Here is a 287268-nt window from a genome sequence, read left to right on the forward strand (position 1 = left end):
GGTGCAGCAAGGGAGAGTCATGCAAAACGGGATATCCCTTCGAAACAATCAACAGCAGACGAACCCTCCATCGGCGTGTCGAAGGACGGCGAAGGCAATAGCTGCAACGGTGAAGAACCTGCAGAAATAGATAGGGCCAGTAACCTGGAAGAATAGCGACCTGTGGCATATCACCTGTTGATGTCACTGAGGTGCAGCAAGGGAGAGTCATGCAAAACGGGATATCCCTTCGAAACAATCAACAGCAGACCAACCCTCCACTGGCTGGCCGACGCACGACAGAGGCTATAGCTGCAATGCTGAAGGACCTGCAGAAATAGATAGGGCCAGTAACCAGAAAGAATAGCAACCTGTGGCATATCACCTGTTGATGCACGCAGTCACTGAGGTGCAGCAAGGGAGAGTCATGCAAAACGGGATATCCCTTCGAAACAATCAACAGCAGACGAACCCTCCATCGGCGTGTCGAAGGACGGCGAAGGCAATAGCTGCAACGGTGAAGAACCTGCAGAAATAGATAGGGCCAGTAACCTGGAAGAATAGCGACCTGTGGCATATCACCTGTTGATGTCACTGAGGTGCAGCAAGGGAGAGTCGTGCAAAACGGGATATCCCTTCGAAACAATCAACAGCAGACGAACCCTCCATCGGCTGGTCGAAGCACCACGGAGGCAATACCTGCAACGGTGAAGAACCTGCAGAAATAGATAGGGCCAGGAACCAGGAAGAATAGCGACCTGTGGCATATCACCTGTTGATGTCACTGAGGTGCAGCAAGGGAGAGTCGTGCAAAACGGGATATCCCTTCGAAACAATCAACAGCAGACGAACCCTCCATCGGCTGGTCGAAGCACCACGGAGGCAATACCTGCAACGGTGAAGAACCTGCAGAAATAGATAGGGCCAGTAACCTGGAAGAATAGCGACCTGTGGCATATCACCTGTTGATGTCACTGAGGTGCAGCAAGGGAGAGTCGTGCAAAACGGGATATCCCTTCGAAACAATCAACAGCAGACGAACCCTCCATCGGCTGGTCGAAGCACCACGGAGGCAATACCTGCAACGGTGAAGAACCTGCAGAAATAGATAGGGCCAGTAACCTGGAAGAATAGCGACCTGTGGCATATCACCTGTTGATGTCACTGAGGTGCAGCAAGGGAGAGTCGTGCAAAACGGGATATCCCTTCGAAACAATCAACAGCAGACGAACCCTCCATCGGCTGGTCGAAGCACCACGGAGGCAATACCTGCAACGGTGAAGAACCTGCAGAAATAGATAGGGCCAGTAACCTGGAAGAATAGCGACCTGTGGCATATCACCTGTTGATGTCACTGAGGTGCAGCAAGGGAGAGTCGTGCAAAACGGGATATCCCTTCGAAACAATCAACAGCAGACGAACCCTCCATCGGCTGGTCGAAGCACCACGGAGGCAATACCTGCAACGGTGAAGAACCTGCAGAAATAGATAGGGCCAGGAACCAGGAAGAATAGCGACCTGTGGCATATCACCTGTTGATGTCACTGAGGTGCAGCAAGGGAGAGTCGTGCAAAACGGGATATCCCTTCGAAACAATCAACAGCAGACGAACCCTCCATCGGCTGGTCGAAGCACCACGGAGGCAATACCTGCAACGGTGAAGAACCTGCAGAAATAGATAGGGCCAGTAACCTGGAAGAATAGCGACCTGTGGCATATCACCTGTTGATGTCACTGAGGTGCAGCAAGGGAGAGTCGTGCAAAACGGGATATCCCTTCGAAACAATCAACAGCAGACGAACCCTCCATCGGCTGGTCGAAGCACCACGGAGGCAATACCTGCAACGGTGAAGAACCTGCAGAAATAGATAGGGCCAGTAACCTGGAAGAATAGCGACCTGTGGCATATCACCTGTTGATGTCACTGAGGTGCAGCAAGGGAGAGTCGTGCAAAACGGGATATCCCTTCGAAACAATCAACAGCAGACGAACCCTCCATCGGCTGGTCGAAGCACCACGGAGGCAATACCTGCAACGGTGAAGAACCTGCAGAAATAGATAGGGCCAGTAACCTGGAAGAATAGCGACCTGTGGCATATCACCTGTTGATGTCACTGAGGTGCAGCAAGGGAGAGTCGTGCAAAACGGGATATCCCTTCGAAACAATCAACAGCAGACGAACCCTCCATCGGCTGGTCGAAGCACCACGGAGGCAATACCTGCAACGGTGAAGAACCTGCAGAAATAGATAGGGCCAGGAACCAGGAAGAATAGCGACCTGTGGCATATCACCTGTTGATGCACGCAGTCACTGAGGTGGAGCAAGGGAGAGTCATGCAAAACGGGGTATCCCTTCGAAATAATCTACAGCAGACCAACCCTCCATTGGCTGGCTTACACACGACAGAGGCTATAGCTGCAACGGTGAAGCACCTGCAGGAATAGATAGGGCCAGTAACCCGAAAGAATAGGGACCTGTGGCATATCACCTGTTGATGCACGCAGTCACTGAGGTGCAGCAAGGGACAGTCATGCGAAACGGGATATCCCTTCGAAACAATTAACAGCAGACGAACCCTCCATCGGCTGGTCGAAGCACGACGAAGGCAATAGCTGCAACGGTGAAGAACCTGCAGAAATAGATAGGGCCAGTAACCTGGAAGAATAGCAACCTGTGGCATATCACCTGTTGATGCACGCAGTCACTGAGGTGCAGCAAGGGAGAGTCATGCAAAACGGGATATCCCTTCGAAACAATCAACAGCAGACGAACCCTCCATCGGCTGGTCGAAGCACGACGAAGGCAATAGCTGCAACGGTGAAGAACCTGCAGAAATAGATAGGGCCAGTAACCTGGAAGAATAGCAACCTGTGGCATATCACCTGTTGATGCACGCAGTCACTGAGGTGCAGCAAGGGAGAGTCATGCAAAACGGGATATCCCTTCGAAACAATCAACAGCAGACGAACCCTCCATCGGCTGGTCGAAGCACGACGGAGGCAATAGCTGCAACGGTGAAGAACTTGCAGAAATAGATAGGGCTAGTAACCAGGAAGAATAGCGACCTGTGGCATATCACCTGTTGATGCACGCAGTCACTGAGGTGCAGCAAGGAAGAGTCATGCAAAACGGGATATCCCTTCGAAACAATCAACAGCAGACGAACCCTCCATTGGCTGGCTTACACACGACAGAGGCTATAGCTGCAACGGTGAAGCACCTGCAGGAATAGATAGGGCCAGTAACCCGAAAGAATAGGGACCTGTGGCATATCACCTGTTGATGCACGCAGTCACTGAGGTCCAGCAAGGGAGAGTCATGCAAAACGGGGTATCCCTTCGAAATAATCTACAGCAGACCAACCCTCCATCGGCTGGTCGAAGCACGACGGAGGCAATAGCTGCAACGGTGAAGAACCTGCAGAAATAGATAGGGCCAGTAACCAGGAAGAATAGCGACCTGTGGCATATCACCTGTTGATGCACGCAGTCACGGAGGTGCAGCAACCCTCCATCGGCTGGTGAAAGCACGACGGAGGCAATAGCTGCAACGGTGAAGAACCTGCAGAAATAGATAGGGCCAGTAACCAGGAAGAATAGCGACCTGTGGCATATCACCTGTTGATGCACGCAGTCACGGAGGTGCAGCAACCCTCCATCGGCTGGTCGAAGCACGACGGAGGCAATAGCTGCAACGGTGAAGAACCTGCAGAAATAGATAGGGCCAGTAACCAGGAAGAATAGCGACCTGTGGCATATCACCTGTTGATGCACGCAGTCACGGAGGTGCAGCAAGGGAGAGTCATGCAAAACGGGGTATCCCTTCGAAATAATCTACAGCAGACCAACCCTCCATCGGCTGGTCGAAGCACGACGGAGGCAATAGCTGCAACGGTGAAGAACCTGCAGAAATAGATAGGGCCAGTAACCAGGAAGAATAGCGACCTGTGGCATATCACCTGTTGATGCACGCAGTCACGGAGGTGCAGCAACCCTCCATCGGCTGGTCGAAGCACGACGGAGGCAATCGCTGCAACGGTGAAGAACCTGCAGAAATAGATAGGGCCAGTAACCAGGAAGAATAGCGACCTGTGGCATATCACCTGTTGATGCACGCAGTCACGGAGGTGCAGCAAGGGAGAGTCATGCAAAACGGGGTATCCCTTCGAAATAATCTACAGCAGACCAACCCTCCATCGGCTGGTCGAAGCACGACGGAGGCAATAGCTGCAACGGTGAAGAACCTGCAGAAATAGATAAGGCCAGTAACCAGGAAGAATAGCGACCTGTGGCATATCACCTGTTGATGCACGCAGTCACGGAGGTGCAGCAACCCTCCATCGGCTGGTGGAAGCACGACGGAGGCAATAGCTGCAACGGTGAAGAACCTGCAGAAATAGATAGGGCCAGTAACCAGGAAGAATAGCGACCTGTGGCATATCACCTGTTGATGCACGCAGTCACGGAGGTGCAGCAAGGGAGAGTCATGCAAAACGGGGTATCCCTTCGAAATAATCTACAGCAGACCAACCCTCCATCGGCTGGTCGAAGCACGACGGAGGCAATAGCTGCAACGGTGAAGAACCTGCAGAAATAGATAAGGCCAGTAACCAGGAAGAATAGCGACCTGTGGCATATCACCTGTTGATGCACGCAGTCACGGAGGTGCAGCAACCCTCCATCGGCTGGTGGAAGCACGACGGAGGCAATAGCTGCAACGGTGAAGAACCTGCAGAAATAGATAGGGCCAGTAACCAGGAAGAATAGCGACCTGTGGCATATCACCTGTTGATGCACGCAGTCACGGAGGTGCAGCAAGGGAGAGTCATGCAAAACGGGGTATCCTTTCGAAATAATCTACAGCAGACCAACCCTCCATCGGCTGGTCGAAGCACGACGGAGGCAATAGCTGCAACGGTGAAGAACCTGCAGAAATAGATAGGGCCAGTAACCAGGAAGAATAGCGACCTGTGGCATATCACCTGTTGATGCACGCAGTCACGGAGGTGCAGCAAGGGAGAGTCATGCAAAACGGGGTATCCCTTCGAAATAATCTACAGCAGACCAACCCTCCATCGGCTGGTCGAAGCACGACGGAGGCAATAGCTGCAACGGTGAAGAACCTGCAGAAGTAGATAGGGCCAGTAACCAGGAAGAATAGCGACCTGTGGCATATCACCTGTTGATGCACGCAGTCACGGAGGTGCAGCAAGGGAGAGTCATGCAAAACGGGGTATCCCTTCGAAATAATCTACAGCAGACCAACCCTCCATCGGCTGGTCGAAGCACGACGGAGGCAATAGCTGCAACGGTGAAGAACCTGCAGAAATAGATAGGGCCAGTAACCAGGAAGAATAGCGACCTGTTGCATATCACCTGTTGATGCACGCAGTCACGGAGGTGCAGCAAGGGAGAGTCATGCAAAACGGGGTATCCCTTCGAAATAATCTACAGCAGACCAACCCTCCATCGGCTGGTCGAAGCACGACGGAGGCAATAGCTGCAACGGTGAAGAACCTGCAGAAATAGATAAGGCCAGTAACCAGGAAGAATAGCGACCTGTGGCATATCACCTGTTGATGCACGCAGTCACGGAGGTGCAGCAACCCTCCATCGGCTGGTGGAAGCACGACGGAGGCAATAGCTGCAACGGTGAAGAACCTGCAGAAATAGATAGGGCCAGTAACCAGGAAGAATAGCGACCTGTGGCATATCACCTGTTGATGCACGCAGTCACGGAGGTGCAGCAAGGGAGAGTCATGCAAAACGGGGTATCCTTTCGAAATAATCTACAGCAGACCAACCCTCCATCGGCTGGTCGAAGCACGACGGAGGCAATAGCTGCAACGGTGAAGAACCTGCAGAAATAGATAGGGCCAGTAACCAGGAAGAATAGCGACCTGTGGCATATCACCTGTTGATGTACGCAGTCACGGAGGTGCAGCAACCCTCCATCGGCTGGTGAAAGCACGACGGAGGCAATAGCTGCAACGGTGAAGAACCTGCAGAAATAGATAGGGCCAGTAACCAGGAAGAATAGCGACCTGTGGCATATCACCTGTTGATGCACGCAGTCACGGAGGTGCAGCAAGGGAGAGTCCTGCAAAACGGGGTATCCCTTCGAAATAATCTACAGCAGACCAACCCTCCATCGGCTGGTAGAAGCACGACGGAGGCAATAGCTGCAACGGTGAAGAACCTGCAGAAATAGATAGGGCCAGTAACCAGGAAGAATAGCGACCTGTGGCATATCACCTGTTGATGCACGCAGTCACGGAGGTGCAGCAAGGGAGAGTCATGCAAAACGGGGTATCCCTTCGAAATAATCTACAGCAGACCAACCCTCCATCGGCTGGTCGAAGCACGACGGAGGCAATAGCTGCAACGGTGAAGAACCTGCAGAAATAGATAGGGCCAGTAACCAGGAAGAATAGCGACCTGTGGCATATCACCTGTTGATGCACGCAGTCACGGAGGTGCAGCAACCCTCCATCGGCTGGTCGAAGCACGACGGAGGCAATCGCTGCAACGGTGAAGAACCTGCAGAAATAGATAGGGCCAGTAACCAGGAAGAATAGCGACCTGTGGCATATCACCTGTTGATGCACGCAGTCACGGAGGTGCAGCAAGGGAGAGTCATGCAAAACGGGGTATCCCTTCGAAATAATCTACAGCAGACCAACCCTCCATCGGCTGGTCGAAGCACGACGGAGGCAATAGCTGCAACGGTGAAGAACATGCAGAAATAGACAGGGCCAGCAACCAGGAAGAATAGCGACCTGTGGCATATCACCTGTTGATGAACGCAGTCACGGAGGTGCAGCAAGGGAGAGTCATGCAAAACGGGGTATCCCTTCGAAATAATCTACATGATTACGGGGTATCTACATGATCGTGTGTGTGTGTATGTCCTTTCAAGCTTACTGCGAGACTGCAATATCATATCAGTGTTATTTGTAATCTAGGGGATCCAGGGCCTCCTCAAAGCTTCACCTTTTTCGCATTACTTCTCCCCACGCCGTGTGTGAAATAATACTAGTATTACCCTAGTTATTACGATTATTATTCAGTCAACTGATAGTCACGCAAAAGCTATATCCCTTGGAAACAAGCAGCACCTGACGGAACGTTCAGTCGGCTGGTCGAGCACGGCAGAGGCCAACTATGACACCGGAGAAGGACCTGCGCAAATATATCAGAAGGCCGGTAACCAGAAATGAGAATGTCAACCTGTTGGAACTGTGGCTACGAGCAGCGTGCAGACATGGCCAAATAGAGGACAACGGAAATGAGTGGGGAAGGGGTTAGGATGCGTCTCGGGCCGACGGGTAACTCAGGGAACCGTCTGGAAAGTCTGCCGGGAAAACCTCAGACAGCAACATCGGGTAGTAAGATTCGGTCCCACCACATCGCTGTCTTCAGCACCAACTTGACCATCACATTTTTTTTTTTTTTTTACTGGTGCGACAACGCGGTTCAATTCATGTGGACAAGCAGGGGTTTTCACAGCACCTCACCTGACTATAATAACCCCTCAAACGAAAACACCTGGGGGAATGGCGAGAAAAGCCCCAAACGTAGCAGATATGGGGGTGTCATCCATCCCCGAGCTGAAAACCACCCACAGGAAAATCCCTGTGAAGAAGTACTACGCCATTGTTCCTACAGAGCTTAGCAGTCATTGTAACGTTGCGGTTAGTTGTCACGGATGTACCGTACCTTACCTGTACGTGTCGGAAAACTGTGTTAGTCCAGGCGGCTCCCGGGTAGACTGGTTTAATTGTACCGCGGATAACTATTAGCGAGCACACGTGCAGCCAGTCGTTGTCAGGAAAAGCACGACGCAGGCGAGACGGAAGTTTTCTTCTCGTTCGCAGCGGCGTTATCAGCCAAAACGGGCTGCACCACTTTCACATCTAGTTTGGTATCGCCTACTTCGTCGCTATCAGGCTGTATACTAGCTGAGACGGATACACGTTCGCTACAGATTATGTTATGATGATTCCGATCTCGTCCAAGACATAACGGACACTAGCAGATCTGTTTCCGAAAAGCTGCTTGTGTTGTGTCTCCATGACACAACGTACGCCGCATTTTTTTGGATGGCTCCTCACTTTTGCCACGTCCATAAAAGAAATAAATTTTCTTCGCCGTAAATGCGTGACCCGAGTAGAGGCTCTCTACCGAAAATGTGGGATGAGTTCCCACGCAGTTTACACACTTCACTGGGTTGTTAGAAGAGTTTTGCTGATGGATCTTTTTCACTAGACTTTGGACGCGCGTTGCTTGACCCGGGAATGTTAGAGGATTGACATCGGCGTGGGTTAGGTGTATACGGCCTGACTCCCCTGACAATATTTAATAACCGGTGTGGCCAGTGACGTAGTCAGAAAAATATTTCGGGAGGTGTCCTATGGGGACTTTATACATGAGAGAGGATGATTTCCCCTCGTTTCTCACTACCAAAAGTATATCTTCCCGGGGCAGACCCCCCTCTTGCTACGCCAGTGGGTGCGACGTCACATTCCCAGATGTTTCAGCAGTACTTGTGAGTGTCAGTAGTGCGTCACTCTCTCCCTTTGTTTGGACCTGTGCACGCAAATCGCTCGAATGCAGTTTCTTTGCACGCCCGTCGCAGTAAGAAATGGAGACATTTTGCCCACAGGCTTTTGTTCGTCGTTAGGATGCGCTACAAGATATCTCGGAAAGGTCTTTTCCGTTAGTTCCATGTCTGGTTTAGGAGTTACTTCACTCCTTTCAGTGCGACTCCTTACTTCAGTGCGACTCCTTTTGGGGAGGGGGGGGGGGCGATCATGTTTTTTGTGATGTTGTGAACCTATATAAAGTGAAGGATAATAATTCAGTGCTCGTCGGTATCTGAGAAGCTCGGGCTTGAGGGGGTTAACCCTATAACGAGGGCTTGTCAAGGCTTGTCAGGGCTACAGTGACTAAAAGTATTGATTACACTATCTGCTCTAGCCATTGCATTAGGGCTACGATAAATACGTAAGCAGAATCGCAGACATCTGTTCCCGGATGAAAACTCAATTGCTCTTCGGTTACAATGGCCACTCATAGATAGCTGACAGAAATGAAATATTTGTCCCAACATGCTTCAGCGAAGCCCGGCAAACGATTTGCAAGAGAGAAAGCCATGGCTAGGGTTGCGTGCTTGGGGACTATTAACGACGCGTCATGTCGAGCGTGTACTCTTTCGTCTATAGGTCTATACAGGAGCTACCGTGGGACTACCATGGGCTCCTCTAGAGCAGGGGCCTTAAACTCAAATCGAGTCGTGGGCCGCATTGACCACATCATGGAGGGCCACAAACAAATGAAATGGCGGAAATTACCACAAAAGAATCTGAGACCGGACGGTGCGTGCAGAATTTATGACTGAAAAACTCCACCTGACACGCCAAGAGAAATGAATGAATAAGCTGTCTTTCAAATCGGGTACTGAAAATAAGAAGAAAAAAAAAACGATTCGAGAAAAATACGTAGTCCTTCGCAAACGATCGTGACAATGTTTAGGAGCACTGGACTTGTCTCGTATGTACACACTCTAGGGTTGCCTTTGCTTACAGTTTCAAGTTGGAAAAAGAAATTGAAAAGTCGGAGATAAAGAGCTAGCTGACATTGCTGAGAATAGATGGCTTGGGGATCGCTACTTTAAAATAGGATTACCTTTGTTGCAAAGTGTAGAGGATCACCAGTTGTAAGATTGAATTTGGGGTCACAGCAGAAAGACAACTTCTTTTACATTATGAGCCGTGTTTATTTTAGCGTCCGCTTCCTTCGGAACCCCCCTCGGGACGCGGGTGTCAGGTTACACCGCGTCCGAGAGGCAGACCACGCATGCCAGGCGACCCCGCGAGTTCCAAGAATTTACAGCGTCGCGGGTTCACGTCATCGGTCTGGCACGGCGTGTGTCTGTGAAGATGTGGGGGCTGCGAAGGAAGTCGGTTTTGTGGAAACAGTACAGAGAGCCTGTTGGCTGCTACACCTTTGTCAGTGATTTATCCGGACCCCCCCCCCAAATGTTCACTGACACCCCCCCTAACTTTTCACACCTGTGTTCCCGCCACAGGGGGTGCCCTTGCGGTTTCAGCTTTGGCATGTTAAGCTGTAATTACGTAACTATAATAATGACTCCCCCCCTCCATACTTCGGGTTCTGAATAAACCACTGTGTCCTTTGTACGGTCGCTCTCTCTTTTCTTTTGTGCTTCTGTCACTATTTGACTTAGTGTGAGAATTTAGATGAGCTCACACTATAGTTACGGGGGTTGTTTACCAATGTGCACGCGGAGACCAGGTCCGTAACTTGGCGAGGTTAATGAACCACAAGAAGTGCTCACTTGCCAAAATTCTGCCTAACGTGGACAGGGGCAGCACTATACCGGCCAAGGCTAAAAACATATGCTTGTCGAGAGAGCAGCTTCCTAGAGCAGTCTAGAGCGGCGCCACGATTGAGGCAAAGGTGCTGCGAAGAAAGTCTGGATATTATATAAATCAGAGGCTAGAAGCATCAGATACGAGGAAGGTAGTCATGGCTGCAAATTTGCTAGCACTGTGGCACCCCCTTTTATTTTGCGCCATGTCATATTCATATCATAGGTGAAGCTACGGATGCTTCAGCGCATTTGCACCATCCACTATCTTTCGTAGGCCATAATTATCTGGTATGCCAAAGTATGATGCGTTTACGGCCTGGCATTCACGTTGAAAGCTGTCGTAGTCCATATCGTGCACTACGACACACCCGAGTTTCCCAAACTTTTGCTTGTACGACACAGAGCTCTCAGCTGCAAATTGTATCCCCTCGTTGTTCACGAGATATTCATCGCATATCTTAAAACGACTCTGAATGTAACGCTCCAATAAATGGTTGCACAGTTCGATCACAGGCACCCGACCATTTCCCAGTTCAACATTGCCACTGTTCCAGGGCTTGTACACGATGTTGTTGCCTGTCTGCTGCTGCTTCATTGCGCGAAAGACCACAGTGGCACTGAAGCACGCTTTGGCCCTCACCACATCTGGCAGGTAATCAACGAAGAAGTTGAATGCGTCATCGCTGTCCGGATGTTTCACAGGAGGAATGCCGCAGGTGGAATTGTAAAATGGCTCGTACGTGTTGAACATCATCGTGTCTACCAGTGGAGCGAGATTGTAGAGCTCGTAATGGTGGCCCAACTTGTCCCAGGTACCGGGAAGCATCACCGTTACGATGAGCGAGCGACCCGGCTGCGAGTTTATGCTGAACATTGTTCGCGTATGCGCCAGGAGTTTGGCCAGCGTGTCGTGGTCCTCTTGGCTTCCGCACTCGTCTCCCGGATAGTTCCAGTCTATATTGATGCCGTCCAAGTGGTTGTCCAGCACATAGTCGAGGACGTTCACAACGAAATGAGGCAGGAGCCCAGTAGTCCTGCCGAGCATCGAAAATTGTACGCTGTCCTGCTTGTATCCGCCAACAGTCATCAAGATCTTTGGGTCGCCAGATATCGCACCGCGAAGTTTCTCCAATCCGAAGGTTGTGTCGAACACGGGCACCCTACTGGCGATCCTTCCGTCCTTGATGGCCACTGACCAGTAGATGACATAGTGGCAAACACCGCCTGGAATGTTAGTGGGCAAGTACATGAATGTGGTGTGGTTGATGCGGGAATTATTGTAGATGCAGAAGAGAGTAATGTTCTTTGTTGTAAGGACAATGGAACTTTGGGGACCAGGAGACGAAACCTTCGCGGGTTTTACATCCTCTATATTGATCAACTTTCCGCAGTGCTGAGGGACGACAGCCTTAGTAGGAGCGGCTGTGGTAGACGTTGTCGAAGACTCCAATGTGGAGGACCGCAGTGCGGCTGACGTGTTTGCGTCGACGCTGAACTTGACGTGCACGGGTTTCGACATGAACTGCAGGATGACGAGCCCCAAAGGAAGCACTAACCAGACGCATATGGATGCAGTTAGGATCCAGCATCGAGTGACGCCCTTGGTTATTTCCTCTGGCTCTTCGTAGATTTCTTCTGGCGTTGTCAAGTTGTTGATTGAATAAATCGGCGGTGACGGCGGCGGTTCTTCTTGGATCTCTTGGTTGGCGTCGGCGTGCTCTTCCGGCACCTCAGGTACGAGTTCCGCGACTTCTTCCATCGGGGGTAACTGCAGTGTTCTCAAGTCTGATTAGACTGTTCCGCGGTGCGCACGCGGATTCTTCTTCTTCTTCTTCTGTGCACGTGGATTGGGAGCTACCTTCTTCTTCTTAACACACGCAGTGGCACGAAGGGAGATTGGAGAATGGATATCCCTAGAAGCAACCGGATTCGGACCCGAGTCCCCTCTCAGTCTCCACACAGAGTCTGGGAGGTGACACGGGTTTAAATTCGTGCGCGGGCTGTGCTGTCTGAGTGTATTCCCTGGGTTTTCTTCAGAGGCTTGAAGACAGATGACGGCACAGTGTCAGGACGGCGCCCCCCCCCCTCCCCTTTGCGAAAGTCGTGACGTTGCCCGCCTGAGCGTGGCTGACCACGACAAGCAGTTTCACAATCACCACCACCCTACGAGTACGTATAGCGATGTGTGTAAAACGAGTATAATTTTGTGAAAGAGTAAAACTATATGTAAAACGACTATGTGGGAACCATTTCCACTCACGGGGTCGTGATGGCCCGTGAAGGAAAGCTGTGCCAACTCAATAACCAAACAAGCCGAGAGTGATTCCAACAACCCTGAGAGAAATTAGCCGAAGCTCTTTGGCTGCACGCAGTGTAATAAGTACTCGAACGACCAGGTTCCGGGTGTTTTGTCAAGGTCCCCCGGCTGAAAAATTCGTTAACAGAGGAGGCGCCTTCGAAGAACTTTCTTTTTGGTAAAGGTCCTCGGGACATCGGTCATGAACTGAGTAGTGAGCGTCTCATTTGCATACGCTCACTAATTAAATAAGAAGCCGAATTTGTATATGTATTTTACTTTGCATGCTTACGGAACCTCTGTTTTACGCATCAGGACCTATAGAGCGAAAAATATCCCAAAGAAGAAGAAGAAGAAGAAAAACAACGCATCAACGCTTAGTGATTTTTTTTTTTTTCGAGTAATTAGTCGCTTCACATATTTCTTGCGTAGAATAGCGCACCAATGCGCTCTTTGATCAGCAATCCGGTTAATAATTTCTTGTTCACACACGGGACGACGGAAGGTTAGGGACGTTTATGTTTATTCGCTCCGAGCCGCGTATTATTCAAGTCCGAGCGAATAAACATAAAGGCCCTAGGAACAGCCGCAAGAGACGCTTTCTCAACGCGACCGCGCTGTCAATTCTGTAGGTGAGAAAACGTGCTCCTATATCCTCGACGATGACGCACGCACCGCGAGCGCTGTGTACTCGTCCGGTAGAGGAGAAGGAACCCCAATGCGCCTGCTGTGATGTGAACCCTTGCATAGCGTTATGCAGGGAAAGGTAACGGTCGCCCCCCTCCCCCCAAAGAAAAAATTCAGTTTATACATTCGATTTTCCTCTCCCCCCATACGCGCTCCGACAAAGAAACCCCCCCCCCACAAACCGAAGGTCTGGATCCACCCAGTGACTTGGCATAGAGTCACTAATTCCATTCCTTTTCCGCGCCGGAGCCGCCGTTCGGTGTCCGATATTCGTCCGATCGTGTCACGTGATTTCTCCTTCCAAGAACGCGCCCACCATGTTGAGTCCCCTCCACCCAACCGGTTTCCTGCGTTGCGAGCTGGCTCGAATGAGCGCTATCCTCCGGCGGAGAAGGGGGAGATTTCTGTCCCGTTGCTAGGCGACGCAGCCGCGCCGGACACAAGATGGCGGGCTCGCTCGCCGCATACATCCGGGAGACCGGCAGGAAACGCGGCACCAGCTTCAAAGAGCATACCTCGGCGAATGCGACAATGTCAAAAACAGGGCCTGTTGGTTGGTTCACGGTTTTTGACAGGTATGCCAATGCTGTGACCCTGGCGAAGGATCAACGGTGGGGTCCGCGTAGGTACTTGGAAGCCTGGTACATACGCAGTCTGCAACACGGACCTGGGCCCCCTTCCGGAACCTTACATGGACTTAGTTAACTAGCCCCTGCTTGTGGTTCCTCATTCTACTCCTTACTGATGATGTCTTCCGCATGGAGGATGAAACCTGTTATTCTGTTGTGCCGTGTGCTATATTATAAATATATATATATTACATAGAGCCGGTGTGCTATATTTTATCGTAGCGTATTTAGCAGGTCGGACTAAACTGATGACTAAACGCCACTGACATGACATTAATCATGCTTTTCATGATACAGTAAATTCCTTTATAACAAACGCCTTTATAACGAAAATACCGTTATAACAAACGTTTTCTGCAGTCTGGTCAGGCGCCCATACGGTTCAATGTATATTTCCGACATTTATAACGAATTCCTTTATAATGTACCGAAATAATGGAGTGATTCGTGACCTTTACAACAAAGTTTTGCAAGAAAGTGTCAAATTGCAAGCAAATGTCACGATGGACTTGAACATGAATTTCCGTGCGAGTCATCAAAGGCGGGGACAGAGAACAAGTTCACACTTCACTTTGGGCACATTGGTACAGATCCGTTCTAAGAGAAGCGCGTCTAACAAAGATAGGACAGCACACACACAGCACATACTTTCAACAATAGCTTTACTGACAAATGACAGCTGCTTTTAAGAACAACATTTCCTTATCAGTCAGGCCTATGAAGGATGATGGAACGATGAAGTTGCCCATAATGTGATCCATGTCCAGACTGGTCAGGTTCGTAGCAGCTCCGAGCGGATTCCAATTGGACGTGGTCAAGCGCAGCCGTTCCCTGTCTTTTCTCACAAAGCGGGCATGTGTGTGTTTCTATTCCGGGCTACAGCCAGCTGACCGCTCCTGCCCTCCCGACTCAAGACACCGAGAAACACCATCACACCATGGAAACACTTACAAACGGCTTTGGGGGATTCAGCCTAAGACATGTCGCAGAGCTTATTAGTCCAACTGCCATTACCATTCCTAGGAAACGACGCAATAAACGAAAATAATACTTCACAATGCGACACATGCCCTGCTGACTGTACGATCTCGAGCAAGCAAAGTGAGCAGGTATTCACATTGCTACTATACGCGAAGACCTGTCCAAACACAATCCACGCAAAATGCGGATTAATAAAGAGCCTCGCGTAATGCGTAAAATAGGACGTTTTTACGATACTTTTTATTTCACTATGTACAGGTTTTTGATGTTCTGTTCAACAGGGTGAAAGACACCATTTCATTTATAAACTTTTCTTGCACGGCCTCACTCTTATTCCACCCTGTAAGAAAACTCGGCATTAAAAGGACGACCGAGATCTTTGTGTCATCATCACGTAAAAATAGCAACCGTAAAAAAGAGAAAGCACTCAAAAGGTAGAATACCAGTTGATACTGCGTCACACAAAGTTGAATGCCTCACATTTTTTTCCCCACTCATTTCTCTCACCTAGGCTGTAGGGTGTACTGTCCAGCCGAACTCTGGTTCTCGCCAAACACGGTCGGATCGATGAGAAGTGGAACAGGCGCAACAGTGGCGCAGGACACGTAGCTTCCCGAATGCATGGGCGGCGGTGAGAAAGAGGGCGGGTGCAGGATGACCGAGGGATGTCCGACGTCGGTGACGCCGGCGACGGTGATGCCGGATTTTTTCTCGAAGGCAGGGTTCTCCTGTTCTTGCGCCGCGACCGGAGTTGCCGTCGGAAGGCTACCCGAGTCCGATATTACGCTTGTGCTGCTGTGGGACATGCCAGGTCCTGGGGGATCTTCCCCTACAGCGGCGGAGAACGAAAGAGATTACACACTTGGATGATGGGAGCATTACTTGCGTAATCAGAGCACTTTTTAAAGGAGGTGACATTTAAAATGGCTCCAAACCCTGCCTCATCTGTCGAGCGCTGTCCATCGAGAGTCGACGCACAAAATATTTTCGCGCTGCCGCGTATTGTCAAAACTGGCGGAGAAAGCGGCCGCGGATGGCCGGCACGATCCTCGCGCGACTTTGAAAAGTTCCTTGTGCCTACCCTAACTGGGAAGTTAATTAATTAATAAATTAGTTAATTATTCATATAGTATATACTCTCCCGCACAAACGTTCACCTGGCCGTATAATCCACCCACGTAAGTAGGATCTGTGTCACTGTCGTAGCTTTCTCATTAATAGATCTGTCTCAAATTTAAAGAAGAAATGTAACGAAATCCAATACTATCTATATTGCCACATGTATAAAACAAAGTGGCAATACCGACCGCCGTTCTTTCAACACTGCAACGTGCTGTGAGCTGCCAATCGTTATCCAACTCAGACTCCCCGTCTAAGCGCTGTGCCAAACTTTTGTCGGTTGTGCGCGTGAAAATGATACTCGACTCAGCGCCTTACCCGTAATAGACGCAAATTCACGCTGGTTCGACTCCGATTCGACTCCAGACGGCTGACACGCAACATTGCATGAAGGGCCACCATGTGTTGTCGTTGTTGTTGTTGTTGTTATCGACACCAACTGGGGTGCCGCCGATGGCACGAGCGACGTTGAATCGACGTTGAAACGCTGACTCGGAATCGACGTGGCGGACGGCGATTCCGAGAGAGACGACGTCGTCGGCACCGTCACATTTGGCGGAGGCGGCACAGGAGGTGGCTTGAAGACTTCCTTGTGAAGGTTCGGCAAAAAGCTGCCGATGCGGTCCCACGTTTCGCTCCAGAGGCGTCCATAATTCCCGGTCTGCGGCTTGGCTCCCAACTCTTCTCCATTCTCCTCGAAGACGCCTGCCGTCTCCATCACCAGCAACATATTTTTCAGCGACTCTGGAATTGCTTCACTCTGAAAGTAAATGATATCACCTCTGAAATGATGCGCTACTTTTAATGCGGAACTTCACCGCATAGCGCGATCCTAGTCAACCGTAATCTCGAATGACATTGTTCGCTCCCACGATTTGTTGAGAACGAGAGGTGTACATACACCTTTTTGTGACACTTGTGCAGTTAAGATAATTGTCACAAAAAAGTGTCCGCACTTTCCACAAATCGGGAGTGGTAACTATAACGTTCTGCACAATGGTTGGCCTTCAGCGTGCTATGTGGTGAAGTTCTGTTTTAAGAGTGTACAGCAAAGACCGGAGGTCTTTCTAATTAAATGCACCTGACAGAATTTGACACACTTGGCCATAAAATTGTGTATAATTTTAGATGCATCGTGTGGGGTGAAATTGGATGCTCCTTACGCAATCATATGTGTCATACTATGAGCATATATAGAGCATATATAGAGCTATAGAGCCTAGCGCAGGCCAGGGAACGTGACATGGCTCGATAGCCAAGTTAGGGCCCCACAGTTGCTTTGACAGTAGTTGCAGAGGCCAGACTTCAAAACTCACTTCAAGAGCTTTCTCTGCCATGAGACACACTGGTTCAAAGCCATTAGGCATTTGTATGATTTTAAAATGAAAATAAATAAATAAAAAAGTCACCACCTTACCAGTAAGTCACTGCCTTCTGAGCGCATGTACTTCTCCATAAAGTCCAAGATAGTCATCCAGAGTGCAGTGAATGTTGGGAGAGACAGCAAGGGGTTCAAGTGTTGAAGGAACACCTGGAAGGTAAATTACGTTTCAGTCGAAAGATACCTCAAACATACATAATCGTTTAAGGTAGCGCAGAAGTCATTTTTAACACCCTGTTTCCTTTCTACGAAACTGTTAGGTAGGCCAGTAAAACGCACAGTGAGAAGTAATTCACCCCACAGAGCCATAAATATCGCAGAAATTAAATTTAAAGTATGCCGCCAAAAGCGACAGTGTGCAATGGCGGTAGAGAGCAGTACCAGCCTGTGACCTTGCGCTGACGCTACAAGGTCTGGGCTCGCTGATTCGTTCAGCATGTCGTCTGCCAGTAGGTTGTTTAGGACTCTGAAGAAGGGAAACGCCCGTGCAACAATCAAGTCCCCGATGCCCATGGTCACCTTTTCAATTCCTAATCCCTCCCGAGGGAGCATGTTTTCCCGACTACAAAAGAAGAAAGCCCTCACGTGCAAAACGAAAATACAGGCGCTGACCTCGACTGACTGTGCAGAAGCTATGACGTCATAAGTCATCCCTTATAGGCCATTTTTTTTCTGATAAAAAAAACTACATGCTTTCATCGGAAGTCTTACACTGAAAATATTTTGTACGGCCCTCTGTACTCCTTTAAAGTACTCCACCCAACCACACCGCTCGCACACGTCATCATATTACGTGCTTTGACCTTATGCTTCTGTTACATTTTGTGATGTCACTCTAAGACGATGTCCCGATTGGATGGCAGACTAATACTACCGTTCCTTTTGAGGTACACGCCGGCGTAGGAATTATGATGCAAATTACCACAGAGTCTCGAACAAAAATGCGTGCCTGGTTCAATTATTCATTTTACTCCAATTGAAATTGTAAAATTAGGAGGAACTAGTAACAGTGAGATGAACACTTGCATGCACAATGACATCACCTACCATTGGAGAAACCGAAACCACGAAGCATCTAAGTATAGCGTACACTTACAGTATTACTTTTACGATATTTATTTTAACATCAGACTTGAGGGGGGGGAGATCCAGCGTGACAGTCATAAAAGTTCTTGCTGTTGCTGGAGTATATCTGTCTAACCAGCATTCTTGAAAAGTTTTGAAATTACGAGGTTTTCAAACAACTTGCAATGTCGTAACGCAGGTCATGACAGCCTATATGTACATGATCACATTTTTAACGTTCAAACAATCTAGATTTTCATCTCTCATCTTGCTGCATGCACAGGTATGTGCGTGTTAATTGGTGCAACCGGGATCAGTAGGGTGGGGGGGTGGGGCGTTCGTACCGAACCCCCTCTACCTTGGAGGTCTCGCTACACCACTGCTTCGGGCGAGCATGCACGGGTAAAACGTCACTTCCCGTTTATCTGCCAACGCCTCTCGGTGCTGTTTGGCAGTTTTAAAAAAACCATTCAAATGAGGAACGTGGGACTTTGTGCGCGAAATCTGTGGACTACAACGTATGAAACGGAGCCATACCTTTAGTGGATTGCGTATGGTTCCTCAACCCCTTTAAGGCACTTATAATTAGGGCCTGACTTTTTCGGGTTTTATTTTTGGCCAAATTCGGGGGGTAAATATCGGGTGATATTTTTCATTTGAAAATTCGGGTGTATTCGGGTTAAATCCCGTTACGGCATATTCTGTCGTCAGAAATTCGGGTGTATTCGGGTGATTTTTTTTTTTAAATAAAAATTTGTCTTATCATGGAACTAATGTTTAGCAATGTTATCAAACTTTATTTTAATGCACGCTTACGAGTGTGCCACACGACCCGGATGTTTTCGGGTAGATTCGGGTTAAACCCGAATTTTACATGTTTCGTTCGGGGGGTAAATATCGGGCGGATACAGGTTTAACCCTAAAAAGTCAGGCCCTACTTATAATGTATTGCATACCTTGCACAGGAGCGTAGCTCCCCTCATTCTTGTCTCTTCCATACCCAGCGGATCGCAAGGACTCACGTTTTCCATCAGCTTTGTCAACAGAGGAAAAAGGACCTGAAAGAGATTTCGATGTGCAGTCGGAAAACCGTCTCAAATTAGTAACGGGTTAGTTAGTTCGATTAATTTACAGCTGTAGCTAGCTTGCGAAAGCTAGTAACCGGCTTACAATTAAAGTAACTTCTCTCTCAACGGGTAACCACTTATAGCTGCAGTTGGCAAGTTAGGGTAGCTAGGTTAATTTACTAGTTACTCCTTAAAAATCGAAATCAGAGGAAACGCACCATCGACTTTATTTTAGTATTTGTACAGTTCGGTTGCCATCACATCACATCACTGAAGCAATAGCTGGTTTTCAAAGCTATCACAGGTAACCTTCAAACCCCAGTTGAGATACAACCGTTCCCACAGGAATTAAGTCGTGTCTCCATACCATCTGGATAACTAATTTCCGGATAAGTGAATCATGTGAGGGGAAGTGTACAATTCCATTAAATATGTTTATTAGTCGACGAAACAAAAAAAAAAAGAAAAGGAAGAAACGACAACGAAACTGTGCTCTGGCACAAGATAACTTGCAAATTATTCTCAAGTGGACTGTTTCACTTTGTCTGACGTCTCCGAGACATGTGACAGAAGTCTGCATGACACTCTGCAGGATCACTGGAAGGCCACTTTCCTTTTTTTTTTTTAAATTAAAATATGAAGACAGCACTGGCAACTACACTAAGTCTAAAACAGTTAAGATCACACCAGTCTGGAGCATAGATCACTGTCGCTCGACAAATTGGAATTTATTTCCCAATTTTACAACAATCCGTTAAACTGTGCTGCAAACATAACCTGTCTGTCTGCTGCCTTACGTTACCTTTAATTACTGTTACATTTTATGTGTATTCTCAACAAAAGTTGCAACAAGTTATAAGTTACTGTTGCTTAGCTTACTACCCAAGAACTGTTTGAATGCAATCAATATACAGTCTCACTTTGTTGAAGCATGCTTCCCATTCGAGGGCAGTCAGTGCCTGAAGGTCTTGAGCTAGCAGTGACCGTTGAAGGTAGGTCAGGGCAGACGTACGTACGTCCCGCCTTGTGTCACAGCACAGCCTCGCAATACCTGGTCGAGCCACACAATCATCAGCAATCTGGCATCATTCAAATCAAACGTTGTGCACAACAGAAATGAACTATACCTCCCTAGTCTAAAGCATGCTGAAAAGTGTAAAAATTTTGGGCTGTTTGATGTTTCATATTAAAATTAATATTTAAAAAAACGGTAAAATCTCTGGTACTACGAAGAGGATGACACACACACACAGCACTGTACAGGCAAACCAAGTAGTGTCAATATACAGGAATTTGGTAGAACACCTCAAGAAATGTCATGATTGCGAACTCTTATTTGATAAAAAAAAAAAAAGACTGGATATAAAAACACAAAAGCAGATGCACGGCTATTCCAAGAAGCAAGAGAGATAAAAAGAAAAGTCCTACGACAGAACGGTAAATGTGTTAGTGTGGAGTGTGTTTATCTTTCCAATAAAGATGGAAAAGTACATATTTACTTTACGGGAAACTTTTCCCTCTGGGTCCTCCATCTGTATGGATTGTACTACCCATTAAGCTTTGTAAGGTTTAAATAAATTCAATTCAATTCAAATCAATTCAGTTCAGTTCAGTTCAATTCAATTCAATAGCAGAGAGAGCGAGACCTGCTTTCCATCATAAGAAGAATAGTGGGGGAGGGAGAGGTAATACACTATAACCACACAGGTCTGGGACAGGTTGGAACCACACAGCTTTGCGCATATTTTCCTTAGCAATGTCACGGAATAAAATGAAATGAAATGAAATGAAATAAGACGTGTACAGGAAATAAAAGTTGGTTTGCCAGTGCAGTGCTCTCGTCCTTCTTGTACCATCACACTGGAGCTTTTTTCCTAGTCTATCTGTGTCAAGTGCCACCTGTGGAGTGTGAATGTTGCGTTGTGCCTCCAAGGCCGCGGATGGTGTTGCATATGCAACTCGATGAAAACGAGGGACAAGGACAGGGGGACAACTAACCTTGCAGAAGTGGACACCAACATGTAGACCACAAACTAAGTGGCTGCCCTGACAGAACGGACAAGTCACCCGCATTCCTTGCTGGAAGCCCAGCGTGGAAGAAAGACCCTGTTGTGTCCGGAGGAGTTGTGTCTTTCACTTGTACTATGGAAGCAGCTCTTGTATGAAGGACGTGCATCAGGTCCAACAGCTGCAAAAGATCACAAAGACAGTACAGTTAAGACCCTAACTTTTCCGCGAAAATGCGTAGAATTTAGGATGTATCGCGGAATCTGGTGTTTTACAGAGAATTTTGTGGAACTACGGACCTTGTCCGAGGGACACAGCTTTAATGCCGGAGATGGATGTACCTACGGCTCATAACACCCTTTCCTGCGTCACTTAACTGAGAGGACAACCAACGTGCACTAGAGCCCCGCACCATCCGCGGATGGAAGCGGATATCCGCAAGATACTTGCGGGTTCCGTTGAAAATGTAGCACTTTCCGCAGTGTGCGGTTCGGATGCGGATGACATGTGTGTGGATGCAGGTGCCAAAAATCTCATCCGCGCAGGGCTCTAACGTGCACCACGCAGCTCACACTGGCAACGGTGGATGAGCTATTTCCGTTTTGCTGCCGTCGGCAATATCCTTTCTAGCGTGTTCCTCACTGCAAACTGTGCGATGACTAAACGTTCTCACTTGCGGAGACAACCGCGGCAGAGGGTAGTACGGTACTGAACAATTCTACGAAAATGCCCCAATTATTTTTCTGTCGTTACTACGTTAAGTCTGTTACGCTACTGTTGAAACAACACAAGTTACCATTGATACTACAACTGTATTTCGGATTTGTAGGCACTTTACTTCTATGCCACGCAAAAAGGTTTTGTCTTCATAGATCTCTGTCAGCCTAGACGCGCGAGCACTTTCTGCATAAAATTGCAGAATTTCTCATCCCCTGCCACAGAATTTGAGATTTGCTCCAGCAGAAAAAAACGGGCCCTCAAAAACGACATCACACGTGTATCACTTACTTGAATGGAAACACGCTGATAATCGGACGGCGCTTCATCTAACCTATCTTCACTGTCGCCTTCGTACCCTTCGCTGTGCGACCGAGGCTGCTTCCTCTGACAGTGGTCGTCCCTGCGTCTCGTCTGCATTTTTGTGCCTCTCGTCTTTGCTCCTTTTCTGCGGGCATTCTGACCTGTTTCCGAATCGTCAGACAACGTCGTCAACAATCGTCAGACAACATAGTGAGAACTACAGTCACAGACAGATTCTTCAGGCTTCTGGGAGCCACAGAATAGGTCCAAACTTTAAGTTGAAATATTAATGAATATATTATTTGAATATTATATATATATACATTTACAATATGTTTGTAACTCAAACGTCGCCATGCCAGTCCTGGACAGCTGTTTCGGCCTTGTTGGGCCTCATCAGCAGGACGCAGGCAGGCAACGTTTGAGTGGATGGCGTCAGAAGGTCACGTAACACGTGATTCCTCCCGTCAGGGCGAGATAACTCACTCACTTACATTTACAATATACATACATACATATACAACATATATTATTGAATGAAATATTATTATGAAATATTGAAAAATTATTCAAAATAGTAGCTCCAAAGTGCTGTCAATTTTGTGAACCAGCTTCGCAGGGCAAACGCAACAACTGCTTAGTATTATTGTTGTACGCAGTGGTAAATATGTATGGGCAGGAATTACTGTGGTTTGTGGACAGTAAAAAAATTAGGCTGAAACGCACATGAAAACATGAGCTGACATTGCCGACAGATCATTCCCACACCGTGATCTGACACTTGAAATGAAATGAAATACTGGACACTGAAGTACATTTGATGAATGGAGCATTTGGTGGTACCAAGGGCATCGTCCAAAAAATCGAAGAGTTTGAAACCTTGTAAAAAAAAAATCAGTCGACTACTGTTTTATTTAACGTGTAGGGCACTCATGGTACTGAGGCAAGGCATCTTAGTAGTCAAGCTGTCATGATACTTACACATACATGTTCCATGTTCCTCATAGTACAGGAAGTAATAACTAAGTCCTTGACTTTTCCATAATTCCGCACGACATTTAGGATGAAAAACCAGAAAAACCAGAACCTTAGTGATGTCCAAGTATATACCTTTAGCTACGCTAACTTTAGCATAAGAGATCTAGCACTGAGACTGTATGGCTGGGACTGGGAGGGAGAACCACCTCCCTACAGACCCCTTCGCTTCCCTTCCTTCTGATCTCACGCCTCGCAATATATCTATGGTGAGGACGAGAGAGAGAGAGCATACCCCCGTGCAGGCTCGCCTCGACGAATACCCGTATGCAACGTATGCATCCGGCCACGTTGCTCTGCGTGATGTGTGCCATGTCTCGAACCAGGAATGCCAGGCACTCGCAGCACTTGGCCAGGGCAAATGGGTCATGTGGCATCAGGTCACAGGCCAGCATTATTGAATACTGGTTGGTGGGGGAACCACGACTGCCTTCATCCCCTTCACTGACCTGCGGAGGAGGAGAGACGTCAAATTCACCAATGCCTCCTGCATCTCTATGCCTGTCAAGTCAGTCAGCGAGCTCCCCGTTCTTCGCGCGTATCCGCATTAGTATAGGGGGGCCTCCGTCAGGTGGCGCCAAATCCCTAGAATACGCACCACGTGATACGTACGCAGTAGCTGCAGCTGCAGCTGCAGGAGATGTCCGCAAGCAGAATTTAGCCTCGTGTTGTGGCAAGAGGCACTTCGATTCGAAAAAAAAAATCGAAAAATGACAGACAGAAAAATAGCGGACGACTGTTTTCGCGACCCTCGGGAACTAGCGCCACCAGCTACAAAAAAAGAAAAAAAAAGTGCCACGGGAGAGGAGGAGCAGGAAAGGTGTGCTGGGGTACAGAGCGGCCATCTTGCCAGGCATTAGAAAAAATATAGGAGGCATTGAATTGAATTGAATTGAATTGAAGCCTCCAATATGTCACACGAGAATCGTGTCGACATGAAGCAGGATTTGATTTGAGCAGGAAATGTCACCTCATCGTTCCTTTAAGTAATGCTGCCTTCTTACCAGAATCCATCCGCCGGTCGCCAAGCCACTTTTGCCTGCAGAATGTAGCGCTGGCATGCCTTCAGCACTAGGGGGTCTCGTGTTCTCGCTGCTCGATGATGCCACGTTCTGGTAGAGTTCGCTATCTGATGTGTATCCTCGATCCTCGCAGCATTCCGCTGGTGTTTTTCTCGATAATTCGCTATCTGACTGAACACCTGGCAATGGGCAACACATTTGAGGAAACACATTTGAGGCAACAGTGGGAATAATTGCACAATTGCGAATCAGTGCTGTGTGATTCTCTAAAATATATGCTGAATGCCAGCATAACGGAAGGTGTACTATTGTTAAGTTTCTGCTCAAACTGGATTGGGCACTACAGTTCCACAGCAGCCCACACTTAAAATCTCCAGTTATCACATAACACAAAAAAGGTAGGTAATTAAATAAATTCATCGGGGAAAAAGAGAGGAAAGTTTTTCAAGCACCAAGCGTATAAGCAAGGATGGTTTTCTGATCACCTCCTTCGTCTCCCTCTCAAGCTTTTTTTAACCGTCGGTTCCTCCCTTTCTGACCATAGACAGTTTCCAAATGAAGACACAAAGGACACACAGGATGCGAAGGACAAAAGGGAAGGACATACCCAGACTACCAAATCCGTCGTCATCTACGGATGTGGGAGCCATTTTCGCTGGGGAGGCTGGAGTTAGAGTACCGAAGAGGCCTGGTGGCCGGAGTCCAGCTCCGGCACATGCCATCAGTGAGAATACGGTTGCCCAATCCTTAGCAGCATGAATGCAAGGGGCACTGGTGCGTAGGAGCTCATAGAGTGCATATGCCACCTGCCGGGATACTTGCTGTATCGTAGCTGGCTTCAGCATCAGTAGCATTCCCAGAGATTGCAGCACCTGTTTGTGTGTCAGTTAGCTGGGTTGCATATTTTTGTTGATACTGTAAAACGTTTTTAGTTCGACTCAACCTCATACCTCCACCCCCCTCGGTACTCCCATTGACTACGCCCACGATCTATTCAGACGTTTACGAGCACTCACGACCAAGAATCAATTTCAGCTGGACACTGCCACCCGCCCCACCTTTAGATCATCCCGAGACAGACCAGGGAGGCCCAACCATCACCGTGCAATATAATAGCTCACCTGTGAGGCCATCTCCTCTCGCAGGATAAGCCGTATGGCAAGGCGCAGGATGCCGACGACAGCCCGTTCCAGGAGGAAGCGGTAATCGCTGGCACTTGCACCCATCACTAAGCTGTAGAGGTGGTCACGCACAGCTGGCCAGATGGGTCCCACACGATCTCTTTGGCAGGAACAGTCATCAGTGTCAAACAAAAAGGCGTAAAAAAAAAACGGTTTTTACCCCGAATTTGCGACGCTTTAGGGTAAAACCCGGAACAGCCAGGTCAGATCGTTGCAAGTGCAATTAAAACCGAAAACGAGACAAAAGGTAGAAAGACTGCAGGAGGGAAAAAAAAAAAAAAAAAAATGAAAGCTTTTCTCTGGATAACCCGTAGTTATGGGTACCCCGACCGTCAGGCAACTTGCTCAGATTACCGCCTTGACGTCAAGCAGTATTGTCTCATATTCATGCTTTGAGGCAGTGGTTTATCCAGAATTCCAGGCATGCAGAGGTGGTGCAAAAAATGGGGGGGGTCATTATTACAAAAATAATTTTTGCTCAGACTACAATATCCTGTTAAGATGGAGCAGCAAATCACCTCAATATACATGCAAAGCGTACCTACTTGTTTTGCAAGACAACCTTGATGAGCACTTCCAAGAGAAAGACAGTCGAGTATTCGTCGTAGCCGCCCGACATGGATGAGTGACTTTCGGGACCATGACACGCGTATATCAGTGCCTGCGAGAAAAAGAAAGAATAAAAAGCCCAGTTTAAATAACAGCACAGATGATCCACAGCAGTAGCGGATCGCCTTCCAGAAAAAGGCTAGGAGAAGCGATAGAGACGGGAAATTCTTTGTGACAGATTTGAGCTAACTTGTATGTAATGAGGCCCAATATACCTTGACTAGTTCTTGCAGCGCATCGATTCGCAAAAATTTGCTCTCCGAGATGAGAAGTTCCGGATTGCAGTTGACCACGCATGCTTGGGCGGCCTCCCTGGCTTTTTCATCTTCGGGGTTGGGACCTCGCTGACTGCTTTCCGTCAGGTACGAATAAACTGAACTTAGGAACCCCTGCTGTTCATTACGCTGTGCCTGCAGGGGTGACTCTTCTGGACGAGCTAGGGAGACCGAACCAGAGGGATCCACAAAGTCTTCTGCCTGTTGAACGTGAGTAATGGAACGCTTTAGCGGACCACTTTGAACTAAAAAAAATGATACCTATCTATTTATTTAATACATTTTATAATCAAAGACAATGTGTCTTCAACCTACGGGTTGTGGTTTGGCAATAACACGGTGCTGCAGGACCTTCACCTTAACACCTGCAGCAGCTTCACTTTTAAAGGGGCAGAGAAACCATATTCAACACACTAAATGTATGGCTCAGTTTCATACGTTCTAGTTCACGGATTCAACAGTTTCGATAGACTGGACGGTTTTTCGACTGTTTTCAACCGTTGACGGTGGCACCAGACAGCGCTGAGAGACGACGGCAGACAAATTGGAAGCGACGTTTTATCCGTGCACGCTTGCCCGAAGCACACTTGCATGTTCTCTGGTGGCAGTCTCACACCTTACAACCACGTATGTTGTCATGGAAACGGAAGAACATGCACTTCCTCTCTCCACTATAAAATGTCATTCCAAAAAAATGGGCGAGGAGGTGAGGAGTTGAGAGAGACAAAAAAGTTCACCCAGAGCGCAATCTTCCGAGGGCAACAGCTTCGAAATGAGGGATAGTAGAAACATACCATTTTGATATGCGTGTTTAGTACTCATAAATCAATATTTACAGTGTTGCTTCTCCAAAAGTTTAGAAATGGTTTCATAATCCCTTTAAATATGCTTACTTCACATCAGTGAAGTTGATGGCAAATGGTGCAGCTTTTGAAATGGTCAAAATTGTGTGTCAGCGCTTAAGGTAATGGGGGAAACATGGTAGGAACGAGTTCCAAAAAACAAAAAACAAAAAAAAACAAAATACTGAATTCAATCTTATCCTTACTGCTGTAGTGTGGTTATAGTGAACATAGAGGCACTTGTTGACTTTTTAAAACTCATTCCTACAGTTTTTTACCCTTCTCCTTATGCATGAACAACCAGGAGACAAACATCTCTGCACAAATAGACACAAAGCTCAAAATGTGAACTGCTCACCGTGACCAACGGCTCTGGGAGAAGCCTGGCCAGGTAGAGCCGGAGCATACAGTCTATCAGGTTCTTCCAACCGTCCCTCAGGATGTCTCCATGTCTGTGGGCCATAGTGAAAACTGTCTTGGCAGCCAACTGGGCCTTCTGGCTGTTGCCCAAAGCAGCGGGAATGCTTTCAGGTGCCTAACATTAAAACGGACATATCAAGCAGAGCAGACAAGTGTAGATAAGAACTGTGAATGTGTTTGGAGCATGTGTGACTGGAGCCTGAGGTTTCCGTTTCCGTTTCCTTTCAGGTTTCCCTATCTACCATGTGGTTAAGGGTGTCATAAAGCAGCTTGCTGGAATTCACCACGAGACACTGTTTCCACATTCACACTATGAAGCATACACCTATAGGTTCTTTTTTTTTAGTCACATCGAATGTATTGACTGCATGTAACAGAATCGTTTTTTAGCTTTCGTTCAAGTTTGTACCGTCACTTTAACCCGTATGTCATAAATAAATTCCTTTTAGCTGCAAGTACCAGTTGTTTCGTCCATTCTTTTTCATCAGTTACACCACAGAGTCCAGTCACAATGACAGAATACGACAAAAAAAAAAACACTGACTTCCGTGCTCGTAAGCGCCGTGAACTTGCACAGAGAGATGATGAGGTGATCGAAGACATCACTCATGGCATAATGCGCAGCTATGCTGGCACACTTTCGATATCCCGCAATGGCCTTGTTCAGCACCATGCTCTCGGGAGCAGCCTTGTCCAGGACGAAAGAAAGCGTAGAAACGGCTGCGCTCCACACCAGAGTGAACAGGTCGTGATCCAGAAGTCCGTTTGGAGCGTGCACGAAGGCACCTCCTTTGGCCATCCCTCGCCTCAAAAGAACCTTGAAGAAGACGACGACGATAATTTGATTAATGATTAATTGTATGTCGGGAGATGACTGCGGGCATGGCCGCCTGCCATGTTGGTCAGTCTCTCAATTAATTCTGTCTGGAACAACACAAAAGCAGTACCATTCTTGCGATGATAACTGGGGAGTTTCATCAACGCTGGTGATTACTCTACCCCACAGCCCGTGGTACATACATGAGTGGTGCTGGGTGCACATATGCGATTGGCCAGTAGCATGCTCTTGAAACAATACATAACCAATACATGAAACAGGTGATCCCCAGCTTCCTCCTAATTATCATCCAATCTCATTAACTTGTGCTGTTTGTAAGATTATGTAACACGTACTGTTCAAGCATGTACGAAATGATGTACGCAGAAGATAACACCATATTCAGCCCTCGACAAAGCAGTTTTCGACATCGGTTCTCAACAGTAACACAGCTTATGGAGTTTCATTTTGACCTCATGGAGGCACTGGATAGGGGATATGAGGTTTCAGCATTGAAAGCGTTGTATTTATTTATTTGTTTATTTATTTATTTATTTGTTTGTTTTCAGTCCATACTATAATGACTAAGTACTTATTCTACTCGAGAACAATACGTGAATGGAACAGCCTTGCGGCCCCGCTGTTGTTAATCAAGGTGATACGCATTATTTTGTTACCGTTTTAGAATCTGTATTGTCATCCTGCCACCTGTAATGGTACATTGTGCAGATCGACGGTATCTTAAATAAAAAACAGAACTTCAACACATAGCATGCTCTTAGCCAACCATCATCCCGAATGACGTCGTTCTGCCCCGATTGGTTAAAGACGGGAGGAACTGCGATCCTCTGCAAAGAAACATTGCTACGCGAGATACCGTACCAAACCTCGGATTCCGTGATGCATCCGGAATTTCGTGCGTTCTCATTGAACGCAGAAAACATACAGCCTTACACATCATGCACAGCAAATACTTGCCTTCCAAAGGTAGTTTTCTCGGACTAAACCGGTCTGTTCCGCCGGCATCACAATTTCCTCATTCCTACAAAAACGGAAACAATACGGTACACGTTTAGGTTTCCGCAGAACTCGAGGAGTGCACAAGTGTACGCATGAGCCTAGCAACAACTCCCAGCTTTCGTAAGACAATGAAGTCTCTGCATTGCAAATAGCTCTGGGGATTTTGTTGTTGGCAAAGTTGCTACAAGAGTGGACATCGCTGGGACACTGTCATAGTCTAGATGGCATCACCTCTGACCAATGGACAAGACACAAAACGAAAGTCAAATGAGGTACACAACTAATAGTAATAATTTTAAAAAAATTATTTGAATGATGATGAATTGGGGAGTTTCATCGCCAGGGGTGATATTCTACCCCATTACTGGTGGTAATGTAATGTGGTGAAATGGAATACTATGTGTACTAGCCTCGGCTGTCATGATGACATATTGTCGACCCTTTATTTTAAAAAGCTTCCTACAGAGAGGCGGCTCATTTGGGCATTTAGGGACCGTGGTCGTACTCTAGCATACTTATGTCACTCTAAATTCCAAAATGCCCACCAAACAGAGCATAGGCTATTTACCTGATTGCATTGTACACTTGTTCGAGCATATCCTTGTCAAAGTCTATGCCTCCATTCACATTCTTTAAGTTTTTTTTGAAGCCCTGAAAACAGAGGTTATTGTTATAAAAAACTGACCTAGAGTTGTTGTACGCTTTTTTCTTTCACATTTCAGAAATTTGCAGTTTTCTACATTTTCGATACAGCCCCTCACTTTCAGCAAAATTTAGCGGAATCGCAGAACCTGCTGTTTCCTTCAGAATCCTGTAATTTTTTTTTTGTGTGTGGAATATTCTATATGTTACAGAATTATATAAGAATTTCAATCAATCTGCAACATTTTTTAGGGTTAAACTCGATCAGTCACGACTGCGATGCTTGACGCGCCTGATACTACTGGCACTTACACGGCTGAACATGCCACAACAAAAGAAAATTTAACAACAGGAACAACCCGAGAGAAATTATCAGAACTGAGTCTAATTTTTTCTTTGTGCACTGAAAAGTTATGAAAGGCTGGAAAAGTGCTCAGGACAAGTCGGTAGGCGATCTTGGGAGAATGCAGCAACATTTTTTTTTTGTTGTTGTTGTTTTCTCTTGCCTGTGGAATCCCGCAGATTTGTTAATCCCATTCGCAGAAATTTTAATGTTCCATGGCAGAAATCTAGGGGCTTTAATTTTGGACGACATCATTGGCATCATTAAACGCCCCATGGAATCAATTGTTATTCTCACGCCCAATATTTTTTATTTTTCTTAAGAAAATGGCTCGATATTATGTACACCTTTGGGCAAGGGCTTTCATGCATGCCAGCTACATGAACCTCCTGACGATGACTGTCATGATAATCTATTTATTTATTTATTGATCTATACTGTCAGCTCTATGCAGGGCCGTTACAGGACTGGGAAATACATACAAATATACATGAACTTCACTAAGAATAGAACACAAAGAATAGGCAAACAGTAGGCACAGGCAATGCGTGGGCATAGCACATGCTGCACCCTAAGCAACTGCGAAGGTATGCAAAATATAAATGAATACCTTGGCTTGTGCAAATATTAGTAACTACCTAGAAATTTTGTGAGAATCAACTGTCAAAGTATTTTGGTATATTTCAAGCTACCACAAAGCATTTAAATAATTTCGAATTATAATTCCAAATTTTTCGCGTAACCTTGAGCATCGAAATAGTAAACAACACAATCTAGAAGTGCATAATTATAAAATTCGATAGTCTAGGCATTGCATCCAGGTAGTACATAACAAATGTAGTTTAGACAACAAGATAGCATGTACATGTATTGCATGTATTTCATGTTTCTAGAAGCAAAACAAAAATCCTGCACATGCTAGAGGCATGAGCATTGCATGTTTGTACACCAACATGTCGGCATATCTGCGAATGCGTGTTCACATTGTTCATAACTGCAGTTCCTATAATGTGAAATATAAATGTCACATTGTTGACAATGTTGCTCATTTTAGACCGGTAGTACATAAACTACCCAAACTAAAATTGTGCATAATAAATTATTACTATTAATTGATAATGACTAATGATTAAAGTTGTTATCAGATATGAAGTGAAAATGCACTGCTCGAGCAGGCCTGCTAGTATCTTCGAGCTTTAAGATAAAGGAAGATGAAGTACACATACTTCTAATGTCATTGGGTTGATCTGTTTCTTCACATTGTGGTTGTGTTGATCCACGTTCAACATGATAACTGCATACGCTAGCGTGAAGGCAGCATCGCTGTTGGCAAACGGTTCGCCAGTACTTTTCTGTAACAGAAAAACAACACGTAAATATAGAGTTTAACATTTGTGAAAAAATCATTTACAGAAGTAGTAGCAAGAAGATGCAGAGCTCATTCTCACGCCCAATATTTTTGATTTTTCTGAAGAAAATGGCTCGATATTATGTATGTACACCTTTCGGCACACCTTTTTTTCTGTACACCTTTCGGCTCTTCCTTTCAGCCCAGGTAGAATAACGTACGGTTATGTGAAGAAAATAACATATATACTATAGTGGTCATAAACATAATGAACAAGATGTAAGCAAAGCTTTAATTTACATAATGCCGTTGTAGATTTCAAATGGAGATTGTTCCGCAGCCATAAACTGAGAGGTGTTAGCCTTAAAGCCAAGAGCACACCTTTACAAAACAAATATGAAAGTGCAAGGCAATATGCAGCACTGGAGAAAACAACTACGAAAATGCTGCACTGCTCGAAATGGAGCAGCAAAACTGACCTCCTGCTGCAAATCACCGTACTTACATGCCAATGTTCTGCAAAGTGTTCCATTAGAAGCGCAATGAGCGGAGCTTCTCCGGGAAGGCGGAACGTTTCGAGGTACATCCGAAGGGCTTCATCTATTCTCGTGCCTTGAAAGCAGAATGACCTGGAATTTTCGGAGAGGCGATGGGTCGTTAACGGTCTCCAAAAATACTGTATCTGTTGCGGCTTACTTGACAAAAGCGTCCAGGACCTTAAGGTTCTTGCGGTTCGACACGTACTCCCCAATTTTTTTCTTGTCCAGCTGCGCGTTGTCCCTGAGGAAGGCAGCCACTTCGGCGGGATCGAGGGGATTGCTGAGGAGGCCGTGTTCCTGGAGGAACTCTATGCCTTTGCTTGGCTTGGCATTGAAATGCTCCGTCCCTGATGCCAGCACCTGCGTGGATTATGGGGAAAAAATAGATTAGATGTACCAAGGGAGTCCACTACTATGATTAGGGTCTGACTTTTTCGGGTTTTATTTTTGGCCAAATTCGGGGGGTAAATATCGGGTGATATTTTTCGTTTGAAAATTCGTGTGTATTCGGGTTAAATCCCGTTACGGCATATTCTGTCGTCAGGAATTCGGGTGATTTTTTTTTGTTTAATAAAAATTTGTCTTAACATAGAACTAATGTTTAGCAATGTTATCAAACTTTATTTTAATGCACGCTTACGAGTGTGCCACGCGACCCGGATGTTTTCGGGTAGATTCGGGTTAAACCCGAATTTTACAGATTTCGTTCGGGGGGTAAATATCGGGCGGATACGGGTTTAACCCTAAAAAGTCAGGCCCTAACTATGATGTAGTAGACATAGCATTTGACGTACGTCAGATTTAATTTATCCCTTAGCAACGAGCCAACTTCTGCATAAATTAAATATATGTGCCTTCGGATCAGTAGGCACACGCATCACCTAGTCGACTAATTAAGTAAAAAAATTACCAACTCAAACACGCAGACCAGTCTGGCAAAAAAGGTCTAACCTTCTTCCTGTGTTTGATTGCCATGAGCTCTTCGTGCGTAGGAATGTTTTCCGAGACGTTCTTCCTGTTTGGCTGAATAAAAAGGGATTCTCGCCCCTTGGGCGTCGTTTGGAGGAATATGTCTCCAGATTGTCTCCCGAGCATCTGTTGCCCCATCTGGTAGCCAAAAGGCACGAGGACAAGCGGCGGTGCAGGGGGCGTCGTCGGTGCTTCGGGTGATGCACTGCCTTCCTCGGGACCTGTTAAGTAAAATTAAAAGAAAAAAAAAGGTTCTGCTATGCAGTCCAGGATAAGTTACTTTGAAATAGAGACTATAGGTTACAGTTATGGCTAGTTTGTGAAACAGTAACTAAATTACTGTACAATTTTTATTACAATTACAATGGGAACTCCATTGCTCATGTAGTGCCTCAGTGCGAATACTCTTTCTTTTTATTGTCCATATTATTCGCACAAATCTATGGGTGCTCACAGAGACCACCGTTGACTTAATGGGACGTTCTTTAAAAAATCGATCGATCAATCAATCAATAAATTAAAAAACAGAAAGAAGCGACCATATCTCACGTGCAATTGTCTTGGCATGACTCTCCAACAGGGTTCGAAAGTGGCAGTGTGTCTCAATGCTGTCTACAACCGCGAGCAAGGCGTCCAGGCATAACAGGTGCACAGAACAAAGATCCGCCATGGGATATGGATTCTGAAGAAGAAATATTCATTTCAGACAATGCGCATAGATTGAAACGTGTTGCGAGGATAGCGCCCCTAGCTTTAAGCGGTGGAAAACCGACTTTCCCGCGAAGTGGGATTCACAAATCCGCAGGACTCCGCGGAGTAAGAGGAAACAAGCAAAAAAAGGGCAGCATTCTGCCAAGATCGCGCACCAACTCATCCAACACGCTTTTCCAGCTAACGAGGTACTTTCGGCACGTTTGTAAGAATTAAAAGATTGGACGAATCCAGAATTCTCTGAATCCGAGGAAGGCTCTGTGAATCCACGAATCTTATGAGCCTCAAATCTTTCGAATCCTTTCTTAAAAAAAAAAAAAAAAAAGAGTTTAAAATGTCAGGGGAAAATACGCTTCCACTGAAAAGCGTTTTGAAGCGGAATATGATATCTTTGCTTAATGACAAATAAGTTAAATAATACTTCGCTTCCAGGAGAAAACATACCCATAGAAATACATAAACTCTAGAGTCTGAATTCTTCCCATAAAACTAAGAAACAATCAAAAGCAAAATCATGTTACTTTTAAACTTGTAATGCGAGACTTCTTGCCTGAACTATTTCAGTCCAAAGCAATGTAAACAAACAAGAAAACATCCGCCGGCCAGTCAGGGTCTCGGCAGACTCTGCTGGCGCCAATTCGAAATATTCGATTCGCTGTTTTTTTAGGCACTGGGATTCGGATTCCAAGAACTCTAATCCGTGCCCAGGATTTGAGGATTCAAGGATTCGGTTAACCCATTCCTAGTAAGAATCAACCATGATTACGAGTGCGAAGGAACGGGGACAGAAAGGACAAGACACAGACAGGCACTCACTTCTAACAAAACTTAATGTACAAAAGCACACTTTATACTTGTTTTGACCCCCCCCCCCCCCCCTAGAGTGCTTTGAACCTTATCAAGTTCTCTGTCAGCGATACAGACTGATTCCGTGCCAATACAATCCTTAATCGCTGTGGCTTCAACGAGCTCTCTTTTTATCGCGTCAGATGACACATGCAGGATTTCCCAGTCCTCACAGAGGAGTTTACAATACAGCTGCACGAACATTCGAAATCGAATATCTGGTGCTATTCGAATGCTGTTCGCAACCTATTTTCACTGTTTGAAATTTTTGAATATTTTTCGAATAGTACTGAAGCGAAGTATCGCTATCGCCGGTCTGCAAGTGGGCTTCGTCTCATTGCGCCCAAGCGTTAGGTGAAGCTCACACTTTACGTGACCACCATTTTAACTCCGTTCTGCAAGTCGGCTTCACATCGTTACGCTCAAGTGTTGGGTGACGCTCGCTTTACTCTGCTTACAGAATTCTGTCATTGAAGTCTACAACTTCTGTGAACTCATGGTCAACACTAGACTCTCTGCATCGCAGGTTCCAGTAAATGTAGTCCCAACTTTAAGAGTTACATTTAGTAACAGACAGAAATATGTGCAGTTTCTAAAAAATGTACAGGAAATTCACGATGTAAACATAGATATGAGGAGATGCGCACAAAGCAAGCTGCATGAAACATGATGAGTTCATGCAGTTCATCCACTAATACAGCCTACCATACACAACACAGAGGGACCCTTCTCTCACAACATATTATGCTGCATGAAAAAGGCTCACAAGTTTGGAGCAGGACATTATCGAATGAGCACAACACCACAAAATACTTCACCATGAGGTTTTTGAAATTATTCGAATTTGATTCGCGATAGAAAATTTCGCTATTCGCACAGCTCTAGTTTACAATCACGTACACAGAAACATGTTGCTTTAACTTTATTGGAAGGCTCCCTAATCGTCTCTGTCTCTGTTCCTTTGCACTCATAATCATGGTTCGCTTTTCCAGCCTTTCATAACCCTTCAATGCATGAAGGAAGCTCGACTCAAACTCCACCGATTTCCTTTCGTTGTGGCACATTCAGCCATGTAAGCGCCAGCATTATCATTGCAGTCACGACTGATCGGGATTAAACCACGAAAATGTCGCAGATTGATTGAAACACTCGCATACTTCTGTAAGACATCGAATATTCCGCAACTCTTAGGGAAACAGCAGGCTTCTGCGGAATTCCGCGGAAAGTTAGGGGCTCTAGGTGTTGACAACTTACACACCGTTGACAGCACTTTGGTGAGATCCTCGTACACGTTGGAGCAGAAAAGATCGCAGTCGTAGTTGAGATAAAGCTCGGTGACCAGCCCTGGAATGCGCCACAGGTGGACAATGGCGTCGACTGCCAGCTCCTTGTGGATGTAGGTGATGGGCTCCGTCACGACGAGTTCCATCAGCTTTGTCAGGTACATCTACATCGACGTCGATCGTTAGAGGCTAAATACATATTGGGCAAATGCAGAACTTTCGGTGCAAGCGCAGAATAGCTTAGAGCTAGAAAGGCACGTACCTCTAGTTGAAACTTGAGGTGGGTGCGCAGCGACTCGAAGAGTAGAAAACACGCCCTGATTGTCAACGGCAAAATTGATACATTCCGCGGAGTGCTGATCAACTGGAAAGTGGAAGGTGATGACAATTCGTGAGGGAAAATTTATACCCCTGTGAGATGGGCATCAGAAATCCCCATTAAATGTATGGCTCCATTTCACGCATTGCAGTCCACGGATTCAACACGCAAAGTCCCACATTGCTCATTTGAATGGTTTTTTAAAACTGCAATTTCTTTCTGTGTGCCACTGGTACATGGCACTCGGAACATTCGAACCATTGGAACAACTTCGTAGCTTTTATAATTAAAAAGTTAATTAACGATCTCTAGGTAATTAGTCATTCGACGGTTGAGCAACAGATCGCCAAGAACGTCCGCAGGCGCAGAGATGATAGAAGTGAAAACACGATGTCTATAGCCCTTGAAGTTTTTTTATTAAAAATCTGTATAAAGAAAAAGATACCCTGTAGATAAACACTGTGAAAGTACAATACAATACTTTTCCACAAAAAACATCCCATGCTTGAAAACAAAGTGCTACACATCTAGCAGTGGAAATAATTGAGAATAGCACACTCTTAAAACAGAACTTCACCTCGTAGCACGCTCCTAGCTACTTGTCATCCTGAATGACGCTGTCTGCCCCCTGATTTGTTGAAAACAGGAGGTGCATGCCTTTTTGTGACACTTACAATTGTCGCAAAAATGTGTACGCCCCGTGCTTTCCGTAAGTCAGGAGTGATAACGACATCATTCTGTGCAATGGTTGGCCTTCACCGTGTTGTGTAGTGAAGCTCCCTCCAAAGAGTGCACTTTTGATCATTGAGCACATTTCCCCAAAACACCCGTTAATACACCTTGAACATGAAGATTGGAACTTACAGTGATGAAAAGCTGAAATCAATAAAGAAAGTGCGCTAGCCTGACATGGCAAGTCATGTTGCATATCTGTATGACAGACATTTACATCAAAATATGTAGCGAAGCACACTTTTTCACAAAAACTGTGCCTCAAAATGGCGCACGTGTTATAACAGGGTACAAAACCGAGATTACGCTAGCAATTCTGGTGTCATTGCCTTCGTGAGGTGGGGGTTCAGCCTTTACAATGCTGAGAAATCTGGAAATTTGTTGGAGACACAAGGCCAAACCATCTTTCTGTGCTCTTTTTTTTTTTTGTCTGTCGCCTTGGCTCCTAGAGGCGGTGGGGAAAACCTGCGAGGTCGCACTGGGCACAATCGACAAAAGTGCCGATCTTTCTAATGTCTGCCTCCTAGTAAGAACGGACGTCAGCAAAGAGGCGCGACACATCGGGGCAGCCAACACACCATCGGTGAAATTGAACGTTATGAATCACAAAATCATCACTGTCTAGATCTGCACGCATAGGCCATGCAGTTTTGCAAAATGCAGTGTCACCAGCATCCCTTCTCTACGATTCAAACAGTACTTACAGCAAAGAGATTCCTGCAGAGGTCATCTTTCACCAGAGCCAGCACAGACGGGAAATTGCCGATTTGGTCACCGCCAGACTCCAAGGCGACTGCCACTAAGCTGAGACCAATGCTGATCATAGAGTCCGTGTTCTGAGGGTCGTAGGGGCTGATCAGGGTACAGAGGAAACGTAACACCTCTCGTGCGGTGGGAAGTCCATAGGGCAGCACCGGACCTGCGAGAATTCGAGGTGGGATCAAGATGAGAGAGCTAGCTTAAGAATGCTACCATTACATGTCAACATACCAGGGCCTCTTTCAGAAAGACACAAACGCCTATTCGCTCTTGCCACATTCTCTCTGAGGGAGTTAGATAAATAATCATGCTCTTGGTTAGAGCCCCTAGCATTCCGCGAATCCGCAATTCTGCGGAATTGGCCGTGTCTCGCGGAACCTGCTGTTCCCCTCAGAATCGCCCATTTTTCGCGGAATATTCGTTATCTTACAGGTTATGTAAGGATTTGTATCGATCGGCGACATTTTCGCGGATTAAACCCGATCAGGTGCGACTGCAATGCCACTGATAATGACATTTACACACCTGAATGTGCAATGACGAAAAGAAATTTAATGGCAGCAATGCCCCGAGAGGGATTGACATAGCTGAGCCTAGTTTTCTTTGCACACTGAAAAGTTAAGAAAAGCTGGAAAAGCGTTTGCGATGAGTCCGAGTGTGATGTTGAGAGAATGCCGGGATTTTTTTCAGCTCATTTTCTCTAGCCCCCCAGAATCCCGTGGATTTATAAATCCCACTTCGCCGAAAAGTAAATTTTCCACCGCACAATCCTAGGGTAGCTTTACTCTTGGTTAGAGCGCCGTTGATTTAGGGTAACGCCCATTTCTGATCCCCCGGATATGAGAAAAATGTAAAACTCCGTAACATAAGGGTCTACCCCCTTTCTAGTCCAAACCCAGCAGCCAGTGCTCCACAGCACAGGCACTGTTGAGGTCACGCGTAAATGCACGATTAAGTGTGACAGCGGCTGTGCACACGCGTATCCACGCTACCTTCTTTTCCGCCGTGGTGTGTGGTGAAACGTACTCCACGTGGATTCACATAATCGTTGTCTCCGGTGCAGTTTATCGCCGTTTTTCCCTCTTCGTACTCTGTGCTGGCCTCGAGACTGGATGGGACAGCGGGGGGTTGATGGCTCTCCGGGCAACTCATCTCGCAGCCATCGTGACCGACGGATACGAAGCTTTCCGTGCTCACTTGTAGGGAATTGTCCTGCAAAGGATGTTGCTGTCCTATCATTGTCCTATCAACAGTGACATGATGCCTCTCATGGTTTTCTACGCAGTTAACCTGAACCTGAGTGAGCTGAAACGCGAGTAAATTCTGCGGGGGCTCCGGCAATAAAAAAAAAAGAAGGAACCGCTACAATGTGGTTAAATGTTAAAATGTTCCTATGAGTTGACCCCTTGTTAGTTTTCTCATTCATGAATGATATGAAGGTTCACTTATATGAGTCTCACAAGCATCCCACTTTCCTTGCTTAGGCTGGTGCTTCACATGGACATCACTGTTCCGGGTTCAACTTAAAATCACATTGCACAGGGAATGCAGTAAATGATGTAAGTAACTTCATAAAACATACACATAACTATTCACACTGTCGAGTCTACTGAGCGATAACTATGCTGGACATGTTTATGCTTGCTACCATTCATCTCTTTTTGGTAAAATATGATGTGACGAAATTAAAAGATTGTTTCAGTTGCTACAAGGTTCGTGACTGCATAACTAAAAGTGATCTTTAAGGGTAACTAAAGGTGCACAAAACTACCATCAGTTATAATATAATTCAGTCGGATTTCTAGTACCCCAAGGTGAAACTTGCAGGGAGAGAAGTCAACTTAAAAACTACCATAATTTCCAATTTGATCGTATTATTTCTGCTAGTTAACTACATATTAATATTATTAATATTTATTAATATTTTAATAATATTATTAATATTAATATATTAACTCTGGTAGTTCCGACCAGTGTGTCGATACAGAACCGAACCGCTATTTTTATGTGCCATCTTGGAACTGAAGTGGAGCTATTGAAAACTACTGTTCCGAAGCGGTTCGGAACCTAAATAAACTGGTTCAAACTGCTATTTTTACGCTCCAGAACCGAACAAAAATCTTTGAACCTGAACCCAACCTGTAAATTTTTCGGTATGACACCTTGGTTCCGCCAGACCACGGCTCCAATAGTTATCAACGCGCATTATCATTACATTACAACAACCATTACAACCAAACTGCGCGCTCGTCGTGCAACCACGTACAACACACAGACAACTGCTTACAAAGCCGTCGCCTTGACAACCAGCCGTCGCCTCCATGTCCACGATGGAAGTCACAGAGTCCGACAAATGGATCACTCCCGGAGGGTCACCAACTGATGAATCTTGAACGTGCGCTTCGGAATCCGTATTGATCGTCGAGCATGTCTCTGCAGAAGTAACGCTCGCATTCTGGGTCGGGGCTTGTTCCGCGTGCGGCTGCTGCGCAACTTCCGCGTCCCTCGAAGTTTTCGTGTGCCTCACTTGAGGCGATTTCCTCTTCTTGCTGCCCTTCGAACCTTCCATGGCGCCCGAACGCATTTTAAGCTGCGGGAACGAGGTAGCGTTAAAGGGACGGTCTCCCAACATCCTAATCGGGTCCGAAACTGGACTCATTTTTATTTGTGAGAGTAATACTACAAGTAAAGCCCCTATAGCTTTCTGCAGTTACAGAGTTACAACGTCCAAGCTATGAAAACGTGAGCAGTTTAGAGCACGAAAAAAAGTTTACGATGAAGCAACTACGATGGCTTACTTTTCGTACTAAGCCCCCCTTGGCGCCTTCGGAAAACTGCGGAAACCGACAGAAGAGGAGCTGCACCATGTCCGTCAATGCCTGTTCGGCTACCTTTCGCAGAAGCCCTGAAAGCAGTTCGGTTTCCCTATTATTAGCAGAACTGAAACCTGTCATTATTCAAATCCATCGTCCTTTATTAGACACCCTGAGAAGTAAAGATACCTTGAGATATAAATTCCCGAATTCTGCTACGTGAATGGGCCGAAACCATAACTACACACTTATCTAGTGCAGAAACAACTCGACCTAAGCTGGAAAGGGTCTGGCCAACAGATTAGCGCCTACTCCAATCAGTTCCATCGCTCCAAAGGATGCGGACCTCTCGCGTGGAACGCATGTCGCTCTTCCTGCGCTCCTTACTCTCTCATTATTTAGCCACTCCCTACACTTACTCTGGTGTTACCCTCCCTACACTTACTCAATTTTTGGACAGAATATCTACAGAGTTTAGTCGACTCACTTATCTGACACGCAAGGGAAAGGGTGCTCACCACTAAGTCTTCCCTCAAAACATATCCTAATGCACGTCTGCATGATTTCGCAGAGAGATTCATTGGAGAGCAGAGCTCCAACCGGCGACAGGAACAGCGATCGAAGGACATGCAGGATTTTGACGAGCACGACTTCGTCCGAACCCGTGTCCGTGCCGGCAAAGCGGACCCTCGTGACGGCATCCGCTACGCTCTCTGCAGTGGCGGCTGCGGACTCTAACCTTGGATCTAGAAAAAGAGAAGTTGCAAATGTTACTGTTTTCCCAACTGTACTGCTCGCGAGGTCACCTTTAGTAATACTGTATATTCGAAGAGGAATATGCACTGCACTCACCAATCAGTCCATAGGACAGGAACTTGTTAACGGTTGCTAGGGCCATCGAAGTGACAGCTCCGGGCATTTCTGCTGTACGAACGATATCTAAAAAGGGTCCAAAGTACACACTTGGCTCCATGTCTGACAAGTCCGTAGCCCGGCCCAACATTTCCTTCAGGCCCATTAAACCTCTTGTCAGCGGGTCCTGTTCTTCCTGTAATAGATCGTCGTATTTTGATAAATAGCAGTTCCTGAAAATGACTACAATAAACGGCAGTCACGTCTTTTCTCTCGTCCACTATAAACTAGAGATCGGACACGAAAATACCTGGTAATGATGCGTCCATCCCGATGTTCGTTTCAAGGCAGCTAATAAAACGACGACTTCACCGGCCACGATATAGATACGGTTTTCGGGAAAAGACATTTCACCTATTTCATACCTGAAAGACAACCGGAACACAGGTGCAGCAGTTGTGATACGGGGCTTACGTATAGCTTCGCTACTTGTTGAGTTCAGCTTAAAATTTTTGTATTTAGAGAGATTACTGCCGATTATCTAATCTCGAATATCGACAGCAAGATGTTCCTCATATCTGACAGTGGTAGAAATGGAAGATGTGCTATTACATTTTTACTTTTTCATGTTGGTTTTGTAGCGCGCTTACAGTTTGCTGGATGGCATGGGGCTTGAAGATCAGACGACATGACGTACCGTACGCCACGTCAGGGTATGAACTCCGAATTGCTAGCAAGATCTAGAAATGATCCACTTATGTACGTACCATTTGTACAAGTAGATACACGTCACACTCCTATTTTACGCCATATGTGTCACAAAATGTTGCTCGAAAAAAGCTCGAAGATGAACATCCCACACCAAAACACAGAAAGAAAACGAGGAGCGGAAGGAAACGAAACGGTTTATTGCTTCCGCTGCCACATGGTTTCACGAAAGCTTCCGGGGTTGACAATACATTCGCTGATGTAGTTGTATGTACTGTATCGTATGAGGCTATGTCGTTTTGCTGTGAAAGTCACATAATAGTCTGCGAAGAAAATGGAAATACGCACAAACGGGTTTCGGTTTCGGTTTCGAACACAATGCGTTGGCGTGCACCGCTGGTGGCCCACATAAATACTTACACATTTTCGCAAAAAATTCCCATTCGTGTTGTCAGAAACAACCCTTTCAGTCTAATTACAACCAAATTTCTACACATTCCAAAAGAATTTCATTAACAAAAAGCAGAAACCTAAAGGTCTGTAACCTATGTGACAGCTTTGGGAAGTTACTGAGAAAGTAACTGCCTGGTTACCTGCTTCAGCAACTAATTACAGTAAAAGTACTTTCCTTTAGAATCGCATATTCTTTGCTATTCGAGAGGAAGTGTAACTAACTAAATTACCAACTTAACTACTTACCGTATGTGCAGAGGAACTGTACGTGTGACTTGGATGCTATCTTCGTTACTGTAGCTTAACTAAACTTTCTTACGCTAAACACGAACCAAACGCTATCATGAAAAGTTTCTGCTAACACAGCTCATCCACTGTCCCAGAACAGGTGTACATTTGTCGTACAAAGAAAGTACTGCGAGTAACTCAATTATTATTCACTTTTATTCATGCCTCAGTGCCAGAACTGGTACATACCTGCTCCACTACGGGACCAAAAAAGAGGCAATGCCCTTACAACAGATTTCGCTAAATTCTTTCCCAAAAAATGTTCCGCAGCACTGTAGTGACTTCGAAGGAAATCGACTGACCGATCACGCGATCACAAACTCTCCTAGATCCATGTGCATCCATGCCCAATGGCTATCGCAAAACCTATGTACATCCACAACAAAACAAAAACAGAAGCGTATGGCAGGAGATAATACTTTTTTTTACATGTCTAGTTATTGGTGCCTGCCCACAACGTATGTACAAGAGAGATGCAGACGTCACTGACTTTCGTACAAACTTGATTATATTTCACGCGATAATTATAAAAAAAAAAAAATGAAGAAGTGCACATTTCCCTGTCCCCACTCAACCGGGAATGAATCTGTATCTACAAGTAGACCCCAAGAATAATAACAGCAATAGCGGTAGTTTTAAAAAGGTACCTGTTGACACACTGCCTCTTTTCGGACAAAGATGTCGTTCGGTGATGGTGATCACAACAAGCGTGGGTACAAAAAAAAAAAAGAAAAAGAAAACATAAATAAACAGCAATGAGTCTCTGCAGTACACACACACACACAGGCTCAGATGCACTCTTGCTGGGGAAATTTCAGGGGTGTGCCCCTGTTGCAGACACAACGTTGCCCTCCTCCCATCTTCCAAACTTGCAAAGACTAAAGTTTCTCCTTCGACCAGTTCCGCCCCCCCCCCTCATGTTCCCACTTTGAAAAAAAAAAAAAAAAAAAAAAGACCGCCGCATCTTCGTTGATCTTTGACCGCGGAAAGTGACGACGAGGGTCGCTCAGTCGATCTTGACGGTGGAATAGATTTTTCGCACAAAGGCGTTGGTTCCAATGAAACCGAAGGTGCCTGAATGTGGTAAAAATCATATTAGAGTGAGGCACAGAGAATAGGAACTGAAATAGGATAGAATACAGTGCATTCCTGTCACTCAGGGACGCAGTCTGAAATGGCAACAACACGTCATTGAATCGTACGAGGCATTTATGCACGTGGGCATAATCCTTATGAGAACGAGTCATGCTCTTTTTCAGCCAATATAGCAGTGTCCCAAGCTTTGCTCTGTATAAGTATAGCTTTGCCCCAAGTCCCTCTACAAGCTATGGTGCCTGGGACGATTGCTAAGAAATTCTGGCTTACCACACAGTATCCCGAGAGCAAGACTGAAGAGTGCCATGTATCCAAAGTAGAAGACTGTTTGGAACAGGCCGTACATCCTGAAAGGAATATCAAGAAGAAAAATGACTGCTCGTGGTGTCAACTGATGTTCGTAGATGACAACTATAAGCATGCGGGATAACGTCCCTGCTGATAGACATCGGGCTCCGCCTGATAATGTGACGACGGACAGATTGATTTGTCCGTCTCATTGATTATACGTTAGATGTGCAAACGGCATATCTGGGGCTCTCACTGATTTCTAATAAAAGATCTGTTGCAGTTAAAAAATGACACCCTGTATCTGGTGAGTACTCGAAATATGTCATGTGGGTCTTCGTGACCCTACTGCACAATGTTGCTAGATGAGGAACAACAGCAAGTCACACCTACTTTGTCTTAAAGAAGTAATAGTAGAAGGAGTAGAGATACACATATCCTGCTGTTGAGCCGCCAGCGAGGAAACTAGTCCATTGCCTGAAAACACACAAATACAATGTCAATACTACACAGAGTGTCTGTGATGGACACACAAGTTAGTCTCCCTGCTTCTGCAGATAAATCAAATCAAGCGTGCCGTTGCTTGCTGTATGGCTTTGCCCCTCTTACATTGGCAGTTTCAACTGCATTGAGCCAATGGCAGTTGACCCCACCCACGGTGAGGCGGTGTTACACAACAGTGTCAACCACCATCAATATCTCAACGGCAGTCGACTTGAACAGGGACCTCCAATTTCAGTTGAACTGGAAAGACCGTGGCAAACCACTGCATTCAACGAGCGTTTCATGTCAATTGGCGTTAGGCTGTCCCGGCTTTTATATCGCTAAGTTGCGTGCTTTTGGATGAAACGAGCAAAAATTGACCCCAAGTGTACTACCTACGGCACCATCAAGCTAAATTTTATCACATCTACAATTATCACGTTACAGGAGCATGTTATAGAAAAGCTGAACCCAACAATGCACCAGTAGAGCTGTGTAAACATAGGGAACTGAAATTCCATTGACAGATTTAACTGCCATTAACTTGAATGGTAGTTGAGAGTGCCAGTGTAACACGGGCTTGTTTCATTGACCCCAGCTACTAGAATCTTACATGGTAGCTACCATGGACGCTACCATGGACACATGACTAAAGATAAGAGTGGCATGAAGTTACCATCTGTAGTCCTCCGCATTTAGGAGGAAATAGGTGCAGACAATGGTGACGCATACGGTGACAACGGTGAGAATGAGGAACACCAGCAGCATGAACCCATACACATAGTAGATCTTGTATGCCCAGAAGGAGGTGAAGATGAAGTACCTGCAGAGAGTACCATAATCTATTTCAAATCTCTTTCACAGCAGCAAAACAACATTAAAGTACAGGGCTCCTTCAATGGCAGCTTTCGAAAGGACAGGTGCTGCTACAATTTTTGAAAACTGTACTTCACTGCCATGCCTTGAGCATGCGTAATGCTACGTAACGCTCCAAGTGATTGCGTAATGTGCAGTTATAGCTTGTAAAACCCAACGGGTTCCGTCACAGGAAAAAAGACGGAAAGGGAAATATGGGAATCTTATTTGATAGATAAAGTGGGCGAATTGTATTAGCATGGCTTCCTTATTTTTGACAAAGAAGGAATTGGCATTCCTGTCGGAATAAACTCCCGTGTTTCTGTCCTTTCAGGACTTTTAATAATGACTTGAGCAGGTTACCAACCTGCCCAAAGCCTGCCTGTTTCAACCGAAGGATGCTTACATCTCGATGAAGATGGATCCGAAAGGCAGAATGCCCCCAAGGACCACAATGACGGAGGGCTCCATGAACCATTTCTTCTCTGGAATGGGGCGTGGCACCGCGTTCACCCTGCATGGGAAGTTGGGCTGGCCAGCCAAGTTACGACCCAGCACCGTGCCTACCAGGGTGAGGGGCAGGATTATAAACAGGCAGATGCACGTCACAGCCACCTAAAAAAACATGAGGCAAACATGTGATACTAATGTAGTTGGGCACCGAGGTGGTGTACCCACACCGAGGAGACCTCAAAATTATCTATTTATTAGGATAATTAATGCACTTAAAAAATATAAAAAAGTAGCGCAATAGAAGGAATGCATTAAGCTGCTGCCCTGGTATATAAGCGAGCATTTATTTTTTTTGTCGCTCGAATTGTGATTAGAGCCTCGTGTTCTTGGAATGAACACAATAAAACCTACTTTCCCAGGGGAGTATAAGAACCATGTCAATAAGAATATGTCTTATCTTAGTGTTATTATCTTAGTGTTATTATCTTAGTGTTATTATCTTAGTGTTATTATCTTAGTGTTATTATCTTAGTGTTATTATCTTAGTGTTATTATCTTAGTGTTATTATCTTAGTGTTATTATCTTAGTGTTATTATCTTAGTGTTATTATCTTAGTGTTATTATCTTAGTGTTATTATCTTAGTGTTATTATCTTAGTGTTATTATCTTAGTGTTATTATCTTAGTGTTATTATCTTAGTGTTATTATCTTAGTGTTATTATCTTAGTGTTATTATCTTAGTGTTATTATCTTAGTGTTATTATCTTAGTGTTATTATCTTAGTGTTATTATCTTTGTGCCTTATCTTTGTGCCTTATCTTTGTGCCTTATCTTTGTGCCTTATCTTTGTGCCTTATCTTTGTGCCTTATCTTTGTGCCTTATCTTTGTGCCTTATCTTTGTGCCTTATCTTTGTGCCTTATCTTTGTGCCTTATCTTTGTGCCGCAAAGCAACTGTGGCTACGACCGGCGTACAGATGGGGACAGATGGAGAGAGGACAGCAGGAAGTAGCGGGGAACAGGGGGTTAATATGCGTCCAGGGCCGACTTCGGGGGAAACTGTGCCGGCATTCATCTGGAAGGTCTGCTGGAAAAACCAGGGGATAACTCAGACAGCGTAGCCGGGTGGTAGGATTTGAACGCACCACCTTGGCTACCACCGACGAGTGGATGCCTTTACCCACGCCACTGCTACGCTGCCTTTTAGCTCAAAAGTAATTCCGAGCGGCAACGTGCAGCAGTGCTGTAACAGAGATGCATGTCCTACCATTGTTCCAAATGGAATAGCTCTGGAAGCATGGTAGTAGATGGCGATGAAGTTGATGAGAAATGCTGTGCCACACACCATGCAGGGCAGTGCAAACGCACTCACAACCATCTGTTTGATCCATTTCTTTCCTGCGGGAACAGGCACGCACTGTTGTTGCACACTTGCACTTTTTTTGCGAAACAAAAGTCGTACCTCCCATCCGTCCGTACAGGCTACCTCCAAAGTAGCCGTTGATGGGCGATGTTGCCGCGTAGACGAAAATAGCCGTGCTCAAAAGTGAGCCCCGCCTAATGAAGTGAAGTAAAAAAATCGGGACTTAACAGCAAATCATTATTTAACATTATTTGGTAAGTGTGAAATGCAGCAAAAAGCGAGAAATGCAAAGACCTAGTTATGGCACTGACGCGCAAATAAGACAACGTGTATGTGCTGCATTTTATTAAAGGTACTGTAAAGCATTAGAGCAGCAATCTGAGAAAATTGATCTATTCGATAGCCTGAGCACTCGGTACTCTTACGTCCCAATTGCACTCAGTTTCTTAGAAAATTAAAACTGGAAATTACGGCCAACACTGTGTCGAAGTCACCACTGAACTGCGCACTGCTCGTTAAGTTTGGTGGCAAAAGTGCACTGCATGCGCGTAACACCGTGTCTGAAACAAAAGAAGTTGGCTACATGGCCGTCAGGACCAGCAAGCCAGTCGGGAACATAGATCACTGTCGCTTGACAAATTGGGGATTATTTCCCAATAGACATCGCCCCGACCCGTCGTACCACAATTTTAGGAGCAGTTGTAAAATATGTGGCGTTCCCGGTCAAATGTATAACCTGTTGTGCTGGGTTTACGAGCAACAAGCTCTAAAACTACGTCACCAACGTAACCTGTCTGTCTGCTGCTTTGCCGTACCGTTAAGTATAGTGATCAATGTCTATTCCTTCTTGTCAATAGACACAATAGACCACCTTATGGTAATATGGCATAAATACAGGCAAGCTGGTGGAGGAACTCCATACTGGAATAGCTGGAGTCCAGGCATAGGGTCATGTGGTGGCGGGCTGGACGCTGTGCTGGCTAGCGAGGTTCACAGAGGGATATTTCAAGCACTTCAATGGAAAGTATAGCAAAATGTGCTTCAAGTAAAGTAGAAAGTATGCAGCAGAACTACTTGAAGTAAAGTAAAAGTACCCCAAAAAGTACTACTTAAGTACTTCCCTAGTTAAGTGCTACTTCCTTACTCTCTGTACATAAGTACTACTTAAGTACTTGCGTAAGTGCTGCTTCCTTACTCTACGTACGTAAGTACTATTTCCTTACTTTAAGTACTTAAGTGCTACTTGCTTATTCTAAGTACGTCAGTACTATTTCCTTGCTTTAAGTACTACTTAAGTACTTCCTTACTGGTTCGCTGGATTTTCTACACTTCTACTTGAGTACTGAGTACTTTCAAGTGCTGCCCATCGCTGCTTTTCAGTGTGGAGTTCCTCCAAGTCATGGTGTTATTACTTTTCACTTACTCAGTATACAGCTCTCCCATAATGGCAAAAGTGACCACACACAGCACGACGACGGCCAGCTGGTGACCGCAGCCAATCACGGCAGAGAAGAGAAGTGCGTGCGTCGGTGGTCGGAACACATCACCGTGCACTTGTTTCCAGCCATACTCGTCCCCAAGATCCCTCTCCTACAACAGCAAGTATTTTGCTATGTTGGAGTAATCCAGCATACCTCAAGGTATCAGCAGTGCTTTCGAGATAAGACCCAAAAAGCCCAACACCTTTAGCAAAACTCTGTTGAAACAAGATTTATTTAAGGTAAGATAAGGTTCATTTAGTCTTTCAAAAAATGGTATTTCAAGAATGTGAATGATGCAGTGATCAAGTATGATCAAATTGGAGCACTTCAGCGAACAAAAGATGATGTAATCAACTTAAAAATACCGTGGTTATAAAAATTTAAACAATCGCATCTTCATTCATCATGGTACATTTATATGTTGAAAGGTGCACATTAGATTTTCTCTCCTCAAAATGGAAGCTGGTAAAAGGATAAACGTCAAATGTGTGTGAGAAAGCCTGCACGTCATTCGTTACTTGTCGGTGTCACTCTTTCTCGAGACGCCCTTCAACTAATATTTTAGAACTTTATTGATCTTCTCTACATAGTATAGGCACAAAAAATACTACATGTCAGCAGGACATTCCATCACCATTATGCGCTTCATATCAACGTGGCAAATTTTATCAGAGTCACATCAGATAGTCCATCACAAATCTGTGAACCCCCCCAACACCATCCTAGGTTTCACAAAATGGGTTAAGGTGTTAAGTGGCAATGGGTGGTAAATCCCTGACCACCTGGTATATGACAGCACCCTTCAAAGCGGACAAAGAAGGGAAGAAGTTCAGCATAGAGCGCTTCTGAGAAATTCTGACCCAGTTCCGTAACACTTACCATATTTGCGTGATTCTGACGTGCTCTCAACTGTAACATGCAGTTATATTTAAATCCCCAGAATAAAATAACTCAGCTACTTCTACTACATGGATAAAAAGTTGAAGCCTATGCACTAGATACCTCATAAATAGCGTTGCTTGTTTTCAGCATTTATATATTCTGAGGTATTACGAGGTAGGGCAAAGATAGGTGACAAAGAGCAATTATGAGCAATGTAATGATGTTATAAGCCAATTCGAACTTCAAACTCTAATTGCCTCACGCCTCACTAATAACTCATAATAAAAAAATAATAAAAAACACTAATTTCCTCACTAATAACTCATTTTTTGCCACGTTTTGGTAGGTCTCAAAAGATATAATTAGGACCTGACTTTCTAGTGTTATACCTAAGGCCCCGGGTTTTCCGCGATTCCACAAAATACCGCGGAATCCTTCGTTTGGCACGGAATCCCTTATTTTTAGGGTTGCACGGATATTCGAGTTCTCGAATTCGAATCAAATATCAGTCACTCGAAGTGTTCCATTCGCGAATCGAATACCAATATTTTGATTTCCGAATGTCCGACTGTTCGCCGAATACGAACGACTCCTCCCAAAAGTGGGCTTCACCCGAAGCTTCCCTGCATGAGGGGAAGCCTCCTTTACAAAACTGCCCATGCTGCAGGACCAGCAGAGAGATTGTAGACTAGCTTAAGGTAATGTTAGCCCAAGTTTATTGTGCATACGTCGCCTGAGGCCTACTGCTTTCAATCTGTAATTTTATCAAACATTTTTGTTCCCACATTATCCAAGAAAATAAAGTGCTTCCCATTTCAAGCAAACGTTGACTGCTTGCCGCGGAAGATCGCGGAATTTACGAGTCGGTGCCGCAGAATTTTGAATTTGCCGCAGCAGAAAACCAGGGGCCTTCATCATGAGCGACACCACAGCGGTCGGGTCTATGGATTCATTTTGCCCACCTGAGGGAGTTGCCACGGTCCTCGGACGGGTTTGAACCCGCGATGGAACAGAGGATTTTTATTGGGAAGATACTGGGATTTTTATTTTTTTTCTCTAGGTGTCCATTTTTGAACTCGAAGGTAGTAAGCGTGTGATTTCGGTGCATGTTAGAATTGTTCGGATACAGTTTTCCACGTCGTTTCGTTTCGCGTATTTAAACCAGCGCTACGTCCCAAATAAAGTCGGTCAGTGTCAGTTGTTAGAGGCAGTTATCCAGTGTTGTCCTGTTGTAGTCTTTCCCCTGCCCTACGATGTTTAACACTACCCAGCCAGCCCCGTATTCAGTACCCTCGTATATCGTCCAGTGCATGTGCAGAAAGAGAGAGTGCAGACATCACCACCACCAGCAGTGAATGGGTGTTAATTTGGAGTGAGTTACCACTTTCACCACAAGCCACGTATTGCCCACCATGTCATCCATCTCCTCATCCTTGCTGTAGCGGGCGTAGTCCTTGCGAAGTGTCCTCATGAGGATCATGCTCACCAGACCCACCAGGAAGATTACCATCATGAACGAGTTGAAGATGGAGAACCAGTGGATCTACGGTGCAACAAAGCAACAACACATGTTTTTCGGTCGTGAAACAGAAATCGGAACAACAAAAAGTGACCGAATTTATAGGATATCCCAAAATATTTGTGGCTATGACATGACATGTTAAATTGATTAAACACAGTCACCAAAACACACCAAAACACTCTAAACACAGTCACCAAAACAAATAAATAAATAAATGTAATAAATGTAGTTATGTACTCTGCGCCACAGTACTCAACGACGTACTCTGTGTTGGAAGAAACTGGGATCCAGGTATTTGTCGAACCTGTCTTCGAACTTCACACCGCATGACTTCCAATTCACCTGTATGAAAAAAGTAAAAAGGACTTTTATCTTTCTGTACTATCAAACATTATAAGTAGAGCCTGAAGTTTTCGGGAAATATTTTTTTCTAAATTCGGGGGGGGGGGGGGGGGGGGGGGTAAAAATTGGGTAATTAAACGTGCGCTGTAAATTCATGCAAATTCGGGTGGAAAAACTTCTAGCATGCTAAATTTGTGGAGAAATCGGGCTCATTTACTCAAACTAACTGTACTGGTTTGGTGCAAATGGTGATGTAATTGCATTTGCTGACAAACAAGTTAGTGTGTTTTCCTAAGGACATCTCAGTGAGGGCAATTTGCTGGGTAAAAATCAGGTTTCACCCTAAAGAGGCAACCTTCAATTCGGGGTGAAAATTCGGGGTGAAAATTCGGGGTGAAAATTCGGGGTGAAAATTCGGGGTGAAAATTCGGGGTGAAAATTCGGGGTGAAAATTCGGGGTGAAAATTCGGGGTGAAAATTCGGGGTGAAAATTCGGGGTGAAAATTCGGGGTGAAAATTCGGGGTGAAAATTCGGGGTGAAAATTCGGGGTGAAAATTCGGGGTGAAAATTCGGGGAAGAACCAGGTTAAACCCTAAAACTTCAGGCTCTACTTATAAGTGACAAAAGCCTGCAGTAAGTGTGATAAAACTTCAACACGACACACACAAAGCAGAGCCCTGCAAGATTTTGCTTCTTTTAATGGTAAGCATTGTTTTTCTACATCAAATTATCAAATTTAAAAAAAAAATCAAATTGAAAAATTCGAACTAGAATCCCTCCATGAACAACCTGTGCATTTTTGCGAGGTTCAGAAAAATACTTTTCTTTTTCTTTTTTTCACGCACTCCCAATGAAAGTACTCCTGTCACGCGATCACAATTAAGGCCTTAGAAGGAAAGGGGCTTCAAAGAAGGCCTTAGTCGTCTCCCCCTGCCCAGATGGATGTCGTAACTGCCTTTATTTTTCGCGGCACTTTTAAGAGTGTACGTGTTGTATCTACTATACTATACTACTATACTATACTTACACACTATTTATATCTTATATCTTGTATACTATTTAGGTACGTGTAATCACAATTTTAATCACAATAATCTTATGAGATATTTCATTATGTTACCTTTTCTTAGACAAATTCAGTCGTGATGTTCTCAAGATAAACAGATTTCGCTAAAGGACAAGAATCATTAAAATCAGGAATTGAGCTCCACATAGAAGAAGGTTTAAAACTAAAGCATTGAGATTAAGCTGGTAACTATAGCTTAAGTACAAAAATACTGCACAGATGAATTTTAAAGGAACCAAAATCAAATTTCACACAAACATGGAATTAGCACACACTGAAGCACTGTAAACGCAACGTAAATGCTGTTACAGGTGCTGAGGAACACAATCACGGAAGCAGTCGCAATAAAGAAAAAGCGCCAAGAGTGACACAAGATGGAGCAGCTGTAGCTGTCACAAACGTGGTTGAAGGAAGAGCAGGTAGACGGAAAGCAGGGATGACATTTATTGTGAAACAGCTGTCATGCATATCAACAAAGCGACAGTTTGGACTGCTTAATCATGTGTCATTGCTAACAGACAACGGTTCATCCATCTTAACTCCTCTCCGTTCCGTAAACTGCCGTAAATGGGGCTGGGCGGATATTCCAACTTTTTGACCGCCGGAGCGAATAATTGTGCGTCGAATCCAAATTCCGAATAAGATAATACAGCTTTATATTCAAATTTTGAATAGAAGGAACGTCTCTTTCGAACGGAATATATTGGAACAGTTCAAAGGCTGCATGCATAAGCCCGAAAACACCGCGAGAGAGGGTATAAAGCGAAGCGAGCAACAATTTCTCTCCAAGCGTTTCTGCCGTTAAATTTTCTTTCGTCGTGGCACGTTCAGTCCCGTAAGTGCCAGCGGTACCAGTCACGTCAGACACTGCAGTCGCGACCGATCGGGTTTGACCCACGAAAATGTCGTAAATCGATTGAAATCCTTGTATAATTCTGTAATATATAAAATATTCTGCAACAAAAAAACACACGATTCTGAGGGAAACAGCAGGTTCCGCGAGACACGCCCAATTCCGCAATATTTTGCGGAAGTGTGGATCCGCGAAAAGCTAAGGGCTCTAGACGACGTGCCTTACCTCATAGGTAAAAGTCAACTTCTGGTTGACCGTCAGCTTTGTCTTCACCTCACTGGTGAGGTTGACGTCAATGATGCGATTCCCGTTGTAGCCGATATCGAACCGTTTGTGTGTCCAGATGTAGTAGTTATTGTCCGACTCATCCACCTCCCCGACAATGCCTAGGGAAAGTAGTTTGTAGTACTAATACTAATATATACTACTATTATACTAATGTATAGTTTAGCTCCCCATGGATACCTCTTATTCATTTTATCTTCATTACAAACCCTGTATACCAGGGAAAGGTAACAGAATCTCCGTTACTGGACAATATTTCTTCCGTTTCAGTTTTGGTTTACCACCACTGTTGTTTGCGTTTCCGTCACGTTTCTGTTTCGGCATCGTCCCACCCCCTGCTTGCTGTTTTCCTTCTTTTTTTTTTTTTTTTGAAGCTTCGAGACCGTGGCAAAACTTAATACGTCTACGCGTATATTCTGAAGTCTATTTTAAAGACTTTAGGGATACATGCCCACAAGAGACAACATTTATTCAAAATGTTTCTGTTACCTTTCCCTGACCGCCGTATGTCCTAATAATAAAATCCCAACAAAGATAATGTCCATCACCACCCTCTTCAATGTGAGTAGCTGCTCACCCCATATGGGAAGGTCGTCAATGTACATCTGGTACCAGTAGTGGTTTTTCACAGCATAGATGAAGGCCTGCAGTTTCGCATTGTCCAACGTTACCTCACAGTATGGAGTCTTGGGCACCATAGCTGCGGGAGGTAATAAAAAATTAATTAATTAATCAATCATTGTATGTCAAAAGTTAAGGTCAATAAAAGTTTATATATCTTGGTAGAGATTGATAAAGTCTGGAAAAAGAGTCTGGAAAGAGAATTGATCGGGAGATTGATAAGAGCAATGAATTACACTGGAAGGGTGATGCGAATGGTATTTGAAAACTAAAGCTGATTGTGCATCTTAAAACAATAAATCACAAAGAGCCACCAAGGGGACCTATTCTTGTCAAAGTAATCTAGGCCGATTACTTTGATGGGAATAGGGCCCCAGTAGTTCTGGAACTCTCGTGAGGTGATAACACCTTTGTGATTTCTGCCTTTTTCTTCTTGCATTATGTCAGTTAAAAATAATTTCAGTCACAAAAATGCTGCGTATCTTTTACTATAAAATCTGAGTAGTGAGTACCTTAACATCCCCACATTGAAAGAGCAATTTATAAATTTATAGTTATGTGACAAAAAAATCTATTATTAAATACCACGTGAAAGACAACTTGATTTACGCATGATAATGCATGAAGCTGGGTGACACTAAAACCTTAGAAGATCTGTAAAACACTTCTCTTTTCTTCTCTAAGTTAACAACAGTGGTCTGTCTGCAGTCTAAAGAGTGCCTGACAGGTGGCAGTGCAACACCACACTGAACTGTGATTAGTCACAGAATTCTGATGAGTTTGACGAAACCCATCGCTGAAAACAAATGATACACTGTTGACAACATATGGGACACCAGAGCGGTGTTTCTACGTTCTAGGTTCAACATTCTCTGGTAACATCCGGGAATTATTTAAATTAATACAGAATGCTGTTGATCTTATACATAGTGTTTACAACGGGATACCTTTGTACAAGATATTGAGTCCAGAGAATTCCAGCTCTACACCTAGGAGAGCTTCTCCTAGCGTTTCGTGGTAGTGGCCTATCGATGTCTTGGGACCAGCGCAGAACGGGAGGGAGAAATAGGCGTACGTCTCTTGTCGGTTGTGGTACGGACCCACAGTATTCATCCATAGCACTACCTCTTCATTGTCATCGTACTGTAAAGGCAAACACAAGCGAGGTTCTGTCAAACACAACATCAAATTCGGAGCAGGTGTTCCCACACGCCGGTAATAGGGAATATGCCTAGGTGCTTAGAGACGTCTCGTAAAAAAGGCGTTAAAAGCGCAAAGCAGTAATGAAGCTGCTTTAGCCTCTCGTGAACTGAAATATGGTATCATTTTTTTCCCCATGCTATCGGCATGGACTTTGCACTGTACACCTTCGCTAACGCCACATGATTAGTGTCTGTGCGTGTTCGAGGAGCACACTTCGAATCCACGCTTCAAATAAAGCGATGTTTCCCTCGAATGATAAGACTGCAACGAGGATTTCACTACAGGCTGCGCCTTCTTGAACAGGGGCGTTAGGTTACGTCAGTCTAACGGCACTTCGTAATAACGCTGCCGGATTCGTTCTGGTTCCTAGATTGAAGCTGTCCGATTGAAATGCCGGGCGGTAGAATAAATTTTTGCTCTTACCTTGTGAGTATGTTCATCGCTTTGTGTTTCTCTGCAAAAAACTAAAATTAACGCAGTTACAGCTACAAAATACTTCATGATTGCGATTTTATACGGGCAAATTTCATGATCTGGTCCAGCACTGTTCCTCCAGCCACGTCAGCGAAAAGAAAGATGCTTCGAAGGTTGGCGCTAGTGTACGGCAACTTTTTGCTACAGGACAAGCGTCTGCCTCGAGCATACTATATATTGTATATTGGAACCGTAAATGTAAAATACTTGATTAAATGATATTATAAAATGGTGATATTGAATTAATGTTAGATGCGTTAATAATTGCGCGCGGATCGCACTCCGTAACTATTGAAACCGAAAACAATTTCTTTTCTTTTCTAATTACAAAGTTTGTTTGTCAAATGAAGTACGCTATTGCCACAACTTCCGATTCATTTACTAACTTTGAACCTTTGAACCATGCTTTGAACTGCTTTGAACTATTTATGAACTACATCCACAGCGGAAGAAATTGCCCAATGAGCAATGCGTAAAATTTGTATTCATACGCGTAAGTCGCATTGTTGTTATGTGCTTGTATTTTAGCTGTTCAGTGCGATTTCTTTTACAAATGCGTTAATTTGGGCTAATTCGTCGTTCGCTGACATCTCGGAGCTTTCGAACAAATGGTAAGTGTTCTTCATAACGCTACTACACGTCATATGTAGTGAAAACCATCTTCCTACGTGATCCACTCGACCTACGACGAGGTTATTTGCTAAATATGCAGGCGAAGTGCATTGTTGGTAGATAATTATAAATACTACCACTCTACTTTCCACTGCAGGAGGTTAGGATACCCGTGCCAGTAGAGCCATTACCTGCAGAAACAGACGACAAGAGGATCTGGATCGGGAACCTGGATAGTCGACTAACAGAGTGAGATCTGCTGTTTTCCTTAAACATAACGGGACAGAAAACGAGACACTGTTTCCACCTTCAGGTTCCACCTTGTTAAGGTACTGAAGAAATTCGGAAACGTGAAGAAATTCGACTTTCTCTTCCACAAGTCTGGGCCCCTGAGGGGTCATCCGAGGGGATATTGTTTCGTCACCTACGAGACGAAAGCACAGGCTGAAGAAGCGCTGAGAAATATCCACGGGAAGCAGCTGCTGTCAAAAACTATGGTGGCTAAATGGGCCAACACCATTCCTAACGTGAGCGTTAGTGCTTGGTCTATGTATAAGTTTGTTTATGAATGTCTGCATTGTTTTAAAGGATGACCCTGTTGCGAGGAAATCCGGATCTCAAGGGGGAAGCTCTCATAAGGATCGTAAAGCAGCCGAAAAGTATACACTCTATGCTATTTCAGTTATTTGTTGCCTACTGTTAGCTTGTTTTGTAGGTCATGCTACTATTGTAGGTACAGTAATGCAGCTGCACTAGACCAGAGGTCTTTTTTGCACATTTTAAGATAAGCCTTGCCTTGAGCAGTGAAAAAATAAAAAAGTTTCGTTTTCTGTCTCCAGTGTGAAGAGTCAAATCCATGCCATAGAAGCCAAGCTCAAAGCCATGGAGAGAGATAAGGAGGATGATATCAGTCGGCTACTCCTCTCAACTCCTCCGCAGCCCCAGCAGAGGCTAGCCATTCCTCATCAGCCTAGTCACCAACACAGCCGAAAGCCTTACGAACGAACGAGAACTAGATGACGGCGAGCAAAATGAGCATGTGTTGTGAATATCTTGTATAGGAATGTCTGGTGTCAAGAGCACTCAATAAATTATTCTTGAACGCAGTTTTCTAAAATGACTATTCAAGTTGCCAAATAATGATTTTGCCTGATGATGCCGTGACTGCTGCCTCAATCCCAAAATAGTCAGCTTCCTACCGTCATTGCTTTCCCTGGGATTTCCGGCAAACGGATGTAAGCACAATCCCCACTGAAGTCTGCCCAGGATAGATACTAACTCTTGTCTTCCCTGTCCATATCTATACACATGTCATAGCCACAGTCGTTCTGCGGTGCTAATGCATATATTAAACACCAGCTTTTTACCGCATGGGAAACGGACTTTAGCGATACTTCAAATCCTCGGCTATTTTTTAAGGAATGCAAGAAATATCGCTCTTCTAGCCTAAATGCATGTTTCTTGGGGCTTAAAAAAGAATGTGGTCCACCTGTTGCGATAATGCGTGTATTTTTGCTACGCGTGGTTTCTCTTTTTCTTTTTTTCTATGTTTACACATAAAGCATCATCCATTTGTTTTTGCGCAACTACGTTGCCATGGTGATATGGGTCGCCTGATGGCAGAACCGCACGTACTTTGCGACATCTCATAATTGACGTTACCCTTTTGCCATCGTCAAATGTCATCGTCGGAGTCTTCGGAAATTAGTAGCGTGAGGTAAGATTTTGCCTAACAGCGGCCTCAAAAACGCATGGATATTGTCGGAACGAGCGTATGTAGACGTCATGCCCGTGTCTGCATTGATAAATCGTGTTTGCAGAATGTCAACCTCATACACTGAATAATGCAACCTAAGTGATTGAGTAATATACTGAAGTTTGAACGCTGAGACGACGCTATCGTTTTTGGATGTGTTAGAATTCAGATCCACACAATTTCGCATCCGATCGATATATATCATCACCTACCAGCAGACAGTTTCTGCTTGAAAGACATACGTCGTGTGCGCAGTAGCGTGGTAAGAACTCTAGTGGCTTCCGTGTCTGATCAATTTGTCGTTGTTTGTCGTCTGCTAGAAGTGACGAGCTCTACTCTAGCGATGAGGATGAAGATGAGTTCGCCACGGGACTTATCCTCCTTCCCCAACCCAAGGGACCGGATGCCAGTCTGAGAAAAGGACCAAGCCTCGCAAACCTCTCGTATGTATTTTTTTCCGAGGATGAGTGAAAAATTCGAACTGCTGTTTCCTAAATGCAGAAGTATATAGGGTTTGTTGTAAAGCTGGCTTCACCGTATATACTGTGTGTGTGCGGGAAAGCACGCTTTCCGGGTGTGACGTCGTTTCTGGGAGTGGTCGAAATGAGGAATGATCCTCTGGTAAATTTTGAAAGTGGTGCAAATCATGGTGAACATGATTTCAAGAATACTTTTGGCTACGTCACATCTCTTGTTTTTATCTTCCAGAATATTCGTTAGACTTGCGTACCTTATTTCTACTTTCTTTTTTTCTTGTATCGTTTGCAAAATCCACTTTTTTTTTTTCATAATAAAAGGTGGCTAGCGTGTTGGTATTTGTCAATGAACACTAATATATTGATGGTATTATTTTCCCATCTTCTGTGTTTCCTTCAATGGTGTGCCCATAGTATAGATAGGTGAGGGACAGACTTCTTCCCCTTAAAAAATAAATAAATAAATAACTTGATTTGCACAAGGATTTTCATTAAATTATTCCAAGATTCTCCTACCCTTGAGATACCTGCACCTGTGACTTCTTGTACATTTCTCTCTTATTTCAGTAGAGACAGATGCGACAATGATCTTATCATTACCTATCCAATAACAGCAAACGTCTGACGTTGCACAAGGGTCCAAACCCAAACAACCGCCATGGCCCCGACCCAACCCTGAGGAATGGGCCTGACCCAAAGAACCACAGCGGCACAAAGTGGAGGATGGAATGCCAAAACATGACTTGGAGGGGTCCCAAAGCAGACATGGTACTGCTTAAACAAAAGAAGAGAAGAAAACACAAGCACAGACGAGAAAAGGGTACTGTTGAAATCGAGAGTACCCAAAAGGAAGAAGATGTGACTGAAGAAACAGAATTGTTGGCTAAACACACAGAGGTTTAGTGCAAATCTGCTCTTTGTGGCTCACAAACTGCTGTGTGAACTTGCATACAGCTAAAAAAATTGCTGAAACTTGCAGCCACAATGTTAAAAAAGTGCCGTTATATGTATTGGTTACATTATGGCATGATACAGCTTTTTTCCTTGTTGACTCACACTGTTTCATGAAGCGAGAATTTCTTTTGTTAGAATTCAAGTGAGCGACATGTGCAGTACGTAAGAAAGGCAAAAAAATGCACATGTGCGCAAATAAACGTATGCTACACACGTGCACAAGTTTAAACATCGATACCACTGATTGTCACACGGTGTGCTTTGATATTGCACGATGATAACACATTTGTAACAAATACGGAGACCTGCATTTTCATCGTTGGACACCTGTACTTGTTGAACAAACACCTACACGTTATTTCCGTTAATTCTATCGTTAAGATTTCTTTCTTTCCTGCTGGCAATATTTCCGTGTGATATGTGCCAGATGCGACATATTTCATGCAAATACTTACGTTGCAGAGGCTCATAAATGTGCATGTTAGGGGATGTGTAATACATGTCCGAGTTGTTCCACATTGCACTTACGTATTTGCTGGTGCTATGCAACTTTGAGAAATAAAATTCATCAGCTTTTCAGAGGTGCTCCTTTCATCTCAAAGCAAAATAATATTTATTTTTAGTGCATACACATTCACATATATACATATACATATATATATGTATATGATTTACTTATCACAATATGTGAAGCAGCTCTTATTGATATATATTAAAAAAAATAGTAGCAGTTTCATTATAGAATTTGCAAAAACATTTCGCAGTGCTTCACATAGTATATAATGCTTTTATAGTTTTACAGTCTTTCAGAAATATGTGCATGGTGGCAACATTGCAACGTGCAGTTGTTCCATGCGCCATATGCAGCAAATATAGTACAAACAAGGATCATCTTTAGCAGACAGATCACGTTTGATGGTTTCTGTGACTGATGCAAATTTCTAAGCAATTGCAAATCAAAGGAAACCTATGGGCAGAATATGCATTACATAGCATCAAATATGTAGTGTAGTCAGCTGACGACACACAGACATCAGCTTGCATGATAGCAACTGGCTACGCATCACAGAACAGATGTCATCGGTTGTACTATTAGACAGAGCCGGTAGCCAATCTAAGCCAGTACAAGTCATTTATAGACCTTCACTATGACGTCTACTAATTGCCACCATCTTTAACCTTGAGGTTTGCAAACTTAGCCCTGGCATTCTTCTCGCACCTTTCGCAATTGAACTGGAATTAACATTGACTGCAGACACAATCGAACATCATCTGCGTGCACAACCTCACTGTCACGTTTTTTACATTTCTGTGTACGGCACATTGTGTCCACCCTCTTCAAAGCTGTCACATGATATAATAGTGTGTGCATAACCCGGAACTGGTTTTAACAATGCCCAGATAACCATGTTCATGGCAAATGGACTAAAAGACAGAAGTCTTTTCTGTGTATTTCACATTTTCATTCATTCTCTCAAGGCAGCCAAGCGCCTGGAGAGTGCATCTTCTTCAACCTGTGCACGACCTGTGGTGGCAACGGTGTCTGATGGAGCCAGTTCAGCAGTGTTGAGTTGGTCAATCATTTCCAGCCCATTCTCTTCAGCAACTTGCTTAATCAGCTGATCAACTTGTGCCAAAGGAGCAGTTGTAGTTGTGGCATTACCCATGGCGTCGTCCAGAACCGCCGACCTGACATCCAGGTCTTCAAACTGCTGTTCAAACTTTTCCATGACGGCAGACACCTTCTGGAGGTCCATCGAATTAATAGCCTTGTCAAGCGCTTTTACAACACCGCCCATGTTTTTCGTCACCTGTTTCATGGCCATTGCTGATTGAATTTTTGACGATACGGCGTCCACTTTTGAAGCCATACGGAGGTAGTTGAGGCTTTCATTTTTCTTCCGTATGGCGTTTTCAGCGTAGATTCGGGCACCTTCAACATTGCCTTTTTGTAGTGCCCGTTTGATCTTGGCGTGCTGGGCCTTCTCTTCCTTCTCGGCGCGTTTTGAGAGTCTTTCAAGTTGCTTAGTGCTAAATCGTAGTTGAAATATCATGTCATCCATGGTAGTTTCCGTAAATTAACCAGCAGAGACAGTAGACTGATTAAGTTGACCACAACTACACGTTCGGAGAAGCGCGTACTAACTTTGTTTTGCAGTATGAAATGGGATAGGGGTAGTTATTTTTGTTAGCAATGGCGGCAATGCTTCTCCTTGCATGCTTGCGTAGAGAGAAATAGTTCTAGATAAATTTTTATAACTTGAATCTTTCAACTATATAAACTAATTAATAGCTAGAACATATCAACTATAAACAAGAAATGTAGTAACGAAATCTGAATAAAACTAACTGAAATGTATAGCTCCGTCGGTGTTTTTACCTTTTTTTACCGTGCCGTAGAAACAACCGCCATACCACTCCCATGGTTGCTTGGTTGTGGTTGAGTGGTTGAGTGGCGAAAGCGGTGAGCTAGCCCTGCGGTCCTGCTGTGTTATTTGTTTTCAGATTAATAATATATGAACACATTAAATTACGTAAAAACAAGGTCGTTAACTGGCAAGCTTTATTATTTTTTTAAGCTCGAGGTATTAGTAATACCAGTATTACCTTTACGAAAATAGTCGTAAAGGGATGGTGTTTTGGGTGGTTTTGGTTTTGGTACAGTGCCTGTAGTTTTGGTACGGTTTGGGAGCCATGTTGGGGTTGGCCGTGTCCGCAGCGCCACGAGCCACCGGCAGAGCACGCTGCAGAGGCAGAGGTACACCAGAGCCCGACCAGACAGAGCTGTCACGATTTGCGACTGGCGTATTAAACGTTTAACTAGAAAACGAACCAAACGTTTTAACTGAAAATGAAGCTCCTCACGCACAACATGATGACCTCAAAATGTATCAAAGGTGTAAACGTGGGTTTCCCTCTTGGAATCGTTGTAAGTAGACGCATTATTTCCGAGGAAACTGCACGTTTCCATGCGGTTTTGTTGTGACTCGAGATACATGCATTGCACCACGTACAGATGTGTGCTTTTTCTCAGGCGAAAGAAACAAAAGAGGTGTCGGTAGACTTCAACCCAGAGTTCGTAAGCCGTATGATACCGAAACTGGACTGGGATGCTCTGTACCAAGCAGCAGAAACTGTGAGTAGAATGTCACCTGCCTCGAAATTGCAGCGTGTCTCGGCGCGTCTGTTTGAGACCACGTTTGCTAAATGTTCTTCACGCTTTTTCTTCTCAGCTTGGATGCGCTGATGGCATCCCCAAAGCGCTGTCTGCAAGCTACGAGCAAGACCAAGATTTCCTTAAACGCGCACACCACATTCTGTTCGAGGTAATTTGAGAGAGAAGTTAGTTAAGGTAGTACAGATAATATTTCCTCTGTAGATTTAGAAGGGGCTGTGTGGTTACACTAGCAGCAGTGCTTGAGTGTAACAGTATCTACAAAAATGAGTGTCTTTATGCAATAATTGATTAAACAAAATTTAACGCATCTTGGTAGGACATCTTTTTGATAAGGTTTCTAAGACTGAAGGTTTCAGAGACAATTTCATTTTGCATGAGCTGCAAAATGTTCACGATTTACTATGACAGTGATTACGAACGGGGTGTAAAAACTACAAACTCCATTCAAAGCAAAGTTAAAAGCAAGATTCGTGGTTCAAATCCATATATGTCATATAAAGTAATTGAGTACTAGTTGTAGTTGGTGACAAGTAGAAATGAAGCTATTCTTCACAAACTAGGTTGAAGTGGTCACCGGTGAGCTTGTGTGTCCAGAAACCGGACGGAAATTTCCCATCACCAACGGGATTCCAAACATGTTGCTGAATGAAGATGAAGTTTAAGGACATTTAAGGTTTGTTGCATTGTTGACTAAGGTATTTATGTCATTGTTATCAGGACCACCATGTCTCATTTGTGTAAATAAATGTTCAAGAATATGAAGACTCGCATCTCAGTGTCATTGTGGACATTTATGCTATTGTCATGCTTCATGTCAGGGAGAGGTAATGGAATCATTTTAGTTTCCGTTACTGGCCCATATTTGTTTCGGTTTCTGGTACCAAAATTGTTTCCGTTAACAGTTTTTGGTACCACCTCACGCCCTTGTTTTCCTTGTTTTTTAGTAAGGTTTCAGACCATGGCAAAACTTACATACACACACAAACTACTACAATACTTACACATATTTACTTACATATTCTGAAATCTATTCTGAGGACTTTAGGGATATGTGCACACAAGACTTCTTTTTCCTTCTTCTATTTACAAAATAGTACTATTTGCTTATATGTGCCAGCTTGATAGTTTATTTTGTTTAAGTTTTAGTTCCTCAGTTAACTTTAGTTTGCTTTATTCAGCTTTATATTGTAAATTTCTCTAAATGATACAGTAAAGGATTGTAATCATTTGAGATTGTAAAAACTTGCCATAAGTTATTTTTGTTTCCGTTTCTGTTTGAGGTATTCTGAAAGTGCGATAGGCATTTGTTTTTGTTTTTTTCTTCACTGTCCTAATCTTTTGTTGATTACAAATTTTTGGTGAAATAACGCGGCATGGTGAGAGCTCCTAGCATTCCACGAATCCATGAAATTTCGCGGAACCTGCTGTTTCCCTCAGAATCATCAATTTTTCGCTGAATATTCGATATCTGACAGAATTACATAAGGATTTCAATCAATGTGCGACATTTTTGTGGATTAAACCTGATCAGTCGTGACTGCAATGTAAATTTTCCACAGCAGAAAGCTAGGGGATTTAGGCATGGTCATGTACCATGTGCATGCTTCCAAAGCTTGGTAGGGTAGGCTGTTGAGCAGGATACGGTGGTGACTTTTTATAGTTGCCACCAGTCTTGTGCTCGACTGCCTACTGTACAAAGTTCTGGCATCACAAACGACAAGTCCATTGTATGAACAGTTTAGTTTATTTGCAAACTCCAGGACAGGATGACAAAAGCAAAAAAATAATTTTTACAGAGTCCCCTGCATGTCCCACTTTATTTTCATTCTCATTTTAAATCACCATTTTGGCATTTTAAAAATTTGGCAATCACATTTTTGTACTTCCGTTCTGTACGTTCATAAATATTGAATATATGGTTTGGGAAGACGTTTGAAACTGGAAGGAGACAAGGTAGAAGTACCACAACCCAGAGCACTGTTTTGTTTCACATCCGCAAAGTGTAGTTAAACTTGCAAGATCATAGTAACTAATTATTTGCAGAATTTATTGACTCATAAATCACTGTTTCTTATTTGTTGAAAAGCAAGTTGTTCTGCACTGAAATTATGCGTTGTCATCTTCTGTACCCTGTCTCGGCGTACAGAACTTTATACACACTATGTTACGAAGCTCAAAGAGCGACAAAGAAAGACACGTATTGCGGCGTCGAAAAACGTAAGAGGTGTGTTGACATCGAATAGGACGGAAGGGCTGCCGACAGCTTCGTCCGCAGTAGAACGGTGGGGTGGAGAAAAAAATGGGTTTCGAAAGAAATTCATACGTTCAGAAAAAATTTAACTTTCTCTGCCTAAATAAGTGTTAGCAACAATGCACAGTTCTAAAAAACATCAATGGTGGTGCAAGTCCAAGGAAAAGTCTCAATATACGGGGTGTTCTTTTTTTTCTTTATTCAACAAATATTTTTTTATTTAAAAAGCTGCGAGAGCAGCACTGATGCCATCTTGGCGGGTGGGTTATGCAGCCAGACAGATATCCTGCAGGACAGTGTTTGCAACTAAAATTTATTACTAAACTTATTTATTAGATGTTTTCTGGGAAATGCGAGATAGCATAATTGGATCCAATCGTTATTCAAATCCATCGTCCTTATTAAACACCCCAAGGAGCAACGTACCTTGAGATATAAATTGCCAAATTTCGCTATGCAAATGAGCTGAAACCAGAACTACACATAACCGGCCTGCTAAGATGGCATCAGCGCTGCTCTCGCAGCATTTTTATAAAACTCTGTTGAATAAAAAAAAAAACAAAAAAAAAAACAGTGTTATGGCATTAAGGGACGACGTAAACAGTAGTAATATTAAGGTACCCCCAATCCTTAGTTGCTAGTGGTATGCAGAACTAGCGAGCTTTGCTAAAAAAAAAAGTAACATCTCGTAAATGTGCACTGCCTACCACACATGTAATTGATGTATGTGTTATTCACATAATTACGCGTGAGTACTTTAGTTTAAGACTTACCTAATGGATGGAATCTGTAGCAGACACACAAAGCACTGAGCATGTTTTGCTACTAAAGGTTATTTTCACGCTAGATGGAATGCATCGCACATTTCAATTCTCTAGCTCGACTCTACCAGATTGCATAATCGAAAAGTGATTTCTGCGTCTCTTTCAAACGTTGTTTTACGTCTGCATATATTCTCTGTACATAGACGTGGGATGTTACGAAAAAGAATGGTCTAATGGTTAAGAGACTTCTAAATCTATTACCTAAAAATTTGCTACTCATTAGGGAAGTTAAAAGCAACATGTAAAGGTATGGATGGGACGACTAGAATGTAACTTGATTGGTGTTATCAAAATTTAAACGTTGTAAAAATAGTTATCGTGTCGAAGATTATGGAATTTACTAGAATGTAATGTTGCTAAGCAACCGAAACCTTCTTCACACAAACTGCTTGAGGGTGGGAAGTAAACTGATAATGCCTGAACGTTTAGGACTAAGTGTTTTATAGGGAATTGGCTGTATAGTTGATTGGAATTCCGTGACAATCTTTAGCAGCTTGTTATGTTTGAAACTGGTTAATATAATTATGCTTGCTATAATTAATGCTTGCTATAATTAATGCTTTACGTACTTCATAGAACTGCTTTAGCTCTCTCATAAATTTTGCATAATTATTACCATTTTCATAGTTTTTCTTACTCTTTTTTTTTTGCAAAAAAGTAAATTAAACGCTTCCGTGATCAAATAACTTACTGGAAATACTATTTATGGCACTTTGCCCAACGACACTAAGTAACACTGTCCAACACAATATTGTTTACGGTGCAGTTTCTGCCGAGATCATTCACCAGATTAAACACTATGCCTCAATTATTCCCACCGAACAATGTGGAATATCATTACTACCCATTATTACCAAGCAGAAGTACAGACTGTGAATAGGTGTATCTTCTAGACTCCATTCATGGGACAGCCACACAGAATACTCTAAGGAAGGAAGGAAGGGATGGATGTTGGCAGTATGTTTTCAGTAGCATTTCTAAAATATACTTTCCTCCTCTCAACGAGAGTGCTCTGTACGTACATCCCACAGGATGATCAATGTTACGCAACGCTTGGTGCATGGAAGTGTTTGGCCAGCACAGCTAGCGCTCGCGTGCTGCTAAAATTGGGCAACATACGCATTTAAAGGATCAACGAAAGACCCCTCCATAAATTTTTTTCCTTTAAGGCTACGGAGAGCTGCACGACAAATACCATCCGCTCTTGCATACGAACAATTGTCCGCGTTCCAAAAATGGGAGAGCACAAAGAACATCAGTCGACACGGACACGACACAAGCACCCTCTAGCAAATGACCTTATTTTACGCAGGAACATTCATTTTTGGAGTTAGATGTGGACGACTTCTATTGTTCACTTTCTGTTCTAAAGGTTCTGAAAAGTGAACACTGTTCACTTTCCACCCGCGTGTTGAGTTATCGACGAAAGAACTGGAATCCTTGAAAGTGAACAGTGGAAGTCGTCAACATCTAGCTATAAAAACGAATGTTCCTGCGTAGAATAAAGTCAGTTGTAGAAAGCGTTTGTGTCGTGCTCGTCCCGTTGTCCCGGTTTTTCACGCTATGTCAGTTGTGACCCTCTAGAATACCTCTCCATTCTACCTGGATACCGTAAGACAATGGGTGAGGTGAAAACACTGTTCGGCAAAAATATTTTGCGCGGTTGCTTCCGATAGACCGCTCGGCATAGTAAGCGAGGCTTCGAGCAATCCCAAATGTCACTCCTTTAAACACACTTTCCGTGCACCAAACCCTGCGAGATAGGAACGACGACCTCGCATTGGGTGTGACATGAACCAATCGGAGATCAGCTGCATCGGGTTACTGTTACGGAACCCGAAGTATCAGAACGAGTACACCCCCCTAGGCGCACACCCCTATGGGTTGGTGCACTGTGCGCCGGAATGTACTACGAGATACTTTGTGGCCACAAATGCGAGAATCACTATGAGGGCTGCTGGTCGCCGGAAGAGTTTTCGGATGACAGTAAGGACCTAAAGGTGATGTCCCGCAGGGGCCCCCGTCGGAACAACGACCCCTTGGCTCGGCTGTCTTTGGTGGTGAGGTTCTTTGGATCGGGGCCGTGGTGCAAAGCAGGGTCTGGACCCCTTCGGTTGTCCGGGTCAGGTCCTTTCCAGGGAAGGTACTCCCTCCTGGACAATGTGAGAACGTACTTGGAGCTTTAGGGTTTAGGGTAAAACCTGGTACAAGTGGTTTCTAACAAGGTAGTTGGTAACGATTCATACTGAGTGAAGGACAACAAGGACTAGGGAAGATGAGAAGGACAACAGCCACTCCCAACTAATGTGTTCACTGGAAGCTGGAAACCCGTCTATGAGACCGATACCACTAGCTTCGACATTGGCCGACAATCTACCCAGCTAATTCCTTCGTCCGAAAAGTGCTTAGATGTTAAATAAACAAATTTTAAAGATGAGCCCTGCTTCCGTGGCCGCAGGAGCTCCGGTGGCGTGACGTCGCGGAGGAGTCCCTAAGCGGAGGAGTAGAGTGCGGCACTCAGAGGAGGAAAGGCGCCATCCAGAGGCCCTGTAACTCTACGAGATGTCCGCACAGCCACGGCATTCCTTTTCTCAAGAGAGTAGCTCTCTCGTCCGTGTTCTTCTTGCTGCTTGTTCACCCAGTATGGTCTTTACCCACTGATCTGCATCACTGTCTTTTTTGGTAATGCCCGAAACACCCCGCAATAACTTAAAATTCTACCGCACCCCAAAGCTCAGTCCCCCAGAAAGTCAACTTACAACAGATTTCTATCATTGGGTCCCCTAAGCAGAGAGGAGTTGGGCCCCTTAGGAGTTATTCTGTTAACTGGCGGAGGCTGCTGATCTTCGTGCGTGCTCGTACCCTTGGAGAACCTTCGAGGAAAGATGGATATTGGTGATAAGGACAACACGAAAGCGTTGCCAAGGAGAATAGTGGGACGCTCACTTGAAGATTTTTCGAAGAAATTTCGGCCTGAAGGAACGCTCGCTCGCAGACTTTGGCGGAGGAGACGTAGCCTTGTCACTATTTGGTGAAGAAAAATCCAAAGTCAAATCCAAAGTCAAGTGAGGTTAGAGTCCAAGTCTCCTACATTCACATACAGCTGGACAACCATAATTTTGCCAATTAGTCGTAACTGAAATTTACTGCCAGTGGTGTCCCACCAGTGACATCGCCACCAGTAGGTTCAGCTTTCTGATCTGTGAAGTGTCTATGCCACACATTTGAGTCAAAAGTCTTTGTTACACCTCTTTCCTACTTGATTACGTGCATGAATGCAGCACCTACAACCATGGAGTACACTAATTTGTGTCCGATGTCATGAGGCCCCGCTGCACGCAGCCCCTGCACGAACGGTGTGACTCAACTTTTACCCAGTAGGGGACACATGGACTATTTTCGGTGACTAGATTTGCTAAACTAGCAACTTAAGCAAAGACAATGTAACGCTGTATTTAGAGAACAACAGAAACGAAATTTAGAGCGCTCCGCAGCTGAATTTTATATCACGATTATGGCGGCATTTCACCGAATATACGTAAATCTCAGTCGAATTCCGCATGTTTTGGGTACACACCGCAATATGAGGTAAACAGCTTTGCAGCATATTTTCGCTTCCGTTGTCCTTTAAGTAAAACTATCGCTGTTGTACACGAGACAGTATAACATGCATAACACCGGAGAACTGAAATGCCATGTAATAGTTCCTCGATTCTGCAGGCTACACACCTCAGAATTTTAACAGCAGGAGTATCCTTCGATGCATCCCCTAGAATGAGAGAGAAGAAAAGGCGAGGGAGTTTGAAGTTGGTGACACCAGGAAATCGGTTGTAGCGATGAACCAGTCTCAAGACGTAATAATCTATGTAATGTACAGTGAAATAAATATTTAAATAAAATAAATAATTTCATCACAATGTACTGGAGTGCACTAACTCCATGGACAGTGTTATGAAAGTGAGAATGCAGGTAGCAGAAGCAACAATTTAAATTATGTCTGACTGGTGTCTTGTAACTACACAATTGCATTCACAAAACACTCTCAAAAACTAGCCATGAGTGGTTCACCGTGACCTTGGATGTCACATCAGCATAGAGGGCAGCTGCAACGTATCATTTCCCACTGAAAATTTGTCCGCTACGGACACAGTGCGGCGCCACTCACAGACTCTTTCACTGCTCCTTTAAAGGATGTCTGGGAAAATTCAGGGAGAATAATGCACTTACCCTTCCCTACACTGGACGGTGCTGCCTTTGAATCTGCGGTAGCTTCCCTCACTCCCATATTCACCTCTGCAGTTGCTCCGGGTAAAGGACGGCTGGAGATTGTTGTACAGGGCGATTCAATATAGTTTTTCTTTCAGTTGCATTACAGACAAATTGAACCGATAAACAATGGTACTGACACCCCCGTGCATTTCACCAGTTTATTCGAGTCAAACAATACTGTCGTCTGCTTTGTCTTTGTGTCTGTGCCATAATCCCCGGGGTTGAACCAACACCACCTAGGGACAAAGCCTGATCGCTTGAGCGACCTAACGTAACATTAAGAGTCTGCCAATCACGACGTTGCTTTCAATGGCCGTAGCTATGGAGACGAGCCGCCATCAGCCGCATGGACAGCCACTGGTAGCCACAGAGAGCCGGGGTTTCGAAATCGTCTGCAGTGATTGGCTGACATCCTGCGTGGCTACTGCGATTGGCAGACTTTTCTGTCTACACGTGAAGGAGTGGGAGGACGCTTTAAGCAGGCCTTCTGTATCGAGGTGGCTTCCGTTGAGCTAACTAACAACGGAGCAGAGACTGACGCACACTACGTTGCAGAAGACGGACTTTGCAGACGCCAAAGCAGACGACGGCGTCGTCTGGTTCGAGCCTCATTTTTGACTAAGTTTAACTTGGAAAATGGAGTAATTATAGGGAGTAATCGATGCTTACCTGTCTTGGGGAGTCATGGCGTTGAGGAACTGCACGGCTCTTTCCTCATTGTAGTTACTGCTCTCAAGAGCCATGTTAAGCAATGTCTGCGACACTGCAGCAAACTGGTCTTGGAGGCGATTTAGCACTGCAAAAAAAAAAAAAAAAAAAAGAAAGAAAAAAAGTTATCTGTATCTGTATCTGTATCAATAACGTATTGATAAGAATGGGAAATATTGTGTGCCCACCTTTCTGCCTGTCTGCACCACTAGGTGGAATTACTACTGAAGGACGGCGCACTTCGACGGGCTTAGGAGGGGGCGTTTTCTTCGGGGTCGGGCGGACAAAGGGGGCGTCTTTTTTCTTGTAGCCCATGTCTCCCAAGCGTGTTATCGCTTCTTGGGCATTGTTATCACAGCTAGTAAGTGAAGACACAGAGAGGGAAATTCACATAGGTGGAATGTTACATTGAAGTAACACAAGCTCCGCGCCAACGGAATCGGCACGTCGAGGAGAATAATGGAATGTATGCTGGCGACGTAAGGTGCTTACTTGTAGAGCATGTTAAAAAGGAGAGCTTCGTCTGCTTCTGGGTACACCAGCTTAAGGTACCTCAGCTTCATCTTGGGTGAGCCCGAAGCAGAGCTCTGGTGTCTGATTATGTAGTTCCCAGGTCCAGATACCAGAGTTCTGATCACCTCGTGCTCTTGATTGTTATGCCTTTTGCAGTTAAAAAAAGCGGGAGTGATATTTTACGACTGCCTCTTTACTCGCTGCAGTCTGCCGAGAAAGCGCAAAACTAAGAAAAAAATATCGTTCAACTCACTTGTACAGGAGGGCTCGGATTTGTTCCGGGTCTACGTTAGGAAAATATCCATGTAGTTTGCACACGATACCTTCATCAATCTGTAAGCAGCGTAAAAAAAAGTATGTTTAAAATGCAAAAAATATACCTGCCACAAAATCAATCCGCGGTTCAGTATTTCATTCACTATTCGTAGGAGGCCATTTTTGGGTGTACTGGACATTCAGAAATTAAACGGATCCTGGTTGCTTCATCGGATACCGAGGTCCCTCTAGGTGAGCAGGAAAGTAGACCTTTTAAGCATTATTTGTGCAGTCAAAAGGTAAGCAGACTGGCAGGAAGAGAAAAAAATAACTAGCGTACAGTCTTTGAGTACTCAAATTGTGCACAAAAAAATCTGTATTTTCATACAGAAATAACGGTGAAGTCTGCCTCTGAACATGCTGTATATTGGCCGACGCAGAAAAAAAAAGAAAAAAGAGCCAAACCTATTGACTGGATGCAATCGGTAGTGCTCGGTTAATCATGCTGCATTATTTGTTTTGTTACCTTTTGTAATTTCGGTGAGATGTGCTCATGAGCATTTGGATGTATCTGGGCACGAGGGTGTCCCTCCGCCATCAGAGCACTAACAACAACATTCTCCCTATTGTTGTACCTGAAGGGAAAGCATCGGATATGTAGACATACAAAGACGAGCTGGCCACTCAGTCTTGCGCTTACTGCTTTATCAGGGTGAAGATGTGTCCTTCCTCAACCGTAGGGAACTGGAGGCACAACTTGACCAGCAGCCGTTCATCAACCGGGACGGTAGTTGTTTCAGACTGTGCAGAACATGGTTACACGCGACATTTTAAATATGAAGGGTGCCTCTCAACTGCCACAGCTAGTCTCCAAAAGATATGTCGGCTGAATCTCACGGGCTGCACTATAGCACACATTTGTTACTGAAATGTTGTGGCCACAGGAGCACTCTTGACAGCTGTTTCACCTTTACTATGGCTTGCCTACCGTACTGTATGATGCATCATATAGCCACACATACCTACACATGCCTCGATGCAAACAAAAATTGACAGCACCATGCAAACAACAGCAATATATGTAGAGCAAAAATATATCACCTTAAAGCGAAATGGAACCCTTGGGCTTCCAAAGTAGGGTGAGTACGTTCCCTAAAATGTGCAACACAAATAATACGTTCAGCTGCAACCACACGTGTCATAATTGTGGCAAAAGCGTGTATCCTGAGCAGACGAGGCAGTGAGAATAAAGCACCACAACCCTGCACAGTATTGATCAACTAACTGTTGTTCTTGAAGTGTAACTCCAACGTTCTGACAATCAAACGCAACATTCCACATGACAGCGTGCCTGTGCACCGTGATTGCAGGGTGTTTTGTCACGTGGTGTTTCAAATTTTCTGGTGGTTGTATTTTAGAATCAAAAATCGAATGAAATGAATAAAAAAAAATGAAACTACTCATTTCAAGGCTCATTAACATCACTCACTCTTCATGAGGGGCATTGGAAGGTAGAAATAAGGGGGGGGGGGTTGCACACCCCTGAGCTCAGGCTGCCTCCCGCCTTTTCATGCAGGGAGGCTGGACAGAATATCTGGTCCTACTCGGTTTTTATAAGACAGATTTTTGCAGGATTTGCATATTTACTTGTAACTTGTATGAAGTTTGCTTACTTCGGGTAACTTCTTTTGAGTAGTTAGGAGAACATGTCACTTGCATGTGCACACCAAAATGCTTTTGGCAACCTGTGCATGTGCTAACATGCAACGAAGATAGCAAGTAGAAAATAATGGCAAGCAGGCCAGGATTAACCTAGTGTCAAACTCAAAGTGCAGTAAAGCTTTCAATCAAGGTCATATCTTTTTTACAACGTGTAAAACCTTTTTTTTTTTTTTATTGATATGGGCCCCATTAATAGGTCCAGCTTTTATATGTAGTCTACGATTAGACAATGCACATACTGCTGTATTTCAAGCTACTGTGTGCACTGTAGTAGTACACGTATAATACGTTATAGACTGCTATGTGGAATTATGGACTACACATAGACTATTTTTACTAATTGCATTTCCTTTTGTATAGTGTCAGATAGCAGAAGCACTCCGAACGAGTTACATTATAGCTCTTGCTCCATTTTCTTTCTTGAGAGTACTCTTCCCTAAGTAACTCTCGTTGCATGCACATAAAGTGACACCAACACGTACCACTTTCCTTGCTGCGGTCGTGTAGAATCCCTCCCGTGGTGACCCCTACATAGAACGGTATTGGCATTAATAACAGATACACAATAAATACTAGCTTTGGAACGTACTCTGTTACCTAAGAAAGTGCATAAAATCTACATCAAACAATTAGAACGTTACATAAACCAAATCAAGAGTGGCAATTTGTAAACAAGGAACTTCGTACCTTTCAAAGTAAACTGCTGCAAAGAATCATGGGAAAACATGGCAAGAAACTGAAATGTTGAAAAAGGGAGGAAATCAGAAAAAATGCCTGACGACTGGACACATCATATTGTGATGTTAGCAAATGAAAGAAACAATGAACAGAAAATAATAATATTTGCTTCATTTTAATTAAATTTAATACGTAGAAAGTGCAGTGCAATGAAGCATCGAAATAGAAAAATAGGATGAACATAGTATGAAGATTTTATTTATTCAATCACGTTTTCATTTACTCAGCTTCCCATTCTTGTAGTATTTATTTATACGGGTTGTTTATTTTTATTCGTTACAGAATTTATTTTAAAAATCTCGAGTAGCATAAGCGGCGCGGGAACGAGTGGGAACTTGACTTCCCCTGTCTCACAGAGATTCTGCTTACAGAATTTATAAAAAAAAAACTAGCAGAGCAAAATAGATGCCGTTCTCGCAGATGAGTTCTACGGCCAGGCGGACATCCCCTCGAAGAAAGTATGCAGCTACAAGATGACTAATTAGCTCAAATTCACATTTAGTTAGGGCACTTTGGGCAAAAGCGGGAGGTCAGAATGATCAGAGACCATCCTAGTTGAAAGCCACTCCATGTTTAGAAAATCCTGAAACACGCACGTGCGTGAAGATATCCACCCCCGAATTTCGATATGCAAATGAGCGGAAATTGAAAAAAGCGCGGCTGGGAAGCAACACCACCTTCGCCGACAGAGGGTTACCAGGGCGGGAAGGCGGTTGTGATCTGGCCAGCAGGTCTGCACCTACTCCAATCATCGCTCAAAATCACGCGACCCTCTGACGTGAAATGAGGGCTGCGCCAACGCCACCTAGGTACAGAAGGCCTTCTTATTGCCTCCTCTCCCTCCTCCGCTACGTTGACGCATAAAGTCAGAAATCGTCTGCTACTGCGAATTACTGTTCTGCGAGTTCAAGAACTCTCAAATGATTGCGGCTAACTTGGAACCCGCAGACCCGAATACATAGACAAAAAGTGCAACGCACTTTCCACAAAATCAGTTTTGAGAAAGATATGGGACCGTTTTGCGCTCTATTTCAAAGTTTTCCCATTTCGTACGCGGGGACGTTCAATCACTACTCGCAGACGACGGTGGTTCGTCTTCATGGCCACGACCGCTGAATGCACGTACGTGATTGGCTACCGCCATTGAAAACACGATCCTAATTGGCTGACCCATAGTTGTCATGGCGACGAGTAAGCAGGCTTTCTCTAGCTAGGTGGCGTTGGCTGTACCCCCTGCGTTCCAGGTCGCTGCAGTTTCGGTTTCGGCTAATTTGCGTATCAAAATTCGGGGGTGGGTACCTTCACGCTTGTGTGTGTTTCAAGTTTTTTTTAAACGTGGAATGGTTTTCAACTAGGATGGTCTCTCGTTCTGATCTCCCGCTTTTGCCCGAAATATCCTAATTAAAGAGTTCATTAATGAATTTCATGTAATTAGTCTTCTTGTAGTTGCACGCTTTCTTCGAGAGGATGTCAGCCTGGCCTGGTAAGAGCAACTCAACTGCAAAATCGCCATCTATTTTGCTCTGCTAGTTTTTAAATAAAAATTATATAACGAATAAAAATAAATACCCTGTTATTCAAATAACAATGTATTTTACGTGCAATTCCTGGCAGATTTGTGTGCGTATAGGTGCATTTCACACATTCATCTTTTATAGCCTTGTCACCAAAATACATACTTTCTTAATGCTGCCAATCCATGCTCAGTAATTTTTGTGTGCAGACCAATCAAAATTATCAAAATTTTCTTATCATTTTTGTTATAAATAATAATAATAATAGGACTATACTAATATTCATATGCTACGATATAATAATATTCTTCATTTTATTATACTAACTTAGGTTACTTTTAAAAGCCACAAAGCTACTGCTTTATAGCGTTTTCCTTGTGCATCCTACCAAGGTGTTCATGAGATATAACTGTTGTTATTATTATTTATTTAAATATTTTTCGAGTCATGATTCTGTTTCTTCACGAAACCCTTTCAAATACATCTGCTATCAATGACTATCGAATGATTGGTCTTTTCATGGCACATGGGCAGAGATGCCATCGTTGACCTTACAAGACATTCGTGTACACTGAACGAGTAGTACTCACTGTTCTGGAGTTTGGGAGGGTGGTGACCGGCGGAGGAGGAGGAGGGTAATATACCATACCGTAGTAGGGTGGGTAAGCCTGCCAATGACAAGTAGGTCGTACATATATCTGAGAAGTGTCATGAAAAGCTAAACTGAAAAAAAAAATAAAAATAATAATAATATAATAAAATAAGTAAAAAAAAACTAAGGAGATAAAGGTATCATAAAAAGCTGACATTAAAAAAATGAGTCCGACCAAAAGCCAGAGCTGAAAATGTCAGCCTAATATAAATCAGCTTATGAAAAGCTACGAAAAAAAAATTATTTAAATAAAAATCTAGAGCAGAAATCAATCAAATAAAACATTTAAGACCAGAATCACATTCTAATGAAAAGCTGAGACGTAATGATCGGTTCACTAAAAAGTTGAAACTTACAAAGTTGGGATAATAAAGAGCTAACAGTCAGTGCAATATCCGGTCCGCTACAAAAAACTAAAGCAACAAAATGAGTTTATAAAATATGGCTAATAAAAACGAAAAGTAAAAACACATAATCCTATTGCACAATGTCAAACAAGATGAAAGGTACCGTTATTAGGTCATCTGGGAAATACTTTTGCTGAAAGAGAAGAAAATAGACAATGTATCTTTTCTGATGGAAAGTAATTGTTCTGAGGCTGGAACATACAAACAGACAAGTACAACACTTCAGACATCTGGCTTTTTCGATGACCGCCATGCTTCAACTGTACCTTTTCTCTTATGACCATAAAGACTACGTGCTCGGTAAATTTTCATACAAAGTAGTTACGCGCTTCCCATAAACAGACCAACAGTGCTCTGGGCAGTCGTAAATGACACATTGAGGATCTTGGAAACGGTACAGAAGACAGGACGACATACAAAGAGAACGATAGTTGAAAATAATCTTGGCATTATTATCATTAAACAAAAAGAACCAAAGGAAATTGCTGAAACCCAAACACAAGTATCCTTAGAAAATGTGAAATTTTTCTCTATGTATTCGAAATAACGTGCATGATAACATTGATGTACGTTGTTTAAATTACATGTATACGTTCCTTCTTTTATATTCGATTTTTTATTTCCATTACAGTGAGTTATCTTTTGTTCATATGAATCACCGCTTATTACTGTCTTTTTGTAATTTATATTTATTTTATTCATTTATATATTATTTATATTTTTCTGTCCGTCCACATCTTTTTTCTTAATGCTGTTAGTGATAATGGATGATCATTGATGTTATACTGATCACTACTGTTTTTGTGAACCATATTTAACTACATTATTTTTGTTACATACGCAGCATTCCCACTCCCCATATCTATAATGACCCTCGCGGTATTTATAAATAAATAAATCTCGTTGTAGGAGCGCAGAAGATCCAACGTGCATTTCTTATTTCTGACAGAAAAATATCACCTAAGCTGCAAATTTCTCAGCTCTCTCTGCCACGCAAAATAAAATTTATCGCGTTAAGATTCTGCAAAAATTACTCGTAAGAAGGTGCAGAATGGTTCTACGAAGGTATTTTAAAAACGTTACGGCATGTTTGACATCAACATTCCTGGACGACAAGCTAGCGGAAGTCTGAAAGCGTTTCTCTTGAGACAGCCCGATTCTGGCACTGGTCCAAGAGCACATGAAAGAGTTGTCACCTTTGGTTGGCCCGGCGTCGGTTTGCCACTCCCATAGAGGTAATACCTTGCATAGCTTGTCTGGAATACAACCACAGTCGTCAGAACAGGAATGCAAGTACAGGAACTGAGGTGAGTTTTCTTAGAGCCTGCGCTCAAGGTGCTGTCAATGCGAATGTTGCACGGAAGCGTTAAAGAAAAATTTAGCGAATAAATTTGCATAGTTTAGCGCACTTCCAGAGCATAAAATCTTGAGATTGGGGACACAAAGAGTGAAAGGCAACCACGACACAGTGTGTCCTTGAGTGTCCCCAATCTCGGGTGTTTTATCATAGTTTTGTGTGTTTGTCACAGAAGTTATTTGCGTTTATTTACTGTAGTTTCACGAATATAATGAGTAGAAATGTTTTTCCGGTGCGTGCCTCAGCAGCTCGTCCAACAAAGTGTTCTCTGTGGAAGTTTCTTCCAACACAGCTGGCAATAGCTTAAAGGAAATACAATTTCACAACTGTCACTGGTTAATGCGAAGGCAGTGGATCTCCTTTCCATTAGCTCCCGTTCTCTTAGTAAGGGGTAGAGTATTGCCGGTGTTGAAGAAACACCCAAATCATCATGGCAATAAAGTTGTTGTTCCTTGTAAGGTAGATGGGATGACTACAGCATGGAATGCATCCCTCACGTCCCTCCATTCTATGGCTAAGAACTTTCTTATTTGTTGTTTTTCTGTTTGTTTGTTCAGAGTAGAATCACATTGAATCTTGTGTTATGTGCCGTATAATTGATAATCTGTGAGCGCCCACTAGTAATGAGCTTTTACAATCCAAATTATTTGCATGAATGTGAACTTTGGTTCCAACGTGCCATATATCCTGCGTACTAGCACCGGTTCATCTGAAGGATGCAACGTATCTCTCCAAAACGAGTTAAAATATGGCAGTTCTGATACTGACAACGTGCGCGTTATGGTGCATACTACTTCCAGGAGATTTAACAAATAAACTTGTATAGCTTTGGATTTTTTGTCAAAATCTACAAAGTATATTTATATTTATATTTATTTGCTCATACTTTGCAGAATTTATCCAAGTTTCGGAAGTACCAGAAATATTGTATAGACCGTGTACAACAAAACAAAACAGTGGATAGTGTGCACACATAACTCTCGCTACAGGGCAGACCACTTTGACATGTTCTAGAATTGTAAGTTTCTTCCGTTGATGGTTTCCATAATGGGTTTAATTAGACTGGTTGAAGCTTTGCCCAATCAAGAAGCGCTTAAGAAATAGATAAAAAATCCGACCGGTTATCCGAATATTTTTTGAACGGACGTTACGAATGCACACTATCTGAGCTCTACATTTTAACACGATGTGCGCATCCTTACCTGCTGCAGCTGCGGATACCGCAATCTTGGGTCCTCCCATGTTGTTGTGTGTTCACGATGATTAATAAAGTAGCTGCACGGAATAAATAAAGATCAGAACCTAGCAAAGCACAAATCCAATTTGCACAATCTAATTTGAGCCACTGTCTCCCAGAGCTCACTGTGGAGCCTGCAACTGCATGGGCAACTGAGGAAGGGAAATGAGTACATTGATGGCTTCTTTCAAGAGAGCTTTTGCTCAAGAAAAAACTATGCAAAGCTACAGTGATAAGTTGAAAAGTGTACTCCACTCGGGGGTGGATCCAGACCCTATGCTTGGGGGGGGGGGGGGGGGGGTTGCTTTGTCGATGCGCCTAGTGGGGGAAGGGAGAGAGGGAAAAACAATGTATAAATTGACGTTTGGAGGGGGGCGGTTGGGCGACCGCCCCCTCCCCGTTGGATCCGCCACTGACTCCACTACAGTAAGTGTCTCACTTTTTAGGGTAAAACAGAGAGAGAGAAAAGAAGAAGTAGTAACCTGAAGGACTTTACACATGCACGACTTACAAGTTTTCCCAAGTGCAACAGACAAAAATGTATATTTTCAGGGCCTGCAGATCGCAAGTGAAAAGATAGTGTGCCGTCTAAATATTTGATATGAAATCCACAGGATTGGCACGACAAAATTCGTGTCAATAGAATTAATGTTGTCGGTGCAGGTTGGCTTCACCGCAGTACAACCTCCCTGACACAGTTGGTCCTCCTCCCGCATTACGAAGGGGACGGGCAGAATATAACAGGAAGATCCGATGACATGACTTTGACATTAATAAGACTTAACAAGCTTTGTCCTTCACTCGAGCGTCTACATATTCTTTACATCTTGGTCAGACGATCGATATGACAGAAAGCGTCGCATTAGGCTTCATTGTTTTTTTCCTGTTGAACAGCTGACACTTCGTAAGCGTTGGACATAGTTGATAGCTGCTAAAGATTCAGCTTACTTTCGGCCAGTCCTCGGATCAAAGCGGCATTCCCATCCTGAAGGCAATGTTTCCGTCGGTTCAGTATACTGCGGTTCAGGATGAACGGCAGCCATCGCTGTCTTTGTTTATTCGACACCTGCGCCGCCTACAGGGAAGCTGCGGAAACGCGTCGAGAAGCGTCTGCGGCGTCTGGACGCTTTCCCGATTGGCGCTCGTTTCGAAGTCGTGCGTGACGTCTGCAATCTTTCGACTTCTGAAGTGTTCGTTTTTCATACTTGTTATTTAAAACATATTCTGAGTTGGAAAATCCCTTGAATTCCAGGAACATTTCCCTGTTCAAGTATGTGTTTCTCTTCAGTGTTTTCCCTAGCTAGTAGCACGAAAGGTCGCAAAAACGTTTTTTTTTAGTCAAACTAGGATAGAAGGCATAGACGTAGACGTCGCAATTTGTAGTACGTTTATAAAACGTACCGATTTTCCGTTTATAATACGTCTTTGCCATCTCTGTGTTGAAGACATATCCAAGGAAGGCCTCCTGTAAACGTCTTCCGCTTATGTTTGCTTGACGTATACCGATTTTCCGTTTTTAATACGTCTTCACCATCCCTGTTCAAAACGTATAAGGAAGACGATGGTGGGCACTGCGTAAGTTAACTTTCGATGGTACCTGCTGAATGTCTCAAACCAATTAAAAGCAGTAAGGAACACCGGTGTGTGGCGAGTTGATACTCCCAGTAATACCTTATTTCGGTGTTCTTTCTTTGTGTAATTTAGAGCTCACCCTCCGTTTTGACTTAGAGGCTATATCAACTCTCGAGTTTACGGAAGCTTATAGACGCTTGGATGGATGGATCGGGCCGCTTTCTAACGAGGGTCCAGCACAAAGGCGCGGACATGCGAATATAAGTTACATCAATTCTGCCATGCCGCCTTTCGTCTCCGTGCGTATATATATACGTTTCTAGGCCCTACTGTCCTCTTATTGTCCTTTCCTTTCCTGGTGTCGTTGCGCCTTTGCTCACCACCACCACCAGTTTCCAGAGCTCCCTTACCACTTGCACCACTTGCGTGTAATGGAGGCTCCTCTGCCCCTGGGATACTCTACTGAGATACCCCTTTTGCACTTTGTCTTTTTACGCGGATTTTTTGTTCGTACTTTTGTAGACTTGGTTGTGTTGTCTCCTCCAGAGGTATCTATATGAGTCTAGGTTTGGCACTTTGGGCCCCTGAACGTCTAAATTCCGAGGAATTTCTACGCAGACATACTATCGCAGATTTGTTGGTGTTAAAATGTAGGCCCCTCTCATTCGCAAAGTTCCCACAGAGGTCAACTATCGCCTGCAGTTCCGTTTCTTGATCCGAGGACATCATCCGCATACATTAGTCCTGGAATTATTAGTTCCTGTCGTTCCCTATTTTTCCAGTATTTCAGATGCTTTCAGAAGCCTGTCTTCTAGTTCAGCCATGTATAAGTTGAACAACATGAGCGAATAGAATAGAAGAAAAAAAGAAAAAAAAGAAACGTAGGTCGCACTGGTGCGGCCAGCTGTTCCAGTACACTTGACGGGCGAAAGCAATGAATGATTTAAAAGATTATTTCAGCAACGTATGTCCTTGAGGTAGTTCGTCAGTGCACACAGCTCAGGTTGTTGGCGCTTGCATTGACCAGCTCCCCAGTACCTTCTCAACACTAAAAGACCGACACCTACCTTATGAAGGAACGCTGCTGCGAACGGGACGTCGAGTCGCAGGCGATGGATGACGGACTCAAACGGCCTTGGCATCTTCGATGGGCAGTTGGGGTCGATTCGCGCAAGGAACGAGTGATTCATGACGTAACCTGTCCATATGGTTTTAGAGAGGCGATTACGTAAGGAGGCGAGCAAGTACTTTGCATCGGTTTGCGTGAAATCGGTTTTACGAGTAGTTTTTTTTATTATTTTTTTTATGGTGAGCAGCTTGGTCCGCCTTCTCATTTCCACTGATACCGCAGTGGCCTGAGATCCACTGGATGATGATGTTATTTGTGACCGTTTGTTTCGGCAGATATTTGTTTCGGCTGCGATAACACTGTAGACGATCGGCGCAAGTGAGGATGTCGTCGAACCTTGCGTTGCTTTGAGGCCAGATTTTGAGTCGGAGAAAATAACCCACGAAGTCGGGGTTTCTTTTGACGCTATGTGTAGGAGAGCGTCCTCGATGGCGTAGAATTGCAATAGATCTATACCCGAGAAACGTCATCATGACGTTGGCAGACAGACTGAAACCGAAACAAATCAGAATAAGGGGAGAGCTGGGTTCACCGAATGGACACTTGTTCGCTGCCTCCTATTGAAAGAAAAGTATAGGACCGAAGGTCGTGTCCCTTTCAGAGACCATCGTAACCCTTCAAGACCGTGGCTTTCGTGGGGAGACCGCACGAACGGCGCGGTGGAGCCTGTCGGCCCCACTGCGGACCGGTTTTGGTCCTTTGTGGATTTGTTTTGACGCGCGCCGAGCGTGGTTCGTTGGAGATCCGCTAGGATACGAGGCGTATGTGAAAAAGGTCCATAGTCGAGCACACTCTTAAAAATGAACTTCACCACATAGCACGCTCCTAGCCAACCATCATCCCGAATGACAACGTTCTCGCCCCTGATTTGTTGAAAACGAGAGGAGGAGCCTATTTTGTACCGTGCATAGTGAGCACAAAACAGGCTCCTCCTCCCGTTTTCAACAAATCAGGGGCGAGAACGTTGTCATTCGGGATGATGGTTGGCTAGGAGCGTGCTATGTGGTGAAGTTCATTTTTAAGAGTTGCCCACATACGTGAGGCCAACAACGGCAAGCCCTATCACCACCACCAGCACCATCACCATCATTTTTAAGAGTGCACTTGATCCTGCATTCAACTGCATAATAGTACAAAAAAAGGGGTGCGCCTCCCGTTTTCGACAAATCACGGGCGACAACGATGTCATTCGGGATGGTGGTTGGCCAGGAGCGCGCTATGAGGTGAAGCTCATTTTTAAGAGTGTAGATAGAGGACGAAGGAGGCAGGGCCAAATACTCGACTATTGGTTGCGGGCGTGCCATTCACCTCTGTTCTTCACGCCTTGTTCACGTAACGACCAATGACAGGCGAGACGCAAAGTAATCGAGGTCCATTACTTTGACGAGAATGTATGGCCCCTGAGGGACGCTCGCATATTTTCTGTGGAGGGTAGTTCCATTGGACTACCCAAATCCTGTGTTTTTCTCATTCTACCTTTCGAAACGCTGTGGGAGATACGAGAAACAGATAACGAACGTATGTGTGTGGTGACGTAAGCTGAGGTAAAAAAAAAAAAAGAAAAAGAGGGCAGATCTCCATAGGACAATATCTGATGGATATCCAGAGGACTGAATTTTCTGTCTGGGCAGGAGAAAGGGTGTACTGCGTTAACGTCCTGGAATAACATAGAAACATGTATAGTAGACATCCTCAAGACGGACTCGACGACGTCTTCGAGACTTTAATATGCGTCACATTAACCAAAGCTAGAAGACGTCACGTAGACAGGATAGAAGACGTCTTCTAAAAAAAAAAAAAAAAAAAAAAAAAAGTAGTCTTGCCAAAACCTTTCTGAGACGTTCACAAATCGTTGCTCGTTTTGTGCCACTAAGGTTGATGATATAAAACGCCTGCTGCAATGATGTCGTCTGCCGCTTATGTTCCGAGCGTTACGGTATGGACATTTACAAGGAATGTGCATATACAGGGTGTCTAAGTTAAAACCCTGGGCTAAATATTTCGCAAACCGGTACAACAATAGAAGAACTTTCTCTTTACAAGTATCCGTCCAATACCGTCTACAACCTGCACACCGTGTGAATGAGTGGGAAGCGCTCATTATTTAAATAAAAATTCGAATGAGTTTCATGAAAAACTTAACTTCTAAAGCAGAGCGCCGTCGGCATTAAAATGGGTACTACCCCTTTTGGGGCCTTCAGTGGACACCTTTTAGAGAAAAATCTGCCACCAAAGCGGGTCATTCTTGCAGTAATTAATTGGTTTCGGTTTACATATTTTTGTCGAGGCTGATCGCGGCGAAGTGCAAAAGGACGCGATTTATTGGTGGACATGGGAGTGAAAGAGCGTCCTTTTGCGCTTCACCGCGACCAGCCGCGACAAAAATATGTAAACCGAAACCAATTAATTACTGCAACAAATGACCCGCTTTGGTGGCAAATTTTTCTCTAAAAGGTGTCCAATCCCCGCTCAGCATTGGCGCACAGCGTGCTATGCGCTGAAGTTCTGTTTTTAGTGTGTATGGGAACTTTACGTGGGGGAGAGATGCTGCCGTCGTCGCAATTGCACCAGCTAGCTTGCATGCCGCGTTACTGTATGTTCTACTCAATTATCAACTGGAAAGATGCATCCGCGATAAGCTGGCAGCATAAAATATAAGACACGCTGACCACAAAAGCCAGAGTAAAAGTATCGTACCGAAGAAAAAAAAGTAGTCTGCGCTCCTCCCATAACTGACAATCAATAAATCTTTTCTGTGCAAGAACGCTGAGAAAACAAAGCGCTCGAAGGTTTCCTTCCTGCTACCAAAATCCGAGCAGCAGCCGCCGCCGCCGAACTAGACACCTAACGCCATCTATACAATGCCGCCTCTCTCCTCTCTCTCTCAGATCCGATGGAGAGGGAGACCTCGGACGCGAGCAGCCTGATGACAGGAAGGAGCGCAAGAGCTGGAAGGACCATGCCTGCTCTTTGCCAGTTGCACTGGATATGTGGAGGGATACGGTCGCTGTAGCTGCCGCAAGTATGCTCCTACTATCGGGCATGCTTTCCCTTGTGCTGTGCTCCGCACTGGCTGGTGTGCAACATCGGGAGGCCGCTGAGAGACGGGCGCGCGATGATCCACCTTGTCTTTACCAGGTAAGAATGCGTGGCTTTCTTCCCTCGTTGATAACCAACGTCTCGGCGACACAGCAAAAAGCCGGTTTGTACATTGACGCAGGTGACAAGTGTCCATGTCGCTTTGCGAACGGACGTCTGCCTGACACTTCGTATAGCAGACGACACTTCTGATGGGCGCTCTGTGCGTTGGTTTCTGCAATTCTGAGTGTTGTCCGTCGCGGCAAAAATGGGATTTAAAGCGTTATATGGGTGGGAAAAAGAAATCGGCTCAAATCTATGTGTCGGAAATATGTTGTTTCGACAAATGTTTTACCCGGCTTTGCGAAGGTACACAATGTCTGTGATGGTGCCAGGAGGCTGTTTTGTACGAGGCACACGATTTTTTGTTCGGGTATTTCGACACTCCTTCAATATATAGGTACGCATTATTGCATGACGTGAGGTGAGTCAAATCCCAGCAATGCTTCTCAACGAAACAAATTGAAAGGGAAGTTGCAGATGACAAAAACGCTGGTAAAAAAAAAGACAAAAATAGGATCGATTGAGAGACCGCTAAATTGCCACATAATTTAAGTGAACCGTAATACGCGGTTCGAAGCTTAATTGTAGCGGATGTATCTGTTTCATTGAAAACGTCGAACACATCTGGGGCTGGGTCGCAACAAAGATCTTCGGGATACTTTTTTTTTTTTTCAATTTCCTAATTATTTTTTGCCTTCTCTAATATGCATTACGCCTCGCTATTATGTAAGGCGTAGTAAGACTTTCAAGGTCTTCGAGTGAGATGAAAACGGAAAGCTGCATGCTTATTACGGGCGCTCGTTAAGAGCAGTACATTCTCTTGCCCGCAATAAAATTTTTACTATTCCACAGTCCTTCTGCGCTTCCTAACCGTCCGTTATAACCCACTCACAGCGCGCACAATTTTTTTGGATGCTGAAAACTATTTCTCTTTTCTTTTCTTAGACAGCCATTTCTAAATGCTGCATATCATACAGCGTGTTTTGATTTCAGTATACTGAAAGCAAAACAAGGTGTATAATATGCAGCATTTAGAAATGGCTCATATCCGAAGCAATAGGGCTGCAATTTTCAAGCGTGAGGTGTTTGTTGACTTGCTGCCAGTAACTTAAATTACGCCAGTAATTTTAAATAAAATACGTTCGTGTTAATAAGTCACGTTCATATAATAATGTCAATAAATCACGCTCGTGTTAATAAATAAAGAACTGCGACAATAAATACGTGACGACGATGATGTCACAAGGTGTTTCAGCCACTGGAGTTGCAGTAACCCCCCCCCCCCCCCCCCCATTAATTGCTACACTCTTAAAAATGAACTTCACCGCATAGCACGCTCCTACCCAACCGTCATCTTTAATGATATCGTTTCCTACCCTGATTTGTTGAAAACGGGAGGCGTACGCCTTTTCTATGACAATTATGAACAGCATAAGTGTCACAAAAAAGGCGTATGCCTCCCGTTTTCAACAAATTAGGGCAGATAACGATATCATTTGAGATGATGGTTGGCTAGGAGCGTGCTACACTCTTCAAAATGAACTTCACCGCATAGCACGCTCCTAGCCAACCATCATCTCGAATGACATCGTTATCAGTCCTGATTTGTTGAAAACGGGAGGCGTGCGCCTTTTTGTGACAATTATGAACAGCATAAGTGTCACAAAAAGGCGTACGCCTCTCGTTTTCAGCAAATCAGGGCAGATAACGATATCATTCGAGATTATGGTTGGCTAGGAGCGTGCTATGCGGTGGAGTTCATTTTTACGAATGTAGCCAACCATTATCTTGAATCATATATCGTTATCTGCCCTGGTTTGCTCAAAACGGGGGGCGTAGCCTTTTTCGTGACACTTATGCTGTTCATAATTGTCACAAAAAAGCGTATGCCTCCCGTTTTCAACAAATCAGGGCAGATAACGATGTCATTCGAGATTATGGTTGGCTAATAGCGTGCTATGCGGTGAAGTTCATTTTGAAGAGTGTAATCTCGAATTTGATTGATTTGAGTTGGTTTTAAGAAAAATAAAAAGGAGATTTTGGCTTCATCACTGGGCCACATCACTGAGGCCACATTGACCACAGTGAGGCCACATCACTCGCACCAGTTAGTTTGGTGGAAAACTCCGGGAATGATGATGATGACGATGATTAGTCCCGAATGATATTGTTCTTCACCTTGATTTGTTGAAAATGGGAAGCGTACGCAGTTGCGATACTTGCGCAGTTGCGATAAATGTCACAAAAAGGCGTACGCCCGTGCCAAATGAGGTACGCGTTAATTATCGCAAAAAATCCGTCTTCCACATATCAAGAATGATCGAGCGGTGTCACACTGTTAAGATGACGTAAGATAAGAAGACATTAAGATCATAGGGTAGTAGCGAAGATGATTCATATCATGTGCACATCGTGGATTATGTTTCGTTATCTATTTAACTGTCAGTTTAAATGGTTCTATCGAAGTGTAAAACTACGCCGGTTTACTCGGTAAACTATATAATCGTTTATTAAAATTTATTTACGCGTAAATCTACTCCATTACCATATATTACCGAAATCTACTATCAGCATCCGTATAGATAGGAGCGGTGCGCAACCGTAGCCTGCTAACTATCATCCAGACAACCTCACATACCTTCACAGGCACGTGCTATAGGCAGGTTTCACTAGTAGACAGCTTCCTGTAGCAATATTTCTGCTATTGTTCCGGAGACGTATAACATATGCGCTTCTCAAAGGTTGTAAGCAACAAAACGTGCACGATGTAGTTACGCGCTTTATTATAGGGGACACGTATTCGACGTAATAAATCCATAACTGTACTTGCCCTTGTCAGAAACTTACGCATGCCGTACTCGCGAATTACTCAATGCAGGTGGCACATTGCGCGATCTTCATATAAAGCTCATAAGGACATTTAATCTTGGTAAATTACGAAGTGATTGAGCGCCGGAGCACGAAGTTATAACTCAAAACGTGCAATTCTCGTAGTCAAAACAATCAAGATGGCGGCGTTGAGAAGAGCACTTGACATGCTGCTCCCCAGACGGCGACGTGTCGCATATCCTGCCAGCTGGATGGAACTGCAGTTTTCATTTCGCTTTTGTGGAACTGTCGTATTTTGCTCGGAAGTAATCAACGTGAGGAACGAAAAATGCCGACGTACTCAGCAGACGACACCCAAAAGAGATGTCGTCTGCTAACTGCAGAAAGGCTCCATCTTGTCTGTTTTGACTACGGGAACCTCACGTTTTGCACTATAACTTTGCGTTACGGTGCTCAATTACTTCGATATTTACCATGATGGAATGTCCTTATGAGTTTTATACCCGTAGGCAACACATTGTACCACCTTCATTGAGTAATTGGCGAGCACGGCATGCCGGCGCGGGTAGACTTTTATAGGGTGACACCCTGTACAGTCAACCCTCGATTTATGAACGGTTAACGTTCCCGAAAAAAGTATTTACAGGCTTGTGGAGAGCACACTCTATCAAGTGGACAGATGTTTATGGGTGGCATCGAGAATTTTTTGATGGCCAGTGAGAGCGTCGAAGACGAGCCTGGTTCTCAAAAAGATATTGCACGTCAAAAAGTGCGGAACACGTGACCAATGTGAGCGCTCTCGTGAGATGTGATAGTCAGAACGATCGTTGTAGTAACCATAATCAACAGTACTATCGTGAAGCCGTCGAAGGAACAGAGTTAACCGTGTTCATCCGGAGATTGCGGACTCTTGGATACTGCATCGAGAAAGCGCTCCCTGTCAGACTGCAATCTCCGTCACCGAGTCATTGGCCAAAAAGGGTATTCCAAAGGGGTTCCGCAGCGTCCATTACGCCTTTCTTCACAGTCTCGTTACTTTTCCTGAAACTCAAATTCCACCTCAGAAGTGGACGTTTATAGAAACTGAAGACCACATCCAAATGGTGACGGGCCAGCTGAAGGCAGTTGCAGTTGAAGACGTCCCGAAATGCACTGTAATCAGGAGTACACTCTTAGAAATGAACTTCACCGCATAGCACGCTCCTAGTCAACCATAATCTCGAATGATATGGTTATCTGCCCTGATTTGCTGAAAACGGGAGGCGTACGGCTTTTTTGTGACACTTATGCTGTTCCTAATTGTCACAAAAAAGCCGTACGCCTCCCGTTTTCAACAAATCAGGGCAGATAACGATATCATTCGAGATTATGATTGGCTAGGAGTGTGCTATGTGGTGAAGTTCATTTTTAAGAGTGTAGGAGCAGCGTCTCCGGCGGTGTGTGTGGCTTCTCGGGGACAGCGTTAATTTGTAATTCAGTTGGCAATAATAATAATAATAATAATAATAATAATAATAATAATAATAATAATAATAATAATAATAAATAGCATGAGTCTCATTTCTCACCTCGTTTCTTTTTTTTAACGTTTATTTTGAGATTCTTTGTTTTTTTTTTAAATTTTGTTTTGTGGAATAACAAGCGGCATCAGCCTGGCTGACATTTCCTCTTTTCTCTATTCTTTCTATTAAACATATACCCCCCCCCCCCACACACACACACGGCATACAAGTCTAGCATGTACACGAGGAAATACAGACCAGTGGGGAGAGGTAATCCTGCTGAAAGTGAAGTGGTTGTTTCCACAGCTGTGCGCTAGAGTTGGCTCCAGCTGAGTCATGACGGACATACATTTCTTCCTGGCACGTGACACTTAAAAAAGAAAAAGGAAAATTCCGTTTTAGTCTTCCCATTTTGTTGTCCCAGTTTTCGCAGGTTTCCACATAGCACGGTTGACTTAAATCCCCCCTTATTTTTTTCTTTTTATATCACATCACATCACATAGCACTGTGAAGGCCACCATTGCACGGTAGGATACGGTTATCGATTCTGATTTGTGGAAAGCGCGGGGCGTACGTCTTTTTGTGACAATTAACGTAACTGTATAAGGGCCAAAGAAGGGCGTATGCCTATTTTTTTTATCTCCACCAGTCAGGGGGCAGAACGATGTCATTCGGGATAGTGGTTGGCTGAGAACGTGCTATGTGGTAAAGTTATGTTTAAGTTCTGTCGTGACGATGCCATTCGTACGCGGGCAACGACGGCAAGCTGCTTCGACACCTCCCCCCCCCCCTCTGTTTTAAGAACGAATTTTATTCGTAATGATAATATTCGTGAACAGCGCCAAGGGACACTCTAAAAACTGAACTTCACCCCATAGCACGCTGTGTGCCAACCGTTGCCAAGAATGATTGGGTTATCGCGTCTGATTCGAAGAGAGAGGGGGGCGTACGCCTTTTTGTGGCAATTTTCACATATCCAAATTGCCACAAAAAGGCGTACGCCCACCCCTCTCTTCGAATCAAAAGCGATTAACCCATCATTCGTGGCAGTGGTTGGCAGAATGATTAGTACTAAACGTACATAGCGTTCCCTGAGCAAGCGTAAAACAACCACACTCTTAAAAATGAACTTCACCGCATAGCACGCTCCTAGCCAACCATTATCTCGAATGATATCGTTATCTGCCCTGATTTGTTGAAAACTGGAGGCGTACGCCTTTTCTGTGACAATTATGAACAGCATAAGTGTCACAGAAAAGGCGTACGCCTCCCGTTTTCAACAAATCAGGACAGATAACGATGTCATTCGAGATAATGGTTGGCTAGGAGCGTGCTATGCGGTGAAGTTCATTTTTAAGAGTGCACGTAAAACCGCACCGGGGCCTTTACACAACACAAACAATCACTCCAAGTTTGTTCGTTTTTCTTTTTCTTTGTTTTATTTTTATTTGTCTTTCCCTTCCTTTTTTCCTTTCTTTCCTTTCCTGGAAATAGCAAGCCGCCGTAGCGGTGGCTAATGTTTCCCTCATATTTTTTATATGATAAACATATCCCTCCCCCCTCCAAGATTTCTGCCGTTGTCTGGATATATAGCGTTTGAAAAAGAAACACTTCTCGTTCGTGGACAATCGCGTCAAAAGTTGGTCGGGCTGCGGAAAAAATAAGAAGGCCGTGAAATCTTAAAAGAAATTGAGGCGAGCGAAACAATAGCGACACGACGTCTTTCTCGTCGTCAGCCGAGCACGAACCATGCGACAAACAAGCCCAGGACGGTGTTAGATATCGTGGTCTGTGTTTCACAGGGAAAACATTTTGTGCTTCTTTTGGATGTTCCTTTCCTCTCGGGCGTCGTCTGCGGTTAAGTACCGGGTTTTACCCGACATTGTAATTTTCCGGCACGGTGAATCGAATCGCCCTTGAAAAATACGGGCCTATTGTCTACAGAGACGTCTGCGCGGTCCGAGGCTAATTTGTGGGAAGGATATCTGATCATCGGGGGATGGAGGTTCCTATATAGCGGTGAGGAGAGAAGACGTGCACCGCGCGAACAAATTATCTGGTGATTAGTGAGTTAATCAGCATGCACACGAACACTCTTAAAAATGAACTTCACCGCATAGCACGCTCCTAGCCAACCATTATCTCGAATGATATCGTTATCTGCCCTGATTTGTTGAAAACACGGGGCGTACGCCTTTTCTGTGACAATTATGAACAGCATAAGTGTCACAGAAATGGCGTACGCCCCCCGTTTTCAACAAATCAGGGCAGATAACGATATCATTCGAGATAATGGTTGGCTAGGAGCGTGCTATGAGGTGAAGTTCATTTTTAAGAGTGAAGGCACGCAGTAAAGTACAGGGTAAAGTTGCTCGCGCACAAGTTGACAGATGTTTTATGCACAGATGCAAAAGTTTCGAACGATAAACTCCGAGGAATTACTCGACGTTTGAGATGTATATGACACATAAGATTAACACCGGGGCTAAGGTTAGAGGTCGGCGATTTCTTTTTTATTTTCGCAATTCATCACGAGATAACTGAACCGAAGGAAATAATTATCGTGCGATTTTCGAAGGTATAATCTTCAACATACGTCTACTAATCTTCGTTTCACTAAACGTACACTCTTAAAAATGAACTTCACCGCATAGCTCGCTCCTAGCCAACCATTATCTCGAATGATATCGTTATCTGCCCTGATTTGTTGAAAACACGGGGCGTACGCCTTTTCTGTGACAATTATGAACAGCATAAGTGTCACAGAAATGGCGTACGCCCCCCGTTTTCAACAAATCAGGGCAGATAACGATATCATTCGAGATAATGGTTGGCTAGGAGCGTGCTATGAGGTGAAGTTCATTTTTAAGAGTGAAGGCACGCAGTAAAGTACAGGGTAAAGTTGCTCGCGCACAAGTTGACAGATGTTTTATGCACAGATGCAAAAGTTTCGAACGATAAACTCCGAGGAATTACTCGACGTTTGAGATGTATATGACACATAAGATTAACACCGGGGCTAAGGTTAGAGGTCGGCGATTTCTTTTTTATTTTCGCAATTCATCACGAGATAACTGAACCGAAGGAAATAATTATCGTGCGATTTTCGAAGGTATAATCTTCAACATACGTCTACTAATCTTCGTTTCACTAAACGTACACTCTTAAAAATGAACTTCACCGCATAGCTCGCTCCTAGCCAACCATTATCTCGAATGATATCGTTATCTGCCCTGATTTGTTGAAAACGGAAGGCGCACGCCTTTTTTGTGACAATTATGAACAGCATAAGTGTCACAAAAAAGGCGTACGCCCCCGTTTTCAACAAATCAGGGCAGATAACGATATCATTCGGGATGATGGTTGGCTAGGAGCGTGCTATGCGGTGAAGTTCATTTTTAAGAGTGTATGGTACTTTATATTTTTTATTTATTTCCCGGGGAACCCGTTCTATATACGTGCGACATACTCTCAAGCCGTAACTTCGTCACTTCCGTTTTTATTTATTTATTTTTATTTAACATATACTACCGGCCTTTGTGAGGCCTAAGGAGGAGTGGGAACAAGTGGAGCACAAAGAGCACACACACAAAATTTAACTGATAAGAGATTACGAGATTTATTTATTTTTTTTTTTTTCAGAATGCACACGCCATAGAACGCGACGGTCTATATAGTTAGGAACGCTTTTCTAATTGGTGGAACAGTACTAGAGAAAAATAGGGAGAGGTATAAAGAATGTTTCCTGTTCTATATGAATGTCTTGATGGTACACAGTATATAGAAGGGGAAACCGGCGTCAATTAACGAGAAAGTGGTACAATCAACGGGTCAAGACCACTCTCTGACTGTGACCGACTTAGCATTTGACGTCATTTGATCGAGGTCTAGATCGGCAAAGTGTGATAAGTGCTTTGCATACGTTCGTTGGTGGTATTTTAGTATAATTTTTCGTATGTTAGATTAGATTGGATTAGATTAGATTAGAGGTGAAACGAAAAATGTGGAGGTGTTAGTCCTGACGGAGTCAAGATGACTTAGTACTTCAAAACTTAGCTTGAACAGCAATTCACGCCGGATCCCAGATGTAGAATCCAAGAATAAGGGGTCAAGTGCTCGGGAAAGAATTTCCCCCATATGTTTGCACGCTGTGAACGAAATTCGATACGAGCATTCCTTCAAGCACTCCTGTACTGATGGCAACTTTCGGAAGAAAAACTGCCGCTGAGTGCGAGAATGAAAACTATTAAACTAAGGCGTGGTGGTGGTGGTGACGAACCGGCTTGCCGTTGTTGGCCTCACGTATGTGGGCTGCGTCACGACTGTAGCCAGTATGAGATGATATGGTGTGATAACAGATGAAGGAATGATGACGGCCGAAATTTAAGATTTAAGACTGCCACTGCAGAGTTGCCGAGAAGTCCGAGCGGTACTTGTAGCATTTGAGCGAGGCCAGATTCCTGGAGAAAGTAGACGAGGCTGCGAATTTTGGAGTGTCTTTCCGTGAAAGAGCCTTTGGGATGTATAGGACATCATCCACCGTACAGTTCCCGCAATGGCCAAGGTATGGCGAGGCGTAATATGATTGAGAGTTATAATTAACGAATTATAATTAACGAATCAGAGCGTCAATTAAGATTGTTTTTGTTTTTTTAGAGTTACCGTAAAGTTATTTTAACGTGACTGTAGCTGCAATTACTCATATTTAAAAAGTAGCCGCAAACTCAGTTACTGCTTTCGCAAGCTATAGTTGCAACTGTTTCCTAGTTGCTTTTTTTTTTTTAAAGTAACCACTCTCTGTGAAGTCGGCCCAATAGGCTCCCGAGCAGCATGCTCACTTGACCATTTGACATAGAAGACCAATCTCTTAATTGAAAGGAGGTTACAAAACTTTGCAACTCGAAACCAGAGAACAATAACAACCTCCGGCCATCCGTGCACCACACGGAGTATAGCCACATCGCAGACGGTCCGATGGTTAATGACTTGACCGCCAGAGGGGAGATGTTTTTCTCTTCTTTTGTTTTGCTCGCGCACAAAAGAGCCGTCGTCTGCTTGAATAATGAGGCCCCCAGCGACAAGACGTACTTTTCCCTCGCTGATTTACTTTCTCTATAGGAACCGCATAGCGAAGCAGGAGGTATTGTTCGCTTAAGTGATCCCAGGAAGGGGGTCAGAGAGTCGTGAAAGGCATGGAGGGAAGGAGGCTGTGGTGGAGCCAAGCTGTGCTGAAGCGTACCTGGGTAAAATTACAGTTAAAATATAATTACATTACATTACTCATTACTGCAATTGAAATGTAATGAAATTACACTCTTAAAAATGAACTTCACCACATAGCACGCTCCTAGCCAACCATCATCCCGAGTGACATCGCTCTCTCCCCTGATTTGTTGAAAACGGGAGGCGTCCGCTTTTTTGTGACAATTAACATTTCTACATAAGTGTCACAAAAAGGCGTACGCCTCCCGTTTCCATCAAATCAGGGCAGATAACGATATCATTCGAGATGATGGTTGGCTAAGAGCGTGCTATGCGGTGAAGTTCATTTTTAAGAGTGTACGTTACAATTACTACGAAAAAGTAATGACATTACAATGACATTCATCGTGGGCGTTGGAACTCTTTTAATTCGACAGTTGCCAACTCTCTTTCTGCCAAGTGCCGACATAGACTCGATTCTTTTGTAAAAAGTAACGACTAATGTCATTAAAATTACTGCTCAAATGTAATTAAATTAAAATTACAAATTACATAATGTCAAAAGTAGTGCGTTATATTACAAGTTACCAGAAAAAGTAATTATAATAATAATAATAATTTATTTTCACCAATGACACTTGGTGGGGAGATACAGACAAAAAGCTGCAAAAACTGCAGCTTGACGAGGTCTGACCCCCCTTTGTACACTTGACAGATAAAGCAGACATAAAGCAGACATAAAGATGACAAAACAGCAAACCGGACAATGCAAAGCGAAAATAACAAATAGCAAACCAGATGAATCACGGAGTTAGACAATGGTAATGAACACAATGCATTAAGATGCATAAAACAAAAAAGCTATGAGAACACACGAAATAATATGACCATCCTAGTGAACATACATGGCCTTTATTGAGCGAATTGAAAGACAGCTGATGTTAATGTTGTTTTGGATATGGGAATTAATATGTCGTGGAAGATTATATGAAACCAACTGTGAGCCATAGTTAGTAGTTCGTGCACACGGTGTGAAGTAGGGCTCATTGTAGCGTAGTGAATAAGAGGTCAATCTCATGGTTAAATTGGCTAGGGCTAGAAAGATGCGATTATTTTGCTTTACTGAACTTGCATATGTAATGGACATACGGTACTTATAGAGATCCATAATTCTGATTATGCTAAATTTCGCGAAGAGGGATCCTGTTGGATGTAAAAAGGGAACGTTTGCTATGTGACGAAGTACCTGTAGAAGTAAGTCACGAAGTAATTCATTACGGTAATGACATTACTGCTCAGGCCTGTGCTGAAGACAGCGTGGGCTCAGATGTCCGATCCACTTCCGGTTAAATACTTTTCACAAATTCGAGCCGTAAAATGCTGACGCTATGTGGCGTGGTGGAACGAACCGTCGGGCAGAATATCGTCCGAGACTTTCTGGGAAAACCGGGAAAAAGCGAGGGGAAACCACGGCTCTCCTTTCCGGGTCAGCCGGTCTTGGCTAACCTCTCCTGAATCGCCCAAAGAAACGAACACTTGAACTCGTTTGTCCTTTCCGTTCGGGGCTTTACCTGGCTCTTCAGTCACTATGTCATAATTTTACCGTTGTTGCTGGGTGTTGCACTATGCAGTCTCTAAAACGACGCCCCGGTGATATAATAATCGTCGTTATTTATTTTTATTCATTAAAGACATAACGTATCACTCTTAAAACAAAACCTTATCACATCGTAAAACGATGAAAGCCAACCATTGCACATAATGGTGCCTATATCACTGTTGATTTGTGGAAAGCACGGGCTGTACGCCTTTTTGTGACAACTAACGTAAGTGTCACAAAAAAAAAACGTTCGTACTCCTCCCGTTTTCAACAAATCAACAGCGATAAAGGTATCATTCTGTGCAATGGTTGGCCTGAAGCGTTCTAGGCGGTCAAGTTCAGTCTGTACGACGGCGAGCTCTTTCATTAGTACTACCACCACCACCATCAGTCTATACACCAGTCGACACAAAATGTTTTGAAAAGCACGAACAAAGCCGCAATCACGACTAACCCGACTATAAACGTGGCGGATGCAACTTGGTGTATCTCACCATCGCGCTCCGCCATCAACGGAAGAATATCGTACAAAGATTTGCCGCGTAAAGCGTCGAGGTGCTAATTATGCAACAAAGTGCGCGAAACCCTTAGATTTTCCCATCTGGGCTCTTCCTGAAACAGCGTCGGGTCATCATCATCGCCACAGCCAACCGCTGTCAACAGCCAAGCGAGCGAGACGGCAGAAAGAAACACATCAGGTGGGCGGGGTCCTCACCATTGTTCCCAGACCATGTGGCCTTGCAGCTTCGGAAGAGGCTCCCTGACCACTAATGAGGCTGCCGCCGTGTTCCAGACGAGCAATTAATTATGACCCTCACTCTCCGATTCATCCAGCATACGAGAGAGAGTTAATACGAGCAACAAAGCGCTGGCAGAAAGCAGCGAGGAGAAAAGTCGCCGTTTAATTTCCTGGTATCTCGCTCAGGTTATTCGAGGAAGCTGCTAGCTTGAGGACTTGCCCATTGGGTTCTGCCTCCCATCGAATGAAATCGAACGCGTTTCTTCGCGAATAAAGAAAGATTTCCGTGAGTTTGGGAGAACAGCGGTAGAGCTGCCCAATCTGAGAAAATTTATCTATTCCATAGCTTGAGCCCTCGGTACTCCTACGTCATAAGTTTTGTCCCAATTGCGCTCATAGTTTAATAGAAAATTAATATTGAAAATTACGGGCAACACTGTGTCGAAGCGGTCACCGACTGCGCATTGCACGTCAAGTGCGGCGGCAGAACTATGTCGCATGCTCGTAACATTGTGTCTAAAACGGAAGAAGTCGGATACATAGTCATCATGACCAGTCGGGAACATGGATCACTGTTGCTCGACAAATTGGAGATTATTTCCCACCAGACGTCGCCCCGAGCCGCTTTACCGCAATTTTACTCGCAAATTAAAACTGTTTACCGTTCCCTGTCACATGTATAACTTGTTGTGCTGGGTTTATACAAGCAGGACAAGACTCAACAACAACAACAAATAAGTAATGATGATGTAGTGGGATGTTTCGCCGCTGAGGCCAAACATCCCACTAGACACCCACTAGACTATCCCACTAGTCAATCCCACTAGACCCCATATCCCACACAAGACTCAAGCTTAATTGCTGCTTATGAGTCTTGTACTTCGTCTACTGTCTCCCTTTTCCCTCAAACTCAAAGCATCATCATCATCATCATGTATTCTTTGTTGCGTTGTGAGAGTCTCAACAGCGAGTTTTAGTGCCTCTGCGTACCTAAGGGATAGCGTGGTGGTTCTGCACACTGCGCGAAGCTCTCGTTATGTTTTGCGCGTGCGCAGAACCATCAACGCTATCCCGCCTTATACGTGATGCACTAAAACTCTCTGATGTGCGAGGTTCGTCATTCCGGCTTTTACGTCACGATACAACTATCAACATGAGTGACTGTATACAATGGGTGATACAGGGATTTATTTTGTCCGCATGAATGCTCTTGGGAGGTGATGAGATAATTCAAGTCTAAATGATTGGTCGCAAATTATTTTATTGATATACTCGTACTTTTTATGGTGATTTCAAGCATCATAAGGAATCATGGAATGTGGATGGTTTGAATCGTACCACCGGCAGTCTGGTGCAAGTGATGTGGAGTTGCGGGCCTCACATTAGTGAAGCCAAAATCTCCATTTTATTTTTTCTTTAAAACCGAACCAACCGGCAGTCTGAGTTTTTTTTTAAATTATTATTATTATTATTATTATTTCGTCCACCGGCAGAGTTTTCGGACGGACGTCGGCATAGTTCCCGCTGAAGTCTACCCACACCCTAAGAAAAAAGGGTGGGAAAGGGTGATAACTTAGTTACCACCTACACTCTTAAAAATGAACTTCACCGCATAGCACGCTCCTAGAGAACCATTATCTCGAATGATGTCGTTATCTGCCCTGATTTGTTGAAAACGGGAGGCGTACGCCTTTTTTGTTACAATTATGAACGGCATAAGTGTCAACATAGCGTCTGATAAAGGGTGTAAAAGTGTGGTAAAAGCAATTATCATATATCCAAATTGATACGAAAAAGGCGTACGCCCCCCTCGCTCACCGAATCAGAAGCGGTAACCCTGTCATTCGTACACTCTTAAAAATGAACTTCACCTCATATCACGCTCCTAGCCAACCATAATCTGGAATGATATCGTTATCTGCCCTGATTTGTTGAAAACGGTAGGCGTACGCCATTTTCGTGACAATTATGAACAGCATAAGTGTCACAAAAAAGGCGTACGCCTCCCGTTTTCAACAAATCAGGGCAGATAACGATATCATTCGAGATTATGGTTGGCTAGGAGCGTGCTATGCGGTGAAGTTCATTTTTAAGGGTTTTCCTCAGACGCTTTCAGACATATGTCGGCACAGTTCCCTTAGAAGTCGGCCCAGGACGCACATTCCCCCAGGGCGTGAGTCGTGACGTTGCCCACGTACGTGAGGCCGACAACGGCAAGCCCTATCACCACCACCACCACCACCACCACCATCATTTTTAAGAGTGTAGGTAGCCGGCAGAACTTTGCAACCTTTTAGGCTCAGCATATGCGCGACAGCTATTACCTTCTAAGAGGTGTAACTGCTCCACCCTTTTTTTTCTAAGAGTGTGCAAGTACACGTAGTAATGGCTCCTTCCTGCGGTTCATCTGTCCACGACGCTCATAGCCGGAGTTGCTTCGCCGTGCTAACACAGAATCGAATCGACCTAGCACTTTATCCCCGCGTGTTCACTAAATTATTCAGCAGACTGCGAGCGACGCGGTTGTACTTTATCGACTGCCGTAATAACACTGAGGGTGCTCTATAATAGCTCCTCGCGTGTTTGTCATCCATAAAGCGTGTGAGGCTTAACGACTCGCATCTTTAAAGCTCAAACAACAGTTCATTACGGACCGTTCATGTTGGGCCTCGATACGATAGTCACGAAAACTCCCATTGCCAAAAATGTTAATTGGATTTCTGTCTGGAACCAAGTACACTCTGAAAACCGAACTTCACAAGATAGCACGCTGTACGTGCGCCAACCATTGTCACGAATGATATGGTTATCGCTTCTAATTCGAAGAGAGAGAGGGGAGAGTACGCCTTTTTGTGGCAATTTGGATATATGAAAATTGCCACAACAACAACAACAACTAAATCATGACTATGGCCTGAAAATGCCACAAAAAGGCGTGCGCCCCCCTCTTTCTTCAAATCAGAAGCGATAACTCTATAATTCTTGGCAATGGTTTGAGCACAGCGTGCTATGCCGTGAAGCTCTGTTTTTAGAGTGTATATATACGTGTCGGAAAAAGCAAACAAGAAAAAACAACAAAAAAAAAACAAAAAAAACAGCGTGCTTGATTTTGGGTAACCAGGCGATGGTCCGCCCCTCTCATCCGACTCGACGGGCGCGCCTCTTGCACAACCGTTTCCTCCGCCGGCTGCGCGTTCATTGTATACGGGCAGAGTATCTCGAGATTGCTTCTCTTCATGTGTGGGGGATAGTAGTTAGTACAGGCCTCTGTTGCGTTGGTGCAATCTGGGAGGAGGAAAGATGTACAGCGAGCTTCTTCGATATTGGATTTCGGGTCGTGATCAGTGAGGGTTTGCTCCAACACCCTTCCCCCACGTATAGCTGTGTTGTTGTTGTTGTTGTTGTTACTTTCTCAACTAAAGTAACCGGTGTGAAAACGACGGATGTACCGGGAACCGAACCCACTCTTCTACTTCTTCTTTTTTTAACGTTTATTGATTGATTGATTATTTAAAAGAAAACCAGGGAGAAATTGAACTTGTCTCCTGACTAGTTCTGCTACTCCCAAAACAAAACAACAACCTACAAACAACCAAAAACAAACAAAGTACATTCCCCATCCCCAACAATTAGTGTGTTAGTCATAGGTGGGGAGTAACGCGTTACAAAGTAGTGCGTTACCGGTAACGCGTTACATTCGAGTAGTGAAATATGGTAACGCATTACATTTGGGAGAAAAGTAATGAGTAACGTAACGTCATTACATTTTTACTAACTAACGCGTAACGGCGTTATGCGTTACTGCGTGTTTGGGAACATTGCTTCATCGTCTAAACTTGAAAGCTTGAGCGAGGACGGTGCCTGTAGACTCCGGGAAAATCTCCGATTTTTTCTATTCATCTTCAACAATGACAAGAAGGTCACATCGGCACCCGCGAAGAACGCAAAAGGACTATTGACCTACCCTGGTTGAGATGTCACCTTTGTTTACCACCTCTATTTTTCACTCCCTTTGGTATTTTTCGGACGAATGGGGTAAAAGCGACAGAAAAATATCCTCTGCCGTCTGAACAAGTAACAAAGTACCAAGGGATTCGCTGTTTGAATTTATACTGTGTGAGATAAAAGGTCACCGTCTCTATCAACCTTGACAAGCAGCACGCACGTGTCATTAGGAGTCTGCTCAGCCACACAGATGAAAATTTTGAGCGTCAACTACTTGTGCGTTGCAATAAATCATACATGTAAATTTTGTTCATGCGTGACCCTTGTTTGTGCACAACATTGCGTGTATTGATCTGCGGAACGCACTTGTGTGACTCAACCGAATATGGTACATATTATAAGGACAACTAGCGAAGTAATGCAAAAGTAACGGCATTACTTATCAGAAGTAACGGCGTTAGTAACGCGTTACCTACTATCGCAACAGTAACGAATAACGTAACGCGTTACTTTTTGAAAAAGTAGTGAGTAACGGTAGTGCACTACAAAATAAAAGTAACTTCCCCACCTATGGTGTTAGTACACTAGGTGCAAGTGAATAAATATCACTAGAACATGCAGAGAAACAGATACACACTAATGCAAAGATACACACTACAAATACACACTACAAAGATACACACTGATACGAGGCACTCGCAAAAAATCCTAAAATATGAGTTCCATGCCGCAGCTCACAAGGAAACTCTCAAGTGCCGCAAAGGCAAAGGCAAAGGCAGTGTTTTTAACGTTTACTTTTTAACGTTAACATTAACGTTTACAGTTCATAGCTCCTTTAACACGACCTTTTGATCGTGCCGCCGTATAGACCGCTGGGTGCGCGCAGTTCACAACATTTCTTTATTTTGTTTTTCTTTCAAATTTTCCTAATCTCAGTGTGGTGCCGATTAGTATATACGTCGAAAAATACGGTAACTCTGCGAGGCTCCATTGTTGCTCTCAAACGTCGTTCTGCTGTTATGAAAGCTTGATCTCCGCTTTCTGTCATTTCCTCGTTTTGGAGGAGAACGACGGAGATATGTTTTCCTCGCTATATGAAAAGCGTTAACGACTGCGTGTCAGAAGCAAATGTCGCCAGCAACAAATCGATTCTTTTCCTCGGGAGCGGTTCATTTTCCTCGGTACGTGCGTCTTCTACAAGAAAACGTTCTGGTGATGAAGAACGTATTTGGGGGGAGGGGCTCGCAGGCAAAAGGGGTGAAATACTTTTCGCAAATTATTTTATCTCTTTGGTCCGCGTTAGAACCTCCAAGCAGCTGTTGTGGCTATACAAGCGGTGCGCGGGCGTCCGCTGATGGAAGGTGGATGGGCAACAGGAAGGAGTGGGAGAGGGAGTTAGTACGCGCGGTCAGGGCCGACTTCATGGCGAACGTTGCCGACATTTGGTTTGCAGTGCCCGAAAGTAAACCCCAGAGAGCACAGCCGGTGTCTTCCCCTTTTCTTTTCTTCTTTGTCTTCCCCTTTCTTTTTCCTTTTGTTTTCGTTCCCTTTTTTCCTGTTTTCTCCTCCTTTCTTTCCTTTTTTTCTGCCCCCATTTTCCTTTTTTTTTTTTGAATAGCAAGTCGACGGGATTCGAACCCAAGCCTTGTTCCCTTCCACACCGAGACCGGGAGGTGACACGGGTTCGAATGCCGGCACTGTTTGAGGTTTTCCCTGAGTTTTCCTGCGGGCTTTCCGGACGAATGTCGGCACACTTCCCCCTGTTTCCCCACTCCTTCCTCCTGTCCTCTCTCCACCTGTCCACATCTATATACGCCGCTCATAGTCACAGTTGCTTCGCGGCGCTAACACGGAATAATAATAATAATAATAATTAAAAAAACGTTATTTACGACGCATGCAACAACAAGCACGAAACTCGTTGATTCGATTCGATTCCACGTCAAGAGATCCAACGGGTCAAGAGATCCATCGAGTCAAGCGATCCACCGATGGATCTCTTGACTCGTCTGAGGGTTCGCCAGGCTTGGATCTTCTGACCCCTTTGTGTTGCGTCGTTAACTCTAACACCGCTAAGCAGAAATTACTCGTATCGAAATACGAGGGACTCGTTTTACGTGCGGTATAAACAGAATACAAATGCAGGTGGCATCTCATTTTTATTGACTTAGTTATACTTACTTTGTAACACATAGCGCAGTCCAAGAAAAGCCGACTGTTCTCTCGTGTCATTTGTGTTAAAAACAGGTGGTTGCATTCTGAGATCAACCTGTTTGTAACGCAGGATTTATAGAAGTGGTGTCATTTTTTTTTTTTTTTTTGACAGCGCTTCGTGTTAGAGATGATTTCTACAGTTAGCGTGGGCTACGTACGCTCACGTTGGGTGGGCCGGCTGCTGTTTCAAACGCGTTGATTATTCAAACACTTCTCGTATCACAGCAGGCTCGTATAGTCGAAGAGCCAAGTCGCTGTTGTGGACAGACGTTCTACATGGCGGAACCGTCTGATCGTGGACTCTCTCAGGGTACGAAAGATAGCTTCATATGCCCGAACATCTGTTTTCTTCCTTTTGTGTGTGTGTGTGTTTTTGTATCACGTTTTCCCTTAATTTTTCCCGCCGTCCACAAAAGGACAAGGACAAAGCACTTTGCGGCTGGGCGGGTTGGAACTCTTGACGCTTTAAATCTTTTGACTCGCCTGTCACGTGACCGGTTGGATCTCCTGACTCAATGGATCTCTTGACCGGAAGCGAGCACGAAACAAGTCGCGTTCAACCTAAGAATGGCATTGTCGGAGCATCCTTTTCTCCTTTCATTTTTTCCTTTTCTATCTTTCTTTTTGTTTGTTTTCAGTTTCCTTCTTTATCTTTATCTTTATTTCTCTTTTTCGGAATAGCAAGATGGCATTAGCCTGGCTGACATTTCCCTTTTTTTTTTCTTTCCTTCCGTTTTTCTTTCACACTATTAAACATATCCGCCTCATCTTTTTCATCGCCATCCCACTCAAATATTAACTCACATGCACTGAGGTATGGTACCGCAGTTGTTGCGGTGAGTCACCTCATCCCATCGTCATTTATGTAGCAGTAGTAGTTGTTGTTAACCACCAGAACATAGCGTTTGAAAGCCCGTACTAATAATTTTTCCTGCTCATGTTTATTTCCGTTACGATGATTACCCTCGTAACTCAAGGTAGCAAGGTTATACGTTATGAAGTTCTCCTACAGCACTCTATATATGCCTTTCTTTGATTGAACGCGACTCAATGGTTACGTATAATTCATCTTTCTTTCTTTATTTTTTTTTCTACATCGCTTCGATATACCCCGACAGCTTTATGAGCTGTCATAAGCGCGTTGTGTCACCCTGTCGCATTATTCAACATCAAGCGCACAAAAGACGCGCTAAATTGATACTCGGGACGTGTAACACATGTGTACAGCTCCGAGTAGCTATAGGCGTGCTTCGAGTGCTAAACAGGACGTATAATGGCTACATTCCAATTATTCTGTCCGTTTGAAGATGACGTATAAGCATTAGTTATCCCGCCTCGGCGGACGTCACGAATGTCGCTGAGGGCTCAGGTGGGGTAATCAACAAGTTTTGTCACGAATAGATTGCTTCCCCCCCCTCCCCCACACACGCACCAAAAAAGGAAAAAAAGAAAAAAAAACAGCTCTTCCAAGAATCCCGGAGTGGAAAAAATTGATACCCAGTTCAATCACCATGACGCATCTCATCATCATAGTTGCCTCGTGACGTAAAGGCAGCAATTATCTTACCAGCCAGAGGGCTTACACTGAAATATTGTAAAGCAACAGACAGACAGGTTATGCTGGCGGTACTACATTGGCATGTTGGTACCATTTTTATTTCGTTTCAATTGATGGAAATTTACTTTCTTCGATTCGGAACTCCGAAATTTCCCGAGTCAACCTAACGTTTTCCGGGCGGAAATGGACTCCTCGTGTCCACTTCACTCAGTATATAGAACCCGTAACGCGCTAAAACGTTGCTGAAATAAATTCGCCGAAAATCCGCGGAAATGAGTCGTTGTCTCCGCTTTTTTTTTCATCGGCTCTACACTGTTAAAAATGATGGTGGTGGTGGTGGTGGTGATAGGGCTTGCCGTTGTCGGCCTCACGTATGTGGGCAACGTCACGACTCACGCCCTGGGGGAATGTGCGTCCTGGGCCGACTTCTAAGGGAACTGTGCCAGCAAAATGAACTTCACCGCATAGCACGCTCCTAGCCAACCATAATCTCGAATGACATCGTTCGCTCCCCTGATCTGCTGGAAACGAGAAGCGTATACGTCATTTTTGTGACAATTATGAACTGCATATGTGTCACAAAAAAGATGTACGCATCCCGTTTTTAACGAATCAGAGGAGAGAACGAAGCCATTCGAGATGATGGTTGGCTGCGAGCGTGCTATGCGGTGAAGTTCATTTCTCTCTCTCTCTCTCAACTCTCTTTCTCTTTCTGCAGAAAGCAGGTCTTTCTCAACGACCCATCTAACACTGTGCTCTCCTCGACGAACTCATGCACCCTCTACGCATCTCCACCCTTCATCCTCTGTCCTCCATCCGTCTTTCTTTCTTTTTCTTTCTCTTTTTCTTTTTGCTGCGCCAAAGTGCGATAAAAAAAAGAAGTAAAAAGAAACCTCCTTTCCTTGCCTGTCAAAAGGTCGGGTGACCTCGTTTTTGATAAGATAGCTTTGATTTCCCCACTCACCGCGCGTGTTTGTTTTGTGGGTTGGGGGGGGGGGGGTTATTGGCAGAAAAAAAATAAGGAAAAAAAGAAAGGGGAAAGGTCAGCCATGCAGCACTCCGGCTTGCTATTCCCTAAAAAAATAAGTTGGGATTCTAGCCCTCTCCCCTCCTCGTATGGCGTGTCAATGTAACCGTATTTGGTCGCACCTTGGCGCTCAAACTAGAACCGACAAAAAAAGAGGCGGAGCCAAGGACTCATTTCAGCAGATTTTCGGCAAATTTATTTAAGCAACTGATATAAGCAATACATTTAAGCAATTGATACCGAGTAAAATGACTACGAGGAACCCATTTTCACGAAGAAAACATTAGGTTGGCCCGGAAAATTTCGGCGTTCGATTCAATAAATTAAATTTCCCTCGATCGAAACAAAATAAAAATGGTACCAATATGTGACAAATGTTAACGCTGCAGATAAAAAAAAAAATCCCTTGACCGCGCGTCTCTGCGTTGGCTACGTACGTTATTTACTACGAATTTCTATCGTGGTTGGTAAACCACACGTGCTGCTGATGTAGTCCAAGGTTCTCACGGATAATACCCCAAATGTGATATCTGAGATTTCGTACCGATATTGGCAGCAGCCTCTGCCAAACAAACAATGTTATCGACAGTCCCATCGCGCTCCTTTTTTCTACAGCGACCACGCGCCGAGATGGACGACAAGCTTCCAGGAGATTGGAGAAACTCCAGTTCGCAGACAAAATGGCGTGTGCGCCGGCCATAGCTGGTGTATAGCGACATAACCAAAAAAACTTTTTTTGTTTTTCTTTTTCTTGCCGCGGGTGTCTATATACTAGCACTTGCTAGAGACCCTTCGGCAACGATTAGTGAAGGAGCTCTTTCCTCTGCTTCTTTTTCTTCATAATTTTCTGTATCCCAGCTGTTTGTGTCTTCTTTTGTTTGCTTGAAAGCTTTAGGGAATAGCAAGCCCACACCGTGGCTAACCTTTCCCTTCTCTCTTTTTTTAACTTTGCATTAAACATATCCCCCCCTCCCCCTTCGGCAGCGGCTTCTACACTCTTAAAAGTGAACTTCACCACATAGCACGCTCCTAGCCAACCATCACGCCGAATGACAACGTTCTCGCCCTACACTCTTAAAAATGAACTTCACCGCATAGCACGCTCCTAGCCAACCATAATCTCGATTGATATCGTTATCTGCCCTGATTTGTTGAAAACGGGACGTGTACGCCTTTTTTGTGACACTTATGCTGTTCATAATTGTCACAGAAAAGGCGTACGCCTCCCGCTTTCAACAAATCAGGGCAGATAACGATATCATTTGAGATGATGGTTGGTTAGGAGCGTGCTATGCGGTGAAGTTCATTTTTAAGAGTGTAGATTTGTTGAAAACGGGAGACGGAGCCTATTTTGTGTCTATTATGCGCGGCACAGAATAGGCTCCGCCTCTGGTTTTCAACAAATCAGGGGCGAGAACGTTGTCATTCGAGATGGTGGTTGGCTAGGAGCGTGCTATGTGGTGAAGTTCACTTTTAAGAGTGTATGTATGTGTATGTTGTGTTAGTAAATAAATAAACCGATTGTTGGTTGCGTTGCGTCGTGCTTTCCGTGAGCCCACAGGCGCATACTTTTATTACTATTTACCTATGTGTAGTGCGCACTATGCTAATATTTATTTACTTCAAAATAGCGAATGTTGCAGTGAACGGCATGCAGATGGGGCAGCAGGAAGGAGTGGGAAACCGGGTGTTAGTGTGCGTTCTGGTTCCGACTTGAAGGGGAACTGGGCAGACGTCCGTCTCGAAAGCCTTTCGGAAAACCTGAGACAGCACAGCACAGTGCTGACTATAGTCGGCCACGCCCTGGCGGGCAACGTCACGACTACACTCTAAAAACCCAGCTTCACCGCATCGAAGAGAGTGGGGGCGTACGCCTTTTTCTGTCAATTTGGATATATGATAATTGACACAAAAAGGTGTACGCTTCCTTTCTCCTCAAATCAGAAGTGATAACCCTATAAATCGTGGCAATGGTTGGCGCAGAGCGTGTTATGCGGTGAAGTTCGGTTTTTAGAGTGTATCGCAAAGAGGGATCGTGTGTCCTGGGCCGACTTCTCAGGGAACTGTGTCTATACACTTGCCTTAAAGCGTCTGAGAACAACCCAGGGAAAACAGCCGTACAGCCCAGCGGCGCCCGGATTCGTACCCGGGGCAGAACTTCACCACATAGCACGGTGAAGGACAAACATTGCAAAGAACGATCCTTTATCACTCCTGATTTGTGGAAAGCTCGGGGCATACGCCTTTTTGGTGACACTTGCCATAACGGCATAAGTGTCACAAAAAGGCGTACGCCTCCCGTTTTTAACCCATACGGGTGCAGAACGATGTCGTTCGGGATTGTAGTTGGCAAAGAGCGTGCTATGCGGTGAAGTTCTCTTTCAAGAGTGTAAGATTCGAACCCGTCACCTGCCGCCTTTCGCAGCCAGATCTTGGAGCTGCTACACCGACGAACGGATGTATTCTCCAGTTTAAGTACAATTCCGTCTTTTATATTTGTTCATTCCTGAGTGAACAAATGTAAAGGAGAAATGAAATGCGGTTCCTCCCCTATATATGCAAACCCTCGCAAACGACAACAACCAATCTTTATCCGTGGCAGGGATGAGAAACAGTCGTCTCGGGACATTTTTCGATGCAATCCCAGAAATTGAATTTCTTTCCAGAGACCATCTTTTTCCGCGTTCCAAAAGCCTTGCTTCTGTGACGAAGAGAAAATATTTTATTCGCTTATATTTATTTGTATATATTACCGCATTATATTCAAAGTGTCAGATTTGGTCTGGCGGCTCGCACGATGACCTCCGAAAACCAAATCGACGATTTCATTAATGTACTTCTTCTTCGTTTATTCTTAGCGGACCTACCAGCATGATACCTATAAACTGGGCTTTTATTGTTTATTTTTGGTTCGCTATTACGCTTGCGGGAAGCCATCTCCCTCGCGCATCCCTCGTTCTTGAAATGTATGGATATATTTATTTCATATAGTTTTATTCACGACCAACTGGGTTTAATTACACCCTGTTTATCTTTCTCTCTCCCTCTTTTTCTACCGGAGCGCCACCCAAGCAGACTGCTTTGATCAGGCATATATAGGAGCTCTCAAAGCGATGCCGCGAACGTTTGTTTTGTGAACGAAACCGCTGAGTGGTAATTGGTATATATTCTCTCATATATCGGGGTTTTACGTTGTGAAAAGACTATATAACTATGAATCTATAAGTGGGGAGAATTTCGATAATACCGTTTACCTAATCGTTTTTCTACCAACCAATCATTTCTGAGATGGGTCAGAGTTTGAGTACGGTCCCACTCTTACAACACAGGTGGTGGTAGTGGTGGTGGTGATGGTGAAAAGGCTCGCCGTTGTCGTCCTCACAGAGATGGGCAACGTCACGACTGACGGGGCATGTGCGTCCTGGGCCGACTTCTAAGGGAACTGTGCCGACATAAACGACAATTTCACCGCATAGCACGCTCTTAGCCAACCGTCCATCCCGAATGACATCGTTCTGCCGCCTGATTATGGTTATAAACGGGAGGCGTACGCCTTTTATGACACTTGACGCAGTTAATTGTCACAAAAAGGCATAAGCCCCCACGCTTTCCGCAAATCACGCGAGATAACGGTATATCATTCTGTGCAATGGTTGGCTTCACTATACAGTCAAACTCCTTTACAACGAAACCCAGGGGACAGCAAAAAAAAATTCGCAGTAAAGGTTTTTTCGTTAAAAAGGATGTCTCTTATTGGACCTATAGGCTCCGGCGGGACCGCAAAAAAAAATTGCTGTAGTGGTATTTTCGTTAAAAAGGTGTTCGCTATAAAGGAGTTTGACTGTACTATGTGTCCAGCATGTTCTGTTTCAAGAGCTTATCGGGATCCCGATTGAGACTATACGGCGGTAAGTCGTTCCAATTACACGTTGAGAAATTAGCACTCTTTTCTCCTTCTCCCAGAATTTATGAAAGCCGTTTAACCCGAATACATTGTCGTTACACGTCTGATTTTCATTTTTCTACGAGAGCAACTCCCAACAGCCTTTGCCCTTCACACACACACACACACACACACGCACACGCACACACACACACACACACACATTTCAACACGAAAGGCAAGGAAATGCATGCAAGCACTTAGCAGAAAAAAAGAAAAGAAAAAAAAAGAAAAAGAAAACTAGAAGAACGTGGGGAATGGAACCTGGTGTCCCGCGGTCGTTAGGTACTCCGACTTAGCCGTCCTTTATTTTCTCACGCGTGTAACAGTTATTTTACCAGCAGAGAAAGTGCAAATGGCTGGCTGTCACCTTCTGGAATTCTGATGTCTTTCTTTTTCTTTTCTTTGCTTTTGGTGAATGGGAAATCTTCCTGTCTATGATTTTATCGCGTTCGACTTTTCCGAAATACAGGAAGAAGAAGTCTGCATGGGAAAGAAATTTTCACCTCCAGCACGATCGAGAAAAGTACATTTTATCCTATATAGGCTGGCTTAACCAAGGAGCATGAAATACTAATAGTCTTTTATTGGATCGTGTGTGCGGCACCTGCCTCGATATAAAATTGAGCGCAGGTGTTCCTGCGCCTTTTAATGTTTTACGACACACCGATCTAGCACTTCCTTAGGAGGAGTGAATTTTATGAAACGTGTTACGGGCGCTTCGATTTCTCTTTTTTTTTTTGTGTGTGTGTGTGTTCCTTTTAGCGATTCAAATTTGCGAGGGAAGTTAGCGAGCGTTTCCACGTCTTTTTTTATTTACGACGAGGGACCCATTAGATTATTGCGTTCAAAAAAGAAAGAAGGGAAGATACGAGGATGGCGACCGTTCGATATCTATATAACGTACGCATACTGATATACCGATAACTGGTGGATTCAAGTCGCGAAACACCTATCATGAGCGACACCACAGTTTTCGGTCAGTGGATTAATTTTGGCAGTTTTTGGGCGTCCTCAGCCGAGATCGAGCCCGCACCTATATACGGACCCGTAGGTGATACGTCAGCGCAACCGGTCCAACGAATCATTTTTTAGTTTTTCTTTATGCATGTACGATGACAACAATTACGAGACCATCTTCCCAAATTATCTTTTACACACGCCTTTTACACGCACTATTAAAAATGAACTTCACCGCATAGCACGCTCCTCGCCAACCGTCTTGAGTGATATCGTTATCTGCCCTGATTTGTTGAAAACGAGAGGCGTACACTCTTAAAAATGAACTTCACCACATAGCACGCTCCTAGCCAACCATAATCTCGAATGATATCGTTATCTGCCCTAATTTGTTGAAAACTGGAGGCGTACGCCTTTTTTGTGACACTTATGCGGTTCATAATTGTCACAAAAAAGGCGTACGCCTACCGTTTTCAACAAATCAGAGCAGATAACGATATCATTCGAGATTATGGTTGGCTAGGAGCGTGCTATGCGGTGAAGTTCATTTTTAAGAGTGTACGCCTTTTTTGTGACAATTATGAACGGCATAAGTGTCACAAAAAAGGCGTACACCTCCCGTTTTCAACAAATCAGTGCTGATAACGATATCATTCAAGATGATGGTTGGCTAGGAGCGTGCTATGCGGTGCAGTTCATTTCTAAGAGTGCGTCCTACGTGCACGCTGAAGATTTGGCAGCGTTGGATTCACGGAATCTTCCCGTCTTTGCCGGAGTGCCGATATATTGTATTTACTGTTTGTGTTACAAAACAAACGGTACTTCGTGTGCCCATGTGTGACACCAGAACTACCGCACTGAGCACACTATGTATTTGACGCAGTCGCTGCGAATACGAATTCCCTCGCATTATGTGATTACAGTATAAACGCACACAAACCTGTGGAACACAAGTTATAAATCTCGACCGAGGCCTGCTGAGATTAATACCTCTCTCCTTATAACTATATACGGACGAACGGGAACTGTGTTAGAATAAGTGAACAGTTCTAAATCGTTTCAAGCATTTCTTTTTTAGTGGCCTACATTTTAGTCAACATTTCATCTCCAGCGAGAGAGATATCGCAAAAGCCCTCATTATGCAGTCCTGGCATATTGAAAAGCCTGTCTGACCTTTCCTTTTCTTTTTTTTTTTAAATAAACATCCCCCCCTTATTTAAGTGACGAAGGTTGTGCTCTTTTTGATATTCCTTTCTCCCTCTCTAAAGGCTACCTCGGCAAACGTCCCCATTCAATACGACTGAATGCGTTTTTATCGCCTCCTTTTGAATGCTTGCAAACAGGAGCGTTTCTGCGTGTAAGCTCTATAATTCTTCTAGATTTTTTTTTAAACCTCGTTCAGAGCATGCGCCTGAAACGGATGTGGGAAGCCCATTAAAAGACAATGAGCCGAAGCTCTATGGCAGCGCTCAAACTCAAACTCTAAACACAAACGATGGGCTTTCAGATGGTGATCGAGGTCCTCATCCTCACGGGAGGACACTTCCTCGTTTATTAAACGTTTATTATTAGACGTTTATTAAACGTATTACACGTTATTTACCCACACATTCTGCTGTTGAGGTTTCAATGAGGCTGAAATAGCTGTCCACTGCTGGTGTTCGGCGCCGTTTGAATTATAATTTCGCACGATACGGCGCAAATATGTAGCTCCCGTTTCATTTTTCCTATTTACAAATTATAAAGATTTTGTCAGATCGAGGTAACGATCTGACTGGCATCGATCTGGTATCGATCTGGTAATGATCTGGCTGTTCAGACGCCTTTGCGCAGGTTCCGTTTTGAACGTTCCGTACGGGCGCCAATTCCTCCATAATATTGGGAGGGCTGATTCAGTGAAAATGAAATGCACACTTTGTGCGACCGTGGATGACACTCAGCACATTGTCGTTCGCTGTTCCAGATATGCATCTCAAAGGGCCAGTATGAAATCTGCTCTCGCGACCGATTGGGCACCCGAAATTTTGACCTCGAAAAAGTGCTGGGTATATACTTGGCCACCTGACAAGAGGGATGCGCTGTCTGGGGTTTTTCCTGGGTTTTCCTCAGTCGCTTTCAGACATTATATGTCGGCACAGTTCCCTTAGAAGTCGGCCCAGGACGCACATTCCCCCAGGGCGTCAGTCGTGACGTTGCCCACATCTGTGAGGCCGACAACGGCAAGCCCGTCCACCACGACCACAAGAGGTACGCAGCCTTGTCAGCGCTTGTGACTTTTATACAGACTAGTGCATTGGAGACAGTTTACTGGGGCCGTGTGCTTCATTTAACCGCTTATTTGGTCTTGTTTCTTTTTTGTTTTTTTTTGGGGGGTGGGGGATGGGGGTTGTTTATGGGAGTAGCCGAATCCGTCGTGCGTTGAATTCAATCCCTCCTTTTTATTTTTTTTTTCCCCCAACATCAACACCACTTTGTCAGGGGTGGGGGTAGACGACCTGCCTAGACTGGCGGCACGTTGCTTGGGGGAGAGGGAAGAGCGGGAAGAAAGGATTTTGGCAGATCATTACTTTACCAATCCGTTTACTTAAAAGGACGCTGCTAGGTATAATTTACGAACATCGAAATTTCCCTTTCTGCAACTCCTAACACTATAGTCCAATTCAGCGCCCGCTGGCCCGCTGTGACAATGCACAAACGCGGTAACCTTTCCTCCTCTCACCACATTGCGTGACCATAGCTCTCCGAGCCAAACAATCGACCAGACGGTCTTCTCTTTTCAAACTGCAGGATGAGCTTCACGCAAGACACACTATAGTCGCTCATGCGTGTAGCCTTTACACAATATATATGCATATGACAGGATCTTTAACAGAAACACTATATGCGGCTTTTTGTTGATTTTTTGACGGAAAAAAACCTCGCTTTGCGTTCTGGATGCATTGATCATTTTGTGTGTCGATTTTGGCAGAGAAATCATTTGTGAAGAAAAATCGTTTTTCGTATACTTTCATTCACTTTCTTAACACGTGATCTCTGAAACTGCTTGCCCTCATCATTATCCCCCCATTTTCATCCACATCCCAATGTGCGATAGGGTGGTGGTGGTGGTGATAGGGCTTGCCGTTGTCGGCCTCACGTATGTGGGCAACGTCACGACTCACGCCCTGGGGGAATGTGCGTCCTGGGCCGACTTCTAAGGGAACTGTGCCGACATATGTCTGAAAGCGTCTGAGGAAAACCCAGGAAAACCCCAGACAGCACAGCCGGCACCGGGATTCGAGCCCGGGTACCTCACAGTCTCGACGTGACATGGCCAGCACGCTAACCACTGAGCCACGGGAGCTGGTGTGCGATAGGGCAGTGTACCGCCTCAGCGGCGGTGAATCGCCTATACCTTACCATCATCCAACGTATGTGTGAAACACGTACTCGTCAAATCCTGATGTCAGAGGAGCAAGAGCTTCGGCTGATGTCATTGGTACTTGTACGCACGTGACCTTATTTTCCGCGCTGCCCCAATGGAGACGCCTCTCGTGACGTCAGAGCCGGGTGAACTTCGGAAAACCCAGGGAAAACAGCAAGACAGCACAGCTGGCTCCCAGGTTCGAACCCGGAGCACCCAGCATAGTCGGCGCAGTTGGCTGTGAAGTCGGCCCCAGGGCACACAATTCCCCTCCCCCACTGCGATTGTTGTAAAGTTGCCCGCCTAAGCGTGGCCGAGTACGGGAAGCAGTCCCATCACCATCACCACCACCGGGTGAATTTCGGTATTCGCAGTATAGCAGTGCAGTTTTCCACGCGGCTATTCCTATCTTTTCTTGTAGAAGTTTGCTCTCTTTGCTGTGGTCTTGGTGTTCCACTACTATGAATTCTATTCACCAGCTTGCTCGCTTTTTAGCAGTTCTTTCATTGGGACGCAGGTTCGTATCAAGTAATGTCATCATCATTATCTAGTTTTAAAATCGATAAGAAAAACGTGCCGGGGAATTATAACCCAACAAGACGGTACAAACACACAGCACAGACTGACGAACAACATTTTATTGAGAAAGACACGCTTCTTAAATAACCTGAGCCAGCAACGCCCTCTTCTGCAAAGTTTTTTTTTTTTTATCGATTTTAAAGCATGAACCACCGAACAGCCCAATTTCTAACCCTTTTCTATTGCTGTTGTTGTATTTCAAATACGTAATTATCTTTCAAACTTATTTCTTTATTTAGATCCATTAAAAGCCTCGCGGCATTACGTAGCATTGTATAGTTCGAGAAGAAGCGTCGTTTAATCATTTAGCGTGTGGCTTTTGGCAGAGAAATCACTTGTAGAGACAAATATGCTTCCATCCTTGTTTTCTTTCTTTTTTTTTTCTTTTTTTTGTATCCTTCACTTAAAATACGCCTGTTTTCGAAGTGGCTTCTCGCTCGAATGGAGACGGAGGATTTTTCACTCTCGAAACCCGCGTTGCTTGCGAGCCGCGGAAGAAAATGTACGCTGCTTTTTGCCCGTGTTTGGACTCGTATATCTCAACGCGAGTAACAATAATAAAAACGGAATGGATGGAGCGTATGAGTTCGGATGGGAGCGTTTTATGCTTCCTACGTTGATCTGAAAATGCATTTCCTAAATGTGGTTGGTTATATATGCCTTCTTTGATGAGGGCCGTCTTGCCATGCTGATTTTGTTCAGTAGTGCTAGCGGAATGATCGGTTGATGTAAAACAGCGTGTGATACTATAATATAATTAGGGCCTGACTTTTTCGGGTTTTATTTTTGGCCAAATTCGGGGGGTAAATATCGGGTGATATTTTTCATTTGAAAATTCGATTGTATTCGGGTTAAATCCCGTTACGGCATATTCTGTCGTCAGGAATTCGGGTGTATTCGGGTGATTTTTTTTTTGTTTAATAAAAATTTGTCTTAACATGGAACTAATGTTTAGCAATGTTATCAAACTTTATTTTAATGCACGCTTATGAGTGTGCCACGCGACCCGGATGTTTTCGGGTAGATTCGGGTTAAACCCAAATTTTACAGACTTCGTTCGGGGGGTAAATATCGGGCGGATACGGGTTTAACCCTAAAAGGTCAGGCCCTAAGTATAATTCGTAGATATTTTCTTTTTACACGTAAGATGGCACGAAGTACGGTTAGGATCGAAATCGATTCGGGCTGGACACGAGTCTTACGTCAGACCCCATCTAAAGACGTCTACCGGGTTAGATGGATATCACAAAATCCGGCACCTAAAATTGTTAGTTACGCGTTTGTCTGTATATATATCACGAAATCCTGGGTGATCAGATTAAAGTAACTTTTCAAAATAACGTACAGCTACACCGAAGAGCCTCATTACTGAAATGGCAAAAAATCCAAAGAATTAATCTTCTCGAAACGGTTTTAATCAGCTTTGGCGAATGTATAGAACGGCGGGAAAGCAGGCGAGCTCCGTACTGAAAACAGTAGCGTAGCATGGAAAATAGTTCGGGACTGGTTCTATAGGAACAATGGGGATAGGATTTCTTCCTCACTTTCCCTCCGCCAAATGCGCCGCTAAATCTCAAGCACAGTTGAAGGACTATTGCGTAACACTCATGGGAAATGAGAGAGTGCAAGATAAGCTTCCAACCAAGCCAGTGTGTAAACGAGAGATGTTTTGCTAATCACGTCACATTTCCGGAACTGCATAGCGCCTCGTCTCCCTAAAAATATCCCCTTAGGTCATGCGACTCTCTCTTTGTGACCATCGACCGTGACATATAGAAAAGCGCAAGCCATTGGAATGTCATATAGCACGCTCCTGGCCAACCATCGTCTCATTCTCTTCCATGATCTGCTGGAAACGGGAAGCGTACTCCATTTTTGTGACAATTATACCGCCATAACGGCAGAGAATGACCCACCACATCATCATCCCATTTATGTGTGTGTGTGTGTGTGACAATTATGAACTGCGTAAGTGTCACAAAAAAAGGCGTACGCCTCCAGTTTTCAACAAATCAGGGGAAAGAACGATGTCATTCGAGATGATGATTAGCTATAGGAGCGTGCCGCGCTGTGGGTTTCGTTTTTAAGAGCAGTCTAAAAACATATCTTCATCGCATAGCACGTTCTGCGCCAACCATTGCCACGAATGATAAGGTTATCGCTTCTGACTCGAGGAGAGAGGAAGGCGTACGGCTTTTTCTGTCAATTATCGTATATCCAAATTGCCACAAAAAGGCGTACGCCCCCTTCTTTCTTCGAATCAGAAGCGATAACGCTATCATTCGTTTCAACGGTTGGCGAAGAACGTGCTATGCGGTGAAGTCTTTAGAGTGAGTATATACACTCTTACGGCACTTTGGTGAGAGGAGGAAAGGAGCGCCCCTCAGGAACCATTGGGCTTCAAGAAGGCTTTCCTCCTCTCGGGTCGATTCTTGACCCGTAAAATCTGTTGGAGGAGCAGCTCTGGTGGAGGGTCAAGTCGAGGATCGTTTAAGAATACGGCCCTACACTTTTTTGATGAAGGGAGATACGTGTTTTTATTTCTAGTTTTGGAATAACAGCTGCCAATATGGGTTCCGCCACCGGGCTATAACGTCCGGCATCCGTAAAATCCGTAAACAATCAACAGCAGCGCCTCGCTCTGGCGATGTACGAATATCTTCGGTTCACAAATACCTCGATTTCATAGTTTTCGATAGTTTCGATTTCATACTTTTCATAGTTTTTTTCGGTGCATATAGTTCCTTTTTTTTTTCCCCGATATGTTTCCCACAATCTCGAGGCAGTTGCTGACGAACGATTTTAAATCTGATCGGTTAACGCCATTCAGGAGTCGACCGGTCCGTTGTAGATCTCCCTTCCTTCCGCTTCTTTTTTTTTTTTTTAAACACAACGTTAGCGCCGCGAAGCAACTGTGGCTAGGAGCGGCGTACAGATGTGGACAGATGGAGAGGGGGCAGCAGGAAGGAGTGGGGGACAGGGAGGGTTAGTATGCATCCTATGCCGACTTGAGGGGGAACTGTGTCGATATTCGTCTGCCGGAAAACCCAGGGAAAACCGTACTGCCGGTGCCGGGATTCGAACCCGCGCCACCTCGCAGTCTCGGCGTGCAAAGCCATCATCCTAACCACTGTGGCCATCACGCGAGCTGGTCCCTTTTCCCCTTTTCTTTTCTTCTTTTCCTTTTCTTTTCTTCTTTTCCTTTGTTTCCCCTTTCTTATTTGTCTTCTCCTTTTCCTTTCTTTTCCTTTTCTTTTCTTTGTTGTCTTTTCCTTTTATTTTCCTCTTTCTCCTTTTTTCTTCTCCTTTTCTATTCTTCTTTTTCTTTTCCTTTCCTTTTCTTCTTTTCCTATTCTTTTCTTTACCATTTTCTCCTCCTATCTTCTCATTTCCTTTTCTTCTTTTCCTTTTCTTTTCTTCGCCAATTTTCCTTTTTTTTTTTTGCATAGCAAGTCGACCTCCGCCTGGCTGACCTTTCCTTTCTTTTTTCTTCACTCTTAAAAATCTGCCCTGATTCGTTGAAAACGGGAGGCGTACGCCTTTTTTTGTGACACTTATGCTAGTCATAATTGTCACAGAAAAGGCGTACGCCTCCCGTTTTCAACAAATCAGCTCAGATAACGATATCATTCGAGATGATGGTTTGCTAGGAGCGCGCTATGAGGTGAAGTTCATTTTTAAGAGTGTTAATTAACATATTCCCCTCCCCCTTTTCCCCTTTCCAAATATAAATGTGTAGTTTGTGACGTGCTCGAATAGCCTCTTCATTCCACGACCGACGAAACGGTATACGCACCGTGTAGTGTATTTCCATCGCCTGCAGGACTTTTGATTTCCCTCAGGACTACCGGGTATAAGTGGACGGCTTCGGCTGGTCCCCGCGTCCATGCGATGCGCGTAGAATGACGGTAAACACGTAGCGCTCCCCGCACTATCTCGCTCTACAATGGGGATTCGCAAGAAGAAAAGTGGCCGTCTAGACGTTCAACTTGTTTGTGATGACTTGTCACTTGTGGCTGTGTTTTGGTGATAACGCGCGGTTAGCCGTCGTGTAGGGGGTCAACCAAGAAAAGAAAACGGTGGCGTGCGCAGGAAAAAAAAGGGGGGGGATATGTTTATTAAGAAAAAAAGAACGGAAAGGTTAGCCAGGCAAAGAGCCTGCTATTCCGAAAAAAAGGAAAAAGGGGAAAGAAAAGGAAGGAGAAAGACAAAAAGACAAAAAGGGGAATCAAAAAAGAAAAGGAAGAAAAAAGAAAAAAGGGGGAATCAAAACAAAGGAAGGAAAGAAAAGAGAAACACGGGGAAAAAAGGAATTCTGTCACTTATAGGTAGAGTGCAACACAACCGCTTCGGGCAATGGCGGTCGTCATTACAGGGTTGCCAGATTTTTGGCTACATTTTCTGGCTCCGGTGGCACCTGGGCTATGGCTACGGCTTTGACTATTTTATGGCCACTTTTGTTGATACTTCTTCGCACGCATCATCATTAATTTATCTGTTGTTGTTGTTATTCGCGCTACGTTTGGGACTCCTGCGTACCTAAATGGGGATAGGTTTGATCGTGTACCACACCATGCTGAAGTACGCACTGTGCGTGTATTCCTGTTTCCCTCGACGAGTGGCCTTCTCTCAGTCGGTATACGATGTCCGTCAGACTGTCTTGTTTGTACGCTGGGGTTCCATTAATTTCATATCATATACAGGGTGTTTCAGTTAAATCCCCGGGCTAAATAATTCGCGAACGGGTGCACCAATCCACGAGCTTTCTTTTTTACAAGTATCTGTCCGATACCACGTACAAGCTGCATGCCTTGTGAATGAGTGGGAGGCGCTCATTATTAAAATAAAAATGCAAATGAGTTTCGTAAAAAAGCGTAACTTCTAAAGCAGGGCGCTGTCGGCATTAAAATGGGTACTACCCCTTTTGGGACCTTCAGTGGACACCTTTTAGAGAAAAATCTGCCACCGAAGCGGGTCATTTGTTGCAGTAATTAATTGGTTTCGGTTTACGTATTTTTGTCGCGGCTGGTCGCGGCGCAGCGCAAAAGGACGTTCTTTCACTCCCTTATCCATCAATAAATTACGTCCTTACATTAATGAATTACACCAATGAATTACACCAATGAAATACGCCCTTTTGCGCTTCGCCGCGACCAGCCGCGACAAAAATACGTAAACCGAAACCAATTAATTACTGCAACAAATGACCCGCTTCGGTGGCAGATTTTTCTCTAAAAGGTGTCCACTGAAGGTCCCAAAAGGGGTAGTACCCATTTTAATGCCGACAGCGCCCTGCTTTAGAAGTTACGCTTTTTTACGAAACTCATTTGCATTTTTATTTTAATAATGAGCGCCTCCCACTCATTCACACGGTGTGCAGCTTGTAGGTGGTATCGGACAGATACTTGTAAAAAAGAAAGTTCGTGGATTGGTGCACCCGTTCGCGAATTATTTAGCCCGGGGATTTAACTGAAACACCCGGTATAGTGCCTGCACAAACCCTAGGTACAGGATTGGCTACATGCAACGGAAGTTGGCTACCTTTTTAAGGCGCGTAGGCGACTTTTGTGCAACCCTGGCCGCCAGAGCTCCTTATTTCTTTGGGGCTTCAAAGCAACTTGGGCACTTGGGCACCCTTTCTCCTAACACGGAGTAACTGCGCGTCTCAAACAACTTTGGCTCGACCCACTTCCAAGAGCGAGAGAGAAAGGAGCTTTGTTCGGAAGCTGCATCCTGGGCCGTTTTCTTGTTTCGTCGGGGAAAGACGTCGTCCTGTTTGTCTACCTTTCTCCGATGTTTGGGCGTTCGTGTTTACTTCCCTTTCGACGCGAACGTTGGCTCCTTTAACTAAACGCCCGCTCCACTGTTTTCCTAGAGACGACAACCGTTGCGCCACTTTCTGAGTGTTCTTGCAGAAAGAGAAGACGTGCGCTTTTCACGGACGTTATGCGCGCTGTACTGGAATTAAAGCGGAACTTCGCCACATATAGCACAGTGAAGGCCAACGGTTGCGCAGAATGATATGATGCCGCTATCACTCCCGATTCGTGGATAGCGTCGGGCGTACGCCTTTTTTGGGACAATTATCGCGGCTGCGTAAATGTCGTAAAAAGGCGTACCCCTCCCGTTCTTAACTAATCGAGGAGGCAGAACGATGTCGTTCGAGATGGTACACCCCTTAGAATGGTACTGCACCACACACACACACACTCACATAAGTGGGATGATGATGATGATGTGGTGGGTGATTCCCCCGCCGTTATGGCGGTATACACTGCCCCACACTCTTAAAAATGAACTTCACCGCATAGCACGCTCCTAGCCTACCATCATCTCGAATGATATGGTTATCTGCCCTGATTTGTTGAAAACGAGAGGCGTACGCCTTTTTTGTGACACTTATGATGTTCATAATTGTCACAGAAAAGTCGTACGCCCCCCGTTTTAAACAAATTAGGGCAGATAACGATATCATTCGAGATGATGGTTGGCTAGGAGCGTGCTATGCGGTGAAGTTCATTTTTAAGAGTGCATTGCGCTCGTGAAAGGGATGAGAAAGTGATGATGATGGAAAGGTGTCCCGATGAACTGCACCACATAGCACGCTCCTAGCCAATCATCAATCATCCCGAGTGACATCGTTCTTTCCCCTGATTTGCTGAAAACGGGGGGTGTACGCAATTTTTGTGGCATTATGCAGTTCATAATTAATTGCCACAAAAATGGCGAACGGGGCGATGAAAAAGGCGGCCCGTTTTCAACAAATCAAGGGGGATGATGGTTGGCTGTAGGAGCGTGCTATGCAGTGAAGTTCTGTTGTAAGAACCTTCATCTTCCTCTATCCGTCCGTCCTTTCTTTGTGTTCTTTTTTTTTTTTCTTTTTGCTATGGTCGTGACGACGTCCACTTCTGTGTGGCCAACAACGTCGAGCCTATCCTGCCATTACCCCCCTCTGTTAAGAATGTAAGACAGACAGGGCACAGGTACTAAGGTACAGGAAAAATCGCATCCGTACACCCCTGCATGGCGTTTGAACGGTGTCTCGCCTGACAGAGAGAGTATAATACCCTATAGCCACACGGCAATGTAATAAACGGAATAACATTTACTTCACCTCTTAATCAACCATCACTTCGAATGACATCGTTCTTTCCTCTAATTGGTTGAAAACAGGAGGTGTACGCCTCTTTTGTGACAATTATGCCGAACATAACTGTAACAAACAAACTGTATCTTGTGCATTATAACTAGTTCCAACTAGTGGATTAGTGTGTATTGTGTATTGTGTAGTGTAGTGTGTATTAGTGTTAGTACTCGTAGTGTGCTCTATAGTATGAGTCGTCTAATAAATTTTCTCAAACAACAACAACAACGACAACAACTTTATTGTGAGATGATGAATGGGGAGTTTCATCGCCAGGGGTCGCATCTTCATTCGTTTCATCGTAGTTGCATCATAATTGTAACTGGAAAGGTGTACTCCACCTGTTTTCAACAAGTCAGGGAACAGAACGATATCATTCGATGTGACAGTTGGTTAGGAGGTGAGGTTACTGTCATTCCGTTTAATGCATTAAGTTCGCCGTGTGGCTATAGGGTATTACGTAGATAAGGCAAAAAAAAAAAAAGAAGAACAAAAAAGAGATATAAGGCTGCGTCGGTACATTCTTGGAAATGAACTTCACCGCATAGCACGCTCCTAGCCAACCATCATCTCGAATGATACCGTTATCTGCCCTGATTTGTTTAAAATGGGAGGCGTACGCCTTTTTTGTGACACTTATGCTGTTCATAATTGTCACAAAAAAAGGCGTACGCACCCCATTTTCAACAAATCAGGGCAGATAACGATATCAGTCGACGTGATGGTTGGCTAGGTGCGTGCTATGCGGTGAAGTTCAGTTTTAAGAGTGTACAGCTAGCTGCTCGAGAACACTTGGTGGTGGCGGTGGTGGGGGTGGGGGTGGTGATGGTGAAACGGCTCGCCGTTGTCGGCATCACAGAGGTGGGCGACGTCCACGGCTGACGCCCTGGGGAATGTGCGTCCAGGGCCGACTTCTAAGGGAACTGTGCCGACATACATCTGAAAGCGTCCGAGGAAAACCCAGGAAAAACCTCAGACAGTACAGCCGGCACCGGGGTTCGAACTCAGGTACCTCCCAGTCTCGACGTGACATGACCAGCACGCTTACTAACCACATTTTTTAGGTATCGTGTGGGAGTTAAGCGTTATAAGATGGTGTGGTAAAGCTATCGCTTATATTCCGTGAGCACCCTACTGTGGCTATATCAGCTGTGGACAGACGCGTACAGATGGAGAGAGGACAGCATAGGGAGACGAGTGGTTGTTCCTTTGGCGACATGCGTTTCAATCAAGACCCAAGAAATTCTCGCAGTCGTGTTTGGAGCGGTGTGATACCAAACGAGAACTTTCCGCGCCAGGAAGAAAAGCCGCTTCAGCTTAAGTTGCTTATAGGAGCAACATCCGTTATGAGCCCCGAGCGTCAGCCGCAATTACGAGAGGGATTCATTTGACCTCGCAATGAGAGAGTCCAGCCGGGACGCTGACCTATCCTCCACATACATTAGGGGGCGGAGAGAGAGCTGGCTCTTCCGTGTTGCGCGCGTCTAATTTCTTTTCTATACCTTCACGTGGGGAGCATTCCAGACTCTTATGTAATTTGCCTTTTCGTGCCGTTATGTAAAGCAGAGCACACCTTGCATTATCTCTATTGCTGGTTGCTCCAAGGTCACGCTGAGAGTGGGCGGTGTTAGGTTCAAATCTCGCCGTTGGCTGTACTATTTTCTCTGCACTCTTAAAACGCAACTACGCAAACCAAAACTTCTCCGCATAGCACGCTCTTAGCCAATCACCATCCCAAATGACATCGTTCTGCCCCTTGAATGATTAAAAACGGTAGCCACGCGCCTTTTTGTGACTCATGCAGCATATTGATTTGATTTGTAAAAGAAAAACATGGAGGTGTTACTGCCGAGCCACTCGGGACTGGCTACTCCAGGACGCGTTATTCAGGAAAGAAGAAAGAGAAACTACAGGAATCTATATAATTTGAAACGGAATAAATAGATGAAAACATCACCACAAAACTTGGCACCAAAGGCAACGGAGAGTTGTAGGAGTTGTATAGGAGAGTTCACGCGTGAAAATCTCAATGCACGAAAAACATTTTAAAATCGATAAAAACCCCAGTGCGGAGGTAAAATAAGGGGACGAGACGAACACAGACGCAGTGCTGTGTGTCGTCTCTTTGTCTGTGTTCGTCTCGTGGACCTTCACCTTCGCACTGGGGTTTTTATCGATTTTAAAATGTCATACCAACCCGGCCAAGTTTTAACCTTGTTCCACAAAAAACAAAGAGCGTCACAGAGTGCCAAAGAGGTCCGTCGAGACGAGGGCGCGTATGGCAGGTATGTGAGCTGATTTCCGGGCACGCAGCATATTAACTGTCACAGAAAGGCGTACGCCCCACGCTTTCTATACAAATCGGGAGTAATAACGGTATCGTTCTCCGCAAGGGTCGGCCTTTATCGTGCTACACTCTTAAAAATGAACTTCACCGCATAGCACGCTCCTAGCCAACCATCATCTCGAATGATATCGTTGCCTCTCCTGATTTGTTGAAAACGGGAGGCGCACGCCTTTTTGTGACACTTATGCGGTTCATAATTGTCACAAAAAAGGCGTACGCCTCCCGTTTTCAACAAATCAGGGCAGATAACGTTATCATTCGAGATGATGGTTGGCTAGGAGGGTGCTATGCGGTGAAGTTCATTTTTAAGAGTGTAGGTGGTATAAAGTTATGTTAGAAGAGTGATAAGGCAGAGCGTAAACATACACTCTTAAAAATGAACTTCACCGCATAGCACGCTCCTAGCCAGCCATCATGTCGAATGATATCGTTATCTGCCCTGATTTGTTGAAAACGGGAGGCGTACGCCTTTTCTGTGACACTTATGCTGTTCATAATTGTCACAGAAAAGGCGTACGCCTCCCGTTTTCAACAAATCAGGGCAGATAACGATATCATTCGAGATAATGGTTGGCTAGGAGCGTTCATTTTTAAGAGTGTACGTGTCCCTAACGAAGAGGGTGTGCTGTTGTGAGAGGCCCACCGTTGCTCTGGTTCTATTGGTGCTCGCTCCAAGGTCACGCTGAGACTGGATTCGAATCCCATCGTTGGCTATGCTGTCTGACATTTTCTCCGGAATTTCCAGCAGGCTGTTGGAACGCACATCGGTATACAGTTCCCCGTAAAGTCGACCCAGGGCTCATATTAACTCATCTCTTCCCAATTCACTTGTGCTTTCCTCTCTCTCCGTCTGTCTGTACATCGCTCACAGCTACAGTTGCATCGCGGTCCTGGCACGGAATCAAACAAAGAGAAAGGGGAGTGTCGCCGAATAATCCCACCCAGTCGGACTCACCTGGCCCGTTTCCTGCTTGTGTAGGCAGAGCAAAGTTCATAACGTTAGGCCAGATACCGCGACTGTGGGCTTCACGAAGAGGTCACAGTAAAAAATTTTGCACATGTATCTACATATACACTGTAAACTGGAAAACACCCTTATGGGTGTAAATGGCTTGTCCTATAACTGACACCTATTTTTACACCGTATATGGTCTGGAACACCCTTCTTAGAGGGTGTATTCCGTGTAAATCACCCCTGCAAAGGGCGCTTTTCTTTGAAAATGCCCTCTTTTGCACCCTTTAAACACCCTTTTAGGAGGGTGCAAGATCGTTAAACACCCTCCTAAAAAGGTGTATAAAGGGTGCAAAAGACGGTATTTTCAAGGAAAAGCACCCTTTCAAAGGGCGTTTTACACGGGATACACCCTCTAAAAAGGGTGTTCCAGACCATACGGTGTAAAAAGAGGAGTCAATTATAGGACAAGCGATTTACACACATAAGGGTGTTTTTCAGTTTACAGTGTAGACCTTGTTTATCCGTTATCTAGTCGTGTACCGTAGGTGATCCAGTCCAACTTTTATTTTTGTAACGTTGCCCACGAACAAGCGTGCAGTTTTGATAATGGTGCACCCGATTAGTGTCCTAGCTAATTTCTAGAAATACCCAACAGGTCGACGTCTAATACCTCCGTCGTATACGGGAAATTGAATGTAACTTCCAGTGAATGACATTGAAACGGACAGGCAAAAATTGGGAGAAGTCTATAGCACTCGCGAGTGAATAAAATAAGTATTTAAAGAGATTGAAACATTTATTTTACTGAAAAACAAGCTTGAAGGCGTCCGAAAGCTTGTTTCTCAGTAAAATAAATGTCTCAATCTCTTTAAATACGCTTACTGAATGACATTTACGAGCAATATCGTTGGTTTGTGCTTCGTAGCAGCCACGCAGCGTATAGCGGAAGACCGGTTACCCGGGTTCGGATCCTTTCGCCGGCTGTGCCGTCTGGGTGCTTTCCCTGGGTAAATGTCGGCACAGTTCCCAGTGAAGTCGGCCCAGGATGCACGACCACCCTCTGAGATAGTCGTGACGTTGCATGCCTGAGCGTGGCCAAATACGGCACAAAGTTCAATCACCACCACCACCACCACCGCAGAAGAAGAAGACGAAGAAGAAAAAGAAAGACAAAATAGCGTAGATGGAGGCGAAGGACCTTTTTCCTTTTAATAATTTTTTTTCAGTTAATTACTACTACTACTACTACTTCCTTTTAATAAATGTATATTCCCCCTCCTTCAGCATGCTTCCTCCTTTTTTCTTCTTCTTCTTCTTTTTTACAACATGCGTATATCCTTCACAACATGAAGGAAAACAAAGTCTGAGTTCGAATGTGAAAAAAAAAAAAAAAGAAAGAAAGAGGAGAAATTCAATTCGTCACCCGACGATTTCTGCTACTCCCATAACGAACCCCCGAACGAATGAACTCCACAAAAAGGAAAAAAAGGAGAAAGGAAATAAAAGCATCACCCCTCCCTCTCCCCGAACTGCATGTGCACATGCATATCTGCATCCCCTATAGCAGTGAACGGAATCGCGCGGGACTGGAACAAGGAACTCGACGACACATGCATATAGCACGCGGTCCTACACTCTAAGAAAAAAAGGAGTAAAACGTGGAGTAATTGCAGCTTCCACTCCCCTAGTCTGCAATTACTCCCCATTTTAGTCCCCTAACCCAACATTTAGTCCCGACATTTACTCCCCAGGACTGCAAATTGTCACTAAACTTCGCGAATGGTCTCCTGAATGCAACAGTCTACGTAAATATGTGCCCTTGGTCAATTTGAACGACATAAGGCTGTATAACTCAGACAACGTAGCAATTTTCCAGCCACACAGAGTAAGAAACAGTTAGCGCATCTTTCCTCGCAAATTGTGCCCTAGTATGGCGCAAGATTTTATATCACTCGATATATCACCGTTGACGGTTTGCTTCAAAGTATTTTCATGCATGCGCACCAATTATGTATATGGGACTCTTACAACAGCGCGTGAACTGCGGTCTTCACTCTGTGACATTCATTTACTCCCGTGCATTTACTCCCGAAAGGGACTATTTTTTGTGGCAATGCAATTACTCCCCAAAAGGAGTAAAAGTACTCCTTTTTTTCTTAGAGTGTAAAAGACTGTTTCGGTATCACAGCTCACTATAAAGAAAAAGAAAGTAGCTCATTCGCAACATAAGTTAAAACTCAGTTACTATACCAAAGACTGACACGAAGTCTGCTCTCTGGGTAAGGAGTTGGAAGAAGCCTCGATGCCTTCTGTGCCGTCTAGATTGTTTTATTCTCATCGATATACCATCCCAGGTGTCATTGTACGAACACCACTTACGTATTACCTGGCCTTCGTTGCTGGGTCAGAGCGAACTGAGGAGGAAGTCTTTTTCTTCCTTCCCCTGGCGGTTGCTCAGCTAATGTGGGCCAGGCTGGCCTTGAAACCAGTTTGCGAGGCCTTTTGTATGCAGTGCGAGGATTTGCTGGAATGGCGTCTGCTTCTATCGGAGTCACGGTCAAAGATGTTTACCTTTTTTTGCGTGGCTCGTTCGTACATCTGCGCCGCGAGGCAACTGCCGCTATGAACAGTCACATGTAGAGAGCACAGCAGCAAAGCGCGGGAGACAGGAGGTACATCCTGCCCTCTTTTAACGGAACTTGAAACCACGGCACGCTCTTAGCCGACCACGGTCCCGGATGACATCGTTCTGCCCGTGATTGGTCAAAAACGGGAGACGTACGCCTTTTTGTGACAGTTATGTGTCACAAGGTGGTGGTGGTGGTGAAATGGCTCGCCGTTGTCGGCCTCACAGAGGTGAGCAACGCCACGTCTGACGTCCTGTGGAATGTGCGTCCTGGGCCGACTTCTAAGGGAACTGCGCCGGCTGTCACAAAAAGCCGTACGCCCCGCGCGTTCCACGAATCAGGAGTGATAACGGTCTCATACTGTGCAATAGTTGTGCCTTCACTGTGCTATGTGGTGAAGTTCTGTTTTAAGAGTGCACAGAATGGATACCCTTATCACTCCTGCTTTGTGGAAAGCACGGAGCGCACGCCTCTTTGTGACAATTAGCACAACCGCATAAGTGTCACAAAAAGGCCTACGTCTCCCGTTTCTAACGATGTCAATCGGTATGGTGGTTGGCTAAGAGCGTGCTATGCGGTGAAGTTCTGTACATACGTCACCCTCCAACCCTTCATCCCTTTCTGACTATATGTATACTGATGACGATGCCCGCTCGTTCTTCTTTGTCTTCCCCTTTTCATTTCTTCTTTTTCTTTTCCTTTGCTTTTCTTCCCCCATTTTCCATTTTTTGGAATAGCAAGCCGACCTCCGTCTGGCTCACCTTTCCTTCCCCCCCCCCCCCCCCCCACACACACTCGTGTGTGCCACAACTGTTTTAAGAGTTAGGAAAGAGAGGCACAAAAACCTGGAGGAAATGTTTCTTTGCGCATCCGGATATATTAACCCAGCACTTACGAGTGTTTTAAGTTAACACGCTGGCGCAATACTGGCATCATCTTCTTAGCATCGTGCTTTCATTGACACGCGTTCGCCTTTCTCCAAAATCATATCTCCGTGCCCACAAAAGCTTCATTGACGAGCGCAATGACGCCGAGCCCACCCAGGTGAACCGTGCCACGCTTGCTGCACGTATTCCAAGTATAGATTTCCCCCCCCAGGAGCGACAGGGTGCCGTTTCCTTAACCCAGTTCAAGGGGTGACCATCAGCGTGACCGTCCTCGGTTCATTAAATGCGAAATCCAATAGCGGAGAGTGACAGAACAATGCACTCATCACAGGGGCCGTCACGCAACGGTCAGGTGCAACAAGACAAAAGAAAGTGGAGAGGATGAAGGGAAATATACGATTCGTCGAGCTCAGGAAAATGGCGGCTGTTGAGATGGTACACTCTAACACAACCACCACCGCACTCTTAAAACGTAACTTCACCGCATAGCACGCTGAAGGCTAACCGTTACACCGAATGCTACTTTCATCACCGTTGACTCGTTGAAAAGGGGGTACACCTTTTTGTGACACTTATGCGGATACGTTAATTGTCGCAAAAAGACGTACGCCCTGCGCTTTCCAAAACTCAACAGCGATAAAGGCGTCATTCTGTGCAATGGTTGGCCTTCGGCGTGCTATGCGGTGAAGTTCTGTATTTTTTAAATATTATTCATTATTTTTAGAGTGTGCGCGCATGACACGCTTCAAGTATTCGGAAGGATATTATTATTTCTGACGATTTTTTTTTTGAAAATGGGATGCTTTTTTTGTGTGTGTGTGGAAGTTTGTGTCTCTTTCTCTTCTTCTTCTTCTTCTTTTTCTTTTTTTTTTTGCTTTTATGCCAGTTTGGAGAACTGTCAGAAAAGAAGTACTCCCGGCTCTATCTCAAATCAAAAACGATTCTATTTTTATGTTGTGTAGGCGCCCGTGTCGATGAAACACCCCAATCACCATCACCGAAAGAAACAAAGCTTTCCCCCAGGTTTCTCGGACGGATATCTACTACAGTCCGCCCTGAAGTTTATCCAGGATGCGTACTATAGCTCACTATCTCCCACTCATTCTCGTTGTCCTACCTAATCCACCCACGTCTGATCGGCTATCGTAGCCACACCACCGACTTCGCAGTCCTATAGGGCATAATTTAAAAAAGAACCATCGCTGCCATTCTCCACACGAGACATTTTAAAACAAGGCAGTCGTCGGAAACGCCGGCGGAGATGGAACCCTCGTAGTTGCCGATCAAGTCCGCTGCTTATTGGGACACCCATGCTTTACTTTTTTTCATTCTTCGCCAAGAGGCGAATTTCGGTCGGAGAAGGACCACCACACTCATACAGCAGAATTTCACCACGTAGCACGCTGAATGCCAACCATTGCACATAATGATACCGTTATCGCTCCTCATTTGTGGAAAGTGCGGAGCGTACGCCTTTTTGTGTCAGTTAACATAACTGCATAAGTGTCACAAAAAAGCGTACGCTTTCCGTTTTTAACCAGTCAGTGGGGGCAGAACGATGTCATTCGGGACGTACACTCTTAGAAACGAACTTCACCGCATAGCATGCTCATAGCCGACCATAATCTCGAATGATATCGTTATCTGCCCTGATTTGTTGAAAACGGTAGGCGTGCGCCTTTTTGTGACAATTATGAACGGCATAAGTGTCACAAAAAAGGCGTACGCCTCCCGTTTTCAACAAATCAGGGAGATAACGATATCATTCGAGATTATGGTTGGCTATGAGCGTGCTATGCGGTGAAGTTCATTTTAAGAGTGTAGGTTGGCTAAGAGCGTGCTGCTATGCGGTGAAGTCCTGCCCATCCTCCACCTTTATCTCTCTCTGCTTCTTCTTTTTTTTGTTATGGTTGTGACGATACCCAGTCGCGTATGGCCGACAACGGGAAGCCAGTTTCGACATCGCCCCCCCCCCCCCCCCCCCTGTTTTATATACCCTCGTCAGACGGCAATCTTAACCTGTAGCTACAGCTGAAGTCACGGTCGTTTCGCTAACGGCCTTACAATTTCCCGTTTGACTATGGTATAATAACCCGGTCTCGTCACCACCACCGCCACCTGTTTTCAGAGTTTACCTTCTCGCCTTATCATATTCACTCCTACGTGTTTGCTCAGCTCACTCAGCGTTGGTTACACCATGCTGAGAAGACATCTGGTTCACTGTTCTTGGAAACTTTATTTCCTCAAGAGAAACAAACAGATCCCGGCGTATGTGTGAACTGGGACTTCATCTAATCCACTCAGTAGAGAATCAACGCTCCGACGTCCACATCTAATTCAATAAAGGACCTAGTGTTTCCTGGCTCGTCTGGGCGGCACAGAGGGATTATATGAAGGGGTTCTCAAAGAAGAGGTTGGGCTTCGTTAAGGGAAGAGATTCCTCCATCTATAGGGAAATATCGATACTATTATTTGTCCAGGGAGACGGAAATATGATATATCATTGGCCCAGAGTGTGTAGGTACTATGACTCTGTTTAAACGGGTTGTGACACTGTGATAGATGGGAGTCTGAGGACGAGAGTTCCGATACAGAGACTGCTCTTCTTTCTTCTGGGCCCTCAGGCTCTATACCCGAAACATTTCCTGTCCGGTTCGATGGATGCTCTATACCACACTCTTAAAAACGAACTTCACCGCATAGCACCCTCCTAGCCAACCATCGTCTCGAATGATATCGTTATCTGCTTTGATTTGTTGAGAACAGGAGGCGTACGTCTTTTTTGTGGCACTTATGCTGTTCATAATTGTCACAGTAAAGGCGTACGCCTCCCGTTTTCAACAAATCAGGGCATATAACGATATCATTCGAGATTATGGTTGGCTAGGAGCGTGCTATGCGGTGAAGTTCATTTCTAAGAGTGCATTGTCGGATAGATGTTGTTGGTTGCATCATGCACGCATTGATTTCTTTATTATTCTTAAACCGAAAGGACCATAGTGATTATTACGTGGGTGTGTACAACAAATAAACAATAATTGACACTGACTTCTAGTGTAACTATACGGCTGTGATTTGAAGGACTACTGACAGTACGTTACGCAAAGTAACGGGCAGGCCTTTTTTTTTTTTTTAAATCTCGGTGGCACTGAACGAATTATTTGTGTTAAAGTCGAAGGAAAATAAGAAAAATCGCGTTAGCGACTATAGAGCTTGTCTTTCCTGTCTCTGATGAATCGCTGCATCGATTACGTATTAGCGACGGCCAAAGGAAAGAGCGCCGCCGACGGCTTAATTTTCGAGTGCCTAATCGATTGACAAATGACGACCCGTACAAGCAATGCCGGTGACCGCACCTATAATTTCATTCGAGAAAGCTGCTGCTTTTGCGACGATACGCCGTCAGAGAAATGTACACCTTTTTTGACGTTCCACATGACTCTATAGCCTTCATTAGATGCAATTTTACGCCTTATTGAAACGAAAAAAAAAAAAAAAACGGAGCGTCTCGAAACCGTTTCAATGAGGCGACATCAGGCGACAAAAATTGCACGTACATTGAAATACATTGCAAATAGAGCGAGTATCAACCGGCGGTGATGATGATGATGATGATGATTGAAAGAAAAAATGAAGCGGTGAGTATCTAACCTCCACAGTATGGTCTCGACAAGTAACGAACATGACGCGTTCAAGAAAACGTCAAAAGTATGCAACCTACATGTCCCGTGCTTACTTAACGTGTGTTTTCTGTACCCGAATGTGAGCATACTTTGGAGAGGAGATAAAAATCGCGCACTTTCGAACATTTCATAGCCCTATAGTTATGAGAACCGCGCAATTGCGCTGAACCGCATAGCTGTCGTCGAAACACGCAATCCCGCCGGAACAGAAAGAGCAAATAAGGGAGTACAGGAAGTAGAGTCTTTTTTTCACTACTTCCGTTATCCAAACGTCATATTTGATCATGTCCTCCTACTCGTGACGCACGATAATCCGGAAAGGCACACAGACCTGACAAGCGAACGAAGACCGTCTTGTCGTTTGTACAAAGGGAGGACCGAACAAACCCGCTCACGCGGAGAGCAAGCAAGCACGGCCGGCTGGCTACGATGCCTGGTTGGCGAGGGCGGTTCGCATTACGACGAGTCATGACACTTGCCGACGGTGTTAGCAAGCACTCGTGGGCTCACGAAAAATTTGTTCGCGAGCAGGGTGTTTTAAAATGACTCCTGATGGCTGTATAGTGAGGGCAAGTATGCACTCTCAGAGAAATGCACTCTGGAGCAGTTGCACCTTTTAGGAGGTATTAGTCGTCACATATTTTGTGCCTAAAAGGTTGCAAAGTTGTATCTCCTACACTGTTAAAAAAGAACTTCACCACCTAGCACGATCCTAGCCAACCATCATTCCGAATAATATCATTCTGTGTCATGATTTGTTCAAAACGGGGGAGGCGCATATCTGGGACAAGATAATCTGTCCCAGATAGGCGCCTCCTCCCATTTTCAACAAATCAATACACACAATGATATCATTCGGAATGATGGTTGGCTATGAGCGTGCTATGTGGTGAAGTTCCGTTTTAACAGTGTACCTACGAATGATACACTCTTAAAAATGAGCTTCACCGCATAGCACGCTCCTAGCCAACCATCATCTCGAATGATATCGTTATCTGCCCGGATTTGTTGAAAACGGGAGGCGTACGCCTTTTTTGTGACACTTATGCTGTTCATAATTGTCACAGAAAAGGCGTACGCCTCCCATTTTCAGAAAATCAGGGCAGATAACGATATCATTTGCGATGATGGTTGGCTAGGAGCGTGCTATGCGGTGAAGTTCATTTTTAAGCGCGTATAGTTACCGCTTCTGATTCGGGGAGCGAGAGGGGCGTACGCCTTTTTGTCGCAATTTGGATATACGATAATTTCTTTTACCACCCTTTATCATACCAGGTGGCAACCATGGAAGTTTCCACCTTTTCACGCCCTTTTTTCTTTGAGTGTGGTGCAACGAACGCAGAATCGTAGGGATTAGAAAAATACCATTCTCAGGGAAAAGTAGTTGCGTTGCAGCGCTGGTTCCTACATATACCTTGTACAATGATGTTCCTGTGGTGGTATTGCGATGTTCAAGCTATAAACTCACGCGCATATATTGCAATTCAGCCAATGAGGTTCGGCTTCTGTTTCAATCTGCGTTATTCGGCGGACGTATCGCCTTCGTGTATATGTCCTGACCATTACTCTCATTCCGTTCTTCGGTGCTTCCAAGTTCTTGTACTGTGCCAGTATTATTTGTACAATATCAGCCATTTTCTAAATATATTTTTTCGGTAGTTGTCTTCTAAATGGTATGGTAGCGAAGGAGATGTATATACCGAACTTGTCCTCACTCCTGACGAACGTCGTCGGCTTCGCCTCTTCTATAAGTCCTCGTGTAGACATCAGTCAATAAGCTGGACTTTCTTCTTCCGATTTATTTATAAACGTTATCATGAGATGCTAAGCACAACGTCTCGGCCACCATCGAGGAACTACGCAAGTATCCCTCTGGAACGCAACTCCAACCCCCCCCCCCCCCTCTGTATACTGTTATTTATTTATTTATTTATTTATTAGTTTCACGTGCCCGCCAACAGCGTGAGCCTACATAGAGGTGCACGGAAAGAAGAGTACCTCGATCGTTTCATTTAGCCTACCTATTTAAGATACATCACACACACGCAAACTTCCTCGAACGCTCCTTCCCGGAATCACATCAACCTACACAGCAACAACTCACTCGATGGCAGTGCACGTACAAATACACCGAGGTGCGTTCGCGCAACCTTGACGCGCCCTATAGCGTCGTGTCTTATTGTTCTGCCTGGTCTTCTTCCGTTACCCTAAGAAAGAAGTTCGTTCCAAGGCTGTCCCGTAATGTCATTTCCGCGCGATGTCGATTACGGCTTGATGACCGTGAAAAGGGGGCCTTTCGGGAAAGCAATGCATTTCTCATTTCTCGATACGATGGCGTCATTCATGTAGCGCGGAAAACACGCGCACTCGGGATACTTGTTGGTTGCGTCACACGCGTTGCATAATCTGACGGCATTGAAATGCCTTTCCTTACGGAATCATTCGATGTGCTCGTCGATTCGAATGAGTTTTTTTTCCCCCTTCTATCATCGTCATCATCATCATTGAATGACGTTTCTCGGTATCATATAACCTGTTGTTACCGTGCATGGTCACACGAGCGACATTTGCCGAAGAAGCGCGCGAAAAACGTCATAGCTTTCTGAGCGCGAGCGCTCAACGTCCAGTGTTCACGTACGCTGCTAACCGCGGGGAATATCCTGCGACGCAGTCACAAGATGTTCCATAGCAGACGACAGGAGAGACGCTGACGGTGTCGTCTGTTAAGTGTCGTCTGCTAAGCGCCACCCCCGCTATTCCGCACCGTGTGAATGCTCAACATAACACGGGGCGGAACTTTGTCTCTGTGAGCAGTGTTTTCGCTTTTTCTTCCGCTAGAATCTTCCGAAAGGATGTCCCTCGTGTCAATACAAAGTTAAAGGAAGCGAAACATCGATTGACACGTTATATAAGACGTGATATTATCCAGAAACCATTCTGCCAACAGCCATTAGTTTGCTTGTGTAAAGATATTAAGTAAGGTTGCGCGAATTCAGTTTAACGAAACTGGAGATCGGGGACTGAGTAAACTTAGCGAGGACTCGAATAAAACCTGCCTCGGTGTATCAGTGGGAAAACGTGCACGTGATCAAGGCTACGGGTTCCTATATAATGTCGTGGCACGGTACAAGTTACCTATAGACGCATTTCAGGCGAGTTTTTTTTTTGCAGACTATGAAAAATTAGAATCCTCTCCCTCCTGGTGACCTACACTCTTAAAAATGAACTTCACCGCATAGCACGCTCCTAGCCAACCATCATCTCGAATGATACCGTTATCTGCCCTGATTTGTTAAAAACGGGAGGCGTACGCCTTTTTTGTGACAATTATGAACAGCCTAAGCGTCACAAAAATGGCGTACGCCTCCCGTTTTCAACTAATCAGGGCAGATAACGGTATCATTCGAGATGATAGTTGGCTAGGAGCGTGCTATGCGGTGAAGTTCATTTTTAAGAGTGCAGGACGTCCGCAACTTTGTGACGTTGTTAAATATTTTCCAGAGATGTCGCCATCTGCATCAGCATCGTATCTATCGTATCAGACGCACATTCTTCATTACGGTATGCTCAGATAAACGGTTTGCTGCGATTGCCTGTCTCTGCGGCCACGTTTCTATATAGACGTGCTACAAATTGCTTAGACACGTGCGAGGTTTGAAGCCACACAAGAGATCCCTCAAACGCGGTAAATTAACCCGACCACTAACATGTGTGGCGTCGCTCTGCACGACGATTGTTGTCGGGTGAAGTAGATTCCCGAGTAATCGCCGTCATAACTCAGTCGTGTTTCGGACACGGTAAAGCAAGAAATTAACAATCAGTGCGCGACGATCGAATAATTGCGGCACCTGTGCAAACACTTGCCAGCTGTCGTCTGGCCAACAAGTTTTCGCTGTCGCCGTTGACACTGTTGAAGCTGGAGGGGTGAGGCAATAACGTACAAAAAAAAAAAAAAAAAAGAAGAAGAAAGAGCTATTCCAGTTTTCAGTGCGGTTATAAAATATGAATTACACGACTATATTTACACGAAATTCAAAACGAGTTGATGGGATAAAAATGTGAAGCACGCAAGTGTTGGAACTCATGCGGTGATGTATAGTCACATTGACCTGATCACATGACACAGTGCCGCCAGTCCTACACTCTTAAAAATGAACTTCACCGCATAGCACGCTCCTAGCCAACCATCATCTCGAATGATATCGTTATCTGCCCTGATTTGTTGAAAACGGTAGGCGTACGCCTTTTTTGTGACACTTATGCTGTTCATAATTGTCACAAAAAAGGCGTACGCCTACCGTTTTCAACAAATCAGGGCAGATAACGATATCATTCGAGATTATGGTTGGCTAGGAGCGTGCTATGCGGTGGAGTTCATTTTTAAGAGTGCAGGACGTCAGCAACTTTGTGACGTTGTTAAATATTTTCCAGAGATGTCGCCATCTGCATCAGCATCGTATCTATCATATCAGACGCACATTCTTCATTACGGTATGCTCAGATAAACGGTTTGCTGCGATTGCCTGTCTCTGCGGCCACGTTTCCATATAGACGTGCTACAAATTGCTTAGACACGTGCGAGGTTTGAGAGAGGGAGAGAGAAATACATGATGACGATGATGTGGGGATGACTTCCGCTCAGGTTTGAAGCCACACAAGAGATCCCTCAAACGCGGTAAATTAACCCGACCACTAACATGTGTGGCGTCGCTGTGCACGACGATTGTTGTCGGGTGAAGTAGATTCCAGAGTAATCGCCATCATAACTCAGTCGTGTCTCGGACACGGTAAAGCAAGAAATTAACAATCAGTGTGTGCGACGATCGAATAATTGCGGCACCTGTGCAAACACTTGCCAGCTGTCGTCGCGCCAACAAGTTTTCGCTGTCGCCGTTGACACTGTTGAAGCTGGAGGGGTGAGGCAATAACGTACAAAAAAAAAAAAAAAAGAAGAAAGAGCTATTCCAGTTTTCAGTGCAGTTATAAAATATGAATTACACGACTATATTTACACGAAACTCAAAAGGGGTTGATGGGATAAAAATGTGAAGCACGCAAGTGTTGGAACTCATGCGGTGATGTATAGTCACATTGACCTGATCACATGACACAGTGCCGCCAGTCCTACACTCTTAAAAATGAGGGGGGGGGGGGGGGGGGGGGGGTCGAGGTAGCTTGCCGTTGTTGGCCGCACTCAAGTGGGCATCGTCACGACTATAGCCAAAAAAAAGGAAAAGAAGGTGGGAGAAAGGGGAGTTGAGGACTTCAAAGTGATGTAGAAGCAGGATGACCGGTACTGATGGGACAGAAGCACACTGTAGGGGAGAGGTGCACTAGAGTGAAGCTCTTTGAAATTTCCGTGCCGACATATACACTCTTAAAAATGAACTTCACCGCATAGCGCGCTCTTAGCCAACCATCATCTCGAATGATATCGTTATCCCTGATTTGTAGAAAACGGGAGGCGTACGCCTTTTTTGTGACAATTACGAACAGCATAAGTGTCACACAAAAGACGTACGCCTCCCGTTTTCAACAAATCAGGGCACATAACGATATCATTCGAGATGATGGTTGGCTTGGAGCGCGCTATGCGGTGAAGTTCATTTTTAAGAGTGCAGCAAGGAACGGGAGACATGTTTTTACGTGTCCTTTTCCGATCATTGGGGGGAAATGTGATGGCTTCTTTTCGGGAAGGAGGAAATATATGTTTATTAAAGCAAAAAAAACGAGGGAAAGGTTAGCCTGCGCTAGGGCGGCTTGCTATTCCCAACAAAGAAAAAAAGAAAAGATAAAGAAAAAAGAGAAGAAAAGGAATCGTGCGGTAAAAGACCGGGGAAACCTCAGGCAGCATGCGGGTAGGAGGATTCGAACAGATCACCTCGCAGTGTTTACTGTGACCTTGGAGCTACTTGCCAAGACTGTATGCTGTATATCCACGCTGCCGGTTTCATTGATCATGTCGTCTCATTGATTGATTAACTTTTCATTGATCAAAGCTCCGTCGACTCGATGCTTGTCACCGGCCTTCTCTTTTCCATTTCTCATGTTCAGCACTGCCGAGTCGCGTCTTTTCCAATGAAGCGAACGCTTTCGAGGGGACTCTTTTCTTCTTTCCCCCAACGCTTTCAAAAAGCTCTTTCTAACGCTTTTAAAAAGCGTTACAAAAAGAAAAAAAAACGAAAGAGAGCAACGGTTCAGTTTTATTTTCCCCGGCGTTGTAAGCTGATCATCATCCATCAAGTTGCATTAGGCGTTGGATACCACGAAAGTCATCTCGACGGAGTTAAGGAAATCCCATCTGAAAGGAGAAGCAAACGCTTCATTTACTTCAGATCGCACCATCCATAAAATAAAATGGAGAGAAATTGGATTCGTATGTAAGGAGGAGGGACAACGATTTGTTGGAAAAAACACGCGTTTCAAACACGCGGTCTGGAACAGTCCAGAGGGCACGTACACTCTTAAAAATGAACTTCACCACATAGCACGCTCCTAGCCAACCATCATCCCGAATGACAACGTTCTTGCCCCTGATTTGTTGAAAACGGGAGGAGGAGCCTATTTTGTGCCATTATGCACGGCACAAAATAGGCTCCTCCTCCCGTTTTCAACAAATCTAGGGCGAGAACGTTGTCATTCGGGATGATGGTTGGCTAGGAGCGTGCTATGCGGTGAAGTTCATTTTTAAGAGTGTACGTGTGTGTGTGTGTTTGTGACACGCGTTAATTGCCACGAAAAGGAGTGCGCCCCGCTCTCTCCTGAAACCGGCGCAGTTGAAAAAAAAGAAGAAGGAAAATAGGTTGGCGCACAGCGCGTTAATTACGTGGTGCAGTTCTGTTTCTAGAGTTATTTAGAGATGCGCACAAAATCTGTTTCACAGTGTACATTCTTAAAAATAGGACCACATAGCACGCTCTTAGCCAACCACCATCCCGAATGGCATCGTTCTGCCCCCCCCCCCCCCCTGATAGGCTGAAAACGGTCGGCGTACGCCCTTTTGTGATACTTACGCAGTTACGTTAATCGTCACAAAACGTCGAACGTCCCGCGATTTCCACAAATCAGGTGTACCAACGGTAACATTCTGTGCAATGGTTAGCCTTCACCGTGCTGTGTGGTGAAGTTCTACTGCTTACACCATCTGTCTTTAGAGTGGATGTTTTCAAACGCTACTCAAAACTCAACAGAAACTTGACAGAATAAATGTAACCCCGAGTAACCTCTCCGTGGCGTCATCCAATGTGACACGATCCGTTGCTCGTGAAGCGCCCCTTCTCGACGACATCCTCGTGGAAAAAGAGAGGAGGTTGTGTCCTGCAATCGATAACATCCTGCGTGGGGCCAGTCCAATCAGCCACTTCCCATTCCTTGACGGTCACTTGCAACTCACCGACGCCAGACGGCGGGACTGACGCTGCCGCCTCGTTTGCCGAATGTCGGAAATGTTGGTCGCTTATGGAGTTATGAATCGAGATTCCGTCGGGGGAGATTCAATAACCGCGCAAATGCAAGGCGTCGGGGAGGGCTTGTTTAGGGGCTGTCACGGTGTCGCATGCGTGCTCATGCTTCCGAATGTTTGTTTTTTTCTTTTTTTCACGGGTTTGTCACGTCTTTCTTTTCCCTTTTTCTTTCTTTTTCATCGAAGAAATAAACAAAATACAGAAGCCGACACTGAAGATTTTTGTTTAAGTTTAATTTGTACAAGCTTTCGCGTGGAGGTCCACGCTTCCTCAGGTACAAAGTGAAGTGAAGGTAAGGTAAGGTACAAAGTGAAGTGAAGGTACAAGTGAAGTGAACCACTTCACTTTGTACCTGAGGAAGCGTGGACCTCCACGCGAAAGCTTGTACAAATTAAACTTAAACAAAAATCTTCAGTGTCGGCTTCTGTATTTTGTTTATGTGATCTACAGGACTTGACTCCCCTCTTCGTATACGCATCTTCATCGAAGAAATGAAAGTAAACGGAGAAAGGCTTTGATTATTTTTCAGAGCCGATATTTTTCGATATTCGGTTTCAATTCCGGGTCCCACCGAGCTCAGGTTAATTGTTTTTCGCGTGCCTCGATCGCAGAAATACTTTACGCGGTTTACTGAATTTGTATTTCACATTTATTTCGCCTCCAAAGAAAATGGGAGCCGCACTCTTAAAAATGAACTTTACCACATAACACGCTCCTAGTCAACCATAATCCCGAATGGCATCGTTCTCTTTCCTGATTCGTTGAAAATGGGATGCGTACGCCCTTTTATAACACTTACGCAGAAATGTTAATTGTCACAAAAAGGCGTACGCCCCGCGCTGTCAACAAATCAACAGTGATGAAGGTATCACCCTGTACAATGGTTGGCCTGGCCTTCAGCGTGCTGTGTGGTGAAGCTTCGTTTTAAGGATGCTTGTACAGGAGGGGAAGGATCCCTGACGAGGTCCGCGCTCCTGTGTGCTATGCGTTGACGTACACTCTTAAAAATGAACTTCACCGCATAGCACGCCCCTAGCCAACCATTATCTCGAATGATACCGCTATCTGCCCTGATTTGTAGAAAACGGGAGGCGTACGCCTCTTTTGTGACAATTATGAACAGCATAAGTGTCACAAAAAAGGCGTACGCCTTCCGTTTTCAACAAATCCGGGCAGATAACGATATCATTCGAGATGATGGTTGGCTAAGAGCGTGCTATGCGGTGAAGTTCATTTTTAAGAGTGTAGGTGAAAGGGTTTCCTCCTACACTTCACGATTCACGTTTTCGTCTCGTTCACACAACCTCCGCGCATGACGTCAACATATAAAGTCTCTATCCACTCAAATACGTTCAGTTTAAATGTTCCCGCGTATTACTCCGTATGCTATGCTACGAAATGATCGACGACACGACGAAACGTTCAGCCCTACACAAAACATAATGATACGAGAAAGCAGGTCGGATAATGGCGAAGGAAGAATCTCATATAGGACGACAGCGAAAGGATTACGCGAAAGACAAATTGGTAGCACAGCACTATAGCCACCCGACGAGCACCTATATACCATACGCCGTCATCTGGTTGGAACCCCAGCTTTTGAATATTCCCCCCTCCGCCAAACTCGAAAAAAATAAAATAAAATAAAAACCCCGGAAGAAAAACATGGCTCTGATTTGACAGCAGCGAGCAATCCCACAAGATCGTTTTTCTTTTCTATTTCCTAGAAGGTTTGGAAGACGGGGGAAAAGAAATACGAAAAATGAGAGTGATCGTGAAATTCTAAAGGAAGGAGTTGAAACTCTTCTTCACTTTATGCAGCCACCGAGCAAAGTCTAATATCGATTCCATGGAAGAACCCGAGAAAGGGGAAAAAAATAATGGCCTCCGAGAGGAGTTGTCTGTTCTGTGCGATGGTCAACATAGCGCTCGGGGCTTTTGTTCGTCCGTTTATGCGCGCCCTCTAGAATAATAAGTACGGAGTTGTGAGAGAATGACATTGCATATCGAAGACGCCGTGGCGCGGTCATAGAACGATAACGTTAGTGCTTGTCACCTGCGACTTGGAGGAACGTGTTGAATAAATTGGCTAATCGACATAACATGATTGTTGCACAATGTTATAATTTCATTTAAACGCGAAACAAAGTAACTCTGTAACGTTGTAGTGTACGAGGCAATTAAACGGGACAAACACAACGCCCAGTTGAATGATATGGCAGTTGAAGAAAAGGCACCTTCAGAGTGTGTGGGTTCGAATCTCACTGCTGGAGCCTTCTCTTCAACTTCCATCATTCAATCAAAGTAACTGATTAGCTATAGTTAACTTATTTTTGATGATGGGTGTACTAAATGCACTTCATTAATTATGGAGAAAGTCTGGATTCTATATGGGACTATATGGACTCCATGGCTCTCGACTGCCCCGCAGCAGCGATTCCATATGTAGTACAGGTTATCACATGCACATGAATAGTGGATATACATACGTAGTTCTTGTCATGTCTACAGTCTAAAAACAAACAACAAAAGGAGTAAACTGGTGAGTAATTACAGCTTCTATAGTCGAAAATAAATCTACTCCGTCGACTACATACGCCATATAGGGATAAGGAGTCGCAATAGCGCGCCTGGAGAAATAGTGCAGCGCCACCATGAGCCATCAGTAAGGGAGCGCACTTTCTGCCGTAGCGTATACTCTTAGAAATGAACTTCCCCGCATAGCACACTCCTAGCCAACCAACATTCCGAATGACAACGTTCTCGTCCCTGATTTGTTGAAAACGTGGGGCGGAGCCTATTTTGTGACACTTATGCTGTTCATAATTGTCACAAAAAATGCGTACGCCTACCGTTTTCAACAAATCAGGGCAGATAACGATATCATTCGAGATCATGGTTGGCTAGGAGCGTAGTGGCGTTTCCTCTATTAGCACTCGACTGGTGTTCCCACAGATAGTCCCAGTTATGTCCAGCAGATCCAAGAATCATCGTCGCAGCAATTGAAACATTCCTCACACATTCCACGCTGAAAAAGAAACGCAACTCCAATCAGCGTCACAGTCTTCCCTAAAGACCACACGCAGCTGAAGTCGGCGCTGAATAAATTTCTTCCGCGCCCTCTGGGAGACACCATTTTCAATATCGAATCCTTAGAAGCGGGCATTCGTAGGGGCGGGTATTATTCCGGGATCCCCTTTAAATATACGAGTATATAAAGAAAAAGGGGTGTTTAACGGGGAGTTTATACTCGGGCGAATTCAATCACGCTAAGCGTTAATTAAGAGGGGAGTGCGCACCCGAATCAACGGGAAATCCTTGACGCTATACTATGCATTTCCAAAATTAGGGACTTCACGGAGGACGGCCAAATTGGAGAAAGTACGTGTGGCAACTTAAGCTACAGTATACCTCTGAGCGACGTGTTTGGTTTTGCAGGTACACTCTTAAAAATGATGGTGGGTGGTGGTGATGGTGAAAGGGCTTGCCGTTGTCGGCCTCACGTATGTGGGCAACGTCACGACTGACGCCCTGGGGAAATGTGCGTCCTGGGCCGACTTCTAGGGGAACTGTGCCGACATATGTCTGAAAGCGTCTGAAGCGTTTTAGATCTACACTCTTAAAAATGAACTTCACCGCATAGCACGCTCCTAGCCAACCATCATCCCGAATGACAACGTTCTCGCCCCTGATTTGCTGAAAACGGGAGGAGGAGCCTATTTTGTGCCCATTATGCACGGCACAAAATAGGCTCCTCCTCCCGTTTTCAGCAAATCAGGGGCGAGAACGTTGTCATTCGGGATGATGGTTGGCTAGGAGCGTGCTATGCGGTGAAGCTCATTTTTAAGAGTGTAGATCTAAAACGGTACTGAGTGAGTGAGAAGCGTATATATACTAGAAAAACAGAAAATGGATACTTGCTACTTGCTGTAGTGCAGTGATGTACATTTGACGGTACTAGTCCGATTCAAATGAAATCCCCCAGTTTAATGACGATCAATTAATGCATTAAATACGAAACGAATGTGCGATTCGATTCGGTATTCGAAAAGTTCCAGATACTGGCAGTCTTACGAAGATATAATGATAAACTTCATGGTCCCTATACAGTACCACACAGACGACAAATTAACGAAATCAGCAGACCACTTGGGCACGAACAATTTTTGTCCGCCTCATCCTTGCACGCTTATTATATGGGAGCCGCTGTTTGGGCAAATAACGACTCCATGGATTTCGCGAGCGCGCATCTGGTTTTACAGAATTAGTTTAGGTAACTCATTAGCGAACTTCTTTCCGAATGCGTGCCTTGTGCTCTTCTAGGGGAATTATCGGGGTGTATTCTTTCCGCGCTTGTGCCGCGAAGCAAGTGGGGATATAAGCGACAGTGCAGGAAGAGGCTCATGAGCAACACAGCGAGTGCGTCAATACTAATACGAGTACGTCAATACTAATACGAGTACTTTTATATACATGACTACTACTACATGACCTACTCTGTACGCTAGACTATTACACGCAATAAAAGTAATTCCGAAATTAATGGGAACAAAGGGTAAATGTGCAATGCGAACGACACGCCGGCTGCCTACATTCTTAAAACAGGGGGTGTCGAAGTAGCTTGCCGTTTTTTTTTTTTTTTTTTTTTTTGGCCGCACACGAGCGGACATCGTCACGAGTATGAAAAAAAAGAAGAAAAAAGAAAGAAAGAAAGGACAAGAGAGTTGAGCTTCACCGCATAGCACGATGTGCGCCAACCATTGCCACAAATGATAGGGTTATCTCGCTTCTGATTCGAAGATAGAGGGGGCGTACGTCTTTTTGTGTCAGTTATCATATATCCACATTATACACAAAACTATATACAATATATATACAATTGTATCAAAAATATATCCAATTATACACAAAAAGGGCGCTAATCATATTACTCGTGGCAAAGGTTGACGCACTACGTGCTATGCGGTGAAGTTCTGTTTCTAGAGTGTAATACGAGCACCTTATACATGACTATACTGCTACATGAGCTACTCCGTACGCTATATGCTACATTGCTACCACACGTACGCCATAAAAGTCATTCTTAAATTAAAGAAAACAAAGGGCAAACGTGCAATACGAACGACACGCTGGCTGGCCACGACAATTCGTCGTATAGCTATCACCCAGAAACGAAAACAACAGCGTCCTTGCAACACAATACCCCAGTCGGCCCCCCCTTGAGTTCCCCACTGAAAGGCTTTTCTGTTTTTCCTTCATCTCCGCTCGCTGATGCCCTCATCTCTAGCCGTGTATCTTCCTCGACAAAGACTACATTGCTCGGAATGTTTATGTTCCCCGGGCGCATACTGACACCGCAAACGACGTGACCCATCGGAGCGAAAACAAACGCTAGAGAGAGGGAGACGACAATGGGTGAGACGACGTCGGCTATCGTTTATTCAACACGTCAGAAAATAGGTGATCAGAGAGCGATGTGCGTTGGGTCTTCGTTCGTATCGAGAGACCTTGTTGCGCCTCATAGCGAAAAATAAAAAGAAAGAAAAAGGAAGCAGTTGACGCGTCTCGTTTTGAACGAGATTGTTCGAGGAAGAAGTAGATGGAGTGTGACTCGGACGACGTGAGCTTTCGGTTGTACTTTTGTGGAAAAGACGACAGCGGTGTGTTTGAGGAGGCCACACTCTTAAAAATGAACTTCACCACATAGCACGCTCCTAGCCAACCATCATCCCGAATGACCACGTTCTCGCCCCTGATTTGTTGAAAATGGGAGGAGGAGCCTATTTTGTGCCGTGCATAATGGCACAAAATAGGCTCCTCCTCCCGTTTTCAACAAATCAGGGGCGAGAACGTTGTCATTCGGGGTGATGGTTGGCTAGGAGCGTGCTATCTGGTGAAGTTCATTTCTAAGAGTGCAGTTTTCTTTTCTGTGCAAAGTACACTCCTGAAACATAACTTTACCACGTAGCACGCCGGGGGCCAACTATTGCGCAGAATGATACCGTTATCACCCCTGATTTGTGGAATGCACGGGGCGCAGGCCATTTTGTGACACTTATCATAGCTGCACAGGTGTCACAAAAAGGCGCACCCATCTAGTTTTCAACTAATCAGGGGAGAGATGGGTGTCATTCGGGGTAACTGCTGGCCAGGAACATGCTATGTGGTGAAGTTCTGTGTATAGAGTGCACAGAATGTTACCGTTATCTGTCACTCCTTATTTGTGGAAAGCGCGGGACGTACGCCTTTTTGTGACAATTTTATCAGTTGCGATAATTGCCACAGAAAGGGGCACGCCCCTCGTTTTCAACAAATCAGGGGAGATAGTTGACTAGGATCGTCATATAGACCACTTTCTGTTTACAAACATGTGGCGTCCCGAGAAGACCGGTTCGAGGTTATAATTTGCTCTGGTTGGCAAGAAGCGGGAAAAACGCGTCTGCGGATAGGCCGAAAAGGCGGATAAGGTTGATAGGTGCCCACCAGCATGCTTTGCGCGGCGGCGAAACGTAATTGATGACGTAGGGGTGCAAGTGGTCTATACGGTGCAGTCTAAGCACAGAACTTCACCGCATAGCACGTAGTGAGCCAACCGTTGCCACGAATGATAGGTCAGTGGTTTATCCAGATCTCCCCCCACCCCCCAACACCCCCAAGAGTTTGGCAACACCCCCCGAGCTTGCGGTTCTGGGTAAACTACTATGATAGGGTTATCGCTTCTGATTCGAAGAGAGAGGTGGGCGTGCGCTTCTTTGTGGCAAGTCGGATATATGATAATTGACACACACACGCACACAAAAAAGGAGTACGCCCCCCTGTCTTCGAGTCATAAGCAATAACCCTATCATTCGTGGCAACGACTGACGCACATTGTGCTATGCGGTCAAGTTCTGTTTTTAGAGCGTATGGGACAGCGCAAGTGATAAAACCAAGTTTTTGAGAGATACATTTATTGGACTTCCTTTTCTTAGAAAGTACAGTAACGTAACTACGGTACCATAACGTGCTAACTGTACAGCTACAGTTAGCACGTTATAGTTACACTTTTTTAAATGTAACTATAGTTACAGTGTAACTATAGTTACAGTGCAACTATACAGTCTTAAAAATGAACTTCACCGCATAGCACTCTCCTCGCCAACCACAGTCTCGAATGATATCGTTATCTGCCCTGATTTGTTGAAAACGAGAGGCGCACGCCTTTTTTTGTGACAGTTATGAACAGCATAAGTGTCACAAAAAAGGCGTACTCCTCCCGTTTTCAACAAATCAGTGCTGATAAAGATATCATCCAAGATGATGGTTGGCTAGGAGGGTGCTATGCGGTGAAGTTCATTTCTAAGAGTGTACAGCTACAGTTAGCACGTTATACACTCTTAAAAATGAACTTCACCGCATAGCACCCTCCTAGCCAACCATTATCTCGAATGATATCGTTATCTGCCCTGATTTGTTGAAAACAGGGGGCGTACGCCTTTTCTGTGACAATTATGAACAGCATAAGTGTCACAGAAATGGCGTACGCCCCCCGTTTTCAACAAATCAGGGCAGATAACGATATCATTCGAGATAATGGTTGGTTAGGAGGGTGCTATGCGGTGAAGTTCATTTTTAAGAGTGTAGTTACTCTTTTTTAAATGTAACTAGTTACAGTGCAACTAGTTACATTTCAAAAAGAGTACCTGCAACTCAGTTATGTACTATTTTTGCAGGCTAACTGTAACTGTAACTTGCCCATGACTGCTCTACGCCGGCTAAAGCCGTATATAGTTGATTCGCGGTGCTAGCGCGGAATTAAAAAAAAAAAACAGACTTTCGAAAAACTTGGTCGGGGTGCAAATATAGGAGAATATCGCCGCAACGCCTGATCCATGTATACTGCCACCACGTCTCCCTTATCATCATTAACGTGCATATGAAAGTAGCTCTTACGGAAAGCTAGCGTGCCCAACTCGATTTATTCGGTCCACCTCCGATAGGTGGCCTCGCCCGACATGCGCTGAATAATACATCTATCCCTGACCCAGAGGGGTCGTTTCGCATGAAACGTGACAGCTTGAAACTGTCGCTTTCTTCGCTGCTCCTAAGTACGCTTCGATTGCATACTTTATTCATACTGTATACGGTACTGTACTGTATACTGTTCGGTACTGTATACTGTATAGGACTTGACGCCCGGGCTACGCTCGGTCAATGTGTATTTATAAAGTCCGAGTTTGGAACGTGATCGCGAAAGGGATCAAAGGCAGAGAATCACGCAATGTTACGTATAGGTGTACGACGGTGCCGTGAATTTATAAAATTTTCTTCGTCGCGAGTCTTATACGGGAGCCTCGGTAGGACTTATGGGTGTTATTCTTAGGTGGGATCCCTGCACGGTACATGAGAAGCAGCAGGCTACAGACTCTGTCGCTGTATAGCCACTGTCGCGGGCGTACCCTGATCCACATTCTAAGAAAAAGGGTGTGAAAAGGTGTGGCAACTTCCATAGTTACCACCTAGGTCAACATAGCCTCTGATAAAGGGTGTAAAAGGGTGGTAAAAGAAATTATCATATATCCAAATTGCTACAAAAAGGCATACGTGCCCCTCGCTCACCGAATCAGAAGCAATAACCCTATCACTCGTGGCAACGTGCTATGCGGTCAAGTTCTGTTTTGAGAGTGAGGTAGCAGGTACAACTTTGCAACCTTGTATAGGCACAACATATGCGACAACTATATATTACCTCCTAAAAGGTATAACTGCTCTACCCTTTTTGCTAAGAGTGCATTTGCGAGGCGGCAGCAGCTAGCGACAAAATTATATTTGAGAAAGAAACGCGCTTACTTTATAATTGATTGTGCGGCCATACCACTCCCAAATATAATAAAATTTCGATTTAACCGCCCCAGGGAAATAAACGCTGAGATAAATTTACACTACTGTAATTCCGTAATGTTGTACGTGTGTCTGTTGTGGCGCTGTAGTTCTATCCGTTACAACGCACAATGTGCAAGAGATCTTGGTCACACGCGATAATAATGGATTAAAGCGGCTGCTTCCCAACTATACAGGCTCGAAATTTCATTTTAATAACCGTGTATTCACACGAGCGACATCCTCACGGAATATTCTAGTGGAAGAAAAAGCGAAAACACTGCTCACTGAGCCGAAGTTCCATCCCGTGTTATGTTGAGCGTTCACACGGTGAGGAATATCGGGAATGGCGAACTGCGCATTTAGCAGACGACACTTAGCAGACGACACCGTCAGCGTGTTTTCCTGTCGTCTGCTACGGGATATCTTGTGGCTGTGTAGCAGGATATTCTCCACGGTTAGCAGTGTACGTGAAGACACGACGTTGAGAGCTCGCGCTCACGTGACAGCAGAAAGCTATGACGCCTTTCGTATCTTCCGCTTCTGGGGGAATGTCGCTCGTGTGAATACACGGCTATCCTTCACATTAGATCCAGTTACATACCGCCAAATCTAGCCGATTTTGACAAGTGACTGGCAACGCTCTTTGACGACACGCTACAAAAATCTATCGAAAGCGGATGCAAGATTTTGTGGCCGCGACAGAGCTTTCTTGTCGCTCGAGCGGGAGCGCCGTCATCGATTTTGTCGCATGTAGCCCGCGTTGTGTGCTGGCACCGCGAAGCAGCTAGAGCACGCAATGAGCGGCGCACATAGGAGGGAACGGTTGGAGAGAGCATAAGCTCGAGAAAAGTGAGTTCTGCTTCATTGGAAGACATATGACGTGTGCATGCTGCGTTATGTGTTATGCAACTGCTCGCAATGTGTTCGGTTCTTCCGTTACATGTATATAACTGTTCGTTTCACATTACCTTCCGTTCTAAAATAACTCTTTCTACATACCCGTTGTGTTCCCTCGCGCGGACAATACCGAAGTAATGAATAAAAGATCAACCCGAAGAAACCGCTTTCCCTCCGCGTCGCGTAAAAATTTTCTCCCGAAGCAGTGTATTGACTGGAACCTCTGAACTAACGATAGGCAGGGCGCGAAAGCTAAGCCTAAGGCGCTCGTAAAAAAAAACATCTCCGAGAGCGCCGGGAAAGTTTATCCCGGTCGCTGTGTGTATGTACCGTAATGTGCTGTTTGGACGTGGCTAGCTGCTTTGAACGACCGTTTCTCCCTGAGCTCTGCCTTCTATATTGCTCCTCGAAAGGGAAGAACTCTTGTGGTACCCGGATGTTGAGTTCGTGACGATGGTTCAAGTACCACCAGCCGCTACTATGGGATCATTAGAAGGATATATTTTTGTGCCGCGAAGACGGTCGTATTTCTAGTCTATATACTCGCACGCTCTAAAAACGAGATTAGACCTCATAACGCGCTATAAAACAGGGGGGGGGGGGGTAACGTCCACATAGGCAGAAACGAACAGAACTTCACCACATAGCACGGTGAAGGCCAACCATTGCACAGAATCATACCGTTATAACCCCGGAATTGTGGAAAGCGTGGGGCGTACGCCTTTTTGTGACACCACCACCTTGTTACAACTGACAGCTAACATAACTGCATATATGTGTCGCAAAACCTCCTGTTCTTAACCAATCAGGGGTCAGAACGACATGTTCGGGATGGCGGTTGGCTAATAGTGTGCTATGTGGTGAAGTTCTGTTTTAAGAGGCCAACAACGTCGAGCCGATCCTGCCACTACCCCCCGCCCCCTTTTTTTTTCTTCTGTTTTTAGAGACAGGATGCCGCGCATACCATACTATGCGGGAAACTCACCTTTCGCACTCCTGGCATATACTGACGGACGTCCTCTTCTCCCCGAAGGTTCTTATGCAGAACGACTTACAAAAACTCGCAACCTCGTTCGTTTTCTTCAAGAAACGGTCCTAGCGGAAAGACCACTCTAGTGGACCTCTCACTTAGAGTGTGCCTCCGTCCCATCAGTATCGGTCATCCTGCCTCTGCATCACTTTGAAGTCCTCAACTCTCTTCTCCCCTCTTTTTTTCTGTCTAGTTTTTTTTCTTTGTTATAGTCGTGACGATGCCCACTTGAGTGCGGCCAACAACGGCAAGCTAGTTCGACCCCCCCCCCTCTGTATCCAAATTGCCACAAAAGGACCTCCAATTATCAACGTATCAGGAGAGAGATAATTCTGCACTCTTAGAAATGAACTTCACCACATAGCACGCTCCTAGCCAACCATCATCCCGAATGACAACGTTCTCGCCCCTGATTTGTTGAAAACGGGAGGAGGAGCCTATTTTGTGCCGTGCATAATGGCACAAAATAGGCTCCTCCTCCCGTTTTCAACAAATCTAGAGCCAGAACGTTGTCATTCGGGGTGATGGTTGGCTAGGAGCGTGCTATGTGGTGAAGTTCATTTTTAAGAGTGTGGGTGACGGTTCGTTCTGAGCGTGTTCTGGTTACAGTGCTCACATGGCGTTAAACAAGATTACAAAAAAAAAATGACATTCTCGGGTAAACATAAACAAGCCCCCGCCACAACTTCCGGTGCCACGAAGACTTCCGGTCCTTCCGCGACTAAGGACGCTCGGAACCAACCGCCATGCAAAATGATATCTTTCGCTTTCCCGATTTATTGAAAACGGGAGGCGTACGCCTTTTTGCGACGATTTGATTTGCCACAAAAAGGCGTATACGACACTCTCTCTCCTCAAATCAGAAGCGATAACCGTTATCAATCGGCACAGCGGTTGGCGCAGAGCGTGTTTGTTGTGAAACCGGATGTCGTTTTTGCGCCAATCCGGAAGCGGTGAAAACGGCACGTATATGAGGACTATACAGGCTGGGCATGGATAGTGACTTGGAAGTTTCAGTTGACAGTTTCAGACTTCCGAATAAACGGACTGATCCCCGAACAGAGTTTCTCCATTTATACCTCCAGGTTGGGTTGGGTTCCCGGTCCAAATACCGCATTGTGCACTTTGCGTGCATATTGATCAGGGCGCCCTGTGGTCTAAGTGGATACCTGCGCAGGGTAGCGCCATTGTTCAGAATGAAATACGATGCGTTTCAATTTAAACCTTCAATCTGAACACAGCTAGTATACTGACTTGGACTTTCTAAAATGTGCGTAGCGGTATATATGACACAATTCCTGTACAGAGTTTTTTTCCTGGAGTATCTGAATTAAAAATCTTGTCATTACGTCACCGAAAGAGAAATTGACCGCAAAGCGCGCTGAAGGCCAACCATTGTACAGAATGATACCGTTATCACTCCTGATTTGTGGAAGGCACGCGGGGTGTATACGCCTTTCTGTGACAGTTATCATAATTGCGTAAGTGTCACTATAGAAGGCGTACGCGTCTCATTTTCCGCAAATCATGGGAGCGAACGGTGTTGTTCAGGATCGTGCTATGCGGTGAAGTCCAGTTTTAAGAGTGTATGTACTTTAATGGTTGAAATATATTCGCGTACAATTAACAGCTTCTGTTCAGGTGCAACTCAGTTAAACATCGCAACCGAATGTTTCCCGCTCCGAAATCTTAATTTATCTGTCTACCCAAACTATGGCACGCAGGGGACTCACTATTTGTTACCGAATTTTCGCAGCCACTTGCTTAGGTGTTTACTAACATTTCTTTTCTATACAAAAGGACATTGGTGGAAGCGGAATGCAGATATCCTGCCTTCATTTGACTAATCAATTGAAAAACAAACAAGGAAAACAGTTCGCATTATTATACTATTGTTCCATCGATGAAAAAAGCTGGCTGTATTAATCGTTACTGCGTTGAGGAAAAATGTACGTTGTTCTGTGAACCGTTGTTGGCAAAACCGCTGTGTGACTGCTTGTGCAGGACAGGTTCCTCGTCAGGGATCCATTTTGTACCCGGCCCTCATTTCCTATGGAGATAAAATAAAATGAAATTGGGGGATCCCCGATATGAAATAATAAAAAAAAAGGGGGGGGGGCGTGCGCCTACCGTTTTCAACAAATCAGGAGAGAGAAGGATGTCGTTCAGGATGGTGGTTGGCTAGGACGGTGTCATGCTATGCCCTCTCCCCCCCCCCCCCCCCACCAGCTCTTCACCAGCACCACCACCCACCACCTCTGTGAGGCCGTCAACTGCGGGCCCTCACAGTAAATCATTTTACACCTTTATTTGCTCAAACAAGGTGTATTCTTATAAAAACACCCTTTTCTATTCCACAAAGAGTGCAGAAAGTGCATTACTAAATGTGTAATATCGACATACACCACGTCTTATCCAATGTGATTCATTAAGGGTGTAAAGTGGGGTGTTGAAACAGGTGTTTTCCGTCGAATGCACCTTTTTTACACCCATTTGAATTGGGAGTATGGTGTTAAAAATGGTGTTTTATTTCGTGAGAGAAAAATTATGCTGGTTTCACAGCTCCGCTCAGCAAGTAATCACATTATAGACGATAACCTGAGTTAAAAACACAGTATTTGACAGGAGGGATGTTAGAAATTTAGCTTATACCTTTGACTCGTTGCAAGCGTGGGTGTTAATTGCAAAAACACATTCCCGCCACCGTTACAAACGTTTCCCGCCCCACCACATATAACGAACGTACCCCAACAAATTTTATTTCAGTATATGATCCATCCGACACGCCAATATATAGGCTACTGAGGGTGCCCCAGGTCTCTTCATGCCTCTGCACTCACGTTGGTCCCACAGTGTTAACAAGCTAACGAGGCGTGCCTGCGACGCACTGCACTCCGGTTTATGTTCTACGATGGAACCACGGCTGGAAGTCTACCGCGTTCGCGGTGCTGCTTGCCATAGAAGCAAGAACGTCGAACTGTATGTCACGGCCAGTGGTGTCGGTATGCTGCCGCGGAAGCTCCTATTACACTATTTGCGAGGGAATATTTGCTAGCAAATAATTCCATCATAAAAGGTGTTTTCAATAGAATACTCCCATTTTAAGGGTGTTTTTGTTTTTAAACACCTGTCGCGTGTTGAGTGAGGCCAGGAGACAAAAGGCGTCAAGTCGGACCAAACTATTTTATTGACCGTCCTGGCCGGTCGCTCGAGTAGAAGAAGAAGTAACTAGCTCGCGTCTCGTGAGCGCGAGATGGCAGGGCACAAACAGGGTCATGTGGCCAAAGGCGATGTTGGTGCAGCTAGTGCTGCTACATCATCCTCCCTCCCCTGGAGAAAGATGATGCTGAAGCTGCAGGCTGGATAGTGCGGTGCAGATCCCACGATACGTGCTTGCTTGAAGCTGGGCGCAGTGGGAAAGATCGAGATATGGCTGAGGGGGCGGTACGATCGTCATGCTGTGTGTCAGACTTGTTCGAATCTGAAGAAACTTCCAGCTGGGTGAAATGCGCCAGAGATGAGGGGTCTAGGTGAGCGGGCTGCAGCCTATCGATGGAAATGTTGTCCTCGCGGCCATTAAGCTGTACACGGTAGAACTTGGCGTATCGGTGCAGAACTTGAAAGGGGCCGTCGAAATGAGGCTGAAGAGGCTTACGAACGGCATCCCGGCGAATAAAAACATGTGTACAGCTTTCAAGCTCTGGGCTGATGAAGGGATGGCTACGAAGGCTTCGTCGGGTTGGGGAAGGGCAGAGCTGGGACATTGTCAAACGGAGTTGGTGAAGGAATGACGATGGCTCGGCTGCTTCGGGGCGCACAGGATGGAAGAATTCTGACGGCAAACGTAGTGACGTCCCGTAGACGAGTTCTGCGCTGGAGGCGCCGATGTCTTGCTTGAGGGCTGTCCGAATACCGAGCAGCACTGTAGGAAGAGCGGCGAACCACTGGGTACGCTCACGCGCGCAGGAGAGGGAGGCCTTAAGGTGACGGTGAAAACGCTCAACGAGCCCGTTTGCTTGGGGGTGGTATGAGGTGGTTCTTATACGATGTGTGCCGAGGGTCTCTAAGAGCTGGGTGAACAGCCTGGCTTCAAACTGGCGGCCGCGATCTGTGGTAAGGGTAGCAGGCACACCAAAACGGGCTATCCAGCCGTGCAAAAAGGCTTCGGCAACGGTCTCGGCGGTGGAATCGGCGATGGGAATTGCTTCTGGCCACCTCGTAAATCTGTCAACGCATGTTAACAGGTATAAATGACCATGCGACGGGGGAAGCGGGCCCACGAGATCGATGTGCACGTGCGAAAATCGGGCGTCAGGGAGCGGGAATGCTGCTAAAGGTGCCTTGTTGTGCCGGTTGACTTTCACACGTTGGCAGACGAGGCAAGCGCGGGTCCATGCCCGAACGTCGGCGTTCATCGATGGCCATATAAAGCGGGTGGTGAGCAGCTTCTGCGTGGCGCGGATACCAGGGTGGGCTAGGGCATGCACGCTATCAAAGACAAGGCGACGGAAAACCTGCGGAATGAACGGTCTGGGTCTGCCCGTGGAGATGTCGCAAGTTAACTTGAGGAGCGATCCGGGCAGAGGCACCTCTTCGAAAGAAAGAGTGGTGGCAGAATCTCGCAGTTTCCGAAGCTCTTCGTCTGACTGCTGCGCCTCGGCGATCTTGGAATAGTCCATCGTCAACTTCGGAAAGGTGACAGCATCGACGTGCATCCTGGACAGAGCATCCGCTACAGGGTTGTCGGTTCCGTTGACGTGGCGAATGTCGACGGTGAACTCACTTATGAAGGCCAGCTGCCGGGCTTCACGGGGAGTGTAACTGTCGGCAGCCTTGGAGAGGAACGCGTAAGTCAAAGGCTTGTGATCTGACAGGATGTAGAACGTTCTTCCTTCGACGAAATACCGGAAGTGGCGGATGGCTAAATAGGCAGCGAGCAGCTCACGGCCAAACGCGCTGTAGCGGGACTGCGCTGGAGAGAGCTTCTGCGAGAAGAAAGACAAAGGTCTCCACTGCCCGTCGATGTACTGCTGTAAGACACCGCCAACAGCATGGTCAGAGGCGTCAACCATGATGTTAGTTGGCGCGCCGTGTTTCGGGTAGACGAGGACAGTAGCGTCTGCAAGGGCTTGTCTGGCAGCGAGGAAAGCGGTGTTCGCTTCTTCCGTCCACGAAAACGGCGTTGAAGATGGCGTCCCGCGCAGCATGTCTGTCAGAGGTCGCAAAATGCGCGCACAGCAGGGAATAAATCGTCGATAAAAGTTCACCATTCCCAAAAACTCTCGCAGCTTACGCAGTGACGTTGGCGTTGGGAAGTTGCGTATGGCAAGAACTCTGTGGTCGAGAGGGCGGATGCCGTCGCTGCTGATTAGGTGCCCGAGGAACTCCAGCGATGGCTTGCCGAACTCGCATTTTTCGGCGTTCACAACAATGCCGAACTCTTGGAGACGCTGGAAAAGCGCGCGAAGGTGGTCTTCGTGCTCCTCGGGGGACCCGCTGGCAACGAGGATGTCATCTATGTAGGCAAACGGAAAGGGAAGGCCGCGCAGCACTTGATCCATAAAACGTTGGAAGGTCTGGGCGGCGTTTCGCAGACCAAAGGGCATCCTGAGATATTCGAACATGCCGAATGGTGTAACGATGGCAGTCTTGGAAACGTCGGAGGGTTCTACTGGAATGTGATGGTAAGCTTTTACCAAATCGACCTTGGAGAACATGGTCATGCCGTGGAGATTGGAGGCGAAATCGTGAACATGCGGGATGGGATAGCGATCTGGCACAGTAACCTTATTAAGGGCTCTGTAGTCGCCGCACGGCCTCCAATCTCCGGTCTTCTTCGGTACCATGTGCAAGGCTGATGACCAACTGCTGGAAGAAGGCCGTACGATTCCAAGCTGGAGCATGTGTTGGAATTCCTTTTTCGCAATGGCGAGGCGCTCGGGGGCCAGGCGACGAGGACGGGCATGCACGGGAGGACCTGTAGTGACAACGTGGTGAGTCACTGTGTGCATCACGGGCCGCTCGGTGTTACATGGCTTCAAGAGGGATGGGAACTCCTGCAGGATGGCGGAGTATGGACAGTTTCCAGCCTTAAAGCGGGCGATGCGGCTGCACACTGAATGGCGACAGGGAATGCCGTTGACGCGAAACCGGGTTTCTGCATCCCAGAGCAATCGTTTTTTCATGTTCACCATGAGACCGAAATGGCTCAGAAAATCTGCTCCCAGAATAGGGTACTGCAAGTCAGCCACAAGGAAAATCCATGCGAAGGAGCGGCGGAGGCCCAAGTCGAGAGTGAGGGAATGCTCTCCGTACGTCGCAATCGGCGTGGAATTAACAGCTTGCAGGGTGCGGGACGTTGGCTTGCGTGGTGAACGAAAAAGAGAGGACGGAAGCACACTGACGTCAGCGCCGGTGTCAACAAGAAACTTTAGTCCGGAATTGTTGTCATGAACAAAGAAGAGGCGGGATGGACGAGTGGCAGAGTCACCAGCCGCCATATCTAGTGACTGGCTCGGGAGTTTCCCTGGAAGGTGCATGGTGGTGTACAGTTGCGAGCCTTGGTGCGGAAACGGCGATGATACCAGCAAATTCCAGCTGGAGATGGGGAACGTCGATGCGCGAAGCGGGATCGGCGTGAAGACGGAGAAGGACTGAAGTGGCGGAGGGCTGCAACCTCCAGCTGCAGGTTGGAGATCTGTTCCACGAGCTGAGAAAGGTCCACTGCTTGCGGCGAGCTGGAACCAGTAGCCGTAGGCGGAGAAGGGGGGTGCGAGGCCACAGCTGCGATCTGCGGTGGTGCCATTTCCATGATCTTGTCGGCAAGGTTGGCCAGGTCGTTCAGGCTCATGGTGCCAGCAGCGGCTAAAACCATGCAGACATTGGCCGGCAACCGCTGGAGGAAGAGTTGGCGGAGCAGGGAATCGTCGATTACGGCGCTGTCGGGACGGTCGCCGAGCAGTTGGCGCATACGCCGTAAGAGCTGAGAAGGCGCGCGATCTCCGAGTTCTTCTTGGGTCAGCAGGCGCTGGAATCGCTTTTGCTCCGACATAGACGTCCGGCGAATTAATTCAGTCTTGAGCACGTCATATGGTGATTGTGTCGGTGGGGAGGCAACGAAGTCGCGCACCTCGGAAGCATCAGTAGGGGAAAGTGCGGCAACGACGTGGTAGAACTTCGTCAGTTGGTCACTGATGAGACGAAGGGCGAATTGGGCCTCAGCTTGCCCGAACCATACGACGGGATCGGCGGCCCAAAACGTCGGCAGCTTGATAGCGACGGCGGAAACTTGAGGTGGGGGCAACAGGGGCGCCGCAATAGCGGGCACCGCAACGTTCTGTTGCTGTGGTCCTGGGACTTGCTGGACTGGCGGAAAGTGGCCTGCTGGTCCTGGGAGAGGGCCAGTAGCAGAAGGGGGTCCAGTGGCCATCACGTCCGGGTCACCAGTTGTCGCGTGTTGAGTGAGGCCAGGAGACAAAAGGCGTCAAGTCGGACCAAACTATTTTATTGACCGTCCTGGCCGGTCGCTCGAGTAGAAGAAGAAGTAACTAGCTCGCGTCTCGTGAGCGCGAGATGGCAGGGCACAAACAGGGTCATGTGGCCAAAGGCGATGTTGGTGCAGCTAGTGCTGCTACACACCCATTATAACAATGTTTTATTAGGAATACACTTAACTAAAGGGTGCATTAGAAAACACCCATCATTTGAGTGTAAAGGCAACACCAAAAATGTGTGCGCCATGGGACAAGCCATTTACACAAAAAAAGTGTAAAAAAGTTTACTGTGCTTTCGCCGCCACCACCACCTGTTTTAAGATTGCACAGCTGTGAACCTAACAACGGCAATCTGTTCGCACCACCTCCATCACCACCTGCAGCACGACCATGTATACCGCGGAGCCAAACTGCTTGCATAGACTTATACCAACCGGGTTCAACGCGGGCGTTAAAAGAGCGCAGAGTGTTCCTACAGCGTTACTTCCCAAATAAACGGCTTTTCACTGGAGCGCATGTCATCAGCATAACTCTCCCAGCCGATGCTGTAACACTCTACCCCACAACAATACCCATAAACAACGGGAGCAACTTGACGCAAATGCATTTCTCGTCATACCATTCCGAATAAGCCCCTACTTTAGCGCGCATTCTGGATATTCGGAATGCAAGACGCGAACGCAACGCCACCTATACAGAGAACCACGCCGTGATGATGCCACTGTTGATGTTGCTTCCAGAATACCGCATTGAAAGCTTACCATACTCCTCCTACGTGACCGGCGTAACGAGGAGCGCTGGAATAAGCCGCTTTCATGCCCCATGGAGATTTCGCGGTCGCAGACTCTCATCTGCGCGTTTATAATACAGCCGGAGACAATAACTGTGCACCGCTAGATGATATTCCAGACGCGTTGAGGTAATGCCTGTGACGTCATGGGTTCAGCTTCCGTAACGATTTGTCTCGTGCAGAAGGGAAACATAACGGCCATGGAGGAAGAAGACAGAAACAGACAGACAGATATAACAGAAAGGAAAAGCGTGAACCGAGTAATTCGTACCTCTTCTTCTTTTTCTTTCCTTTCTTTTTTTTTATATATATATTAAAGAAATTCCTTCGCTTCCATCACCGTGTGTCGGAAATTTCCGACGCACGTTTAAGAACCCCAAGTTGGTCGAAAGTATCCGCGGTCCTTACCCTGCACTCTCAAAACAGAACTTCACCGCATAGCACTATCCTACACTCCTAGAAATGAACTTCACCGCATAGCACGCTCCTAGCCAACCATCATCTTAAATGATATTGTTATCCGCGCTGATTTGTTAAAAACGGGAGGCGTACGCCTTTTTTGTGACACTTATGCTGTTCATAATTGTCACAAAAAGGCGTACGCCTCTCGTTTTCAACAAATCAGGGCAGATAACGATATCATTCAAGATGGTGGTTGGCTTGGAGCGTGCTATGCGGTGAAGTTCATTTTTAAGAGTGAACCATCATCTTGAATGATATCGTTATTTTCCCCGATTTGTTGAAAATGGGAGCCGTGCACGCCTTTTTGTGACACTTATACAGTAATGGTGATTGTCACAAAACGGCGTAGGCCCCGTGATTTCCACAAATCAGGGACTAACGGTATCATTCTGTGCAATGGTTGACCTTCAGCGTGCTACATGGTGAAGTTCTCCTTATAGGGATGTACTACAAGCTTGATGAGAACTAATCTGCAATACTTGTTTCGTTATTGACGTCTATTGTGATCTCCTATAACAATGTCTTCTATAGACATGCCTTGAGTAATGAGGAAGTTGATGATGTATCTCTTTCCGTAGGCGTGCCACGAGACGAAGCCTGGATTCCTGAACGTGCATATAGTAAGCCACACCCATAACGACGTGGGATGGGTCCACACCGTCGACTTCTATTACCAGCACTGTAAGTCTTCCCAAAGCCGCACAGGGGTGCTCTTATATTCTTTCTTCGAGAGAAATACGCCTTATATGAAGATCGCTTCTTGGTAGCAGAGCTGCCAAACACGGTACTACACTCTTAGAAATGAACTTCACCGCATAGCACGGTCAGAGTCAACCATTATCTCAAATGATATCGTTATCTGCCCTGATTTGTTGAAAACGGGAGGCGTACGCCTTTTCTGTGACAATTATGAACAGCATAAGTGTCACAAAAAAGGCGTACGCCTCCCGTTTCCATCAAATCAGGGCAGATAACGATATCACTTGAGATGATGGTTGGCTAGGAGCGTGCTCTGCGGTGAAGTTCATTTTTAAGAGTGCACACTCTAAAAACTGAACTTCACCGCATAGCACGCTCTGCGCCGACCATTGCCACGAACGATAGGGCTATCGCTTCTGATTCGAAAGAGAGAGGGGGTGCATACGCCTTTTTGTGTCAATAATTGAGACATATAATAATTGAGACAAAAAGGCGTATGCCGCCCTCTCTCTCCTGTGCCCGTCTTTTTGAATTTCCCGCCGCCAATGGTTGGCCTTCACCGTGCCTTGTTGCGAAGTTCTGCACTCTTAGAAATGAACTTCACCGCATAGCACGCTCCTAGCCAACCACGATCTCGAAAGATATCGTTATCAGCCCTGATTTGCTGAAAACGGGAGGCGTATGACATTTTTGTGACAATTATGAACAGCATAAGCGTCACAAAAAAGGCGTACGCCTCCCGTTTTCAACAAATCAGGGCAGATAACGATATCATTCGAGATGATGGTTGGCTAGGAGCGTGCTATGCGGCGAAGTTCATTTTTAAGAGTGTAGAGTAAATTGGCGCAATTCTCCATGAAGTACGCTCAGCCAGTCCCGAGTGGCTCGAGTCTAACATCTCCATTATTTTTTCTTGTACAAATCAATCAATCAAGTCCGCTCAGGAGGCACGAGCCATCACAGCAGCACGTTGCCAAATGTAATACAAACAGCTCGGTAAAGCAGAGCCTCAAAGTGGGTACGTTTAAGATGGATCATTCAGATAAATGGTTAACGCTTTTTGAACAAACAATCAGTTCAACACGATGGCTCTCATAACTACTCTATAGAAAGAAAATAATGACAACTATTTTGAAGCCCGATTTTGGCTTACTATACGGGCTTCGCAGGTCATATTAGTCATAATGAGGCAAACGAGAGCATACGTATTCGTTAGTATAGATGGGCAGGTTGGTACATAATCCGTCGATGCAGCGAACATACACTCTTAAAAATGAACTTCACCAGGTAGCACGCACCTAGCCAATCATCACCCCGAATGACAACGTTCTCGCCCTAGATTTGTTGAAAACGGGAGGAGGAGCCTATTTTGTGCCGTGCATAATGAACACAAAATAGGCTCCTCCTGCCGTTTTCAACAAATCAGGGGTGAGAACGTTGTCATTCGGGAGGGTACACTCTTAAAAATGAACTTCACCTGATAGCACGCTCTTAGCCAACCATCATCTTGAATGATATTGTTATCTGTCCTGATTTGTTGAAAACGGCAGGCGTACGCCTTTTTTGTGACACTTATGCTGTTCATAATTGTCACAAAAAAGGCGTACACCTCCCGTTTTCAACAAATCAGTGCAGATAACGATATCATTCGACATTATGGTTGGCTAGGAGCGAGCTATGCGGTGAAGTTCATTTTTAAGAGTGTAGTTGGCTAGGAGCGTGCTATGTGGTGAAGTTCATTTCTAAGAGTGTAGGAACGAGGACAACACAAGAGACACGCTACTAGGGTAGAGCTATAGATACACTGCAGTAGAGTAGCGTGTCTGTCGTGTTGTCCTTGTTCCTATATGTCGACGGAGAGCATGCACGGCAGGCCTCTTAGCTGCACACATAGCACTAAGCCATCGTGCGCGCTCAAGTGTATACAGAACTTTAACATCCTTAACATATACTTTAATTCAATTCAATTCAATTTATTGGTTTACCACATTACATAGTGGGACAGCAAAGCTAAAAGTTACCGGAAGCAACTTGACTGCTTTATTTCGATATATCGAGGTTCAGAATCATTTCATTATTAGACTCATTATTTCATTTCCCGCATCACCACCAGCAACGTGGTAGAGTATCGCCCCCTGGCGACGAAACTCCCCAGTCATTATCTCGCAATAAAGTTGTTGTTGAATCATTACGTGGGCTGCTGTTGGTAATAATAATAATAACAATAACGAGGAAAATATTCAGATTGGATTAAGACGCATGCAGCGCCACCACGCGGCCACGTTTAACCCATTTTTAGTTAACGTTCCGGGGTTAATTATTTAATTTGAATATAATTTTCAATTTGAAACATATACAATTATGAAGTAAAAAAAAAAAAAAAACAGAGAGAACCGTACTTTCATTCTTGACAATCTGAACATCGCAACATCGCAGGTAATGAATTACTTCGAGCCTCATTATCTAAGACTTATAAAGTTATGAATTAGTTAATCAGGCCGTAGAATTCTTACGTCTGTAAGGACGCAAGACGAAGTCGGGTTCATTAGAAGAAATAAAAGGAAAACAGAGCAGAACAAGGATTATAGAACTAAAAACAACAACAACAACAACAACAACACTATTTTCCTCAACGAAGGAAAATAATTACTGGAGTTTGACCTAATTATTCACGTCACATTAGACAACTGAGCCTCAAAATACTCACAACACGCACCGCAATCAACATGAATAAAGGAACAACAACAAAAAGAACGAAAGAGAGAGAGAAAAAAAAAAGCCCCCTCGACACGCTCCTTGCACCCAAGACTATTTTCTTTTCATTCGTCTGAGAACCAACACAAGAATGGGAGCCGAAAACAATTAGTGCCGCGGCCCTCCGCGGGGAAAAGATATAATTAGCTATAAAATTACCATGAAGAGTTCCCAAGAGACGCAGTAGTCCATAATCAAAATCCTGACAGGCTTACGATAGGAATGGGAGCCAGAGAAGGCGAGGTCTCTTTCCAGGCGAGTGTACACTCTTAAAAATGAACTTCACCTCATAGCACGCTCTGCGCCAACCATTGCGCTGAATTATACACGTGTGACTTCTTGGTTTCAGGAGAGCGCGAGGCGTACGCCTTTTTGTGACAACTAACATAACCGCATAAGTGTCACAAAAGGGGCGTCCGCCTCCCGTTTTCAACAAATGAGGGAAGTGAACGATGTCACTCGGGTTGGTTACACTCTCAAAACAGAACTTCGCCGCAAAGCACGCTGTGCGCCAACCATTACCACGAATGATAGGGTTATCGCTTCTGATTCGAAGACAGAGGGGGGGCGTGCGCCTTTTTGTGGCAATTTGGATATATGAAAATTGCCACGAAAAGGCGTACGCCCTCCTGTCTCGTCCAATCACGAGCGGTAACTGTATCATTCGTGGCAATGGTTGGCGCACAGCGTGCTATGCGGTGAAGTTCTGTTTTTAGAGTGTAGGAGCGTGCTATGTGGTGTAGTTCTTTTTTAAGAGATTTTTCACCACCTCATTTTTACGCCTGCAGCATCCCAAATGACATTGTCCTGGCTCCCGATTTGTTTGAAACTGGAAGCGTACGCCTTACGTGATAGTCACAAGGTGGTGGTACTGCTGAAAGAGCTCACCGTTGTCAGCCTAGCAGAGGTGGGCAACGTCACGACTAACGCTCTGCGGGAATGTGCGTCCTGGGCCGACTTCTAAGAGAACTGCGCCGACATACGTCTGACAGCGTCCGAGGAAAACTCGGGAGAAACCCCAGACAGCACACTGGGCACCGGGATTCGAACCTGGGTACCTCGCATTACACTCTTAAAAATGAACTTCACCACATAGCACGCTCCAAGCCAACCATCATCCCGAGTGACATCGTTCTCTCACATGATTTGTGGGAAACGGGAGGCGTACGCCTTTTTGTGACAATTAACATTTCTGCATAGGTGTCACAAAAAGGCGTACGCCTCCCGTTTTCCACAAATCATGTGAGAGAACGATGTCACTCGGGATGATGGTTGGCTTGGAGCGTGCTATGTGGTGAAGTTCATTTTTAAGAGTGTACCTCCCGGGTGTCTCCCATTCTCGACGTGACATGGTCAGCACGCTGACCACTCGGCCACGCGAGATGTTCATGATAGTCACAAAGAGGCGTACGCCCCGGGCTTTCCACAGATCAGGAGTGATAACGGTATATTATGCTGCGATGATTGCCCTTCACCGTGCTATGGGGTGAAGTTCTCTTTTCATTCTGAAGAGTCTTGGATCGAACGGGAAAGACGCAGATTTCTTGAAGACACGCTGCTTGGAGCAGAGTGAAGCTTGGATGCCCACAGGAGCGTACGCAGCTCACGCTTCTGCCCAGACTAATGACTGCGCTGACCGGATAGACAAACGGTGGACAGACACAAAAGCATTACCTGATTGTGCACGCTTCCGATCTCCACCGATAGTGCCTCCTTGACATAGACCCCGTTAGCGTCCATATAGCGTGACTGATTTGTCCGCTTCTATTTATAAGTGGTGTAAAGGCAAGTACCTTATGACGTATACCCAGGATTCTGCGAATAGGTCGGGTGATCCCTAGGTTTTCGGGTGATCCCTATTTTCCGGTGCGAGCGCACCGATGTATAACCGGCACCCCGAAAATTATCCATCATCTAATTCGCAATACGAAGACTATGCTCCATTGGCGTCCACTGCACGTGCACACTTAAACGGAACGTCACCACCTAGCGCGGTGGAGGTCAACCGTTGCACAAAATGAAAAGCGCGGGGCTTGCGTTTTTGTGTGACAATTAACGCGACTGCATAAGTGACACAAAAAGGCGTACGCCTCCCGTCTTTAACCAATTCAGTGGGCAGGACGATGTCTTTTGGCATGGTGGTTGGCTAAGTGTGTGGTATGTGATGAAGTTACGTTTTAACAGTGCGAGTCCTACACTCTAGAAACTGTACTTCACCGCATAGCACGCTCTGCGCCAACCATTGCCACGAATGATAGGATTATCGCTTCCGATTCGAGAAGAGAAGGGGCAGTACGTCTTTTTGTGGCAATTTGGGTATATGGTAATTGTCACATAAAGGCGTACGCCTCCCTTCTCTCCTCGAATCGTAAGCGATAACGCGATCATTCGTGGCGATGATTGGTGCACTGCGCGCTATGCGGTGAAGTTTTGTTTTTAGAGTGCGTATGTCGGCACAGTTCCCTTAGAAGTCGGCCCACGACGCACATTCTCCCAGAGCGTTAGTCGTGACTTTGCCCACCTCTGTGAGGCCGACAACGGCGTGCTCTTTCATTTGTACCACCATGTCCTATACTTGTTTTTTCTTTTTTTCCTTTTCCAGAGGAAGTTGCGTTTTGCTTCTATCTTCTACTTACGGAGTCGAAAGAAATCTGCCGCAGAAATATGAGTCGCTCACAATTCATACCCGCAGACGTGCACACAATGGGCACATCCGCTTTCCCTACCACCAGCCTTATCTTTAAAAAAAAAAAAAAAAAACAAAGAGAGTATGTATTCATGCGTGAGAAACATTGCATGCATGCGACGGCGCTTTTGCGAAAATCGAATACTTTTCACTTGAACACGCGCGTTTCTGCGAGGATGGCGCGCGGGTGGTCTTAATAAAAGAATGAATAGAAAGAAACAGTCTTCCGAGCGAAGCAAACTCCCAGCGACGGTGGTGTTATACAAAACGACGCCATTTTTAAGATCCGCTTTCATTTCCGAAATGGACGTGGCAGCAGATCGTTGCAGCGCAATTTTTCATCTTTATGTCGCGTCGATGATGTGTTTTGGATTTGGAGAAACGTTTGCGAGCATTAACGATGCTTTCTCTCTCTGTGTGTGTGTGGAAGAAAGCTGACACGGAAAAGTACATACCCGGTAGTAAACGAGGGAATGATAAGATTTCATAAGAGTGCGACCATGGTAATAGTAGAACTCGTCGTCACGCATTTTTCACGCCTCATCCCAAGTACCATACGTATACCAAAAGTGCACCTACGCCCGTTGTTGCCTGGTGCTTCAGGGAACTGTCTTCCATGTCGAGGCTTTGAGGTACTCGGGGTTTTCTTCAGTCAAATGCCGACAAAAGCCTTCTTTCTTAATGCGTTAGCATTAGGAGCGTCAAAGTTGAAAAAGCTGTGAATTTGTGTGTGTGTGTGTATGAGATGGTGAAGCCTCACCGAGGATGAGGTATAAGTGGAGGAGATTGATTGATTGATTTTATTTAAAGTGCCTACAAACAGTCATGGCCTTTAGTGTGGTGCACGAAACACAATACATATACAACAGGGAACTCCACATGCATAATGCTGGCTAATTAATGATTCCGGGATAACTAAATTAAGAGTAAGCTGGTATAGAGTAAAGAGATAAGAGGGTAAATGTAAGTGAATGTAAATCATATGAAATTGAAGTAGTTGGAGGTAATTAAGAGTAAGAGGTAAGGGTAATTAGAGGTAATAAAAGCAACAAAGTTGAGTTTAAAAGTAATGAATGTAAGATATATGTAATTAAGAGTATGATTAAATGAAGTTCTGGTAACCGCAGGTTACCAGAGGTAATTAAAGCTAATTAACGTCAATTAAGGGAAACTGAGAGTAATTAAAGCAAGTAAACGTAATTAAAGGGATATGAATGAAATTCAAGGTTACCTCAGTTAATCAAAGGACAATTGAAAGTAATTGAGACAAATTAAAGGTTAATTAAATGGAATTAAATGTATTTTAAATGGAATTAAATGTGTAAAATTAAATAAATTAAAAGTGTCGAACCGGAAGTCAAGTGTAGGCCGGAAGTGGACAAGCGGAAGTCGGGTCTTGGCCAGAAAAGGCGCTTAATGCTAAAGCATTTCTCTCGCATTTACCGCTAAATCACCACTGAATTTTTTTAGTTACATTCCGCGTTTTTCTTAAAAGTAAATGTCAAGTGACTATACTTCAACGCAGTAACTGTAGCTTTAGCTATAGTTCAATTTCAAAAGGAGTAACTGTAACTGTAATTCAATTACTATTTTTGCAGGTTAACGGTAACTTGGTTAAATTTTTTAGTAACTTACCCACGACTGCTAAAAAACATTGGTCGGTTGGTTCGTGACGTGTTATTACCGAGCGATAGAAAGCATAACCTAACCACATAACTCACTCGGTGCCAACCACGCATATTGCTTCTCACACTCTTAAAAATGAAACTCCACCGCATAGCATGTTGAAAACAGGAGGCGTACGCCTTTTTTGTGTGTGTGTGACACTTACGCAGTTAATAATTGACACAAAAAAGGCGTGCGCCTCCCGTTTTCAACAAAACAGGGCAGATAATGATATTAATAGTTGACTGGGAGCGTTCTGCTATGCGGTGGAGTTCATTTCTAAGAGAGCATTTCGGGGTATTCGCCTTCTTATGGGAAGTTATAACGTATATCCAAAATGCCACAACAATACCTCCCACTTCCAACAGGTCAGAGGAGATAATTCTGAGTGTGTTAGGCCCCGCCAAGCTCTGTCCTCAGTCCGAATTATATAGAGAAAATCCGCCAGACACGACCGTTACGCCAGGACCACCACATAGAAGGATATGTCGAAACACACGAAACATAATGGATGAAACCGCATGAACGTCCTTATATAGAATATATAGAATGGTCCTTCTTCTCGACGTAGTATATTGCTGCGAGAAATGGTAGAGGTACTTCTCTTCCATTGTTTAGCTAGCTTTATCCGAAAGATATATGTGCAGTGCACAAACATTGTGTCATTCCGACGTTTCCTACATTGCTGTCTGTTTCGTTCTTCTTTCGTTGTTGTTTTCCGTAATAGAAAGGACCGTATGCGGAGGAGGTGTCAGAGATCCGTTTCTAAGATTCTGCTGTTTATTCAATGGGAGGGGGAAAAGGGAAACGGAATGAAACGAAGTAGAAATGAATGTGAATGCACTTCTCTGTCTCTTGGCGTCTTTCGGCCTTTCGATATTTACCGAAAAATATACGCCCAAGTTATTTTCTCCTATAGTCGGTACTGACGGTAAGCAGCAGTCCGCGTTTTTCTTTGTTTGCAAAATTCGAGAAGTTAAGAATAGCGACGAAAACGGAATGGATTAATCGGCGAGGGCGCGGGCAACACACCACAAAGCGCTATACTTTCAACAGTTTATTGACGTAGAGAGAGACAGCTGTAGTTAAGCCAGGCAGGCAACTTATCTCCTTTCCGAGTTTTGTGACTAAGAACACCTGCAGTTACGTTGACAGGTAACTTACTTCCGTTGAAAGTTGCGCTTTGTATTGTGTTGACAGTGTTGTTCGTGTGTAGTTCTCAGGTCGTTAGTTTCTATAGCGCTTTTAATCGTGAATTCAGCCATTCCCCAACAGGCCCAAATGGCAGTTTTGAACTGCTTCAAAGTCCCGTTTTTTCGTTTAGTTTTTTTTTTTGTTTTTAGATACTACACTGAGGTTTTTACTGTGCTGAGTGTAAAACTGCTTGCTGCACGAAGGCAGAATAAGTCAGACGGCGAGTATTATCCAGTTTCCCGATCATACATTCAACGCATTTAGCTAGAATTCATCGTGCTTTGAAATGTCACGTACATGTCGATTCTAATGAGCGACAAGCGGCAGCGAACTCGGCAGGGCTTTTCGACGAAACCGGCGTTTTGGCTTTCGTAAGGGCTCTCCGATTTAATGAGCACTCTAACAATACTCCTGTTCTTAGAGCTCTTCACCTCTCATCCATTTCTTGCTAGTGTAGCTCGTTGAACTCTGTATATAGGGGGAAAAGGGTACGCCATGCCGTCAGACACGCGAAAATTATGCGAGTCATTGAGGGTCCTAGCCTTATATATAACACCACAATTAATCAAGAGCTCCGGAGAGTCGCTTTAAAAAAACAAAACAAAAAAGACGCTCGGCACATTCACAGCGGGAGGTAATATAATGAAAACCAATCTGGTGTCATCGAAATATTGTCTCGCGCCGCACGAAATATATCATACACTCTTAAAAATGGTGGTGGTGGTGGTGGTGGTGATGGTGAAAGGGCTTGCCGTTGTCGGCCTCACGTATGTGGGCAACGTCACGACTGACGCCCTGGGAAATGTGCGTCCTGGGCCGACTTCTAGGGGAACTGTGCCGACATATGTCTGAAAGCGTCTGAGGAAAACCCAGGAAAAACCCCAGACAGCACAGCCGGCACCGGGATTCGAACCCGGGTACCTCCCGGATTTGTTGAAAACGGGAGGCGTACGCCTTTTTTGTGACACTTATGCTGTTCATAATTGTCACAAAAAAGGCGTACGCCTACCGTTTTCAACAAATCAGGGAAGATAACGATATCATTCGAGATTATGGTTGGCTAGGAGCGTGCTATGCGGTGAAGTTCATTTTTAAGAGTGTATGTGTTGCTAAATAATTATCGTACGTTAACGAAGTCTCTCACACGAACAAATTCCTTTCAGATGTGCGGATCATTCTGGACTCCGTAGTTGAAGAACTGCACGCTCATCCAGACAGGAGGTTTACCTACGTAGAGACTGCGTTCTTCAGTCGATGGTGGAACGAACAGACGCCGCAAATGCAAGAGGTCGTTAGAAACTTCGTCGACTCTGGTGAGTAGGGGACACCGTAGTAGGAACTTTCATTTCATTTCATTTATTTCCCGAATCCCGATCGAAACTGATTAGATTAAATTTAGAAAAGAATGCATTAGTCTATGTTTTCTTTAAATCTCCCTATCAGCAAACAACACCCCTTTCTTTCGGGCCGGTCTTTCGGGCCTCCTTGCTACGACTCGCAGAAAAGAAAAAAAAAAGACTGGCACCTACTAAATCGTTTCTCTAACGAGAATTATACCCGGCAATCGATCCCCTACACTTTGGACGCGGCGTTCCAAGGGCGGGTTAATTATGCGAACCCGGCCATCACGTTGGGTGTCACTCCCTTAACCAGACGCTGAGAATTTTCTTCTGCATCGCGTTGAACAATGCACATAGCTGAGCATGTTCACAGTCGCGCTGTGTGATGGATTAAGCGGCGGGTGGTTTGGTGCGGTACCTATTTCGCTCCGACGGCTCATCCATCATCGGAGGCTTAGGTGAGATCCGGATCTTTTATTTGTCGGTGAGAAAAGATTCCGAGGATGTGTGATTGTGCATGATTGCAATGGGTGGGGTTCTATGGGGAAGCATTCGTGCCACAGTGAAACGGCTTCGATAAAAGCGGATGTACAGTCAACCCTCGATTTATGAACACCCTCGGTTCCCCGAAAAATTGTTCATAAATCGAGGGATTCATAAATCGAAAATTCAATTAACTGAGTACTATCGAGCGAATGCAACAGTATTTCCGAGTTGGGATTGTGTTTATAATGCCATATATTGTGTAATTTTGCTTTGGACCATGCCTTCTGCTGTATCAATCTCACAAAAAACAGACGTTAGCGCATTCACACTCTGTTTATTATGCAATATTAAATTGTTTAATTTTGCTTTGGACCATGCCTTCCGCTGTGTCGTAATCCCCTCAAGACCGTGGCTTTCGGGCGCGATCTTCTTCGCCCCCTTTAGCTTCGAGCATAGTTCAACTCTGCCAAACTGGTGGCGCTGTCGAACACTATGACGTCACAACGTTTGTTTACAGACAGGGAGAGGTCTATTGCCGCGTGGTAATCGATCAGCAGACCCTTTGCTTTCCAGTAAACTGTGGCCATCACTTTCCTGACTGATCGCTGGGGTTTTCATTTTTTCGGAAGCGGAGAATTTTGTCTTGTCTCTACTGCTTGGTTTCCGGATCCCACTGGTAAAGCCACGTTTCATCCCCAGTTAGAAATCGGGCCATAAAGTCTTCTGGGTTGCTCTCGTAGATGGGCAAAAGCTCCCAGAATGAACTCATGCAGAGGTCCCTGCGTGGACCACTTGTGACACTATGTATCAAGATGTCAAGCGAAGAAGGAGGCATTTTATTAGCATGAGTACTCTCCTTTTCACAACAACCGTGGCCTTATAGGCGCCCGTCATGACAGTATAATACAGATACAATCTTGGACATTCCCAAAACATCGTGAATGATTGTATAATGATGGTGAACGCATTGCCATATAGGAAACGTTCAAGTTGCGTTGCGTTGCGTTGCGTTTTTGGAATGGGATATAGGGTCCTGCACTCAACGCAGGGAAACATCCCACATCATCATCATCATCATCCATTCATCTATGTTGTTGTTGTTGCGTGGCAACCTTATGAGACCTTCACTCGTCGATTGTTCATGATCAGGATCTCAGCATGGGCAGCATGGTCTGAGTCGATCGAGATGGAGTGTTTCCCTGACCTTGGCTTATATTTTATTGTCTCACGCCCACGATGAAATGGTTGAACCAAGCCGGTGACCGTGGAAAAGGAAGGGCAATTGTCTCCATATATGCTCTCAAAATTCGCCCGTGAATTCCCTTCGCAGAATTCCCCGTTTGCGCAAAATCTTGAAATGATTACACTTCGGTATTCAATTTAAGCTCGTTGAGAGGCGACCTGTTCACAAGGCCACTACTGAAAACAGAATGAACCGCATGGGTTGATATTCGGAACTCGTTCTCTCAAATAGACAAGATAACGGATCACATTAAAAGATAATCTGAGACACCTCCGTTTATATCTATAGTTGCAAAACTTTTTGATCGCCCCCCGTATCATATTGACTCATCCATGACTGGCCTCGTCCAGTTCAAGTTCTTAGACCCACTCAGGCATTGCCTGCCTGAGTCCTGTGTCAGTAGATATGTACAAGTCTGAGCTCGAAAGACAACCGTTTCACCTTTTCCGGTCTCTTACCAAGGTTTATTTCAACATGTCGATCTCCGGGAACATTTCTGAGCCAGCGATCGTAAACAGACCGGAGGCATGTAATTGCGTTCGCTTGCTTCGCATTGATCATCCTGATTCCTATGTACGAGGAATACCCAGGTACACAGGCGTGCATGTTTTCTGTCATCCCAGCTGTAATAGAAGGTTACGCCAGCTAAAATACCGTATTTGACATCAAACTCCAGGATGAGTTTGACTGGGAGTTCAATCATTGTCTGGAGGGCGACGACGTCTAACGGGCTTTTGCTCCGTTTCGGAGTATAACGTCGACTTTGTTTGGTTCCCCGCCAACTAAAAAAGGAAAACGAAAAACAACAACAACAGGAGGCATACGCCTTTTCTGTTACAATTATGTTCGGCATAAATAACTGTAAAAAAAAAAAAAGTCGTACGTCTCCTGTTTTCAACCAATCAGAGGAGAGAACGATGTCATTCCACGATGATGGTTGTTTAGGAGGTGAAGTAAATGTCATTCCGTTTAATGCTATAAGTTTGCCGCGTGGCAAGGGTATGAGTTGACTTGGTGACTGTCAATTGACTCAGTGTCGCGGTGCTTAAGTGAATTAAGTTTTATAATGTTATATGTGTATATATAAGTGTTGTAATGATCAACATTCGCATGTATCTTGTCTACCCGCAATTTAGCTGTTTTTCTTCCTTTTCGTGTTTCATAACTGTATTATACAGTATCACCACCGCTTAGGCCAATAGCTGCCATATAGTTGCTGGGCAGAATAAATAAATAAATAGTTACGATCACTTTCGAAAAAAAAAAAATGAATACATAAATACTGCAACCAGTTACTGGAACCCTCTCTATAGATGCAGTTTCAAGTTACTTCCAACCCAGTTGGAAACCAAGAGAATGTCGTTACAATAATCCAACAACAACAACAAATAAGTAATGATGATGTATAGTGGTGTACAATAATCCAGCGTGCACGGGAACGACCCGACACGCATTTGCGAGCGCTTAATCTTCCATGATATAAATCTCAAAGTCGAATTAAATGCGTTTTACGCAATCGATAACCATTACGTGGATTAAGGAAGAAGAGCCACATTTGGACTATGTACCGTAAAGTGATACTACAACTGATGGACCACTAAGAAGCTTATGTGCGAACATCTACTGTATTCCCCAGAAATGCTTTCCGCGTAGCTCTGCAATGAGAGGAAATGTCGACGCGTGGATGGATTATATGTGGCTTTCAGAAAGTATACGATGCGCTGTACCAGATCAAGCCAGCAAAGAGAACGAAAGTTTTTTTTTTTTTTAATTGCAGTTTAAAGATAACTTCACGAGATCGCACGCTGAAGGACAACCGTTGCGCTGAATTGATACCGTTATCACTCCTGATTCGTGGAAAGCGGGAGGCGTACGCCTTTTTGTCACAAAAAAAGGCGTGTGTTTTCAACAAATCACTGGGAGCGCAGGATGCAATTCGAGATGACGGTTGGCTAGGATCGTGCTATGCGGTGAAGTTCTGTTTTAAGCGTGGTGGTACACTCTCAAAAATGAACTTCACCTCATAGCACGCTCCTAGCCAACCATAATCTCGAATGATATCGTTATCTGACCTGATTTGTTGAAAACGGGAGGCGTACGCCCTTTCTGTGACAATTATGACCAGCATAAGTGTCACAAAAAGGCGTACGCCTCCCGTTTTCAACGAATCAGGGCAGATAACGGTATCATTCGAGATGATGGTTGGCTAAGACCGTGCTATGCGGTGAAGTTCATTTTTAAGAGTGTAGTGATAGATGTGTAATGGTTGGCCTTCACCGTGCTATGTGGTGAAGTTTTAACCGTGTTGTGGTGAAGTTAAGTCTGTTTTAAGACCAGCTCCCCGAGGCCTAGTGGTTATATATTTCATCGTTCCATCTCTGTTCTGTTCTCGTAGTTGCTATCTGGTTACGTTCGTATGGGTTTTCCTCGTGTCCAGGACCTCTTACGTACCCATTAAAGTATATCACATAATCCATTTTCATCGTAGCTGATGATGTACGACATTGCTGATTCATCGTGCGTGAAGTTCGTTGTATATATCTTACCTTATTATCTCACATTATCGTGGCTTTGTATTTTTGTATTTTTCTGTACTAGATGCTATGTATACTCGCGATGCATTATTGCTGTAACCCACACTATCATGTAATGTCTCTTAAGGGACCTTTGGAGGTATATTGAAATAAACAGATAAATAAATAAAAAATAAATAAGTATAAAGATGATGGCATTCCGCGCCGAGCCTGGCAGGTGACCCGGGTTCGAATCCGTGCGCCGGCTGTGCTGTCTGGGCGTTTTCCACGGGATTTCCTCAGACGCTTTTAAAAGACAAATGTCTGCACAGTTCCCCGTGAAGTCGGCCCAGGGCGCACGATCCCTGCGATAGTCGTGACGTCACCACCACCACGACCTCTGTCTTCCGCTTACTGCGTATTCACGCGAACGACATCCTCACGGAAGATTCTAGTGGAAGAAAAATCAAAGCCACTGCTCACAGAGAGAGACGAAGTTCCGTCCCGTGTTATGTGAGCATCCACACACTGCGCGGAATATCGGGAGTACTGCGCACAATTTTAGCAGACGACACTTCGCAGACGAACACTTCGCAGACGACAACAGTCGACATCTTTCCTGTCGTCTGCTACGGAATAACTTGTGGCTGTGTTGCAGGATATTCCCCACGGTTAGCAATGTACGTAAATACTGGACTTTGAGTGCTCGCGCTGATAAAGCTATGACGTTTTTCGCGTCTTCCGCTTCTGCGGGGAAGGTCGCTCTTGTGAATACACGCTTACGGACTATAGTAACAGAAACACTAATATCCGTCAACGCAGAAAGAACACGGAAGAGAGGTAACATCGGAAACAGGGTGTTGCCACGTAAGCCTCGCTTTATTCCCCAGCCCATAAAGATCTTTTCGCGAAATCTCGATCCCAAATCTCTCCTATAGAAAGACTGCTGGAATTCGCCGCACTCTGTTCATAACGCGCATCCGTACAAGGTGGAAGCGAACGCGGTGTTGCGAAATGTAATTCTGCCATGCACAGACAGAGCATGCGCAAACGACTCCGCGGATTAGGTTCCGTCTTTTGTTGGGCCAAAAAGAATATTGGCTGGTTTTCGCAACAACCCGCTATATATGTGATTGGTTGTAAAGCACAGTTTTACAACCATAGCGAAAACACGAGGAGAGCGACAACAAGAAAAGCGTGTATGTGCGTCTTGTCCGTCTCTATATAGTCTCGGGTTTTCGTTTTGGATCCTCGCCACCGGCTCGCTTTTGAATCATTCTTACAGGCTTAGAAGTAACACAGCATTAAAACTCATCTTGCACGAGCGAGTTAGTATAGTATTCATTTGTGTGCAGCTCACGTGTACGTATATACCACGCATATCCACTGTGTTACGTATTAGTCTATATATCACCTCACTGTCACCTAGTTTGGGGAACCACAACGCAAACAAATCTTGAAAGGTTAGTTTTGTGTCAGAAGAAGGTACTTCGTCACATAGCAAACGTTCCCTTTTTACATCCAACAGGATCCCTCTTCGCGAAATTTAGCATAATCAGAATTATGGATCTCTATAAGTACCGTATGTCCATTACATATGCAAGTTCAGTAAAGCAAAATAATCGCATCTTTCTAGCCCTAGCCAATTTAACCATGAGATTGACCTCTTATTCCCTACGCTACAATGAGCCCTACATCACACCGTGTGCACGAACTAACTATGGCTCACAGTTGGTTTCATATAATCTTCCACGACATATTAATTCCCATATCCAAAACAACATTAACATCAGCTGTCTTTCAATTCGCTCAATAAAGGCCATGTATGTTCACTAGGATAGTCATATTATTTCGTGTGTTCTCATAGCTTTTTTGTTTTATGCATCTTAATGCATTGTGTTCATTACCATTGTCTAACTCCGTGATTCATCTGGTTTGCTATTTGTTATTTTCGCTTTGCATTGTCCGGTTTGCTGTTTTGTCATCTTTATGTCTGCTTTATGTCTGCTTTATCTGTCGAGTGTACAAAGGGGGGTCAGACCTCGTCAAGCTGCAGTTTTTGCAGCTTTTTGTCTGTATCCCCCCACCAAGTGTCATTGGTGAAAATAAATTATTATTATTATTATTATATTCCGTGCTGGCACTGTGAAGAAAATGTACCTATGAGCAGATGTGAGAGATGACTGCGGGAAGGAGTTGCAGTTGAGTTAATATGCATCCTGGGCCGACTTCAACGGGTGAGGCGTAAACCTTTTTGTGACACTTACGCAGTTACGATAATTGTCACAATCAGGCGTACGTCCCGCGCTTGCCACAAGGAGTGGTAACGGTATCGTTCTACGCAGTGGTTGGCCTTCACCGCGCTGTGTGCATGGTAAAGTTCTCCTTTAAGGTGTATTATTAATTTATTATGTCGGGTACACGCAGCTATTACTGTACCAAGAACTTTTAGTGAAGCTCAACTCTCGTATCGTACCGATTAGTGGATAAGAACAGAAGAAATAGCTACTGCGACATCCCTTACTAAGTAGTGAGGTACCCGAGGGGGGGTTGAATAATCCGATTACTACCATGTCTTTGGGGGGGGGGGGGTGAAAAAAGAAGAAGATAAAAACGTTAACTGGAGTTTCATTTATGACTTTTTTCAGGTCGTCTGGAATTCACGAGCGGCGGTTGGTCGATGAATGACGAAGCTACAACTCACTACAGCGCCATCATCGACCAGATGACACTCGGAGTTCGCTGGCTGAACGACACCTTTGGAAAGTGCGCCCGCCCTCGAGTAGGCTGGCAGATCGACCCTTTTGGACATTCCAGAGAGCAGGCCTCCATTTTCGCTCAGGTATGGACGGAGAAGAAAAAAAGGAAATGGAACAAAACGCACAAAAAGTGGGCGGAAATGGCTGAAACTAAAAAAGAAGAAAAAAAAGACCCCTAAAATTAGACAAAAAATGTCCGAACGGGACAAAACGCCCACTCCTTCGATTCACATCTTCATGAAATTTCACAATCACGAGTACAGCCTAAAAACTGAACTTCACCGCATAGCACGGTCTTCGCCAACCATTACCACGAATGATAGGGTTATCGCTTCTGATTCGAAGAGAGAGGGAGGCGGACGCCTTTTTGTGTCGATTATAATGTATCCAAATTGCCACAAAAAGGCGTACGCCCCTTTCTCTCTTGCACTCGTAAAAATGAACTTCACCGCATAGCACGCTCCTAGCCAACCATCATCTCGAATGATATCGTTATCTGCCCTGATTTGTTGAAAACGGGAGGCGTACGCCTTTTTTTGTGACAATTATGAACAGCATAAGTGTCACAAAAAAGGCGTACGCCTCCCGTTTTCAACAAATCCGGACAGATAACGCTATCATTCGCGATGATGGTTGGTTAGGAGCGTGCCATGCGGTGAAGTTCATTTTTAAGAGTGTGGAATCAGAAGCGATAACTCTATCATTCGTGGCAATGGTTGGCGCAGAGCGCGCGATGCGGTGAAGTTCAGTTTTTAGGGTGTATACCTCCACAGACGGCAGACGGAGAAAGCGTTTCCGAGTGACGCTCAGGCAACGCTTGCGTCGATATCCGGGTTGACACACATCTCCCACGACTGATCTCATGCAAAGTCGCACGCGCGGAGTGGTTATTTCGGAAGGAAAAGTTTTTTCGCGCCCTCGATGCTTGGTGATGCGTGTGAACGGTTGCCGCATATCGTGTTGAACCTTTTCGACCCGCCTTCGTTTACAGCGGTTCTGCGGCCACACAGTAGGGCGTAGTGTCTCTCGGAAGAGCCAGAATAATCTTGTTTGACTGGAGTTTATTAAATCAAATCAAATCAAATCTTTATTTCACTGTAACAGTGCGGAGACTCGGGGCAAAAAGCTGCTCGGGGCAGCTTGACGTGGTCCCGAGCTCCTACAGTTGGCAGTGGCATTGAGATGCATTTGAATATTAATACTGAACGCACATCATCTGAAAGCCCAACATAAGGCATCTACACTCTGATAGAAAAAAAAAAGAAAAAAAAGAAAAAGAAAAACAATAACAATGATAGGGTTACGGAACAGCAACAGTAAGAACAAAAACACAAGCTGGTATTAACTCTTTTCGATGATTTACAACAGATAAAAAGCAGGGCACAGCAAAGCACACAACAAGTATTAAGATTGAAAGATGTCGCGAAGCTGCTTCCTACCATAGGTTACGAGACCTGGATAACATGAGAGTAAAAGCGGCGTTTGATAAGCAACCCTCTGGTCCCCATAGGTCGTCCAAAATGGCCAAGAGTTCAACGAGACTGTCAGGAAAACGGGACGAGAAGGCAGGGCTTCTCACCTTGTGAGAAGTATAGCCAAATCTCTTAGCCTACCACCATACCGATTGACATCGTTCTGCCCCCCGATTGGTTCAAAACAGGAGCCACACGCCTTTTTGTGACACTTACGCAATTATGATAACTGTCACGAAAAGGCTCAGGCCCTATTTTAAGAATGTACATAGTACTAATAAGAACCACAGTGTCTCCTTCTTGTGAAATCTTCGTCGTTTCTACGAATTTCGTGCTCGTATTCGTTCGCACCATTGAACTTTTCTTATTTATGTACTTCTGTTTAGGTGAGATAAGTATTTAAAGCGATTGAAACATTTATTTTACTGAAAAACAGGCTCAGTCTCTTTAAATACTTATCTTATTCACTTGCGAGTGCCAGACTTCCCCCATTTTTGCCTGTTATAGTTTCCTTCTGTTTAGGTGTTACGTTGTTACTAATGCTTGTATATTAGTGATTGTATTATATGCTAACGTATATTAGTATTATGTAGTGCTATATGTAGTTCCATGCTTGTTACTGCATTTTTATTATTGTTAAAACCTGCGATAGTATGCTGTGTACGTATTAAGTTATTATATTTTGTACGTATTTAGAATTAGCATTCTTTGCGTCCTCATTTTTTTCTTTATCACATCCCCGTCACCATCATATTAATATTCCATTATTATTAGTCCATATGTTGCTATTATTTTTTTAAATAAGCGATAATGATCACTCACGCTACGCTACCAAACTTCCGGACATCATCGGTGATGTTCGAACCAGCGACCTTTGGCGTCCGTAAGCGAGCACGCTAAATCATTACACGCTGAAGGAACCTAATGCTGTGAAAACAAAATTCACAAACAAAGGAGAGAAAAAAAAAGCATTATGAGGCAGCTTCTAATAAATAATACATCTCTCGCTCTCTCTAGATGGGCTTCGACGGCTACTTTCTGGGCCGTATCCACCTCGACGACAAGGCCTGGCGGCAAGAATATAATCAGATGGAATTTCTGTGGGAAACCAACAAGTATTTAGGTAGAATCTTTGTGTCGTATTGCTACGTACGGATAAACGTACGGGGTTTCCAAAATTAACGTACTACGTATATATTCCACGGGCACTGTAAAAATGTCACTGATATATATATACATATATATTTTAATCCCAATGTAAACGGTACAGATAATCAATCTTCTGTTCTTATACGGAGTCTTAGTAGATCGGAAAGTGTTCACGATAACAGTTCTGAAATCACGATAAGGCCCGTTTTACGCTACCGTATTTGCCGTTTGTTTGCTTCAAAAATACAACTTTCGATATACTAAAACCGTACCGTTGTCGAGGCACATGTTATTCATGAACTAAGAAACATAGCCGCACGAGATGAATAGCCTTTTTTGCTCACGTGTTCTGGGGTAGCTAGCCTGTCCTGACTATGCTGGGACTCGCATCTCCATAGTTTTCTTTTTCAGCCAAATCGATCAGTAGATGAATTTATGTTGTTTGACGCCAATTTACGAATTGACTGTGCAGACCCTATAAGACTTTGTTGTTCTAACCTTCGATAGGTGAAAAAGGAGATATTTTCACCGGCATCTTGCCCAACGTCTATTGGCCGCCCAAGGGCTTCTGCTTCGATCTTTTCTGCGCAGACGACCCCGTTGATGTACGTACACATATACTATTTCTTTACTTCTTTCCTCGTAATCTGCATCGGCGCCATCACGTATTGTAACTACAGTCAATTACTTAAAGGGGCGGTTGCATTAATTCCAGGCGATTTCGAAGCTACACTCTTAGAAAAAAGGGTGGAGTAGTTACACCTTTTAGGAGGTATTAGTCGTCGCATATGTTGTGCCTAAAAGGTTGCAAAGTTCTACCTGCTACCTACGAATGATAGGGTGACCGCTTCTGATTAGGTGAGCGAGGGGGGCGTACGCCTTTTTGTAGCAATTGGGATATATGATAATTGCGTTTACCACCCTTTTACACCCTTTAGCAGACGCTATGTTGGCCTAGGTGGTAGCTATATAGAAGTTTCGCACCTTTTTCGCGCCCTTTTTTTCTCTTTGAATGCATAGTGTCATTTTATTACTCGTTGACACTGACCATGCTGAAAATCCCGCGCCAAATAGTGACGCATTTTGACTGCTATTCGATGGAACGCATGACGAGAGCAGACGACGGATGCTGAGAGTATGCCGGAATTCCCTCGCTGGAAAAAGGCGAAAACGTCATTCCCTACCAATCACCACCAATCAGAGCACGGCCTTGAGAAAAGGGATGCCGCGGCGGTAGTGCAGGCGTCTCGACGGCGCCTTTCTAATGTGAGCGAGTGACAGAGTGACGTCACGCTGATCTCGTTGACGTCGGAGTGTCTGCAGCTGCAGAAGCAGCAGCACTGATCATTAAAATACGTTCATTTAATATCGAAGCACTTTTCTAACGAAAATATTAGCCGAGTAGGCTGGTATCTCTTTCATAGATGCACTATTAGAAATGAACTTCACCACAGAGCAGGCTCCTAGCCAACCATCATCCCGAATGACAACGTTCTCGCCCCTGATTTGTTGAAAACAGGAGGCGGAGCCTATTCTGTGCCGTGCATAATAGCGCAAAATAGGCTCCGCCTCCCGTTTTCGACAAATCAGGGGCAAGAACGTTGTCATTCGGGATGATGGTTGGCTAGGAGCGTGCTCTGTGGTGAAGTTCATTTTTAAGAGTGTGGGATTCCGGATGCGACCTTTCCTTTAACGAAGTACGGACGGACCAATTCAAGTAGTCCAGTTCCGAACAGTTCCAGTAATACAACGACCTACACTCTGTAGCACATTGTCCAGCTGTGTTATCGTTAATTTCTCCTTGCGTGCTCGTTGAGTTTTTAAATGTGAACCTCTGACGGCGTTTCAGGAATACAACGGCGAAAAAAGAGCCAAGGACTTCATCGATCTCGTTATAGCTCAGGTAGGATATATCGCTTATCTCCGTATCGTATTCTAATGAATAGGCCGTTCCAGAATGTCCTGCCATCTGCCCGTGTGTCTTTTGGAATATGTTTTGTATCTCTGTTTGCTGTAACTACCAAACTATTTTAATTACCTCATTAATTGCGCTGTTATATCTAGCGATACAATGCATAATATAATATACGTTCCATACACGTGCGTGATGTTAACTTTGCTTTTTTTCACTGTGCATATTATTGACTGTGTCTGCAGTCCAAGTTCTACGCCACTAACCACACAGTGGTTACCATGGGAATGGACTTTCACTACAAGGATGCAGCCAAGTGGTTCGGAAACCTGGACAACCTCATTCGATTCGTCAATGCACAAGTGAGTATTAAACGCCAACAATTACCGTAATTTCACGCGTATTAGCCGCGGCTTATGCGCGATTTTTTTTTTCTCACGGGTGCTCTACGGCTTATCCACCGGTGCGGCTTACCTGATGACTATTTTTTCCTGGTATTTGCCTCATACGTCAGTTTTAACGAAAGGGCCGGGCCGACAGTGTCTCTGGAACAGCACTGCCCTGCCGATGCACGAACAGTGCGTAACAGGGACGCGCCCACATTCGAGTAGAATAATCTTCCTGGTGCATTCCCCCAAGCAACTTTAACGAAAGTGGTGACAGTGATTCACGTCTATTGGAAGACTACTGACCGATCAATCCATGAAAAACGCCCAACAAGGGCACAATCCGATCTTGGTAGAACTCTATAGAGCTGACCTCCTTTGTTGTACACTATGAACCACAGGGTTTATGGCCTTCTATGTGGTCTCCTTTGTCGTTCAAATCAGTCGTCTCGTATTGCCCGCGGCTTATCTGCGAGTGCGGCTTATCTGCCAGAAAATTTTCAAAACGTTCCTAAAAACGCGTCCTGCGGCTTATCTGCGGTGCGGCTTATACGCGTGAAATTACGGTATTTCACCTTAGACGACGGTAAGATAATCACAATTCTAAGAATGCTATAAACGCCAATTTCATAATGTCATAAATGTATCGCGGATGCTTAATTTGATTCGAAATAAATTTGAAAAATTCGTCGCAAGACCAGATATCCAAAGTACAAGTCCAAATTTTCACTCCCCTCTTCCTTTTTTTACGATCCAGTCCAGACTTCCGCATCCGATTCTCCATCATTCAATTGAGGCCATCCGACCTCCGTCTTTCCCTTTTCTTTTCTTTCTATTAAGCATATCCCCCTCCCGCCACGATACCATTTCACCGACCCATCCGTCGCATTTTCCAAAGCTTTTCTCTCTCGCTCTCTTCTCCTGCTTAGACGTCCACGAAGAAAGGAGGAGTCGTCCCGTAAAAGAACCTCTCCCTTACATTCTCCCACATCCAATTTGCATTTGGAGAGGGAACACGCTCGTAAGTTACGCTTCGTCGCAGTACCCGAAAGCTGTGCAGTCAAAGCACGCTTTAACGGCCCTCCTTTCGAGTGCCAGCTTTTTCTCCGAAGGATGATGTTGATGTTGGAAACAAATCAAATAAAAGACAGGGATGTCTGTGCTTCGTGCCGCAGGTCGGATGGCAACAAGTTTCGGTAACGTTGCGGAAGAAATGATGCATTTGCGGAACGGTACACAAATTCATACTGGGTTTTTCTTGCACGGTAGGACTGTGAGGAAGGAAGGGATTTGTTATTTAAGGACACGAACAGTTTCTAGAAATCTTGGAGTTGTTGATAAAGAATTGTTCTCAGGAACGATTATTATGTAAAACATACGCGATTTTTGCAATATTGTGTTCTACGCGGGCGCAATTTAGACGCAAATATAGCGACCGGCCGACAGACATCCCACAAGTTGTGGTGGTGGTGATGGTGATGATGGTGAAGATGGTGAAAGGGCTGGCCGTTGTCGGCCTCGCTGATCCTACAAGCGGCTTCACGTCATTCGTAACAATTGCTCATTCTAAGGCATTCCGCCAATGGGGACTCCGCGGCATTCTTTTTCTTCTTCTTTCTTTCTTTTTTTCGCCGGGTGCGTTCGAGGGGTTCAAGCCTATCAGAAGCGATACAAACCCCCGCGCTGGGAGCCAAACAAAAAGAGGACACAACACACAGTACAGGGTTTTTTATCGCTTGAATATGAACTGCCGAACAGCCCAATTTTTAACCATTTGCGTACGAGCCGCCTTTCTTGGTTGCGTATTTATTTGTATTTTCTTCTCGTTACCATGTTTATATATTTTGTAACCTGAAGAAGTGCAGTCTCGTGCACGAAAGTCTCGTTACCATGTGTAAATAAATAAGTTGCTCCTACCGTTTAATATCACTCTTTGATTTACTCACCACCGGCAACATGACATCGCTTATCTTTCTGCCGTCGTATCTTCTTGCGTATTTCAGTTAATATCTCCGTTATTCCAACCGATGTTCGACTAGTACTCCGCATGGTGAACGTGCTAGAGCTCAGGAATATATTAAGGATGATTGCGTAGGTTTTGAGGATATCTCCATCACCTTTAAGAGTCGCTTTCGATTTTAAGTTATATTCTGTACTATATCAGGCACTTAAATAAAGAAAAGTTGAGTTGAGGGACATACCCATTACACCAGCCTTAAACAAGCTACGACCCCAAGCAGCACAACTTCTTCGCCCAATATTGGACCGATATTGGCAATACTGGCCCAATATTGGTCCGATATTGGTCCCATATTGGACCAAGATGTTGTGCTGCTTGGGACATCCCCAAGAGGGCATACGCCTAATAATGACATCATTCTGACATTGAAAACGCATATCCTGGTGTTCATCTCCGTAGCTATGACTAAATTAAATGTGGCATGTTCCGTTATCTCCCGCAGCAAGTGAATGGGAGCCGGGTTCACGTGCTTTATTCGACTCCGTCCTGTTACCTGAAAGCTCTCCTGGACAGCGATATGCGGTGGCCAGAATACGACGACGACTTCTTTCCCTACGCGGACCGAGCGGACGCCTATTGGACGGGATACTTTACCAGCCGACCAAACTTCAAGTTCTTCGCTCGCCAAGCTAACGGCTTTCTAGCGGTAACGCAAATTTCCTTTCATGCGGATTCACGTAGTTCTATGTAGTTGTATGCACATTTTGAGGAGCATCAGAAGACCAGCTACGTGTGTAAGCTTGACCCCCGTCACATCAATAAATGTTCTTTCTTTCTCAGGCCTGCAAACAACTCAAGGTGATCGGCAATGTGACGGATGGTGATGTCGAAACATTATGTAAGTTCGTCATTTGTCATTTGAAGAGGTATAGGTATGTGCTCGGAGTAGTCGCTACACACACATGACCGACATGGCTTTTCCAAGTACAGAACCGTACTTTTCAACTTGGGATGGGTTTCTACCACCTTCGGTTTCACGTTTTGTTTACTGTCATGTTACGGCCCTTGGACTGCGAAGCTCTTTCATCCTTAATAGTATATACTGTTGGGCTAGGTAGTTCATATCTAAGAGAAACTGTCGACGGCTCTGAGTTAAGGCGGACAAGACAGACGCTCTTTGATCCAGAGTTGGCGTTTGAGTAAAAAGACGTGCGATGTCTTTTTCAGCAAAGGCTCTAGGAGTCTTGCAGCACCATGATGCAATCTCGTGAGTATTTCATGTTTCCTTTCTTCCGTCTTTTCCTTCAGGCACATTCTTTCAGTTCTACGCATTCATACGGATCAAATTAAATCGAAATTTTGAAAAGGACAATCGATACGTGTTAAATGTGTATCTGAATTACCTACACACCATTCGTACTACGGCAAGTTACCTTATTCTTTGGCTTTAACGGTGACTTCCACTTTGTCTAGGGGAACGGAGAAGCAGCACGTGGTTGAAGACTACGCTTACATGACGTATCTCGGCATCAAACAATGTGAAGTAAATAAACTCATAGACGTAATCCCTTCTAGGCTTCACTTTAAAAAAATATTCATATAGGATGCTGTGACGTTCGATGTTGTTTTTATATTTTACAGAACATTACCAGCCGTGCTTACCAGAACTTATTGTTCACGGATTCGTATCCTGCGTTCGATCTCAACTTGGAGTTCTGCCATTTTCTCAATCTCAGCAGCTGCTATATCACGGAGACCTCCGATGAGGTACGTGTTCTCCGTCAACAAGCTAAATCGTTCACAATTGCCTGTCAGAAAAGACTGTTTACTTGTTTCTGTGGCTCGAGTTCAAACGGACGTGTGGTCTTTCATGTGGAGCACCCGTTTTTAAACAGTTCTTTATAACGAACGCTCCTCTATAACGAACGATTCTTTATAAGGAACAATTCTTTATAACGAATGTTCCTCTATACCGAACAGTCTTTTATGACGAACGGAATCGTCGCGCAAATTATCATTCGATTTGTACGGAGATCTCTGTTTGCGAAGAGAACACATAAAATGTTCTCCTGACAGACATTAAAGCGATTGCGGCGTGAGAAAAGATCGGATAAATTACGGCAACGACACTTCGGTGGCGCAGTCTGGATGCGACCATATTAGTGCTTCGCTGCCTTAATCCTACCAAACCTAACCCCACTAAAGTAACCTGGGCTAGCTTGACCTAACCCGATATTGGGCAGAGCCAAGCATCGCTGCCGCCGCCACCTCCTCCCCGCTACTTTCGCTGGTAGAAGTGTCATTGCCGTAGGTTAGCCGAAAGATCTAGAAATGTTTCGAAAGCAGCGTTATCAGTGATCGCATGTTCGTGCATGCAGCAGATTTCACCGTTCACGGCACGCGGTGGCTAACCTTAACGAAGTACGCGGTGGCCTAAACTACACTCCTGCCGAGTGCCTAAGAATTTCTCTGCACGTTTAGTGTCGTGTGTGCATTACCACGTGGATGCCTATATAGCTTTGTACGGTGCAGTTCTTCGTATTCGTCTACAATCCCACGTCATCCCCTGTGCGGTCCTACGCGCGGCTGCCCGTCTCCTCGTCTGGCTACGAAGTCAAGGAACTGCCGGGACAGACATTAAGGGCCCAGGTACTCATGTGCTTCTGACAAAACATTGAAATACTGTGTGCGCTCTAATGACGAGACTTGTTCTCACCTTTTCTTCTTTGTATTGGTCAATTGCTGTTGCATAATAGAACATCTCGAAGATGAGCTCGAAACGCACGCTTCCGTTTCAGGTGGTACCCATCGCGAGTCACGTAAAAAGGATACCAGAAAGAAGAACTACCGCTCAAAAGGAACTCGTCTTTCCGGTCTCCCTTCCTCCCCTCGGAACCACAACCTACCAAGTGAGAAAATATCAGGGTACGTGACACCGCTGCGTCAAGGGACAAGTCTCAGAGATGTACCTTAGTGAGAATGGTGGAGAGAAATGGAAAGGCAAACGGTGTCATTGTTGACAATGCTTTTTCCGTCACATTGACCGGTGTGTTACATTTTGCGTTATAGATTTCCTGCCGAAAGACAGCGAAGACAGCGCAGTGTTTGTCGAAGAAGGCGAAACACCTGCGATAGACAATGGGGTGAGGATATGAGAACACCATTTTGAATTTCGTGGCAGGGAACATTTCCCAAGCAGCACAATGTACTGAAAGTCAAGTGCAATACGGGTGGACGGTATGTGTCTTATCAATGTTCCTTAGTTTCACGAATCTGTTCAAGGACTTCCACCTACCTGTCCACCCTTAATGCACTCCACTTTCAGTACATTGTGCTGCTTGGGTTATGAGTGTGGTTGAGATTAAGGAGAAGTGATAGAATGAACTGATATAAAAAGATAAAATATATCGCGACGAGATACATGAATAAGGTAAGACGATGAGATACGATGCAAGAAAATTATAAAATGACCGGACGAGATAAAATGGCGTCGTCTCTCACGGAGGACGACGTTCTCTATAGGCAACTTGCACCACTCCACTGATCTGCTGCCGCCTCTTCCGCCGAGATCCAGCCGTTATTCAAAGAGATACCGTTTCGTCTCCGGATTTGTTGAAAACCGGATGTATACGCCCTTCTTTGGACAATTAATTCAAAATGCCAAGTGTCCAAGAATGGCGAGCTTCCGTCGCGTTTTCAACAAATCAGGACAGAGGGAACGCATGACTTGGGGGGGGGGGGGGGGTGTCTTTGTAGTTAATATCCATATGAACTATCTACAGTCAACCCTCGATTTATGAACCTTCGATTTATGAATTCCCTCGTTTTATGAACACGAGCACGGGGAACCAAACTTTTTCCATTTATTTTTCCCTCGTTTTATGAACCTCGATATTCGAATAATGAACGGAATTTCTGGGAACCAACTAGGAGTTGCCCAGTGTTTTTGCCCTCAATTTATGAACGGATCGTTCCGAGGCCAACAAAAACCTTCAAAGGGATTATTCGTGGTCTTATGAATGACGCCTGAGCGGACAAAACGTTTTCGAGGTATTGCACCCTCGGTTCTTAACCCCTCGAAATCCGAACAACAAACGGGTTTTTGCAGAAGTGTTCCTGACCTCAATTGACACAGCGGAAGGCATGGTCCAGAGCAAAATTACACAATATATTGCATTATAAGCACAATATCAACTCGGAAATACTCTTCCATTTGCTCGATAGTACTCAGTTAACTGAATTTTCGATTTATGAATCCCTCGATTTATGAACGATTTTTCAGGGAACCGAGGGTGTTCATAAATCGAGGGTTGACTGTATTCGCATAGTACGAACCTGCGATTCTGTTTTAGTCTTTTCGAACTCCACAATCAGAACTCTCTTCTCTGGTATTACCTCTCTGGCAGAAATATCGTCTGTTTGTGGACCCGGTGACAGGATTGTTAAATCGCATCCTCTTGTTGAACACTGGCATGGGGATTCCATTCCGCCAGTCCTTCTACTATTACCTGGCCTACGAAGGGGTCCAGGAGAAGCCATCTGGAGCCTATGCCTTCAACCCAGCATCCGAAGACCCAATAGACTTAGCGCGAAACGTAAACTATTCCATTGTCAAGGTGAGACATTCCCCTGCAACCCTTTGCGTTCATCTATATAGTAATGTCGATACGACTAGAGCTTTATTAGCTTAAAAATCGTGTCTATGATCAGTTCGTGTGTTGAAGCTGTGTATTACAGTGTTGTATTACCAATTTATGGAAAGTTATACAAATATGTCTGCAGCGCGATGAAGCATAACATCATGCCTCATGCCTCATCGCGCTACAGACATATACTTGTATAACTTTCCATAAATTGGTAATACAACACTGCCCGTTGGCCGACACAGTCATAGAACAGCTCAAAAACTTTGTTGCAAAAATAGTTATTGAGTAACAAAATGCGTTCCTCTAGCTTTCGCGGGGGCAACTCAAGGTTGTGAACACAGCTTCGACACACGGACTGATCATAAACACGGTTTACACCATACATAAACACCATGTACTCCACATAGGGACCTTTGGTGCAAGAAATTCACCAGCATTTCACCCCCTGGGTGACGCAAGTTATTCGTCTCTACAAAAACGAAGACGTCATCGAGTTTGACTGGGTAGTCGGTCCAATCCCTTTTTAGTAAGTATAGTGATTCCTGACTTCTTTTGTTATACTATAACAATCGTACATAAATCGAATTACTTGCGAGGCTTTCTCGCTGTTACAAGTTTAGAAGGGGTTATTCCAGCTTGTTTTTCTTTTTCTTTTCTTTGTCACCGGTTGACGTTTCGATTTATCTTGTGGCACTCTCTTTAATTTATCACCGTTGTTTCTTCCGTCTCTTTTCTGTGGCCTACAGTGACTCTAGAGGATTTGGTACGGGCAAAGAGGTTGTGTCCATATTCCAGACAGCTATGGACACGGACAGTAAATTCTACACGGACTCTAACGGAAGGCAAACAATGACCAGGATGTGAGTGAAACACGTTCTTGAAGTCCTAACCCAACCTAACCTAAGAATGTCGAACTTAACAGACGAAACGTCTATCGGCCGTGGACGAAAAATATCACAGAGCCCACATCCTCCAACTACTATCCAGTGGTCTCATGGATATACTTAAAGGTAACACATTCTTCCTTCATCCTGCTTCGCACCCTGGTGTGAGAGTATAGGAGCGTGGCTGCAATGGCGTCAGCTGCGATGGCAGCCCAGTCGCTAGACAATAGACGCTATATATGCAACGGGAAAGCTCCAACACGTCGTCCATTTTGCGAAGTCTCTCTATGCTCCTTTATGCGGACGCTATATGACAACAGAATAAGCAAACTGATTATCCGATTGGGAGTCTACTTTATTGTCCAGGGCCCGCTTGCACGAACGTTGAGGCTATTTCTCAGTGCTGCCTTCCGTAGGGTCTTCTGCACATGGTACTGTCTTCTACGCTTCTCTTTCTTTTAGCACTGACAAAGCTACCGAGGGAGGCACTGAGGAATAGCCTCAACGTTCGTGCAAGCGTACCTGCAGACCATAGAGCTGTTGCAATAACTAGAAGACGGGCATCGCAATAAGTGGGCCGCCATGATGGACCTATAACATATTACCGTATCACCTAGGTTCCGTGCGCCGTTCCCGCATGTCGCACCATAAGGTTCATACCCGTTCCTTGTGGCATATGGGAAGCAATCCATGCAGACATGCACTTCAAGTTAACGAAACTACACTCAGTGAAATCAGTGTAGAAAGAACGAAAACAACACACTAGAGCACTGCAAGGGCCGGCCCAGCCCAGCCCAGCCCAGCCCATGCCCGGCTTTCCTTTGATTTATCCGCCCGGTCCGGCCAGTAGCTAAAAAGACTAAAGATTAGGAAGACAGTGCCAGTAACTAAAAAGGCTAAAGACTAAGAAGACAGTGCCAGTAGCTAAGACTAAAGACTAAAAAGACAGTGCCAGTAGCTAAGACTAAAGACTAAAAAGACAGTGCCAGTAGCTAAGACTAAAGACTAAAAAAACAGTGCCACTAGCTAAAAAGAAGACGCAACACACAACCCTGATTGACCAACTTTACGACCAAGGAGCTTGGTTCGTCAGTCAGTGTTATGGGGGATTTTTAGCGATCTCCGGCACTGGGGTATTTTTAGCGATTTTAAACTATGATCTACCGAACCGCCCAGTTTTTAACCCTTTTCGTTTTTTTCTACGTTTCCCGACCCGGCTGCGCAACGTTGCCTGCTAAACCTTGCCAACAATATTCTCCCGGATGAAGAACTGTTGGTTCCCGTTTCAGAATGAGACAGAGGACCTACAGCTGACGGTGTTTCCCGACAGATCCCAGGGAGGAACGAGCTTGCGTGATGGACAGATCGAACTCATGGTAACCGTTTCAAAGAAGACGTTAATAGAACGGAGGGCGTCACTATGTATGAACGATGTGATCCTTCCGGCAGATCCATCGAAGGCTGCAATACGATGACGGTTTCGGCGTGGAAGAACCTCTCAACGAATTGGGCATCGACAGCAAGGGTTTGATCGCCAAAGGCAAACATCTCGTCTATCTGGGAACCATAGCAGATTCTGAACGGCTTCTACGGACAGTCAGCAATAGACTCGTGTATGCGCCCATGTATTCATTCAGTGCCAAGTCAAGAAGCCTCCTCGATGTTCCGTTGCCAAGGGTACATGCCACCTGCTTTTTGTTGTCTCCCCATGCTAGGGTACTAGGGCGACCACACCTAACTGCGCTCGCATAGCTTATACTTCTACTTAAAGTACTTCTGTGAATCGCATCGTATTTCTTGTACTGTAGTTGCTTTTATTTTCGTTCCTTAGGTTAGCGGCCTGGACATGACACTTCCACCCAACATTCACCTCCTTACTCTCGAGCCAGTGGGAACAGACAGATTAATCTTGAGGTTGGAGCACCAGTACCCCGGAGTTCGGGACGAAACACTGAGACGACCTGTGGTCATATCGCTCAAGGTACGTCAGGTGATTGCGCGTCACGGGGCAGTCTTTCGCAACATAACGGCGTCAGTTGAGGTTCACGCCTTCACTCTACAGCTATTGGAGGAAAGTTAGAGAGAAAGCAAAAAGAGAAAAAGTTCACTCTTCAGACAAGCTTTACCGCAGTGTCCTCGCTCAGCCCTCCGGGATCCATGAAGCCAAGAGGGCGACAAGGGGCCCTTTTTCCGACTTATTCTTGTTCCGCCTTCCGGGGTCATTAGAACTGAGTGTGTCTTGAAGGGGGCCTTCTCTTTCTGCCTTATTGTTGTTCCGTCATCAGGAATCGCTGGAGCCAGGTGCGCCTTCGAGGGGGCCCTCTGTTTCCATCGTAGTCTCGCTCCGCATTCAGTGATCCTTAGAACTGTTTGCGACTTCTCGGGACCTTCACTTTCCGGCGTATTCTAGCTCCGCCGTCAATGATCCCTAGAGCGAGGTGCGCCTTCAAGGGGCACTCTTTCCGTCGTAGTCTCGCTCCGCCATCAGTGGTCCCTAGAACCAGGTGCGCCTTCACTGGACTTCCACTTCCCGGCCGTGTCCTAGCTCCGCCGTCGATGATCCCCAGAGCGAGGTGCGCCTTCAAGGGGCTCTCTCTTTCAACCGTACTCTCACTCTCGCTGCACCGTCAGTGATCCCTAGGGCGAGATGAGTCTTCGAGGGGGACATCAAAGGGTGCAGCCTTTGTGCAGCCTTTTTCTGGCTGCACCGTACTCTCGCTCCACCATCAGAGATCCCTAGAGTCAGGTGCTCTTTTCAGGGTTCCTCTGTTTCCACTGTACTGTCGCTTCGCCATCAAGTACTGTATTCTGGATCCGCCATGAATGATCCCTAGAGCACCTTCAGGGGGGGCCTCACTTTGCTTCTCGAATTACGCTACAGTGCTTTGAAGAATACGTGCCAGCGAGAGCTTCTAGGTCGCGCGGATATCTATGCCATATTAGGGTGCCTGAATACTAGCTCCCTCTGCATTAAGCGAAGACAACCGCGTCGTCTGCTACGAATTTCCGCCATCTTGACGCCCACGCACAGCTCGCGATGCGCTCACAAAAGCGCAGCTATACGCTTAGCTACACACTACATTATGGAGTTGGGTAAATACATAGCAGAGGTGGTTTGAAAAAGTGGATGAAATCGGTACACAGCATTCACGCATGGTAAGCATGGGCGTAAATATGGCGGCTTTGCGGCATTCGCTTCTGCTACTTCTACAAAGGGCGACTCCACGCTACACACATTTTTTTAAAACGAAAAATTATTTTGATGTAAATTCCGCTTAGCATAGAGCACAGTATTTTACGAGAATGTAGGTTGCGATGACACAAATCAGGTAGGATCCTGAACGCACAAGATTTACTTGAGGCACATTAGTGTAGTGTCTTATTGGCTTTATTCACTCCATTGCACGGTGCTGATGCCGATGCGTCTGACGTCAGTAAAACCGAAACCAAAACCAATTAACCATGATCCTCGTACCATTTTGGTTATTTACAGCACCTACTAAAATCCTTCACGATAACCAACGTCGAAGAGACTGTTCTCTCCGCTCATCAATACCTGAAAGACTCTCACCCGTTTCGCTTCGAAACCTTCGACTCGGTGTCAGCGGCCGAGCCGGCGACGAACTTCACAAGCTACGATGACGGCGGTGAGGCCTGGACAACCAGCGATGACAGGTTGTTCGCCGTCACCATTCACCCGGGTGAAATTCGAACTTTCCTACTAACGTACATCCCTAGAAGGGTCGACGAACAAGAAAATTGTCAAGAACCTTGCGTCACAATGCCGTTGTGAGCTTTTAATTTAATGTGTCTGATATTTCTGGGACTGTTCCTGCACGTTTCAAATGCGGATGCACGGTGGAAGGACCGAGAGACGCGAACACAGAAGGACACAAACACACACAAGTACGAGTACCACATATACAGGGTGTGTGCAGAAAAACATGACCCGCATTTTTACATGTAACTCGTTGTCTACTTAGCCGAGGAACTTCCGATGGCGCACGACGGCGCATTTATGCGTGCGAAATCTGTAGAAAAATTGTGGAAGCCATACCCAGCTTAAAAAATAAACGGAACAACGAAAACGTCGGCTTCCGTGCATCAGAATAGGGCAACATGGTGTACAATAGGGTGTATTGAAAGGGCAACGTGGTACACGTAGGAGAGTTGTGTTCAAGTACCGCTAGGGGAGCTATCGGTGCATAAATCGAAACGATGTCCCACATGGATGCTCATCGGCAGTACCCCTAGCGGTGCCTGCACATAACTCTCATGAGACCGAAATGCACTACCATGTACTGTCATGACCGCCCTATTCTAATGCATGGAAGCCCATGTTTTCGCGCTCAGTTAATTTTTTTACACTGAGTATGGCTTCCAGGATTTTTTTTTTTAGCTTTCGCACGCATAAATACGCCGTCGTGCGCCACCGGAAGTTCCTCGGCTAAGTAGACAACGAGTTACATGTAAAAATGCGGGTCATGTTTTTCTGCACACGCCCTGTATATGTGTATGTGTGTGTGTGTCTGTATTGCAAACTATATAGGATGGGACAAGCGCAATACTTTCCAAAATGACGCTTCAAAAATATTACCGCTCTCGCCCTCGAAACGCGTCTCCCTCCCCGGCGATCATGAAATAACGCGGATATGAAGGGAGACAGGAACAGCTGTTTCGGCCTTGTTGGGCAATCGTCAGCCGCGCGTTTCTGTGTCCGTGCTTCTCGACTCTTCCATCGTGCTTGATTACCGGCTTGCCTGCACCTCGTCTCTCCTTTCAAGTGCTGACGTTTGTATGTCGCGGTTTTTAGGAACGCAGATAGAGTGGTGTTTTACTTTTTTGGTGGGTATAGAAACTTTGTCAAGTAACGCAACGCGAGTAATGAAGAGATAAAAACACAACCTACTGTTTATTAACGTAGAAGCTTCCTTGCTGCGGTCTGCATTTCGTCAGATACCTGACGAAATGCGGACCACAGCAAGGAAGCTTTTACGTTAATAGAAAGTAGGTTGTGTTTTTATCTTTTTGTTGGTGGAGCGATATTCTGATCAAATATTTCTGCCGATCACAATATTTATAAGCGTAAAAGGAGGAGCTTGCTCCACGACTTCCTCCTCCGTCGAATACCCTCCTCCTTATTTTTCTTCCTCCGTGTTTATCCTGTACCCGGTCTATAAGACCACTTCGTCTCAGAGAATCCCAAGAAATTGTCCTTCAAAAATCTAAATTCTAGAGAGCGCTCTTTACATTTTATATTATTTTATATCCGGAAACCTCGTATGAACTGCATGTCATACTGACAATAGTTGAACAAAAATGGCCGTTTTTTACACTGTCTGCACTAGAGTAACCAGGGCGGCTTCTTTTTTCATTGCCAGCCTGTAAAGTAAATTGACTCAATCTGCAAAGAATGAGAAACACACTTCCAAATGTCCATATTAACATTAATGAAACATAAATGTGTTATAAATGAATACTATACCCTAATATTTATGAAGAAAAATGCCTTAAAGTAAAATATTGCAGGCCCGGATGTGCCTATGGCCTTAGCAACGGGAACAAATGCGACACGTTCTTTTTCTGAGACCAGATTTATTTTGAACGGAGTTAACACGCAGGGTAATTTTTTTAGCCTTTACAGAATTTTGATAAAGAAGCTACGAGAGCAGCGTGGATGTCGTTTTTGCAGTTGAGTTCTATATGGCCAGGTGGACATCCTCTCGAAGAAAGTGCGCAAAATTCGTTAATTGGCTTTTTAATTAGGGAATTTCGGGCAAAAGCGCGATAGCAGATTGTGAGACTATCATATAGTTGCAAGCCATTCACGTTTAACACTCACGTGCGTTAAAATATCCATTCCCGAATTTTAACATGCAAATGAACCGACACCGCGGCGACCAGGAACGCAGGGAGTACAGCGCTCATTGGGCCACGCTCATTGGCCAGTGGGCCACGTGATTTGGAGCGATGGAGTGGATGCAGCTCAGCTGACCAGATAAAACCGCTTTCCGGCCCAAATAAACCTCCGTCGGCGAGGATGACGCGCTTCTCAGGCGCGCTTTTTCGATTTCGGCTCACCTGCATACCTGAATTCGTGGATGGATATTTTAACGGACGTGCATGTTTCAGGATTTTTTTTAAAAGGTGGAATGACCTTCAACGAGGATAGTCTCTCAATCTGCTATATCTCGCTTTTGCCCGAAATTTCCATAATTAAGGAGCTAGTTAATGAGTTTCAGGTAATCACTCATCGTGTAGTTATATACTCTCTTCCAGAGGATGTCCGCATAGCCGTAGAACTCAATTGCAAAAACGACATCTACGCTGCTCTCGTTGCTTTTTTATAAAAATTCTGTGAACGGATAAAGAGAACGCCCTGTATAACGCCTGGAATTTCATTAATATACTCGACATAGTTTTTTTAAACAAATGACAAATAGTTTTGTTAGAATTCTTCAATCTTATACACGCTTTGCTTCTTTTCTGGGAGATCACGCGAAATGCATTATGGGTACGACGGCCAGTGTTGATAGAAGGCCTCGTATACCCGCTGTGCACGTATAGTCATACGAAAAATTTCTGCATTTTACGCATGTACGTTTTAAAGGTGCACAGTTTTTATGACACTTTCTGAGAAAGCTCGAAATAGAATACGGAGAACTTGCACTATGTATAACTTGAAGCATATTGCTTCTCTGGTGACTATAATTATGTATACAACAAGAAGGAAGCGACAGGATTGGAGGAAATTTTCACGCACCGTTCCCATTTTTGCGAACTGGGGTTGGTCGGTGAGGCTGTCGAGATCCAGCGGCGAGATTAGAAGCACAGGCAGCACGTGCAACTGCCAGCCGCACCCATTTCGCTAAAGTGGGAACGGTCCGCGGTTGCTTCCGACTTCCGTAGCGCTTGTCGTGCGCGCCGCAAGTGTAAACATGTGTTTGATAGTTCACTATACACTACATGTTACGCTCTCTATATTTTATTTTATTTTTGGCTTGCGGATGAGTGTGTGTGCGTGTGCGCATGAAGTGTTTGCTGCGTATGAACAAACTAATGTACGGCTTTTCTCACATTGTGTAGCGTGAAATGTTGAACCTCGTATCTTGATTTCGTGCTGCATACACTCTCGTTGGAATGCACCGGAACAAAAACAACTTTATTTTGGTGGTGATGACTTTGGAATGAACTCTTCAACGTAAGAGATAAGATCTCACTTCTAAAGTGGTTGCACATGAACGGTAATGCTATTTGGACAAAATGTAGGCTGGGTTCTAATAATCGAAACCTGATGGTGTATAGCAGCCACGCAAGTGAACGGAGATGGCGAGCTTCATCCAAATCGCAGAAGAGACATTGGTTCAAACGGTGCTCGGAAGACGAAGACGAGATTAGAGAGAGGAAGGACGCGTGGAACTTTGTTTGTTTGTTTGCTTCGGATGACCACCTTCGTTACTTCGTTACACCCCATAGTTTCCAAATCTGTGGATAAAACTGTGATCTGACATGCTTGCTTTGGCTTCGTCTGATATGAATTGAGTCTACCTTTATGGCTTTTAAATGGAACACTAAATGGGAGGTATTTTCACGTAGTATGTCATCCCAAATAGCTGTATCGTGAACTCATAAAACGCTGGCAACGTTGACGTATTACGGTATAACGAACTCAACGGGACCGGGAAATGTTCGATGTAAGCGAAAGTTGCACAAAAACAGTGAGGGTAGCCTCGGAAGCTAGCGGAAACACCGCGGTAGTGTTTAAAAAGGTATTCAATCAAACAAACAAACCTTAATGATGAACGCCTTGGTAGCCTTATTCTAATTTATGTAGAAAAAGAAAAAAAAAAGATGTAAGTTGGGTTTGCAGTGTGGTCTTCGTCTGGCGCAACAAGCAGAGCGGGATGGCAGTAAACGTGCAATAATCCGATTCAAAACGCACTCATTTCTGTCGAAGCAGGGTGAAACTGCGCGTAAATTTCATTATAACGAATTTTTGCTGTGTACTTGAATGAATGACTGTCGAATGAGCTTTCTATCGTAATATTTTATTGTTATTCTATGTTTACATATTGCAAGGCAGCACATAAGTTGATGCAGTGTCGGAAGTTTTGTACTCCTTTGGAGACTCTACTCGCATTACTTCAGTGAATCTAGTCGATCTTCTTCTTCGTGCATCAACGGTACAACCTGCAGAGGATGCTGACTTTTTCGGGTTAAATGCCTCGCACAAATTCCGGTGTGAAAATCCGGTGCTCTCTTTTCCGTTATAAACCTGATATTCGAGCTTTGGACGCCCTTTGTTATTGGGAGAAAATTTCAGTCGTAAGTTACAAATAACTTGTAACTGTAACTACGGTAGTTACTTTTTTTGCGGTAACCAATTACTTTTTCTATAAAAGTAACTTGTAAATGTAACTAGTTACTTTCTGCAGTAACCAATTACTTTTCTACAAAGGTAACTTATAACTAACTACTTGCCGCTTTTGGATAAAGTAACTGTAAAATGTAACTGTCACTAAGTTACTCAGGTAGTATTTCAATATGTTCCGCGCGTCAGTTCTCTAGCGAAATTTCGTCGAGGCGCTGTTTTTCCCAGGCAAGAATTCCACGAATTTTGTCTTCTCATACGTAGCTAAGATGGCTTCAGACCTTACACTGGCTCATGCATAGGAAATCATCTGTTTATAACACGGTATAGTTACTCTTGGACAGTACAATCGGTGAGGCTTTTTTTTAGTTACACTTATTCGACTTTCTTAAAAATGTAACTGTAAAGGAACTAGGTATAAGTGTAGCTGTAACTATAGTTACAGTTCTAAAAGAGTAACTGCGACTCAATTTACTATTTACAGGTTAACTGTAACTGTAACTTGGTTACTTTTTCTAGTAACTTCCCCGTGACTGTAAAATGGTTTAACCTGTCCCGGAGTAAAATCGGTTCGGATGTTTGGTGGAGTCGTGTTTTACCCGAAAGAGTCAGACTTTTTAGTTTTGTCAATACTTTAGTGCCATATTACGGACATAAGTCGATTTTATTGAAAGCCCGAGGATAGTGAAGACGCTGTGCATGTATGTAGATGGATGAAATGTAACATATCTGCATTGTGTGCTTCGAAGAAAAATATATGAAAGCTATATGTGTGTGAGAACAGAGTATAGCACTATGACCTGTTGGGTAGTTTTGTAAAAGGTTTTCCTGGACTTTGTGCAGGATGAATGTATCAAATAAATTAAGCTTTGTTATATGTACTGCTTTGTCTCTTCCAAGCATGATTGTACCAACAACAACAACAACAACAACAAATAAGTGATGATGATGATGTGGTGGGATGTTTCGCCGCCGAGGCGGCACCCTATCCCATTGCTTGAGGGGGAGAAGGTGGTGATCATTCTTTGGTGCAAAAATAAACTGAACTGAACTGAACTGAATGTTCAGAGTTCACCCAGGAGCCCTGTTGCTGCTAAGAAGGTGATTGTACTTACCAACCCAAACAAACAAACAGCGCTTCAGGAAGAGTGGACACAGCATATATGCTCCTTGGAGGTGGCTCCCCAAGGTCACGCTGGAGACTCGAGGGTTTTTATGACAAACTCCACCTGAAGTCGGACCAGGGGGCTTAATCGCTTCATCGTCGTTACGGTCGTTACAAGCTGACGAGTGGCGGGAAATCAAAAAGGTGGGCATTGAGGGCCACTCCAATAACATCACCGCTCGCCTTCAGTTTGTATTTGGCGCCTTCCGTAAATTCTGGGCTGTATTTGGCAATCTAAGAAATTTAAGGGGTGTTGCAGAAAACCAAGGAGATCTAGGGAAAACCCTGCTGGTAGGCGAAATTCGGCGTATTTATCGAAGACTTTTCCCTTAGTATATCACTCAATATAATGCGCTGCGAACGCGAAACGGACCAAGCAGACGAGCTCGGAGACAATTCAAGACAATCGCCTGAGCTGTGCTCCGATGCGTTTGCCTGGCTTACGTTATCATGATGTTACTATCGATGGGGCATCCTTAGTTGCAGAGGGAGTGCAAATCTTTAAAAGTCATTTTTATTTTTTTGAAGTGGAACTTGGCCAAATAGACTGTAAAGCGATGCCGAGCGTTATCGTATCCGTTTCATACACATGTCCGTGTGCGACAGTACCTTTATATCTCAAAGTACGCTCTTGTTTGAGGATTTTCAAGAAAGATGATGGATTCAAATAATGATTGCCTCCAATTCTGCCGTGCCACATTTTCGCGAAAACGTCTAATTAAAAAAGCTAATTAATTAATTTTAAGTTAATTAGTCGTCCAGCAGTTACATGCTCTTTCTCACAGGATGTCCGCCAGCAAAAAATGGCATCAGTGCTACCCTCACAGCTTTTTTTCTTTAGGCCTGTTAAAGATTCAGAAAAAGAAAAAAGAAGAAAATAAAAGACACCCTTCATACGTAGAAAGTCCATCGGGGTCACAAGGCATTTCCCAATTGTCTATATTTTGTAAGAAATTCTGACCAGTGACCCCGCATTTCAGCTGCCTGTGGATTTGCGCTCGGACCATACTTCTTATGATTTCTATGGTTCTGACGTTCGGACAGATCGCCCCTGAAGTCGGCCCGGGACGCACCCTCTCCTTCCTGTCCACGTTTGTACGCCTCTTATAGGTACAGTTGCTTCGCGGCGCTAACACGGAATTAAAAATATAGTAAAAATAATAATTTAATGAAAAAGGATGGCGTCGGATTTTGACTGGCTGTAGCCTGGCCGTGTCGCTAGTCGTCCTGGCTAGTGTCGAGAAATTTCAAAACTCGTTTTCTTCGTGATTACAAATTGTTTTGCTCGAATACTCAGAAGGTGGAATAACTCTGTGTTGCGAACAAACTGTGTCACGTGCTATGGGAAAACTTATTATGACATACACTCAATCTGCACTGCAGCCTGCAGCCATCAACTATCGACGGGTGTGTGCCATTACCATTGAAATACAAATAATGTTATTTTATTTCGTAAAATCAACTTCGCCCAAAGACTCAAAGTTTAGAAAAAGAAAAGAAAAGTTCCGTGAAAGTTGCTGTTGGACGTATTTTTTACTACAGCCACAAGGGGGACATCCCCAAGCGGAAGTTGCAAAGCCCCGTAGTGGATCCGGTCTTTTTCGACGTGTTTCGCCTCCGAAGAAAGTAAGTGTCTACTTTGCGGAATATAATATTGGACTAAGTTTAATGAATTTCGTACCAACCCATGTATTGCGATCTACAAGCATGGTATTCTAACATTATACGCTTTAATAGAAGAATCTGATTGGAAACTTGCGAGCAATATTTAATCCGGCATGTTTTACTAGTACCGTTTGCTAAGCCTAGTCGTGGTCATGCCGTCCGATCCACGATAACTATTGCCAAGATCGCGGTAGTCAAGACCATTATACGCGCATAGAAGTCGCATGATATTTTTGCACATACATTTTTGTGCATTTTGTCCTTTTTCGAAAGTTTGTTACGGTACGTTTCTGCAATTCTTTGCGTGCCATGTGGCACTGCTCGATTGCCTCCTGTCTCAGCTTGTTCATTATTACCTCGTAGTTCCAGAATGGATGATTGGGACGATAGCGCGCCGACCACCGTTGGTGTTCCGAGTGAACAGATGGAAATCAAGCTTTTTGGACGTTGGAGCTCCAGTGACGTCCAAGTCAGCGACATCGGTCTGACTGTAAGATCAACCACGCGGTTTTCACGATACGTTGTCTTCATCATTGTTCGTCGACGTTGTCTTTTTTAGGACTACATTGCCGTGAAGGAGAAGCATGCAAAGTACCTCCCACACTCGTCGGGACGATACGCGAGCAAGCGTTTCCGCAAGGCACAATGTCCCATTGTGGAACGTCTCACAAATTCCATGATGATGCACGGCCGCAACAACGGCAAGAAGCTGCTGGCTGTTAAAATTGTCAAGCACGCCTTCGAGATCATTCACCTCCTCACCGGAGAGGTATGTGACATGGGCAAGAAAAATGACACAATCACTAGGGTGCTCTTTGCGTCTATCACACGGTACACGATAAATAGCCCACTCAGGAAAAAGTAATGTGTTTCGAGACAGCTCCTCGTGTTTCTTTTGCCGTCATCGTGCCGTGGAGAACGCGAGGAAGCGCCAGTACTGGTGCAGTACGTCACCCACACCACCTGCACCACCCCCCAGTGACTCCACAGCATTCGAATCTCGAATGCCATCGTGTATTAACCTAGTGCCGCCTATCCTGTTTGATGATATTAAATGCCACAATGATGAGATTGAAGATATATATGATGCTTACATGTCCAAATTAGATTTTGTTTAATTATATCTTGATTTTCACTTGAATGGGATTTAATATATTTTAATGGCGTGGTCGGTAACCATTTTAGTTTTGTTTGGAGAGCCCGAACAACTGGAATGTTCTTTATATGAAAAGTACTTCGGTAGAAAGATGTCATATTGTATTTTATGGCAGAAACGGGTCGTACGAAAAGTGAAATTGTTACCGTAGGTGTTAGCGGAACAGTCTCTGCGGCACTGCACGAATGACATTAAAAGTTAGCGCACTAAGTGTGTAGATGTAGTTTCTCGTACCCAGCGTGCCACAAGTACTGGGATTTTTTTTATGCGTCGACTCCACAATGTCTCTCTCTCGTAGAACCCTCTCCAAGTTGTGGTGAACGCCATTATCAACAGCGGACCTCGGGAAGACTCTACGCGTATCGGTCGTGCCGGTACGGTGCGCAGGCAGGCAGTAGATGTGTCTCCGCTGAGGAGGGTGAACCAGGCCATCTGGCTCCTGTGTACGGGTGCCCGTGAGAGCGCCTTCCGCAACATCAAGACGATTGCGGAGTGCTTGGCTGACGAACTCATTAATGCTGCCAAGGTGGGTGAGGAGAGAGCGGTTGGCGTCTGGGGTGGAGCCCCGCACCATCCGCGGATGGAAGCGGATATCCGCAAGATACTTGTGGATTCGGATAAAAATTTAGCGCATTAGCAAATTTTGCTCGGTGGATCGGATGCGGATGTAAACTGTTGTGTATGTCGTGGATGCGGATAACGTGTGCGCGGATGGCAAAAATCTCATCCATGCAGCACTGTAGAGCAGGGGGTTTTGCAAGTGCATTAACACTAGTGACTGCTAGGAATCTTATGCACACGTGCCTGTCCTTGGTTGGGTTATAGTTTCGGTTTCAACACAATTTTTGTCATGAGCTGCAGTTTGTGCGTTGCCTTTCTCCACATTGGCAAACGTGAATACAGTCGCAGACCAATTTTTCGGGCTTGCACCACAAAATCTGTCCGAAAATAAATTATTTCAGAAACTCTCCATCGGAACATTCAAAGTGGCTTTAAAGTGTCTATACATAGTATCGTTTCCTTGAGCCTGAGGCGGACAGCAACATAAAACGCAGGTAGACACCCTGTGGTTAACACCAGCTTGCTTGCATTTGAATGCTTTCTTTTATTTATACGTGTCTGCTTCTCAGCGCAAGCGTGCAGCACCGTATCGCGGCAGTTTTCAACAAGTGTAGCTCTGCTTCAGCCCAGTTCTGGCAGAATTCGATTGAATCGGGTGTACATCTACAGTTTACTCAGCATAATACACACAACATACCAGGAGATGGAGTATCCATATTCAGTCCATGCGTCTAAGAGGCAGCTGGGTCCCCATCCTGACAGTTTGTATGAGCAAATTTATGCAGTTACAGAACAGTTTCCAAACTTCTGTGCCACTTGTGATCCACCTGGGCCAGCAGTTTTTGGGGATGTATCGGGTTAAACCCCGGATTTGTTGATTTGAATTGGGGGATGGGGTTAAATATCGGGTGTAACCCTGAAAGGGCATGCCCCAACTATATATTAAGAGGACATTTGATAGCGTTAGTAACATTAGAAAACTCGACGAACACTCAGCAGTTGGGTTGGGCTCTACATTGCAACAACGTTGATTGATTGGCAGCTGAAGTAATGATTTCTAGTGAGTATTTTGATGCTTGCCTGTAAAAAAATATTTTGGAATCAATATGTAACTAAGGTACTTGGTAAGTGTATCTACTTACATTTTGAAGCAGAATAACCGTAACCATAACTCAGTTTCTGTGACTGGCCGCTGCAAAGCTTGGTTATGAATGGGATTACCAGTGATCCATCAGAGAGTGTGGTGTTGATGCCAGAAACACCTTTTTCAGGGATCATCCAACAGCTACGCCATCAAGAAGAAGGATGAATTGGAGCGTGTGGCCAAGTCCAACCGTTAAAACGTGTCGGCAACGATGGGAAGGGAATAAACGTGTTTCTTCCACACCTGAGCATGCGTCGCATTTCTGGCTTAGATGCAGTGGCAGGATGGTGATCGTGCCTATGGGGGGAGTCAGAGAAGTGCCATGACTCCGTAACGCATTGAGTGCCAGTCGGTGCGGTGGAATAGTGATGCACGTTGAAAAGTGGCTGTTCTGAGGCTTTCATATTTCTACTGTGGTGTCGCAGCGTTGTTGCTGTAAGGAACGGTTTGCCAGTACAGTCAAACTCCTTTATAGCGAACACCTTTTTAACGAAAATACCACTACAGCAAATTTTTTTTTGCGGTCTCGCTGGAGCCTATAGGTCCAATAATGGACATCCTTTTTAACGAAAATACCTTTACTGCGAATTTTTTTTGCTGTCCCCTGAGTTTCGTTGTAAAGGAGTTTGACTGTACGACAAGCTCGGAGGCACAATAGTATGGCAACCTCACTAATAAGTGACCCTTTACAGAAGGTAGACAAGGGTCATAAATTAGGCACACTACAAGGTCTCCTTATTGCAGGGGGAGAAAAAGTGCCCTTAAGCAGTAACATGTTTGTCTCTATACATGATCCATATGATTCAATAAATAATCGATTTTATGAGTGATTTTTTTTTTTTTTTTCGAAACGCGAGAACAGCCACCAAGTTCCCTCTTCTTTTGGCCAGGGAGTTCGCTTGAAATAGTAGAAACCTGGAAAAGTCAGGGAGCTTGAAGGCTACAACGCGGTAGATACCCCGAGACTGCTCCACGAAGGAAGTAATGTGAAGTGCAAGGGTTTATCCAGGCCCTATGCCCCCCCAAATGTTTGGTAATACCCCCAACTGTTTTCATGTGTGCTACCGTTACAGTGTAACAGTCCCCCTCGAAGCTTGCGGTTCTGGCTAAGCCACTGGTGAAGCGTCGATTCATTGGCCCTTTAAGAATGTACATTCTTAAATGTGCAACCGAAGAAAAGGAAATCTTTAAAATGACCAAGGAACTTGGACAATCTCCCCTGCTACAGGTGGCATTAGTCCCTCAACTTTCAATACTACGATGCATCGACTACAAACATGACACATTTTAATTCAAACGGCACACAAGGACTGATCGTTCTAACAGCATATTTTACAACTATGTCTCTACGTATAGTCTATCGCCTTCCCTTCACTTTTGCCTTGACTTTTAACTTTTTCTTCTCCGTGACTTCTTCGTCCGCAAACGTGATCGAGGGAGCGTCGAACACCTGCAGCTCCTTGTCGTACAACTCTTCGGGCAACGGGTTGTCCGGGTCCGGATAGTACGTCGGGAACGGCGGCGGATTCTCCGCCGACGGCCGCTTCTTCGCTATCTGTGTGTCGTAGATGTGAACGTAATGGTGGACGTGCCCCGGAACGGCCGGTCCCTGAACCCAGATGACGTTGTACTTCGTGTTCACCCGCCACACCTTCAAACCACAGAGTAACCTCCTCTCCTGTCCCATGTGACCCGGCATCTTTTTCCCCTTCAGTATGAGGCCCCGCTGACCCCCGATGGCCCCCAATCTTCGGTGTGCTTTCGTCGTCCCGTGAGAGGCGGGACCTCCTTTCATTTTCCACCGTTTGACGACCCCTTGAAAGCCGTGGCCGATCGTTTTGCCGTACACGTTGACGTAGTCTCCGGGCCTAAAGTGAGCGGCAGTGAGTGGGGTGCCAGGCTGAATCTTGGCGTCGTCCGTGATCAGGAATCTGGTTAGCTTACGCTTGGGGTTGACTCCGGACTCTTCGAAGATTTTAAGGTATGGAGCTTTAAAGATGTCGGGGTCTGCACTGCTTGCTCCCACAACTAATGCGCCGCGCCCTTTGGCCCTGAAGCCAAATCGGGTCTGCGCGTACACTTCGGGGGGAGTGTAGTGGATGACATGGTTATCCAGGACTTGGAGGAGCGTTGTGAGGATGCGTTTACCGGTGTTTGTCCACATGGGGTAGATGCCGATCTTCCGTGCGATGAGTCCCGTCCTTATAGACTCTGGCGTCCACTGTCCTTTTTCCCACGGTTCCTCTCTCAAGGGACTCTCTCCGGGCTGTAGAAATTTCTTCTCCGCGACTTCTTGTAGGAACTCCTTGTTTCCTTTCGTGAGATGATCCTCCATGTACGCTTTCCGCCGTCGCGGTTGCCACCAGTGAAAAGGATAGGTTTTTCGGCGTTTAGGTGTTGTGCTCTTGCATCGGTATTGTACATCACACCCCACGGCTAAGCACGAGGCAAATTTATTCGCATTTGCGTTGAAAATTCCACTAACTATACGCACATGCGTAAAAGCAATAGAGAGCGCCATTTTTATCACGGCGCTAGCGCCATCGTTCGACACGCAACACCACACCCACACACCTGAGTTGAAGTTGGCTTCATATAATCACGGATACTTGGGCTATCGCATCGTGAACTTGTGAGAAATAGTTTAAATTTATATTTATTTTGGTTTCGGTCGAAACTTAGACACGCATATTACGTGAGATGTCGCTTCACTCACTCTCCCCATAGTCGTCTGCAATGCGTTGTGTAAACGTGCTAAGTGTTGCGTTTTTCGTCTTTTTTCCATTGCAGTTACTATTTCGTTTAATTATGGTTTAACCTATAACCTCTCATTCTGTGTTCACGGATTTAGTTTCTCATTTTCCCGGCGAATCACACGAAGTAGTGTTCGGGACATTTACCTAGTTTGAAGAACGCATCCGTGCGCGTCGTTTGAGCCATCGTGGTTTGAACAAATGGAGGGTTCGTTTGAATACGGCCGGGACATAGCCTTGCTTTACGGGTCCCTGCGTTCTGCAGAACGCTTACTCAGCAAACAGGTAAATAGAAAAACAAACACACAAAAAAGCTCCCAATTGTTGCTTTCTTACAGGTCTGTGGACCGGCTACAGAACTGGACGAATGCGCAACGTACAGTGAGACCGTAAGCCGTGGAGTTCAGAATGCCTATAAGGGTGCTGTCACAAAGGATAATGTTGATAAGAGAATGCATTGTGCCTTACTCTGCAATGTACTAGTGTAAGTGAACACCCAAGTTTTCTAGTTTTTGTTACCTTGGTGTCTCTTGGACTAAAATACAGGGTGCTCAGAAATAAAGTGTAGAATCACTTCTGCATTCCTAACAACTTGGACTCACCTTGCTACGTTAAAATTACGAAGGAAATCATATTCGCATTTGAAATCGACCATGCGCTGGTCTTATCACACCGATAAAATTGTCTCAGAAGCCAACAGGACCCTTGGCTATTTTCGTCACCATGTTGCACTCGTTCCATCTCACATTAAGTGTCTATCATATCGCGCTTTCGTATTATCCAAGCTAGAATACGCCTCCAATGTTTGGGACCCACATCAGGTATATCAAGTACATGCTCTGGAATCAGTTCAGAACAGGGCCGCAGGTTTCATCCAATTGACCATCATTTCCAATTTCCACCGGAGCGGTTCACAATTAAACCAGGACCTTGGCATTGTACTTTTCTCCTGCAGACGAGCAGTTTCACGCTTGTGTCCTTTTCACAAATTGTTTCATAACACAAGTACACGTGATGGTTTTTTTTTCCCTGCTGACTACATTTCTTCGTGTCATGATCATGCCCACAAGATTAAAACTCTACACTGTCACAAAAATTTCTTCATGCACTTCTTCCTTCCTAAGACGATCTGTGACTGGAATCACCTACCAGAATCTCTTGTCAATTAATCAAAAAGGAAGACAATGGGAAGCCAATGAACTACTACTGAACTGATCTACCAGCGTCTCTCTTTGAAAACGCTCTTGTAGGTTTATTCAAATACCAGCGCAAATTTACCTTACAGGACTTCCGGCATTCTGAAGAAAGAAGAGTTGAGCTATTTCGAGTCAATCCTCGATAATATTCCGAGATTTAGCATTCGGATCTATTTTGCCGTAATAGAACGTTGCGGCTGGACGGACCACTTCATTCAGGTACGAATGTTGTTTTGTGCGCATTAATAAGGAGTCATATGAGAAATATAATTTATTTGACGTATATTTCTCTCCGAAGGCACTAAAGGCCCTTCCTAAATCCATAAGGCTGGCATTTTTGAGAAAGGCTCACAGCTATACGGAAGATTCGTATCATACATGGCTCTGCCTTGTGTCTGTGTTGGCTTGGTCTGTGTACATCGAACCCATACAAGGTACATGACATCGTCTATAGTGTGCCTTGTGCTGCAGGTTTTCTGTTCGTCTTGATTAGATAACCGTGCAATGAAATCTTTACCTATGAACTATGTATATCACTATCGTTTAGTGTCATAATAAGGTGTACTCACTGATGCCACATCTTTAGAGGGCACTACCTTCACACACCTAGCTAGGAACACCAAATGCACGGTGAATGCAATAAGAGTGAGGATCAGGATGGCCAAGACCTAGCAAAAAAGAAAAAAAAAAAGGAAAGAGCCTCTCGTTAATACCAGGGAAAGGTAATGAAATCTGTTTCATTTCTGTTACCGCCTCCGTTACTGGCCCATATCTGTTTCAGTTTCCGTTACCACTATTGTTGTTTTCGGTTCTGTTTTGGATTTTGGTACTCTCATGTTTGTTGTTCCCCCCTCCTTTTTTTTATTTTTTCTGTAAGCCTTGAGACAGTAACAAAACTTAATACCTCTATGTATATATTCTGAAATATATTTCGAGGACTTTAGGCATATGTGCACACAACGGACAACATTTAATCAAAAATATAGTACGTGGTTTCTTTGAGTAGCTAATATATATGAACAATGTCTTCACAAATGCTAGTCACGCGGGCAGCTTACAAGTCACCATAAGCGTATAAGATCTGTGCTTATGTTTACTATATACTATAGATATGCTCCATTATGATAGTTCATTTTAGCTTTCCTTCCACCATAAATTTTAGTTCGCTTCATTCAGCTTTATTTAATACATTTATTCAAATGGTGTGGCAAAGCAGTGTAATAATTTGGGTCCTGCAGTACACGAATTATTCCCGTAAATTATTTTTGTTTGTGTTTCTAGTATTCCAAGTTTGCAATATCTGTTTCTGTTTCTGTCACTGTTTCCGTTACCTGTCCCTGGTTAATACCCCCGCAACGCAGCATACAGTAGCATTAGCATTCGCATAGCATTCGCTCCATTCAACTTTATTTAATAAATTTATTCAAGTGGTGCGGCAAAGCAGTGTAATAATTCAGGTCCTGCAGTACATGTAAATTCCCGTATATTCCCGTAAATTTTGTTTGTGTTTCAGGTATTCGAAGTTTGCAATATCCGTTTCTGTTTCTGTCACTGTTTCCGTTACCTTTCCCTGGTTAATACCCCCCAACGCAGCATACAGTAGCACTAGCACAGTATTGCGGCTTGCAGTACACCGTAGCAAACTCTACGTAATCTTTATTCCAGCCTTCCGGCAATCCAAAGATGACATTCTCGATGCGCTGTCATCATTACAACACGAAGCCTTCACAGATGGCATCGACAACGGCCCCAATGCAGTCAGAAGCGTTTGTGCTTCATCCTCTGACCTACTGGCATCCTGTACAGACTACATTGTCACATTTCCTAGTAAGCCAGCGGGGCACATTATTCTTGCCAGAACTGTCTGTACCGTGCAAGTCATCGTGCAGTTCTTCAGCAACTTTTTGCTGCCAACAAGGTACGGTTTTCAGCGTGCGAATCGTTGGGTGTCGGACATCAACGTACGGGAAGAGTGTTCTGAGGACGTCTACTCCGCGCGGATCTCTAGATACGAGTGCAGCCTCGATGTTGAAGACGTACGCAGTGCGCTGAAGTCATCCGAAGGTGGATTTCTTAGTGTACTTGCAGGTATGCTGTGCAACGAAGATGTGCAGCAGTTGCTTGCTGAAGAAAGACAGAAATATAGTGAAACCAGCAGTGATTACCTGAGTACATTGTTAACCAGGCAGGGCTTATGGGATCGACCGACGGAGGCTTCGACTATGTTTCCTGCTCTTGAAGCTCTCGATGCCTGTTTGAATGCGGTGTTCGAGTTTGTTCCACTGGACGACAGTTTAAAGAGCGTCAGAGAGTTGAAGGATGTCGTAGAGAAGAACAGGGCTGGAGGATATGCGGTGGAAGATGCTTGTGATAGATTGGATGATATAGTGAATTGCCTTGGAGGAGATCCAGCAGACTGTGCAGGTATGGCTTCCTGCATGACTGAGTTTTCACTTTTTCCAAGAAAAGTGTAGCTTTTGCTCACAAAGTTACGAAATTTAGTTGGCAAAGTTAGGATTAACACCGAACTGCATAAGCCCATGGCATATAGCATTCCCGAACGTAAAACGTGCTTCCTACTTGTTGAGAGTTGATACTATCAGGTTAGATAAAACACATCCTAAGCACTCTAGATGGCAGTTATCATTCTAAAACGAGTATGAGAAGCACTGCAGTGACGATTAATGTTGCCCACTATTTTACCGCATTGCACCCTGTTCTTATAATTTCCCCCACTGAAGATGAAGTGCATGAGAGATGATGACATGAGACATTTCAAGTTTGGAAGGAGCAACACTAAGTGTAAGAACTTACTTTGATTTCAGAATTGCTTGCCTGGATCCTAAATGAAAGCACACTTATAAAAAATGACAGGTATAGAACTTAACTTGCCAACTTGCGATTGAAGGAACTTTTATTTGTGCGTAATTAATGATAGTAAAATGTTTTCCAGAATCATTCATTGTCTTCATAGCCAGTTGTGCCTTCTGAGTCACCCAGCGATTTTTCCGAAACTACTTCATGTGGCTCATCGGCTGAAAAATTTTGCGCCTTTGAAAGAGGTACATATCTTTCACTTGTATCAGTTGCATAGACAGAAAAATATTTCGGGAGGGGCTCTATGGGGACTTTACATGGGAGAGGAGGATTCCCCCACATTTCCCTTTCCCAACTGCGCTACCATAGGTACCATTTCTGGGGGTGGGGGCGGTAGACACAAAATCAAACTAGCTATTGGCCGTTGGCCAGGGTTAGTCAAAACAGTTGGCCTGAACATATCCTAATAGTGTTTCCTTTGTAGTTCTCTTATATTTCTTTCGTATGCTGCTGAAGGTCTGGAACAAAACTGAAGAGCCCAGCGGCTGTTGTATGGATGCAAATATGATATTATTATATCTACTTTTGCATCGTGACAGGGTCTGAAAAAAAATTGTAATGACACTGCAATGAAAACACTACTAGCGTACAAATTCAGGTGAGACACTGCATAGTGTACCCATTTGCGCAACGGGAATGTCTATCGCTCAGGTGAACTACTGCGCACTATTTATAGTTATATGTAGTTACTTATAGTTAGGTGAACTATTTATAGTAAAATCCGCATATATGCTCTGCCCACAGCTTACGATTAAAACATGTTCCGCTGCACCACTAGCATTGCAGACAGCGATGCTGAAACACTGCCTTACTCAGCACGGCTGCTGCAGTGGAACGTTAAGGACACCAAACTTCGAGGAACAGTTGGTTGAAAGGATCAATACTGTCTGCAGTGCTCCTGACGAGTCTGAGGTAATGACCGCTCGTGCAAAGTTCCTTCAAAAGTCACCTCTAATTTGCCATCCCTTGTTGGGCGTCAGGTTTCGGAGGGGTTCGTCAGCCTATGCCTGCAGGATCCTCTGAGGGTGATCGAAGAACTTGTTCATCTCGCTGTTGGAGATGGATGTGTCCAAGTGGTTTGTGAGGTGAGCTTTGTTTTCGTTACCGACTCCGTCACTGGCCCACATTTGTTCCTGTTTCAGTTTCCGTTACCACCATTGTTCCGTTACCGCGTCTACTTATATGTTCTGAAATCTATTTTGAAGACTTTAGGGATACGGGCACATGGCAGACACTTATTTATTCGGAAATATAGCGCTACGTAGCTTCTTTGAACAGCTGATACGTGAACATGGGTGTCCACGAATGTTGCTCATGTGTACAGCTTGCAAGTCACCATAAGTGTATCAGAACTATGCTTCTTCTGCTTACTACTATATACTGTTTACTTATATGCTCCAGTTTGATAGTTAATTTTAGTTTAGTTCCTCAGTTAATTGTAGTTCACTTCATTCCGCTCTATTTCATAAATGCATCTAGATGATATGGTAAACGATTGTGGTAATTTGGGTCCAGTAGTATCCGAACTATTACCGTAAATTATTTTCGTCCCCGTTTCTGTTACTGTTACCTGCTATATTTCCGATATAGTACAGTTCCTGTTGCAGTTTCTGTTACCTTTCCCTGCTTGTCATGTCCTTTGTTGAGGAAACTTCTTGAGACTGTTAGGATGAGGAGGTCATTTGAAAGTAAAATAGGTAATAACCTATATAATTAATTAATAATAAATTAATTAACCTAATTAATAAAAAATAATTAGGTAGTAACTGCAACACAGTACTACGTACAAGTGAAATACAAATGCTAGTTAGTTACACAGCTATTTAAAATGGCACGTTAACACCCATGACATGTTTTTGCGGGTTCCATCTATTGTACCGTAGGGAATCTTCTCAGTCTGTGTCTATCCTTATTTCTGATATCTTCTGTCTATCTATATTTCTGACAAACTGAATGATGCAAATTTTACAACACCTTTGCGTCACATAGGGGAAACAATATTTTGCAACAATACTACAGCATGTGACATGTAGACTTGGGTAGCATAAATTAGGCAAGGTTACGAAGACCCCAAATTTAGTCCAGAATGCCATTTTAAGTGTGTCATTTCTCACCGCAGATTTTGAAAACCATCCGGCCCGCCTGTGACCACAAGGGCAGTGACGAGCCTTCAAAATCCCTGTTACAAATTGAAATGGAGCGTGCTTTCGCTGCCCAGCTGCAGGAACCGTCGAAAAGCGCTGCCAACTTTGTGTCTCTCGTCAAGGAACTCGCTCAGAATTACTTTCTGGACTTCGACGCCTTCCTGCTTTTCATTGTGCATTACATGGAGTCCGGTGGGACCAGAAATCCATTCCCGGACGAGTGCTTCCCACTAAAAGTCTTCGCGGTACGTTGGACACAAACCCGCACTTGTTTATTACCATTAGCGTTACGTTACATTTTTGTTTCTTGCGTATACGTGGCTGTGTTTGAGAAAAAAATATAGGAGAGAGTGTAGAGCAGGCACCCATCCGAATGAGATCTTGTAACTGCATGTACAAGCAGTGAGTGGGGAGTACTTGAAGTATCAAGTACACAATAACTATTTTAAGTACGTTTTGGAATACTTGTACTTTCCTTTACGTACATTTCAAATTGTGTACTTTGTACCGTACTGTAAGTACCTTTCTCTGTACTGTACCGTAAGTACCGTAAGTACTGTAAGTACCTTGCGAGTACTCAAGTACTCAAGTACCAAATACCAACTTCTTCGCACTAGCACAGCTGGTTGCCTGTTCAGATGGAAATGCAAATTATGCTATTTGTTACATTTCATGTTCGTGAGTGCGCACTAAACTAGCTGGGCTTCAGAACTAGCACTTGCAAAAAATTCCTACTAAATGCCAATCGAGACATAATTACTTTCTCAAATTTTGTCACCACCAAATGTTGTAATGTACTTGATGAATAGTTTGAGGTACTCCTCCCAGTACTTTGTATTTTACTTTAAGTGCATTTCCAATATGGTACTTTGTACTTACCTAATACCAGCTGGAAATGCAGCATAGCAAAATTTAGAAACTGTTGATGACTGCTTCATTTTTATCTCACGTTATCTGATTTTGCCAACAGGCAATGTGCTCCGGAATATCGGAAAAGTACAAGTATCCAATGCTGCTAATGGTGGCGCAGCTTTTGGACAAAGCTTGCGTTCTTCTGAATGGAAAACAGAAGGAATTAATAGTAGACATTTTGTACTCCTGCGTTCCCGATATCCTATCGTCTTCAGATAAGTGTTCAGGTACAAACCAGTTGTCCTTGTCTTGTATTTCTGTGTACGTGCACAAATTATCTAAAAACATATGCGAACCTGTCTGTAGGCAACGCTTTTGTAATGCCATTTTTGCATAACTCGTCGTATATACATTTATATTTATCACAGGCAGACCGTTGAAACAGAAAATTATGATACTAAAAGGAGAAAGACTGTGACGTTTAATTCACAATCTAGAAATAGATGAAAATGTGTATAGATAAAAATGAACATGTATGGAATAGATGGAAACGTGTAAATTTCTTGATTTTCAGGGGACTTTGAACACTTGAAAGACACGATAGGAACACTTAGCAACTTGTGCCAAGTTGCGTTATGTGGTGTACTGAAAAATACCAAATTGGAAGGACATTGTTTATGTAAGTTTAACACTGTTGTTGTCTCACGTTTTGGAAATACACACTACTATCACCGTAACTCTCGCAAATGCTGCGGGCATGGTCAAACACTGTGATTGACAGCCATATCAGCTATACAGCTTTGTTATGTCAAAGGCAAAGGCAATGGGATGGATGAGTTGTACAAAGTGTGAGCCTAATGTTGTGACCATCGGAAAAATGATTTTTGCTGCCATATTCTATGGAGTCACTATCGAGAAGACTGAAAACGTAATTATAAAGTATCTGTATGCCTGCATTCACATCTTTTTCATTCACCCATGTTGCCGAATTGGTGCATATGGCTGCAGTGTACCTTCCGAAGTGGATGACGGTCACCTTAGTCTAGGGTACATAGGGTAGGGTACCCGTGTGGTAGTTGAGGGCGGTACCCCGACAGAAGGTGCATTTTTTGAGCTGGCAACCACGCTGACATTGCTGTCTTAGTCTGCACCAACGCAGACTAAGCAGAAGGCACCAACAAGATAGCACCACTTCCTCCTGCTGCCATAGAGTGTCTTCTGCAGTATTATTCTACAAACCCTACACGTAGTGTGTTGTACATATATAGCGAGTGGCAAGTTATGATTCCTAATTGTCTCCTTGCAGTCAAGTGTCTGTCCGAATCCGTGTCAGATGACCTACTTATGCAGACGAAAGAACAGTGGGAAGTGACATGCAGAACGCTACACGACCAGCACAGGGGTCTGACGGCTATAGAGATAACGCTGCCTTATTTTTGTGTCGTAAGTTTACTCGATAGTGTTGTACGTTTAGGCCCTTGTGTTTTAGTGTTAGACCAGGTAAAACTTGTTCTTGTTTGTCTCGTCCCCAAATTTTCCAGAGATTGAGCGGTGCAACCTGGGCGGAGTGGGAAATCCTGTCTGAACGTCTCGTACAGACCTTGCGGCTGAGTAAGGGCCACCCTCCTACCGTGCTCGAAGCGATCAGGGCGCTGACGAATTGTGTGGCTGCCTGCGCTCAGTTCTTCCACATTGGCAGCTGGGGATACTTTTTTTCCAGCTTCGCAAAAGTAGTGAAGGTGAGGATTACATCGACGCGTTTGAAAGAGCACCGAGGCGAACCCCAATTTTACTTTTTGTTTGTTTTTTGCTGCTGCGTGTCCTGCGACAAACAAAATCAGCTCCCGCAATAGAGCAACGAGTGCAGGTGACCTATAAAGCGCGGGCGAGGCCTCTGTACTGTGCACCTTAAAAAAAATTCTCCACTTTTGAAGAAAGGACTATCCTTGATACAGATAAAATGGTTAAAAAGCAAGCGAGCTGGTGGCTAAGATCCATGAGGAAAACCCGAGACTGGGAAAAAGACGAAAAACAGACGACGAGACGAAACAGACGGCGAAAAACAGACAAACAGACGACTTTGTGTTGTGTCGTCTGTTTTTCGTCTTTTTCCCAGTCTCGGGTTTTCCTCATGGACTATCCTTGCTTTGCTTGCTCTTGCCTTACCCTGCCTTGAGGCTTGGGAAGTGTCTGCCCTTCGTGTCCTCCTATTGGCCGGCATCCAGGAGGCGAAGTCTCCCTCGGTCTTGGTCAGCAAACTCAAGGACAGCCACGGGGCCTTCCCTACGTCACGGGAGGACTGTGTCGGTCGTCCGCGGCTGCTTTCTCAGACTGTTTTTGTAAATTTAGTTGCGTAGGTATAATTAGAGCCCGAAGTTTTTGGGAAATATTTTTTTTTCTAAATTCGGGGAGTAAAAATCGGGTAAATAAACGTGCGCTCTAAATTAATGCAAATTCGGGTGGAGAAACTTCCAGTACGCTAAATTCGGGGAGAAATCGGACTCCGTTACTACAAACTAACTGAACTGCTTCGGTACAAGTGGTGGTATAACTGCATTTGCTGCCAAACAAGCTATAGCGTGCATTCGTACGGACGTCTCCGTGAGGGCAATTTGCCGGGTAAAAATCTGGTTTCACCCTAAAGAGGCAACCTTCAATTCGGGGAAGAATCGGGTGAAACCCTAAAACCCCAGGCTTTAGTTATAATTAGACCCTGATGTTTTAGGGTTAAACCCGATTTTTCCCCGAATTTGCACCCCGAATTGAGGTTCACCTATCTAGGGTTAAACCCGATTTCTACCTGCAAAACTGCACCTAGGCTAGGCACCTCAAGGCATCGACATAGTAGTTTCTCACAAAATATGCGACTGGCCCCTTACTTCTGGCACTCTGGATAAACAGTACAGTGAACGTTTATTCTACAATAATGCCCGATTTCTCCCCGAACTCAGTCTGATGGTAATTTTTCAGCCCGAATTTGCATGAATTTTCGTCATCAATTTATTGACCCGATTTCTACCCCCCGAATTTGGAAAAATATAAAACCCGAAAACTTCAGGGTCTAGTTATAATGTACCACAGAGCGAAAATATTTTGCATGATGGCTCCCGATGGAGAGCTTGACGAATGAGACAGGTTTTTCGAGCCATATTAGATGTCACCTCATCACCTCATTGCATTAGAATCTCAAACAATCAATTGATGATCTCATCCGTCGAAGCCTGTGCACGTACAGGGTTAGTCTAGCAAACGTTACACATTTCGAACGCACTGTAAAAATAGAAGACTAGGTTTGACCTATCCCAAACTTTGCAGACTGATAACCATTTATCTGAAGTTTCATTTGAATTTTTTGTAAGTGCTGTGGTCACCTAGAAAGAAAATTAAAAATAAAGCAAAATCTCACCCCATGGATTTTCAATGACCTCTCCCACGCAAACACCGCCATTTTTTCTTGTGCCTACTTCACATTCACATCACTTCACACAGGTAGTGCTGCCTACATTGTAGGCATTGCTGTACATTGTGCCTACACAGTCGGCATGTGACATTGTTGTAGGCCCTACAACGTCACATGCCGACTGCATGCATTCCTTTTGCATTCCTCACATGCCATTCCTCTTGTTCTAGCCTTGTTCTGTATGCTGGTGCTACCTGTGTTTGGTGAAATGAAAATGAAGCGCACACAGCAGATAATGGTGGCTTTTCAGTGAGATAGGCCATAGAACATGCACAGAGTGAAATTTTGCTTGATTTTTAATTTTTCTTCTATGTCCTGTAGAAGAAAAATTAAAAATCACAAATGCTCAAATCTATAAAACTTGCAAGTTTCTACGAGTACATGTTTTTTGATCGTGTAATTACTTTCACAGGCACAGCTGCAAGGCAGCGAGCTGACAGATTGTGAAGTCTGCGAAGTCATTCGTGAACTACTGCTGTCCTTATCGGTGGTCCCAGTAGAGTGCCATTGCCAAGGCATTATCCTGTTGCTCGACGTCGCCCAGCTGTTATCTTCGGACAGGAAAGATGAAGCGACATCCCTCCTCAAGGATGCATTAGCGGCAGCTGAATCTTCCAGGGAATGTACCATTGCTGCGAAGTGTCTCGGAGATAAGATGCTCCGCCAGATCTCGCATATATGTAGGTAGATCGTAAAGATATAGGTGCCAGATAACTGTTATGAACCATAGGCTTCCAGAGTGAATCACTACGAAGCGAGCTTTGTAAAAGGAATACGTACAACTATGCATGCATACTTCGTAGCTGAAATTTTATCACAGTCTCGTTGTTCGATGTGTTGCCACTGTGAAGCTAGTCTCTATTACTGTTGCGCGAGTATTTTTTTTAAATATATAATTTGATTTTATTGTTGTTTAAACAATAGATTGTATACTTTATGAGGGGGTCTAGAAAGTACATAAAAGGTCCATGTTTAGGCAAGAAACTCAGGAACGATATTTTGAACAAAGACCGGCCATTTTCTAGGAGGTACGTGTCGTTATTGAAGAAAAGAACCGTTTGTGTTCAGTTCGACCACAAAACACCTGCGTGCTTGTTTTTTTTCTCGTATAATGTGTTACCCTCTTACATGTTCGTACTAAATTTCTGACCTCTTTTTCTAAATTCTATCGCAACATCCTAATTTATGGTCTGTCACGTTTATTGAACATCCTCCAGTGCATGAACATTAATTTCACATTATTTAAGATGCCAAATTAGAAACAGACTTTCGTGGTTTCTGCAACACACAATATGCCCCTCATCAGCGATTTATCCAGACCCCCAAATGTTCAGCGGCACCCCCCCCTAACTTTTTCAGCTGTGTACCCCGTACAGGGGGCTCCCCTGCAATTTCAGCTTTAGACACATGTCGGTAATGATACGTTAAAGTGTAATGACGTAACAATAATGATGACCCCCCCCGCCAATTTTTTCGAACACCCCTCTATGCTTGGGATTCTGGATAAACCACTGCTCCTGATTTATTAAAATTCTACGAACATTCTCTCTTCGCGGTATTTTCAGTATCCTCATAGCTCCCAAAACAACACTTAAAAAAAAAAGTACTTCAAACTTTTTAAAGGGAGAATCGCCTTCGTCCCTATCGCTTCCGAAACTACGAGGTCATTTCATTCCTCGTTGATCAAATGACCATGGTACCGAAAATCCACACGAATTACTGGTGTAGCTTTTGTGCAATTTGATTAAATACACCGCAAGAGTGAATGCCAGATGATGACAGCGCAGCAGAATTCCCTCTTTGGAAAAGCGTGAAAACTTCATACCGTAACCAACCAATGACGGCACGCCCTCGACGGCCCTCCGGAGCAGACGAGATCGGAAATAATCGTCCGCGAAACCAATCTGCTGCGTGGTGCCTTCTGATCGGAATACAAAAGTATCTCACCACGATGTCCTTGCCGCTGGGGCTCTCCCGGCTGCAGAACTGCAAACCCATAAAACTTGTTTACATAAAGCAGCGTGGAAGGACTCGAATAGAAATATGTCGGGAGAAGTAGAAATTAGGACTGCAAGCCCTAGGACATACCTATATTCGCACAAGAGAGCTTTCAATATCCCGGGTCAGAAATGTTTCTTCCCTCGACAGATAGTCTGCTCATTAAGTCAGTCACCCGATAGCGTGCCTTCTTTTTTTTGTCTCTTTTTGCAGTTGCATTTAGCCAAACATTGTGGTCCTTGTTTCATCTTAATCACTTCGTAAATTATATTACCTCGCTCATCTAACATGTACACACAATGGGAACACAGGACAGCAGTCAATGACGTAAGTTAAAATACCAGCACAATTACGACATTGCGGTCGACTTGTCCTTCCTCTTGAATCGGACATATTCACAATAAAATTTCGTGTTCTAGATTATCCCACACACATCTCACACTAGCACTGACCCGACTTTCAGACAAAGCCGTTCAAGAATCTCGTTTTCGCTTAAACTGGTACCACCTAAGACCCTGACGCTCTCGTACACAGATTCGAGGTCGTCGATTACTCCTGCCGAAGCTAGTTTCAAAATGAGGTCCCCCAGCTTCGACCAGCTTGCTGCAGCGTCTCTGCTCATCCGCAGCAACTGCACATTTCTAACGCAGATAATATCCTGCAGTAAACTGCCAACAGTCTCGCTACCTCGCCACATGACAGCCGCGAAGTTGAAGAGCTCGTCTGAACACGACTGCGGACACCGTACTATAAGGGCAAGAACAAAGTCTAACGTGAGCTGCTCTACGGCGTTCCGCGACAACGCGACGCATTCCCGTCTGGACTGAAGGGAGTTGTGGCACGACAGCAACACCGCGAGAGACTCTTCTGCCGAAACAGCGGAATCTCCAGCATAGAGGTTGGCAACCTTGGTCCGTAACATATCCAGGCAGCCATAAATCGACCGTGCATTCGAGTGACGCCTCGATAGTTCGACGCCGTCGATTATTCTGTCGCACGATGCTCCGACGTTCTCCTTTTCGTTCGGCACAGGGGACGATGCGTGGCGTAGTATAAAAGAATCCGATACGTTGGCGTATACCCATTGGGACACACGTCCCACCGCGGAACGGAGCGCCAGCCGGTGACAGATTTCGACCACTTCGGCTTCGGAATCGTGCGACAACAGCAACGAGAGAAGTTGGCTGATTTGTTCGGCGCACACGTCGTGTATAGTTGCCTCCATGCCTTCTCTGACCTGCGCCAGAAATGTCCTCGTCACTTCCTTATTATTATCACCGGCGGAATCCTTTATCATATTAGTAGCATTCTTCTTGATAAACGTCACAGCATTTGAGGCGACCCTCTCCGAAACAAATTCCACGGTCTTCTTCACAAACTGGGGCTGAACATGGAAGAAGTTCTCTTCCAGCTGCCGATCCAGACGTCGCGGAGTACAATCTCCAAATTCAGCGTCCCTCGCCGAAATCGGGGTGATCTTTCTCACTTCGCTGCCTCGTGCCCTGTTTCCGGCGGAGTACCGTACGAGGAGACCGCGCAATTCGCTGAGGTACGGGCACGAAGTGTGGATCAGCTGCTGGTCTATCAACTCTTCCGCGACGTCTGGCCCAACGTCGATGCAGCTGGAACTAGACGAGAAGATCGACGGTTGAACGTTGATGATGTCAAAGAGCCACCCAAGAGTGACGCGGACGTAGAAGGACGTGCCCGTCACCTTCCGCACCTCGGGACTTGTGTAGATGCAGTACAGCAGCGACAGAACTTCTTTGTAGCTGTCCAGCGTTTTTGCGACCTGGTCCATCATGCTGAGATAGTCTACGACCCAGGACAGCGTGAAAACGAGTCGTCGTCTTTTCGCGGAAGTCGTCAGCATGGTAGCTATGCTCAACGGTAATGGCGCGTGGTTGCGTACCTTCCTCTGTAGTTCGACGTGCTTTGACGACATCCTTTCTTCGGAACGGTGGGGCAAGAACTCTAAGAGTCCCATGAACTTTCCCAGAAGTTTTAACTCGTGAATCATCACGAAAAATGCCTCTTTGCCTTCTGCACCGATGGTGACGTCAAACTCCTCTTCATCCAGTTCCACTATTCTCGCCACGAACTGGTCTTTGAGGTGTTGATGAAACGTCACCTTCGACGCTGCGGCGATAAAGTTATAAAAGAACTCTTGGCATCCGGTGAACGCCGGAGTCGGGCACGGACCTTCCACCTTGAACGCGAGACGTCCTTCCAGCTTCTTGAACTTGTCGGGGGACTTGTTCCTGAGCTCGGACAAGAACTGTTCTCCGAAGTTCCCCTGTTCATCGACTTGGAGCCCTCCGCAGCAGGACGTAACCAGCTGCGTTAACAGCAGCCTGGCAAAGTGAGAATAATTGCAGGGGTCGATGCACGTGTCGAGGATTTGCTCAACGCGCCGCGCAAAGTGCACCTCGGAGTTGTGACCCGTTTCGTAAAACTGCTGCTGCTGCCAGTCCCTGAACAGGTCGTAAAACATGTCGCGCTGTTTACGGAAGGCCCAAAAGTTCTTTTCCGAAGAAAAATTCTCCTTGTTGTCGGTCAACATCTGAAACGGGACGGCCTCGATGGACGAAGGAAGCACCCTCGAGGTCGGCTGGGTCGTCAGACACAGCTCGTGTAAGCTGAGCTGCAGGCGTTTGGAAAACGCTGCCAGGTGGTCGATTTCACTCAGGAGCTTAAGCGTAGGCTTGTCCAAGAAACGGAGCCACGGAGATATAATCCGTAGCACTCCGACTGCAAAGTAAGCGCGATTGTGTGGATTTCCGAGTAAAGTGTCCAGATCTGAATTTGCTCCCTGATCCGGCGGTTCTTGCGATCGGATTGTCAGCAGCTGAAGAAGGAAATAGAGCTCTATCGTAATATTTGTCACGTGCGCAGACTTCACAAAATCGGAGTAGAGCTCAATAAGTATGTCGAGCCGATTTTGAAATGTCACTTTGTCTGGGGATGGTACGATATAATTTACAACCAGTACATCAGTGCCACTTTGAACTGGCTCTTCGTCTACATCAAATGCTGCATTCTTTGCTTTGGCGTCACTTGCTGGATTTTCTTTTGAGACTGTCCTCAGAGTCATTTTTTTCATGGGTGTTCTCTGTGAAGCACTTTGTGTGGCTTTTGAACTGGATATAGAAATTTCGGGCTTCAGAAGGGCAAGCTTCGAGGAATTCTTCAGCAAATCCCTCTCGTTCGCCCTGGGACTTTCGTGCGGAATTTCTGGGGGAAGAAAATCGCTGACGGTAAGCTTTCTCCACCGCTGATGTTTGACGGGAGTCGGAGTTATCCGGCGCACATGTTTCTGTTTTTCCTGCGATAAACCGATCGTCGGGAACGCGTTGGGATCACCTATGTTCGGCGGGTTCTTGCTTTGACGCAACACTTGCACGTTTCGTGCGTTCTCATGCTGTATCGCATTGCCAGAATGCGGTGAAATTCTCTTGTCGTTGCGTTTCGCCTTGTCTGAAGGTGGTGTACAACCCTTGTTGCTCCCAGGCGTCGTCTTCGTGCGGTCAGACGAGTCAGATTTCGTGTGTGCGCTTTCAGTGGTTCTTGGCTTGCCAGGTGGAGTTGTCCTGGCAGACGTCGTTCTGCATTTACGCTGCTGTTTGGCACCACGCTCCGAGGAATCGGAGCACTGTTGCTGATGTACAGAGGCTTGTTCGCGGACATGATTCACAAAAAATGTCAGAAACTCGTGCTTGCTTATTTGGACGAGGCTGAAGTCAGAACACGATGGCATACATTTCGGGTCGTCCAACCACCGTGATAATTCGCCGGGTAGGAGTTTACCGTTAAACAGCAACTCCAAGATAGCCGCCATTACGAATTTCCCATGACTGGCTTTGGATGTGGATTCGCTTGGCTCGGCAAGGATGCGGATGCGGCTTGAAGAACCGCACATGGTTTGCCGACGCACTGCTGATACAGGTTCGTATTCACACACCGAACACCACTCAGAGTTGCAGCCGCCCATGATGCTTGTACTTTTTCTTTTTGACTTTATACGATTTATTTGACTTTGACTTTATACGATACTTACAATTTATTTACTACAAGCTTGATATAATGGTACGCAAGGAGCAAGGTTTGATTATTTGTGCTGAGTATTGAAATCCAGGAGCAGTTTTGGACAGTGTACGAAGCGAGACGAAAATAATATTTCTTTTGGTTCGAACACCTTCGTATTGGCGAAGTGCTGCTGAGGAACAAATAATAGCTTTCTAGGGCGCCTTTCTATAGGTGATTTTTCTAGAAAAAGCTCTTGTTTTCTTCGCGAGCCAACTTCCCAGGACTATAGAGCTCATAGAGTCCTTATCTATCCTTATCACTCATAGCAACGAAACTCCCTCCCGGATGGAACGAAGGTGCACGTAAGACGCCGTACGCAGCCTTACACGCAGTAATGTGAGTTCAACGTACGAACGAAGATAGGACGTAGCAATGGCTCAAACGGTGATTCTTGCTTACAGCGGAGGTCTGGACACTTCTTGTATCTTGGCTTGGCTTATCGAAAAGGGTTACGACGTCGTCGCGTTTTTGGCAAGTCCCTTAGCCTTTTACTACGCTACTAATTTTTGCGAAAAACGGGCACAGCCTGGTGCCCCATCGGGTTTCGCCTGGGATGGATTGGTTGTTGGCTCATCAGGGTCGATCGAGGAATATTTTGATGGCCCACCAGTACTTATTATAAAATCTTGATGAGTCATCAAGAAAGTTTTCGCTAGGATTAGCATCGACATTTTATCAATGTTTCTCTCCTCATACAGGTGTCCAAGAAAACCTGTCATTGAATTATAATAATAATTAAAAAAAATGAAAAATAGAAAATACGCCACCTAGAATCACGCGGTCAACGGCATTTCTTTTCACTGGGTTTTTTTCCACCTGCTTTTGTGAATGTAATCTAACTTGAGTTTTATTATGTCACGAAGGGGATTGATGTTATTATGTTAGTTTTTACTAACTGAACTCGAAAAGTAAAGGTTGCTTTTTACCTCACCTATTTAAAGCACGATAAATGACAGGGACGTGAGGAGCTACCCCATAGGAATAAATAGCTGCTTAACACCATGCTTTTCGGGGCCCCCACAGCATACACTCTTAAAAATGAACTTCACCGCATAGCACGCCCCTAGCCAACCATAATCTCGAATGATATCGTTATCTGCCCTGATTTGTTGAAAACGGGAGGCGTACGCCTTTTTTGTGACAATTATGAACAGCATAAGTGTCACAAAAAAGGCGTACGCCTCCCGTTTTCAACAAATCAGGGCAGATAACGATATCATTCGAGATTATGGTTGGCTAGGGGCGTGCTATGCGGTGAAGTTCATTTTTAAGAGTGTAGCGCTCGACGACTTTTTGAACGCCTTCGAGCAGTCCGACGAAAGGAGGTTGCTAAACCCAACCCACAGAGGGATAGTAGAAAAAGTGACAGTTCTTAAAATTGGGAGAGGGAAAGCATGATTCCAGTGGAAGCCGGACGCGATAAGCCATCTCCCCCCTCCCATCCCTGTCTTATCTCTTTCTACCATATCCCTGTAGGGATAAAGCCTCTGGCTTTTTGGGGGGTCCTGCTGTACACCCCGCAGTTGGAAGTGCGAAATACAGTTATCTTATCTTATCGGTAACACCGACAGGAAAAAATCTGGATAAAATGGATGGTATGCCAGGATATGTCAGCGTTGAAAAATCCCAGATCTCAAAATCCACAACACCACGATCACAAATTGCAAAATCAAAGCTTTATATATCTGCGAAGTCCGAGAACGATCGTATTTCAAAGTGGGACATCACTGAGCAACATGCCTGCTTCGCGTGCTTCCGATGTTAACGGAAGTCGTTTTAGCTAATGAAATGCACATTTTTGGCGACGGTCAGATTTAGCTGGGATCGTCTGTGACGATTTGGGATTCTGAATGTCTGGGGTTTTTGAGCTTGTTGATTCTTATCTGGGATATTGTGATACCCCCAAAATGGAATACGATATCCTTCCACTTCTGTGTCCTGGTTCTCTTAGCAGTTAGCACAATGTATGACAGCGTTCATTCCTCCGGTTCGTAACTGACGGCAGCCTGAAAATCACTGCACGCGATTTGCAATTCTACTCCTTATTTTCCCTGGCTGAACACACACTGGACTGTTGCAGGCCAACTTAGGACAAGACGAGGATTTTGCAGCTGCTGAGGCCAAAGCTCTGAAGATTGGAGCTCGAAAGGTGAAACGCTTTTCGAAGCCGAAAGTTAAAACCAGTTGAAACAGCTTCGTCAATACAGTGAACCCTCGTTATTATCACCATGGTCGTTCCCGAAAATTTTGGTCATAATGCGGAATTGTCATATTAACGGGGGGATTGCAGCGGTTTCATTGCATTGTTCTCCAGGAGTATGGTCATAAAGCGCGTATGTCAGATTATCGGGGGTCATATTAACGAGGGTTTACTGTACATAAAAAAAAGAGGAAACGTAGGGTAGTTAAGCTATTTTAACGCGGTAACTGTAGATGTAACATTCCGAAAGACATATCTGTAACGCACTTACGATAATGAAAAAATGGCTAGGAAGCAAGCGAGCTAGTGAAGATGATGCATAATGTAAAAACCCCGAGACTAGGGAACACGAAGGGACAGACACAACGCGAAGTCTCCAAAAGACTTCAAAAGACTTGAGACTTCGTGTTGTGTCTGTCCCTTCGTGTTCCCTATAGTCTCGGGGCTTTTTACATTATGCACTTACGATTTTTACAAACGCTATAACTGGGTGGATGCTCCATTCCAATCACACTGAGCAGCGTACTTCGCATGTCACCATTTCCGTCCTCAGGTGGTGATCAAAGACCTTCGCGAAAACTTCGTGAAAGACTTCATCTACCCTGCCATCCAGGCGGGATGCGTCTACGAACAGAGGTACCTACTGGGTACATCGCTCGCGAGGCCCTGCATTTCGCGAGGCCTGGTGGAGGTAGCGGTGGCAGAGAAGGCTGCTTTCATTTCTCACGGCGCCACAGGAAAGGGCAACGATCAGATCAGATTCGAACTGTCATGCGTGGCTCTTCAGCCAGATATTCAAGTAAGTTGTGCTCTGTGAGTGCATGAGCGTGGTGAATGTTGGATGAATGTGGTGAATGAAGAGTGATGACGTGAATGTAAAGGACTGCGTTCACTTTCGCTCGCGATATATGCTTCACTCTTAAAAATGAACTTCACCGCATAGCACGCTCCAAGCCAACCATCATCGTGAATCATATCGTTATCTGCCCTGATTTGTTTAAAACGGGGGGCGTACGCCTTTTCTGTGACAATTATGAACAGCATAAACAGTAACAGCAGAACAGTATAAATGTCACAAAAAAGGCGTACGCCTCCCGTTTTCAACAAATCAGGGCAGATAACGATATCATTCGAGATGATGGTTGGCTTGGAGCGTGCAATGCGGTGAAGTTCATTTTTAAGAGTGTAGAATGGATCCCGCGCAGGGACATCCTCAGGATTTTCGTGTCGGGCGATGGGGGGTGACACCCAGTGGTTTATCCAGAATCCCAAGCATGGAAGGGTGTTGCAAAAAATTGGGGGGGGGTTAATTTTTATAGCTACGTCATTACAGCTTAACATATAATTACCGACATGTGTCTAAAGCTGAAATCGCAAGGGCACCCCCTGTAGGGGGTGCACTGGTGAAAAAGTTAGGGGGGCGTCACTGAACATTTGGGGGGGTGTAGGGGGTGGGGTCTGGATAAATCACTGGTGGCACGCATATTTTCTGCTTTTCTGGCTTCTTTGGCCTTTCTGGCAGGCATTGGCCATATCTTTTGGGTCATTAGTGGGCGTGTGTGTGTGGGGGTGCTGGAAAAATACCTGAGCCCGTGGGGCGCAGGTCGATAATGGAGCTTCCTGCCCATGGCCATTCGGAACACGCAGCAGACGGGCAGTTTACGTTGAGGGCGTAGTTTAACATCCTGTTGCTTGTAAACCCAACACGGAAAGTTAGAAATATGACAGAGAACCCTCAATATTTTTAATTTGATAGCAAAATGTATTTGCCCCTTCTTCTATGGCAATCACCAGAGTATTATAAATAAAGAAATGAATAAAATTGAGGTAAAACGGCTGGGGGCGACGTGGTGTGCCCCTGATGGCTACGTAGCCGATAAGTACCAACTTCTTTCGTTTTAGGTGTTGTCCCCATACAATGTAGTTTTGCCGCCGTATGTGACGATCAATACGCAGTTGTTGACCACTTCAACGCAATGTTACCCGTAAATTTTCCATTCCATGCGCATAACACTGTGTCCAAAACAAAAGAAGTCTGTTTAAAGTAATCATCATGAGCAGCGTAAGCCAGTCGGGAACATATATCACCGTTGCTTGACTAATTGGGAATTATTATTTTTTCACCACCAGACGTCGCCCAGAGCCGTTTTACCGCAATTTTACTCGCAAATTCAAAATATTTTGCGTTCCCTCTCACATACATATGTTACTTGTTGTGTTGGGTTTACAAGCACCAAACTGTTAAACTACGCCGCACACATAACCTGTCTATCTCTTGCTTTACTGTACCTTTGAAATAAACAGCTGTTGTCCACACTCTTAAAAATGAACTTCACCGCATAGCACGGTCCTAGCCAACCATCATCTCGACTGATATCGTTATCTGCTCGGATTTGTTGAAAACGGGAGGCGTACGCCTTTTTTGTGACAATTATGAACAGCATAAGTGTCACAGAAAAGGAGTACACCCCCTGTTTTCAACAAATCAGGGCAGACAACGATATCATTCGAGATTATGGTTGGCTAAGCGCGTGCTATGCGGTGAAGTTCATTTTTAAGAGTGCATGATAGGCAAGCCTGAACGATGGGCAGGACATGTAAACAGACACAAACACGAAGGTCCTGTTTACATGTCCTGCCCATCGCTCAGGCTTGCCTATCATGGAATTTATCCACCAGCTAGCCTGCATTTATGCCATTCTGTCAAAGTATTGTTGTATAGTGATTCTAGCTTTAACTTTGTTTTCTAATTTTCGTGCCTTAGACGATAGCGCCGTGGAGAATGCCGGAGTTCTACAACAGATTTGCGGGGCGTCAAGACCTGTTCGAGTACGCGAAGGTAAGCACCAGGACCTTCGCTAAATTTGCTCGAAGATGTCCGGGATAAACATTTTCTTTTTGCGAACGAGACTATGTTCTTTACCGATGAATACAGAAGCACGATATTGAAGTTCCCGTCACACCAAAGGCGCCTTGGAGTATGGACGCAAACATTATGCATATTAGGTGAGGCTATGCAAAATGGCGCGATCTATCTCTATCGACACGTCTTAATTTGTCTGGGCTGTGGTCGGAGATACTACAGTCTTAATCTGGACAGCACGATGGCTTTCCAATGAGGAACATGCTGGCCCTGTTTCAGTTACGAGTCTGGTGTACTGGAAGACCCTTCCTTACCTGCTCCGGACACACTATATCAAATGACTACGGATCCTAAGATATCCCCCACACGGTCGGATATCGTTGAAATAGAGTTTGTGAAAGGTGAGTAACATCGTAAGTTTGTGGAAACCTGTAGTTAATCTTTGGAAAGTAGAGTCGAGTTATTTATGAATATAGAAGAAGGCAAGACTAGCTGCTACAGGTTCGAAAAGGGTAACATCCTTCAACGTCCCTGACGCAAACACGCTCAGTTTTTTTAGCCTGTTTGTGTCATTCCTTCTTCAAGCTCAAGGATGTTACCTTTACACTAGTGGAAAGTATGTAAGACAATGAATAAAGGAGACGTGGACTGACGCAGAGAACGACAAGCGCTTCCTGCAACTGACTACATGCAAGCTAACTAGTACCTCGATGAATATATAGTATACACAGCACAAAACCAGATTCCTCTCCTCGGCCTGAACTGACCGATTATCACCGTTTCAAAACCATTATCAGTGACTCAAAAATCAAATCTTATACCCCTGTCACACGGGCAGTCTTCAATGATCATTGAAACCAATGACCCTTGAAAATGCGTGTCGTTACACCAAGCGTGTGACGTGTCAACTTCCCAAAGAGTATTGGATTCAATGTTCCCCGACAGGTTGACACGTTACACGCAAGGTGGCGCTACACGCATTTTCGATGACGATTGGTTTCAATGATCATTGAAGGCTGCCCGTGTGACAGAGGTATTAATTTCCTTTCATAAAGCCCATTTGAAGAGATGCTCACAATTAAGGTTTGGGAGCGTCATTGTCATCCACCTACGGAAGTATAGGTTCCTCCACACTTGGATGGTGAGAGTTTACACTTAGTTTTAGATAGATGGGCAGACGAGCCGGGGTGAGCTCCACCTATAGGGACAAACATAAGACATAGAGCCTCCAAGAGCCTAAAAGGGACAACGAGTAATTCACAAATAAAGCCAATGAGTACCAGCGTCAGGGTTTGAACCTGAACCCTCCTGATTACCGGTCAGGGATGCTCAGGGCAGCCGCCTGCCTCGTGTATGAACGTGTGAGTGAGTGAGAAAACATGTAAGAGCGAGTGGAAAGGAATGTATAACCTGTTCCGCGTCCCGATCAATTGAGGCTCCCCAATTCACCAGAAGGCCATGCCGATGTAGTGTAAACGTTGCAGCATCCCTGACCGGTATAACCAGGAGGGTCCAGGTTCAACCCCTGGCGCTGGCACTCATGGGCTTTTTCGTGAATTACGGTGCTTGTTGACTTACTGTTAATTTAGTTGATAGAGAAAGAGAGCTGTCCATTACTTGCCTCGAGGCATTGCTGTCCGGCTATAAGCTGATGTGCTGCAACCCATAGCTATATAGTGCAATTATCGTAGATGTGTGCCTCTATCTATTGTGTAGCAGAGGTCCGAACTATGCCTATACCTACAAGTTATACCTATAGTTCCTATATATACCAAGTTATATACCTACAAGTTATGTGTGTTTCTCCCTCCACGAGTGCGACTCTTCCAGGCATACCGACGACGGTTCGTGACGTGTCGACTGGAGAGACTCACACTGGTGCGTTGGACCTCTTTTGCCACCTCAACGCTTTAGGGTATGTTTAAGACTTAATCGTGTTAAAAAAATCAATACGTCTGTTCCACTTTTGCGTGCAGCGGGAAACATGGCATTGGCCGTATTGACATTGTGGAGAATCGGGTCATCGGCATGAAATCCAGAGGTGAGGTTCACAAATGGCCATCTCAACACATACGTGTTACAGAACTGTATATCATCATCATGGCTACGTACGTTCGCAAGAACGGACATAAGCGGTATATACAGAGTTTCGCAAACTGTCTGTCAGAAGGCTCTATACCTGCGACGTAAACAGTCGCATACGCGGCATTGTCACTTTATGTCCAATTTCTTGGGTGAGGGAACTCTAGATTTAAATATACTGACCCTAACCGTCCCAGTCCTCAGATAATGGATATGAATGCGTTACTGCACAGACCAGTTTGTAGTAGTACTTGCACATATTGTGCTGCAATTACTCTGCTTTCTAACATGTCATCGTATCAGTTACGCAGTCGATTAAGTTTTTTTACATATTTCAGGAATATATGAAACACCGGCTGGCACAATTCTTCATGCTGCTCATTTGGACCTTGAGCTTTTCATCCTGGACAAGGTAGTATGGAAGAAAGCCTAGCAATTTCTGCACTATATACCCAGTATTTTTTTCCCGAACGTGTGTGACGTACACTTGTTTTTAATTCGCGCAGTAATTATAATACGTATGTGCATATCACATGTGACGAACGCAACATAAGCATGATAACGGCCCAATTGCATATTACTATTAAATAACGGCACTTGATGAAAAGGGGGTCCAACTTACTCTCTTTAATTGCCGCATAATAGGAAGGCGGCCTTCTCATGAACACTGTAGTCCACAACATTGAACCGTTTACCATGTATCCCGCATGACCAATCTATTGGTCCTTGGCACACAGTGCATGGAATTTAAATCCTCATGATGCCATCGTTTTTAATAGGAGGTATGGAGACTGAAACAGTACCTATCTGAAAAGTTCGGTGAACAGGTGTACGGAGGTACGAAAAATAGCCTATTTATTTAAGTCCTTTAGTACTCATGCCGTGTCCGAATGTACAGGACTCTGGTTCAGTCCGGAAGCTGAATATTCGCGGAAATGCATCGAAATCTGTCAAGAGTCTGTCACTGGGACAGTGCGTCTGGAATTATTCAAAGGCCAAGTGTACGTTCGAGGTCGCCAAGCTCCCTATTCTTTGTACAATCAGGAACTAGTCAGGTAATGTTATTTATTGTTGATCGTCATTATTACATTGTGTTCACATATTTTCGAATGATATTTAGTGCTTGAAACTAAATAGATTCCCGAATTGAAGTGCCGGTAGTGCACTATCGATAACAAAGTGTTAATACACCAACTACTTTCTGACTACTGAATAAGGGCTAGACTGTCAATATGTAGTAAGGCCAGCAGTGTAACCTTGAATTTAAAAGTTGATACAGTATATCTGCTCATTGACGGTAGCTATATACAAGGTCATGTTAGAAATAGTCACATATTTTGCGAGAATACAATATGAGCTTGGGTGCTGAGCGTCGCAAGCTTTATTTTTTCTTCTAATATGTCTGTATGAGCTGGATATACTTGTAGATTTCAATAGCGTAAATTGGTAACGGCACGATGTGATGTGATGGCACGAGATTTAGCCCGGAGTGGTACTTTAATGGGTCGACACAAAGCAATACAAACACCACAGGGTGAACAAGAAGTCCCTCAAATCTCCCCGCCATTTCTAACCAATCTCCCATATCCGTGACATGGCTCCGATCAGCGCCCGACTGGCGGTCGACGAGGGAAACAATGTTGGGTTGAGTCCGGTTGGGTGCCCAACTGTGCTACGTGGTACACGAGTGTCGTCTTGGGACCCAGCCTCCTTGGACGAGTCCAATATTACTTCCCTCGTCGACCGCCAGTTTGGCGCTGGTCGGAGCCATGTCACAGATATGGGAGATTGCTTAGAAGCGGCGAAGAAAGGACGTTTTTGGGTTCCCTGTGCCTATAATACAAGAATTCTTCAAGGGTTCTTCAAGCGAGAAAGGTCTGTTATGTACTGAACTAAACGGACTAACTCGTATGATTTTCCAGCATGGATGTTCAAGGCGACTACACCCCCTCTGACGCTGACGGTTTCATTAAAATAAAAGCCCTCAGGTTAGACTAGAAATGTACATAGTACTTGCACACAGATACTTTAAACCGTTTAAGCGAGTTAACTCACCATTTGTGGATGCATCGCAGGTTGAAAGAGTGGAGCCGCATCAAGAAGCTGAGGGATGCATCACAGTGAGTCTTACTAGTCAATTGCATATCGACTGCCATCGAGTGCCCATCAGTTGGGTTCGTCGTGAATCGATTAAACGAATCAGTATGGGTCGCAAGTGTTCTGATCATTTTGAACTGGTGTACGTGTGCATTGAGTGTTGTCGATAGTAGTTCAGATTACTGCTGTTCTTGTGTCGCATCTAATAATATTGGAGCCTGCTGCCGTGTCTTTGGCTAAAATTACCGCCGTCCAAATGGGTTGTGACCCAAGTTTTTCTCAGACGCATATGTAAGGCGAAGGCTAGCAGTGCTAACGCAGTTCCCTATGAAGTCGGCCCGTACAATCCCCCTAGAGCAACATGCCGCCGTATCGGCATGTAGATAATTTGGGAATAAAAACGCCACCCACCAACCAACCATGTGAAGAGCGGGCATCGTCCATGTCGTCATCGTGTTTGCCCTGGCGATTATAAAAGTGGCGAAGATTGGTAGCACCAGCGCCAGGTGCAACTCCCGTGCCCATGTGTAGACACCCTCCCTTCCATTACATATTATCTCCGACGTGTCCTCCTACACTAAACTGAATAGGAGGCGCTAATCCATCGTTTGCCGACCGTCATCCGCGGACAATAACTTGACGCCTAGATTTAAAAAAAAAGAAAGAAAAGAAGCCTCGCTCCGTAGTAATCCAACACCCGGGATTAAAGCGCAGTAGGCGCTATTATGCGCGGACATGGGAACTTATATGGGATGACCATCGTTCTGTCGAGTATAAGGGATAGATTCGTTTTTTTGAGGGTTCGGAAGAAGGAGACTGGTCTCGCGTGTGTAGCTCGCTCGAAAGGCTTTTCTATCACCTTTACCCTTCGGAAGAAGTTGACAATGTTTGGTATGTCAGTCAGTATGGAGCTACGCATGATGGGGAAGTTGACATAGAGGAAAATACGTTGCCGTATATGCGTTCTAAGAAAAGAAAAAAATAAAGTAGCTTTAATCCATAATGTGAAAAGTCTGAGTCTGGGCACAACTATAGCGGGACGGGACGAACACACGACAGTCAGTCAAGTCGAGTCGTGTGCCCGTATAGTTGTGGTCAGACTCAGGCTTTTCACATTACGACGTTTGTCCACCGGCAAGCATCTGTTCCATACTCTTAACGTTGGACGTTTTAGTGACTATAGGTGCATTGCCGCACCCATTCCTCCCTTTCGAGACCTAATGCGCGGATGTTTATCTGTACCTGTGGTGCTATCACTGTAAACTTTTTCACACCTTTAAAGGTGTGCGCTATGCACATTCAACCTGGTTGCGTAACATTGCATCTCCAGGACGATATTTTACAAAATTCTGAAAGCATTACTAAAGATCAAGTGTCAGTGCAAATATTGCTTTCATTATGTCTTGGATATCGTAGGTACGAGCTAATGCATATATGCATCGCTATCGATAATCGAGCACGCGCAAGTGTCTACAATACTGTTGAACAATGTTGAGATGTTGCAAGACTAAATTTTTGGAGGACAGACAACACTCGAGTAAAGAAAATTTGTGCGAAACCATGCTCCATTATGATGTTACCAAAATTACACCTGAAAAGGCGTGCGCCATGCACGTTATTACACCTTTAAAGGTGTGAAAAGATTTAGAGTGTAGGGTGTAAATTTCAGCATCAGTGGACTAAGATGGGGAGTAAATGCAATATATATACTGCAATGAGACCGCAGTGGGACTGCAGTGCAATCTAGACTGCAAGAGTAAATGCAATCTAGAGGGCTAAAAGCTGCCTCTTCCGCATTTACTCCACTTTCGTTAGAGCATCTGGAACCAAACGAGCTGGTCTTACGAGTATTAGGATAAAAACGAAGGTAACAAGAAGAGACGAGAGAAAGTTACTCAGACATGTCCTCCTCACCGAAGGACGATAAGGTTGTGTGAGAACCTTCGAGGGGCAGAATTAAGCCACGAACCGATAACTGGGACTTAGCATATTACCATAGTTGTCTCGCGATGTAAAAATCAAGACCGTTATTAGAGAGAGCACAAATCTTTGTTTCGCTTCTGGGCATGCGCACTGACGACCTCCTCATTTCATTAGGGCCCCAAACGCACGAGGGGTCGTAAAGGAAGTTGCCGAAGCAGTTTTATTGTAATGCCAATGCGACGATTCCTGATCTCTTTGGGGCTCCAAAGCGGTTGGGTTTATTATTACCCACCTGACTACAGAACCTTCCAGTCAATGCAATCTGACAATACCACATGCAGAGGATTCGCTGATTCCTTTCGTGCCGCAGTCAGTTGCAGTAACAGAGTCGTGAAGCCCTGTCTGGTTATCCAGTCGGGTGAACTCCTTAAAAAAAGAAAAATATGACGGAACAAAATGTTATCTTCGACTGACAGCGTTCCCCCCAGGTGACGCCTTGTCCACTTCGCTGGTGTTTAACCTTCAAGCTTATCAGCGCTGTAGCAACACGGGCGCGGAACCCAGATCGCTGATAAGAAGTCTGCTGAGTAAGCGTCCGTCAATGCAATTTCTGCGTCCGAAGTGTAAACGCGCGTCTTGTAACGGCGACTGCTGGTAATCAGCGGCTTGCGTAGAGCCCTGTTTTGTTATCCTGTTAGCGCCGCGTCGCAACTGTGACCATGAGCAGCGTACAGACATGGACAGCAGGAAGGGGTATAGAGGACAAGGAGGGATTGGTGTGTTTGATGCTGTGCTGTTCCGAAAAAGGGAGACTTGCCGCTGTACATCGCGTCGCCGTACATCCTGGTGTTGCTGCTGAACGTTATTGAAGTCCAAGTCTGTGGAGCTCAAGCGCTGCACTCTGAAGGTAAGGGGTCAAAAGGGCTGTCTCCAAGGCGAGTTCGGCACGAGAACTGATCCATAACGGCAGTCCCCGATATAAGACAGGTACTTCTTACTGTCCCTGTCATTTAGAAATTTTCGGTCGCTACGGATATGCCCGTCGTCTTCGCTGTTCAGGCTAATAATAGGTGATGGTGACGTGATAAAGAACAAACAGGCTAATAAGCAACTGTGTTCGTCCACTGCTTGTATTCCCTTTGGTTATCTGTTTCTGAGCTCTATTATAGCGTAACAACAACAACTACTACTACATGAATGACAATGGGGTGAGGTGAGCGTAACAACACAGGTATAGCAGGGAATGCAATCCCCACGTACATGTCCTGCATAGCGTATCTCCGGCGCAGAAAACACCTATACGACGATAAATTCTTCTCTTCTCTTTCTGTCCTTTTCTTTTTTTTTGACAATCCCACGTACAATATCTCCAGTCCCGGAACATTGAGAATCCAGCTGCGTGCATACCGAGATTAGCGGCCCTATTTAGGTGTATCGACGCTGTAATACTTCCTTTCTAATCCCAACACGGGACATCGCATGCCTTCGCTGTGTGACACCCAACAGCGCTGGCCCCCAGATGGATTGTAACGTGCGTAACACAGCAACCGACTGACCCATCTTTGGAACATGGAAAGTTGCGTGAGAGATTTTAGATTGAAAAGTTTGGGAATTGAAAGCGGTGCATGTAATTCTCCGGAGATGATCCTCTCGTATTGCTGACGCGTCGTCTGCTATTGTACCGTGCCGTCTGCTTTTGTATTGTTGCGTGTCGTCTGCATTTTAGCCTGCCATGGATTGCGTGGGTGGACGGTCAGTGAAAACCTTTTCAAATAGGCTTAAAAATAGAAAAAAGTGCTGCTGTTCCTGCGTATTCATGCGGACATCGCGTTTGAACGCAACTTTCCCGTTTGCTTTTTCTTTTTGCTTTCTGCGAGGATTCTTCTGATAGCTGCGATAGCAGATGTGTGTTTACCAGACGTTCGAGTCTTCGCAGGGATGATCTACAGACGTCTATCTTACGTATATAACAAAGACAACTCATGAACGCAGATTACGGAGCTAGCTGGTTACAAACAGTGTGGTGCTGGGACTCATTCAATCTCACTGAGCCTTGTCGAAAGTGCTTCTAGCGCAATTCCCTTTCAGGTGTTGCACTCTAGTTATTGGCGCTGCGTCTTTCAGTCTTGTCTGAAGTCTGAACCCTCATTCTTGCTACTGAGTTGTGCTGCTTTGAGTTGTCAGTAGTAGTTGTCTCACAAAGTTTCCTCAGACCCAGTTTTGTATAACTTGTTGTACTGTACGCCGTCCACATAAACTACATTTTCAGAAGTCGGCAAAAAGAAAAAAATAAACGAACAAGTACCTCGTTACAGTTGCAAGTTACTTGTAGACTAAGTACTACCCAGGACAAGGATTGGAGCTCATGTTTAATTGTGCAGCATATAGTACACTGAAACGGGACGTTTCCTCGACACAGACCGAACTCCTGCAGCTTTCCTTAGCTTGCAGAAGTCACGCCACAGTGTTATGCCCCCCCCTTTCCTGACGCACGTGCCCCCCCTTCAGACCAGCCCATACATATTTCCGACCGATTGACTTTGCAAATTAGACGAACGACCCCGAGCACGCGCCTAGAACCAACTTCGTGACGTTGACCACCCTTCAGGTCACGTGACTTCACCCACCTTCCCCATCATTCGAGAAATAAAGAGAACGAAAAGGGGGGAACCCAGCAACTGCGCGCGTGCGCGAGGTTAATGACGCTCGACGCGCTGCCATCTGTCGCGTGCAGAGGTGTCACGTGGTCTCACGAGCGCCCTCTGCCGGTGGTTTGGACGCCATCTTGTGTCTCTTCTGCTATGGTGTGATGACGATGCAGCGCGTAAACGGTGCTCGGTTTATATTCGTAATAAAATTGGCGCCGGTTCGATGTTTGCTGTGGCTCCCCCTCTTTCACTTCTCATAACGAGATCACTTCCCCGGTTAAGCTCGTTAAGACAGGGTGAGTTTGAAAAGACCTGTATGGTTGGCTCGGTCGAGACAAAAGGTGATGCCCGTTGAATAGAGGAACAGGGCTGTTTTTGATAGTTCTTTAGGGAGGAAGGTTGAAATGGTTCGGCAGTATATTGAGGAAGCGGAGTGCGGTATGCGGGTTGCGTTCACCGGGTTGAGCCATAGTGACACCTGCTTTCTGTTTCTTGCTGAGGACTTTAAGGTTTCACGAGGATGTTGCTCCGTGCGACTCTACAGTCGTTGTTGCAAGACGAGGTTGGAGTCAGTGTTGTACTTTGTGTATGTTATCGGAGCTCAGTGTTTCCTGCGTGTACACTATTCAACTCGTTATCTAACGTGTGAATACCTACAGGTATGACTAAATAAGTGCTGAGCGAGTAAATTAGACGAATATGTTTGGGCATAGCGAGCTTTAAAAAGGCGTATTATTATAAAACGAAGGAAACTGAATGATTAATTGAATGCGAACCAGACAAACGCTTTCAACATGGATTTATCCGTTTCCTCTAGCGCGTCGGATTACTGACTAGACAACGCCACGTACATACAGAAGGCCTGTTAACAAAGGTAATTGGAGCAGATTTACACGTAAGGTATGTCAGCCTATTTGTGTGGCGACATACTGCACGTACCGCAGGGTATAGGACTGCGGATAATGTCGACCACCTGGGGGTTCTTTTCAATTCCTTCTTTCATTCTTTCGCCACGTCTGCTCCTATACCAATCGTCGCAGATGATTCCAAACACAGGCTCTCTGATGCTACGAGTGGCGGTTAATGGCGGTTCGTCTCTATAGCTACGTCACTCGAACATACGGACGTGATTGGCGGACCCTTAATGGCTACGTCACGTCGTCAAAGCAATCAGGCTTCAGTTCATCTAGGTGGCGTTGGTGAAGGCTGCCTGGAGGTGCTGTCGATGCGTGTTGATATCGTCGACAAGTCAGCAAGTTATGTTCTGTTTCCAGAACAGACCAGCAGCAGCAGTCCACCTTCCTAAGTCAAAATTGTAATAGCCCGCTGGAGGGCCCATGCAGCCGAAGCCAACGGAACAGCGTGGTGAATGGCACCTTTACTTTTCTGGACTGCACTGCCCTCGTAAGAATACTCTGTCCAGGTTCCTTTCCATGAGCACTGCACACGCCCTATGGGACATCGTAAAATAGAGTTTCCCCGGGACTTCTCTCTTCAAAAAAAGCGCGTCTTTCACCCTTCAAATCTGAGCCTTCTGAGAGACCGCCCCCACAGAGGCAAGTATGTGTGTCGTTGTCAGGCTGTCAAACGAACCCATTTCCTACAAATCCGACTTTTGTCTTTTTGTCCTCGAGAGTTGTAACATGTCAGCTCACGCGAATGAACTGTCGTCAAACTCATTCACGTTGTCAAGGAATGTCGTGTACCGTTTTAAACTCCGTGCTACCAGCTATGCCATATGTCAAGCCAAGCCTATATGTCGTTGGCGGGTAAGGCGGTGTTCGAACTCTTTGTAGTTGCCTCATTAGCCGACAGGAGGTGTTCTGACACAACGCAGGTCATTTTCTTCTTCTTCAATGAACAGGTTTTACGACCTGCGTTTTCAACCACATATATAGCTGCTCTTTTGCCAGCGGTGTCTCCATGCACACGAAGAATGCCTAGCGTGTGGGGAACAGCGGCCGGTGCGTCTTTGATGATTCTTCACGCTGCATCCCGGGCCCTATTTTGTTTGATGTCCGAATGAAGAGTACAAAACGGGGATGGGAATTCGCATGTTGTTGCAAATATTGAAGGGACGCGTAGAACACAAAGGAGTAGCAACGGGGCGCTCTCTTTATGTATCGTGCGCGATAAGTTACGTACCCGCGTCAACGGTTGTTTCGGTTTCGTTTTGTAGTGTGTCGTCTGCTTTGAAATTGTTTGCAGACATGTCGTCGGGAGGAGGTGCGGTATTACATGAATGTTGGTACAAGGTGGGTTCTTTTCTTTGCGATTGTTTGGAAATGAGCTTGGAGATTTCGGTGAAAGGTGTTCGTTTTGTGACGTGTTAGTTACGGGCAGATATTAACGTACCGCTGGGCGTTGCGTGATGGATACTTTCGTCGGGAATTTGCTGTTCCGTTGTGAGGACGGTGAAGTGTCCTGGGTACGCTGCGGCAGGTTGAATTCAAGGAACGCCCGTGCCTTCGTGGCTAAAACAATGGAACTTAAAAGCGTCAACTGTTGGGCCAGTTGATCATTGGGTATCGCGTAAAGAATAGCGTAACAGAATTGACGAGGACAAAGAAATGACACAATGAACGACGTGTTCAATGAACAGTTGCACCAAGCTACAACTCAGTCTCAACTAACACTCAGTGCAAACTACAACTCAGTCATCTATAGGAGCAGAACCTCTGTTCCTCACCATTCAAAAGCATTCCCATCAGATCTAGGGGAAGCCTCACGGACAAAATCCGAATTTAACCTAAACAACGCCTCTGAAAGGTGGTGGGATTGTGCCTTCTAAAGTTTTCCCTGGACTTTCTGGTAGACTTTCCAGACAGATATCGGCAAAGTTGTTGTTGAAGCCCGCAGGAGACGGGTAGTAACGCCTAGTGTCCATTATAGTTGCCTACATCCATGCACCGGTCATAACCCCGTTTGCTTCGGAGTGCTAAGAATTAAGCGAAGAGGCCCGATTAAAACCTTATGACGGCCCTACACCTTCATCCTCAACCTCGATGCAAGATGTCTAAGTACAAGAAACTGACCTTCCACAATGCCGAGTGAGACCTCGCAGAGCGCTTGACAGCACATCAACCAGAACTCGCGTTATAAAGACCAACAATTTTTATGACAGCCTGCGATAATCCCCTACTTCGTGCTCCCACTCCCTTCCATAGACCGACAGCTAAGACACTCTTTCACCAGCTACACTGCATCCTCGACCCAACCTGTTTTCTGTCCAAAACACGACACGCAACTTCCATATCGTCGTCTCCCATCGAACCCACCACCCAGGGCTACACGTTGATCGAGTCACTGGGGCTCACCCAGTTGCTGTTCGGAAACGAAGAGAAAAGATTTTTATCAACCTTGAAACAGTTTCCATTCATTCTTTGTGTAGCATCACAACGGAAGCAGAAGACAAGTTACGTTTAGTGTTACACTCTCGACCCCACCTCTCTCTCTACTCGGGTCACGTGAAAAAAAAAAAAAAAAAATCGAAACTGTATCGACCTTCGCCTTCTAACCATTGTAGCTCCTGCCGTGATGTTCCTCTCAACAATGCGCCACCAGCCCTGCGCTTTCACCTGCATGAAGCTCAGTTTTTCTGGATGGCTTGTCGAACGATGGCTATCGAACGATTTGAGCGATTGATTACGATCGGAACATTGGACATTGTCCCTCTTGAAGGGACGTTCAAGTACCCAACTCGCTACTTAGTTCAATTGGGTGACACAAGGCGGCGATAAAGGCGACTAAAGCTGGAAAAGGAGAAACCCTGGTACCCTTGAAGCGTCGAATGAACTCCAATATAATAGGTACTTACGCGAGAAATGTAAGTGGAATATTTGCGCGCTGGTAACAGCGAGCGAGCTCCGAGTGGTCTTTCCGGTTTAAGTTCGTTATTGTGTTCTTTGCCCTGGTATATACCTTGTAGCGAATTAGAGCGTTCTTGCGGTCTCAAAGCCGTGTGATGACCCTTGAGGAAGTTTTCCCGGCAGGTTTTTCATAGTCTCTGCGCGGATACCTCAAGAAGGTGACGTGTAAGAAATGTGAAGTGGCTTCTAACCGCCAAGTAGGAGAGGTGTCTTTGACTGTGGGGATGGAGTAGAGAACAGGAATAAACGACCTCAATGCGGCCTGTAAAGGTGTGAAAGAGACTTTGCATGCTTGTGAGAGGGAATGACACTGTTTGAAAGAAGCGTTGGGTTCGAAGCAAGCCGTTCATACGTATCATGGCTTCGAGAGAAGTGTACGGTTAAGCAGGAAGCCATTAATGGAGAGGTGACTTGGGTTTTCAGCTCAACGTTTTTCAAACCACTCTGCGTAATGCCTGACTCTATCCTCCCAAGAAACTAGAGAGCGAGGAAATAGGAAAACGCGTTTCTCTGCTTCCAACGGATACTATATAGAAGATAGACGTCAGCGTTCATCACCAGAAGGAGATAACATTTCCTTGAGTTTGAGCATGGGCGTACTGAGAGGGGGCCAAGGGTGGTGCGTGCCCTCCTGAAGCTGCAAGGTCACTTGTGAAAATTGTATGCTCTTTACTCATAGATCGTCCTGATTTTTCTCATGTATGTCATAATAATATGTACTTCTGAAAACCTGCACACTCTGCAGCGTCCATCTCCAGGAAAAGAGGTGAGGGGGTTGCAAACAATCCTGGGAACGCCCATCAGTTTGAGGAAAGCAGGTACAAAACGATGAGGAGGAGACACCGACATTGTCCTCTCCTTTTCCACCTCAGACTGTTGTTTTTCTTCCTTTTACTGTACCTACTTCATTGCAGGTCTGAGTACGGTGTCGGCCTCGACGTTTTGCGCACCTGACTTCCTCAAACTTAATTGGAAATGCTTACTCTTTCTACAGTACACCAGCCCGCTTGCACAATTTTAATTTGTTCATCGTCAGCCGAGCTGATGACTACAATGTTCCGAAGTGAATGTGACATGCGAGTTTTTCGAACTGTATCGAGTACTGTCCCGACGCTGTCGAACCCCCGCTGTCCCGAACTCCGACCTGTCGTCGCTTGATTCTCACCATAATTCATCCTCTCATATTAACCACTGTGAAATGGGGTAGTGTCCTGTGGCTACCACGGGGAAACATCCCATGTCATCATCACTTCTTGATTTATTGTTGTTGTTGTCCCGACGCTGTATCCGCTGGGCTACCGTGCCATTCACTTCGATTGCAATTAGTCGTTTCTCGTCGTATCGACGGATCTGTTGATGACGTCGTTTCTTTCCCATACTCTTGGCAAGTCATTGAACAATCGCTTTAAGAAAATATCGTCCTACATAAGCTTTCCGTTTGTATGACATTCAGGGCCGGTACTAGGGGTGTGCGGGGCCTGAGGCAAAGGCACATCGAGGGCCTGTTTCACACCAGCAGTAATGAAAAGATAAGAAATGATAAGATTTCGCCCCCCCTATCGCCGGCCCTGATGACATTCTAAACTTCGGTCAGTGATTTCCGGATTGATCCACGAAGTGAAGAGAGAGAGCGAGCTCCGGAAGCGGTGTACGGAGGCCGTCGAAGCAATATAAAACGACATATAGAGTACGTGCTCTGTGCAGCTCTCTCAGTTCCGTTAGCGTTGACGTTATCTGTCGAATATGAGAATATATGCTTATGTAAAGAAGTAGCGAGTCTATGGAGTGTGGGACTCTCTTTGCCTCAGGCAATTGTCAGAGGCCTTTCTTTGTGTGAAACGACGGAGAGCTGTAATCGGAGTCCGTGTTTTCGCGGACGGCCGTTGACAAGTTGACCGGAAAAGGTGGGTTTACCACCGCCGCAGGGCGACGTTTCCGTGGTGTCTCCTGTCACCTACGCTGGCCTGAATATATGCTCTGACCCTGTGCTTTCATTATTAGTGGAAAAGTTGTGGGGCAAAGGAAAAAAAAAAGTAGTGAACATGAAATGGCAGTGAGTGAGGAAATTTGCCACTTTGGATAACAACAACAAACAAGTATGTGAAGTGACGATGTGTGAGGAAATATGAAGCTGTATTGTCGGAACATTGGTACGCGTCCACAGTTCATAAATGTTCGATTGAGATTGCAAAGTTCGCATGCATAGAGGGTGCTTTTTTATCATTTACAGATTTTGTGTTAAAAAACTATGAGAACAGCAGAACGCCAAAGCAGATGTGCGAGACATATTGAGGTCTCTTACGCAGATTATGGCTAGGGGACTCCTCGTTGCTCTATATAGAGTAGATTTGGAATTGAAATTCAGAGTTTCGTCCACGGTACCTTGGTCGATCCAGACGCTCTTGCACAGCTTCCGTTTTGAACGTCCCGTACGGGCGCCAATTCCTCCATAAAATTGGGAAGGCTGATTCAGCAAACTGTACACTTTGTCCAATTTTGGAGTACACTGAGCACATTCTCGTGTACTGTAGTAGATATACATCTCAAAGCGCAACCATGAAATTTGCTCTAGACCGACTGGACAACCGCAACTTTGACCTTGTAAAAGTACCGGGTCCTTGTCTTCTGCAGTTTGTTCAGTGTTCTGTCCGCTTTTACGTCTTTTCCTCAAGCTGAGGGGCCAATGTGAAGCCTCCATGGTGTGCATTAACCTCACTATATATTTGAAATATCGTCAATTTTGGCAGGTGTACCTTATGCGTCGGAAAATACGGCGCTTACAACTTCTCGCCTTGTCCAAAATTGTGGAGGGTTACCGAAAAGAAAGAAAGAAGAAAAAAAAACATTCTAAAAGGATGACCCTGGACAATAGACCCAGTTAAGGCTACGGGAACGAGAAGACCTGAATCTGAGCTGCTAAGAAAAACTCCCAAATTCCCCTGGGGGATATTTAGGCCCATTTTCGGGCTCTCCCTAACCCCCTGCGAAAATAAATCCGCACCGAGGATCCAATCGAAAACCCCACCCACCCTTGGCGGAGCAACCCTGCGAAAACACAATGGTCTCTTTCTCGAACGTCCCGACGTCTCTTTGAGACCCTCTTAGGAACTGCGCGTCTTACACCATGCTTATATCGGAGCCGAAGAAGGCGGCCTTCGTTTTAGAAATGTGCAAAATGAAAGAACCCGAGATTTTTTTTCACCCCCCGTCGCATAATGGCGTTAAGCGGGTTAAAGCCACACTTGGATTGTAGTTCGGTGACACTGAGAGGGACGTATTTTTTTTTCTTTCGATTTTTTTAGGCGCACCTGAGAGGTTGTTTGGACGTAAACATGGACGGTGTGAGGTCAAGTTTTTGTTTGCGTAGGCGGGTTTGTTTGGACTGGTCAAGAGGGGGAAGAGCGGAACGAAGTGATAAATAGTTCCAGATGAGGAGGCGGTGATTTGGACTGATATGACCGTTTAAGGAGCTTTATGGGATCTGCTTTGTGCAGTTACGGGGATTTGGAGCTAAGCTGGAAGAAATCTCGAGCTTTAAATCTGCCCGGAATGGGAGCCGGGATTAAGGTGATGTATTCGTGAAATTATAGGTGATCGCCTGCCGGAGGTCTCTCCAGGTTCCGGAAACCTCCGGACCTAAACGAAACCTCAAGAAATGCTTTCTTGTGCTGCTTAGAGTCACCGTGTGAAGTATTCCAATTAAATTGGCGGCCAATTATTTTGCTGCCATGACGTCACTGTCAGTACCTTCGGTGTCTTTCCTGCAAAGGAATCGATCTACCAATTCGAGACAAAGTTTTCTAATCACATTTTACTATATCTCAAGAGGGCCCTTGACCACGTTTATCGCGGTCGTATATACTGTCGTGACGTCCATCAGGGTGCGCTACCTCGACCATGATTACGTCACTGTGAAACCGAAACCTGAATACACCATTCATTTTTCTTTAGCGTTTCAAAACCCACGATGCTTCGCTGGAAGAAATCTTGCATAGCATCTACACGTAAATTACGTACAGCACCTACACGTAACGGAAGGTTCTAGTAGACACGAAAGAACTGATGTTCTGAGGCTGGAACAACATAGAAAGGACTAATACATACAAAGCCTCAATTTGCCTAAGAAATTAACGATGAAAGATGAAAGTCACTGAAAAGATTAGTCCTACAGCTGGCTAACCTTTTCAGTGACTTCCATCTTTCATCGTTCTAGTAGACCGTCGATAACGTAACCGTGAAATTATCGAACCGACCGGAACCAATGGCAGGGCGCGCGACTCAAAATTTTATTCCTTGATTTGGTGCGGTAGATACGGCACTTCGGAAGCCACGTTATCGTTGGTGTGCTAACAGTCGCTATAGTTGAATACAACTTGAGCGAACGCGAGTTCGCACACTGAGTAGAAGAAGTCGGTGAGATCCAAGAAATTGGACACCACGAATAGACAGATCTTACTCCTCGAGGCACGTTGGGATACCTATATGGGAAGGGTCAAAATGCATTAGAGAAGTATACTTTCTTTACCATTTCTATGCTTCACATTTCCTATTAACACTGAACGAAAGAGACGTCCTTCCTTAGCCACATGAAATTCCATCATGGAACCCATACTATTTTAAATGTTCCTACTCACCAGTTTACAATTTCTCGTGGCGGTGCTGATGAACAGCCCGCCGTTGTCCCGACAACTGTGGGTAAGCTGGAAGACGATATGGTTAGAGTTTGGGATTTTCAACTCACTGGAGTGTAACACCCGTATCTCCTGTTCTCTTCTTGTTGTTGTTGTGGTTGGCGGGTGTGTGTTCGGGGGTGCAAGGACAATCCCTGATGAGAGGAGACGGGGATACAGGGGCAACTGATATAGATCGATGGTTGTCCGATACTCCGCTAAGTCCAAGCCCAAGCTAGTTCAATTTATGAGAGGTCCAAAGACTTGGGCTGTAGGGCATGACAGGAATATCCGCTCTAGCCGCATTTCTCGAAAGATCATTCTGGGCTCGCATGCGTCTTTCGGAGAATGTACTTCAGGGGTGCACAATATCCTTCAGGACATCGTCCTCGCTGTCTACTAGGTGTTTCTGGCGCGCATCATCATAGTACGGCAGTCCTTAAGTGTGTGCTCAATGGACCATGGAGTTGGTGAGCTCTCAGCCGGATCGCAATAAGCGGGAGCGCTGTCTGCATACCCTTTAGAAGATCTAGCAACACAATTCTCTTATATCGAACCAATTGATCACCGTGTCCCATCAGCGCGCATCGCCTTCCTCTTGACGCACTTGTCCTCCTCAGCCTCCTCGAATTCCCGGAGGTCATACACTGTACAGGTCGCAAGTTCACGGGGTCGAGAAAGCCTCCTCCTATTCTAATCTCTGGGAAGGTCGACGAAAGCTAACGCCGAGAATCGTGGGATCTTCTGCCGTGGATGTATGGGATTAAAAGAAGGTGAATGGGATGAGCCTCGCCGTGACATTAGTCGTCGGAATGGTGAGATTTGTCAGCCGAGATAGCGTATACTCGGAGCTTGAGGTTTCGTCTTCGGGGAGGGAAGACGTTCATCAGAACCGATTAAGGTACAGGTGTTGGAAGCTCGAACATTTGTTAGGCTTCGTGAATGTACCATGACGTTGGATTTGCTTCGTTGTACGGGACGGGATAATCGAAGCACAAATGTTGCCTCTCGTATATCCAGATGACATTCCTGAGCTCATCGTACTGTGCTGTCACGCAACTTTTCGTCGTTTTTTTTAAATATTTCTTTACTTTTCTTTGCAAGAGTGTAGCTGTCGAATGGGAGGAACCTTGAACAATGAGTTATTTATTGGGTTGGGTTGAACGGGATAAAAAGCGAACGGAGATGGTGGTTTCACAAATGAGAGGCCGGCTGCAGCATTCACAGCTGAATGCTCAGCGACCGCTGGGGGGGGGGGGGGTTAATGAAAATATATTTGTGTTTGGTTGCACGCATTTTTGTTTGCTTTACCGTGGTCTGGTGCAAAGGAGAAACATTGAGATGTTGGCTTCTTCACCCGAAGAGCCAACTACTCCGATCACCCTGCACGAGTAGACTAGTAACGTGAGCTATGTGAAGGAGCAACGTGCCCATATGAGAATCGCTGGTATACGCCCAATTGCTGGGAGTGCGACATGCTAGAGGACGCTATATATGCTATAAAAGCTATATTCTGTGGACGGTTTACCCCAAGACGCTCTCGCTGAAGACGCGCTGGAGGACGTACTGGTAGACTTGCTGGATAGTCTAGATGACCTAGACCACAAAGACAACTGCCAGCACTGCGAATGCCGATCGGTAGCGGATTTGTGACTCGCGAATTGGATACAGATCGCAAAAGGCCATCCGCACGGGGCTTTACGCTGCAGAATTATGCTTTCACGTCTTTTCCCTATTTCTTTCTATACCCTGGTATGAAATTACGTATTATATTTGATCCGTATAAAATTATCACGGATCTTTTTGTCTCGTAACGCATCTGTTTCGTGAGTGGCAATTATCGTAAGGCCCTGCTGGACAGAAGATGACATTCGTGCACATACGGGGGTTCCAGACGAGGGAGCCACTTGAAAGCTGCCAGATCTATGCCTGGTGACTGCGTCCTACGCAAACAGTGTGTCCACAATTAATCCGCATCACCTGCGTGAAAAGGCAGTCATCGATTATGAGGGCCAGGGAGTCATCTGTCACTGTCGAACAGGACTTTGTGTGCTCAAGGAATTGAAGGGCTCTCGACGGCCCGAATGGAATCGTCGCCGTCTGTGCTACTTCTGCTACACATGTACAAGATGTAGGCCAAACTGGAGTTGAATCATGCTGGTTGGTGCATTCTCGGTGTTGTATCAGTTCTGCGTTGTCTCCTATGTATTTACTTCGTCGCTTTACGTCACGAAACAACCGTATAGTCATAAGCAGCGTCGAGGGGGATCTTCTCTGGAAAGTGTTCCCTTTGGTACACATTACACTTAGCTATAATTTGTCTTATCCTGCGATTTTTTTTTTGCGATACCTGAGATATTTTTGAGAGAAAGGCGATACTTGAAGGGGTAACGCTTGTATTGGGGACGTTATCTGAAAGGATGAAACATGCTGCTGCCTTATTCTGGATAGACTCTACACTATCTGCGAGGTATGATCTGTTGCTACCATAGGCGTGGCCACGGACTTGGGGTTGCAATATCCGCTCGTGTGACAGTGGTGCTGGGTTCGAACCCCTCCGTTTGCTGTGCTGTCTTTCCTGGATTTTCTAGCAGACTTCTCAGAAGGACGCAAGAGGGCATAGTTTCCCCTGAAGTCACCTCTGCCCCTGTCTGTACACTGCTGAGACGGTTCAGTGCAAACCATCTGAAATCGGTGAAACGATGTGGATCTACGCATAATTTCGACCACCCCTTTTTTGGAGTGCGCCAGGAACCTCCGGCACAAGCATACTTCGCTCTTGGGGCATGGCTTACGTTCCTACAACCACGGCTAGCAACGAACCCGCGATTTTGAGCCTATAGGGTCAGCACGTTAGCGGCTGAGCTACCGAGCCCGGTTACACAAGATCTCAACAAATGTAGCAGTTGACTGGTGTAGTGACTTGACCACAATGCACTCCATTCCTCAGCCCTCTGTGGTTGTCGTGGGGCCGGCGCCTCGGGGTGGCTGACATACTGACGTTTGTGGTAACAAGGTGCCTAGCAGATTAGTGTTGGCTATACTGACTACTAGTCTGAAAAGGAGGTAATTTTTGTGGGTTACTCTCATCCCAACGCGGTAATCATAAGCATCCAGTTACTTTAACTAGTCTACCCTCTGAATGGGTGCACGTGTCCTCTTCGATACACACCCAGGGTGTCGCCGAGAGAGAAAGCAATATAGCGCTTCCGTGTTCCGTAAACTTTTGTCCAATGTGCCCAGAGCATTAGTGTTGGCTACTGATACTAATCTGAAATGGGGGCGGCTCATGTGTAAATGGGTCTGCCCCCAGGTAGTTCTCCAACCTGATGACAACATACATACACTTTTTTTGGCTTGATGGATAGTTCCCCTACTGGATGGCAATACACACTTGAGCTACTGGCTCATAATCTATATAGTCTTCACCAGAAGGACCACAGTTCCCGTACAGCTTCCCTGCAAGTTCCACGCTTGAAATTATTGGTGTACTAGAGATAGGCTATGCTGTAGTGCCTCGATAGTCGATAGTTCTTCTGGCAGGTACGCACAGCAATCCTCCGCAAGGGAAGAACTCTTTTCCACCCGCGTCAAAAATCCCATCCGCTCCGTTTAGATGCGGTTTCTACTTGATGAAATTATGTGCGTCAAGGTACCACAGCGTTTCCGTTGATCAAACAGTCGTTTATACGGAACCGGGCTTAAAAATAAAAGTAAATTAAATAATGTAAACTAAAATAAAATAAGTAAATCAAGGGTGTAGGAAATAGTAGACTAAAGCATTAAGGCAGACGGGGAGTCACTATTTTTGTGACTCATCCAATCAGTCAACAATACAAAATAAAAGTTTGCTATGATACGAGGGTGATAGCGGCCGCCTTGTGCAGGTGCGAATATTTTGAGTATTGCACCTAATTGATTAATTTAGATTAATTATGCGACTCTTTAAATGTCTATTTTAAAGAGCGAAATTCGCCATCGTCAAGAGCATTTGGAAAACCCCGGATTCACTTTTCGTACCTCTAACGTGGTTCATTTGTCCTGACTGAAGAAAACCAAGCAAATAAAGCAAATAAGCATAGGCTTGGCTCTGAAGCAAAAATGAAGTTGACGTCTTGTTTTTTCTTTTCTTTTCTTTCTTTTTTTTAGAGGCTCAGTAATAGTCGATTTGTACCTTGCAATCAAACGTTTTGATGCTTCCGAAGGCTTCTGGGTAGCTTTAGACCAAAACTTTGAAGACCCCAGCCGCCAGGAGGACCATTGCAGAAATGCCAGTGCTACACGATTGAAAGCGAAATACTACGCTAAGCGTGTAGCAAAATAAGAAAACCAGTAAAAAACGTAGAGAGAGAGAGAGAGAGAGGAAGGGAAAGAGACATGCCTGCAGTTCCAGCAATTTCTTTTCCTCTTGGGAGTCTAAATGCGTTTTTTATGCAAAGCGAGACTCTTTGTCATTTTGATTTCTCTGTGTATGGGGGAACACTATAATATGGGTCTTTCCCGATGCAGGAAGCAACGCTAATTCGCTGCATATTATAACTAGGTGCAATACCGGTTACGCGGCGACCCATTCGTACTGGTTGACCTCTGTAAGGTACCAGCCATTTAGCCGCGACTTTTTCTCGTTTTACGCTGCCACAGGGAACGCTCAATGATGGTATTGGTAAGAATAAGCATTGAGGCGTAGGACTTCAGGGCGATGGTGGCGGAATATCTTTATTATGAGAGAGGAAAAGTGAACCAGAACCCGAAATAAAAAATAAAAAATAGAGAGCAACATTAGTCATGCGTAGTAGTAGTGGAAATCATGTGCCCATATCAGGTGACTACGTGTTCATAGGGTGTGCCACCTGATGGTCGGGCTGTTTCACGGTGGATGACCGTATAAAGTTATCGCTTTAATACAATCCCGAAAGACGGAAGACACGGAAGATACGACAAAGGGCATGGTCGAGCGAGTACAAGCGTCTGCTCGGTGGTGGTATAGCCAAGGTCGTGCTGGAGACTAAGGTTCGAATCTGTTCGAATCCTATACCATCGACTGAGATGTCTGAGGTTTTCCCCGAGTTTTCCGGCAGACTTTCGAGGTACAGTTCCCCCTGAAGTCGGCCCAGGACGCGTACTAACCCCCTTCCTGTTGTCCTCTCTCCATCTGTCCACGTCTGTACGCAGCTCATAGCCACAGTTGCTTCGCGGCACAAACCCGGAACTAAAAAAACGAAAAAAAAACGTAAATACGTCGAGTAATTGCAAGAGCATTACGACTTCATTGCCGACGAAATTGCGTTTTACTACTGGTACCAGAAGCACGGCGTGCAAAGTCAAGCGTCTGCGACGGCGGTGCTATAACTCTACTGGGTTAGGAAACGCAGCTTTAAGCTTCTGCGTTGCCTTTTTTGCGTGTAGCCTTGCTTCCTGCAATGGGAAGGTACGGGAATATGAACCAAAATGTTGCGCAAGACGGAGAGCAAGACGAACCCCGACATTTCGAACCAATGTTAGTTCGGTTCGGCAGCAGCAGCGATGCTGATCTTCCTATACAATGCACGCACACAAAACGGACAAGTGGGTACTGCATCCGCTCGTTGATGGTAGGTGGTGGGTTCGAACCATTCACCCGGCTATGTCGTGTGAGGTGAGGTTTTCCCTCGCTTTTCTACCGCACTTTACAAACGGACGTCGGCACTGATCCGCTGCAGTGATTGTATCTCATTACGGCCGAAGTCTCATTATGACCGATTGAGTCTCATTACTGCACACCGCCTCGGACACACTTTGGGAAGCATAAAACACAGCGATTGCTAATATGGTGGATGCTTCTTTTTTCTTTTTGGCCGCGATGAAACATGTTCGGCCGAAATGAGACTACCTTCGGCCGTAGCGAGACACTTGGGGATTAAAAGATTTTCGGCCGTAATGATACTTTCTGCCGTAATGAGACTGTGGCCGGAATGAGATGTTACCGCTGCAGTCGGCCCATAGGACACATAGTAGCTCCCTCTACATCTGTCAACATCTGTGAGAGTTGCCACAGTTCTTTCGTGGTGCAACAATAAAAACTAAAAACAACATCGGAGCCACAAACACTTGTGTCTCGCCTTTTCCCGATTTCACAACCAGGTCAAACACATCCCGTTGGGTCTTACAAGCCAAAACACAAAAGAGTCGCACATTATTCACACCCTAAATACATGGCATCATCACTAACCATAAGTCCTTCTTCAACCGTCACTTTGAAGACCCTTGTTCCCAGGTGAAAGAAGTACATGTCCCGCGTACAACACCTCATATAACCGGACTCAAAACGGCGACACATTCTCATCAATGCAAACCCTGCTTACTTAGAATAATTCATTACGTGGCTTTTGAAAGTCCCTCAAATAGACGCCAGTTCTTCGACAATGGCCATCGCAGCCACAGCTCGGCATTCGCTTTGTCCCGCCAACCTAGATGTGTCAACTCGGAAGACACACGACTAGGACTTCCTGGTTGGGGAATCAGACTCCCACGTGACTGCCTTGGGCGAAGGAAGGCATTAAGTCTGGACAGATTAAATATGCGGCGTTCCTTATATACACGCTACGTTGGCTCCTGCACAAAAGGTTGCGTTCCATCTACGATGCGAGGGCTTTATGGAGTAAAAGACGCGTGCGCAGAGGGTGAGTTCTTTGAGATTCTCTTTCTTGATAGTTTTTTTTTTTTGTGTGAAGGCAAGACCTTGCACGTGCATTTGGGTCTACGCTCGCCGTTCCCCACTTTGATATTCGACGGTTGGCCATGAAGGTATTCAGGTGGCGTCGTAAATGCTTATACGTACGTCAGCTTTTTCTTTTCTTTGCTCTACGAACAGAGGCGCACATTCTTTAGGCTTGACATTTCTTCTTTTCTTTTTTTGCTGTCTTCATTCTAAGGTTACGTGAATCAAAAGTGGGGTTTAGCTTTCTGAGATGCTGCACGTGGTATGATGGACGCTGTTGTCGCGTCCTCGAACGAACCTGTAGGGTAGTTTACGTTAATCTGTGGTTCTTTCTCGGGCAGTGCTATAGGTAGAGAATGTGAAAAGTCACGGTCTGGCTCTGGTCCATATGCAGAGAATGTTTAGGGAGGGTCTACAAAGACAAACCATTCAGTTGTTTCTTGGCTTCCTGCAATGGCCTGGCCTCCTGGTTGAGAAATACTTCCTCGTGATTTTCATGCGATTTTAACGCAATATTTTGCAAGAATCTTAGACTTTTGTATGTTACAATCCTTTTTCAGTTGAAATTAAGTGACATAAACTTTTAGAGATCTGACTACATTATGCAATCCGATATGATGATAAAAGAAAACAATAGGGATAACCTAAACGGACCTAGGGAGGACCTAACCTAGGAAATAACTTAGGGAGGACCTAAACGGACATGTCACAAACGGATCTTCAGAAACCGACAATTGTATCTACAGAAATGCGCGTTGCGGACAGTTTGCGCTTTGTGGAACACCCCGTTGAGGTTCCATCACCACCAACCAGGCAACCTAAAAACATTCAGTCCACATTAAGCAGCGACGACCGAGCAAAATGGACCGGCCCATTTACGCGACTACTGCGTTCAGTATTTCAATAGCGGAATGAATTAATGTCGCGCCATTTTCTCGGGTCCGATTTGGCGTGTGATTGTTGTTCCTATACACTTGCATTGTCCCTCCCATGGAGCATTCATCTCTCATTAGTCCTCCTCTCCCTCTCATATCCCCGTCATTCTTAATGGCGATTTTCCCGGCTCTCTCCGTAAAACGTCGTATTGACTGAAACTTTCTCCCCGCTGACTTTGTCCCCCCATGGCCATAACCATTTAGAGCCTCTTTTCTCTCGTCTCTGTGCATGCCCCATCAAAGGCGTCATCGGCATCGACATCACCTGTGCGCTGTCGCGCTGTAGCGCCCTCCCGCGGTGTAGAACAGTGGCGACCCCATGCGGTGAACACGGCGCGCACGCGCGTTACACGAGCCCATGTGCAGCTGCGATACGTGGTCTACAATGAACCACCCGGGGAGTGGGGGTGCAGGACGGGTGCCAATTGAATCTGGTCGCGGATTTTTGCTGCCTCTTTTTTTTTTTTTTTTTCATTTTTGTTCCTATTTGAGTGTTTTCCGCGATCGTTTCGACACTCGTTGAGGAATATAAATCTAATTACGAGATGGTGAGGGATTCACGGGGTAGAGTGTTGCATTGTTTGTAATCCGTCGCGCGTTTCTGGTGTTGGGACTGTCCCCTGTTCAAAGCCCACACGAGGAAACAGGGGCCCGACCTGTTTCAGACGTGAGGATGTCACGGGACATGATTTTATGCGTGGATGAAACGTTATAACCAGCGAATGCGGGAAAATAGCGCATTTGCCGATGTCCCTTTCACTCGTCCACCTTCTAGGCTTCGTTCAGGTTTGTCGAGCTTGCACGTTGTCGTCATCGTTATTCTCTGGTAGCACCGCGATGCCACTGTGGCTGTGAGGGGTGTGAAGTCATAGGGAGAACGGAAAGAGGAGGAGATAGGGTGTTAGCATACTTCCCGTGTCGACCTCAGAGGTAACTTTCTTAATCCCGTATTAGCGCCGCGAATCAAGTGTGGCTATGAGCGTGACTACAGACGCGGACAGATGGAGAGAGGACAGCAGGAAGGAATGGGAGACAGGGGCGTTAGTACGCGTTCTGGGCGGACTTCAGGGGGAATTGTGCCGACGTTCGTCTGGAAAATCTTCGAAAAACCCAGGGAAAACCTCAGACACCACAGCCAGTGCCAGGATTCAGGGATAACTGTGGGAACCCCACCGGAAAACCAAGGGAGAACCCCAGTGAGCAGTAGCTGGGGATAGTATTCGTATCCACCACCTACGATTCTTCAATAGGACCTTGCGGGCGGAGCTACCGCTAATGAGCAGATGATGTGTCCAGTCGGTCACACCGCTGGCATGAGAACCATACACTCTTAAACCCGTACCTTTTATTGTAACTTTTAGAAACATGTAACTTCTGTATAGACGTAGATTTCGAGATTTCTTATAGGTTACACCACTGTAACGTATATTTAGAGGTTAAAAGCGACCAAGGTCATGCCTTTACAACACGAATAGAAGTTACATCTCGGAAAAAACAAAAACAGCTTGTTGTAACTTATAAATGTACCCTCTACTCCGACTCTGTAACTTCTAAGCGAAATCTCCAACGATAATCTCTGTGTTAGTTTCTTATCGTTTGCTTTCCTTTTGTTTTTCAGCATAATGCCGCGTTTCAGCCTCCCATTCGAGACGACAGTTGCGAATCTACGCTGTTATTTTTTATCTGTTTCAGCGTCACCTATACGTCAACTACATGTTATCAATGCTGTATGAACACAGATTATAAGTTCGCAGTCTGAAATACTGATAGTATGTTTCTTTCTAAAGGGTGGAAAACAATTGTCAATGCCGCAACCACCAAGATTTCCGATTTCGCTGCGTAGCCGAGCCTGGTCTAGGTCTATCCACACTGAGAGCGGTTTCCTTGAAACGCTTAACGCTCGTCGTCCGTCCGTTAACAAGTGTAATCTGTTTTAATCAGTGGTTTTCCTCGCGTTTATCATAGTGTCGTCAGGAACAACGGAAAAGCTAGATGTCGCTAGCAAACAAGTATATTTTTGGTGTTCTCAGTGGAAAGTGTAGTGAGTGCGAAGATTGCAAAGAATATATAGCCGAAAACGAACGTCACCACCGCAGCCCTAATTCACACACTTCATACACTGGGTAAGTGTACATTTTGTGCTAGGTACGTGCGTTATTTTGATAGCAAGAGCTCTTAGCGCAGGTTTGTTGTGATTATGGCAAGCGTTTTGCGGTCCTGCATATGAACGCCACTTACGCTTGCTACTTTTCTGCTCTTACTTGGTCGCCAAGTCAATACACCGGCGTGCATTTTGCGAGCTGCGGATATATGCATCGAGATATATAATTCGCAGCTTCCTACTTGTTGTATTCTTACGATATTCTAAGACTCAATCGCGGAGTGAACGCCTTCCCGCATTTATGCTGCTTTGTACCTTGTGCTTTGTACGGATTTGAATGGTTCCGTAAATGTTACTCTCATTGCCCAAACTTTTGTTCCCAGGATCCCACATGCAGGTTCACATACCGTCACCAGCGCAATGCAGTACCTCACAAACTCGTCCCAGAGCGCCTCCAACGCTGATAACGCAGTAATGTAGTCTCTCCTGCGTTACTGTACACTCATATTCCTCAAGGTTGTGTGCGTTTTATGTAATACTGTATTGCCATTTGCGCTCGCCTCTGCAACACGAATGTGGAATAAATTTTTTTCTGCTGCAGTTCTCCATTTCGTTGGGTGTGTTCAGCTTAGCAAACATAGGTCAGTTGTTTTGACTCGCTAGCTTCCTCGCACTTTTATGCATTGCTTCTCACTTAGAAGATAGTTCTTTTTTCCACATACATGATAAAGCGACCATGGTTTCTCCTCACACCAGAATCGCACTTGTGCACAATGTGTCACCTCTCGACAGACTTCTGTTTTTGTAATATACATATGTTCAAGATCTCCTTTTCTGCTGGTTCATTTTGGTACATTGGTGTGTTCTGTAAACGTCTGTCCATATCCCACGCACAGGGTGTTTGTTTTTATTCGCATCACACCAGCGCTCATTTGACAGGTGGGTTATGTTAGTTTTCGCAAATTAACCCATCCGTAGTTACAAACATTTCCGACATTTCCTGACGCATGTGTTTGTAACTACGGATCGACTAATTAGCAAAGATTCACATAACCCGCCTGCCAAATGAGCGCTACTCTGTTGCGAATAAAAATGAACATCCTGTATAAAAAGCCGCACGTTGGCGTAACCTTTACGGGCAGGTGCTGGATTGAAGGCCGTAACCTCTAATTAGTGGGTTTCCTTGTAACTTTTATAAAAGGGGTCACTCAGAGGGTACCTGGTAGCTTCTGAAATAGAGGGTAAAATATTGCGATTTTTTACCCTTTACTAAAGGGTACGGAGTTAAGAGTGTAGCGGTGACTCGCAGTGTAATCTCTTTTCCAAGTGCTGTCCGACTCCGGGTTTGAAACGATCCGGCCCCAATCCATTCCTTATCACCATGAAACCAGACACAGTTCTAAACTGACATAATCTCTCCGAACACTTTCTCCCCGATTACCCCAGAAACCTCCCGATACCCGATCCTCAAATGCCGGAGTACGCATCCAGGTCGCTTCCCTCAGATCCCGTGGTTTTGGACAAAACAAAGCCCAAATCAAATGGCGACATCTGCCCCTTGTACCGGGCAGCAGAACCCACAGGCCGACGGCGGGTTCCATTGAAACACAACGCCCCCGCAACTCGAGACACTTGTGCGTTCCCCTCGGCTGCTGGACTGTATTCCTCTGGACGTTGAGGACCCTCAACTTGTTTACCCGCCCTGCCTTCCGGTCTCCGATCATCATTGGCATGAATGCTTACCGATGGCAGAGGAAAAAATGCTGTCCTGTCAATGCGTGTTTACGACAGATTTCCGCACTGTCCAGTTCGAAGTAGCCACGCGGTCGGTTGCACAACAATGCCAAGCAGGAAGAAGAACCACAGAAGGGGGGGAATCCGTGGTCTGTACTGGTCGCGTGGCCCGCTTAGTTAACGTAACAGGAGGGTTCTATTGGCGATTGGGCTCAAGTGTTTGTTGCGGGTGTGGGTTGAGTTTAAGTTGGCTTAGTGCGGATCTATGTGCGGTGGATTATGTAGGTGATGGGGAAATGTCGAACAGTAAGGCTTCAGTTAAAACTGAATACCAAACATGTGTGTGGTGATTCGTATAGGGCAATTTCTATAACGTTACAACATTACGGCTGTGCTGTCTGAGGGTTACCGTGAGTCGTCTGGTAACACTCTAAAAGCCATTAACGAGTTTTAAAATGTCGGAATGTCTTCAGAATGACGTTTCTGAAAACATGATAGGCCAATATCGCATGATTGCTTTCAAATGCATGGCTCATATGTGTCTCCTCTGTCTTGACGGCCTTGTGTCTTGTCTGTGTCGCCTATGTCTCGTGTCGGCGCCTTCCTTGTGGCGGCTCGTGTGCATGCTGCATCTGAACGTCGTGTGCTACCCTGACAACAGATAGGGGTTGCTCTGGCCGGCATATTTCGTGACCAGGCCGTGCTCGAATCGCATTAGGAGCCACAGATCGCGCGTTACATACAAATATGTTTTTTAGGTGTACTCTTACAAGTGGTGCATATATTGTTGTCACGATCCGGAAGAGCTCTGAGGCTTGTCGTCACGCGTCTTATACACCTGATCGCTACGGCAACTCGTTTTTTTCCCCTCGTGGCCTATGCCTGGGGTTTCGGTTTTCAGAGTTTATTTTTCGACAAATTCGGAGAGTTTCTTTTAGAGCTTATTATTTCCCTAGAAATCGGAGTTCGTTATTCCTTTTACACTGAGTAATACTCCTGCCAGACGGGCACACTTACGGCCTAATGGCATTGCGAAGAGATCGTCCACGACAGGCTGCCAGACAGTATCCGTAAAAGCATTTTGCTGATGATGTCTACAGCGATAAACACATTTGTGAACGTTGAATGGGGTTTGTGAAATCACATTTGTTCTCGCTATGAGAGGCAACGTTTGATTGGTACTCGGCCAGTGCGAAAAATCCGTCTTGCAAGAAGTGAAGGACCGTATACACTTAAGCATGGGCGGATCTAGAGGGGGGTCAGGATGTCCTGACCCCCGGCACTTCCATTTTTGTTTACATATAGTGTTTAATTGACCTATATCGTGCATCTACACTAGGCGCTGAAGATTTTTTCAAGTAAACTTGAGCAATAAATGCCTCACGTGCACTCGTGTCGAATACAGTCACCAAATAGTTTACCCCTCTATAGGGCACCCTATACAGTGGCTCCAATGTCGACGTGCCTCTATGCAAGGATGGAGATCATGCGCATTACACGCGAATGCATCGGGCATTGTTAGGTGAAAGACTGCTGCACGGAAGGTTTGAGTCAAGATATCCACCATTCCTTGTCGTGGGGAACGGTAACCCGCGATGCGAGGCAGTCTGGACACAAAAGGAAACGAAACCCATCAAGCAGTCGTCAGGACACATCCGAAAACCCACAACCATACGCTCCGTGTAAAAGGCACTCTATCGCAAAACGAAAAAAAAAAAGAAGAAAAAAAAACATCGAAAGATACAAGCAGCGCACGAACCAGGACAACGGACTGTCCACCGCAACAGGACGACCACAAAGTTGACCACATGCGGCACGACACCTTTCGGCCACATTCTGCGGGAAAGAATAGCATCCCATGGTCGAGGTTCCGGTCAGAGCTCCTCGTTTCTCGCTCTATTTCCAGAATCGGTGAGTTATGGCCGTGACCGATGCGAAGCCATGCCGTGGGTGGCGCCCTACAGAGTTCCAATGGACCTGGGTTGCATAGAATGGGATCGCGTGAATGGGAAGAAGCCACCGTGGAGAAATGCCGACTCCCCCGTTGAAGACGGGCCACGATGAATCGCAGTTTCATGGAAATGAACTCCTCGCTTATGTAAAACTACATCGGTTTATAGTTTCCCTGCGGTCACAATGCTCTTTCCACATAATGCCAGATTGGGCTTCGCAGATTCATGCGGGACGTAGTAACGGTTGAATGTTCGTTGCATTGTGTGTAAGTTGTTGATGAATATGTAAAACATGCGTTGAAACATGGAGACACTTTGAGATATACGGGTGTGAGTAGGATGGGTTATGCAGTGTCACGACCTGCTATACGTGACCGGAAGGTGTCCCCAGGGGGCACGGATGCCCTCAACGATCCGTTGCCATTTAATGACGGTCATTTCTGTGAGTTTTCCTGGCTTGAGAAAGTTTCCACTTCTGACAGTTCCGTTTCCAGCATAGCTCGTATCCACTCTAATTTTCTCTGACTTTGTCGTAATCTTCCCTGTGTGTAAGATGTCCATTACTAACAAGGATGACTGGTACCATGGCTTATTTCCACACGTTCGTTGGTGGTATGTTGTAAGGTCAGACTAAAGATCAGGAGGTGGTGACGTCGAATCCAACCACCGTCTATGTTGTCTGGGGTATTTTCCTATAGTTCCGATAGACTTTTTGGGCGGAGTTCCCTCTGTACTCGGCCCACGACGTGTACTAACTCCCCTGTCTCCCACTCCTCCCTATTGCTCTCTCCACATTTGTCCACATCTCACAGCCACAGATGCCTCGTGGTGCTAACACGGAATTAAAAAGATGTACCGTTTGCCTAGTAGAAGAAGAAGTTCTTGTTCGAAATATTGGTGGCTCCGGCCTTGAGGCTTCTGCTTCGATCCTTACCCTATTTGTTTTGTGTTAGAAGAGCGTAGCAACCGTGACGTTGAACGGCGTACAGACGTGGTGGTCAGATAGACAGATGACAGCAGGAAGGAGTGGATTAGTGCGGGTCCTGAGCCAACTCCGGGGAAGGGGTCAAACGGCACAACTTAGTGGTAGGATTCGAAACCACCACCTCCAAGTATTTAGCACGGTGCGTGTAGACACCAGGGACACAACACAGAAGAAGACAAGGCACGATTCTTGTCTTTCTCTATGTCGCGCACTGTAGACTTTTTCACACCTTTAAAGGTGTGCGCCACGCGCATTAAATCTGGTTGCCTAACATTGTACTTCCCGGACGATATTTTTTCAAAATTCAGAAAGCATATTACAAAAGATCAGGTGACAGCGCAAATCTTGCTTTCTTTATGTATTGGATATCGTAGACACGTGCTAATGCGTATATGCATCGCTACCGATCATCGAGCTCGTGTAAGTTTCTACAATACTGTTCAACAATGTGGAGATTTTTAAAGAGTGAATTTTTGGAGAACAGACAATATGTGAGTAGAGACAACTCGTTCTAAACCGTACCCCATTATACGAAATTAGCAAAATTACACCGAAAAGGACGTGCGCCGTGCACGTTATTACACCTTTAAAGATGCGAAAACGGTTATACAGTTTGTCCCTGGTTGAATTGCTGCGATATGTCTACACGATCACGTTACCAACTACCCCACATATCTATGCAGCGCTAAAATTTAGCACGATCTTGGAGACAACAGCATCTACACGTCCGTGTCGCTGGTGGCTTAAAAAAGCCGCGTGAGTCACTCCTGACAAGACCGCATCCGCTCTTTGCGCGCTTTCTTCATCCCACTTCATCTTGAACGATGTCTCCATTGTGAAACCCTTTGTGAACTTTCTAAACGAACCCCTTTGTACTACCAAGAGGTCACCGTAACACGATCACACCCTCGCTCCTTGTCGTTCTTTCCAACCACATCGCGTAACCTTCTCACGCCTTACGCTCTTCAAACGGACGAATGAAAATGTCTCGCCAGCAAAAGGCGCACGCATAATTTACTGACACCTTGAATAAACCTTCGGAACATGCACCGTTAATGTACGGGATGGGAGATGCTAGTCTCATATTACTCCCGGCACGAAATGTCTCGGGGGGTCGGGATTCAATCAGAAGCTGCTCGAATTTCGCATTCAGAGAAGAAAGGAGACGAAGTCGACGTGTCGCCACTTCATCTTCCCTTCAATCGGGGCGTGATGGCGAATGACGTGCAGTCGATGGGGTCGTTGCGTTATACTTGCTGCCCTTCCCACGAAGACATTCAGAAAGTCTGGATGATTCTGAGCCAGTCTTCGCGCTGTGTGTACACCGTAACGTGGGATTCGTGCGCGCAAATTATGACGGTGGCGTTGGAACCGTGTTTCGTGGGAAAGGGACGTGGCGACAGGGCGTCCTTCAGCCAATATAAGAACATGTATGGGGGTAAACTGGGACTCAGCAACAGTGAAATTTGGGCTATATATTGGTGTGCATATGGGATGTCTTACTGGTACTGGGTGAATCGTGTGGCCTGACCGCACTTTGTTCGTGGATAAAAGGAGCCACGCGCACAAATGAAATCATAATCTTTCAAGGAAGAAAGACTTGACAAGCGCCGCAATTTCGGAAACTGCCGCCTTCAAAACTCCAGAGATTCGTTTTTTTTTTACTTTGTTGTTGCGCCATTAGACATCCAATCCAATCAAATCAAACCACTTTTTACCATTTTGCGTCATATTAATCGCAAAGAGGTGCGAGTTGGATGCAGTGTTGTGCCAGATGCGTTTTGAGAAACGGCTGATCTGCAAGGTTACTTTCAAAATCCCTCGATTCGGTGACGCGGAAGTGCAATATTTAAGGAACAGAGCGTAACACATTCTTCTCAGATTTTTCCCATCTGTTCCCAAAAACCCACCATTTATCATCAACATTTTCCAGTTATCCTTCCGATGGCATCTTGCTGTCCTCACCTGGCAGAACAGCCATGAAACAGGATCAAGTCCTTAACAAACGGGTCACCTCCCCCACCAGCGCTGTCGCTTTTACGACAGGCATGGTCATACGTTATTCAATGTCATACCCTACCATATTTTACTATCATCCGTCGCATCGAATCTTCTATCGGGCAGCACGCACTTCCGTTCTACGCCATTTCACATTTTCTTTACCCCGTCTGAGTGAAGACGTGCCTTGAGACTAGCGCAGAGAATGGCCGGGGAGAACAACCCGTTTAGGGACGATTCCGGACGCATATATACGACTCAAAATCTGTCAGCGCAAATCATAATTAATAGTTATACGATGTAGATTCAGAGTGTAACCTGGGCTGTGCGTCATTTTTCTTCAGGGCGTCACCACGTAGGACGGAGTCATCTATCAAGCCCAGCGGTGTGAATCAGGTGGAAAGGCGTGAAAGGTGAGGATAGAGAACCAATTTCAAGGTCGATAGGATTATCTGGGTTGGAGACTATATTCAGGGAGAAGGAGGAGCTCTTTCCTTCTTTCTTTACAATTCTTCGAACGCCAGTGACTCGGGCCGGGGATGCGAGTGTTGCGTGGCGTTCCTTGAGTGGCCTTGGCTCTCTGTGTGAATGTGTACGGAGAAAATATAGGTGTCGATAGCTAGGTATATATGGTTCAGATTCAGAGAAGCGAACGTCAACAGGCGTAACACATGTCGTTCGTGATTGGAGAGTCGACGCTTCATTTTTTTTTCGAGCCGGTCTCCTTTATGTCCTTTAGTAAGCCTCCCCACATTATTATTTTACGTGTCATGCAGTCCCGTCGGCATTGGGGTCGTGGGTCACAACTCAGGTGGCGAATTTCCCCATTCACCATCATTAGTGTATTTGTTGCTGGTGTTGTTTGCAAGCCGCACCGTCGTGGCCATCACTTACAGCATTGGAAAGAATTGAGCGGGCGCAAATATCCCACATATAAGAATCCACACGTTCAAACTCCCAACCCTTTTGTTGCTGGCACCGCCAATAACACGCGGGGGAACTGTATAATAGTCAACAAACTTGAACTAACCTTGGTCTCACTATAGTACGTACTTTATACGTATATAGGTCTCTCGTCGTGGCCATAACGTAACCAACGTCGCTTCGTTTTATGCAGCTCCAGCGCGTCCGTCCTGCTAACCCTAACCGTGCTCGCGTGACTGAGTGGTTAGCGTGCTGGCCATGTCACGTCGAGACTGGGAGATACCCGGGTCCGAATCCCGGTGCCGGCTGTGCTGTGTGGGTTTTTTCATGGGTTTTCCTCAGACGTTATCGGACATATGTCGGCACAGTTCCCTTAGAAGTCGGCCCAGGATGCAAATTCCACAGAGCGTAAGCCATGACGTTAGGCCGACAACGGCGGGCTCTTTCATTAGCACCACCACCCGACGTCTACTATTATTATGAGCAACGGATCATTAGTCCATCCGTGGGTTGATTTTGCCCGCGTGAGGAGTTCTTCAACGAGTTCTTCAACGTAGTTCATTGTAAAAATGGTTATCCTATATGGTAATGTAGTTATGATAACGTAACTGCATTCTCGCCGGAATATTGCACCTATAGACTTCGACCCTACTACTATAGGCTTTTGTGTATGTGTGTGTGCAACCAACTGCACCCAAAGAATCCGTCACTGCAACAAAACACTTATCTTCCAGTTTACTATGACCAGCCAGATAATCCAAGCATAATGCGAACCCAGTCGTACTTTAACTATATACTACCCTGAACCATTTAAAAAATGTCGTTGTCATCATTCCATTTTTTTATTGTTAAGCCTTATTGACGTCGAGATTAGGACCTTTCCTCCCAAAGCCCTGCCAGGGTTACGCTAGCATCCCCCTCGAGCGAAATGTATAAGTTCTTCCTTGTTTCCCGCCATCCACGCAGATGCGCTCATACAATGACCAACGTTGAATACGAAGCGCATCTTTCATGATCGCAATATTCCTCGGGGCATACACAAGTACAGTGGGTCTCCCCGTCCCATCGCTGCATGAATCTGTAGCTTTGAATAGGACGAGCAGCTCATCATGCATTTTTATCCCCGACTCCTGGTCAGACACCCGTGGATTGAGTGTCCCTCCCTATTGCTTGGAGGAGCTCTGGTTCCCAATAGCGCCACAAGGGGTCGCCCGCTGACTACCGCTGCGCGCGCGCCACGCCACGGTAGGTAGCGGAGTGACAGATCACAGGGTGACGTTGTGATTGCTTGACGCGTATTGTCGTTGAGCGTTTCGACCGAAACTTTTTGCTGCTTTAATTTTGGAGTGAAGTTGTGGTGGCAGGAATAGATGAGACGGAGCAGGTCAGGGATGACTTCTAGTCCTAGCCCAGACAACCGAAATAAAGATTAAAGCACACTAAACTTACACGGTACCTAGTACTAAGATGCAACGTGCTTGATCGGTTGACCCTGATACCAGCGGCGTGGTCGAGACAGCACCCGCTCTTCTGACCTCCAGCCACATCCCCGAAGAACACAGGGACGGCAACTCAAACGAAGGACACGTTTATTCTTCCATGTCCCGGCCAGCAGTTCGAAAATCTTCCGACCAATAGACACAATGAGAAATAGCATTGCGCGCTTGCGCCCCACACACCCTCATGTGCACCGCATCTCGATAGACCTTACAGGTCACGCTGGACACTGAGAGGCAGTGTGTTCGAACCCTGTCCCCGTCGTGTTGTCTCTGGCACCCCCTGAGTTTTTCCTCAGAATTTCCAGCCGGTTGTCGGCACAGTGCCCGGTGAAGTCGACCCAGGATGCGTATTGCCTCCCCTATCTCCCACTCCTTGCTGTCCTCTCCATCACTCCACGTCTAGATGGCGCTCATATAGTCGCAGTTGCTTCGCAGTACTCGTACTAACACGAAAGAAAGAAGCGTCAACGAAAGAAAGAAGCGTCAACGCAGTTTTCATTTCTATTTTGTGCGTCCCCTCCCGTAACTTGGAACTGGTTTTAATCATTGAAGCAGTTAACCGGAGCATGCTGCCCCACCACGCATGCGCAACCGAGCGTGCATCATGCAAATACATCCCCACGCCCGCGTATGTCCCTGTACCTCGCATGCTGCCCCGTCCTCCTGGCCCGTCGCATATATACCTCACACCCAAATGAGCATCTATTCTGTTCTTGGCCTCCCCGCATGCTAATGATGAAGCTGTCAGATCGTACTAGAACACGACAAAGCACCGCTTTGGAACACGCTTCGACGATCAGGAACCTTCCTTACAAAATCTCGCACCTGCCATGTCTATGCCGTAGGTGTTGCGTGTGTTCCGTGTAAATTGACGCGCCAGACCAGCAGGGACTGCAGCAGGGGAGTTGGTTCGGTGTTGGCTTACGAGTGGTTGTTAGGGAGCGTACAATTGCGCACGGTTGTTACAGATTAGGATTCGTCGTTGTCCGCGGTCATTTGCAGCTGTGTAATTGCTGTGCTACAATGAATCTTAATAAGTTCAGTCCTAGCTCTTTATGTTGATTCTGCTCTCGTGGTGATGGGACTGCTTGCCGTAGTCGGCCACGGTCAGGCGGGCGACGTCACGACTATCGCAGGGGGGATCGTGTGTCATGGGCCGACTTCACGGGGTACTGTGCCGACATTTGTCCTAAAGCGTCTGAGGAAAACACAGAGAAAGCACCCGCACATAAAAAGACGATGATGAGATGGGGCAAGCTGGTCGATGTCCCACGCAGTGCATATGTATAGAGAATGAAAGATGAAAACGCCCAGTTCTGCTCCGTGCGCGCTCTTCACTTCCAAGCGCGGCTGTTATGATCACGCTGCACGATTTGAGTGAATGAATTAATAATGGTAGTGTGTATTACACGTAAGGTTTGCCAGCCTGTATGTGTGGCGACATGTTGCGCGTCCCGAAAGATATAGGACTGCGGATAATTTCGGCCACCTGGTGTTCTTTTGACATGCGCCGAAAATCTCCGACAGACGGTGCTGGAAGCAATGTTTACCTCCCCCACATTGCTGCCGTCCTCGGCCGCGATTGAACCCTCGTTCTTGAGTACGGCAAGCCAACACGTCACCGACTTAGCTACCGAGAATTATGATGTACTGCTATTGAATGAATGTAGTCGCATACTGACGCCACAAAGCCCAATGCAAGTGTGCTTGCTCCGGGATCCTTGGTAGCTAACGATTTCGACAGACCATTGGTCAGACGATGGTATCTCAATGGCCAAGTGGCCCAACAGTCGACGCTTGTATACATATTTTCTGTTGCCTTTCTACGGCAACGAAGTACCGAACAATGCTAACAGATTTGCAACAATTCATTTTGATTATGAGTTGGGGATTTCATCGCGACAGGTGGTACCCTGCCCTGCAGCCTGCAGGTCACACAGTGTACAAAAAGGAAAAAGGAAATACCGATACTTTCCAATTACCATTATTATTTTACCGCGACTCCTCCCTGTTTTTTTCAGTTCTACACACGTGCCTCTAAAAACGGGTCATGGTAAAGAACACGAGGTGGTCACCATTGGCTCTTCCTGCCCAAGGTCTCTCTTACGTCCAGCAGTCGTTCGAATAGGAATGTCGGAACGGGACTCAGCCCCAACCCTTCCCACTGTTCTCTAGCGCTTCATCTTTCGACGCATGCGCACCGCTGCTATCACAGAATTTGAGAATTCGAGAACGGCGTGCAATTCGGAAACCGTGATAAGCATCACGACATTCTCGGAAGAGAGGGCTCTGTCACACATTGACCACGTTCTGAACTCCATGACGTACTTTTGGTTCACTGGCCATCGTCGTTTCCGTGCTTCAACTATGTAGCGTACAGTACACGCACAATTCACCGAGGCAAAAACTGTTCAGGAAACAATCTTACTTTACGATCGCAGCGCCACTACCATTCACAAACCACACTTTCTCAAAAGAGACGCCGCCACGAAAGCGATACTTCACCGAACGCTTTGAATCGCCAGTGGTATAAAAGTGGCTAGATATGTCGCATTTTCCCGGACGACGGGAAAAGCTTTATTCGTCGCAAACCTTCAGCTTACCGCTCATAGATGATCAGACAAAGAGGTGAGAATGGCGGTTTCCTTTTTGTGTGCCGTAGCTGGACCAATGGGAAGCCGTGCTGGGAGTGATTACACGGTCCGGCGCGCCCGTGAGCGCGCGCCGTCCCGTGAAATGGTCGGGCCCCAGGTACAAAGCCAGGGCCACTTGTACCTGTCGAAAGTGGAGAGGTTTCGCGGTCACCAAGACAAAGGCACTCCAAAGGCACCGGATGAAGAGCATAGCGAACGCGGGCGCGGGAGTGATGACAGTAGAGCAGTGAAAAGAGTCAAGGCGTTCCGCAGGGGGTGCCCGGATAAAAGGCATAAAAGACACCGGCAGGTGAGGCGGGTCCGAGTCGATGCTTTCGCGACCTTGACGTCGAGACACTGGGAAGACGTCGTCTGGGGTTCCAGATCTAAACGAAGACCTCTCCGTGTGGAAGGCGCTGCAAGTTTCTGGCAGGACGCATTCGTGGTGGCATAGACACGGACATGAACGTCCTACGATGAATTTGCTTTTCCTTTCTGCAATCCGATAAATCCGGTTCAACAAAGGGGGACATGGTATTCCTACGTGTTCTTGCGCTTCAGTGTTAACGCTACGAAGCTACTGTGTTCATGATCGGTACATATACAGTGAACCCTCGTTATTATGACCATGGTCGTTCCCGAAAATTTTGGTCATAATGCAGAATTGTCATATTAACGCGGGGGATTTGCAGAGATTTCACCGCATTGTTCCCAGGGAGTAGATGGTCGTAAACCGCGTATGTCAGATTATCGGGGGTCATATTAACGAGGGAGGAGTCATAAACGTGGAGAAGTGTAGAAAGAACAGCAGGAAGGAGTGAGGGACAGCGACTTGAGAGGAAACTGTCCTAACTGTTCTAAGGATCGCATTGGAGGGAGACAAAGTAGTGCGTGCCTTGCTGTTCGTTTTTAATGTGAGGGATTTACTGTTTTTGAGATGTGATGTGGGCGGGCATTGCGCTTGTCCCATCCTTCAGTTGGCAATTCAAAAGCCTGCCGAAAAACCCAGGCAAGACCGCAGCCGGTAGTAGGATTCGAACCCACCACCTCTAAGCCCTTAGCATGTCCTTGAAGCTACCACTAACGAATGGACGCTTGTTCACTCCTCCACGCTGGTGATACTACTAGTTCTAATCACGCATGTGTAGAGGAGGTGGTGTTCCTCTACATGAGTCCTGATCGGCGATGATGGAATGTCCCAGCGGGCAGATGTGCGTGACCTCACGCTAGGACGGTGCCGATAGAACTGGCTGAATGGCAGGCGCAGTGGCGCGCTCCAGCAGAGGCACGTCGTTGTCATCGTCGTCCACGGGCCGCCACACATGCATACACGTTATGCACATCTGTTGCACTACTGACTTGGCGCATTATGGCCTTTACTGTTGTTGCGCCGGAAAACATCGAATCACACAAATACTATCTGTGGCTCACCTGGAAGTATATATCTCGAGTATCCGGTTAGAAATGTGACCTTCAAGTCTGGATGAGTATTCCTATTCCAAATAATAGCGATCTTAACATTTCACCCTCCTCTAGAGCTCCCTGATGTCCTTAAAGGACAAGGTTAATGACAACAGAGAAGCAATGAGACTCGTTTACTTTTTTCCTTTCCTTGATTTGTTGAAAGGGCATAGACGCGACGGCAGGAGGTGACACAAACTAAACGCGTCTTCTCCGCATTGCGCATGTGCCACGCGGATAAGCTCACCCTAGGGAGGTCCATCTTTGTTTATTCCTTGTTAGCGACGTGTGACTATGAGTGGCGTACAGACGTGGACAGATGGAGAGAGGACGGCAGGAAGGAGTGGAGGACAGGATGGGGTTAGTATGCGTCCTGGGCCGACTTCGGGGGTAAAACAAGGAGGACATTTACAGTTCCTGAAACACGTGATAGCTTTTTTTTTTTCAACAGCATAGCAAGCGAATACTTTTTCGTGTTGCTGTCTTCGGAATAGTAGCGCATCATACGTCAAGAAATTTTGGTGAAAATCCTCTTTAACCTCGTTCTCTTTCATTTACAACGCAATATTGTATTCCGTGTTCGTGTATATAGCCATAATACAATGCCCAGAACATGGCCTTCCTCTCGTCTTGGACATGACGCGAAAGGTTCGCGCGTCCATACATGGTCTGATTCCGTCCCAGGTGCGCGAGAGAACCTTGACGAACGCCCTGAACTCCATCAGCACTTTCACAGTCCCAACCCTCAAATTCCAACCGGCTCCTTGGAATCCACACATGGAAGTTAATCGACGAATCAGTAAAGAGAATTGCATTGGCTTAATCCCATGCGACCGACAACCGTACGGTGTCCTAGTCTATGGAAAGAAGGCCATACAGTGCCTGGGTCCGACTCCGAAGATGAAGCGTTGTCTACACCGCAGGAAAGCGTGTTTCGTGGTCTGGGAAACAGCACGTGAAGGACATATGTGGCCGGTGCGGCAGCTGCTGAAGCGCAATGAGCTGCAAACGCACCGTGACCCATGTCGTCACTAGACGCCGGTCACCCTACTATCCGGCATTGTTACCCCGAACACAGGCTTTGTTTGCTTTCAGTAAAGAAACGCGTACAGGACATAATGAAATGCGTAGCAGCTTAATTCCAGCAATGAAATAGCAAAACCACGCTGAAAGACGTCTGAAGACGTCCCGAAGTCACAGTCCAGGTGAGGTCATTGACATGCCGTAACGATCATAAGTGGGAATGCTTCAACGTTTCCACAAACTTCGACACGCACCTGCTCGATCCTCGTTCACCAATCTCTCAGAACTCTTTGATCTGCAGCGATCTGTATCTAATCTGTCGTTTTTCTTTTGCCGTTCCTTCGTGTTTCCAAACCGAGTAAAAAACGGAAAGGCACGTACTGGGCAAGATTTCCTCTTTGATTATTCTTTTCATCTCATCTGTGACCTGCCCTGCCGTTTTGATGGAGCACGTAAGAAATCCTGCACTGTCCTTCCCTCCAGGAATGAGTCGCGTGATGAATCATTGTCATTCCTGATGTATCGCATACCGGCACGGTGTATGCAACACTGCTCCTCGCAATACCTATGCTATTCCTTGTTCGATTCTCTCATTCGACTTGTCGGCATCTTGGGCTATGGGCCCTGCCACGACAAAAACGCAAGAAGAAAAGAAAAAGAAGAAAAGGAAGCAACCCATGTTCACCATTGTGTACTGGCTTGTCGCTGCATTGTGTTCGAAGCACGACTATGAATGCCTGTACATGCGTAAAAGCCCGTCCGAAAGAATAGTGGACAAGACGCCTGTGCTTTCAGTGACGTTTTGCGTCACGTGACTTCTAATGGAAAGGGAAGTACTTGCAAGGCACAGAAGAAGGAACAACGCTCTTTCCCTCTCTCTATTATGAATGAAAGAAGAAAACGTTGTGAATCGGGCTCCCCCACCTTCCTCAAAACATAAAAACTTCGGAGTGGTTCAACTGGAAGAAGAAAAGAGCGGGAAAGGTGCGGAAGAAAAAGGCTGGCAAATGGCTTCCCGCTCTGAGCCGTCATCGATGAAAAGCTCGGCAGCCAAGTGGTACCTTGGAAGCCACCATGTGAGAATAAGAGTATGGGGGAAGATTCGGAGGCGCTAAACGGTCGGCGTGACTGGGTCAGTGTCTGCGAAGGACACAATGCGCCACCCAGCGTCCTCTTTGAGAGCCGGAAGGGTGACATTCCCTTTCGCTTTCGTATAGTGGGAGCGTAATCAGCGGAGCGTGCGGCGATCATTAGCGCGTGACGGAAGAGTTGTTGTCCTGTGCTTTAAGTACGGATGAAGAGAGAGAGTCCATAAAGGGCCCGGGACGGACAGAGGTCTCTTGTCGAGGTCTCTGTGTCCAAGAGGTGAACAAGACTAGTGAAAGTGAAGTCCGTTTTGTTTGCGAAGGAGTGTAGAAGAGTGTGGAAGTCTCTTAAAAGCGGGGTTTAGTACGGAGTGCACATTCGAGAGAACGGAGTAAAAAGCCCGCCGCTTGTGATGCCTGACTGACTTCTGCAGCTTGATGTCTGGAAGCTGTTATGTCCAACCTCGAGTGGAGCCCGCGTCGCTAAGTAGCTGGCACGGCTTCGGTTGTATTTGGTGATGGTGTGAAGTATGGGTCATTCCGCTTCGTGACTCGCGGTACTCTGGACAGCACGAAGGAAAAGTGTAACGAGAGATCCGTATTGTCCGTGTCCCGGATTTGGGAGGCTTAGAGAGGACGGCTTTACTCGCATTTCGGCGACCGTGCAAGAGTGTGTATCGTCGGCGTTCGCGCCTTTGAAGAAAGGTGGTAAAGCTTCAAGGTGTGAAAACACAATAAAGCTCATAGGGTGGATACAGAGGGATATGATGGGTGCGATATATGCCCTCTGCTACCTCGAGCTTTCGTGGTCAGGGGTTGGGAAAGGGCTGTGGCGCTCTTGTTTGCTTCAATGGAAGGTCTGCGAAACACGGATGTAAAGCACGGATTTATGCTTTTTTCTTCTTCATGGATTCTGTCTCTGAGACGCAGAGAAGGTGTTAAAGTGACACGGAGCTGCAAGCGCCTGTAGTGGCAGCCACCCTGCTCCAGGACTGTTTTCTTTCCTTTTTTTCCCCCAGATAATACTTACCTACTTACTTTTTTTCTGCATGTGTGTGTGTGTGTGTGTTATCGTCACACTTGATCTTGGAAGACGTGAAACGACTAGTTTGCTGCTTCTCCTGGGTTACTCGAATAGAATAGAATAGACTAGCAGCTTGCGTGGTACAGTGGTTAGTATATGGTCTCTCCACGCTGAGACTGGGAGGTGAGGCGCGTTCGAATCTCGGCACCAGCTGTGCTGTTTGAGGTTTTCCCTGGGTTTTCCAGCACACTTTCCAAACGAATGTCGAAAGTTTCCCCTGAAGTCCGTCCAGGACGCATACTAACCCCCCTGTCCCCACACTGCTTTTTGCTGTCCTCGCTCCATCTGTACACGCTTGTACGGCACTCATAGTCGCAGTTACTTCGCAGCGCTAACACGGAATTAAGAAGAAGAAGAAGAAGAAGAAGAAGAAGAAAAGACTAACCGGTTCCTTGAGGCTGAGTGTAGCCAACCTCTTATTGCTCAGCTGGTCTGGAAGACTCGTTTTCCGTGCAGAGGTTCAATAGAGCGCTTGATAGGCGCAAGAAATGTCTGCCACACCCCGCAATTACGTCTGGGACCTTCGACGACTTTCTGTAGCCTCGCAAGAAGAGTATGACCTTGGGGGCACACTGTTCACCACACATACACGCAATAACACGGGTATACAAACAGTAACCTTATATGAATATGTTGGCATACCTCACACTAAACGCGCCCTCGTCTTCAGGGTATCAAGCGCGCAGCGCCTCAGCGTCACGTCGGAAAAGTTTATTCGATACCAGGACACACAGACCATAGTCTGCAGAAACATCATCATCTTCTGTATATAAAACACGAAGCGTGAGGAAAAAGATCCAATCCGATCCAGGACGACCTCGTTTCCCAAAAAAAAAAAGAAAAAAAAAAAAAAAACAGTCGCTTCCAGGTGAGGCATCCGTATCAGTGATTAATGCGAAAGGTCTACATCAACACCTCAACAATCCTGCCGCAATATATTACCCAGATCAGACATCCTGAACGACTCTCTATGCTCATTGATGAGACGCTGGCCCGGCACGTCTTGTTTGACATTTACCTACACACCCGTTTCTACGCCACACACAGACACACCTAACTCCATTCAGGGAAAGCATCATTTCCTCTGCCGGACTCAACACACAGACACACAAAAGGGCGGGCATCTCCGTTTTGTTTGCGAGTTTACCCTCGTAACGATGTGCGTGGAGCCCAAACATGGACGCCCGTCTCCTAATCTCGCGGTCTCTCTGCTTGCACGAGACATTCCGTTGGCTTTGACATTGTTCGTAGCCCGACGGAAGCTGCAGGAGCTCCTCGGGGAACGCAGTGCATGCCGGGGGAGATGTGAAAGGCAAACAGCGGATGTCGACGGGTGCTTTCAAAGTCCATTAACATAAGATCCCGATATAGAAAGAACTTGTTCAAAAGACGAGCTTCCTTCCAGAAACATAATGCATGGTGGGGACCTTGGCACATCCGCTGCTTAAGTAATTGGGCGTACCTTGATTTGGAATAGGGACTCAACAATCGAACTGTTGGATCTCAGATCGGCCCTGTGCCCGTGGAAGGGTATTTTGAGGACGTCAATAAGATGTGGGCGCAGTCACTAAGGTGGAGTTTGAAGTTTAAGAGATGACCTTCGGAAGTGTGTGACGTATATAGGCACGTTGATTTGCCGTCGATAACGGGATGAACGGCTCTCATGGTAATTCGTGGTTCTGTGTCACGAGGCAACTCTGATCAGGAGCGATGCCGCAGAGGTCGGTCTGTCGATTAGTTTATCTTTAGCGGGCGGCAAAATCTCAGTACACTGTACCTTTACCACGCCACGAAGTTGTTGGCGATCTCGGAAGGGATATAAAACCGGCAACCCTGGGATCAACCAGCCGGACACACCGGTAACCTTCGAGATCGGTAATGGCGCATGAGAGTTAACACATCCGGGTTCGAACGACAACGAAGAACAGCGCAGCCATTAGCAGAGGTTATAGGCGCCCTGCGAGCTTTAGTTTGCAACATCATTGGCTACCGAGGTGGGTCGGGCTGGGTTTGAACCTATAGGAAGTGTCCGGGTCCGACTACCGATGCCGACTCCGTTTTCATCAGACCCTTTCAGACATATGTTAGCACAGTTCCCTTAGAAGTCGGCCCGGGACGGGTTACTCGTGACGTTTCCCACCTCTGTTTAGGCCAACTACAGCGATGCCCTTTCACCGCCGCCTCCACTACCGCACATTGCAAACTGCTGCACTCTTCGTTTAGGATTGCCAGTACACGGTCTGCACCAGACAGGGCAAGCGCCTGGAATACAGGGGACGGGGCTGGACAATGCAAATGTACTTGCCTAACACATTTGTTGTAAAGCCTTCGTGTGCGAAAGCTCTCGCCGTATCTGAATGATTGAACACCGTGACGGTGTATATCGAGAAAGCCCCTACTTTTAACCTTTCCTGCTAGCATCAGAGCCGTAAACACTAAAGAAGCCCGGAATGTTCCACCCAAGAAGCCCACACTCGAGAAAAAGAGAAATGGCATCACAGAAGCAAAGCAACCATGTCGTATTCCTAGCTGCGCGAAAGCCATACGTAGTTATCTAATTTTATCCTACTGTAGTTACCTTATTCTCTGGTAATGGACCGCCACAAGACGACACAAAAACCGCCACAAGACGTTCCATGTACCGTAGATTGGTCGTGTTATTGACAAACTTCTTATATTTATTTTATCTTTGTTCGCGAACATATTTGTACCATATGGCGAGCAGTTCGCACAATTATTTCCATTGGCCACATTCGGCTCAGAACAGCCCGATGACTATCTGCTTTCCTAGCCTGAGGACCCAAACACGCTACTTGTTCGACTCCACTGGAATCTACGACATTAACGCCAGCGGCCAATTCTTCTTCCCCCTCTGACAGAACTGATCATTGACCTAAATCAATATCAGACCCAACCACCTGCAGTCAAACAAGCGCCCCCAGAAAGTGTATTTACGAGAAGCCATTCACCGACCCAAGCTCTGCAGGTCTACCGCAGTATGTTGACAGACACCGGACACCGGCGAGCGTTGACCGGAGTTGGCCGCTCCTTGAGCATTCAGAAGCTGCACATCCGATACCCAAAACACACGCATTCAGGACATCCCCCACAAAGCGCTTTCCATGGATCCAACCGCAAGAATATGATACGGCGGTCTGCCAGAACAAACCTTTCAAGGTGAAGAAGGTTCAAAGGACCACAGCCGGGTCCCAGGAAAGAAAGGGTTTGAGTCTACAAGACATTTCGGCATGGTTCCTTCCACAAAAGGAGCAACCGTGAAATATGTCGAGGGCCGCGAGCTTCATGGGGGTTACAATGCTTGTAGCATATTGTATTCGCTCGTGTGATTGGTGGCTGTGTTCATGCTATGCCGTGGGTGTCAGATCGGATGAGATGTTGGACGGCTATGGGTTCATGTTGGGATTGGACAGCGCTGTTCGTCAACCGAGGTTCAAATAGGAAAGAAGGGCAAGGAGGAAGAGCAACGTTCACAACGCTGTGATATTCTCGGAGTTCAGCTCATCGTAGAGTGTTTTCATATAGACGATATATGACCGTACAGGTACGTTGAGGGCCTCTGTTAGAAATATTTAACGGACAATCTATGCACATTTGAGCTATCGAATCAACAAGTCTTCGTTTCATGTCTTTTGGACCAAGACCTCTATTTATGAAATTAAGTGGACCTCGTACACAAAATGAACACTGTGGCTACTGCATGATGATGCTGCAAGCGCAAGATGCTAGCTTCTTGGGGTGTTGTGTGGGGAAACCCTATTCTAAAGCTCTCTGTTTTTTGTTGCGTTCGCCTGCGTCTGCCTTACGGCCCGTGTATTAACAATAATTGTCGGTTTACGTCACGAGACAACTGAGGTCTCCCGTGTATTGGGTACGGTAAAATTGCGTCCTTTGTTCTAAAAGTCCTTATGATCCCTATCAGCGCATATGTCCATGGGAGTGTGTGTATTCAGTACAGTCCCACGTACGACAATGCTGCACACCAACCGCATGGCCGGGCTGGTTAAAGCGTCCGCTCGTTGGTGGTAGCCAAGGTCGTCCTGAAGACTGGGAGGAGCTGGTGGGTTCGAATCCTGCTACCGGCTGTGCTGTCTGAGGTTTTCCCCCGGGTTTTCCCTCAGACTTCCCGGACGAATGTCGGCACAGTTCCCCTTGAAGTCGGCCCAGGGTGAATGCTAATGTCCCTGTCCCCCTCCCACTCCTTCCTGCTGTCCTCTCTCCATCTGTCCACGTGTGTACGCCGCACATAGCCACAGTTGCTTCGCGGCGCCAACACGGAATAAAAACAAAAACAACGCTGCATGCTCAAACATCAGGGCGCCTGTGTGCCCGTTTGCCTTTTGTCATCGCTTATATTTTCCAATCGTACACCCAACAACAACAACATAGATGAATGGATGATGATGATGTGGGATGTTTCCCTGCGTACATCCAACCAAATACAGTGAACCCTCGTTAATATGACCCCCGATAATCTGACATACGCGCTTTACGACCATACTCCTGGGGAACAATGCAGTGAAACCTCTGCAAATCCTCCCCCGTTAATATGACAATTCCGCATTATGACCAAAATTTTCGAGAGCGACCGTGGTCATAATAACAAGGGTCCACTGTACCCTTCACAACTTCCCGAAGGCGAAATTCTTCCTAGTGATTTCTTGTTACAACAACCTAATGCCGTCATCGTCATCTACCATATACATGTGATCCCCTGCAGAGCAGACGATACTTCCTCTACCTAGGGCCTGCCATCCCGGCTGTGTGGTCCCTCCATCAGAGCAACATTGCTCTTTTCACTCTGTCGCAAGGCAGGCAAAACACAACCATGTTCCATCATTGTCCACCCCCGACGGACACACCTTACGCATTTTGCCATTCGTCACACTAACCGCAGGAACGCCCGCATTGTCCCCAGCCGTCGCGTATATAGGCAACCCCGGCAGAATACACGATGTTGCAGCCGCAAAATAAAAGCACCGGCAGCCAAAAGGCGAGCGAAAGTTCTGCGAGAAACTTTTCTTTTTTATGTCTCCGCCCTTCCTCGCAGGACACGTTGACCATCGTCCCGAAGCAAACGTCGCCTACGAATGCAACGACACAATGCGTCCACGGCGGTGTAAATTTAAGTGTCGGGACGGGCCCGATATAAATGGGGGGACGGACTCGTCTCTGCGATGCCGCGCAAATCGAACGATTAGCCGCGTTTCAGTGCAACGAAGAAAAGTGTTTATGACTAGTCTTTGAAAAGTCGACGGACATGCAGAAGGGGAACTGGCTATGAAAGGACAGCAATTAGAGTAGCGGTGGACATGGTCCGGACCGGACGTGGTCCACTGTCCTGGACCTTGCGGAACGTAACGTTCCAGGAACAGTAGGACGCATTTGTGAAAGTTGCGGCGGATATTGTAAAGGAACTGCGTGGGAGATGTTTTTAAATGTCGTACAGTGAGAGTGGGCGGGTACGATGAGGTTCCTGGAAGTTCGGAGAAGAATGACTCCGGAACGAGTTGACGAGTGCGTGGTGGTATGAAAGGGTTGAGTTGATTATCGGCGTACGAGGTGACGTGAATAACGGTCTGGCACTTCAAAAGGGGGCGTTTGAAGGCGTGATGAGGTACTATAATGCATGTAGCAAAGAAAGGAATCGTGTGTTGGACGTTATGGTGTTAGCGATAAGGCATCGTGGATGCACGTATCGATGAGGAGATGCGTGTTGATAAGAAATGTGCTGAGTTGTGTTCAATAGCGTGTGACGATTCTATGGTCGAATATGAGCTTCTCTCGACATCTGGTTCTGGTATGTCCAAAGACTGTCAACATACGAAGCTCCTTATAGACCTGTTCCTGTAGGCCAGGTGGCGCGAGCGAGCTGCAACACCAGCGCCCCTAAATATGGAACACACGGTAGTTTAGCAGACGACGCAACACTTCCAAGTGCATTATCTCGAGTTGTTCGCATTTGATGGCAAGATGCACCGCTTTTTCTGTGGGTTTCCTACAGGCTTTGTAACTTTCGTTGGCGCCACACCGCTTGAAACACCATGCAGAACCTGCTGATAAAACCACCTACTGTTGGATCCATAGCCGCTTGTGCCCGGAATTGCGCTGTGCAAACTTCGCTGCAACAGCCCTATCGACGATAAGTGTTTTTTTTTTCTATCCTGTCGGTGCGCCCAGACATAGAAAAGTGGTAAAAATCCTTTCTTTTTTTTAAAATTAACATAGCTATCCCCCCCCTCCCTTACGGAAAACGCTGTTAACTCTGGACTCGTATGACACAGTGCGTTGTCGTGTGCTGAATCTCGAATATTATGCGAGCTAAAGTTGTTAAGTACAAGTTGACTAAGCTGTTCGCTTTGTTTGCCAAGCTATTTCTTGGCAATCCTTTCCCACTTAACCCGAGTGCGCACACAGTCACAACCACCATATAGAAGCTTGGACTTTCTGCATCGTGTATAACACTGTATCCAACGGCAAAAGCATGCCAGGGCCGCACAGTCAGTATACCCTAATGTCGTCCCTACTTTATGCAAAAGCTACATTTCATTGTGTGCACGTGTGTTCAGTCGTGCTCTAGTCTTCGTGACCCCATAGACCATAGCACTCCATGTCTTTCACTGTCTGCCGGAGTCTGTTCAAAAGCGTATCTGTTGCCTGCGTGACCCAACCCATTCATGTAATCTGCTGGACTGCTGTCCAGTTGCCTTTAACCTTACCCAAGCATCAATGTCTTCTGCAGTGAGTTTTGTCTTCTGATTGTCCGGCAAAAGTATTTGAACTTTATTTTCCACGTCTGTTCTTCCAATGGCATTCGGGGCTTATTTGTATTGGTACCCATTGCTTCGATTTGCTTGCAGTACAAAAGAGAAAGTCGCCTCCAGATCCGGAACTCAAAAACACCGATTCTTCGACGCTATAACACTTCTCTGTATGGTCCAACTTTCACAGATCTCATATTACTACTCAAAAAAAAAAAAAAAAAAAACTCCACGAACTCTGCTTTTTACATGGTGTCTGGCATAGTTTTTCTTCCAATGAGCAAATGTCTGTGTGCAGTTATCCCACTACGCTGTCATCCTCATGCACTGTTAACCTATCCTGACCTCTGACCCATGCAAGACATACTGTGTTCTACAACACGACACCCTAGCAAACACTCTGAAATACACACGCAGCCTTGTGTGCCAGAGCCCGCTGCAATCTATAACAATACCTGTTTTTGTACCAGGTCAACCGTCGTAAATTTCGAAGCCTCACAAAGGCGCGGTGGCGTCACTGGTTTCTTTCTTTCCGTTTTCGGTGCAGGTACCTTTTTTTTTTTTAATCAACCCGGACTAAGGTTGTAGATCTTAGCGGCCCACACACATATATGCAGAACCATGTATAACATTACGAGGGCACGAACACGCATTTTACTCTTTGTGCTTCCCAGCTCCAAACTCCGCTGTTTCTGCTCGCTACAATGGAAAGGACTGCAACAACTCTTCAAAAGACTTCCTTACGACTTTCGAGGCAGTCAGGTCGACATCGTCGGGAGGCGGGAAAATTGAGACATCCGTCGATAAATTTAGAGTCTGTTTTTTTTTATAAAGAAAGCGGACGCGGCTGGAGTTTTACACGGAAGTGGACATATCGTGGAATTTATGACAAGTTTGGCTTTTGGATGACTACACAGCGAGGCGGGAGAAAAGCTTCCTGGGTTGGATTTCTGATGCACGATTTTTGGCTGGATCTTGGAAGGCGAGCTGTTGGTTTAATACTTTGCGGAATGGGCGTGAGAATTGGGTATTTGGGAATATGGTACTCTACAATACGAAATACAAGTGAGGGATATGCTTTTTTATGCACCAGAGAGACGGAGAGAAAGAAAAACCGCTTTTACGTTGGTGTACACGGATCATTTTGTAGATTCTTTTCTTCCATCGCTGGAGGGATGAATAAATGGCTAGCGAACAAGGAAGAGAGAGGTTACTTCCCATAGATTGGGAGTTACTCTCATATGAGGGGTCTTTATGAAGGGCCTGCACACCTAACTAAGGAAAATACTTTGATGGGCCAGGTTGTTATACCTTCCCTGACCGGTAATCAGGAGGGCCCAGGTTCAGCCCCTGGCGCTGACACTCATTGGCATTTTCGTGAATTACTTGTTGTCTTTGTCCCTTAGGCTCTTGGAGGTTCTATGTGTTGCGTTTGTCCCTATCCTCGTCTGCCTCTCTGGCCAGTGGGTTCATAACTATAGGAACTCTAAGAAGCGCTAAGTCTGGGACGAACACAGGAGAAAACCAGACAGCTCGTCCTGTTAGATTCTCTCCTGTGTTCCTCCCAGCTACGCTGAATTCCTAGACCTGATTAAGTTCGACTAGTATCTGAATTATTAACTCAACTAGTATTATTATTATTATTATTATTATTATTATTATTATTATTATTATTAGTAGTAGTAGTAGTAGTAATTTGTGCTTCTGAACGCTTAAACGAGCGGTTATATGCTGTCCGCAAGTCTATATATAAGTAGCTGTGCAGGGTGAACTTTTGCACTGTGCCTGTACAGCAACAACGATATGCTAACGCTAACGCCTAATTGTTTCAAAATAAGATTAGTGTACGATATATACTTCCTGTATATAGGGTTAGGAAGAAAATGTTCCAGTTTTCAAGGCGCAGCCGCTGGAGAGGATAGGATGATGATGATGATGATGATGGTGACATAAAGGCTGGCTCACCCAGGTTTCATGTGAGAATAACCCTCTTTGCTACGTTATTATTCCGTTCATTTTGTTGCTCATGTTCACGAACCAGCCGGGAAGCATGCGAGGCTAAAGGACAGCGTACTGCAATTCCGGATTCCTAATGTCTCGCAATCAGCCATGGAACTTGTACTGAAAGGACAGCGAGTGCCCATCCGTGACATTTTTACGACGTTCAAAACTGTGCGCGATGCATGTTCGATAGCTGTTGATGTCTGTCAACTGAAAGGCAGACAGTCTTTGCTGACACGAGGAGGGACAGTTCCAAAGAGAATTTTATCAGTCCCATATGCGGCAAGTTAAGCCTATACTTCAATGCTCGAGGAACAGCATTTAAAATCGCTACCCGGATCCACATATACATATATAGCGGTACGTTTTTAAAGGGTGATGCCACACAAACCTCATCAACGATTCCGACGGGGAACCCACAAATAATCCCGGGAGTAAATCAAACCGCACGTGCAAGAACTCGGCTCAAAAGCGTTTCGACCACTAATCCCCCACGTGCCGCTTAACACCCATAAAATTTATTAGGCAAACGGAGAACCTTTTACAATTAGAGCATTTCACGCGATGGATTAAAGGCGGGGGATTGAACGCGTCTCATGGATTGGAAATCGGCCAGCAAGAAGAACACTTAGTAACCAGTCGCATATAGAACTTGATAACAATAGCGCCAGCGTTTTTGATACAAAAAAAGAGGACTGTCCCGTCCAACCCCGATAGTTAGTTGGCAACGAAGCTATTGTGTCGCGGACCCCGGTGGGTGTAGGAAAGCAAGTGTTTCAACCCCCGAGGTTTTGTGCCAACCCGCTGAGCTCCTGGGCTCCAGCCCCGGGGACAGCGATCAATCTGTAGCTTGGATCCTCTTTAGTGGGCTCTGTTGTTTCCGTGGCACCTGGCGTTTTCCCGGTGGCTGTGTTGCAGGGGAATTGAATTCAAGAACTGCTTTTTCATGTTCGGTGGTTATATCGGTGATGGCTTTGGAGTGAGTGTCTTACGAGTGTCGAGCGACATTGTGATTGGAGTGTGCGTTTGATGTAATGTACTGGTATAGACGTCCAGGGTGTGTAGGTGTGGTGGCCAATCGTTGTGACTGAGTGGTTGCGATACCGTGCGATATAGGTCGTACACAAACGTCTATCGACAAAGAGCTGCGTGACGTTTTGCCAGCTCCGCGAAGCAGCTGTTGGAATGAACGGTGTACAGACATGGACAGATGGAATGAGGACACGAGTGGGAGTTTAATAGGCGTCCTGGGCTGACTTCAGTGGGAACTGTGCTGACGTCTGCTTACAAAGTCTGCAGGAACCCGGCAAAACCTGAGATATCACAGACGGTGGCAGGATTCGACGCCATCACGTTCTAACCTTTGGCGTTGATATTGGCGTTCATATATGTATACGCGCTTCTACTGGTTGTAGGTATACTGTAGGGTGTCTCAACTGACATTCAACTAACAAAGCCAAACAAATTAAGCAAAGTGAATGTTGTTTATTCGTGTGGTGTAGTCTTTTTGTTCTGTCTAAGTGATTGATTAAGACGAATTAGTTCACTTTTAACATATTGGTTTATGGGCCGGCGTGTCAATTGGAAAGTTGGGTTGGTGGCAAGCTGCAGAGCGCCTTGAGAGTTCTTGTTTTTTGCTGACTTTTTTTAGGCCGAAACAGAAAAAGAATACCAAAAAGCGTACCTTGTTGGAATTATCTCGATTGCATGTTTCTCAAGGAGTTCTACAACTTTCAAATTGACCCTTCAACCTGTTGTGGAAAGTAGCTAATTAGCATTATCTCATTAGTTAATAAGTAAGGCACAAAGAGAAAACAGTGGCGACCACAATACACGATTGCTGGCAAACATTCAGTTGGTTTCAGTTGCATAGAGAGTTGCCGCCTTTTCTGTTCTTTTTTTTTTTTTTGTCTTCCGCTTGTTATCGTGTCACCGTGTATAAGCCAGGGGGCTTTCCGCCCTTTTTTCTTGGGATTGAACATTGTGTATGAGGCACCTTCCAATAGTTGCTGGATTTGTTTTTTAGTCAGAGATGTGGGATTCTCTTCTATATTCCCTGAGCTTTGCACAGAGAGCCCTATCTGCAAAAAACACAACACCTCCCTCACCTTACAAAAAAAAATTAACGAACCTTCGGAGACGAATGTTGTCAGATACACTGAAAAAAACTGAGGACACAAGCATTTTTCGTTGCACACTGAGTTGTTCTTACTTCACTGTCGTTGCGTGCAAGTTTATAAACGTATCAATAGCTATTGGCACTCAGTGCTCCTACGCAGAATTTGCAGAATACAAACCTCGGGGTCTTTCTCCGCTCTTCATCACCATTTTACGAAGCAACGTCGAAATGCACGCTACAACATACTTGCTGCACGATGCTGTTCAGAGGTTACATTCACCGCCAGCGCCGCGTTCGTTTTCCCTCATGACTTACGCGTACGCATGGCAAGCCACCTTTACGCGTAGCAGGTAGCTGCGCTGAAACTACGAGTATGATACAAATTTCACTTAGTAATGCCAGTGAGTGATTCAGTAAGCGAAATATGATTCTTGTTCTTCCATATTGTGAATTACAATTACGGTATACACGTACGTTACACAAACTTTATACGGGTATGTCGCTGTCTACGGCTGCTTCGCCAGCCTCGGTTTCTCGAAGAATCACTGCGATAATTTCACGTCAGAGAAATATTCAAAAATTAATTTCACGTCGCGAGACGCTCCCACGTGCTTTTGTTTTCAACCACCCTCAGACGCAGCGCGCGATGGCGCCACAGTCTGCCGAAAATGATACCGATAACAAAGGCGAAATGGAAAGAGCCCTATTAATCTCAGCGACGCGGTTATGGGCTAAAAAAATAAATAAAATACATAAAAAAACTATGAAACACACGCATAAAGGCGAAAATCCCGAGAGACGTCGCGATATGCTCTCGACCGTCGGCCCTCTCTCAATCACTCCATTTTCGAACAGGAATATGAGAATGCGCACGCAGCTTTTACTTGTACTCTAAGTAATAAATTTTATCTGTCACAAAATCTCCCGCGCTTTCTATCACGCGCACGCGCCCTCCCGTCATGTGGTATTAACTTTCAGTTCTGCCGCAGAAAAAGGTTTCCGAGAGACGCACACAGTTTTTCTTTGCACTGACGCAACCGCGTCGCGTGTTCTGGTGACACCCTGTTGACTCAACCATTAAAATGGGCAGTCGGTGTGTTCGAATGACTCCGCGTAATAGAGTGGCACTATGCTAATTCTTCGCAGGAGTTAATATTAGCTCATCCCGGCACTTTTTTTTTTCTTACAAAAGAGTGCGCAAACAGTACTTGGCGCCATGAAAGCGAGGGAGTTCATCGAGTGGCTTCGAGGGTGTGAAAAGCAAACTTTGCGTTGTCACCTTTTTTTGAAGTCGGCAAAGTTCCGGAAAAAGAGTGACTTTCTCGTGGGAGATTCTGGAAGCGAGCATTTTAGGAGAAGTTAAATTTGGCTTGTGTTTCTTTGGTTCGTTTTCATGGGTCCAATTCTGTGAACTTTGGGTGGAACGTTACGTGACGGAGGTTGTTCTTTCAGCGGTGCTTTTATGGGAAGGTGTGTTTTTTTTTCTCACGCGAGTTTTTCAAAGTTTTGGTGTGAACGAGATGCGGTGAACGTTCTGCTGACAATAAAGTGTCACCATTTTCCTGAGAGGCTCGTGGGACATTTCCATAGAGTGAGAAAATGATTTTCCAGACCATATGGCACATTCTCCTATCTTCCATTAGTATTACGGCGAGAGAAACACGGCGTTTGTCAATACCGCAAAAATGAAGTTGTAATAAACCAAATGCACGGCGAAAAAAATTTAGTGTGGATCATTCACTCGAAGTGCTTTTTCGGGGGCCTCGGTGTTCACGTCGCGTCACGCTGCTTGTGGTGGTTTCTTTGATGATGATGATGATGAATTTTCGGTGGCCACCGATGATGACGACGATGTGCACCTGCTGCACGCGCTATACTGCGCTGGCTCGTCAGTTCTACCGGCACCGTCCTAGCGAGAGGTCGCGCACATCTACCCGCTGGGACATTCCCATCTCGTGAATAAATTCAATTCAATTCAAATTCAATTCAAAATCATCGCCTTTAAGTACTCGTGTAGAGGAAGACCATCTCCTCTACATTTGGTGACCCGATCGAAGAACACCATGTTCGGCGTAATTCGGCCTCTTACCATCCCAAATTTCGACAGTGACTACCACCATAAGGCTTCAGTTCGGCCCACCTCATCACCACCACCAAACTCAGTTCAGACAGCAGTCGATGGCGCTACGGCACAACTCGTGAGTCCCCGAGCACTTCGTTCCACCGGGGGCTCGTAATAGGAGGCCACTATCTTCTCGCTCTGACCCGGTACCCTTCGACTTCGACGCCCCGCACCGGTCGCGGTACGCCGTGGTCCTTCGCACTTTGACAGGCCTCCACGTATATCGTGGGTATTCCCCGGATCTACCAGCGGCACCTGGTCGAGCAACGCGCTTCCTTGCCGCATCGCCAAGCCGCTGGTCACTCGCCCTGATGACGCGTCAGCTCGGCAACTCTTGAACACGCTCATGACCACGGCTCACGTCGTCCCCATCGCACACACCCTGCCTGCCTTCGCCACGCTCTTCGACGCTCCGGTACTCGTGGCCCACGAGCAACCGCCAAGTTACCGCTCATTCGTGCGCTATGCCTCTTGTCGCTGCGTCTTTGTATACCCACTCCGCGTCTGAGGGTGGGAGTACTGTGGTGGCCACCGATGATGACGACGATGTGTCCCTGCGGCCACGCGCTACTGCCCTGGCTCGTCAGTTCTACCGGCACCGTCCTAGCGTGAGGTCACGCATATCTACCGGCTAGGACATTCCATCATCACCGGTCAGGACTCGTGTAGAGGAAAACCATCTCCTCTACATACTGATGATGGTAGAAAAAAAAAAAGGCAGATATGATGCAAGTTACAGTGGCATCAAATCAACGACAGCGACAGAGCTTTTTTCACTGAATAGTTGGGGCTCAAGGGCTGAAGTCAGATGACTAAGTGAGCGGTGAAAACTTTTTACTCTTCTTTCACGATCCGCTTTTGGGTGAAGCAAACGGAACGAGCAAGCAAAACAAACGATACTGAGCAGTCAACTGTCCTTCACCTTACGATCTCTATGTGTCACCTGATAATCCGCCGCCTTATTGCCAACTGAACGCAGCTCTTTCAGCAAGAAGCTTCCGCACCAATACCGTCCTGCTATCCATTGACTCGTTATGGCCGATGTTGTGCATGGCCGCATCCCGCGTAGCGAGGAGACGTTGCATCATCGGCTGTGGCTTAATGTGGCACCAACTCCACTCTTCCTATTTAAGCCAACAGCCTTCCCCTCTTGGCCCCATGTGTGACGTAAAAGCGGACGTGTACGACACGTTCTCTTTGACAGCCAGCGATACGAAGGACACCGATCCAGTCCAGCCGTCTCGTCCATCTGGGCTACCCAGAGCTTTCCCGCGCTGTACAGCTTGGGACAAAAGTTCACGGAACATCAGGTTGTCTCATTTCTCCATTGGAGCGACACCCTAACAGCAAACAGGAGCGGACACACATGTCAATAGATGGATAGAGTATAGCCGGTCACCCGTTTCTTATTCGATCTCTTCCTGATAGCTAGCAGGGGCCGCTCAGATGAAGAAATAAGCCTGTGCTGTGTTCCGTAAACTTTTGTCCCAAGCTGCACTCCTTTGCCCTACCACGGCCCCTCGATCGCTCTACTGAGCACGCTGAGGTCACAACCGCGCTGCTACGGTTCCTTCGGGATGCTGGACTCTTGGGCGCTTTGTGATTCTCGGTGGTGGTGCTGTTTCCGGGCGGTCTGCCTGTGATGCCTTCCTCCAGCATCTGCCTGAACAAGGACTATATAGTGCTGGAGCAGGCGTTACGGTTCCCCTAGCTCCCTCTGCAGAGGGAGCTAGTATTCAGGCACCCTAGCGGGCTTTTTCTTCTTTTTTTTACGGAATATAGCGGGCCTCATGTATGGCTAACCTTTCCCTTTTTTTACTTAACCATTAAAAATATCCCCCCCCCCCGTCAAGTAGTACCTAGGTAAACCTGTGGCCCGCGCGCGGTGCAACGGTTTGAGATATCCAAGCCGGCCACGGTTCAACCCACTACAGATCTACATAGGCCGGGTTGACTCGTGGCCGGCTGGACATCTCAAACCGGCCTATGTAAATCTGTAGTGTGCACATACAACAAGAATAATTTTACACGTGTGACACAAATTTTTAATTGTCATATTTCTCTTTTATTTTCTCGGCGCATTGAAACAAAAATAGTAGATGACGTCAGTTAATGCACAGTCATTTCGGATGGATATACATAAAAATATTGCTATATCCGAAGAGCACATCATGAAATTGTCACATCGCATGATATTGTCATTATGTACACGCAGTGAAACCGTATACAGGCATCAGTGTCAAAGAGTAATGTACAGGAACTGAAGAAGGATGGACGCGATTTCTCTAGCAACTTAAGACTCTTGTTTTACACCCACTTGTTGTTTGAGCAACAGAACATAATGTGTTTTGAGGTACTGTCACCTTCAAATTGGTCACCAGAATCCAGTAGTATTCAGAATGTTGTACGTATCCACAGCCGCTTAATTGAAAAAATAAAATAAAGATTACCATATCGTAGTTTAGACCACAGTAACACGGA

General features: G+C 45.4%; 15 protein-coding genes across 17 annotated transcripts; 8 read left to right on the forward strand and 7 right to left on the reverse strand.

Moving 5' to 3' along the window:
• Positions 1-10604: 10604 nt before the first annotated feature.
• On the reverse strand, positions 10605-12134 carry LOC135369505 (chitinase-like protein 4). Its single transcript, XM_064603088.1, has one exon. It carries the CDS (start codon positions 12132-12134, stop codon positions 10605-10607), a length of 1530 nt encoding a protein of 509 aa, XP_064459158.1.
• A 3052-nt stretch (positions 12135-15186) lies between these two features.
• LOC135369033 (Golgi-specific brefeldin A-resistance guanine nucleotide exchange factor 1-like) lies at positions 15187-42693 on the reverse strand. Its single transcript, XM_064602642.1, has 33 exons — positions 42625-42693; positions 42315-42429; positions 42005-42200; positions 41671-41898; positions 41138-41244; positions 40627-40929; positions 39332-39551; positions 38285-38499; positions 36792-36893; positions 36505-36693; positions 34239-34371; positions 33672-33910; positions 32878-33080; positions 32687-32810; positions 32060-32185; positions 30417-30499; positions 29807-29870; positions 28556-28828; positions 27950-28126; positions 26690-26950; positions 26411-26526; positions 25806-25965; positions 25292-25556; positions 24667-24863; positions 23898-24111; positions 22616-22788; positions 21599-21788; positions 20521-20651; positions 19490-19591; positions 17505-17618; positions 16406-16847; positions 15476-15797; positions 15187-15308 (listed from the first exon to the last, which is right to left on the reverse strand). Exons 1-33 carry the CDS (start codon positions 42630-42632, stop codon positions 15299-15301), a joined length of 5802 nt encoding a protein of 1933 aa, XP_064458712.1. The 5' UTR covers positions 42633-42693; the 3' UTR covers positions 15187-15298.
• An 898-nt stretch (positions 42694-43591) lies between these two features.
• Positions 43592-56822, reverse strand: LOC135369034 (transmembrane 9 superfamily member 3-like). 2 transcript variants are annotated; one of them, XM_064602644.1, is made up of 14 exons: positions 56670-56822; positions 55991-56186; positions 55000-55122; positions 54363-54523; positions 52140-52217; positions 51765-51896; positions 49414-49580; positions 48090-48184; positions 47895-48025; positions 46581-46789; positions 45996-46142; positions 45230-45313; positions 44819-44895; positions 43592-44527 (listed from the first exon to the last, which is right to left on the reverse strand). In XM_064602644.1, exons 1-14 carry the CDS (start codon positions 56745-56747, stop codon positions 44460-44462), a joined length of 1746 nt encoding a protein of 581 aa, XP_064458714.1. In that variant the 5' UTR covers positions 56748-56822; the 3' UTR covers positions 43592-44459. The 2 variants fall into 2 exon arrangements, with proteins under 2 accessions (XP_064458714.1, XP_064458713.1); XM_064602643.1 differs by having other exon boundaries at positions 51735-51896.
• Positions 56823-57177: 355 nt separating this feature from the next.
• Positions 57178-58438, forward strand: LOC135368017 (probable RNA-binding protein 18). The gene is made up of 5 exons (XM_064601100.1): positions 57178-57331; positions 57490-57581; positions 57646-57859; positions 57921-57991; positions 58172-58438. The coding sequence occupies exons 1-5, from the start codon at positions 57329-57331 to the stop codon at positions 58350-58352; spliced, it is 561 nt and encodes a 186-aa protein (XP_064457170.1). The 5' UTR covers positions 57178-57328; the 3' UTR covers positions 58353-58438.
• A 288-nt stretch (positions 58439-58726) lies between these two features.
• On the forward strand, positions 58727-61097 carry LOC135369036 (uncharacterized). The gene is made up of 3 exons (XM_064602646.1): positions 58727-59049; positions 59409-59531; positions 60179-61097. The coding sequence occupies exons 1-3, from the start codon at positions 59012-59014 to the stop codon at positions 60465-60467; spliced, it is 450 nt and encodes a 149-aa protein (XP_064458716.1). The 5' UTR covers positions 58727-59011; the 3' UTR covers positions 60468-61097.
• An 852-nt stretch (positions 61098-61949) lies between these two features.
• LOC135369035 (charged multivesicular body protein 1a-like) lies at positions 61950-62751 on the reverse strand. The gene has a single exon (XM_064602645.1). It carries the CDS (start codon positions 62579-62581, stop codon positions 61985-61987), a length of 597 nt encoding a protein of 198 aa, XP_064458715.1. The 5' UTR covers positions 62582-62751; the 3' UTR covers positions 61950-61984.
• A 552-nt stretch (positions 62752-63303) lies between these two features.
• LOC135369037 (multifunctional methyltransferase subunit TRM112-like protein) lies at positions 63304-64466 on the forward strand. Its single transcript, XM_064602647.1, has 4 exons — positions 63304-63447; positions 63553-63654; positions 63752-63844; positions 64257-64466. The coding sequence occupies exons 1-4, from the start codon at positions 63370-63372 to the stop codon at positions 64356-64358; spliced, it is 375 nt and encodes a 124-aa protein (XP_064458717.1). The 5' UTR covers positions 63304-63369; the 3' UTR covers positions 64359-64466.
• Positions 64467-68099: 3633 nt separating this feature from the next.
• LOC135369038 (uncharacterized) lies at positions 68100-81201 on the reverse strand. Of its 2 annotated transcripts, XM_064602648.1 has the most exons (18): positions 81092-81201; positions 80109-80181; positions 78746-78805; positions 77653-77682; positions 77081-77158; positions 74721-74765; positions 73618-73668; positions 73217-73317; positions 73043-73151; positions 72515-72594; positions 72241-72408; positions 71937-72106; positions 71710-71836; positions 70999-71090; positions 70501-70540; positions 69718-69795; positions 69531-69644; positions 68100-68924 (listed from the first exon to the last, which is right to left on the reverse strand). In XM_064602648.1, exons 1-18 carry the CDS (start codon positions 81184-81186, stop codon positions 68717-68719), a joined length of 1719 nt encoding a protein of 572 aa, XP_064458718.1. In that variant the 5' UTR covers positions 81187-81201; the 3' UTR covers positions 68100-68716. The 2 variants fall into 2 exon arrangements, with proteins under 2 accessions (XP_064458718.1, XP_064458719.1); XM_064602649.1 differs by lacking the exon at positions 77653-77682.
• Positions 81202-85752: 4551 nt separating this feature from the next.
• On the forward strand, positions 85753-191963 carry LOC135369039 (lysosomal alpha-mannosidase-like). Its single transcript, XM_064602651.1, has 23 exons — positions 85753-85982; positions 160706-160808; positions 170289-170438; positions 177356-177549; positions 179956-180061; positions 180595-180692; positions 181937-181990; positions 182245-182361; positions 184848-185051; positions 185186-185243; positions 185573-185612; positions 185819-185888; positions 185987-186112; positions 186878-186994; positions 187144-187270; positions 187415-187488; positions 188752-188961; positions 189399-189517; positions 189738-189851; positions 189914-190001; positions 191165-191251; positions 191325-191552; positions 191707-191963. The coding sequence occupies exons 1-23, from the start codon at positions 85833-85835 to the stop codon at positions 191953-191955; spliced, it is 2883 nt and encodes a 960-aa protein (XP_064458721.1). The 5' UTR covers positions 85753-85832; the 3' UTR covers positions 191956-191963.
• An 8995-nt stretch (positions 191964-200958) lies between these two features.
• Positions 200959-204177, forward strand: LOC135369040 (small ribosomal subunit protein uS7). The gene is made up of 5 exons (XM_064602652.1): positions 200959-201037; positions 201440-201566; positions 201636-201845; positions 202531-202758; positions 204065-204177. The coding sequence occupies exons 2-5, from the start codon at positions 201447-201449 to the stop codon at positions 204131-204133; spliced, it is 627 nt and encodes a 208-aa protein (XP_064458722.1). The 5' UTR covers positions 200959-201037; positions 201440-201446; the 3' UTR covers positions 204134-204177.
• Positions 204178-205207: 1030 nt separating this feature from the next.
• On the reverse strand, positions 205208-206487 carry LOC135368018 (large ribosomal subunit protein uL3m-like). Its single transcript, XM_064601101.1, has one exon. The coding sequence runs from the start codon at positions 206456-206458 to the stop codon at positions 205295-205297; it is 1164 nt and encodes a 387-aa protein (XP_064457171.1). The 5' UTR covers positions 206459-206487; the 3' UTR covers positions 205208-205294.
• A 161-nt stretch (positions 206488-206648) lies between these two features.
• On the forward strand, positions 206649-208328 carry LOC135369506 (uncharacterized). Its single transcript, XM_064603089.1, has 4 exons — positions 206649-206975; positions 207029-207174; positions 207976-208105; positions 208185-208328. Exons 1-4 carry the CDS (start codon positions 206892-206894, stop codon positions 208326-208328), a joined length of 504 nt encoding a protein of 167 aa, XP_064459159.1. The 5' UTR covers positions 206649-206891.
• Positions 208329-211747: 3419 nt separating this feature from the next.
• Positions 211748-218246, forward strand: LOC135369042 (uncharacterized). The gene is made up of 7 exons (XM_064602654.1): positions 211748-211848; positions 212883-213152; positions 213878-214046; positions 214334-214438; positions 215066-215202; positions 215301-215498; positions 217632-218246. The coding sequence occupies exons 2-7, from the start codon at positions 212958-212960 to the stop codon at positions 217905-217907; spliced, it is 1080 nt and encodes a 359-aa protein (XP_064458724.1). The 5' UTR covers positions 211748-211848; positions 212883-212957; the 3' UTR covers positions 217908-218246.
• Positions 218247-219445: 1199 nt separating this feature from the next.
• On the reverse strand, positions 219446-223083 carry LOC135369041 (codanin-1-like). The gene has a single exon (XM_064602653.1). It carries the CDS (start codon positions 223053-223055, stop codon positions 219654-219656), a length of 3402 nt encoding a protein of 1133 aa, XP_064458723.1. The 5' UTR covers positions 223056-223083; the 3' UTR covers positions 219446-219653.
• A 484-nt stretch (positions 223084-223567) lies between these two features.
• LOC135368020 (argininosuccinate synthase-like) lies at positions 223568-232659 on the forward strand. The gene is made up of 13 exons (XM_064601102.1): positions 223568-223774; positions 225384-225452; positions 226057-226302; positions 228268-228342; positions 228439-228509; positions 228646-228767; positions 230197-230281; positions 230343-230407; positions 230787-230860; positions 231228-231285; positions 231347-231503; positions 232371-232436; positions 232524-232659. The coding sequence occupies exons 1-13, from the start codon at positions 223676-223678 to the stop codon at positions 232570-232572; spliced, it is 1236 nt and encodes a 411-aa protein (XP_064457172.1). The 5' UTR covers positions 223568-223675; the 3' UTR covers positions 232573-232659.
• Positions 232660-287268: the final 54609 nt, after the last annotated feature.

The sequence above is a fragment of the Ornithodoros turicata genome, chromosome 9 (genome assembly GCF_037126465.1).
Source record: "Ornithodoros turicata isolate Travis chromosome 9, ASM3712646v1, whole genome shotgun sequence".
Classification (NCBI taxonomy): Eukaryota; Metazoa; Arthropoda; class Arachnida; order Ixodida; family Argasidae; genus Ornithodoros; species Ornithodoros turicata.

What these genes read in the sequence shown, in the direction of transcription:
- LOC135369505 (XM_064603088.1), bottom strand. Translation starts at nt 12,134, where the DNA reads ATGGAAGAAGTCGCGGAACTCGTACCTGAGGTGCCGGAAGAGCACGCC.
- LOC135369033 (XM_064602642.1), bottom strand. An exon ending in GTCCTGGACGCTTTTGTCAA is followed by an intron (nt 32,811 to 32,877) that starts GTAAGCCGCAAC and finishes CGAAAATTCCAG; the next exon opens with GTCATTCTGCTTTCAAGGCA. An exon ending in GAGAGGAGATGGCCTCACAG is followed by an intron (nt 25,557 to 25,805) that starts GTGAGCTATTAT and finishes ACACACAAACAG; the next exon opens with GTGCTGCAATCTCTGGGAAT.
- LOC135369034 (XM_064602643.1), bottom strand. Translation starts at nt 56,747, where the DNA reads ATGAAGTATTTTGTAGCTGTAACTGCGTTAATTTTAGTTTTTTGCAGA. An exon ending in CCTGTACGGACGGATGGGAG is followed by an intron (nt 48,026 to 48,089) that starts GTACGACTTTTG and finishes CTGTTCCCGCAG; the next exon opens with GAAAGAAATGGATCAAACAG. An exon ending in TATTACTTCTTTAAGACAAA is followed by an intron (nt 44,896 to 45,229) that starts GTAGGTGTGACT and finishes TATTCCTTTCAG; the next exon opens with GATGTACGGCCTGTTCCAAA.
- LOC135368017 (XM_064601100.1), top strand. An exon ending in CTGGATAGTCGACTAACAGA is followed by an intron (nt 57,582 to 57,645) that starts GTGAGATCTGCT and finishes TTCCACCTTCAG; the next exon opens with GTTCCACCTTGTTAAGGTAC. An exon ending in GGGCCAACACCATTCCTAAC is followed by an intron (nt 57,860 to 57,920) that starts GTGAGCGTTAGT and finishes ATTGTTTTAAAG; the next exon opens with GATGACCCTGTTGCGAGGAA.
- LOC135369036 (XM_064602646.1), top strand. Translation starts at nt 59,012, where the DNA reads ATGTCATCGTCGGAGTCTTCGGAAATTAGTAGCGTGAG. An exon ending in TCGGAAATTAGTAGCGTGAG is followed by an intron (nt 59,050 to 59,408) that starts GTAAGATTTTGC and finishes GTCGTCTGCTAG; the next exon opens with AAGTGACGAGCTCTACTCTA. An exon ending in CCAAGCCTCGCAAACCTCTC is followed by an intron (nt 59,532 to 60,178) that starts GTATGTATTTTT and finishes ATCCAATAACAG; the next exon opens with CAAACGTCTGACGTTGCACA.
- LOC135369035 (XM_064602645.1), bottom strand. Translation starts at nt 62,581, where the DNA reads ATGGATGACATGATATTTCAACTACGATTTAGCACTAAGCAACTTGAA.
- LOC135369037 (XM_064602647.1), top strand. Translation starts at nt 63,370, where the DNA reads ATGAAGCTCCTCACGCACAACATGATGACCTCAAAATGTATCAAAGGT. An exon ending in TGTACCAAGCAGCAGAAACT is followed by an intron (nt 63,655 to 63,751) that starts GTGAGTAGAATG and finishes TTTTCTTCTCAG; the next exon opens with CTTGGATGCGCTGATGGCAT. An exon ending in CACACCACATTCTGTTCGAG is followed by an intron (nt 63,845 to 64,256) that starts GTAATTTGAGAG and finishes TTCACAAACTAG; the next exon opens with GTTGAAGTGGTCACCGGTGA.
- LOC135369038 (XM_064602648.1), bottom strand. Translation starts at nt 81,186, where the DNA reads ATGGCTGCCGTTCATCCTGAACCGCAGTATACTGAACCGACGGAAACA. An exon ending in ATCCGAGCCCTCCTGTACAA is followed by an intron (nt 72,409 to 72,514) that starts GTGAGTTGAACG and finishes TAACTGCAAAAG; the next exon opens with GCATAACAATCAAGAGCACG. An exon ending in CCTGCTGTTAAAATTCTGAG is followed by an intron (nt 69,796 to 70,500) that starts GTGTGTAGCCTG and finishes TTCACCAAATAG; the next exon opens with TGACAAGGCTACGTCTCCTC.
- LOC135369039 (XM_064602651.1), top strand. Translation starts at nt 85,833, where the DNA reads ATGTGGAGGGATACGGTCGCTGTAGCTGCCGCAAGTATGCTCCTACTA. An exon ending in GGAAACCAACAAGTATTTAG is followed by an intron (nt 180,062 to 180,594) that starts GTAGAATCTTTG and finishes AACCTTCGATAG; the next exon opens with GTGAAAAAGGAGATATTTTC. An exon ending in CAGCACCATGATGCAATCTC is followed by an intron (nt 185,613 to 185,818) that starts GTGAGTATTTCA and finishes CACTTTGTCTAG; the next exon opens with GGGAACGGAGAAGCAGCACG.
- LOC135369040 (XM_064602652.1), top strand. Translation starts at nt 201,447, where the DNA reads ATGGATGATTGGGACGATAGCGCGCCGACCACCGTTGGTGTTCCGAGT. An exon ending in TCAGCGACATCGGTCTGACT is followed by an intron (nt 201,567 to 201,635) that starts GTAAGATCAACC and finishes TGTCTTTTTTAG; the next exon opens with GACTACATTGCCGTGAAGGA. An exon ending in AACTCATTAATGCTGCCAAG is followed by an intron (nt 202,759 to 204,064) that starts GTGGGTGAGGAG and finishes CACCTTTTTCAG; the next exon opens with GGATCATCCAACAGCTACGC.
- LOC135368018 (XM_064601101.1), bottom strand. Translation starts at nt 206,458, where the DNA reads ATGGCGCTCTCTATTGCTTTTACGCATGTGCGTATAGTTAGTGGAATT.
- LOC135369506 (XM_064603089.1), top strand. Translation starts at nt 206,892, where the DNA reads ATGGAGGGTTCGTTTGAATACGGCCGGGACATAGCCTTGCTTTACGGG. An exon ending in AACGCTTACTCAGCAAACAG is followed by an intron (nt 206,976 to 207,028) that starts GTAAATAGAAAA and finishes GCTTTCTTACAG; the next exon opens with GTCTGTGGACCGGCTACAGA. An exon ending in GGACGGACCACTTCATTCAG is followed by an intron (nt 208,106 to 208,184) that starts GTACGAATGTTG and finishes TTCTCTCCGAAG; the next exon opens with GCACTAAAGGCCCTTCCTAA.
- LOC135369042 (XM_064602654.1), top strand. Translation starts at nt 212,958, where the DNA reads ATGGAGCGTGCTTTCGCTGCCCAGCTGCAGGAACCGTCGAAAAGCGCT. An exon ending in GTCTTCAGATAAGTGTTCAG is followed by an intron (nt 214,047 to 214,333) that starts GTACAAACCAGT and finishes CTTGATTTTCAG; the next exon opens with GGGACTTTGAACACTTGAAA. An exon ending in GCTTCGCAAAAGTAGTGAAG is followed by an intron (nt 215,499 to 217,631) that starts GTGAGGATTACA and finishes TTACTTTCACAG; the next exon opens with GCACAGCTGCAAGGCAGCGA.
- LOC135369041 (XM_064602653.1), bottom strand. Translation starts at nt 223,055, where the DNA reads ATGGCGGCTATCTTGGAGTTGCTGTTTAACGGTAAACTCCTACCCGGC.
- LOC135368020 (XM_064601102.1), top strand. Translation starts at nt 223,676, where the DNA reads ATGGCTCAAACGGTGATTCTTGCTTACAGCGGAGGTCTGGACACTTCT. An exon ending in ACCTGTTCGAGTACGCGAAG is followed by an intron (nt 228,343 to 228,438) that starts GTAAGCACCAGG and finishes CGATGAATACAG; the next exon opens with AAGCACGATATTGAAGTTCC. An exon ending in TACAATCAGGAACTAGTCAG is followed by an intron (nt 231,504 to 232,370) that starts GTAATGTTATTT and finishes ATGATTTTCCAG; the next exon opens with CATGGATGTTCAAGGCGACT.